The 288,358-nt window shown below is 41.4% G+C and overlaps 4 protein-coding genes and 1 non-coding gene across 13 annotated transcripts; all 5 read right to left on the bottom strand.

The window, feature by feature from the left end:
- Window positions 1–5,647: 5,647 nt before the first annotated feature.
- Window positions 5,648–28,289, bottom strand: MTARC1 (mitochondrial amidoxime reducing component 1). The gene is made up of 7 exons (XM_065936730.1): window positions 27,842–28,289; window positions 24,404–24,577; window positions 19,251–19,413; window positions 18,208–18,348; window positions 16,439–16,500; window positions 16,280–16,351; window positions 5,648–7,206 (listed from the first exon to the last, which is right to left on the bottom strand). Exons 1-7 carry the CDS (start codon window positions 28,111–28,113, stop codon window positions 7,077–7,079), a joined length of 1,014 nt encoding a protein of 337 aa, XP_065792802.1. The 5' UTR covers window positions 28,114–28,289; the 3' UTR covers window positions 5,648–7,076.
- A 1,200-nt stretch (window positions 28,290–29,489) lies between these two features.
- On the bottom strand, window positions 29,490–65,114 carry MTARC2 (mitochondrial amidoxime reducing component 2). Of its 2 annotated transcripts, none has more exons than XM_065938354.1 (8): window positions 64,504–65,114; window positions 55,879–56,052; window positions 50,024–50,186; window positions 48,664–48,804; window positions 39,684–39,745; window positions 39,524–39,595; window positions 38,290–38,407; window positions 29,490–30,352 (listed from the first exon to the last, which is right to left on the bottom strand). In XM_065938354.1, the coding sequence occupies exons 1-8, from the start codon at window positions 64,773–64,775 to the stop codon at window positions 30,320–30,322; spliced, it is 1,035 nt and encodes a 344-aa protein (XP_065794426.1). In that variant the 5' UTR covers window positions 64,776–65,114; the 3' UTR covers window positions 29,490–30,319. The 2 variants fall into 2 exon arrangements, with proteins under 2 accessions (XP_065794426.1, XP_065794427.1); XM_065938355.1 differs by having other exon boundaries at window positions 29,490–30,333; window positions 38,269–38,407; window positions 64,504–65,112.
- Window positions 65,115–94,508: 29,394 nt separating this feature from the next.
- Window positions 94,509–94,581, bottom strand: TRNAW-CCA (transfer RNA tryptophan (anticodon CCA)). The gene has a single exon. It is a non-coding gene; the product is annotated as a tRNA-Trp (tRNA).
- A 4,679-nt stretch (window positions 94,582–99,260) lies between these two features.
- Window positions 99,261–111,517, bottom strand: C5H1orf115 (chromosome 5 C1orf115 homolog). Its single transcript, XM_065938353.1, has 2 exons — window positions 111,088–111,517; window positions 99,261–101,736 (listed from the first exon to the last, which is right to left on the bottom strand). The coding sequence occupies exons 1-2, from the start codon at window positions 111,382–111,384 to the stop codon at window positions 101,617–101,619; spliced, it is 417 nt and encodes a 138-aa protein (XP_065794425.1). The 5' UTR covers window positions 111,385–111,517; the 3' UTR covers window positions 99,261–101,616.
- Window positions 111,518–128,250: 16,733 nt separating this feature from the next.
- Window positions 128,251–270,774, bottom strand: MARK1 (microtubule affinity regulating kinase 1). Of its 8 annotated transcripts, none has more exons than XM_065938360.1 (18): window positions 270,557–270,774; window positions 196,351–196,554; window positions 195,050–195,103; window positions 182,872–182,920; window positions 181,697–181,762; window positions 178,113–178,183; window positions 173,523–173,579; window positions 165,565–165,801; window positions 165,358–165,477; window positions 160,080–160,179; window positions 158,936–159,048; window positions 156,102–156,255; window positions 147,704–147,897; window positions 144,062–144,162; window positions 142,503–142,667; window positions 140,844–141,098; window positions 134,593–134,637; window positions 128,256–130,750 (listed from the first exon to the last, which is right to left on the bottom strand). In XM_065938360.1, the coding sequence occupies exons 1-18, from the start codon at window positions 270,605–270,607 to the stop codon at window positions 130,396–130,398; spliced, it is 2,391 nt and encodes a 796-aa protein (XP_065794432.1). In that variant the 5' UTR covers window positions 270,608–270,774; the 3' UTR covers window positions 128,256–130,395. The 8 variants fall into 8 exon arrangements, 6 of the variants coding, with proteins under 6 accessions (XP_065794436.1, XP_065794437.1, XP_065794434.1 ...); XM_065938361.1 differs by having other exon boundaries at window positions 128,260–130,750; window positions 140,844–141,095; XM_065938364.1 differs by lacking the exon at window positions 181,697–181,762 and having other exon boundaries at window positions 128,251–130,750.
- Between the last annotated feature and the right edge of the window lie 17,584 nt (window positions 270,775–288,358).

Below are 288,358 nucleotides of genomic sequence, written 5' to 3'. Positions count from 1 at the left end.
GGTTCATCCATGTTGTGGCACATGTCAGATGTTTTTTCCTTTTTGAGGCTGAATCACCTTCCATTGTATGGATACCCATTGTTTGGATACAATTTGTTTATCCTTTCGTCTGTCGATGGACATTTCATTTGTTTTCCACTCTTGACTGCTATGAACTTGGGTGTACTTGCCTCAGTTTCTGTTGTTGGATTGACACATATACACTATTGATACTATACTATACTAGTAAACAATTGATGGGCACCTTCTGATTAGCACAGGGAACTCTACTCAATGCTCTGGGGTGTCCTAAATGGGAAGGAAACCCAAAAGGGAGGGCATGTGTATATGTGCATGTATGACTGATTCATTTTACTGTGCAGAAGAGGCTAGCACAGCATTGTAAAGCGACTGTGTGTGTGCATGCTAAGTCGCTTTAGTCATGTCCGACTCTTTGCAACCCCATGGACTGCAGCCTACCACACTCCTCTGCCCATAGGATTCTCCAGGTTGGAATACTGGAGTGGGTTGCCATGACCTCCTCCAGGGGATCTTCCCAACCCAGGAACTGACTCTTAGGTCTCCTGCGTGGCAGGTGGGTTCTTTACCACTAGTGCCACCTGGTAAACAACTATGCTACAATAAAAATTATTTTTTGAAAAGTGCCCCATGTGTGTTTTGCCAAAGGCTATAGCAAACTGAGAAGGAAAGATTCTTCTCAAAGGACTCCTTTAAAGGAAGAAGGGTAAATGGTTTTATTTGAGGTGCTCATCAATCATTGCCAGGTGACTGTAATCCACAAAAAGGTTAATGATGGCACCGTGTTTACCGTATCTGGGGGAGATGAACTCACCCCTATAAACAGTCTGCTCTCTAGGGGGTAGCATGTGGAACGTTACCGCCTTAAACACATTTTCATGGTTCAGTAAAAAAACATGATGAGAAAGGGCTTCTTAGAATAAGTATTTGTTTTCTGCCTGAGAAGCTTGAAATGTGGATATTACCAATAAAGACCCACACTTCTGAGCATAGCGTAACAAAGAGGAAAAGTATTCAACCCTTCTGACAGCTCACATCCAGAACATTATCTGCCAACATACACGTTGCCAACTGAGATGATGCAAAACATCAGACACGCATCTGTGGGAAAGCACCTCCTCCCACAGGAAGGAAGATGTTGGGGCAAATGAGATTAATTACAATTAAAACTTTAAAACAGTCTGATACAGGGAAATAAGGTTGAGCAACGCATGACTGAGACCTGAGATCTATATCTCCTTTCTTTTCAAAAGCCCTGGGAGCATAATGAGAGTACAGCTTTAAGAACTAAGATTCACCCCACCAGGCATTAATGGTGTCCAGAAACTATGTGAACAATCTTATTCGACATCCCCAAGACGTTAATATCTGTCCAACGCCAAACCCGAGGGGGAAACATGTTAATTTTCTCAACCTTCTGATAGCACGTATACAAGATCTCTGAGTCCCACAAAAGGCCCCAAATATATTCTCTAGAACTTCAACTGCCTTAAAATATAGGCTTGCATTTATCTTGGCCACATTAACGAGATCTGTTTGACCAATACATTTATATTTATGATGACTGAGGGCAGATTATGGTTGTTAAAATTTGTCCTTGGGACTTGAAAACACTCCTCTGTCATTAATACATTCTGTAATATAAACTATGATGTCAGGTCAACGTAAAGGGTAAAAACGTTCCGAAAGTATGCACACATCATTTTTTAAAGCAATTGAGCCTAATGGAATAACAAAGGTCATCATAACAAACCATTACAGCCTTGGTCTTGGCAACTCTGGCCACAGAAGAATCTCCAAGAAACGATCATCATTCCTCCAATGTTATGGCATCCAGACGACAGGAATGGCTCGCAAATGAGTCATACGGGCTCAGATCCTCGGTAGCTATGTGAGCGCGGGACGATCAATTATTCATGTGTTTACAAAGAGCTTTCCCGGTTGATGTTAACCAGAGCTGCTTGCAAAGAAGAGCTCTCCAGCTGTCCTCGGTCGTCCTGGGCCTCCGACTAACAAGCCACTTTAATTGCTGGCAAGTCATCTGGAAGATGGTCCTCCCCTAGACCAAGTGCACGCCATCGCTTTGAGACTTTATTACGTGTAAAAATATTAATCAGAAATAACTATGACAACAATATCTTATTTACAATACTCCCAGCAAAGCACATGGGGGTTTGAACTTGACTTAGATCCCACCAAGCTCCATATGGACTAGAACCTTGACCATTGAAGACACAGGCAGGGAGAAGAGGGGCTTCCAAGGATGAAGAAGAATCAGGGGCTGTGGGCCTCATGAGGGAGGCAGAGGGAAGAACCATTTAAAATGCTCTAGGAGGGGGCTTCCCTGGTGATCCACTGGTTAAGACACCACACTTCCATTGCAGGGAGTATGGGTTCAAGCCCTGGTCAGGGAACTAAGATCCCATGTGTTGCAAAGGGTGGCCAAATAAATAATTTTTTAAAATTAAACACAAAAATTTTAAAAGCTAGTATAATATTAAAAGTAAATACAATAAAATAAAATGCTTTCTAAAGGTAAAGGAGCATGACAGAGGACCACCACCAAGGGTGAAGAGATGTGATTTATCAATAATCAAATATGAATGAACTTGACCCATCTAATAAAACCAGCCTTGGAAGAAGTCAAATGAGAAGTCACTTCTCAGGTCCCTTTCTTCCTTAATACAGCCGACTGTCTGTCCAGGAAGACTAATAATGTGATTAAGGCAACTCCTCTTTCTGAGCTAGACCGCAGGGCGTGGGACCACGTGGCCCCCTCGGTTCCCTGTCAGTGTTTTGAGGGAGAGCAGGATCAGAGCAAGGCGGTGGCATGAGCCTTCTCCTCTGAAGACAATGCAGTCCATGCAGACAAACGAATGCCTCAGGTACATTTTTATTATCCCAGTTCTAAGAACATCATGGTACTGAGCCAGATCCTTCCCCTTTCTTGAAACTGGGTAACTTGAGATGCTATCATAATTCACTCGTCCATTTCTAAGAAAGCGGTAGAAGCAAATAATGTCTGTTCTTGCTGGTATGAGATCATAGTATAAAGTGAATGTGTACGTATTGTCAGGGGCACTAGCGCCCCTGGGGTAATTCTGCTTAATGTGGTGGGAGGCAACTTTAGTTGAGCGAAGTTGCCATAGAAAGGTGTAGCTGGCAGACAAGGGATGGGGCCTCCCTGGCCCGTGAAGCATGCTGGAGCCCTTGTATTACATACTACTGTAAGACCAGGACTGGGGAGCCTGGGTTTCCACCTCTCACTCTGATCCACTCCATCTAACCACGAAAACAGGTCTGGATAATGAGTCCAAAGAAAGGAACTGCTTCTCCTAAGGCCTTTGGCAGGAGAGCTGGTCTAAGACACCCTCTCCACGCCTTCCTTTAACCTTTTAGTCCAGTCCCATCCTTCTGGTCCAGTGAGAGGCCTCTTCCATGTGGCAGGGGCCTTTATCGTCTTCCCTCTTTCCATGAACAACCTCTCTGGCTCAGCATGGAGCTCATTTCTGGCTGGTTCTCCCTCTAGACATCAGTGCAGAGCTTCCCAAAAGGTGACCAGAAATAGACCTCTGGGGAGGGCAGTGTTAAACCCAAACAAAATTTTTCACTACAGTTCTCTCTGGCGCCCTGTACTGGCTGCTGGGCCTTTGGAAGAGGAGTGAGGCATGCCAGACTTCCCAAAGTTATTAGTCCAGGGAATTCATTTTTTAGTAGCTTCCCTGCTAGCTCAGACAGTAAAGAATCCGCTTGCAATGCAAGAGGCCTGGGTTCGATCTCTGAGTCGGTAAGATCCCCTGGAGAAGGGAATGGCTACCAACTCCGGTATTCTGGCCTGGAGAATCCCATGGACAGAGGAGCCTAGAGGGCTGCAGTCCATGGGGTCGCAGAGTTGGACACAACTGAGTGACTAACACTGCAAGCAAACTTTCAGAACATCCCGGACCCAGGCAAACTTAGCGATGTGCGGTGTTAAGGTATCAACAGGTCTGAGAGTCACTCTGGCATCTTTGAGTGACTCCACAGTGTCTGTTCTTGGCCACCATGGATTGCTTTGATTTGTCAGAGTTCTGGGGGCACCTGCCTACCGTCACTGCTGGTGACAGCCTCACAGATGGTTTTCCAAAGGCACACTTGACTAAGTCAAGCTCGCCTGACCTTTTCACAGTTCTAGCAAACTCACAGCCCTCTTCCAAGGCCATCTCCTCACCCTGTACCACTACAGGCAGAAGGAGACCAGGAGTTTTTCCCATTGTCCGGCCTAATTTCCATCAGGCCCACCCTGATTTCTTTCTGCCCTTGTGTGTAAGTTGTTTTTTCTCGCTCCTATTTGTGATGATCTGACCTTTGCTGGGGAATAGCTGGCAACGCGGCCCTTTAAGCCGCCTGCCTAGGCTTTTTCCCACATCGTCCTTTGCAGGGTCTCCAACTGTGGGTCTGTAATTCTCTGCTGTGGCTGCAGAAGACATTGTCACCCAGAACGAAACCCACACCGACAGTGGCTGTTTTTGTCTGACCGTGAACGTCCATCGTCCACAGCTTTAAGGAGACCTCACTGAGGCTCTGTGGTGGTCTCTATTCCTGACCCTCTACTTCAAGTGGAATTGTGTGCAAAGGTTCAGTCTCCAAAATAAACCAGACTTCAGTCCTGCCTTTGGCATTAACCAACTCATTAAATATAAAATAAACACAAGTAAATGGTTTTTAAATCTCACTGACAGAAAGCTTGGCAACAACTCTGAGATTCTAGAGGTCACTGGAACCTCTGTCTTAAAACTGGAATCTTCCTCACACTCTGAGGAGCAGGAGATTCTGCACAAATGAGGAGGGGGTTAGGTACCCCTTCGATTGGAAGGCTGCCCTGCAATGCACAGGACAGGGTCTGCATGAGTGTGGCCTTTGACACAGACCGAGTCCCTCGGGAAGTGGCTATTACTGTTGACAAGAGGTTAGAAGTTCTGGTCTAAGGCATTCACCTTGCCCGTGAATACTATCGAGGGCCAGCCACCAAACCAATCTTGAGTTTCTCATCACTGTCTAAGTATTGACTGCTCTCAACAGAACTGATAATCATATGGTTTCCTAAATGCTGGGTGCGTTCTGCCATGGATTTCCAAGGACCAATTAGTAATGCTACTTGCTGAATTCTTATTGGGTTGGCCAGAAAGTTTGCTTGGGTTTTTCCATTGTATTGGCCAATCCAATATTTTTACTTTAATTTATCTGTAGTTTCAACATAAAGTGAATTTATTGGGGAAGGTGATGGGCCAAGGATGACTGATTAATTATTCTAATTTCACTTCACTTCAAGTGTGGGGAAAACAAATTGCAATAATTCACCGCCCAGAAAACATATATACGTGCACCTGTTACCTTATAACTTAACCTCAGAGCTAGGCTAGGTTCCAACCATTACTAACGGCTTTTATAAAACCAAAGTGAAACATACACGGCTTTAGGTTAAAAAGTATGTTTACACGACAGCCCTTCAAAGATGAGAGTATGCCTGAGGATGTTGTGTGTGTGTGTGTGTGAGTGAGGTGACAGAATGATTGGTTTTGCCCATTCACATCTGTCAGCTTCAAAGTCTGACTTCTTGCCAAGAAGTGAGTACAACCTGAAACTAGTCAAAGCAGCTTCCATTTATTTACAGTTTTGAAACACATTTTTCATGACTTAGCTTCCTAATACAAAGAGCAAAATGGCAATGAAAGATAAACATCGTCAGATACTAGAGTTATGTAACTTGATCAGGGGAAAAATTAGATACTGGTTGTTAAGTGAATTGGCATATGTTTTCCTTTTCTCCTTTGAAAGATTTTATTCAAAACCTGAAATAAAGTGGTTTATTTCAAATCACACAATCACATTTCTTCTCATCCATGGATCTCAGAACTTTTTCATCCTGATTTTGAGGAGGAGCAACCAGTCTTGAGTTGATGGGACCAGCAAGATCCAGAAGGACCCCGTGACAGCACAGCCACGCTTTTTGGACCAAATTCCCACAGCAGAGAAGCAGAGAATACCTAGAGGTTACCTCAGTTTCTTTCATAAAATTTTTCTAGGATAGAAAACTAAAACCCATCCGTACATTTCCATCTTTTCAACAGCATGGCTGAGCTGTGACAGTGCCACTAGGTGGCATCATGTCCTCTCCTGACCATTTCTTTGGGCATCGTTTCCCAGGGCAACACCAACAGCATCCCAGACAACAGGGGACAAGGGTGCCTCGCCTACTTAGCATGACTGCTCTCTCTCGTATACTGGGAAAAGTCTGTCTCACCAATGGGATATACTTGATACTCTGTTTCATGGCAAGGAAGACTTGGTCTTCCGTTCCTCCTACTCCATATCAGAGTCTGACAGTAATGCTGCTCTCATGAGTTGATTTTCTTCCCTGACGTCTCTGCTGTCCTGCCACCCAAGGTACAGTATGCCGTGAAGGATCCATCAAATGCCCATGGACACTAGGAGGTAATAGTGCCAGATCCAAAACGATCTAGGGAAAACGAACGTCTAAGTGTTTACTGAAGGTCGGACTCTTTATACCCTTTTAAAAGCCTGTCTAGGACTTGCGGGGGAAAAGTGAAGTGACAGTCCAGCCTTATTTGGAGTGCTATTTAATTTCCATTGCATGCTGAGGCATGGGGTAAGAAAATATTCCAGAACATTCTTCTCAATTCCCCACCCTTTCTCTTCTCTCCTTTTCCCTAAGGCATAGCAGTGACATGATGGAGGTTATGAGTAGGTGAATGGAGAAGAAGGAGAAAGAATTATTCCATAGTCATAGTTAAACAAGCGATTTTTAGAATCCTGCCTTGTCATTTAGATGACTTACTGAAGTCCTATTAAGTTATCAAACCTTTGCTTGGTATCCTGGGATGTTGGAAGCACTGGGACATGAGGAAGAAGTCCAGAGAAAGATGAAAAACTTAGAGACTACACTTCTAAAGAAAATGCTGAGGAGTCAAATGCCCATTCCAAAATACTGTGTTTCAAGTGTTGTCAGTTTTGAAGACATTTTTTAAAGGCATCTGCTGTTCCAGGACATATGATTCCTATTCCTGGCCGAGCAGGTACACAGGGTCTCCTACATGGATGGTCCCTGGGTTTTCCAGAACAAAATACTGTCCAAAGAGGGGTGATTTTCCATATAACTTTCGTTCAGAAGGGTCACATAGGCGATAACTGCAACAGGAAAAAGACCATAGTGAGTCACAGACAATCAGAAGGAAGAGCTCAAACCAGACGTGATTTCTTCTCGGCTGACGGATCCACCCCACGCAGGGCCTCCATGTTGCCCTGCTCCAGGGAGCGCCGTTCCCTTCAAGAGTTCAGAACAGCGCCTCCTGGAGTTGTACCCAGTGCACCAACTTCCAAAGTGCAACCAATGGCCACGTTCCCGCCTCTTTTCTCTTTGGAATGTTCCCTTTTTTGGCACTAAGGAATTAGGGACTCAATATGCTTAGACATTACTTTATCACTTCCCTCGGCATCTCTCCTCCTGCCTCTACCTGTGATCAGAACCACAGCTGAGCAGTCCGTCAGGCTGAGAGGCCAGGAGTCATCCTTTACACCGGTTCCCTCACTTTCCAGTGTGTTCATAGCTGCCAGGTCCTGAGGTTTTTCATGTACCACACCTTTTGAATTTTCTCATTTTTTCTTCCACTATCACGATCTCACTTCATGCATCCTCAGACAACTCTAATAACTCTTTTTTCCCCCATGGTTTGGTGGTTTCTCTGTGGACTCCCCTCCCCCAGTTCCCCAAGCACTAGAATTCTACCTTTTCTTCAAGGCCGAACTCCAAAGCCACATGTCCTGGGAAAGAAACTCAGGGTCCCCCGGCTAGGAGTGGTCTCCCCATCCTGGATTTTCTCTGCTGCCCCTTGAACACACACGTGCTGTGTCCTGCAGTGTTAGAGCACGTCTGTCTGTTCTACAAGACAGACAGTCTGTGGAGAGCAGGAAATGTGACTAACTCCCTTGTATCACTCACACCCAAGGCTGGACCCTGTATGTCACCAGCGACCCACAAACATTTGTTCAACAAATGAACGTGTTAGTAAAACCCTCTGTTAGGAGCAGTATTCCTATCTTTGGAGCTTCTGCAGTGGCTCAACTGCAGAGAATCTGCCTGCAAGGCAGGAGACTCGGGTTGGATCCCTGAGTGGGGAAGATCCCCTGGAGGAGGAAATGGCAACCCACTCCAGTATTCTTGCCTGGGAAATTCCATGGCCAGAGGAGCCTGGCAGGCTACAGTCCATGGGGTCACAAGAGTCGGACACGAATGAGCAACTAAACAACAACAACAAATTCACATCTTTGTCAGGCAAAAAACAAGAATCACCAGGAAAAGTGTACACGGGATGTGCGTGAATAACATGGCAAGATTCTCCCGTCCTCCACCTCCACCAGGAAAAAGTTTTCCTTCTGTCTCTCATTTAATCTAACTCCAACTTTAATCATTTTTATATCATTTTGACGGAAAGCACTTTTTCATTCTACTGTGTTCTGAGAAAAAAGACTATTGCAACAACTCAGACCTAATTTTGTTCTGCAAATCAGAGGTGGCTAATGAGAAAATGGAGAGGGCAAAAGCTCTAGCCTCTCCCTGCATCTGCAGGCACTATGTCTGTTCTGGTCACTGTTGTATGCCAACAGCCTGGTACGGCACCTGGTACATTGAAGCCACTCGAAATGAGGTTGGTTGAGCCAACGAATAAATCAACAAGCGCATGGGAACCATGAGCCACTGATCCAGCTGATCCTGCTTGGCCAACAACATTCCCCTGCTCTGCAGTCAGGTCTCTGCAATGACGCTGGACCCTGGGAACCAGGCACGTCTCCTAGCCTGCCTCTCCACTCTCAGCCTGCAATACCAGGGACATTTGGAGATGTGTCTGTTGGAGGGTGACTTCTTCAGGATGGAGGCAGATCAGGCACTTTATGACTCGGGATTTCTGCTTCTTGCAAGCTGGGTAGCCTGAGGCTCTGATTATCTCAGTGAGGGGATTGAGAGTCCGTTCTGTGCAAACACTGACAGTTTACAAAGAACATCACACAGATTATCTGTTAATCCCTGAAACATGCCTATGTGGGAATATGTATCGTCCCCACTTCACAGGGAGGTCTCAGAGGAGTAACAGACTTGCCCAGGATCTAAGTGGTCAGGCTGGGGCCAGAACTGAGGTCTGGCTCATTTCATAGTCGGGACTTTTCCCACCAGGGATGTGACCCCGGTCATCTTTGTACCTCCTGGATACTACACACACAGACATGAGAAGAGGTGAGGGGGTTAATATTTATTCTGCACAAACGTTCAGCTGTGCACGGGTTTCCCTGCCCCTTGCCATCACTACTCACGCACACAGGTACTCTGCCTCCAGGTAACTTAGGAAGGGAGGACCCTGCTAAGGGTTGGGCCAAGGAGTTGGTTTGTAGGCGCGGCACTGCCCAAAGCCCCCAGCTCGGTCCCACTTAGGCTCCTGCCGACATTGTCACCACTGGGCTGCGGGGAGACTCAACAAATGAGATCAACAGTGACCCCTTGTGGGACTGAGGCGATATTGTCCACTGTAAATTCACATCCACACCAAGCTTCTTGTTCAAGAGACTGAAAACAAGGCATGATCTCGTACGTGGATCTTCTTTGATTTTTTTCCCCCAAATATACAAATTTTGCTTTTGCGGCTGATGATAGGATTGTGGTGCTGGTGACCCCATGGACTGTAGCCCACCAAGCTCCTCTACCCATGGGATTCTACAGGCAAGATACTGGAGAGGGTAGCCATTCCCTTCTCCAGGGGATCTTTCCGACCCAGGGATGGAACCCAGGTCTCCTATATAGCAGGCAGATTCTTTACCATCTGAGCCACCAGGGAAACCCTGATGATGGGATTAATAAATTACAAATACATGTAAAAATCACCTTTCTTGGGCTTCCCTGGTGGCTTAGTGGTAAAGAACCCACCTGCCAATGCAGGAGACGTGGGTTTGATCCCCGGCCCGTGAAGATTCCACATGCCACACAGCAATTAAGCCCACGCATCAACTACTGAGCCATTGCTCTAGAGCCCGAGAGCTGCAACTGCTGAAGCCTGCACGCCCTGGAGCCTGTGCTCTGCAACAAGCGTAGCCACCTCAGTGGCCAGCCCGAGCACCACAGCTAAAGGGTAGCCCCCGCTCACCATAATAGAGAAAAGCCCTCAGAGCAATGAAGATCCAGCACAGCCAAAAAATACATAAAATCACCTTTCTTAGTGAGTTTTCTCTTCCAATGAATATGAAACACACTCCCACTTTAATGGGAGACACACGTTTTGTTTCACTTAAACAGAGGTCTCCATCCTTAAGGGTGTGGTGTGAGTGGAAACTGTTACCTATAAAGTGCTATGAGCTAGTGAGAGCTGCTTGCTTTACTCACTTATTGGCCAATGCCCAGACCATGGTTTGCAAGCTGGGTCTCTGATCACCGCTGGGTCCCCACCGAGGGCACAGGCCACTTCTGGGGACTCCCAACCTGTTATGTGTACGATCAGGTCAGGAGTCAAACAGCACTGTGAAGACAGGAGGGGCTGAAGGCCAAGCAGGTTGGGCTGCCTTGCCTTTAATGCAGCCTCAGAAAATGGAAAGAAGTGTCTCCAGGATTTTCCTTCTCTCAGAATGTGCCAAGCTCATAAGCTGAGCCCATCAATAACCACAGTCTACATGGTCATTATGCATTTTATCATCTATTTTAAAAAGTAGTATTTATTGCTTTATTCTAACCAAGGGGAGCGTAAACCAGGAGAGGTGTTATGAGTCCATGTGTGTGCGCTCACTCTCAGCCGTGTCATACTCTTTGCCACCCCATGGACTGTAGCCCTCCAGGCGCCTCTGTCCATGGGCTACTCCAGGCAAGAATACTGGAGTGGGCAGCCATGCCCTCCTCCAGGGGATCTTCCTGACCCAGGGACTGAACCCTGGTTTCCTGTGTGTCCTGCACTGGCAGGTGGATTCTTTACCACTAAGCCACTTACTCTTATTAGGTCAGTTTTTGCAAATAAACTGAAACATCAAGCATGTATCTTGCCAATGTCACACAGTTTCGGGGGCAGGGGTGGCAGAGCCTGGTCGTGTGGGGGGCAGTTGTCTCCTTCCATAGTATCACCCACTCCCAATCCTTCTGTCTTTACCTCAGCACAGCACAGCCTGACACCGGCGGAGAGCAGCAAATGTCATTGTCCAAGTCCTCCTGCATCTAACAAAACATGTGTATTGACAGAACAAACGAGCTGATTCTTCCTATTGAAAGGAACAATGACAGACCTGCACGGCTACTGTGGGAGTCACTCTCCCTCCAGAAAGAAAAGAGTAATTCCTTCTTCATATTTTCCTGCCAGCAGACCGGCCTCCACTGTGAGTATTTCACAAAGGTTCCTCTGGGCCTGCGATCAGCAGCCATTCAGCACTGGTCTCCCGACTGAGAACCTGCCTTCCTGGATCAGCACAGCCCTGGGGCACAGGGGCCCGGGAAGAAGGAAGGCAGTGTGCTCAGGTACCCTGCCCAGGAGGATAGCCGGGGAGCAGAGGGGAGGCCCCCAAAACCGCTTTGCTTTGCTTCTGTGATTTATGTCAGGCGGCCCAGGCCTTTCTCTTCCCGATTTATGGCCATCTGCCCTGGGAGGGACATAAATCATAGCATCTATGGCAATTTAAATCTCAGTAAGATACAGAAGACACCTAGGCTGGCTGCCCTGTCTCCTGGGGTATTAAGAGCAATTAGGGTGGAATGGTTGGGCTGCTGAGGGGCAGCAGGAGATCCAGAGGGCTGGGCTGCTCCCAGGGGTCAATTTTCCTACTTCTATAAACACAAGATCCCAAGGGAAGGAGGGGCCCCAAAGATTCAGAGGACTGGCCCCAAAGACAGACACTTTCTGAATCCAGAAGGAAAGGTACCAGGCACCAAGCTCTGTTGGGAGGAGAGAACAAGATGATGTATACAAATGGATGGCAGTCAATTCTCCAGATCATCTGGCTGGCTTGTACACAAAACCAACGAGGTCTGTCCTGTTCCACTGACTTCACAGGGAGGAACAGCCAGGGCCTGAGCGAGAGAGGAGCCTGCTGATCACCTGGCAGAACCAGGACTGCTAACACCATGGCGGGGCGCTGTCCCCCACCTGCCCTGCCTCAGCGACCACAGGAAAGTGGGAAGATGGAAGAACTTCCAGTTTGTGCTAATTGTGAGTGAGCCAGCACATTTGGAGGAATCACTAGTCCTTCACTGCAGCTTCTCAGACTCGCTCCCCTCCAGTGTCCAAACACATCTAATAAAGTCTTCTCCAACATTTCATTACGACCATCCTCAAACAAATGGGGCTTCCCTGGTGGCTCGGACGGTAAAGAATCTGTCCACAATGCAGGAAAGGGAGTCTGTTTCGTTCCATCTTTCACCAAGCTTGTTAGTCCAAGCTCTTTAGACCACCAGTCTCCTTTGATCAGCACCCATCCCTCTCCTGGGCTTCCCTGGTGGTTCAGATGGTAAAGAATCCACCTGTAATGCAAGGGACCCGGGTTTGACCCCTGAGTCAGGAAGATCCCCTGGAGGAGGGAATGGCTACCCACTCCAGTATTCTTGCCAGGAGAATTCCATGGACAGAGAAGCCTGGTGAGCTACAGTCCATGGGGTTGCAAAGAGTCGGACACCACTGAGTGACTAACACTTTCATCATCAAACAGGCAGATGAGTTAAAAGAATTTTACAGAGAACATTCAATTGCCAGTCATTTGGACCCTACACATAACATTTTACTGTATTTCCTCTATCAGATATATTTATCAATCCATCATCATTTTTTTCCATTTCCAATTAAGTCACAGATGTCAGCAAATTTCACCTTGAAATAGTTCAGCTGGAATATCATTTCCTAGAGTTAACAGTTCATAACTATTTTTGAGGGGTGATAAAATTTACAAGGAGTGAAATGTATAAATCTTAAGTGTTATACCTATTAACTTTTGGTGGTTGTTCGGTTGCTAAGTCTTGTCTGACTCTTTTTTTTTCCTTCTTTTCTCTTTTTTTTTATTGAAGCATAGTTGATGTACAATGTTATATGTTACAAGTGTAGTGATTCATGATTTTTAAAGATAATACTCCATTTATAGTTATTATAAAATATTGGCTATGCTCCCTATGTTGTACAATATATCCTCGTAGCTTATTTTTTTTAACTTTTTATTTTGTATTGGAATATAGCCAACTAATGGGACTTCTCTGGTGGCTCAGATGCTAAACAGTCCGCCTGCAAAGCAGGAGACACGAGAGACTCGGGTTCGATCCCTGAGTCAGGAAGACTCCCATGGAGAAGGGAATGCAAAACGCTCCAGTATTCTTGACTGAAGAGTTCCATGGACAGAGGAGCCTTGCAGGCTACAGTCCACAGGGTTGCAAAGAGTCAGATACGACTGAGCGACTAAGCCAAACACACACACACACACACACACACACACACAGAGACACACCCACACAGACACACACACAGACACAGGAACACACACACAGACACACACACAGACACAGGAACACACACACAGACACAGGGACACACACACACAGAGACACACACACAGACACACACAGACACACACAGACACACACACAGACACAGACACACAGACACAGGTACACACACACAGACACAGGGACACACACACACACAGACACACACACAGACACACACACACACAGACACACACAGACACACACACAGACACACACAGACACACAGACACACACACGCACAGACACACAGACACACACATGCACAGACACACACACACAGACACACACACACACAGACACACACACATACACAGACACACAGACGCACAGACACACAGACACAGACACACACACACAGACACACACACACAGACACACACACACAGACACACACAGACACACAGACACACACACGCACACACGCACAGACACACACACACAGACACACACACACACAGACACACACACATACACAGACACACAGACGCACAGACACACAGACACAGACACACACACACACAGACACACACACACAGGGACACACACACACAGACACATACACACACACACACACACACACAGACACACACACACAGGGACACACACACACACACAGACACATACACACACAGACACACACACACAGGGACACACACACACAGACACATACACACACACACACACACACACACAGGGACACACACACACACAGGGACACACACACACACACAGGGACACACATACACACACAGGGACACACACACACAGACACACACACGCACACACAGCCGATTAACGATGTTGTGATAGTTTCAGGCGTACAGCAGAGCGACTCAGCCATACATACACATGCAGGATTTCTCCCCCAAACTCCCCTCCCATCCAGGTGTAGCCTCCTCTTTGAATGTTTCTGCAAATTCGCACTCAATGGTGGGGATCCAGAGAAAAAGCAGCCATTTGCCCCTCACCTCAGTAATTCAGGATCTCCCCTCCCAACCTCCCTCCAGTCCACCTTGTTTGACTCTCGCTCCTGACCTCCCTCTCTCTGCCATGTGGCCTGGCCTTGGAATGCCGACTGTCCACCTCACTATAGCCTGGTCTTGATGGAGGACGCTGGTCTCCATGGACCACAGGTGCTGGCTTCACGCCTGGGGGCAATGTGCTGTCTGGGACAGAGCCCCCACCCCCAGGCTTCAGCCTGCCAGGGAGGGGCCAGATAGTAGCTTCTGGGATAGCAGGATCAGCAGAGAGGGAGGTATGTATACATGCTCAGCTGTGTCTGACTCTTTGCAACCCACAGACTGAAGCCAACCAGGCTCCTCTGTCCATAGGATTCTCCAGGCAAGAATACTGGAGTGGGTACCATTCCCTTCTCCAGGCGGTCTTCCTGACCCAGGGGTCGAACCCATGTCTCCTGCATTGCAGGTGGATTCTTTACCATCTGAGCCACTAGGGAAGCCCAAAAGAGGGATAAGTGCTGAGTAAAGGAGACTGGTGTTCCAAAGAGCTTGGACCAATGAACTTGGTGAAAGATGGAAGGAAACAGATTCCCATTCCAGGGGAACAAGTTTGGTCACATAAGTCCCAGTATAACCTCCTCTTAATGTGCTCTTCATGATGCCTTTTATGTCAGATGGTCAAACTTCCACTGCATTCCTTCCTCAAGTCTTCTGGGGCTTTGCCTAAAGCAGAAGTTACCAAACCCCGCCCCCCATCTTCCCTCTCCTCCTCTGCAAGTAATACCCGAGGATGCATGTCAGGGCCCAAGCCAAAGGCCTCAGGGGCTGAAGAAATGAGACCTGACAGCCCACCTGTGGTCCTGCATTCAAAACGGAAGACCAGGGAAGACGAGCGTCACTCTAAGGGTTTCCACCATGTCCTGACTCCAGATTTGCAGAAAACACGAGGGCATGGATCGTGAATTGCTTTAGCAAATGTACTGCAGGTTGCTTAGAGAGTTTAGAGGCTACCTATCAGAATATATATTTTCCCCATAATTCCATTACCAAAAGAGCACCTCCATTAATGTTTCAGTTTATAGACTTCCAGCCTTTTAGCTACTCAGGTGAATTTATATATTTTAAAAAGTAAAATAAAATAACAAAAAAGTCAGTACTATATATGCAATTTGTAATCTGCTTTTTAAAATGAACGTTATCATAAATATTGATCTATACAGTTTAAACTTACCTATCACTTTCCTTAAAAAATTTTTACTGCGAAAATTTTAACATAAACAAAAAAGTAGAAAAAATGGTGCAGTGAATCCCCACCTAATTGTCACACAGATTCTGTTTATCAAGACTGACATATTCTTCCATCTGTGCTTTGGCCAAAATTTCAGCACACTCCAGGTATCACCTCACTTCACTCCTGCATACTTCAACATGTTCCTCCAAAAGAGTTCGGCATTTCTTAAAGCACCAGAAAGTCCTTATCACACCTAATGACTTTGTGAGGTCACCTAATGGGAAGTCCATAGTAAAGCTGGTCAAAATATCTAAACCATGTGTTGTTGCTTTTTAACTGGTGTGCTAGGATCACGAATTCTGAATGAAAAGTAAAATTAGTTGTGCAAGTAGGCATTCCGAGATCAAAGCACCCAGGAATATTTCTTAAATTACCCAGTCACTAGTACCCCCTTCTACTTCAAGAATACTCCTGCATGGTGTTCTCCCTGCTTCTTCGAAGAGATATTAAATCGCATGGTCTTACCTCTTCAGGGTCTCCAGTGGCTCCTTCCTGCTCATGATGCCGGTATCCGGGTCCACTGTGGTTAAAATGCACCTGGACACACACAGAGGCATCATACACCGGACAAAGCAGACAGTCCCCTTCTCCGCCCGTTCTCGAGCAGCAGTGCGGGCGTCTCACCTGGAGCAAGCCATCACCCTTTTCAGTTCCACGTCACCAATAAGAAGCTCATTCCATGAGTCCTGGGGCCAAAGCACAGAAGTCCGGTGAGCACCTCGGAGCCCCAGCCCTGACTCACCCCTGTGAAGGGGATGTCATGGCTGGGGGGATTTGACATCTCACCAGCCATTTCCATCAGTGATGGCTGACTTCACATCATGCCTTCCTGTTTCCACCCTCTGCCTTTGATCTGTCAATTCTTTCCCCTGAAATGAAACGCTCCCCTTCCTCTCACTTGTAAAACCAGAATTGAAACTCATCTCTGAAGAATAAATACTGTATGGTATCACTCATATGTGGAATCTAGAAAAATGGTACAAACTTAATCGCAAAGCAGAGAGATGCTGACATAGAGAACACACATGGATATCAAGGGGGACGAGAGGCTGAAAGGAATTGGGAGATAGAAGCAGACACATATACACTATTGATATCATGTATAAGATAGATAGCTGATGAGAACCTGTACAGGGAACTCTACTCAATGCTCCTATATCGGAAGGAAATCCAAAAGAGGAGGTCATAGAGGTACAAATACAGCTGATTCAATTTGCTATGCAGCAGAAACTTACACAACATTGTAAAGCAACGATACTCCAATAAAAATTTAAAAATAAAAATAAAAAAGAAATTCATCTCCTTCAGGAAGCCTTCCTGACTGACCCTGCCTGACTGGAGGCGGTTGGGAAGGCAAGGGTGGGGGCTGATGCAGGAAGCAGGTGAAATAGAGAAGCGGTTATGGAGAGGGGGGATTACTCTAGGTTGTAGGATATCCTTTCCTGCTCGTCTAAAATGGATTAAGATCCTTAATCATTGCATCTATTTCCCTTGTATCTCCCCTGAATGGATAGGAACAAATCTAGAGCAGGCCAGTAACCTCACTTCCCTTGATCTCCAGAGGAGCATTCATTAATACAAAGCTCTCCAGCCCAGGAAGTTCCTCGGGCATTTGTCTATGGCCTGGGTCTCTGGTGCCTACTCTAAGGACAAATCAAATCAATGGACTGTGCCCCTCAAATCCAGCAGGGGAGACAGCACATACACATAATAAAAATGAATGGTCAGTATTCCTTTTAAAAGGCCCAGAAAACCAGAGAGAAAGCATTGTAAGACAGCACCCTTGTGCTGATCGATCTGAGCAAGCAAGCCTGGTGCCAGTGGTTTAGAGAAGAGATTTTCAGGCTGCCCTGCTCTGGTCAGGGGAGGTTTTAAGGAAAAGGTGGGATCTGAATTAAGTCTTCTACGGTGGAAACTTTGAGAGATACAAAAAAATGGTGAGGGACTCAAGGCAATAATAAGAAGGAAGGACGTCTGATTGTGGTCCTGACCATCTTACCCTCACAAAGGGGCTGAAGACAAGAATCCAGAGTTAAAACAAACCGGCCCAGTCCTTTGTTGATCACAAGCCAGACAGAAAGTTCCAGACCCAGAATTTTAGCTCTAATAGTGTGTATTATTCTTCATATGTGTACTGCAGCGTTTTGTTTTTGCTTTTTAATCATAAAATGAGTCTCATATGTTTCACAACAGTCCAAAATGTTGGGCACCTCAGGTTAGAGTGCCCCAGCCTGTTCTGTGTACATTTCTCCACCAGGAGGCACTGTGGTCCCCCCCCAAAAATATGAATCCTTCAGAATAACCTAATCAAACATCAAAGACCCTCACACCTTAAAAAATTTAAAAAAAAAAAGTTAAATCCAAGGAAAGGAGCAAAGGAGGCATAGCATTACCTCTGCAAAGACACCACAGCCTGAAATTACGATATTGGGCCTGAAGTTAGCTGTTTTAACTTTCTTCTCTAGCCTGGAGTTGAGATCTGCCAACGATGCCTCGGAAAGGATCAAGAAGGGACTGGCATCTGAGTACGGGATCTGAAGAGGAAAGAAGAATTGTTAGAGCGTGACAGACACAAAGGCATTTCTCAGAGGTCACATGGGTCTGGTTCCTGGAAACTTCCACCCCTCCCTCACCCCACCTCCCCACGCAATCTTTCTAAGTATTTCTCTATTTCTTTTTATAGCAAAGTCACAGCGATTCAGAAGCTTTCAATAGCCTTGCAGGTAACAGGAACTGCATGATGGAGTGAAGAAAATGGGGTCTCAGAATCCTAGAGCTGCCCCTTTCTCATCCTCCAAACTCTCACAGGTTGATCTTAATAAGGTGGTTGGGTTTGATGACCTCATTAGGCATGATAAAAAATAGTTACTGATTCCATGGATATGTATTTTTCATGAAACCTGCAAATCAACATTCAAAATGGCTGTAGCAATGGTGCCACAAACCATTGTATGTTTCACTCTTAAGATGAATTTTTAAAGCCTTGTTCCTTTAAGGGCCAGCCTCGTCGTTTTAAATCTGTGGATCTCCATGCCTACACTCATTTGCCCAACTGAGATCTGACACAACATGGCAATCCCAGTGTAAAAAGGCTGGACTTCTCATGCAATTACAGAGGGACTGGGAAAGATACTGACCTAGAAGAGTTTTGAAGCCATGTTGGCACCAGAAGCTTCTATAAGTAGGAATTTTTGCTCTCGGGCAAAAATGCAAGAGTCCTCCAAATCAAGAAACACAGATGATGCTCCCAAGGGAAGGGCTTTATTTTTTACCAATAGCTTGTGACAAAAGTAACAGCTTTTGTCATAAGAGATCACAAAAGATAAAAGATGAGATCTGAGCTCAGCAGACATGTGCCACGCTCTCCCCTTCCAAGGAAGCCTGCCTTCCACAGGACACACAGTGAAGGCCAAAAACCAAGGGGTGATCCTCCGACCTGGTCCGTGGGTCGGAATGTGTCTTCTACTTGGTGAGAATTTCTCGGTTGCATGTGGGGTTCAAAGTGCACCAGGCGGTAGGGCTGCGTCTTCAGAAAGTTTGTTATCCACTGGGCCGCGGCCTTGCCACAGTCTCTGCCCTCGATCTCCAAGCCGTGCACTCTGCGAGGGGTGGGGACAAAGGACAGGCATGACTTTGACAACCTGGACGCCCTGCCACGTCCTGCACAGATCCGAAAGTCTGCACCTCGCTGTGACGTCGCTGTAATTCCTTCATTACCAGGAGACGTCACTTTAGCCTGGCCCTGACTCTGAACCATGTGGAAACCCAAATAAAGACAGAATTTCAGTCCCTCCTTTCTCCGCTTTTTTTATAGTTGATTTACCATATTGGGTTAATTTCAGGTGCACAATATAGTGACTCAGCTTTTTTGCAGATTATACTCCATTACAGGTTATTGTAAGATGTGGGATGTAATTCCCTGTGCTATAGAGTAAATCCTCGTTGCTTATCTATTTTATAAACCAGAGATGCAGATGCAGATGCAGCCTTGCGATGCCTTGCCTGAAAGGAATGCAGGCAGGCAGAACAAAATGAAATCATGTGTTTGAAAAGAGAGGGAGTTCTCCAGAAGAAACCTAATGTATTAGTATAAAATAAAATTGCTGCAAGAATATGGTTCACCCAGTTGGACAGAAATCTTTATTAAAAGGCCGGTATAATGATAATAGGGGCTTCCTAGGAGGTTCAGTGGTAAAGAATCCACCTGCCAATGCAGGAGATGCAGGAGACCTGGGCTGGATCCCTGGGTCGGGAAGATGCCCTGGAGAAAAGAATGACAACCCACTCCAATATTCTTGCCTGGAGAATCTCATGGACAGAGGAGCCTGGAGGGATACAGACCATGGGATCGCGGAGTCGGACACTACTGAGCGACTAACACTTCCTTCCTTCCATATTTCAGGTTTTTTAAAAGTTGAATCAATTTAAAGAAAAACATCAAGTAAGTAAGTGGTTTATAATTCAACAGAAATCATGATCATGTTTTGAAAATGCTGAAGTTTGGGAAAGAGGATAGAGTCGAGGGACCTATGTCTTCTATATGAAATGTCCACTTAGTTCCTCTGCCCATTTTTTAATTGGATTGTTTGAGTTTTTATCCTGTTATTAACCCCTTACCAGATACATGTTTTGCAAATATTTCTTCTCATTTTACTGATAGTTTTCTTTTGTTTTACAGAAGTTTTTTAGTTTGATGGAGTACCATTTATTTATTTTTGCTTTTCTTGTTTGTGCTTCTCATATCTAAAAAATCTCTGCCAACCAGGGAAGCCCTTTCATCACATTGGTTGATAGCAAATCTCTCCCAGATTTGGGAATTTCTTAGCTTCAAATAATCTTTCTGCCACTGCCACCTTCTATTTCTCTTCTCCTTCAGGAACTCCAATAATTCACAAATTGTTTCTTTTAATGATATCCCATAGACCACATGGGTTTTATTCACTCTTTTTTGTTGTTCTTTTCTGACTAGATAGTTTCAAAGATCCTGTGTTTATTCTCACAGATTCTTTCCTTCGCTTGATTCATTCAGCTGTTGATGCACTCCACTGCATTTTTAATTTCATTCATTTTATTCTTCCCCTCCAGAATTTCTGTTTGGTTCTTTTTTTTTTTTTTTTTAATGATTTCTACCTCTTTAACTTCTCATTTTGTCCACTTATTGTTTCCGTGATTTAATCAAATTGTCTTTCTATGTTTTCTTATATACCACTGAGTGTCTTTAAAACAGCTATTTTCAGTTAATTGGGCACATCACAGATCTCCATGTCTTTGAAATCGATTAGTGAAAAAGTATTACGATTCTTTGGTGATATCATGTTTTAATGATTTTTTTGCATTCCTTAGAGTTTTGTGGGGCTGGCTTTGCATCTGAAGTAGCAGTCACCTCCTCCAGTCTTTACCAACTGTTTTCCAGGGAGAAACACCTTGCGTCAGTCCTGGTGGGGATTCTGAGGCTTTCTCAGGCCTTCTCTGGATACACCTACTCCATGCTTCTTGCTCTCTTAAATGGCAGAATTCTTAGGCTCGTTTGCTTTCTCTCAATCCTGAAACTCATCAGGCCAAATGCTGTCAGATTCCCTTTCTCCCTGCAAAAGGGCACTAAAGCTTAAGTCTGTGGTCTTTCCTGGCCCTGCAGATTTAAGCTACCTTCCTATACGTGCTCACCGTATGTGCTGTCTGCCAAAGTTTGTCGGAAATGCAACCGGGAGCCAGCCAGAGCTGGTGGTGATGTGGGTGAGGCATGCTAAGAGTTGGGGGTACCTGTGGGGCCAACTGGGGGTGTCAATTGAAAAAATGCACAACATGAGGGCTGCAAGTTCAGTTTAATTTGGGGACTTACTGAGGACTATGGCCCAGGAGACAGCCTCTCAGATAGCTCTGAGGAAATGCTCCATAGAGGTGGGGGGAGGTCTATTCGTATGTGATTTTGGTGACGGAGCATTTGTGCGATCAAGCACACATCTTAGTAGAAGGTTGCTGCAAGTCACAAGGGGCAGATTTAATTGATTTTTTAGGTATGAGAAGATATGAGAATTTGGGCTCATAAAATCTCCTGAAAACATCTATCTGAAAGCTGTGAAAACAAGTGTAGTGACTATGATCATGAACTTTTGAAAGTTTTGGCCCTCCAAACGCATCAGAAATCTTCAGGAAAGTGAGCTGAAGTTACAGCTCCTTCACAAGAGAATAGCCTGGGTTGCTAAAGGAAATCTAAGTTCAAAGGATTTTTGGCATCTTTTATCTATAGCACGTCTAAGCCTCCTTATTTTGCAATTTCCCAACATGCCCTTGTGTCGTCTTTGGGGGAATAAACCAAAAGCCTGTGTGGGACCAGGAAAAGCTTCCAAGTAGTTCCAAATGAACCAATAGTTAAATGACAAATTGTTAACCACAAGAAATTATGGGTAAATATCTCACCCTGGCAGGCAAGCAGGAACCAGAATATGGAGAAACATGAAATACACACTGCAAGAGGCATATTAAAAAGTCTGCCTCAGGCAATCAAAAATACAAATTAAATCAGTAAATTACCGTTTTTTCTCACAAAAATGGCAAAAGATTTTTGAACATAATGGTCAAAAAGAAATGAGACACATAACCTGCTGGTAAATATATACCTGGTATAACCACTCTGCAAAATGATTTAGCACTATATACATATATATGCATGCATATATATCTATATAGTATATAGATATATCTATCAAATGTCTACAGGAGGGCTTCCCTGGTGATCCAATGGTAAAGAATCCACTGACGATGCAGGAGACACAGGTTGGGGAAGATCCTATATACTGCGGAGCAACTAAGTCCATGAGCTAGCCCTCTAGAGCTTGGGAGCGGCAGATACTGAAGTCCGCATGCCCTAGAGCCCATGCTCAGCAACAGTAGAAGCCACCGCAGTGAAAAGCCCACGCACCACAACTAGAGTAGTCCCTGCTCGCTGCAATTAGATAAAGTCCATGCAACAAAGACCTAGCACAGCCAAATAAATAAATAAAAGTCTACAGGAGTCATACTCTTGTTGGTGAAACCACTGCTACAATTTTTTCCCTAAGGAAATAATAAACAATATGAAAAGAGATTTATGCCAAATTATTCATCACATTCTTCTTCATACCTAGAAAAAAACTGAAAATAATCCAAATGTTTAATCTTGGGGACATGTCAAAAGGCATTCAAAGACATTCATGGGATGAAATATCACACCAACATGAAAATGGTATGTTTGAAAAAATACTCAACATGTCCACTTAAGTATGTGAATCATATTCAAGACAGTCTTCTGTACTATTTCAATGGTTTTTAAAGTATTAGCAATTAGAGGCAGAAAGAAGATATGTCAAAATACGAATTATAGATGTCTCAGAAGGGTTTTGTTTTCTTTTTTTTTTTCTTTTTTGGTCTTTTCCAATCTTAAACAATGAATATGTACAACTTTTATAATCAGAAAAACCAGCAAAATGTTGTTGAGTCACTAAGTCGTGTCTGACTCTTCGCGATCCCATGGATTGTAGCCACCAGCCTCATTCTATCCATGGGGTTTTCCAGGCAAGAATACTGGAGTGGGTTGCATTTCCTACTCCAGGAGATCTTGCTGACCCAGGGATTGAACTCGAGTCTCCTGCATTAGCAGGCAGATTCTTTACTGCTGAGCCACAAGGGAAGCCCCAAATGAAAATTAAAACATTATATTTACAATTCTGATATTATGGAAATTATATTGATTTTGCATTTTATGAGTTTTGGGGTATCTTTAGACTTTTTAGGTAACTTCATTTTTTTTCCAATCAAGTAACTACATTTTTTGATGTGATATTATTCTCTATAATAGGCTGTGGACTAATTTAGCATTCACGTTGCATTTTAATTCAAAAGGCAGTCATTATTATAACAGTATAATTAGATCACATTTTGACTTTCCCGTAATAAGATTTTAAAAAACCCAATTCTAGACATGATTTCTTAAGACAGAGCCACTTTTCCTGGAATAATTGCCCCCTTGTCCTTCTGATGTTAAGGAAAGAGCCTCTGTACAGAGCAGCCTCCTGGCTGAATATCTACTCTCACTATGACAAGGACCCCTGGGCATCTGCAGATCAGGTTACTCTTCTGATTGCAGACATTGTTGTCTATTCTGGAAGTTCCTTTCATTTGGACTAAATATCATGGGTCATATAGTCATTTATGACTCCTTCCATAACTCAGATTTGGAAAGTTCCCAGTCTTTCCTAGCAACACAGAGACGATTCCAAGGTAATACATGGATCTAACCTCACCTCTTCTAGGATCCTCTCTCCACTCCTTCTGCCCCAATTTGCATCCTTTATCCACTGGTGATGTTATGTCAATATGCCTTTGTTCCCATAGTTTACTGCAAAAGACTTTTCTTTCTCTGCTCCACATCAACACATGTTTTTTCTTCTTTTATATCATCACCACATTGAGAACTTGACCCTACATATGGTACATCTGCAATCAATAGTTAATTATTGATAGCATTTCTCTGAATTCCCTCCACAGCCCACAGCTTGCCAAAACTGTACGAAGAAACATTCACGTCAAGATTAAGGTCTAGCCTTCCCTTACCTGCACTTGTGCACCACATTTGTGGTGGGCGTCTTGATGGGCAGCTGCAGGTCCTTGGTGTAGGCCGCACTGAGGGTCAGCGCGTCACCCTCACAGGTCAGGGAGATCAGGACCAGGCGGGGCTCCTGTCGGGCTGTGACCATGTTCCCCTCTTTGTTGATCACAAGCCAAAACCTGCCATTTTCAAAACACAAGATATGCATGGACCACCATGACAGAGAGCCAGTCTCTGGGGGAGCTTCAGGGGTGCACTGTCATCTTTGATCTCCTCATTGTAAGCCTGGTGTTTCTGTGTGTCTGTCTGTCTGTCTGTCTGTCTGTCTGTCTGTCCTAAACATCAGTTCATCAGTCCAGCAAGACTGAATCTGTCAGTTCATTTCACAGTGTTTCATAATCACTCATGCATCGAACAAAATATCTGCAGAACATTCTGAGCTCCTTGATGGCACAAAAACCAACGAAGTTGTATCTTCATCTCAGCTGGCCTAAGTAGATGATATCTCAGAGAAAGACGAGGAAGCATCATGCCTGGCACCAGGAGGCATTCCTGCTGGTGGAAACAAGACACTGCTTATTGTCCACAGACTGTGGAGTCGAGCTGAACAGCAATCAATGCCACTTACACTTCGCCAAATCCACTCCCACTTTTCAAAAAAGTTAATGTTTCAGTAATCAGAGCTGTGACTTCTGCAATTTGTCAAAAGGGCTATTGTTAATGTGGACAATATTCTTTTCTGGCTCAATACTCAGAGTCTAGAGGTACTTCCCAGAACAAAGAGAAATCGAGAAAGAAGAGCAATAGAATGAACTGTTTCCAGGAAAAAAAAAAAAAAAAAAAAAGATGTATTTGCATAGAGGGCGCTTCAGCTACCCAGGAAGCTAGACACACTAACATTTTGGTCATTTCCATTCATACTAAATAGAAAGACCCTGATGCTGGGAAAGATTGAAGGCAGGAGGAGAAGGGGAAAACAGAGGATGAGATAGTTGGATGGCATCACTGACTCAATGGACATGAGTTTGAGTAAATTCCAGGATGGACAGGGAGGCCTGGTGTGCTGCATTCCATGGGGTCACAAAGAGTCAGACACGACTGAGTGACTGAACTGAACTGAAGATTCACACTGAGTGGAATGATTATGACAAGGGTCAGCTTGTGTTTCTTTTTTTCTTTTGCATGTATCTTCTTTTTGGCCATTCATATTTTTTTTATTTTTCATTTTCTTAATTTTTATAATGTGCTGGTTTCTGTCATACAACAAGGCAAATCAGCTGTAATTATACACACATCCCATCCCTGCAGAGCCTCCCTCCCCTCCCGCCATCCCATCCCTCCAGTTCATCACAGAGTGCCAGACTGGGCTGCCCATGCTACATAGCGACTTCTCACCAGCTATCCATCTTACACCTGATAGTGTCTATACATTGATGCTACTTTCTCCATTTGTCCCACTCTCTCCCTCCCCAGAGATCCACAGACATCAGTAAAAAATATGGCAGATAATTAAGATCACCACCTCCAGCAGGTGGCTGAGTTGCTCAGTCCTGCTAAAAAATAAACTTAGTGTAAGTCCTGTCCTAAAGGAACTTCCTCTTATTGGTTCTTCATCCTGGACACAGTTCTATCCTGGGTCAGATCCCTGGTACCAGCACTTGAATATTCTTTCTGCTAATCCTTCCTTGTAATAGTGGTAGTCTGATATTTCTAAAATACAAATCTAATCATGTCACCCTCATGCAAAGTTCCCCCATAGTTAAATTTTTAGAATAAAACCCTAACTCGTCTGCAAGACCCTTTACAATCCAGCTGCCCTCCCAGTCATTCTCATCATCTGTGATCTCACATATGCCAGCCTTTCTTTTCCTTTTCAATTTTTTCACTGTGGTAAAATACACACAGCATAAAATATCCAACATATTCTTAGGCATATACCTAGAACTAAAAGCAGGAACTCAAAATAGGTACTTGCACACCAATGTTCACTGCAGCATTATTCATGATACCAAAAATAAAAAACAAAGCAAATCTCCAACAACAGAGAATGGACATGAAAAAAATTGGATTTGAACCATATTTAAGCACACAATTCAGTGGCATTAAATAATTTCACAATGTTGTGCAACCATCACCACTATCTATTTCCAGAACCTTTTCATCATCCCAGACACTCAGTATCCATGAAGCAATAATTACCTATTTCATTCCCATCTGGCCCCTGCCCTTGGCTATCTCTGATCCACTTTCCCTGTCTATGAACTTGCCTATTCTAGATATTTCATATAACTGGAATGATACAGTGTTTGTCCTTTTGTCTCTGGCTTATTTCACTTAACATAATGTTTTCAAGATCTATGCTGTAGCATGGATCAGAATTCATTCCTGGGTAAATAATAGTCCAGTGTGTATAGACCACATTTTCAGTTCCAGCTAGGAAGTCCTTCCACCCGCTCCTTCCTCTGGCTTCCCGGGCACTTGTCACGTTGAGTCAATTATCATCTAGGACTGCAAGCCTGTGTTTGCTTCTCTTTATCACATTTTCTGATGGGATGATAACAAAAACAGCTCACCTTTCCACTACCGCATGAATTACCCTCTGGGCAGCCAGAAGAGGGAAATTTACAGCCTGCATCAGTCCTGCCTGTAACTCTTCCCTGCAGAAACTGAGGACTGGCCTGGGAGGGAGTCTGAAGTGCAGCCTTACAGTGAGGATGAAGCCAGACCCAGAAGAGGACAAAGCTGCTTGCTCTGGGCCCTGGCAATCTTTGCTGAACCCCAGAAATTCACACAGGTCATGACCACCCAGGTAGAATAAAACCAGGGTTTACAAAGCACCGGCATGCTAAAGGAAATAAGAACCATGATTCCACTCACGACGGTGTGGCTCTGAACCTGAGGGGTTTTTTACCCATAAAAGAGTGCATGAGAGAATTAGAGAAAATAACATAAGCAATAGCACTTTTTAAGCTGCAAGAAGCTTAAGCTTTAATTGCTATTATTACGATTATGTGTTCCACCTTGGCGTGCTCCTTGAAGGCTGGGCTCCAAAGCTCCTTGTGTCCCCAAGTTCTCAAGAGATAATTGCTAAAACTAGAGTGGCCGGGACGAAGCCCGTGAAGCTCACGTTTCCCGCTAGACTAAGCTGAAGTTTGCTCGCGCACCGGCAGACACCTGGGGACAAATGGGAAGATGCCGCACTTACTCTGGAGCGCAAGCTGTGAGAGAGCCGGTGGGAGCTGGAAATACAGCCATAGCCCCAAGGCGGGTCGGGACCCCGGGTCTGCCTTAGGCAGGTGATGGCCCCCTTTTCTGTTTTTCCTTGCCTGCCCCCGTCACCCGCCTCGCCAGATCCCACTTTGTAAGGGAAGGATCCCGCAGGCCTCCGCCGCTCCCGCTGGCGTTCTGAGCCCATCCGGCGCTGTTCCCGCGCCCGGCCCTACCTGTCCCGCAGGTGGCCGCTGCGCAGCCCCAGGGCCGTGCACTCGGCCGCGTCCACCGACACCCCCTTGCAGGACTTGACCGGGTAGATCCACAGCTCGCTCACCGTGCCCACCTGCTGCAGCCGCCGGCGCCTCCTGGACCGCGCGCGGCGCCAGGCGACGGCTCCCAGCGCCACCGCGGCCAGTCCCAGGGCGGCCACCCCCAGCCAGCGGGGCCCGGGCGGCGCGGGGAGGCCCGGGCGGGCCAGAGCCGAGGAGCCGGCGGCGCCCATGACCCAGCGATCGCGGGCGCGGCGGGGCCTCCGGCTGGGCCCACCAAGGACGCGCCAACCTGAGCCGGGCGGGAGCGCGCCCGCCGCCCGGGGCTGCTGGGGGAGGTGCGGCCCTTGGCCCGGAGTCCAAAGGAAGAACGACTTCTGAACCCCTTTCCGGCCGATCGGAAGGTCGCGTCCTTCTCCCGAGGGGTGGCCCGGGGGAGCTGCGGGTGGGAGGGGGGAGCACCTCCCACCGCCTCCTCCACTTCCGCCGCCTACGGCTGCAAAGCGAAGTACCCTCCCCCGTGATCGCTAAGAGTGACCATTTTATTTACGTATTTGTGGGTTGTTTATTTAACCTAAAATTTTTTAAGTTCGCAGGACGCATCAGGCAGCAGGCAGATCCCTCTCTTGGGAATAGGGAGCAATGGGCAGCCGGTGGCCTTCGCAGGGTGCCCGGCTGCCTTCAGCCACTCTCCTCTTCTGCGGGCTGCTGGGCCCGGGGAGCTTTGGGCGGGTGGGAATCTGAGGGCGAGACCCGAGACTAGGGTCTCAGGACCTGCAAGCCCAGGTGTTCAGGGCCGCAGCCTGCAGCTCCGAACAGCAAAGCCGAGCAGAGACTGCCCTCTATAGGACTGCACACTTGGCTGGCTCCTCCAGACACAAAGCCTCAGAGATGCAGCTGCATTTGCCAGGAACCCTGGCTACGAGCGCAAGGTCCCGAGGCTTCTTCAAGGCAGCAGGGAATGTCTGGGCAACCCTTTCGAGTTGTGGTGCTGAAGACTCTTGAGAGTCCCTTGGACAGCAAGAAGAACGAACCAGTCAATCCCAAAGGAAATCAACCCTGAATATTCATTGGAAGGACTGATGCTGAAGCTGAAGCTCCAATACTTTGGCCACCTGATGCGGAAGAGCTGACTCACTGGGAAAGATTTAAGGCAGGAGAAGGGGCCGCAGAGGACGAGATGGTTGGATGGCATCACTCACTCAATGGACATGAATTTGAGCAAACTCAGGGAGATGGTGAAGGATGGGGATGCCTGGCGTGCTGCAGTCCATGGGGTCACAAAGAGTAGGACATGACTTGGCAACTGAACAATAACAACAAATCCTTGTAAGGCACTGAGGTCAGGCTCTTGTCACAAAATCAGGCCATTTTGGGACTTTCCTGGTGGCTCAGTGGTTGAGAATCCACCTGCTGGCGCAGGGGATATGGGTTTGATCCCTGGTAGGGGAAGTAAGATTCCACATGCAGCAGGGGCAACTAAGCCCAGGTGCTGCAGCTACAGAGAACTCCACACACTGCAGTGAAGAGCCTGTATGCTGAAACTAAGACCCAATGCAGCCAAAAATAAATAAATAGATATTTTTAAAAAGAAATACCAAAGAAAAAGTACAATTGAGAATCACATTTATTCAATATATTCAATGATATTCAAGAAACCACAAAATTATAGGTGAGTTCATTCATTCACATGTTACATCAGTGAGAATTCTTGTTTAGTTATACCAGAATAGTTCAAAAATTACTTGCATCTAAAAAAAAAAAACAGGTTCATGATTCCTTCCTCCTATTGTTATTCTCAAAATTCCTTTTGCTTTCAAACCCCATTCTCTTCTTTATCATACTTGGAATTTGCACTGTTTGTCCCTGTCAGTTACAATTACTTTTACATGGCTTAACAGAGGCATAATCAAATCAAGAAACAAAGTCTGCAGAATAATTTCTATTTCAAATACAATACAATTCCATAATGATGGGGGTAAAACCACATGAGCAAAACTCAATGGCAATGTTAAACCCAATAAGAGGGATTTGTGTGTTAACGTGTTAAGGCACACTGGAAATCTTTTGTTTCCCATTTTTCCTAAAATACACAATACATAATAAAATATAAACATTCAGAAGAAAATTGTAGCTTTTCAGTTGATTCTTTCAACTTTCTTTACTCATCAGTATTAACGTCAGGGACTGAAGAAGTGTAATAGCTACCATCACATTCCAAATAATTTATGGACAATTGTATTTATTTTAAAAGTCTTCATTACCTAAAATCTATGTGCGTTCTTATTCCCAATCACCTTTAATACTTTCCTTGTATTAACTCAGAACATTTGTAACTCCAAAAGAGGTTCATTTCCAGGATGAAATTACCGGCTGGGTAATAAGGATTTGCCCAGATAGTCTTGCTGCTGCGGTCATAAAAGTGCTGATCAATGCCTCTCAGATGCTGAAATCTGAATAAATTGTAAGAATCTCTGATTATTTTTTTTCTCTTACTAGTCATAAGTAATTTAAACATGCACAAACCAGTCACTTATTAAGGTTAAAATGCAGGAAATGTAAAGTATGTCCTGCACCAAATGACCCTGGCAAAGGCCAGAGCCAAGGATCTTTCTCATGTAACAAGTTGGGGGCGGGTGGGAAGAATCGTTTTGAAAGCAATTGGTCAAAATGCTGAAAGAATGCCTATACCCCACAAGTCAATAATTCCACTTTAGAAATCTAACTTATAGAAAAACAATCTTACAATGCTCTACATACAACAATGTGTATGTGCTCAGTCACTCAATCCTGACCGAGTCTTTGCTACCCCAGGGACTGTAGCCCACCAGGCTTCTCTGTCCATGGGATTCTCCAGACAAGAATACTGGAGTGGGTTTCCATTTCCTTCTCCAGGGGATCTTCCCAACCCAGGGATTGAAACCGCATCTCTGGATCTCCTGCATTGGCAGGTGGATTCTTCACCACTGAGCTACCTGGGAAGCCACAACTGTGTCTACTAGAATTTTACTGGTAACAAAATTGGATTATAGCCTGAGTGTCAATAGTATAAAGTGGTCTTTACAAAGTGTCATGTAATGTTAGGAAGCCATCAAAAATGACCTTTGAACAGGCTGGAGGACTATGAAAGGGCTTATGATACATGGTTTATAATTCCTAGATATATATTTATAAGCTCACAGTTCATAGATATACATGTATATGTGTGACATATGGTATGTGGACAGGAAATGCTGCCTGCCCTTTCAGTAAACAAAAAATGTTGCCCACCAGCCCAGTTTTACAAGAATCAAGCCATCAGCCCTTGCAGCTGCCCAAAGAAGGTGTGCCCTGAAGGCAATTCAGGACGGAGAAAAAGAGCATTCTGTATTTAGACACTGGCCCTGGATAGTTAATGTGCATATCTAAGGAATCATTTCAATGAACTCAGATTCCTGCATCTTCACAAACATAGAAAAGTACTAAAATCATTAACTTAAGATTTCTATTCTTTGTGATTACCAGTAATCCTTGGATGTTCTACTACAAGTGTCAGACTCCTCCCTTACCTCTTTGGAGCAGTTCCTCAGAGCTACCTGAGAGGCTGTCTCCCAGGTTATAGTCCTCGGTAAGATCCTCCAATAAGATTTCACTCACAACTTTTAGGCTGTGCATTTTTCTTTAGTCAACAGATCCATATTTGTATATGTAAATTATATACAATAAATACTTGCATTATATATGACATATATGATTCTATCATACAGATTATGATATATCATATAGATCATGGCTACCTTAAACAAACAAACAAAAGACAACCAAAATAAAATTTACAAACAGTAACAATGGGCCATTTTTTCTTCTACATTTCTGGTGTCTTCAACATTTGCTGTGATGATCATGAATTGCATTTATAATGGAACATATAAGCTTCTATATAATTGTATTTTAAAAGGACCAAAAAAACCAATTCAAGTAACCCTTGTGCAAGTAGTAACAGCTATTTTTTTTACTGACTTTAATCAACCTGTTGGAAAAAGGAGACCCTCCAGAATCAGAAAGCATAGTAGGATCACCATCAAAGTAAAGGGGCAAGGTTATTGTTTTTAAAGCCCAACAGAAATGCCCACCAGAGAGGAAGCCCCTGGTAGGCAGTAGGGATGACTAGATACCATGTCCCCCAGGTGGGACTCTGAGGGGCTGACACTTGACCCTCATGAAGTGGAAGCATGTTCAGAGCAAAGAAGCAGGAGACAGCCATCAGGAAGCACTCGGGGTCTGTGCAGGGGAGTGGTGATGAAAAAGCTAGAAGGGAACTTAAGACCAAAGGTCAAACAGCACCTGTGGCATGCTGACAGTCTGGGCTCTCCACACTGACTCTCTGCACCTGTGACCTCCACCCCACTTAAGTCACATGCTGTCACACCTGCCTGACCTTTCATCTCTTTCCTGCCTCCAGTCCATCCCACACACAGCTCTCAGAAAGACCTTCCAAAAGCCCCGTTTTTTAACATATTATTTATTTGGTTGTCGGGTCTTAGTTGCAGCAGGCAGAATCTTTCACTGTGGCTCACGGAGTCTATAGTTGCGGCACATGGGCTCAGTTCAGCCCTGCAGCTTGTGGGATCTTAGTTCCCTGACCAGGGTTAGAACTCGAGTCCCCTGCATTGCACAGCAGATGTTTAACCACTGGACCACCAGGGAAGTCCCTTAAGCACCTTTAACAGGCTTCACGAGTCCTCTTAGTTGACACGAGTCTTTGTTTATTGCCCTTTGAAATGCTGATTATCACATCTACCTCATGGAGACCCTACAAGGACTGGAAAAGGCAACATGTTATCTTAGGCTAACACAAGGTCTCCTGGGAGTGGAGACAACTGGAAACAGCTGGGTGTGAGCAAAACACGGGTGTTCCTTGCTTCCAACCACTGCAACACAAAAGGATCTGATTTTGAGGGGATTTGAGGCTGAGCAATACAGTGGAGTATCCATCAGAGGGCAGATAGAATGGAAACCACAATTACAGAAAACTAACCAAACTGACCAGTTGGATCACAGCCTTGTCTAACTCAATGAAACTATAAACCATGCTGTGTGGAGTTCTGACAAAACATGGTCCACTGAAGAAGGGAATGGCAAACCACTACAGTATTCTTGCCTTGAGAACCCCATGAACAGTATGAAAAGGCAAAAAGATAGGATACTGAAAGATGAACTCCCCTGGTCGATAGGTACCCAATATGCTACTGGAGATTAGTGGAGAAATAAATCCATCAAGAATGAAGAAGGTGAGCCAAAAAAGAAACAACGCCCAGTTGTGGATGTGACTGGTGATGGAAGTAAAGTACAATGCTATAAAGAGCAATATTGCATAGGAACCTGGAATGATAGATCCATGAATCAAGGCAAATTGGAAGTGGTCAAACAAGAGATGGCAAGAGTGAACATCGACATTTTAGGAATCAGTGAACTAAAATAGACTGGAATGGGCGAATTTAATTCAGATGACCATTATATCTACTACTGTGGGCAAGAATTCCTTACAAGAAATGGAGTAGCCCTCACAGCCAACAAAAGAGTCTGAAATGCAGTACTTGGATGCAATCTCAAAAACGAAAGAATGATCTCTGTTTGTTTCCAAGGCAAACCATTCAATAGTAATCCAAGTCTATACCCCAACCACTAATGCTGAAAAAGCTGAAGTTGAATGGTTCTGTGAAGATCTTCAGACCTACAATGGTTCTGTTCTAGACCTACAAGTTCTAGAACTAACACCAAAAAAAGATGACCTTTTCATCACAGGGGACTGGAAAAGTAGGAAGTCAAGAAACACCTGGAGTAACAATCCAATTTGGCCTTGGAGTACAGATGAAGCAGGGCAAAGGCTAATAGAGTTTTGCCAAAAGAACACACTAGTCACAGCAAACACCCTCTTCCAACAACACAAGAGAAGACTCTACACATGGACATCACCAGATGGTCAATACCAAAATCAGATTGATGATATTCTTTGCAGACACAGATGGGAAAGCTCTATACAGTCAGCAAAAATAAGACCAGGAGCTGACTGTGGCTCAGATCATGAACTCCTTATTGCCAAATTCAGACTTAAATTGAAGAAAGTAGGGAAAACCACTAGACCATTCAAGTAGGACCTAAATCAAATCCTTTAAGATTATACAGTGGAAGTGACAAATAGATTCAAGGGATTAGAGCTGATAGGTAGAATGTCTGAAGAACTATGGACAGAGGTTCATAATATTATATAGGAAGCAGTGATCAAAACCATCCCCAAGAAGAAATGCAAAAAGGCAAAATGGTTGTCTGAGGAGGGCTTACAAATAGCTGAGAAAAGAAGAGAAGTGAAAAGCAAAGGAGAAAAGGAAAGATATTCCCATTGAATGCAGAGTTCCAAAGAAAAGCAAGGAGAGATAAGAAAGCCTTCCTCAGTGACCAACGCAAAGAAACAGAGGAAAACAATAGAATGGGAAAGACTAGAGATCTCTTCAAGAAAATTAGAGATACCAAGGGAACATTTCATGCAAAGATGGGCACAATAAAGGACAGAAACAGTATGGACCTAACAGAAGCAGAAGATACTATGAAATATGCAGTGCTTACTTTTCAGTAAGTCGCTCAGTCATGTCCAAAACTCTTTGCAATCCCATGCACTGCAGCCTGCCAGGTTCCTCTATCCATGGGATTCTCCAGGCAAGAATACTGGAAAGGGTTGCCATTTCCTCCTCCAGGGGATCTTCCCTATCCAGGGATCAAACCTAGGTCTTCCACATTGTAGGCAGACTCTTTACTGTCTGAGCCACTAGCGAAGTCACATATTAAGAAGAGGTAGCAAGAATACACAGAAGAACTAAATACACAGAAGAACAAAACAGATTTTAATGACCCAGATAACCATGATGATGTGATCACTCACCCAGAGCCAGACATCCTGCAGTGTGAAGTCAACTGGGCCTTAGGAAGCATCACTAAGAACAAAACTAATGGAGGTGATGGAATTATAGCTGAGCTATTACAAACCCTAAAAGATGATGCTGTGAAAGTGCTGCACTCAATATGCCAGCAAATTTGGAAAACTCAGCAGTGGCCACAGGACTGGGAAAGGTCAGTTTTCATTTCAATCCCAAAGTAAAGGTAATGCCAAAGAATGTTCAAACTACAGCACAATTGCACTCACCTCACACGCTAGCAAATACTCAAAATTCTCCAAGCCAGGCTTCAACAGTACATGAACTGAGAACTTCCACATGTTCAAGCTGAATTTAGAAAAGGCAGAGGAACCAGAGATTAAATGGCCAACATCCACTGGATCATGGAACAAACAAGAGAATTCCAAAACATCTACTTCTGCTTCATTGACTATGACAAAGCCTTTGACTGTGTGGATCACAACAAACTATGGAAAATTCTTCAAGAGATGGGAATACCAGACCATCTGATGTGCCTCCTGAGAAATCTGTATGCAGGTCAAGAAGCAACAGTTAGAACCAGACATGGAACAACGGACTGGTTCCAAATTAGGATTGGAGTAGGTTAAGGCTGTGTATCTTCACCCCGCTTATTTAAATTATATGCAGAGTACATCATGCCAAATGCTGGACTGGATGAGGCCCAAGCTGGAATCAAGATTGCCAGGAGAAATATCAATAACCTCAGATATGCAGTTGATACCACCCTTAGGGCAGAAAGCAAAGAGGAGCTAAAAAAAAACCTCTTGATGAAAGTGAAAGAGGAGAGTGAAAAAGTTGGCTTAAAACTCAACATTCAAAAAAGTAAGATCATGGCATCTTGTCCCATCACTTCATGGCAAATAGATACGGAAACAATGAAAATAGTGACAGACTTTATTTTTTTGGGCTCCAAAATCACTGCAGATGGTGACTGCAGTCATGAAATTTAAAGATGCCTGATCCTTGGAAGAAAAGCTATGACCAACCTAGACAGCATATTAAAAAGCAGACAACAAAGGTCCATCTAGTCATAGGTATGGTTTTTCCAGTGTCATGTATGGATGTGAGAGTTGGACTATAAAGAAAGCTGAGTGCCAAAGAATTGGTGCTTTTGAACTATGGTGTTGGAGAAGACTCTTGAGAGTCCCTTGGCCTGCAAGGAGATCCAACCAGTCCATCCTAAAGGAAATCAGTCCTGAATATTCATTGGAAGGACTGATGTTGAAGCTGAAACTCCAATACTTTGGCCACCTGATGCAAAGAACTGACTCATTGGAAAAGACCCTGATGCTGGGAAAGACTGAAGGCAGGAGAAGGGGACAACAGAGGATGAGATGGTTGGATGGCATCACCGACTCGATGGGCATGAGTTTGAGCAAAGTCCAAGTGTTTGTGATGGACAGGGAAACCTGGGGTGCTGCAATCCATGGGGTAGCAAAGAATTGAACATGACAGAGCAACTGAACTGAACACAGTGGACCCCTAATTGCTAAGGTACCTCTGAGACCACTGGTTTCTTCAAAGGCAGACATGTGAAAGATGTTGGCTTAGGCATCAATCTGGGTCCAGTCAATGGTAGCCTGACCAGCAGGAATACAGAATCAGGTCAAGTTAGATGACTCACGCTTGAGTCCACTTTCCCCAGATGCTTTTAAAAATGGTAGGTACTTCGGAATTTCACAAGCTTTTCTGTAGGATTTACTGTAATTGATCAAATCCAAAATACATTAGTCCTAAGATAACAGCATTATTTTGTGCACATCAAGGCTTTTCTAAAAGACATCTTGAGGGACTTCTCTGGCTATCCAGTGGCTAAGACTCCAAGCTCCCAATGCAGGGGGCCCAGGTTCAATCCCTGGTTAGGGAATTAGATCCCATATACCATAACTAAGAGTTTGCATGCTACAACAAAGATCAAAGATCCCTTATGCCACAACTAAGACCCAGCACAATCAAATAAAAATTTTTTATTTAAAAAAAAAAGACTTTAAAATGTTATAAGAAGTTTTATGATCTCAGAGGTTTTAAAATGTGGGGGAAACAGGCATTGTAGAACTGAAGAAATATGTAACATGTATGTATAATGTCATATGAAAGATGCAATATGGTTATGTACATGCCTAACCATCACCAGTAGAAGTTTCTTTTTTGTCCAGCCTCTCGCATCTTTACATTCACTATGGCATCTGACACCTGGCCTTACATGGAGGACTTGTTGCAATGATGACAAGAAAGATCATTTATTTATGGATCACTTTTCAGGCAATGCTGCAATTTCATATGAATTAACTCTCAAAAATAACCTTTATTGGTTGTTTTCGAGAGTACTATTATTATTCCCACTTTACAGATAAGGGCACTGAGGCTAAGAGGCTTTAAACAACTCAACCAAGGTGGGAAAGGGGGCTATTAGGGTTACACATCCAAATCTACCTAAGGCTCAGTCTAGATGGTCTAAACCACTGTGCCATGGGTCCTGAAGTGTGGGCAGGCCAGAAGGTGAGAAAGCCAGGCCAGAATTAGAAAGATACTCAAGAGTTTTGGAGATGAAGTCACTTTAAAATCGGGGCTCTGGATATTATGAGGAGAGTTACTTATAAACTTCAATTTGAGGTCTTTCGACTGACTTCCCCATTCCTATAATTTAGGGGGTAGGCATTTCACTCCAGGAGTCTGAATTTTATTTGACCTGATGAACTCAAGGTGAGAACTGTATTTTATTCCTTGAGATTCAGAATCCAGGCACCCTACTCTGTTGCAATGACTGTTTTCAAACTTTAAATCATATTTTTAAACTACATTTGATGAAAAGCATTTGATTTAACATAAATCCCCCAAGTTGACTTTGAATAGTCTATATATTTCCCCTTCACTTTTCTATCAGAGACAGAAAAAACAAATATAGAACTCTGGAGAATCGTTCACTTTCGTATTCCTTCATGATATTCCCGAACAAACCAGGACCCAAACCTGTCTTCCTGCCGGGGCTTTGCATGCACATTGTATAACTGGCTGGGGAGGTGGGAGGGAGGAGGAACAATGATTGCTGAAGGGAATAAAAATAAAGGTCAGGGGCCTCCCTGGCGACCCAGTGGTTAAGACTCCACACTCCCAGTGCAGGGGGCGGGCGTTCAATCCCTGGTCAGGGAACTAGATCCCACATGCCACAACTAAAGGTCCTGCAAGCTGCAACAAAGATCAAAGATCCTATGTGCTGCAACTAAGATCTGGTACAGCCAAATAAATAAATAAATAATTTTAAAAAGAAAAGTTGTTCAAAACAAATAAATAAAGGACATTTTTCACCTCCAAAGATAAGAACAGAAACTGCTCATTCTCCCAGGAGTTACAGCAGCAGAACAGAAAATCACCTCCGTACAAGAAAATGTGGTTCTGGCTTCAAAGCACTGCACTCCACGAGCCAAGACCGCCCTTTACCTGGTGGTTCTATCACTGCACCATCTGGTACACGGGGTCACCAACTCTCAGGCTTCCGATTTTTTCCACCGAATAATAGATCCCAAACAGCGGGGACGACTTGTAAATTGACTTCTCAGAAGGATCACACAGGCGGTAACTGAAAGAAGCAAAAATTCACCCTGCAGGCATAAGAAGGGAATAATCTAGGTGCTTTCAATGGAATTCAGCTTCCAGGCTCGGCTTCTCTATAAATAACCTGCAAACCTTTTCTAAAATGTGGACAGAGAAGTCTGGGTAAGTAGTCAAACTGCAAATAAACCTGGTTTTTCTAGAATATCCTGAGAGTCTAAACAATTTTTCTGTGGCTTCGGTTTGAAGTCCCAATGAAAAACTTGTACGTGTCACTTAAAATACTTTGTTCCCGTGCGTACCTTCAGTTTCACAAACATGGGAAATAAGTGCTCAAACAGTCTCACAATGGACCTGCCCTGAACGCCAGGCTTTCTGGCCCTCCATGGTTATAAGTCCAAACCTGGGATCTTTGATAAACAAAACTGAACACAGAGATGCTGTTGGCAAGTGAACTGGACTGTTACTGAGGTTAATTTTTTTTAAAGGCTTGTCTAAAGAAAAAATAATCACTGGGTCTTAAAAATAAAAAACAAAATAGAATTGCAAATCTGAAGGCTTTTAGAAATAATCTCCTCTGGAACTTAAATCCATTAGAAACAAACAAAAAACAGATGAAAGGGAAACAGAACAGAATACAACTTCCAGAAAAAGTTAATTTAAGTTTAAAAACACATTCTATATTGAGAACTAAAGTTAGCCAAAATTCTTTAAGTAACAAAACACCCTAACACAAAAGAAGTTCTTGAATAAACAAACTCAGACAACTTGGTTCATTCCCCTTTTTAACTGTTTCATTATACACCTCAATTATTCTCATCCTCCTGATACTGATCCTAAAAAGTAAATGAGAGTTGCAAACAAGGTCTTAATTTGTAGATAGGTGTGTAAAGCTTATTAAAAATTGAAGTCAGAGAGATGAAAATTTCAAACTGTGGGATCATACAATTGAAAATTTGTCCAAAACTCTACAAGAGTCATCTAGAAAGAAAGAAAATAAATAAAAAGAGGCAACAAATACTCACTGACATTAATAACACAAAGAACCAGAATGTACAAAGTTGCCCAGACAGAGCACCTAGAGCCACAAGTGGCTGGAGGCTGGGGATAATATAAAAATACACCAGACACATAGACGTTTTACCTCTTCAGGGTTTCGAGTGGCTCCTTCCTGTCAACCACTCCAGTATCTGGGTCCACTGTGGTCATAATGCACCTGTCACACAATAACGAAGGGTCAGGGGACAGTTAAGAACTGGTGACCCTGCCACGCCACAGAGGTCTAGTCTCGCAAGAATCCTTACCTGGGGCAAGCCAAAATCTTTTTCATTTCTACATTGCCAATGAGAAGTTCATCCCAAGTGTCCTAGGAGAAAAGGAGAAGATATCTTTTAAATTAAGGCTCCATCCATCCTTATTCCAGTTTATTCTTCCGCTGGTCCTTTGAAGCTAGCAGAAGAATAGAGTACAAGCGGATGCCACAAAGTACCCCAGAAAGGACTCAAAGGAAGGAGGGTGTGGGATGCGGAGTTTTGTGTTTTTTTTTGGCTGCATCACGCAGCACATAAAATCTTAGTTGCCCAACCAGGGATCAAGTCCTCGCCCCCTGCACTGGAAGCTTGGGGTGTTAACCACTGGACCAACAAGGAAGTTCCAGGACGCAGTTCTTGACTGGGCCTCAGAAGACTTCCTCTGTCAGCACAACAAAATACATCTTCTCCAGGGGCCAGTTTGCCATGAGAACCATCAAGCAACTCCAGGTCAAGTTAATGATATATAATGAGAAGTGGAAAGCTTGCAAGACTGCCCACTCTTTCCTTTTGCTAAGCTGCAATGGAAGCCAAGTTACAATCTGATGGTTCTTTGATGAGTGGGACATGGCCCAAGAGAAGTAAGTTCTAAGATGCACCCATTCAGCACCACCGCTGGTCCTGACCAGCCATAGCCAACCACCTGCCTTGTTTTCCCGATCTTAAACCATGGTAGGTCCGGCCAATGTCTGCCTTGGGATTTCCTTCAAACCTCGTGACTAGGGGAGGAATTAATATGGTCCCATGTTTACACAAATATACAGAGGCAGAGAAAGTTTACAAAATATTTTCCCAGGAGTTAAATATTTTCCCAGGATCACAGCAGCTAGGTTTGAAAACTTTTCTGATTCTGAAGCAGGGCTTTTAACCACCCAGCTTTTAGCTATCCCCATGTCTATACCAGCTGGTATAGATCTGTCTAGTCAAAGCTATGGTTTTTCCCATAGTCATGCATGGATGGGAGAGTTGGATTATGGGGACTATGGACTATGGACTAAGCTGAGCGCCGAAAAATTGGTGCTTTTGAACTGTGGTGTTGGAGAAGACTCTTGAGAATCCCTTGGACTGCAAGGAGATCCAACCAGTCCATCCTAAAGGAAATCAGTCCTGAATATTCATTGGAAGGACTGATGCTAAAGTTGAAACTCCAATACTTTGGCCACCTGATGCAAAGAACTGACTCATTGGAAAAGACCCTGATGCTGGGAAAGACTGAAGGCCAGAGGAGAAGGGGACAACCACGGATGAGATGGCTGGATGGCATCACTGACTCAGTGGACATGAGTTTGAGTGAACTCTGGGAATTGGTGATGGACAGGGAAGTCTGGGGTGCTGCAGTCCATGGGGTCACAAAGAGTTGAACACAGCTGAGCAACTGAGCTGAACTGAAGATTCACACTGAGTGGAATGATTACGACAGGAGTCAGCTTGTGTTTCTTTTTTTCTTTTGCATGTATCTTTCCTTGGGCCATTCATATTTGGGGGTTGGTGATGGACAGGGAGGCCTGGCATGCTGCAGTCCATGGGGTCACAGAGAGTTGGACACAACTGAGCGACTGAACTGAACTGATACCGCCTGGAGTAGAAAATGGTTAGGTACTCCAGCATTCCTGCATGGAGAATTTTCCATGGACAGAGGAGCCTGGCGGACTACAGATCATAGGATCTCAGAATCAGACACGGCTGGGCACGCACACACATGTATATACCTATCTGTACACACATACACAAGTACACATACATACATGTAAACACATAAGTATGGAGGTTGTATTAATACAGTATATATACATATATGAAAGTGAAAGTCACTCGGTGGTGTCTGACTCTTTGCAACCCCATGGACTATAAACAGTCCGTGGAATTCTCTGGGCCACAATCCTGGAGTGAGTAGCCTTTCCCTTCTCTAGGGGAATCTTCCCAACCCAGGGATCAAACCCAGGTTTCCTGCATTACAGGTGGATTCTTTACCAGTTGAGCCACAAGGCAAGCCCATAAACAAATATATAAATATATATATATATATACACACACATACATATATACATCCACACACACATATGAGGAGGGTATGTTACAGGCCTCTCTTGCTAATAGGAAAGCCATCTGCAAAGCCTGAATTTCACAAGCCAATCCTTTGTCCAGGCCCCAAGGGAGACATGGGAGGCATCAGGGGATAGGTCCTCACTCTAGGCTCCATACACCAACAGTTTATCTATAACTAGATTTGTTAGGGGCTGACTGAAACTGCCCGCCCTGGCCAGGCACCACAGTAATCATTTGCATGAGTTGTTTTACGACAGGAGGTCCTGGTAAGGAACACATAACTAATAAGCCACCACCAACCGGAAGAACTCGGGAAAGGTCAAAAGGAGACACCACGTGTCCGACCACCTCCCAGAATCCTTCTCACTGGCATCCATCTTGACTGAACAAGGCGTGCACCACCAGGAAGGACTCTGAGTCAGAATGACTGGCTAAAGACAACCCAGAAACTAATCCCATCACCATAAAACTCGAGACTGTGAGCCATGTGCAATGTGCCTTGAAAATTTGTTTCCTGATTTCAACCCAAGTGAGCTTTTGGAGACGATGGATCTGGGGGTTTGGTGAGAAATCAGCCTCCCAGTGAGGCAGTGGGAGATCCAGTCCTCTCAGCTGGTGGCTCACTGCCCTGGGGACAGGAGAGACCAGTCCATCCCTGAAGGAGGCAGGGCAGACGGGAACGGGGCCTCGCAAGTAACATCCCCCCTCCACTGTTAATGACCAGGCTGCGATCCTGCTAGGGACCTCTTTCAGGGTACACTAGACCACCCCACCACCCCAGGCCTATCGGGGAGACTTAGCAAACGCACTAAAGGAAGTCCAGTGCCTAACTGGATCTTCCCAACTCAGAAATCTCTGTGGGATATGACTGAGGTAAGGGGGTCTCTGTGGATGCCTTGGGTTCCCAACTGTCATTCATGAAACTCTGTGATGTAAAAAGGGAAGTGTTATCTGCCATATCAATGAACAAGGATGTCACAGCCATCAGCCCTCCAAACATGAATCCCTGAGCCAGAGGGCACCCAGGAGGAACAATACCTGCTATCAGGCAGCCATCAGCCACTCCCCTCGGTCAGCATTAAGGAGATGGGAAGAGTGGGGAGGTGGGGAGAGCGGGAGGGGTTTGGGACAGGAGACTGGGAGGTGAAAAATGCAGGATATGGACTGTAGCCCCAAGTTCCTCTGTCCATGGGATTCTCCAGGCAAGAACACTGGAGTGGGTTGCCATTTCCTCCTGCAGGGGATCTTCCTGACCCAGGGATGAAACCCAGGTCACTTATGTCCCCTGCGCTGGCAGGTGGGTGCTTTACCACTAGGGCCACGTGAGATACCTGGTCTTCCTTAACTAACAATAATTTTTCGATGTTCAGACTGCCCAACATTTATTGAAAACTTCTATACAACCTAAATACACCCCTCCCACCCACACCTCCGCCCCTGCCTTCTAGGAGCAGTTCTGTCAGGGTCACTTGAGATGCTGACTCTAGGGACTGAAGTCCTAAAAATTCCCACCGAATAGAACATAATTCTCTGCTTCTAGGTTGTGACTATTTTTTAAGTCAACAGTGGAAATAAACTCTGAGTTTCAAACAACTAATTGAGGGATGAACCATGTAATAACTCCTGTAAAAGGCAAGGCCACATCATATAAAATCCTTTGTTGTTGTTCAGTGGCTAAGTCAAGTCATGTAAAATGGAATCTCTAGATTCTAGCCAGGAATTTTGACGAGCCAAGTTCAAGTGCAACACTGCAAGACGGTCATAGCGCCTGGCTGGCCTCCTGAAGAACCGTGACCTCCCAGGGGGTTTGACCAATAACAGCTCCCCTATCTGGAATAGACGGGTCCCTGGCGCGCGGGCCTGGAAGGAGCTAACAAGACTAGACGCACTTCGCCACACGAGGGCGCTGCGGGCACAGGCATGCAAGCCCATCGGGCAGCCAGGGCAGAACCCCGCCGGCTCTCCGCTCAGCTTCCCAAGTAACCTCTCCGTTCCATTTCTTTTTACAAGTGCTGATGAATTTCATATATCAAAGCCACATAGCTGTGTAAAGCCGGCCTCGTGACTATTATATAAAGCGAGAAGCCTGAAAAGTTCAGTTAGATTTCCTAGTTTACAAGACATTTAATCTGCTCCTAACCGGCTTCCCAGGTGACTCAGTGGTAAAGAGACACAGGAGACAGGGGTTCAGTCCCTGGATGCGGAAGATCCCCTGGAGGGGGAAATGGCAACCCACTCCAGTATTCTCGCCTGGGGAAATCCCATACAGAGGAGCCGGCGGGCCACAGTCCATGGGGTCGCAAAGAACTGGACACGACTGAGTGACTACACAGCAGCAAACGAGGAGCTGAAGCTCTCTAGGCTCTAGCTTCACATACTTCTGCCCCTCTTTCGCAGCCCCTGAAAGTCTCTGTGGCAAACATGTCAAGTTACCGAGATGCAATCAAAAAAGCAAAGGTATAGGGAGATCTCCTTAAGTAAAGGCAGCGACACCATCGACAGCTTCTTGGGGAACATCAATGTCTGACTGCTCCCTCCAAACAGAACTCCCGTCTCCGGTGTGCTCATCATGTTGGCTTTTCTAAATCAGGACTAATTTCCCTGAGGTCCTTCGAGGTCCCCTAGCAAAGTGGGGATGTCATAAAAGCTCCCTGGAGGAGAACAGGGACCCCTATTTGAAAGGTATGTCATAAAGGGATGAGGGGAGCCCCTGTAGTCGACCATATGCATACAACACCAAGAGTGAACCCTAAGGCCAGCTATGGACTTTGGGTGATTATGATGTCAGTATAGATTCATCCTTGGTTAAAAAATGCCAAGCGGGTGATGCTGATACCAGGGGAGGCTACATATGGGGGCTAGGGGTAGATGGGAAATGGTCACTGAGATAAGAAGCATTGGTCAATTTTATCATTTTGTTTTAATATTTATTTGTTTATTTATTTATTTGGCTGTGTAGGGTCCCAGCTGCAGCACTCAAGATCTTTGTATTGTGGGAGATCTTTCGTTGTGGCTCACAGACGCTCTAATTGTGGCATACGGGCTCAGTTGTTCCAGGGCATGTAAGGATCTTAGTTCCCCAACCAGGGATCCAAGCCTGCATTGCAAGGTGGATTCCTAACCACTGGATCATCAGGGAAGTCCCAATTTTATTATTTTTTAAACTTCATCGCTCCACATTCCCAGAGTTCAAGCATTCCACACCGGCCCAAAGGAAACCGCTTTAAAAAAATCTGCTTAATAGTCTGAATTACATGGAAAAAGTACAAAGTGCTTTGGGTCCCAAAGAGTAAATGTTGCGCAATGCATCCTCCTATTGCTCTACAATTTTGCAATAAATAACGGCCTGAATTTTTGCACTATGCTTAGGTTTGCCATATGTTTATTATTAGTTGGTCTATGAAATATTTAGGTGCACTATCATTTTACACTAATATTTAACAGAGTCCCGCTAACTGGAAGGGTTATAGATGGTGCCAGGTAGACAGGTTAGTGCATCAGGCCCTTAACTCTTGGGCTTCTTAATTTAAAGGAGACTAAATCAGTCACATTAGCATCATTTTATAGTAAAGATTTTTTTAACATGCATTTCCAAAGGACTCTTCTATTCAAATAAGAATACCATAGGTACTCTTTCTGTAAGCCTATCACAATGCAGGAAGAAAACAACGAATGGACTTGGGAGTACAAGGTCACTTAACATTTTTTAAATTGAAAAAACAAGGCTCCATCCACTCAAATTGCCTAAGCAAATATAGTTAGGCTTACATCAGCCATGGGTTCAGTTTGACAAGTTAGAGGTGAGCCAAAAATTCTTAGTTGGCAAGTTACAGAAAAGCAAAAATTCTTTAGCCAGGAATGGGAATATCTTTTCTTCTTCTTCCTCTGGTTCAAGATCTTAAACTAAAATTAATATCTTTAGTGGAGACAAATCAAGAAAAATTGTATTCCCTAAAAAAAAGTGTCTCAGCAAAGTTTTACAGGCCAGTTTTACAGGAGTCCTGTGCAAGAATTTTTGCTTCATGGACTAATTTCTGATCAGTCTTCAGCATTATTAATATTGAGTCTCATTTCATTCTGTGTTTAACAACTATCTAATGACTCTGAACTTCTTCACACTCTATTCATCAATACAGAAAAACAGAACAGGGGAGAAATAGGTGGGTTTACTGGGAATGTCTCTGATGGGGCTTGAGCCTCAAGCTCTGGACCCTTTTGAGGCCTTGCACTTAATCTTGGTTTTGTTATTTTCTTCTCTTAAAGAGCCCCCTCAAACTGTATCCACTTCAGGTCACACCAAATCTGAGTTATTCCTGGGGAGAAAAACAAGTCTCTCCCATCAGGCTGCCGATGCCCAGAGAACGTCAGCACTCCTATGTCTCCACCCGCTCTGTCACCCTTGCCCTTCACCCCTCCACAGTCAGCACTTTCCTGGGCACTGTTGGCACAAGTCACCTAGGATGGTGCTGCCAACATAGTCACAGGCCTGATTGTAATTCTGACGCAGGTTTCAGGTAAGGCGGGCTGATCTCCCTCTGGGGACGAAGCACGGCACAGATGTTTCTGCCTCAGTTTCCCTAACTTTCCAACTTTCTAGAGAGCTGCCAGGGTAAAATCGTGCAGCTTGCAGTATCTTGCAGTTTGGTCCTATCTGTTGGGTGCATGAAAATAATAATTACTTCTTCATTTAAAATCATTACCAACTCTTCCTTATCCACAATAGAAAAATCTAAACTCCTGGGACTTCCCTGGTAGCCCAGCGTTTAAAAGTCCACTTTGTGATGCAGAGGACACGGGTTCAATCTCTGGTTCTGGGAACTAAGATCCACATGCTATGGGGCAACTAAGCCTGTGTGCTACAACTAGAGAAAGCCCTTTACCGCAGTGAAGATCTAGTGCTGCCCCAAAAAAAGAGTTTTTAATTTATAAAAAAGTAAAATCCAACCTCCTCGGCATGGTGGCCTGTAGCCAGCTCCAGGTCCAGCCACCTCATGCCACTTCTCCTTTACCTGCAGCGTCCCTGTGATTCTGAAATGATCCCAGGCACCCTAATGTAACAGCCTGTGCTGCTTTTAGGCCTTCTAACTGGTGGCCTCCTTTACCCACCGTGACCCTCACTCCCCTTCGCCAGCACACACAACACCACACTTCACAGCACAGTTCCTGGGTAGCTTGATCTGACCCCTCTCTGCCCCCACGCCTCCTTCTCCAGTGTGTAGGCACTTCTACTTCTAAGCATCCTTGGCTCCTGATAAGTATGTGCATTAAAGCTCTCCTCATGCTGGCCTGCCATTGCCTCCCGGCCATTCCTCTCCTATCAGGAAATTCTGAAGGGCAGGGTCTGTATCTTTTCATCTCTGTATCCAGGATTCTTATTACGGGCCACAGTGCCAGTCTATAATAGATGGTCAATAGATGTAATAGATGTAATAGTTGATCAATTTTAAAAAATCATTTTTAAATAAAAAATTTAATTAAAATCAATTTAAAAATTTTTTAACAAATGTAGAGAAGGATTCAAGACATTAGATAACAAACAACAGGATAATATCAACAAGTAGATAACGTCTGTATACCCTAGTTATTGCTTTCATTATCAAATAAAATGAAGTACCTTCACGTACGAGGATTTATACTAGCCTCCATGCAAAGGTTTATCCTAAAGAACAACATTTACCAGCAAATGGGCCACAGTTTACTCACACAAAAGGATTGCAGGGGTCACCCAAGGGAGCAAAGAATTGAGAAGGTATGTTAGATCCTCTAATAATTAGCTTCTTGGGATCTCTCAATTGGAATCATGATCTCCATTCCTCAGAAGCTGGAGCTGTAAGTCCTGGGTTCTAATCCAAAGCCACTACTTCCATATCTAACAAGTTATGTAACACCTGCAAGCTTCTGTTCCCTTATAAAAAGGAGAAAATAGTACAGACTTCTCAGCACTGTCCTAAGGGAAAAATAGAGTAATTTGCATGAAGCCATCAATTGATTCTGTGTCTGGCACCCAATAAACAGTGAATGAATGGTTGCTGTTATTTCCAGTGCTTATAAAGTTAAGCTTTATAATAGAATCCCAATGTTTACTAAGATTCCCAGTACTTGTTATTACCGAGCAACATACAACTATATATATTTCACATACAGGTCATAGGTACAAGGTGCGGATGTGGTTGTCCTTTTAGGGCTAAAAGGGGCTGAGTCTTTGGAGGGTGAAAATTTCTAGTTTCAACCACATAGCAGAGCATATGAGTCCTCTGGGAGATAATTCAGACCACAGAGGGACACATCTCCAGGTCTGGGTTTACAGGTACATCTCCTGTATCCTCCTGGCCTCCACTTTGGGGTCTGGAGTTTTCAGAAGTCTCAAATCTTTCAGCGCTCCTGGATGGTACAGGTACAAAAATGGGCTGTTCTCTTCATCTTTTCTTCCCTGTAGCTATCTCTGAGCTATGATTATAAATACACTCTAGCCTAGTCCCATTCTTGTTGTTACTCAATCTGACCCTTTGCAACCCCATGGACTGTAGCCCACAAGTCTTCTCTGTCCAAGTAATTTCCCAGGCAAGAATACTAGAGAGAGTTGCAAATTTTTTCTCCAGGGGATCTTCCCCACCCAGAGATGAAACCTGCCTCTCCTGCGTTGCAAGCAAATTCTTTATCGCTGACCCACCAGGAATGTCCCAGTCTAGACCCAGACTTGCTACAATCTGGGAGTTCCAATTGCTGGCTTTGGGGCCAGAGCAGTAAAGGGTGAGCAGCGCCCCCCTGAGGCCAGCGAGGAGATAGCGGCAGCAATAAGTGAACCACTGCACCCAAGACGCAGGCGAGTCTCAAACCACCAACCTGGCCAGCCTCGGAGGAGGGTCCGACTTGGCGCTGACTCGGGAGCACCTCCAGACATCATGCATAAAAGCAGAGAGCCGCTTACCTCCTCAAAAGCATTGCAGCCTGTCACCACGATATTTGGCCTGAAATTGTTTATTTTCACTTTCTTCTCCACCCTGGTGTTCAGATCGGCCAGGGAGGCTTCCGACAGGATCATGACCGGGCTGCAGTCCGGGTACGCCACCTGCGCCAAGGACACGCCACCGTCAGGCCTCGCCGCCCGGGAAACGGGCTCAGCCCGGCAGCCAGCCCGCCAGAGTGCAGAAGGGGACAGCTGCGTTCAGGCGGGAGAGGTGACTCCGCGGGCTTGGATACGGCCAGGTCAGCGCCCGAGCAGGGTTCCTGCCCCCAGCCCCCACCCCGGGGCGCACGCAGATGGGGCTCCCTGTCCACACACAGAAAGCAGCGGGGCCAAGGCCACCCTGCAGCCTCATCTCTCATTCCTCACGACCGCCCAGCAGTGAGTCCCCTGCCGCATCCCCACCGCCATCACCAGACAGGGGAAGGGTCTGCTGCCAATCAGCCCTGCTCTAGCCCTGATTTCCTTTAGCTGCGCCATTCACTCCCGTGCATTTATTTCGCACCACCTATGCATCAGACACTGTTCTAGGAGGGGAAATAGCATGAATACAGCAGATAAAACCCCCTGCATTCAAGGAGCTTGTAGTTCAGGGATCGTGGGGAGAGACACCCCGAGATGGATTTTGAGCCTCATCTCACTACAGAATCAAAACCTTTGGTTTGGGGGCTGTAGCTGACTCAGGGGAGGTGAGGTGCCTTTTAAACACCAGAAATGATCACACCCCACTGGTTGTGAGGGGTGGACTTGGATAAACTCTGCTTCTGTGATTTTAGAAGACTTGGATTTAGAAAACTTTATGGACAGAGGAGCCTGATGGGCTACAGTCCATGGGGTCACAAAGAGTCGGACATGACTGAATGACTGAGCACATAAGCACATAAATCTCACTTTGGCCTGCCAGCTCATCTTCTCTGTCCTCGACACCTGTCCAGGTAGCACCCGCAGTACCCCCTGGGTCATCCCTCAGTTCTGTTCAGTTCAGTCGCTCAGTCGTGTCCAACTCCTTGCAACCCCATGGACTGCAGCACGGCAGGCTTCCCTGTCCATCACCACCTCCTGGAGCTTGCTCAAACTCATGTCCATCGAGTTGGTGATGCCATCCAACCATCTCATCCTTTGTCATCCCCCTTCACCTTCTGCCTTCAATCTTTCCCAGCATCAGGGTCTTTTCCAGTGAGTCAGTTCTTCAAATCAGGTGGCTAAAGGATTGGAGCTTCAGCTTCAGCTTCAGCATCAGTCCTTCCTAACTGGGGCCTCAAGGGAGGCTCTTTGTGGGCCCAGGAGGAAGCCAGAAGGGAAGGGCAGGTCCCTGCAAGCTCACCTGGTAATTCTGGTCCAAAGAAGGGAAAATTTCATTTGCTGCTCTTCCCTTCATGTTCTTTTCAAACTGAACCAGCCTGAAAGCGTCCGTTTTCAAGAAGTTGGTGAACCACTGAGCAGCCTCGTCACCACAGTCCCTGCCCTGGATGTCGAGACCAAACACCCTGGAGAGGTCACGGAGAGCAGGGGGGTTACGTTCATATATCAACACACAGAGCGGTGGGGTCAGGTGGAAGCACTGGGCTGCTGGGCTCTGACTGTCCTGGGGACCAGGGAGTGGTCCGCGGGCCAAAACTGGGCAGAGGCAGAGCGGGAGGGGGCAGGGAAGAACTCGGCAGATGCTCATAACTCAAGCAGTTACAAGCTGAAATACCGATTTTGTTTCAAGAGGCAGGGCTGGAGCCTGCTGCTCTGCATTCCTAACAAGCTTGGGGATGCCCAGGTTGCTGGTTCACAGACCACACTTTGAAATGCAAGGATTTAGGATGCTTCAGAAAGGGAGAGGGACCATGGTGTGGTAGAGGCACCCTGAACTTGGATTCTGATAGACCTGGTTCAAGCTGGAACTCGGCCATTTCTAATCTTATGACGTTTAGCAAATCATTAAACTCCTCTGACCTTCTGTCTCAGTTACAAATTGGAAATAATAATATATTACCTGCTTCACAAGGTGGACACAGGCTCCACCAGATAATGAAGAGGTCTTTGAGGATTTTTTGCTTGAGCGACCTCAAAAGATAAAAGCTATATACCCCCCCAAAAAAGCTATGTACCCCTCACAGAACTGCAAGTTGACATGTGATTTCTTCTTTTTTTTTTAACTGAAATATAGTTGATTGACAATATTGTGTTAGTTTCAGATATAAGTGATTGAGTTATAGATATACTTTTTCAGGTTATTTTCCACTACAAGTTATACAACATATTGAATATAGTTCCCTGTTTTATGGGCTTCTCAAGTAGCCATAAGGAATCCACCTGCCAATGCAGGGAGAGTTGGGTTCAATCCCTGGGTAAGAAAGATCCCCTGGAGGAGAAAGTGGCAACCCAATTCAGTATTGTCATCTGGATAAGCCCATAGACAGAGAAGCCTGACGGGCTACAGTTCAGCGGGTCACAAAGAGTCAGACATGCCTGAGCAGGCATGCACTGTGTGTGTCCCTATTTTATGCAGCAAATCCTTGCTGTTTATCTATTTTATGGATTGCAGTTCACAGCTGTTCCTCTCATACTCTTAATTTTTCCCTCTCTCCCTCACTTTCCCCTTGGGAAACAAGAAGTTTGTTTTCTACGTCTGTGATTCTGTTTCTGTTTTGTATATAGATTCATCTGTATTATTTTTTAGGTTTCACATATATGTGATAACACATGATATTTGTCTTCCTCTGTCTGCGGTTCATGGGGTCACAAAGAGTCGGGCACGACTGAGCAACTGAACTGAACTGTCTGACTTTATTTAGTATGATTTTCTCTAGGTCCATCTGTATTTTTTATAAGTTTAATTTGTTATGAAAGATTAAATTTCCATTGAATTGTAAATATTAACATTTAAAGTAAAATTATATCATAATTTATGTTATACCTTAATATTATAAATGTATATAAATTATGCTTTTAAAAGCATGCAATGAAATTCAAATGTCAGGGTAGTTTGATAGCTATTTTTAAAAACTATTTTTAATAATACATGGTCAGGGACTTCTTTTATGTCCCACATTTTAAAAATTATTTTCAAATTTTTTCCCAATCTAAGACTCCCCCAGTGGTCCAGTGGTTAAGATGCCATGCTTCTGCTGTAGGAGGCATGGGCTCCAACCCTGGTTAAGGAAGTTTCACATGCCACCTGGGGCAGCCAGAGGGGAAAAAATGTTTTCTTAGTTTTATTGAGACATAATTGACATACAGCACCGCCTAAGTTCAGGGTATAAAGCATAAGGACTTGACTTACATGTATTGTGAAATGATTACAAGTTTAGCTAGCAGTCCTCATCTCATATTTTTTTAAGTTCCTTTTTTCTTATGATGAGAACTCTTAAGATTCACTGTCTTCACAGATGGAATGAAAGAAGTTGATCTATAATAATTCCACTCATCCTTTGAATCCTTCTGTGATCTTTGGCAGTTAGTAATCTTTCATTAAAAGTGTTTTTAATAATTTATCAGCAACAATTTGACTAGAGGTGCTATCATTTTAGTGTAAGACAAAGACTTTGAACACCATCTTGTGGAATGACTTTACCCCTGTCATTAGAAACACTCTCCTTTATCAATACCAGCAGGTTTTTCCCTCCCAGGGCAGTGCTCTCTACTAAGACAAGGGATGGGCAAGCCTTTCATCTGTACCAAGGAGAGGTGGAGAAGAGAATTTGCCCCCTGCAGGTAGGATCACAGCTGGAGAGAGAACCTTTAAGATTCAGGGATCTGGAAACTGAGTCCCTTAAAGGGATCCCAGCCCTCAGGTACCACGGGAGGTGTTTGCATTTCCCTGTGAGTGCCTCCTCCAGTCTGAAGGCCCCTGGGGTGATCTATGTGAGGGAATCCGAGGTGGACCATGAGATGCTCCCTGAGGCCCACAGACCTTGTCTGACGGCTAGACTCAGCCTACCTCCTGTCAGATCTCCATGCAGTTCTGAAGTTTCTTGGCCCTTTGCCTTCTCTCTAAACCCTCTTCTTGGAGCCACTGTTTGGCCTCTGACTAATCCCTGGCCCCAACCCCATGGTCCTCTCATGGTCCTCTTCCTCACCGCCTTCAGCCTTTCCCCTAAAATCTCCTCCACCAGTCTGCTACTCCATACAGATCTGCTCCCTGGGCTGAGCGCTTCCTTCAAGCCCTTCAGGACAGCCCTCCTGTGTAAGTGCACACACTTCCACCCACTGAGGCCAGCTTAGTGCAGGCTCTTTGAGAAGTAGAGAGCACCCAGTGGGGCAGGGGAAAACTACTTATCCAGTGCCCCTGAAAGTTACTCCCCCACTAATCCCCCCTCCCTCCCCTCCCTACTGCAGGCTCTACCCTTCAGTAATTCCACCTCCTGCAGTTCTCTCCAAATTTTATGAAAAGTTCACTTTCTTCCATACTTCTACACAAAATGTTCTATCATCAATACCCCACAGGAAAGAACTGCATCTCCCTGAGTAAGCATAACAGAACTACATTAGTTAGTAATCTAATTTAGTTCAGGGTTGAAGGAAATCAACCCTGAATATTCATTGGAAGGACTGATGCTGAAGCTGAAGCCCCAATACTTTGGTCACTTGATGCAAAGAGCTAACTCATTGGAAAAGGCCCTGATGCTGGGAAAGATTGAAGGCAGGAAGAGAAGGGGACAACAGAGGATGAGATGGTTGGATGGCATCCTCGTCTCAATGGACATGAGTTTGAGCAAGCTCTGGGAGGTAGTGAAAGACAGGGGAGCCTGGCGTGCTGCAGTCCTTGGGGTCACAAAGAGTCAGACACGACCGAGGGACTGAACAACAACAAAGTTAGTGATCTACTAATTCACAAAGCAAAATAACTCACTAAAAATACTTGAGAAGACATAAAAGCTTGAATGGACTTTTACAAAGAAAATCTAGGCAGTTTAACTGGAAAGTTTCACTAATGATCAAAGAATAAAAACTATCAAATATAAATAGAAAAAAATTTAATTGTCATTTAAAATAGGACAAAGAGATAAGGTGTCTCGGACTCAATCTAACAAGAGATGTACAATTCTATTATAGAGAAAATTATGAAATTTTGTTAAAGAAATAAGACACAAATAAGGGAGAAAGATAACACATTCATGGATAGGGAGGCTATCGACAATAAAGATGATAACTATGTGAGACCTATCATTTATAAGGACCTGCTATGAATCAGGAACTCTTTAAATAAATACATAAATTCATTTCAATTTTCTCTAAATGTAGCCTCAAATTCAATGCAATTCCAATCAAAATCCCAAAAGGATTTTACAGAGAATTTGACAAGCTGATTCTAAAATGTGTAGGAAGAAATTCCTTGGCAATCCAGTGGTTGGGACTCTGCACTTTCACTGCAGTGGGAATGGGTTTGATCCCTGGTTGGAGAACCAAGATCCTGCCTGCCACACAGTGAGGCCAAGAAAATAAAATAAAAACAATAACAATGTCCCATTGATTAAAAAATAAAATAAAGTATGAAGTCCAAAGATGGTCAAGATACTTGAAAGACAAAATAATGAGGAGACTCATCTTACTCGATATCAAGATATAAAGTTAAAGAAATTAAGACAGTGATGGATAGGATCAGGAATGGATACAGAATCCAGTGCAAAGGACAGAGAGCTCAGAAAATAACTGATACTTCCTAAAGAAGCAAGTGGCTCAGTGGTAAAGAAGCAGGAGATGCAGGTTCAATCCCTGGGTCAGGAAGATGCCCTGGACACGGAAATGGCAACCCACTCCAGTATTCCTGCCTGGGAAATCCCATGGACAAAGGAGCCTGGCGGGCTGCAGTCCATGGGGTTGCAAGAGTCGGACATTACTTTGAGCCTGGACAACAACAACAAAGATCTTAAGATGCCACAATGCAGGTGGCATTATAGATCACTGGGAAACAAATGGCTTAGTCTCCTCATTTGTAAAGTGTACTGATATCTGCCTCATAAACTTACTGAGATAATTAACTGAAATACTATAGTCAATGAATGACTGCTTCAGGCTTTCAAAACTGTAGAACCTGGAGTGATGGGTTTCAGTTCAGACACTGCTAATAAAAGCACACCATGAGGGTACAGGGGGCATTCTGAGGCTCTCCAATTTCCACATGCTGAGAATTCTCAGGTGGTTACAAAGGGAGCACCTATGACAAGTGTCTAAGCCTCTAGGACGCCCTGCTAGCACAGGACAAGACCTCGAAAAGTCATGCAACTGGATGGCCCTGCAAGGGTCCCACAGACTGAAAGGAAACCCGGGCTTGAGGTGCATGTCTGGCCAGAGGTCAAATCTCAGACCTCCTGATGGAGGTGCCTAAGTCTCAATCTCAGGCCTCAGGGCCACGGAGTCAGCAGGAAAAGCCTCAGCATCCGTATCATTCAACCCAGAGATACAGGCAGGAACGTCTCCACTAGTGAACGCCCTTGTCTGCCTGGCAATTCTGAATAGAAGTCCGTCCTACGTGAACAAAAGGAGACAAACCCTAAAGACTGGCCCTCTGTATCCTCTCTATATTTGTATTACTTTTTTTATTTTTAATGCTTTGATATCTTGGGACTTGGTGATGCTGAAGGAACGCCCCCTTCCAGGGCTAACCAATTCAGAGAGATAGTAAAACACTGGGCTTTCATATGCAAACCAGCCAATCCAAAGTCCTCACTCCAACCACCTCCCCCATTGCATTTTACACTCTGGCCACAGTCCCCTGCTCTAATCACCAGGGTCAGATACCAGACAACCAAGGACAGCCTCTGTGCCACAGGACCAATTTTCCCAGAGCCTGCAGAAAGCAGAATAAAGACTCTTGGAGGTTCCCCTGCCCCCTCTACCTCCTGGCAGACTCCGGTATTTCCCCATGTGGCCCTGCATGTTTTCTATGTGGCCTCTGGTTTCTAAGCATGTGTGAATATAAAAAGCCTTCTTTCTTCATAACAGTCATTTCTGTGTCTGCATGTCTTGCCATATCTGATGAAAACAAATCTAAATATCCTTAATACAGTATTCTATTTCACCCACTCACACTTGACCACTGGCTTGATCCCAAAATGGACTAGACTTCTCTTAAATATTTCTGTACCAGTTTCATCATCTACTGGACAAAGTGTAGCAAGGTGGAGCACAGGGAGAGACTAGATGGAAATGAGTCCTGGCACAGGTCCCCGGAGCCCCAGAGCAGAGCACCTGCAGTCATGGAGCTTGTTTGAAGAATGCAGCTTGGTCGGCAAAACCAGCTGGTCCACGCCTGGAGCCCTGAGGATCAGGCGGTCGTCCTCAGAGGTGATGGAGACCAACACAAGGCGAGGCTCCTGCCGGCCAGTCACCATGTGTCCGTCTTCCTTTATCACCAGCCAAAACCTGCCAAGGAACCAACAAGGGCACACTCAGAAAAGCGTTTGCCACCCACTCCAAAGCTCCCCTCTAGCCTTCTATTTCATCGAAACCCTCCCTCTCTGGGACTTCCCTGGTGGTCCAGAGGCTGAGACTTCACGCTCCTAATGCAAAAGACCTGGGTTCGATCCCTAGTCAGGGAACTAGATTGCACACACCGCAACTAAGAGTTCGCATGAAGCGACTAAAGATCCCAGGTGCTGCAACTAAGACTCAGAGCAACCAAATAAACATTAAAACAAAACAAAACAAAAACTCCCTCTACCCCCACTCAGGACCCAACAATTTCTAGACAATATCCAAGTCTAGCCAAATTCTTCTGGTCCAAGAGATGGTGCTACCCCCGACCCCAAAAGGAGTTTGTTTGGTACAAGGAACCCTGGGAAAGAGCATCTGGCCAATGTATGAAAATCCCCAGTCTCCAAAATCCTGGTGAGGCTGGTGTAGGGACCTCCTCTACTACTAGAGTTCATACATTGCTCACTTTGGGCCTTTGTTTTAATCAGAGACTTCCCCTGGTTAAAGCAAAAGGTCTTCCAGGCCTTTCTGCTGTGGAACAAGAGGGCACTGACCAAATGACGGCTGGTCCAGGGGGACTGAAGCTCTAGACAAAGGTCTTGAATGTGTGTGACTCCAGTGGATGCAAACCAGCCTCTGCTGGGTTTACCTTGCTGGGACACGTGGACCTTGATCAGGAAACCCGTATACAGCCTTTCTTCTTCATGCACACATTAAAACTCATATAACGTTATAAACCAATGCCATGTCTGTATGTGTATACTCAGTCACTCAGTTGTGTCCAATTCTTTGAGACCCCATGGACCATTTTTAAAAAGAAAGAAAATGTGGTATATCTATATGGTGGAATATTATTTAGCCATAAAAAGAAGGAAATTCTGCAATTTTTGACAACATCTATGAAATTTGAGGGTATTAATAGTAAGTGAAGTAAGTCAGACAGAGAAAGATAAATACTGTATCATGTCACTTGTAAGTGAAATCTAATAAGCTGGAAATTGCTGGAAACAGAAAGTAGGGCATTTCCCTGACAGTCCAGTGGCTAAGACTCCACGTTCCCAGTGTGAGGGACCCAGGTTTGCTCACTGGTAGGGGAACCAGATCCCACATGCCGCAGCTAAGACCTGGTGCAGCCAAATAAGTAAATATTTTAAAAGGAAAGTAATGGAGAGGAGATTGGTGGCTGCCATGGGTTGGGGGTGGGGGAAATATGTGACCACCTTCAGGTGGTCAAAGGGTACAAACTTTGAGCTCTAAGAGGAAAAGATGTCTGTAATGTACATTATGACATCTACAGTTAATAATACAGTATTGAAATTTGTTGAAATTTGTTGAAAATTGTTAAGAGAGAAAATCTCAAATGCTCTCATGATAACAAGAGCAACAAAATGGAAATTATGTGTAGTGAAGGATGTGTTCATTAGCCTTATTACGGCAATCATTTCACAATATATGTGTGTACACCTGAAACTTACCCAATGTTATATTTCAGTTATCTCAGTAAAGCTGGAGAAAAAAAATGACTTACGCAAATTGTGTGTTAGATAAGAACTCACCTTCTACACAGTCCCCACCTCCCACCCCCGATTCTGGGCTCAGCTTTCATACTGTGTATCACATCCAGGGAGAGAGTGGGGTGCAGAGTGAGCTGAAGAATGGAATGTTAGGCTGGTCATGCTCTTATCTATAGGAATGCATATACTGATATTTTGGGTTACACCACACATATGATGTGATTACTAAGTGTGCCGCCCCTAGGGAAAATGAGTTTCAACGTCACTGTTTTAGACGGAACAAGAGCAGTGGGTGAGGAACTCTGCAGACTCGGATGAGTGAACCACCACTGAAAGCTGAGGCCTCCCACACGTGAGCAGGATTTCAAAATATGCCTGGAGCCAGATGGAATGGTGAGGTAACCTGGTGAGGCAGGTCTCTGCCCTCTCTGCCTCTGGCAGGGAGTCTCCTCTCTGGAACCTCCCCTTCAGACAGCCTATCCCTGTCCAATGCTGGAGAATCTGCCTCCAAGCCGGCAGACCGGGGCTGGGTCCTGAGCCAGCTCCCTGGCATGCGTGCTGCTGCGAGGGTACCGCAGTGGCACTGGCGATGATGACAGAGCAAAGGCATTTTGGGAATTGCTGTGGCTACTCTCCCGGGAGCTGAGGATGCTGGGCAGTACTAGGTCCCCGACCCTCTGAGGAGCCCTCCTTTTTTTTCCCCCGGGCATCTTTGGCTTTCAGGGTTCTCTAGCCCGTTCGCCTATGGGGTGAGAGTGGGTTCTGTGACCCAGGGCTTTCCTGCCTACCTTGTCACAGCCCTGAGATGCTGGGGAAGATTGAGGGCAGGAGGAGAAGGGGGCGAGAGAGACTGAAGTGATTGGATGGCATCAATGACTCAATGGACATGAGTTTGAGCAAACTCCAGGGGATAGTGAAGGACAGGGAAGCCTGGTGTGCTACAGTCCATGGGGTTGCAAAGAGTCGGGCACCATTTAGCAGCTGAACAACAACAGTTCTCTCAGGGCTGGGCCCTGTTCCTTATTTCCAGCTTCATCCTTGCACACAGTCCTGGGTGGCCCTGCTCTGATGAACCCCACCAAAGCCTGCACCTGAACTTCCAACATGGCCCGTCCTGCTCTGAAACGAGCCTCCCTCTGAGAGCCCCACACGACCAGGCTTATCCAGACAGGAGTCACACACCCCCACAGACCATTATTTCTAAAAGTCAGCCCTTCCCTGGGCCAAGTCTTCTCACCTCCCATCTTTCTCTTCACTTGAAACCCTGCAGTCAAGTGTCACCCTCAGCTTATTATATAATCACCTGGGTGTTAATCCCTGGGAGGAGGCAGAAGTGGTGGCTGGAAGTTCTGTGCTAACTTGCAATGGATGGAGCAAGAGGCAATTGCAAGCAGCTTGACACTGGGGCAGGACGATCACAACAGAGGATGCAAAGTGCTGTTGACAACACACATCAGCCACCCCCCGCTACCCTGTAGCTGGAGTGATGTTATTTTTCACCTCTGGCACACAAATGATGCCCAGGAGTGAATAATGACCTCTGCTCTGCCAGACGGGCAAGAAAGGATCTGTCTGCAGTGTGGGTTTGATCATGACCCACTTCTTCTCACCTGCAACCCTGAAAGCCAGCACCTTCGTTTTACACAGAAAACACGAGTGTGTGGCATGAAGAGCATTGCAGAGCCCAGAACTAAGTCTCCAAAGGAACAGTGATGCCCTGAACGACCCACAGCAGTGTTCAGGGAGCAGAGCACAAGACAGATGGAAAGTGTCATTTCTAAACGGACAGACTGGCCTGGGAAGCGGGAAGGACTGAGCCAGCAAAGGCAGGGAAACAGAAGCCCCATCACAAGAGGGACTAGTCCGTGCAGAAGAAATGAAGGGCTGGCTTCATAAAGGACTGGGGTGGATTTATCAATGGATGAGACATACGGCCAAGGAGGACAGTCCAGAATCTGTGCCAAACAGCCAGTGTCAGCGTTTTGCTGGATAGTCTTGAAACCAGCTCAAAGCTCAGGACGCTCAGGCCCAGAGCTCACAGATACGTTAAAGGCTTTGACTAGAACAGCTCTAGAAATTGAAGGCCCAGAGCACTTACAGAGGAAGCGCTCAGCATCTGAGAACAGTTCCAAAGACACGGGTTCAAAATGGAAATAAATCAAGGCGGCCTTTTCTTGCCTACGTAGACTCTTCGTAGTTTCATGATGGAAATTTCAAGTTGGGAAAATAACAGCGTTATAGCAGAGTTCTTTCCAATTTGTCTTCCAGTTTCAGTTATCGCTTCATGAGATCATCAAATTCAACTTCTTTAGCCAATGAAAAACAGGCTCGGAAGAGGTTAAGTGACTTCTCTGGAGGTCTCCTGAGACTTGGTGTGATCCTTGCCCTTGTAAATCACATACTGGCTTCGCAGCAAGGGCATGAGTGTTGCCCTCAGAGATCTGAGTTCAAATCCCTCCAGCATATAGTGGTCTTGTTGTTGTAGGAGATAGATAGGCTCCAGGTTAAATAGTTACAACTGGCCTCCTGCTTGCATTTCACAGGGACCCAAAGAAGTGGGCTTCAGGCTGGATACTTAAAACTGTTAGCATTTTCTGAGACAAGAGATAGGTGGGCTCCTGCTCACTTAGAGGGCTGCCTACACCCTTTCTCTCCACATTGCTAATAATAAACTTTGTATCACCTTTACAATTTCTACCTCTGTGATAAATGCCTTTTTCACTGTGGGCAAAGATCCAGGGGAAAAATAGCTTCTAGGCTCTAGCCCTTGCTGGCCTGGTGGCTAAGATTCTTGATTCTCACCCAGGCTACCCAGGTTCAATTCCTGGGCAGGGAATTAAGATCTCACTTCACTGCCGCCTCACCGAGATCACTGTGATCTCAGGTCAGATACTCATCCTTTCTGATGCCATTTCTTTATTTGCAAAGTGGACACAATATCTAGCCCACAAGATTGCTATGAGGCTTAAACTATATTATCTGTTGAAAGGTCTTAGTTCAGTGTCTGCTGAGTATGAACCACCGAATAAAAGTATTCCATTGCTTTCCCCTGCCTCACCCCAGTCTCCACACCATGCAATCCCATCTCAAGTATATATTGTTCGAAACAAGGGAACACTGACACAGTTCCATCTATTTTCAGACGTCCACAGAGGCAGAAAAGCAAAGGAAAAATATTCTCTTTCCACGGAAGCCAGAGTCACAGCAAAGTAGTGGCAACATGCAGTGGGAAACAATAGTTCTTCCTGATGAAAAGCAGACACACAGGCAAGCATTGAACCTCTGTGAAATAGCATCAGTGCTTCACGTGAAGAAGAAGGGAGCACAAGTGCCTTTTCTCTGGATGTGCAGCATGAGAGTTCATGTCTTCACTCTGGCTCAAGTCCTCTCAGCAATCAGGAGGCTTTTCTAGTCCTTCACACTTGAGGAGCTGTTTAGCTCAGATTCTTCTTAATGGTCCCAGAGAAAACCCTCTAACGATAGCATCAGAATCACCTAGGGAGACTTTCACACCTGAGAAATGGAGTATTTCCTGCCACATCAGCAAACAAGGATGTCATGTGAGTGCTAAGTCGCTTCAATCGTGTCCGGCTCTTTGTGACCCTATGGACTCTAGCAGACCAGGCTCCTCTGTCCATGGGATTCTCCAGTCAAGAATATTGAAGTGGGTTGTCTGCCCTTTTCTCGGGGATCTTCCCAACTCAGGAATGGAACCCGCATCTCTTACATCTCCTGTACTGGCAGGTGGGTTCTTTATCAGTCAGCAGCAATTTTAGCCCTCCATTGTGAGCTGGTGAGCCCTGATGGAACTCGGGAAGAATACCCGCCACTCCCTTGGTGAGCCCTGAGAAACTCAGGGTGTGAAAATAGAATGCTGGCCCCAGATAGGTATGGTGCATGTCAGAGGAATGATTTCAGTGAGCTCAGATGCTTGCATCTTCCCATAATAGAAAAGCGCTAAATTCCTTAACTTGGGATATCTAGTATTTTTTAATTTACAAAAAACTTTTGACAATCAAACTGACTACCTGCCCTCTGTTGCAAAACTCCTATATAACCGGGCTCCTCTCTTCTGCCTCTTCAGAGCAGTTCTCTCAGGGTCACTTGAGATGCTATCTCCTGGGTTTGAGGTCCTAAAAATTCCCGCCAAACAGAACTCAACTTAGAACTCAACTTGTAGGTTTTGACTATTTTTTAAGTCGACACACCCTACACAAGCTTGTTTCACTCCTACTCCATAGGCCTGGGATGGGAAACTCAGGATAGTACAGTCTTAAAAAACTCTTCAGGGACTTCCATGGTGGTACATGGAAGGAATCCACCTGCCAATCCAGGGGCCAAGGGTTCGTTCCAGCCCTGGTCCAGGAAGATTCCACAGGGTGCGGAGCAACTGAAGTCCATATGCCACAACTACTGAGCCTGCACACCCAGAGCCTGCGCTCCTCAGGAGAAGGCATCACAACGAGAACCCTACATACAGCAAGGAAGGACAGCCCCGCTCACCGTAACTAGAGAAAGCACGTGCAGGAATGAAGACCCAGCACAGCCAAAAATAAATAACTCTCCAGGATTAGAAATCGGGGGTGAAAGGGGTAGAAAATCCCCTGTGAGCTTCACACAACACTTTCCTAAAACAACCGGAAGTTTTTCCATGCCGTGGGAGCCCACATTTCTTTAAGGGAAGAGCAATCTTCAGCAAAGAGAGAATACACGCATCTCGGGAGTGAACTCAGGATAGCAGACATCCTCCGCTAGAAGGCTCCCGCAACGACCAATCTGCAAACCTCCCTCCTCTAGACACAGGACCACAGCTAACCCATCCCAGCCAGACAGCAAAGCATCCTCATCCTAAGGAAGCAAAAAAGGAGGTTCCATTCTTCCTTGATCACTCTTTCTAAGGTTTGGAATCCTCCCCTGTCTCAACTACCAATCGGTACATGGCAAGGGACTGGCCATCTACCTCTACAAGGATTAAACCATGTGCTGCTGACCTTCAATACCTCCTGAAAGGAGTTCAGGGTGGAAAGCGGAAATGAGGCGCTCTGGGAAAAACTGAGAAGACAGGTCCTCAGATGGTTAGACGTTTTCAGGAGCTAATTTTGTGAGCCCAATTTTTGTATCTCCTCATATTTGGAAAAGCACTAAAATCCTTGAAGGTGATGACTGTTCCTCATGACAAGCAAAGCTTCATGAGACTAGTAGAAAGCTTCTGGAAAAATATGGGCTTGATTGCATGTATTCCCTCTTCCCAAAATCACATGCATACTGACCTTTCCCCCTTGCCTCTTTGGAACAGTTTCTCAGAGCTATCTGAGGTTCTGGCTCCTGGGCAGCAGTCCTCATTTTGCCCCAAGTAAAACTTAACACTCACATTGCGCATTTTTTTTTTAAGTTGACACCTGCCAAGATGGCCTTCCCCTTATGCAGCTGCACCATTCTGTGTCCACGAGTATGTCTGCGGGCTCACCTCTGGGGGGAGAAAAACGACAGGGCACCTTTTCTGAGGCAGGAGGATGAAATTCTGATGTGTCAGGTCTTATGTAGGTCAGGACTTTACCTAAAGTTCTTCGCTGAGGACCACTCTGCCTCTGGGGGAGGGGACACACTATTCCTTTAGTGGCAAGTATTACACGCATGGTCCACCCGCCATGTCCTCTCCCAAACAGAAGACTGCCCTCTGCTCATTACATATTACAGTGGGTCAGGGCCCCAACCTCCAGCATGTCTCAGGAACCTTCCCTGGGGAGTGGAAATGGTGAGGGACCAGTCCTGGCAAAGGCCAAAGCCAGTGTGCTTGAACAAGCCTTGGTTTCACCTTTGCTCCCGTCTACCCACGAGTGCCAAGAACATTTTATTTTTTAACTATTGTGTTCACACTAAGAATCAGAAATTTTAGAACAGCAGCCTTGGAGATAAGCAATCAGACCCCAAGTTTTTATGGAGCATCTCCTCCAGGGAGAGGCAGAGACTTTGTAAGCAAGCAGGACCCTGTGGGGCTTTCCCAGGACACTCCCTCCCCCATCTCTGCTTTAGGTCCTCTCTGAAGCACCTTGTTGTTCAGTGGCTAAGTACAGACTCTTTGCAAATCCATGGACTACAGCACACCTAGATAACAGTATTTGATACGTATTTCCTGGGTTGTTTTACAGATATAAAAACCCTCACCAAATGGAAGATGTTAACTACTAGACGACCATGAGTACATAGCTCCAGGCCTCCTGGAGCCTGAGGAATGATAACATTAACTCCTGTGACCCTCCCACTATACTTCACTGTAAGCCAGTCAAGAGAATTGTGCAGGATCTTTTTTCTGACCCTGCGACACCCCCTCACCTGGCGTTAAAAATGCTCTGTCAAGGGACTTCCCTGGTGGTTCAGTGGCTGGGACTCTCTGATCCCAGTGCAGGGGCCGGGGTCTGATCACTGGTCAGGGAGCTGGATCCCACGTGCTGCAACTAGTAGTTCACAGGTCACAGCCAGAGATCCCAGTGCAGACCAACAAATAAATAAAGATAAATTTTTTAAAAAAGCTTTGTCAAAACCTTTCCAGGAGAGGTTTGAGGGAGGCCTGTGACACCAGTCTGCTTGCATGGCCCGTCAATCAAGTTTTCTCTGCTCCAAACTCCAGCCTTTTGGGTTGTCTGGCCTCACCGAGCCCTACAGGTACAGAAACTCGCAGCTAACAGCTGCAACCCACTAGCTTTCCAAATCTGAACCAGACAAGAACTTGACCTTTCCAGCTACAAGATCAGAGGCAGATGACCCAACAAGCTGCCCAGGAAAGCCACGCGGCAAACCTCTGGTCTCCTTCCCCGGGACAAGCCCCAGCTCCCCCAACCCGCCCCCTCCCCGGCAGGTCCCGCGCTGTTCCCGCGCCCGGCCCTACCTGTCCCGCAGGTGGCCTCTGCGCAGCCCCAGGGCCGTGCACTCGGCCGCGTCCACCGACACCCCCTTGCAGGACTTGACCGGGTAGATCCACAGCTCGCTCACCGTGCCCACCTGCTGCAGCCGCCGGCGCCGACCGGGCCGCGCGCGGCGCCAGGTGACGGCTCCCAGCGCCACCGCGGCCAGTCCCAGGGCGGCCACCCCCAGCCAGCGGGGCCCGGGCGGCGCGGGGAGGCCCAGGCGGGCCAGAGCCGAGGAGCCGGCGGCGCCCATGACCCAGCGATCGCGGGCGGCGGCCTGAGCGCACACGGGGCAGCGTTGGAGTGAGGAGGGCGCCGGGCGCTCAGGGCTCCGGGCGAGAGGGCGGAGCCAGGGCTGGTTCAGTCACCCGCCCTGGCACTCTCCGCGGGCCGAGGCGGCGGGACTGGCGGTGCGCAAGGAGGGGACCCCTAACTGCGGCGCCGAGGACCCGGCGGTAACCGAGGAACAGAAGACAGAGAGCGGGCCGGGATGCTCAGACGCCCCTGGGGGAAGCAGGGATCAGGAAACCGAAGCCGGAGGCCTGGCTGCCCACTCTCTCTCTCTGACCGGTCACTGTCGCTTTATTGCTCCGTCTTCCTGGTGGCCTGCGACGCAACCCCTCACCCGCCCACATTCCACCCGCTCTCCACGGCCTCTTGGCTTCCTGCACACGGCCCGCTTAACTGCGTGACTGGAGCCCAGCGAACAGGGAAAGCGGACGTCGAAGGGAGCATTTTAAACGTTTAGCAGCTCCTACTGGCAGATGGCTCTGAGAACTGCAGAACTTTGGATCCATAACCCGCTCCGTGGAAACGTCTGTGCTGTGGGTAAACTCCACCATGGCTTCTTGCTGCATAAGGCTAAGCCCCGAGGATGACCCCAGCTTCTAGTTCAATGCCTACTTGAGAAAACTCACTGCTGCCAGGAGGTTTCAGTGTTCTGTTCCTGCCAAAATCTGAGGGCTGGCCCCTGGATCCCCACCTCCTTTCCTTGTTTACAGACTTTTGCTCTGGGCCTCCTTAATCAATAGAAACCAGTAAGAGGCAGAGGGAAGACGAGAAATTCAGGCAAGGCTATGTTGGAACTTGAACTGCAGCACCAGGAAGCAAAAAGAAGAAACAGATTCCCTCCCTTGCTCCCTGAGGGGGTGGGGAGTGGGGGACTGCCGACTCCTTATGTGGGGTGAGGGCAGGGGTGGATCCAGGGGTAAAGCTGGAGGGGTAGCTTAAGTGGGTTGCCCGCCCTTCGTTGGTCCTAGGTGCAGGGTGCATGAGCAGTGCAAAAAGCAGGGTGCAAAAGTAGACCCCTACTTTTGCTGGATTTGGGGTCTTTTTGTATGTTCTTGTTCCTAATTTTCCCCACTGCACATGCACACAACTATTTTTAGTCCCTTGTAGTTTCTTTGTATTTTGTTGCTGCAGGAGACCTTTGTCCAGGAGCAAGCATTGAAGCAAAGGGTCCCAGGTCACAACCTGTCTCACTTTTAGAGCCCTTACTCGAAAGGCTTCACCACTGCGAATCCTCCCTCTGTCCTTTCCAGATGTGTAGGAATCTCCTACAACTCAGAAGTGTCTTTCTCAAGGGCCTGAGAACCATTCCTTTGAGCTGTAATCAGTACTGCCAGCTGTAATCAGTACCGCCTGGCCCAACACCATCTCATTGCCCCCATCCTTGTCAGTTTCACCTGAGACCCATTTCCTCTCATTCACCCTTTAAAACCCAGTCACCTCTGCATTCATGGGGATGGAGTTCAGTTCTTTCCTCTCTGTTCAGTCAGTTCAGTTGCTCAGTTATGTCCAACTCTTTGCAACACCATGGACTGCAGCATGCCAGGCCTCCCTGTCCATCACCAACTCCTGGAGTTTACTCAAACTCATGTCCATTGAGTCGGTGATGCCATCCAACCATCTCATTCTCTGTTCCCCTTCTCCTCTTGTCTTCAATCTTTCCCAGCATCAGGGTCTTTTCAAATCAGTCAGTTCTTCACATCAGGTGGCCAAAGTATTGGAGTTTCAGCTTCAGCATCAGTCCTTCCAATGAACACCCAGGACTGATTTCCTTTAGGATGGACTGGTTGGATCTCCTTACAGTCCAAGGGACTCTGAGTCTTCTCCAACACCACAGTTCAAAAGCATTGATTCTTCAGCACTCAGCTTTCTTTATAGTCCAAATCTCACATCCATACATGATTACTGGAAAAATCATAGCTTTGACTAGATGGACCTTTGTTGGCAAAGTAATGTCTCTGCTTTTTAATATGCTGTCTAGGTTGATCATAACTTTTCTTCCAAGGAGCAAGTGTCTTTTAATTTCATGGCTGCAATCACTATCTGCAGTGATTTTTAAGCCCAAAAAAGTCTGTCACTGTTTCCATTGTTTCCCCATCTATTTGCCATGAAGTGATGGGACCAGATGCCATGATCTTAGTTTTCTGAATGTTGAGTTTTAAGCCAACTTTTTCACTCTCCTCTTTCACTTTCATCAAGAGGCTCTAGTTCTTCTTTGCTTTCTGCCGTAAGGGTGGTGTCATCTGCATAACTGAGGTTCTTCATTCCAGCTTGTGCTTCATCCAGCGCAGCGTTTCTCATGATGTACTCTGCATATAATTTAAATAAGCAGGGTGACAATATACAGCCTTGACATACTCCTTTCCTGATTTGGAACCAGTCTGTTGTTCCATGTCCAGTCCTAACTGTTGCTTCCTGACCTGCATACAGATTTCTCAAGAGGCAGGTCAGGTGGTCTGGTATTCCCATCTCTTGAAGAATTTTCCACAGTTTGTTGTGATCCACACAGTCAAAGGCTTTGACATAGTCAGTAAAGCAGGAGTAGATGTTTCCCTACTGGTCCCATAAAATTCCTTTTTACTGCTTTAACTGAAGTCCAGGTTTGTTACTCCTTACCAGCTCCATTCACACAAGCTCTTGGGTAAACAGTAGATTTTCTTAGAGAAGTTAAGGTTTGAGGCCATTTGTTTATTTTTCAAAGACTGTCCTTTAATCTGCTGCCAGGTTCTGAAGAGTTACCAGCAGACCACCTCCCACCATCAGGATTGGTCATTCACAGGAGAAAAAGGCTGCCCTCCAGGCTGGGAGGAGAGCGGAGGAGGGCAGGGTGCACAGGAGCCAAGCTCCCTTCCAGGGTTCCTCCTGCAAAGTGAAAGTCAAAATCTCCCTGTAAACAGACCCTGTTGGAAACTCCAGGCCAGTGCACTCTCTCTTTAAAGAGCACATATTCTCATCATGCTCAGAGACCAAGACTTGGATTTCTTTTTATAGTGTGGTGCTGTCAATGCGGTGCGTGTTTCAACTTGCACCTGATCCCCTTCGCCTCTCCAGATACCAGACCCCCTAGTCTACCATCACCACGAGGTCCTTATGAACCCATCCCCCACACTGCCCTGAGCTCCCAGACATGAGAAACTGTCTTGTTGATTGAGCATCTGTTCCTTTCCACACACACTTATTGCTCATTCCCCCTAGATTGGCCCTGGGGATTTGATATTTAGAAGAAGCTACCCCACCATCCAGGAGCTTACAGAGCCCCTGGAAGACAGACTGGGAGGATAATGTCAGAGGGTAGGCAAGGTCAGGGTGCAACGCAAGTGTGCAGGAGAAGCAAGGAAATCTCAGGGCAAGTCGTGTCTTCAGAGGAAGGAGCTTTTGAGCTGTGACTTGAACAAAAAGGAGGGCTTTGGAGAGCGACCTGAGAGGGGATTCTGAGCCAAAGGAGCAAACTGAGAAAGGAGCAACGTGGAGAAACTGAAGGAACAAGAGCCTATGGCGTGTTTGAACAGCCTCTAGAAATCCTACCTGTGTCTGCAGCCAGGGAGTTGAGGTAGGACAGGTGGGCGGGGCCAGGCCACAATACGCATGTCTCATCTTAACGTGGAGACCCCTCAGGATTCAGAACAGCAGTGAGGTGCGATGAGGCTCCAGTGTTTGAAAGTCACTCTGGTTTCTCTGGGAAGGAAAAGTGCCAAAGGTGGTTAAATGAGAGGCGCCCTAGTTCAGGCTGAAATAATCCCAAATCAGGGAAAAACAATGGAGATGGAGATGGGGGGTGGGGGGCTCCTTGGCGGTCCTGTGGCTTAGGGTTTTGTGCTTCTACTGACGGGAGCCTGGATTCCATCCCCTCGTCAGGGAACTAAGATCCCACAAGCCTCACTGTGTGGCAAAACCCAAAAAAGTTGGCGATGGGGCCATGGATAGGAGAGATAGACAGACAGCAGTTAGCAAGAGGTGGAGACAGATGGATTAGTGAGATTGAGGGAGAGGGTCCATGGTGACTCCCAGCTCTCTGGCGTAGCTGTCTGGGTGTGGGTGGGAGGTGCCATTCTTCAAGATAAAGAATTCCAGAAAAGCTCGTATGGGGAGAAAGATGATGAGCTCTGTTGGGAACAGAGTGTGTGAGTTATATGTGGAACATCAAAGGAGAAATAGTTACCTGGAGAGGTAACTGACCTTCCTGTGCCATCTGTAAAATGATGGCTAGAGATCTCTGAGATATCAGCTCGGAATTCTGTATTTCCTAGATCCATACTGGTTGGCATCAGTTCCAACAGCCAAATAAGAGAGGAACTTTGCCATAATGAGCATGAAGTCTCTGCTACCCTCACCCACCATCACCCAGCACCTAGGCTGCCCCAACTACCAGGGTTGGGGTGATTTCAGGGACCAAGGATATTCCTTAGTAGTAATGTGCACACTAGCAGCCCTAGTATCTTCATTGCTAGAATTTATGAGAAGCAATGGGAGGTTGAGGATCTATTCAGCTTATTGGTTATTTGCTTTTCTTTTCCCTTTTGATTTGGAAGATTGCCTTGTCTGTCTTTTTCTTGTTGATTTATAAGAGATTTTTGTAAGTTTAGAAAAATACCTTTTTATCATAGGTGACTCAGAGTTGTTGACCTTTCCCCTAATTTGTCAGTTTGGGGGCAACTTCTGCTTATTGAGACATCACTGTCTGCCTTGAGGCGCTGATACATCTAAATAAAACTCAGATGATTAGAGTACCAAGCCAGGAAGCAGTGAAAAAGTCTAAAAGACAAATATTGCTATTGCTTAGCCAGGCCTTTATCAGGAGTGTGGGTCCCCACCAGCCAACAGAATTATTAAGTAGGGCCACTCAGCAGTGTATCTCTCATGGGCAGATGTACAAATTAGATTATCAGAATGTGATGATAATCAACCTTCAGCTCACATAAGAAATCTTATGAGTCATATAGGCCAAAATATTTTAACTATCTCAAAATCTCAACAATCTGGTAAAGTAAAAGTTCATTTTTAACTCATATCCCAATTCAAGGCATATGGACAATGGAACCAGTAATTTATTGACCCATGCTTCTTCTAGGTGGTTGCTCTCCCTTCTATTCAGTTAATGAGAGGAGAAAGCAAGCAATGCTCTAGTGTGGGAGGTTTTATAGTGGGTTGATCTGGGAAGTGGTGCCAGTGCTTCTAATCTCAGAGAGACAGCAGTGAGCAGTCCTGAAGAGAGATTGTAGTTCCCTGCCCAGGAATTGAAGCCGGGTGGCCTGGATCAAAACCAGGAATCCTAGCCACCAGACCACCAGGGGATAGAGGTCAGAAGCAAAGAGGCCCTAGCTGTTTCCTCCATTTGAGATCAAGAATGTTTCAAGGAGGCCAAAACTCTAAAAAACAGGTACAAAGTTTATTATTAGAGACACAGCATAACTTGTGGAAGAGCACACACAGAAGAAGTTTATTTATTTAAGACAGAAGCAAGGCAGAAATACAATCCCAGAGAGAAAGGGTGTGGGCATCCTCTCTAAGGAGGAAGAGTGCAGGAAGTCAGAAACTAGACAGAAATACACACTCAGAAAGGAGTGAGAGCATCCTGAATGGGAACACAGTTTAGAGGTGATTTAAATCACTTACATAGGACGGTCCTTCTGGGCTTACCTTTGTCCAATTATCTTGTTTGTTTTTTCACACCTGACTCGTCCTAGGACCCTCCCCAATATGCATGGGCAACATTTTTTTTTACTAAGATGAATCCCACTTCAGAGGCCTGTTGGATACATGTCCAAACTTACTATGGGGAGGCACCCATTCTTTTTTGGCTCCCCAAGGAGCCTTCCTGTGCAAGGGCAAAAAGGAAAGTTCTCCTTGACCTCAGGAGTAGTCATCTTACTTCATTTTACTCTAGACTTCAGCAGAGCTCAGCTTCTGCCACTAGCTTTGACCTTGGAGTGTCTGGGTGAGAACAAAGCTTCAGCTTTAATCCACCTGACAGATACCAGCTGTCCAACCCCCCTCTATACCTCACTTCTACTCCATCCAGAAGCCAGAAGCCAGTCCCTCAGTCACGTGGGTAGAGAGGTAGAGAGACTTGAGAGTGTGCAGGCTGTTGGGGACAGAAGGAAATGTAGTCTTTCTGCTCCCAGCAAACAGGGACTTTGGAACTGAAGCTAGTGAGCTCTACCACTGCTGGTGCCACCTCCACAGCTCCTTTCTAAGAAGAGCCCCCTTGGGGTTATTTCCGTACAAATTTGTCCCCTGGGGTGAAGGAATCACCTTTACCACTCTGAGCACGAAACTAAAAGTTAACAATAAGGGAATTGACCACCTATGAAGTGACTTGACCCAAAACCTTATTTAATAAGAAAAATCCATATTGTGTGGTAACAAAGCGACCCAACTAGGTCTTCTGAGAAGTTGGAATTGGGAGACACCCACAGGAACGGAGGCTCGCTGAACCGTTGCCAGCGACGCCATGTTTTCTCCTCGGTGATCTCTCCGGCTCGTTACTTTGCTCGCGTCCTCCTCCCTCTGCCTGCCTGTCTCACTCTGAGTGGGTGGCCTGGCCTCTGAATTCACAGCAGTAGAAGGCATCAGACACGGCCTCCTCAATCCAGCCCCGAGTGTACACACTCTCCCGCCACCCATTTGCCCACCTTCTCCCTCTCCTCCTGTTCGGTGGGTTGCAGGCCTCCCCTGCTGCCGGAGGGCTTCCCGTATAGCTCAGCTGGTAAAGAATCTTCCTGCAACACGGAAGACCTGGGTTCGACCTCTGGGTTGGGAAGATTCCCCGGAGAAGGGAAAGGCATTCTGACCTGGAGAATTCCATGGACTCAAGAGTCGGACACGATTGAGAGACATTCCCTTTCTTCCTCCCCGCTGCCAGAGGCTCATTCAGCCTCTGTGCATGGGGTCCTGTTTCTACCCTGGGATCTACAGACACACATTATCATCTTTCTCCATGGAACTTTCAGCCTCCTCTCACTGACTTAGTTCCTTCCAGCATTTAAACACACTAAAATAACTGAAGTATTTTTCATCTTTTAAAGACCTTTCCTGATCTACCTTTTCTCCTTTCTTTCTACCTTTTCTCCTCATCTTTACAATCACACCTTTAAATGAGCTATCTGTAGTCACCATCTACAAACACTTTCTCATCCCTTCCCCCGCCCCGACACAATATGGTTTCCATCCTCATGTCCTGGATTGCTGCTCACCAAGAAATCATGCACCCCAAGAACACTCCTGTCTTTCCCCTGAGTTGAACTTAACCCTGGTGATCACTTGCCCTTTTTTATTCCAACTAATGTGAGTGCATGCTGAGTCACTTCAGTCATGTCCGACTCTTTGAGACCCCATGGACTGCAGCCCGCCACGTTACTCTGTCCATGAGAGTCTTCAGGCAAGAATACTGGAGTGGGTTGCCCTCCTCCAGTGGATCTTCCTGACCCAGGGATCGAACCCACATCTCTCATGTCTCCTGCATTGGCAGGCAGCTTCCTTACCACTGAGTCACCAGGGAAGCCACCTGATAATATAAATATTTCAAGCCTATATTGGGACTTCCCTGGTAATCCAGTGGCTAATACTCCGAACTCCCATTGCAGGGGGCCCAGGTTCAGTCCTTGGTCAGGAAACTAGATTCCACATGCTGCAACCAAATACGTAAAATAAATAAATAGATATTTTGAATTATTCAGTGAGATAACAGGAGGATTTAGAATTAACTACAGAGATAATATAGAAGTAAACATTCATTACATTCATTACTATATGAATGTTAAATATAGGACTGATCTTTGTATATTTGATATAAGAATTTGCAGCACTTGAGAGCTTAATATGTTAGAGAATAGCTGGAAATTTTGGAGATTTTAATTTAAATTAAACTATGTAATTGCTTACTTGATTCAGATTTTTTTAATGACAAATGTCATAACTAAAAAAAAAAATCCTAGGCTATATATATATATATATATATATATATATATATAGTAGGCGTTTGTGACACTCCAGAGTCACTATCTTACATGTAAATTTTGTCATTAAGAATCTGAGTTAAAATATCGATAATAGTAATGGTAATGATCACCTTGCATTTTACAGTACTCTACAGTTTATGGAGTAAGTTGACATTCGGTGAGGTGGGGGCTGAGGTTTGAGAGAAGGCGGTTAAGTTGCCCTGTGGAGGCAGAAGGAGGGGGTGGATGATCGGAGACAGCTGAGTGTCTGTCTATAAAGTCCCCACTGAGAGGAGGGAGCAAGGATCACCATGGCCCGGAATCGTCCTTTTCGCCCTTTAAAGCAGAACCTCTGACTTTTCAGTGTCCACGAGCTTACTGGACTCAGGGAAGAGACTAATGATGAAAGCACTCTGCTATGTTATCTACTCCCAAAAAGAAATAGTTCTACTGGCCCGCAAGCTTGTGCCTCTGCTTGACTAACACTCCCCGTCCTCCCAACGGGGACTGAACTGGGAGACAGCCCTCACCGGGTTACTTCAGGCCGCGCGGAGGAAACACATCCAGCTTGCGTTCGAGTTGGGGGGCACCGTGGGGTGGGGCATGGTGGTAGAGACGCCCTTGGAAGTTAGGCCTCAGCTGGCAAACGTGAATCCCAGAACTTCCAGAGGTTGAGGGCTCAGAAATCCCCGAGAACGAGTCCAGTGAGAGGAGAGCCGCTTTCATTCCCGCCCTGCTGTGGGCTAGACGCTGGTCGCTAGTCATTAGTAATGAGTAGAGTCTCAGATCTCAAGAGGTCCAGAGCCTGCGAAGGATAAACATCGGTAAACAGGGAATTAGGTTCAAGGGGAGAAGAATTAAATGAGGGGAGGAGAGTCTTGGAACCCACTGGACACCAGCATCACAGACCTGCTGCAGCCAGCCTGATGAGAAACAATTTGCTAAATAAAAACAGGGTGAGGGAAGAAGGTGACAGAGAGCAGGGCATTTTGAGGAGCTAAATTCAGCATAGCCTGGAAAGTAGAGGGCTGAAAGGCTGAAGGTAGAGAGAGGACTGGACTTTATCCAGAAGACATAAACAGTGAGTAGCATCATTTACTCAAAGAGATACTGGGTGGCTGGATACATGAGAGAGAGGAAAAGTTTTCAACTTGAACACACCTTTATACCCTTTGCATTTTGAACAGTGAAAATGATGACCTATTCAAAAAATTAAAAAATAAAACCATTTAAAAATGTATTTTAAATTATCCTACTTACAATAAATCTAGCTTCTACAATAAATCCAGGCCTTGGGTGAGCAAAACCTACCCTATCAGCTTCTAATCTATGAGGTGTTTTCAACATTTTACATTCCATCAGAGACATAGCCCCACCTTTGGGTAGATTCCAATGCCCAAGATGTATAGATAAATAATTATAATATAAGCAAAATGATTGTTATCTTAAAGATATGGGCTTAGAACTTTGAAAGCAGAGATTGGGAGTGGGCAGTTTACTATGCCTGAAGGCTTGAGGAAGTATCCTGTAAATCGGGTTTTGGTAGGAGAGAGCATGAAAACTGGAGTTGTTTTGTTTTTTTTAAGGATTATTATTATTACTTATTTACTTACTTGGCTGTGTCCGTCTTTGTTGTGGCATTGGAGATCTTTAGTTGTGGAATGTGAGAACTAGTTCCCTGACCAGGGATTGAACCCGTGTCTCCTGCATTTGGCAGGTGTGGATTCCTATCCACTGTACCACCAGAGAAGTTTGAAATATGCTTTCCCGAAAAGGCCTGAAATGCTCTTGGAGGAAGATAGGTTGGTATGATGATCAGGACACTGTGGGAAATAGTAGGAGGTAAGGCCAGTAGGCAGGAGGCTAAATTGTGCAGGCTTTGTATGTGGTACTGGGGAGTATGGATTTCCTTCCTAAAATATTCAAATACACCCTCATGGACATTGGTACTCTGGAAGCTGGTGAATAGGTACCGTTAAGATCATTTTTTCCCCCAAATAACAGAAAAAATGAAAATAATTTTTTCTAATTTGTGTTTTCCTCTCAAAAATTTTTAGTGATGTCTCCTAGTTTCCCCTGGTTAATATAAGAAATTTAAAAAATCAGTGTAATAAGTAAATATGAATGGGAAACCTCAGAAGCAAGTGAATAAACCTGTTCTTTTTCTTCCTTGTCAAATATTTTCATAGTTGTGATTTTTACATTTTATATAAGATTTTCTGTTACCAAGACTGTTCCTTGTTTATATGTTGGGATTAACTAATATCAATGCTTTTCATCTTTTCCACGGAAATCAAAGCTTCCTGACGGTTTGCAGGCCCAAACTCGTGCCTACCGCTTGATTTCTTTGGCTTCTACAATTGGTTTTGGTTTTGGTTTTTTCAATAAGAAGTTTCTAACCTGTCTTGGAAATCCAAAATAACTGGTAATGTGCGGTCTATATTCTGCATGACAATAATCAGTAGGACCTGACTGGAGCCTGTTCTTTGTAGGCATCGCCGCCCCCCTCCCACCATGTAGCCCCCCCAGTTCCAGCCTGCCCTGAATTACACCCTAACTCCTCTGAGCCCCTGGGCTTGCCCTGGGTCTATAGGGCAATCGCTCGACATTTCCACCAGAGGGCGCTGTGATCAGCGTTCGGGCGAGGAGGGCGGGGAGGAAGTGCTGGGAGCTGGTTCCACGGGCAGGAAAGGAAGCCCTCCTTTCCTTCCTGGAGAGAAGTCCTGAGGCACAACTTCCCTTGACCCAGCTCAGCGAAAAGGCAGGACCGAGAGCTACTTACACACCACGTGTTTTGAAATAAAGGTGGAGAAGCAAAGCGCGCTTTCTGTTACCCCTGACACTTGAATACTGCTTTGCAGTCAATACAGCTCTGTTAGAGACACCTTGTTCCTCTGTCCTCTCAGCGGTCCTCTGTCAGAAATAGGGCACGCTGTCCACCCCTGTACCGGTGACCCCGGATCCCGTGTCTCGCCTGAGAGCCCCTAGCCGGCAAGAAAGGGGCGAGTGCCCACCACAGCTGCTTTCTCACACTTTCGCTTTGATGGAGAGACAAGGACCCTGGAAGAAGCCAGGAAAACAAGGCTCCGTGGCTGAAGGAAGGACGCGAGGACCCGGACCTGAGACAGAAGCTGAGGTTGTCTGTCGTGGCCGACTTCCTCACTGTGAGACTGGCTGCCAGCGCTGGGCTTGGGTGCCTACCTGTGTATCTTGGGCACAGTAGAATCTCAGTTTATATTTGGTGAATAAGTAGATGATCAAAGGAACTCACTGGGCCTCTTCATACCGGAAGGGCACTGATATCCCTTTGATGTCGAAGGCAAAGCTGGAAGGGATTGTGCCGATGACCCTGAGGGCCAGGGACGGTCTCTCTGTCTCTCCTCTGGACAACCCGGTCCTGGGTGTCCCCCGGCCTCCTGTAATGGCCAAGACCATGCGCCTTGGAGGGTTTGATTCTGAGGATGTTATCAGCCAGGATGCAGAATCCTGCTTCCTCTCTCAGTTTTCAGTTGCTTTTTCTGAGTTTGTTTTCTTTGGCGGCTGCGGGGAGATTTGCTTTTCATCTGAGCAGCATGTGCTGTGCTTGGAGCGAAGGATGAAGCTGAAGCAGGATCTGTGTGTCTGGAAGGGAAGAGAATCTCCTTGCTTGGGGTTGTCCTTGCCCAAACACAGCTGCTTTGCTGTATAGTAAGGGCTTGTCGCCGTGTCTCTCCAAAGTTCCTTTCTCCCGTTAATCCCCCGAGAAAATAAATATGCAAGATGTCTCCTCACTCCCAACTGGTCACACAATAACCTGTTTGCCAGGCTCCCATTCATTCTACTTTTTTATAAAATTTAACTTGCCAAAGTCTTGAACACTTTAGTGTGTATCATATGCTCAGTCATGTCTGATTCTTTGCAACCCCATGGATTCCCTGCAGCCTCTCCAGGCTCCTTTGTCCATGGGATTCTCCAGGTAAGAATACTGGAGAGGGGTTACCATTTCCTCTTCCAGAAGATCTTCCTGACCCAGAGATCAAACCCGAGTCTCCTGTGTCTCCTGCATTACAGGCAGATTCTTTACTGCTGAGACACAGGAGAAGCCCAAACACCTTTAGTGAGTGTGACCAGAAAATAATGACATAGGTATGATCTACTCCACAACACTTGAGCTGCAAGTATTGTCAGTTTCTCTTTCGAAACTGAGGTGCAACTCACACCCCATGAAGTTCACCTTGTTAGAGTGTACAATTCAGTAGGATTTAGTAATGCCATCATCACCTCTAACTCATTCCAGAATATTTCCATCACCACAGCAAGAAACCCCATACCTGTCAGAAGTCAGTTCCAACTTCCTCCCCCACTCCCTCTCCCTTGACAACCACTAATCTGCTGTCTACATGAATTTGCTTATTCTGCATATTGCATGTAAATGAAATCATATAGCATGTGACTTTTTGTGTTTGCTGTCTTTCACTTGGTGTAATGCTCTCATATTGCAGCATATTGTATCCATATTGCAGCCTGTGTCAGCCCTTCATTCCTTTTTTTAAAAATAATTTTATTTATTTAGTTTTGGCTGTGCCAGTTCTTCACTGATGCTCAGTCTCTTCTCTAGTCGTGGTGAGCAGGGGTTGCTCACAAGTTGCAGTGTGCAGACTTCTCACTACAGTGGCTTCTCTCGTTGTGGAGCACAGGCTCTAGAACACGTGGACTTCAGTAGTTGTGGTTTCCGGGCTCAACAGTTGTAGCATATAGACTCCGTTGCTCCATGGCATATGGCATATGGGATCGATCGTCCCAGATCAGGGACTGAACTCCTGTCTCCTGCATTGGCAAGGAGATTTTTACCACTGAGTCACCAGGGAAGCCCCCTTTTTTTATTTTTATTTTTTCTGGCCATACCACTCAACAAGTGGGATCTTATTTCCCTGACCTGGAATCAAACCCATGCCCCCTAGATTGGAAGTGAGGAATCTTAACCACTGGATCACCAGGAATTCTCCGTTCTTTCTTGTATAAATGTAGGTACTACATTTTGTTTATGTATGCGTAACTTTTCACTTTGGGCTGTTATTAATAATGCTTCTTTGAATATTCCTACACAAATTTTCTGAGGCAGTTTTCAATTCACTTGTGTTTATATTGAGATGGAATTGGGAGAGTCATATGGTAATTATAGTTTGACTTTTTGAAGGACTACTAAACCATTTTCCACAGTGGTTGTATCATTTTTACATTTCCCACCAGTGATATATAAATTTCCCTTCCACTTTTCCCCAGTTTTCTTGAGATATAACTGACTATAACATTTTATTAAAGTGTACAACATAATGATTTGATATGTGTATATTATTAAATACATTTAGTTACCATCCATCACCTCACATAGTTACATTTTTTTTTCTTTCTTGTGGTGAGAACTTTTAAGATCTACTTTCTTAGCAACTTCCAAAATACAATACAGTATTGGTTTTTTAAATTTTTTTTATTGGAGAATAATTGCTTTACAATGTTGTGGTGGTCTCTGCCATATATCAACTCGAATCAGTCATAATTATATGTATGTGTGTGTGTGTATATATATATATATATCTCCATTCCCTCTGGAGCCTCCCTCTTCCTACTATTTCACCCCTCTAGATAGTCACAGAATGCCAGGCTGGGTTCCCTGTGTTATATAGCAGCTTCCTGCTAGCTATCTATTTTACACATGGTAGTGTATGCATATCAGTGCTACTTTCTCAGTTTGTCCTACCTTCTCCCTCCCCTGCTGTGTCTGCCAGACCATCCTCTGTGTCTGCATCTCCATTTCTTCTCTGTTAAGAGGTTCATCAATATTATTTTTCTAGATTCCATATATATGCATTAATATACAATATTTTCCTTTTTCTGATGTACAGTATTGTTAACTATAGTCACCATCCAGTACGTTATATCCCCAGACTTATTTATCTTATGACTGAAAGTTTGCATTTTTTTTAAACATTTATTTTTGTTTATTTATTTGGTTGCGCTGAGTCTTAGTTGCAGCTAATGGGATCTAGTTCTCTGTTCAGGGATCGAACCTGGGCCCTTTGCATTGGGAACTCAGAGTCTTATCCATTGGATCACCAGGGAAGTCCCAGAAGTTTATATTTTTTAACCATTTTCATTCTTACCTCCTATTGTCCAATACCCATTTCATTCTTAAAAAAAACCATTAAGGGACTGTCTAGATAATCTTAGGTAAACTTTTGTTGTCAGAGGGGTTAAACAAAGCCAGACACCAGTTAAAATGGTAAGGACAGATTTTAATCCATAATAGATGTTGCAATAAGGCAGAGTCCAACCTGACCTGAATCCAGCTTTGATTTGTACAGAGGTGACTGGGCATCCTAAGAGGAGACTGAGAAAGGAGGGAAGGGTGTGAGCTTGGTCTTGGAAGAGTCACAGAAGTGAAAAACTACAAAAAGTGAGCTTGGTCTGTGTGACAGTCATTTGGGTTGCCCACTGTCTGCCTCCCACAGAGACTGGGACACAGAGGTTGTATCTTTAGCTGTTGGCTGGAACGAACAGTGAATTCTTTCAGTAGCCGTGAGTTTCTCAGGCAGGCACGTGAATGGGGAGCTGGAATCACGCTTGCTATGTAGCCTTGAGCTGTTAGAAACTATGTTTTAGTGTTTGCTTCAGTCTTTACAGGCCAAGGTTAAGGTCTCGTCAAGTCAGAGGCACCTGGCTAGAGTTTGATCAAAAAGAGAATGAAGAAATGAGAGAGGATCTTTCTCTATTCATATTCCCCTTAAAGTGTGCAATGAAACCTAACACTGATATCATCACTGAAAGTGAAAGTGAAGTCGCTCAGTCTTGTCTGACACTTTGTAACCCCATGGACTGTAGCCCACCAGTTTCCTCCATCCATGGGATTTTCCAGGCAAGAATAGTAGAGTGGGTTGCCATTTCCTTCTCCAGGGGATCTTCCACCAAGGGATCGAACACAGGTCTCCAGCATTGCAGGCAGACACTTTACCATCTGAGTCACAAGGAAAGCCGATATCATAACTAATTTTTGTTAAAATGGGCTCAATGCATCCTGCTATGGAAATTCCATCAGCTTCATAGACAGCTCATATACAGCACAGCTCATCCATTGAGAAGTAGCCAGAGTTGCGTGTTTTCATGGATGTGGAATGAGAGGACAGAACTGAAATGTTAACACTGTGGGCAAGTTGTCCATCCGAGATCATCCTGGTGAAACACAACAGGAAGTACATTTGCCTGCACGATGTGCTAAAACATTGACAGAAGGAGTCCTTGCTGATTTTAGATTAAAACTTCTGACAAAGGAGCTTTGGAGAATGAATGTTCTTGGGCAGAGAAAGCTACTTTAAAACTAACTTCACAATTGCTACCTTTGAAAGAATCTTTCATGACAAACAGAAAGACAAATAAACTCTCACTTTGGACAACAGCCTCTGACAGCTTGAAAATGTATATATCACCCTCTCTCTCAGAATGAGAATAGAGAACCAGTAGGTTTAGTAAAGTGTCCCCTCCACCCCAACCCATCTCTGTCTTCCCTGTGTGAATCTCTTTTTTGTCTTGTTTGTGCATCACAATCTTTAATATTGATATGCATGAATTATGATTGAACATTTATTATGTTGGGCTTCCCAGGTGGCTCAGTGGATAAAGAATCTGCCTGCAGTGCAGGAGACGAAGGAGACACCGGTTCGATCCCCAGTTTGGGAAGATCCCCTGGTGGAGGGCGTGGCAACCCATTCTAGTATTCTTACCTGGAGAATCCCATGGACAGAGGAGCCTGGCGGGCTACAGTCCATAGGGTTGCAAAGATTCAGACGCAAATGAAGCTACCGAGCATGCAAGCACGCATTCATTATATGCAAGATTCAGTAGGGTTACAAAGTGAGTTTGGAGGCATTCTTCTCCTAGAAACTTACAATCAAGTGTATAAAATAAATGCATAAATAAAGTAATCAATAAATAAAATACAAGGTGAAAATCAGTAAAGGTATGTGGGAGTTTGGAATCTAGTGATTCAAGTGTTAGTTGCTAAGACATGTCCAACTCTTTGGGAACCTGTGGACTGTAGCCTACCCAGCTCCTCGGTTCATGGAATTCTCCAGGCAAGAATACTGGAGTGGGTAGGCATTCCTTCTCCAGGGGATCTTCCCAACCAAGGGATCAAACCCAGGTCTCCTGCATTGTAGGCAGATTCTTCACCATCTGAGCCACCAGGGAAGCCCCTATTGATTCAAAGGGAGGAGAAATAATTCTGGCTAGAATTGAGAGAGAGTCCTTCCTTGTTGAAAAAAGGCCAAAAAGTACCCGTGTGTGTGTGTGTGTGTGTGTGTGTGTGTGTGTCTGTCGTCTGTCTGTGTGTCTGTGTTTCTTTTGGCTATGCCACATGACTTACAGGATCTTAGTTTCCCAACCAGGGATTGAGACTTGACCCTCAGCAGCGAAAGCAGAGTCCTCACCACTGGACTACCAGGGGATTCCCCTCGAAAGCACCCTTTTGAATGGGGGACTCACCATAGTATCATAGTACTAGCTATTTAGAGAAGTTTAAAAAGGAAATGCACAATCCCATAGTCAAATTTGGGATGACTGAGGCTAGAGGAAGAGAGCGTTTTTACACCCGTCACAGGTAGGGATGTTTTCCCTCTTTTGTGGCTTGACTAATTCTTTTTTAAGGCCTAAAGCCTACCTTTTGTCCAACTGTTCCCCTAGTTAAAAGCTTCATAATGACAAATGCTTGCTCTCATATCCTACATTTTTCCTAATCTAATTACACTGCTTCTAGATAATTTCTTCCAGTTCAAAGTATTTGCAACTTGGTTTTTTTCTCTTTTTCTAATTTTTAATTGGAGGATAATAGCTTTACAATTTTGCATTGGTTTCTGCCATACAACAGTGTGAATCAACCATATGTGATCATGTGTTCCCTCCGTTGTGAACCTCCCTCCAACCCTTTAACTTGTTTTAATATTGAAGAACTATGAAGAAAGGACCAGCTTTCCCCAATTATATGTGTAGGAATGTGTGTGCTTTTGGATGTTTATATTTTATGGGGAAGGTCTTATGGATTTCAAGTGTTACAGGGGTCTTATGACCTCTGTCGAGGTTACAGAAGGTCTTATGGATTTCAAGTGTCACAAGGCTAGAGCCTAGAACTTTTCTAGCTAGTTATTAGGATATCATTTTAAAAAATTTTAGGACTCAAAGGACTCAAAATATAAGTGTCAAAATATCCCCACACTGGCTGTTTTTATCAAGACTGGTTGGACGGTTTGTGGGTTCATGACACAGAGTGGGTTAATTAGGAGAAGATACTACAATAAGGAAACATAAGCTTCATCTTTAAAAACTTCAGGAAAGTTTCATTACTTTGTCTTGACTTGACATGGTATGGAACCCACTTCCATACCGATTATATCTGGTTGATGCTAAGCATCTGATGATAAACAGGAACGATCCTGCCTTCAAGGTGACCATGATGAGATCAATAACATTTCTCAAGTTCCTGTAGACCAAACTGATCACTTCCTTTTTTTCCCAATATCTTGAAGTTCTGAGAGAGCGATGACTCAAAGTAGAGTCTCTGACAGTTGTAACATCAGTCATTATAAAAACAGCAGTTTGGTTTATAGTAGACTAGTAATCTGCTGCTGCTGCTGCTGTCGCTTCAGTCATGTCCGACTCTGTGCGACCCCATAGACGGCAGCCCATCAGGCTCCTCTGTCCCTGGGAGTCTCCAGGGAAGAATACTGGAGCGGGTTGCCATTTCCGTCTCCAATGCACGCATGCATGCTAAGTCGCTTCAGTCATGTCCAACTCTGCATGACCCTATGGGCCACAGCCCACCAGGCTTCTCTAGGTGAAAATACTGGAGTGGGCTGCCAGTTCCTTCTCCAGGACTAGTAGTCTACTATAGTTAATAGCAGACTAGAAAACTCAGACACGTACAAGCATGTTTTTGCAAACATTATTGGTAATAGCGTAAAGCAATCCCGCAAATGTCCATCAGTGGTGAAAAAGATACATAAATTGTGTGGATGTGTGTCAGTATCCAGAGTTGGTACAATATTTTTTTTTCATTTTAAATCATTTTATTGTTTATACCATAGTCACATGTGAATTCACAGAACTGTTCCCATGACAGACAAAACTGAGGCCTGTTAATCAAAGAAAAATAAGTGAAGGTTTTCATGAAGTTTGAGAAGAGACGTCCCACAGTAACTAACACAAGGATGGCTGTAGCAATCTCAGGCGGTGGTGCCAAAGTGTGCGCGTAGGTAGGAAAAAAGAGTGCTCCAGCAGTTGCTGGCCTGTGTGTGTTGGCCTGAGACCACTGCTGTTTTCTGAGGGGAATTTCTTAATATGTTTGGTAAGCAAATCAGTTCTAACAGATTGGTAAGTGAAGTAGGGTGACACTTCTGCAGAATAAATTCTACAAGTTTCTGGGTAAGTTCTACAAATCTCCCTGGTGATAAATGGTTGTTGAATTATGATCCTGCAAAGGTAATTCCATAAATGGACATCCAGGGAAATTGTAAAGCCTTAGGCCAAAAATAAATATTCACGCATACCTAACCTACACACCATGATTAAGATGGTGTCATGTTAGGCCTTCTGAAAGAGTCAGAGCAGGAAAGCTTATTCAAACAGAAGGTCCTTGTCTTTTTCTTTCAGTCAAGAGATAAGCAGGCTCCATCACCTCTCAGCTGCAACTCAATGCTCCAAGTCCTTCTCTGATTTTTCCTTAAGAATATTTTTCTTCTATATTTTTGCACTAGTGGTAAATAACCCACCTGCCTATGCAGGAGATGTAAGAGACAGTGGTTCAATCCCTGGGTTGGGAAGATCCCTTGGAGGAGGGCATGGCAACCCACTCCAGTATTCTTGCCTGGAGAATCCCCATGAACAGGGGAGCCTGGTGGGCGACAGTCCATAGGGTTGCACAGAGTTGGACATGACTGAAGCGACTTACCACGTATGTGCATTTTCTTTAACCTGCAGAACTCTTCTCTTTTTCTCTCATCCAGTTCTGTGATGATATAAGCAATGGTACATTTAATCTGCGGAATGATGACATGTTCAATGGCATTTACACACCTATTGATTATCTTAATAGCTTCATCCCAAGGAACAAAGGAAGTCTGCAGTGAAGCCAGTTCCAGCAATAGTTCTTTGGCATAATTCCTCTTCAGTTTAGCTAACTGTTCCCCACATCTGGCTAAACCAGTCAGTTCATAACTGTCATTTCTTTCAGGGTGATGTTCAAATACTGGCAAAAGTCAGTATTTTTGCTACATTATCTTTCTTTGCTTTAATCTTCACTTGGGTTTTATTTACATTTTGGATAACTGTGATGCTGAAGTTCACATGTTTTGTGTGGACATACGTTTTCACTTTTTTTAAAGGTATATACTTGCGAGTGAAATTACTGGATCACATGGCAACTCCATGTATAACATTTCAAGGAGTCACCAAACTGTTTGTATAGTGTCTGTACCATTTTGCATTCCCACCAAAATGTATGGGAAATGTATGAGGGTTTCCATTTCTCCACATTTTCAACAATATTTGTTATTATCTACCTTTTTGGTTATAGCCACTGATGGGTCTGACATGATATCTCATTGTGGGGACTCTATTCAATGTTCTATAATGACTTACATTGGAAAAGAATATAAAAGTGGAGTGGCTCAGGCGGTAAAGAATCTCCCTATGATGCAGGAGACCCAGCTTCAATCCCTGGGTCAGGAAGATCCCCTGGAGAAGGAAATGGCAACCCACTCCAATATTCCTGCCTGGAGAATTCCGTGGACAAAGCCTAGTGAGCTACAGTCCAAGGGGTCACAAAGAGTAGGACACGACTGAGCATACATGTGTATAAATAGCAAATTGCCCCAGCATCATTTATCAAGCAATGCATCCTTTCTAAAGGGATTGAAAAATGCCTCCATCATCACATAAACAGTAGTTCCAAGGAAATGTGTCCCCTTGCTGCTGCTGCTAAGTCGCTTCAATCGCGGCCGACTCTGTGCGCCCCCATAGACGGCAGCCCACCAGGCTCCCCCGTCCCTGGGATTCTCCAGGCAAGAACATTGGAGTGGGTTATGTGTCCCCTTAGTCTTCGGTTTTTCATGCTTCGTGGCACACCACAGTGTCATGCCATTTGGAAAACACCTTGCAAAGATTTTTCTCAAAGAGATAGTTGGAAACCTCCTAAATAAGTGATAATAATAGATTATGGTGCAAGTCGCACAATCACTTCACACAATGCTGCTGAAGACTTGACCTAGAGTGATTGGGCAAAAGCCCACTCTAGTTTCTTTGACTCGTGGAATTGTCAACATTTTTCATTTTCCTCTTTTCTTCCATTCAAATCTTCAGTGACTAAAATATTCAGAAGACGAGCAATAAATGTTAATAAAACAAAAGCCCTTTCAAGTATTTAAATCCTTGACGGTTTAGAAGAACTCATGCATGGTACGTCTGGGTCCAGCACGCAGAGTTATGCTGGGTTCAGCAGCTGCTGGAGTTGTTGGTGCCAAAGTCCACATGGCAGGCTCCCCAAGCGACATCCTCTCTTAGACCCCTGGAGCCCTCCCATCCTGACCCATCAAACCCTACTTCCCACAGCTGGCTCTCCCCTCCCTCCTCCTCTTGAGACAACACCAGGGGAAGCATCCCTTAATTGCATAACACAGGCAATGGGGTGGGAAGAAAGCAGGACACCCCTTTCTCCAGGGAGCAGGGACTCCACACACTCTCCTCTCCATGAGGGCCAATTGTTTTGGAAGTCACACAAAGGAGCTTCTACCTCAGCTTGGGGAGAGCCAACACGGCAACCCAGATCCCCTCCAATGAGAAGGTGCTGGAGGGGAGGGGGTTGTAGACTATAAAGACCACTTGGATATCTAGCGTAAGGTATGTGGGAGGGTGGGGAAGAAAGGGTACAGGGCAGACAGAGTGGTTCAGTCTCCACCTGGAAGGAAAACATGACCAAGAAGGTGGGGTTTGGATTTATGGGAATTAAGCAGTTTCGTGTAGGACTTTGCACACTCGTGAGGCCTCTCTGCTTCCGTTTCCTTGTTTTGATAATGGAGATAATAACATCTATATCATTAGCACAAGTTCATGTGCCTGAGGTACAGTGAGGTCAAACACACCAAAACATCCAAGTTTGGAGCGGAGAAAGGTTTATTGTGGGGCCATGCAAGGAGAAGGGTAGCTCATGCTCTAAAAAGCCCCAAGCTTCTCAAAGGGTTTCTGCAAAGCATTTTTTAAAAAACCCAGATGAGGGCAGGGGTCACAGGGTATGTGAGTAGATCCTGCACAGTTGGCTGATGATGAGGGAATAGGGCGGAGTCGCAGGGGTTAACATTATCAGTCCTGGGGCTGTGTACTCACGGTCATCCTGTAGTTAGCATCTTCCTTTTGGTGGGGGTTTTCACATCTGAGAAACAACTCAGGAAATGTGCATCAAATACTGTTCTCTTCAGAAAGGAGCTAAAGCAGAAGATAAAGGGGGAAGACGTGTCCTGGGAAGGCCCCATAGGGTGGTGCTCAGTTATAAGATCATTAAGTGACACGTGATATTAAGCACCCAGCAGGGCCCGGACTTTACTGAGTCGCATGTGTTCCTTCCCTCCACACGGCGCTCCTCACGTGCATGCAAACAAGCAACCCTCCCTGCCCTCCCTCCCACCCCCGGGCCTGGAATGTGCCTTTAAGCAAACCCGGTGCCAGCAGAGATCGGCAGGAAGAGTGTACACTGAGTCCTGGTCTCCCTTTGGGAGGCTAAGGGCAGGGACTGGGTCAGTCATGTGGCTGCCCAGGCTCCAAGGTAAAAAAAAGACCACAGCCGTGCAGGAAATACTGTGGCTGCAGCAGAAAAACCTAGGCTGGTTTGTGTATATTGTATTTCTGGCCCAGCACATAGGCATTGTACAAATTAAACAAACAAACGGCGCTTTTGGCCTTGAACTCAAAAGACTTTTGGCATTCTTCTGTTTCCCCCCCTCCCCAACCCCCCAGCTGGTACTTCCCCTGTTGTTGGGGCCAGAAGCCAGAGAATTCTTCAATTCCTCTCTCTCCCTCTCCCCTCCCACCGTGGCAAGTCCCGCCACTTCTGTTTTCTAAAAATGCACATGTATCAAATCTAGAAAAAGGGCACTGATGAACCTATTTGCAGGGCAGGAATAAAGACGAAGACGTAGAGAATGGACATGGGACACAGAGCCGGAAGGGGAGTGTGGGACGAGTTGGGAGAGTGGCATTGACTTATACACGCTACCTTGTGCAGCATTGTAGATGAAGACGGTGGAGAACAGGCTTGCGGATGCAATGGGGAAAGGAGAGGGGGGACGAATGAATTGAAAGAGCAACGCTGAAACATATACATTACCATATGGAAAGTAGGTAGCCAGTGGGAATTTGCAGTGTGAGGAAGGGAGCTCAAACCTGGTGCCCTGGGACGACCTAGAGGGGTGGGATGGGGTGGGAGGTGGCAGGGAGGTTCGAGAGGAGAGGACATAGGTCTACCTACGGCTGACTCAGGCTGAGGCGTGGTAGAAACTAGCACAATATTGTGAAGCAATTATCCTCCAATGAAAAATAAAATAAATAAACGAATGAGAAACAATGCATTGTAAAAAATGATAGATAGCTAGTGGGAAGCTGCGGCAGAGCACAGAGAGCCTAACTTGGTGCTCTGTGATGACCTGGGGGGTGGGGGCAGGGGGAGACCGAGAGAGAGGATACAAGGACACAGGCAGCTGGTTCACTTTGTCCTATAAAAGAAAGTAACACAACATTGTAAGGCAATTAAACACATACACAAAAAAGAAAAAGAAATTAAAAAAAAAAAAAATAGGACTCCGGTGAGCACTGTCCTTCCGGGACCCTGGCCACAGGCTCAGTCTGCAGAACAATCCAGAAGCCCCCCAGGGCAGGGTCCATCCGGGCCCAGTCAGTCCCCATGGCAGCTAAGGGGGGGGGTCTTTCCAAACCATGGATTCCACAGCCACACCCCCACCCCTTCTGAGGACCAGCCCCTCCACTCACCCTCTCTGCTGAGGCCCAGGGGCCCTTGGCTGCCGGCCTCTCACCTCTCCCCGGAACTCCCCTCCCACCCTCTCCCTTTCTGGGTGCTCCAGCCACACTGGCTCCCCTTTCTCTGAGCCCCCTACCTCCTGCAGGCTGCCCTGCTTCTGACAGCTTTGCAAAGCTTTCTCCCTGGTGGGAATCCCTGCCCCAAGGCTGTCCTGTCCTCCTACAGGCCTGGCCGCCCACCCACTCAAGGCCCCTCACTTCCTTCTCTCGCAGCATCACTTGTTTTTCCCTTTGGTCTGTCCCCGCAAGGATGCAAGGGGCAGACACTTGAACCTGGTTACTTGCGGGCTCTCCTGTCTCAGTGTCTGGCCCAGAGTAGGTGTGAAGGTAAGGCTTAGTGGACAGCTGAGTGACTGAATAGTGAAAGATGGAAGAAACTGATCAGTCAATGACAGCAGACAGCCAAGCCCCCTTCTCTGACTCTCTGAGGGGCCATGCCATGGCGGGGTGGGGAGAAGTCCCAGGCAGACACCCACACACCAGACCACAGACTGGCTTAGAGCCCCATGAACTCCCGTGGGAGCCTTGAGTACTGAGCCTCGGCGAGAACTCAGTATCAGGTGCTCCACACCCCATCTCCAGGCTGACTGCACTCTCTCTGTCTTTGTCCCCTCATTAGCAAAGCCTCATTGAACTCCTCCTGCGCACCAGGCATCTTCAAGGCACTGAGGATGCCCCAGGGAAGCAAACTGCCCCAGCTCTCATGGAGCTTGACTCAAGTGCAGGAAGGGAGACCCCCCCCCTAAAGAGGGAGCAGCTGACAGTGAAGCAAATGCCTCTTGGGATGACCCGGAGCAGGGCCCTGGGATGGAGGTGACACCCTCTGATGGCGGTGGGGGAGGGAGAGGGGTCAGGCAAGTCTCCCACCATCTCTGCTGCAGTATTTTCATCCATGAAATGGGTTGATGACAGTCACTCCTCATAGGGACTTTATCACAGAAGTCAGGTCCCACCCTCATCTGTTCAAAGCCAGCAGCCATGCCTTCTGTCACTAAGAATCCCGCAGGATGTCCCATCGCTAGCTCCATGGCCCCCAGCCCTCACCTCCCTGAGCTCATCCGCTCCTATTGCACCCCCAGCTCCCTCTGGTCATCCTGCTGCTCGTCAGTCAGGCCAGGAAGCACGTGGAACAAACTCCACTCCCTTCCAGGTCATACCTAGGGCAGGCCCGCGACCAGACCCCTGAACTGAAACTCAGGGTCTCACCCTCGCCGCCACTCACACTCACAGTCCACACGCTCAGCATGAGGGGCGGCTGAGGGCAGCTGCAGGTTCGTTTCGATGACTCTTCTAGAGCTGTCAGGAGTTACACAAGAACTTCATGATTGCCTACCTCCTTGTTCCTGAGCAGGGCTATCCCATGGAGGTGTCTGGAGACCATGCACTCTGCACAGATTTTTGTTCTGGGTTGGCCAGAAAGCAATAAACAGGGACCAGTTTTGTCCCAGGCTTCCTATAGAGCCTTGTGCTGTATCTGTCCCTGCCTTTCCCACCACTAACATTCATCCAACACGTTTGTATGTGTGTACTAACTCACTTCAGTCGTGTCCAACTCTGTGCTACTCCATGGACTGTAGCCCACCAAGCTCCTCTGTCCATGGGATTCTCCAGGCAAGAATACTGGAGTGGAAAAAAATAAATAAAAATAAATAAATTAAAAAAAAAAAAAAGAATACTGGAGTGGGTTGCCATTCCCTTTTCTAGGGGATCTTCCCGACCCAGGGATCGAACCTGCATCTTTTATGTCTCCTGTGTTAGCAAGCTTCACTTGAGAGCCCCCCCCCCCCTTAAGTTGTTAAGTTGTGTCCAACTCTTGCGACCCCATGGATTGTAGCCTGCCAGGCTCCTCTGTCCATGGGATTCTCCAGGCAAGAATACTGGAGTGGGTTGCCATTTGTATGCAAGCATAAGGCTGTGGGATCACCTGTGTTAACAGCTAACTCTAACAGAGAGCAGAAAAAAACAGGATGAAGACTTGCTGCTGTGTCCAGAAGAACCAATTCATTCACCAGAGCTCAGGGAAGGCTGCATGGAGGAGGAGGCCTTGAGCTGAGCCTTGGGAAAAATAAGATAACTCCCAGTGCAGGGCTGGGAGGCGGCTCCTGGAATGGGGCGAAGGCCAGAAGGTGGCCTCTCCTGGCCAATCCTGACCAATCCTGGCAGTCCTGGCCATGGGGAACCTCAGTCTAGAGGGAGAGGGGGCAGAGGGTGGGGTGGGGTTGGGGAGAACAGCGTAGTTCCAGATAAACATCTTGGACACCTCTCATTGGCAGGGAACCGGGACTGCTAGAGAAGCAATTCCCATTGTTTCTGTTTCCTCCGTGGGGGGCTGTTTGAAAGGAGGCAGCAGGCCTCTGATTGTCAGTGGCCTTGAGAGCTTCTTAAGAGCTCAAGAGGAAGGCAGAATAGGAAACGACCCCCTTGAAGAAATAAAAGCTAAACAAGGATCAAACGACAGTGCCCGTGGTTTTGTAAGAAGCAGGCTCTGAGAAAATTCCTCTGACTCAGATACCAGTGCAAAGAGGGACCATCCATTTCAAACTTATAATTTTACAGAAAAGGATGCCCAGTTTCCAGAAAGTGACGTGAATGGTTCAAGGCCACGCAGGCGATCGCTTTCCTGACCCCCTGTGCAGTGCTCAGGTTACTTCCTGAGGTTGAGAGGAGGTGAAAGGGAAAACCCAGGTCCCTTCTCCCTCCCTCCTGTGTTAGCAGAGGAGGGACAATTCCCAGCCAAGCAGGACAACTCCTGCCCAGGTGCCCATGAAGACTCAGGTCACAAGAAGGGGCTCAGCGCGGCTCTCAGGTGGGGTGGCTCCCTCACCCCCTTCCTGCCCACTGGCCTCCCCGGCTCTAAGGCCTAGGGTGTCTGCGAGACCAGGTTCCAGACCCGCCAATCAGGAGAGTGAAGGGCAGTGGTTGCAGTCATAGCAGAAAGCGCACCCTTGGCAAAGGCCTTCAATTGCCAAAGTCAGTGACTCAGGCGGGGGCCTTTACCCACTCCCCACGCCCTCCCAGTGGCCCCTCTCCAGCCACCTGGGAGCACTCAGCCTTCTCTCACCTCTGGGCCTCTGCACGGGGCTCCCATCGCCTGAAGCCCCTCCTGCCTCCTCTGCGTGGGCAGCTCTGGTCAACCTGCAGGCCCCAGCTCTCTCATCCCTGCCTTTTGGAAAGCCTTCTCAAGATGGGTGGAGGGGTCCTCCTTTTGAGTCCCTGGGTGCCCACGGGCACACGCTTATCACATGGGATCCTCTGAAACCCTTGATCGACTGCAAGTTCCCTCAGGGCCAAGCTTTCCTTTGTTTATTCTAAAAATAGGGACACCACAATGACATGATATTGAGCTCTTTCTGTGGGTTTCACTGTGCTAAGTAACTCACTCTCTCCTCCTGCTGGGCTTCTCGGGTGGCTCAGTGCTAAAGAACCTGCCTGCCAAGCTGAGGGTGGGATGATTTCAGAGAAGAGCAGTGAAACAGGTATATTGCAAGTTCGATGCATGAAATAGAGCACCCAAAACCACTGCTCTGGGACAACCCAGAGGGATGGGGTGGGGAGGGAGATAGGAGAGAGGTGGGGGGTTGAGGATGAGGGGGACACATGTGTACCCATGGCTGATTCATGTCTATGTATGGCAAAAATCATCACACTATTGTAAAGTAATTATCCTTCAATTAAAATTAATTATTAAAAAAAAAAAAGAATCTGCCTGCCGAGCAGGAGACTCACAGTCATTCCCTGGGTTGGGAAGATACCCTGGAGAAGGAAATGGCAACCTACTCCAGGATTCTTCCCTGGAGAATCCCATGGACAGAGGAGCCTGGTGGACTGCAAAGAGTGCCTGAACGACAGCAAGGACAAATGCTTCTAATAACTCTACAGTGTGGGTAGTGGGGAGGTGTTGGGGGCTGTGGACACAGCAATGTACCACCCACATGTGCCTGCTGGGAGCGCTGCGTGCAGACAGCTTTTCAGTGAAGAGCCCTTTCAGGATTGCCTCAGCTCCTGAGAGCAGCTTCGACTAAAGGTGTATGCCCCTTTCTTCTTGGGGGTTGACCCCAAGGCAAACCCAATAGCCACCCTGCCCATGAATCTGCAACAGTCTGTCTGCCACCAGGGTACAGAGCAGAACCCCTCGTCCCGATGCCTCCAGGGAAGCAGTCTTACCACCTAGCACGGTGCCGGCTGCTGACTAGAAACTGGCACTTGCCATCTGCTTCTACAAGGATGAAGTCACCAGCCCCTGCAGTCACTGACCTTCAACACCTCCCCTGAAAGGAGTTCAGGGAGGAGATCAGGAATGAAGCATGCTGTACTCTTGGGAAAATGGGCAGAACAGACCGCAGATAATTAGATATTCTCAGGAGAAGATTTTATGAACCCAAATTCTTGCATCTTGTCCCATCTAGAAAACCACAAAAGACATCTGCTCCAGGTGACTAGCAGCAACCTGCCAAAATGTGAGCTTGCGTGCATCTTCCTTCATCAAAATCACATATATACTGACCTCCTCCATCTCTTTGGAGCAGTTCTCAGAGCTATCTGAGAGGCCATCTCCTGGGTTAGAGTCCTCATTCTGCCCCAAATAAAACTTAACTCACAGGTCTCATGTATTTGCTTTTTTCAGTCAACCTAGAACACAGCAAGCACTGGAAATGTATTTGTAATAAAGAAGACGTGATATCCACATACAATGGACTATTCATTCAGCCATGAGAAAGAAGGAAATCCTGCTACTTGTGACAACACGACGGATCTTGAGAATATCATGCTGAGTGAAATAAGTCAGACAGAGATAAACAGATACTGTATGATCTCAGTTATATGTGGAATCTAAAAAAGAAGCTAACCTTGTAAAAACAGAAAGCAAGATGGTGATTTCCAGAGCCTGGGGGCAAAACAATGGGAGTGATGTTGTTTAAGGCATATGCGCTAAGCGGCACAGTCATGTCCAACTCTTTGTGACCACATGGACTGTAGCTCTGTGGGAGGGAAAGAAAAAAATCCATGAGATTTTTCTAGGCAAGAATACTGGAATGGGTTGCCATTTTCTTCTCCAGGGGATCTTCCCGACCCAGGGATTAAACCTGCATCTCCCGTGTGTCCTGCATTGGCAGGATTCTTTACCACTAGTGCCACCTGTTTAGGGGCACAGACTTGCAACTAGTAGATAACTAAGTCCTGGAGATCTAATGCACAGTCTAGTGAATATAGACAGCAACATTGTACTGTTAAAAAAATATATATTGTACTGTAGTGATCCAACTTAGAGACTAAGTCTTAATTGCTCCCAACACACACACACACTTGCACACACACACACACAAAGATAATTATGTGACAGGTGACAGAGATGCTAACTATGGCTGCAATGGCAATCATACTCCAGTATATAAATGTATCACACCAACACAGGGTACACCATAAATTTACACAATATATCAGGTATATTTCAATCAAAAATATATTTTGAACAAATGAATGAACATAAGCAAAGAGACTCCTTGGATGATTTAACAAAAGTGTGTATTTGCTCCCCCCCCTTCCTCACGGTTTATAAGACCTAGACAGTAGTTCCCCTGCAGCTATATGGTGGGAGGGAAGTGTCTCCAACCCTCCCGCACCCTCCTAAGCTTTCCCACTGATGTTCAGGCTCCCTGTTTGTCTTCTGAACACTCTGTGCCCCGGGGGATTGTCAGAACTTCTGGATCCCCCTGTTACAGATGAGGCCAGTCTGGGTGTTTGGAAACAAGGCCACTGGCAAACCAAATTGAAAAAAAAAAAACCATTCAGGGTGAAAGTCCAGAGTCCTTCCTCATGGCTGGAAGAGACTAGAAACTGTAAACAGACCCTTTCCTGTCCTTGTCCGTCCTCTGCACCCCGTGACCCTGTCCCTCCTGCTGCTCTTGCACTCACAGCCCCACCCCAGCCCAGCTCTCCTGCAGCCTGGGCTTGTTTTCCAGCAAAGGGAAAGTTGGGGCTCTCATGTGATCTGCAGGGAAGCCACTCAAAGCCACTGGAAGCCACTCAAAGTAGATAAAGGATATATTTCGGGGCAATAGAGAAAAACATTAAGGGAGAATGGGGCGGCAGCCTGTCTCCCCTCCCCTACCCATCCACGCTGCCGGGTTTCCTCCACTGTAGTCTTCCCCCAGCCTCCTCCATCTCTCAGGCCTTCTTTTCCTTCCCTCCCACAGCTCAGGACACGTGGAGAGCTGAGCTGAGGAACTTGCCCAGGGCCACAGGGCTGGAGGATGCTAGCACTGTTCCTGTCCTACAGGGGGCTTCCTGCTACCCTTGGGGCTTTGGCCCGCGGCCCAGGGACCCAGGGACAAAGAAGGGAGGACTGGGTCAATGGATGCACAGTTACCAGTCAATGGGAATAGTAGCTGTGGCTGCAGAAATCATGGCAAGCAAATATGGCAAAATAAATTCAACCGCACTGACTTGGGCTCACAGATCCCTCCTTGTCCGCACTCTATGCCTTGACCATGGCAGAGAGGCAACTCAGCAAACACACCATCTTGAGAATCCAGTGTGATGGGAGGGTAAGCACCTCAAGGTGGTTTTCTTTTTAATATCTGTTTATTAATTTGGCTGTGCTGGGTCTTAGTCATGGCATGTAGGATTTTTAGCTGCAGCGTGGGAACTCAATCTAGTTCCCTGACCAGGAATCGAACCTGGGCCTCCTGCATTGGAAGCTCAGAGTCTTAGCCACTGGACCACCAGGGAAAGTCTCCCTCATGGTTTTTTTTTTTTGGGGGGGGGGAGGGTTTTTAACTACTTGGATCCATAATGTTGGAACCAGGAATGCACATTGGATGTAATTCCATTTAAAGCATTGCTCTTCCTCATGGTTTCTGGTGGTAACAGGAGCCTGAGAGGAAAGGAAAAGAGAGGCTGCTGAAACTGGCAAAAAAAAGGGAAGCTGTGGGTCCTGGTTTTAGAGCAGAATTCCCTACCTTCTCTGAGCTTCAGCTTCATTATCCATAAAACTCAGATAATAACAATAATAGCTATCATGTTGGTTTTGCTAATGAGAAGGAGATGAAATGGAGAATTAAAGGGATGTCATGAAGCCATGGGCTTCTTGGGTGGCTCAGTGGTAAAGAATCCACCTGTCAATGCAGGAGGCGCATTTTCAATCCCTGGGTTGGGAAGATCCCCTGGAGGAGGAAATGGCAACCCACTCCAGTTTTCTTGCCTGGAGAATCCCCACGGACAGAGGAGCCTGGTGGGCTACAGTTCTTGGAGTCACAGAGTTGGACGTGAATTGGTGACTAAACAATAATAACATGAAACCACCCAGCACAATACCTTATTGACTGAAAGAAAAATGCAAAAAGCAGAAGTTATGAGTTAAGTTTTATTCATGGATCTTACTGAGGACTATGACCCAGGAGACAGCTTTTCAGGAAGCACTGAGGAACTGCTCTGAAGAAGTGTATGGTCACGCCACTCAAGAGGGCTGTTCTCACGCTCTCTGTACATCGCCCCCCCGCCACCCCACCTTCTGCTGGACCAGGGCCTGCTTCACCTACAGCCTACTCGCATGACTGAGCTTCCTACATACTTGTCTCAGGCCCCAGCTAATGATTGTTCCCAATCGCTTATGAAAGGGGCAGTGAAGGGCATGCCCCCTTGCAGATTTCCCTGGTAACCATGGTGCCATCCTGACCTAACTCCTCCTGTAACTGCTAACCTCCCTCTGCCCATGAGAGCAAAGGGTGTCATGGCAGGACCTTGCTTCAGACATTCCCCCAGCCTTCAAACCATTGACGTCTCTGTCACTGACTCTGGGCTCAGTCTTTGATCTCAGGGCAGCCCACCAAGAGGTCAGGGAGGTGGCAGGAACATTATACTGGGTTTCTTTGCTATCTGGAGTGATCCCATACCACAAGTGAGCTAACCACTTGGAGATAAAGTATAAACCTTGGAACTCCTCATTCTCCTGTCGCTATTGATGTACATAATTAAAATTCCAAGTTAAAAGACACAAATGTATGTTCTTTTCTTTTTGCTGGGGAAAACATGCAATCAAGCATAAAAATATGATTGATAATCACAAAGATCAGATGTTTCAAGTTAATGGTTTTAGTGGTTTTCTATGCATGAGAAGATGGGAGAATCTTAGGTCATTGAAATTTTTCCTTAGATATGCATGTTAACTGTTGAAGCCAGTATATCTAAGCATGGGATGCTTCCTGCTTTTCTCCATCCTGAACTCCCCTTGGGGGCAGTGCACTATAGGTGGGCATCTGCAGTGGCTGATGGCTTGATCCTTGCAGGACTGGAATGACAGGCGACATTTTTTCTTTACAGCCTAGTATCTAGTACGTGCTTGCTGCATCTTGGTTCCCCTCTCTGATCCTACTGACAACAAAGCCATGACCCGGGGAGTAGGTAGCACGGAGTCCAACCACAGGAGCAGGTCACTGACTTACTGAAATGAAAACGAAGAAAGATAGATTCAAGTCTGATTTTGTTTGGAAAAACAATGGTGGTGACGAAAAGTGCATAAATCATCTATGCCCTTTTCTCTTCAATGTCAAAGACCTCAAAATACACAAACCATCGCCCACAATATAAAATGTCTCTGCTTCCTAGCTCCTTGCCTGTGGGTGTGATAATCCCTAACTTGTGCATGCTTGCTCAGTTGCTAGGTCATGTCTGACTCTTTTGTGACTCCAGAGACTGTAGCCTGCCAAGTTCCTCTGTCATGGAATTTTCATGGCAAGAATACTGCAGCAGACTGCCATTTCCTACTCCAGGGGATCTTTTCGACCTGGGGATCAAACCCACATCTCCTGTGTCTCCTGCATTGGCAGGCAGATTCTTTACCACTGAGCCACCTGGAAAGCCAAATACCTAACTCAAGACTCTTTAAATGATTAATGAAGTTGAACAAGTAAAGGGTTTTTCTGATGGATGGGACTCTCTGGGGAAAGGAGGGAAGGAAAAGAAAGGTTATATCACCATGTTCTACTTTTGCAGCAATTCTAAACATCTTCCATAGGAACCCAAACAAAAACGATACAAGTGATCACCCCTTCACTTACAGTGAGGAAAGCTAGTCTGCATGGAAGAGGTTCACTCTGGAATTACAGGGCAAGCAAGAGAAGAAAGCGTGCCCTCTCAGCTCTGTGTCCGTCAGCACGTTTGCCCTGATTGTTCTGTCTGCTTTGAACCAGATACATTTATTTAGAGCCTTGTCAACAGATGCTGCAGGAGGAATCACCTGAGAAACACCTTTAAAAAAAAAGCAAAGCCAGTGCTTGAAGGCGCTGTTTCTGGTCCTAATGCCTGACTCCAGATGGAGCTGCAGGGTGCAGGGCCCCAGGCACCCCTGGGGTGTTTGTCAAGCGAGCTCTGCTTTTACCTCCAGGCCTCTTCCCTCGGCCTGCGCTCCTGTGTGGCTTGTGTGCCCGCTGGGTTCCAGCACGGCACAGTCTAGAAATTCTGAAGAGACCTTCTTTCTCTTTGGCTATGATGGAGTGGGTTGGCTTGAAAACAACTTTGCTTCTTAAAAACAATATCCCATATATTATTTTTTTGTAGTTTGCTTTTATTTTTTAAATTTATTTTTAATTGGAGGATAATTGATGTACAATATTGTCTTGCTTACCGCAGTGTGAATCAACCATGATATACAGATGTCCCTTACCTCTTGAACCTCCCCCCACCACCTCCCACCCCATCCCTCCCCTTTAGGTTGTCACAGAGCACTGGACTGATCTCCCTATGTTATACAGTGACTTCCCATTAGCTATCTATTTTACACGTGATAATGTATATGTTTCAATGCTACTGTCTCAATTCGATCCACCCTCTCCTTCCCCTGCTGTGTCCAAAGTCCATTCTCTATATCCAAGTCTCTATTCTTGCCCAGTAAATAGGTTTATCAGCACCATTTTTCCAGATTCCATACATAAGCGTTAATACACAAAATTTGTTTTTCTCTTTCTGACTTCACTCTGTATAACAGGCTCTAGGTTCATCGACCTCATTAGAACTGACTCAGATGTGTTCCTTTTTATGTCTGAATAATACTCCATTGTATATATGTACCGCAACTTTGTCTGTTCATCTGTTGATGGACATCTAGGTTGCTTTCATGCCCTAGCTATTGTAAACAGTGCTGCTCGAACCTTAGGAGACATATGTGTTTTTCAATTATGATTTTCTCAAGCTATATGCCCAGTAGTGGGATTTTTGGGCCATGCATTATTACTTTTTCCCCATTTCCACTGTGAGTGGTCAGGGAGTTTGAGCTTTTCTTATTCAGGAACCACCTAGGCTTTTGGAAAAATCACGGAGCCTCTCAAATGCAGCCTGTACAAGGACGCTGAGAGCATTTTCTTTTAACTGTGTATAATTTGTATTCGGCTTCCCCAGTGTCTCAGTGGTAAGGAATCTACCTGCAATGCAGGAGCTGCAGGAGACACTGGTTTGACTCCCTGGGTTGGGAAGACCCCCTGGAGGAGGGCATGGCTTTATAAAATAAGTTTACAGGAACATCTATAACAATTTCACAACATTTTGGGGGATGCTGGCATCACAAAGTTAAATTCGGTTCATCTCTGCTCTTGCAGGGGGGTAGGGGAGGCATGACAGGTGCAAAACCTGTCACAGTGACTGCCTGCATCTAAAATTGCATTGATGGCTTCCCAGCCCCACAACCACCTTCTGCTGAGGGCACTGCATGCCCAGGAGGAATACTGGTGGATGCACAGGGAGGTGTGAGTTCAAGTCCTGCTTCGGGGCGCTTCTTGCTCATAGACACCAGTGGGAGCTTCTCTGACAAAGCCCAGGTGCTGGGCAGGGGGCCGGTACGGGTGAGTCCAAGGCAACGGAAGACCTCGGGGATCTGGCTTCTGCTTTGTCCTAAGCCTCAAGGTGGGTTGACACGAATGGCCCCTACCCTGCCTGGATGGGTAATGACAGCTCGTCCAGATTCTCCAGTAGGGCTGAGTGTTCATGCTTCCTGGGCTCATCAAGCACTGGCACCTGACTGACCCCAGGTCCCATCTTGGAGCCCACTGGCCCATGCCACCCGCAGCTGTCCCTGGCGCCAGCATCTTCCAGTTCAGCCAGAGCAGTGGCTGCCTCAGAGTCTTCTAGACTGTGGTAGAAAATGCAGATTCCTGGCCCCACTCTAGACTCCCTAAATCCAAACCGGAGGTTCTGGAAATCTTCATTTTTAACAAATGCATGAGCTGAGGCTCCTACACAGACACCTCTTCTACTGAGCTTCTGGGGAACTCAGCCCCCCTCTCACCTCGTGTCCAGGGAGTCAGGGTCCCTACCCCTCCCCTTGGTCTTGGGGAGAAGTCAAGGGCTCCTGCCACGGGCCCCAGGGAGGTGTCCCTCCCTCTCTGGGGTGGAGGAGAAAAACCTCGCACACAGAAACATTAGACAAATCAGGTCTTTTATTTACAGACTATGACGAGAAAAGCATACAAAAGAAGCCTCTTGGTCAATTAGGTAAAGAGAAAGCTCTAAAACTCAATTTTCAGTAGAATGTGGAGGCTGATATTAAAAAACAAAAAGCTGAAGCGAAAGAAAAGGCAGAAAGGTAGGCTGCAGCATGGGTATCCTGTCTCGGAGGAAATGACAACTCAGCTGAGTGACTGTTGAGAGTGGTTCATCTTCTGCGCACAGACCTTCACAGGGATGCCCTGGGGAGTTTTGACTTTTGAAATGTCTGGGTTAATTCTTAACCAGAATTCCAAAACGTCAGGGCCAAATGTGTTTGGCCCTACTGTGTCTCTAAGTTGGGGCTGGGGTGGGAGGCTCGCCCTTGGATGGGCCTTGGCCGCTCTCGTCCCTCCCAGGTCACACTCGAGGTCCCCCGAGAAACTCAACAGGGTTCTCTGGGACAAGTCAGCAGCGCTGGGCCACCAGGAAGGCGTGCTCCCAACCCACACAGGCTCCTTCCCCCCACCCGCCTTTCCTGTGATCAGCAGTCCTGACTCTCTTTCCCACTAAACGAAGCTGTGCTTTTCTTTCCACTGATGTCTCCTTCTCCTTGACTCCCAGTGTGGCCAGGCACGCTATAATTATCTTACATGTGTGAAAATGTGCCATTGGCGCTTACACAGGGCCATTTCTAGTCTCTTCTCTGCACAAATACGAATGATGCAGGAATTAGGTCCCAGCTCACCTTCAATGATGAGCCTCCAGGACGTGAAGCAGAATCTAGCTTCACAGCTACAACGCTCTCCCCTCCACTCATTCCTCTTTCTGTCCATCTGTCTGTCTGTCTTCCGACCTTCTCCACTTCCTGGTGCCACCTGGCTGGGTTTGACGGGTGAAGCGTGGGCACTGAGCCTTCATTCCCCGGGAAAACTTCACGGGGCAACAAGTAGGTGTCGTCACCAAGCCTACAGACTGGTTCGTAATAACTATTTCAAACTGGAAATTATTATTCTGGAAACCAGGTCTGAACAGGGGCCTGTGGTGGGGGTTGGCAGGGGGCACCTCCCTATCCGATGACTCAGTAGCAGTCCACAGATCATCCTCCAGGTCGAGGACTCACCCACCTCAACTTTTTGAATCCAGCTGAGATGATGTCAAATTGGGCAACACAGGAGAGGAAAAGGCTACTCCAAGGGCAGCCAATGTGAGCTCACGGGCCTCAGAGGGTCTGGAAGCATCAGCATGGCACCTCTGACCACCTAGCCTCCCCTCGCCCACATCCAGAGCCTAAGACTTTCCAACGCTGATAACCCAGACCTGGTTCCAGTACTTCCACTTCTCTCGTCCAGCATCCTTCTTCTGCTTCCTTCATACCTCCTCCTACTTTCTGGTTCCTTTTCCAAATCATACACTTTCCTTTCTAGCTGTTTCTCTCCCAAGACAGAGCACCCGCTGTCGGTTTGATGCCAAGGATGACGGGGCTGATGGTACCTTGTAGCTGGGTCAGGAAACCCACGACCTCAGCTGGCTATCTGCCTGCAGGCGGGTCTGGCCAGCCCCACATGTGGCCAGGCCAGAATGGGCTGGACTGGGCCCGGCAGTGCTTAGGAGCCCTTCCTCCCTCAAACAACCTGCACTTGAACTTGCTGATCCTCCTTCCCTCATCACCACCTGCACATTCATGTCAGAGAAGGTGAAAGTGACAAGCCTTCATCTACTTGAAACAGTCATGACACAGTGTCAACATGGTTTTCAAAGCATTGGAGCCTTCAAAGAGATTTTTCTTTCTTCCTTCTTCTCAAGCCTGTAATTAAACTTCTGGTGGCAAAGGAGTGCAGAAAAGAGATGGGGGGAATGACTTTAGGAATAAACAGTTCCTTGGGTGCCCTCAGAACCGAGGCAGCCGGGGGCTGGGAGCTCTGTATGCCTGAGAACTTTCCAGAATCGAGCAAATTGGCTCACTCCAAATCAAAATCTCCCACCCCCCACCCCACCCCTAATCACCACTCTGCTGCCCACCCAGAGCACTTGCCAAGTATTTGCCTCTCAGCCACCCCCTGCCATCTTTCATGGGCAGCTCTGGTTTTAGCAAACTCTTGCTAATCCCAAACCTGACCTCAGCCTAATTCTCAGCAGGATTGTCCACCAGGGCCACCTGTGTCCGAGAGATGTGGAAGCTCAGCAGATGGATGGGGATGACTCATCCATAACATTCATCCGATTCAACCAAGACAGTTTTTTCTCTTCTGAGTATTTTGTGGGTTCAAGTCTGAAATGCTCCTGGGTTCGCACTGTTCCCAGAACAGAGGCTTCCGATTATTTTTGCGGGGTCCGCCCAGGCAGCTCCCACTAGCGGACGAACGACACCACGCTGGTGGCCACGCCGAACGGGGCGGAGTAGGCAGCGGCAAATCCCTGCAGGCCAATCACGATGTAGCGGCATCCTTTGGTGATAAACTTCCCAACGTTCTATTTTTAGGAACAGAGGAGAAAAGCAAAGGGTGAGATGAGGCAACTTTGTAATCTTTCATGCACAATGGTGCCATACATTCAGTCATCTTGCCTCACTTTCCCAGGGCAAAGGAGCAAGTCAGCAATTTCCCACCTCTCTGCCACCCCACATGGAACCCCATCAGAACACACATTAGCACCTTGTCAAGGGCTTTCCAGCCCCACAAGTTTCCAGATAATTCAAAGATCTTCTTGGAGACAGCCGTGAAGCTGCTAGTTCTAGAACCAAACCAGGGGACTTCCCTGGTGGTCCAGTGGCTGAGACTCCACCCTCCCAATGCTGGAGGCCTGGGTTCAATCCCTGGGCAGGGAACTAGATCCCACACGTCACAACAAAGACCTGGCACAGCCAAATAAATATTTTTAAAAATTTAAACCAAACCAATAGTGTTGTATTATTCAAAACAAAGCCCACTCTCCTCTGTCCAAGTGAAGTCACTGGATCGGAGGAGGGCTGGGTCAAGTTTTCCTTCATTCATCTGACCTGAAAGCCCACCCAGTCCTCCCTCTAACACCAGGACACGCCCCATCTGACCCACATTTTAGGTCTCTAAAGTCTCCCACAGCTCTGTCATTGTTGCGCCCGTGGTTTGGAGTTCCTGATACAATTCTACACTCTTTAAAGGTAAGGACTGGGCCTTACTTTCTTGGCATCCATTCTTCATCCTCCTTGTCTTCAAGGCTTGGTGCTGGTCAGAGGGCATCCCAGGGATTCAAGTGGAGTTGCAAGAGAGAAATGAAGACCACCACCACCAACTAACACTGATTGTGCTGTTGCCCCTCCCCGCTTCTCCCGCCACCCCCAACTTTTGTCTCCATGACAACAGCATGGAGACCTGGTAGGTGACCTGGACATCATCACACATCTTGTCTCTCCGTCCTCAGTGTTTCCAGCTCCAATGACCACTTAAAATCCCTGATCACAACTGCAAGCCTCACTTTGACACCAACACTGCCTGACCAGCCTGGTCTGTCGGTCCAGTAGGCTGACTGTCCCTCTCTCCCAGGTAGGATTTCTTACCGCTTCCTTTCTCCACAAGCCCCCAGTGCACACGAACACACACTGTATCCATACCCTCATTAGATGACCCCACTTTCTCTCTCACTGAAAGGCTCAGAAGTCATTGGGGAACCCAGTCATCCTCTACCACTGTCTACACCTGCCCTGACTTCTCCTCCCGCCTTGCTGTGTCCCAGTGGGAAAAAGTACCCCTGAGGCCATTCCCTTGACACTTGCTGCTGGCACGCTCTTCCCCGTGCCCTCAGCTTTCCCTTCTCCAACATCATCACCCTCTTCCTCCCCACTGGATCATCCCCCTTAGCTTACACACATTCTCAGCTGTCCCCTTGACTCCACGGCCTTCTCTAAGTCCTGCCCGGGTCACGCCAAACCAATGGAAAGAGTCATCTGCACATACTGCCTCCATGTGCCCCCCTCTTTTTCCTTCCTCCTCTACTCTGACCCATCCAGGACGGCTTGGTCATCGCCATCCGCCACTGCCATGTGGCCTGAGCCAATGAGTACCTTTCTGTCTTCCCCCTGACTTTTGCCCGCTTTGGATCCTTCATGAAACAGTCATTGTGATTTTTCCCTTACCTCACATGAAGCCCTTCTTCAGCTCTCTTTTCTATTTAAAAAAAGTTTTTAAATTGAAGTATAGTTGATTTACAATGTTTCAGATATCCAGCAGAGTGATTCAGTTCTATATATAAATAGATATATGTGTGTGCCCTGCTTAGTAACTCAGTTGTGTCCAACTCTTTGCGACCCTCTGGACTGTAGCTGGTCAGGCTCCTCTGTCCATGGGGATTGTCCAGGCCATATATATATATATATATATATATACACACATATGTATACATATATACATATATATGTATACATAAAACAGAATCATTTGCTGTATGTCTGAAACACTGTAAAAAGGATATATATATATATATCCATCTATATAGATAGATATAGTCTTTGTCAGATTTTTTTCCATTATAGGTCATTATAAGATATTGAATATGGTTCCCTGTGTTATAGGGTAGGTTATTGTTGTTTATCTATTTTATGTACAGTACTGTATATGCTAATTCAAAATTTCTAACTTATCCCTCCTCCCCCCTTGGTAACCATAAGCTTGTTTTCTATGCCTGTGAATTTATTTCTGTTTTGTAAATAAGTTCATTTGTTATCTTTTTTTTTTTTAGTTTCCACATACGAACGTGAAAGTGAAAGTCACCATGTCTTGTCCGACTCTTTGCAACCCCATGGACTATAGTCCATGGAATTCTCCAGGCCAGAATACTGGAGTGGGCAGCCTTTCCCTTCTCCAGGGGATCTTCCCAACCCAGGGATCGAACCCAGGTCTCCTGAATTGCAAGCAGATTCTTTACCAGCTGAGCCACAAGGGAAGCCCCACATATAAGTGGCATCATATGATATTTGTCTCTGACTTATTTCACTTAGTATGATAATCTCTAGGTCCACATGTGTTGCTGCAAATGGCATTAGTTTGTTCTTTTTTTTATGGCCCTCCTCAGGTTTCTTCACGGGATTATTCTTTCAGCCAAACTTTAAAAATGTTTTTCTTCAGTACTGTTCCTTATCTTTTATTTTAAAACATGTTTTGGCCTAGAATTTCTCCACAGGTGGTGTCATCCATTTCCAATGACTTTGAGTATTTCCTGTATGCTGATAAATTCCAAATTTATATCTTTGGCTCCTACTCAAATATTTACCTCTCTATTTGAGGTCTCTACTTTTTGAGGCCTCCTGATTCCTCTGGCAAACACTCTTCCTTGCTGCAACAAATAGGCAAATCTAACTTGGACTAGCGACACATATGTTCCTAGAGGCCTTGGGTTATTAGGCTTCAACAAGAAGGAAGCACCAAGGAGTTAAGTTTATTTGTGATTGTACAGCTGGTAAAAGGCAGAGCTGAACTTCAATCCCAAAGAAATCTCATCTCAGGGTCTGTGTCCTTCACCCCCACATACACTTCCCTTCTTTCAGGAAGACAGATGTAACCTTGCAGTTGCTTGTAACCTGGGCTTAAAGTCCACCCCACCATTTACTTAACCTTCCTTGGCCTCAGTGTCTTCACCTATAAAATGGGAATACTTGGTAACCACCTCACTGGGTAAAGAAGATTAAATGGGTTTATGCAAGGAAAGTATTTAGAACAGTTGTTGCTTAGTTGCTAAGCTGTGTCTGACTCTCTTGAGACCCTCATGGACTGCAGCCCACCAGGCTCCTCTGTTCATGCGATTTCCCAGACAAGAATACTGAAGTGGGTAGCCATTTCCTCCTCCAGCAGATTTTCCCAACCCAGGGATTGAATCCTTGTCTTTTGCATTGGCAGGTGGGTTCTTTACGTGCGAAGCCCACTAGAACAGTGCCTGGCACCAAATCAGGCAGGACAAACGCCCCCAAAGTTCAGCTAGTTTTATTGGAAAATAACGTCTGCCTCTTTTTACTTTATAGTAGTTTAGGTTTGTGGTAGTAATTTTAAAATCTAAGATATTTCATTCTCTGTTCAGAGAAGTTTCTTAAGACTGTACTTTCCTATGATTTCTGGCTTATTTTGGCTTTCATTGGCCTCGGGATAACAGAAAGAGGTCCTGCTCAATGCTGTATGCCCAGCACCCAGAAAGGGCCTGGGTATTTCCTTTGGTTGCTCTCAGGCCAAAGGAGGAGTTCTGGGAGATGAAGGTAATTTTCATGGCTTCTTTAGACACTGATTCCTGGGACACTGTGTCATCAACTTCTCAATGGGACATTAGGGTATATGTCAGGGGTAGCGAGGTGATGCTGCTAAAAGATACATCTCTACAAATGTGTGATAAGATTCAGTGGGAGAATTTTACTTACCTGTTTGAAATAACAACAAAAATTGTCCTCTGAGTCTAACAGTCCAGAGCACCCTTTAGAAGCAAAGCCTCTAGAATCATGGATGGCCTGCATTAAACTTGACATTGTGGGTATTTGTACATCCACTTCCTTCTGCCTACTATTTTTAAAAAACTGCTTGTCACTTCATCTTTGCCAATGAGAAAAAGATGTTACTAAAATAGCTCATTAGCTAAAACATAGTCAAAACACAGAACTTGAGAAATGTGATGCATAGAAATGCAAAATATTACCATGGACCAATTCAGTGTCACTGGAGGGAGCAGATTTTGCAATCTTTGGTCCAAGTAGAGTTTTTTTAAACCAAATGATCTTTCAGAAGGGCAGAGGTGCCTGGGGGAATCACAGAACAGTGTGGAGGGTTGGATAATGCCTTCTTCCCAAGATGCCCGAGTCTTCATCCCCAGAATCTGTGTATAGGCCACCTCATTTGGCAAAAGAGACTTTGCAGACGTCAATTAATGAAGGATCTTGAATTGGAGGGACTACCATGGATTATGGATTATCTGGGGGAGCCAGATCATTATAAGGATTCTTATATCTTTATTAATATAAGGATCCAAATAAGAACATCCAGTCTTATAAAAGTGATTCTGGAGGACTCAGAGAGATGGTACTGTAGTAACAGAAGCAGAAGGACAGAGAGAAAGAGATCTGCAGATGCCGTGCCAGTGGCCTTGAATGTGGAGCGGGGTGGCGGGGAGGGGGCACACCTCTAGACACGGAAAAGAACAAAGAAACGGTTTTCCCCTGGAGCCTCCTGAAGGAATCAGCCTGCCGACGGTAGCTCAGAAAGGCCGATTTTGGACTTCTGGTCTCCAGGACTGTAGGAGAGCAAGTTTGTGTCGTTTTTTGTGTGTGTGTGTGTGTTGTCTTAAATCACTGTATTTGTGGTAATCTGTTACGGGGAATCTAACACAGGGAATGTGGCTTTTCTAGGGGTTCCTGGGCATTCAACTAATCCCCAAAGATGTCAGGGATTCCCTGCCACCTCCAGTTTCCAAAAGGAAACCAGTTCTCAACAAAGGTCCTTTTCCCTGGAATATAAAATCCAGCCTTCACATCCCAGGCACAAAGCTGAGGTGGCTTGTCAGCTAAGTGTCAATCGCTCAGTCGTGTCCAACTCTTTGCGATCCCATGGACTGACTGTATGTAGCCGTCAGGCTCCACTGTCCATGGGATTCTCCAGGAAAGAATACTGGAGTGGGTTGCCATCTCCTTCTCCAGGGAGCTGAGTTTTCCCCCCTGAGATACAGCTCATTAAACAAAATCAGAAAAGAACCAGTCGTATGGGGCCTCTCCTCCATCTCTTAGAAAACAGCCAACAACAGTCACAGAACCGTCATCACGTTCCAGGTGCATTCTAAGACCTCTGCGTGGATGAACGCATTCACTCCTTACCACAGCCCAGGTGACAGAAGAGGAAACCAAGGCAGAAGGAGAGCAGGGCCCAAGGTCACACAACCAGCAGGAGTCGGGGCACAGCTTGTAGCTGGCAGTCCAGCTCAAAGGCCCAGGTCCTAAGCCCCTACTTAGACGTGGGGACAAGACCCTCGAGCTCAAGGTCATTCCACACCCTGTGTTTTCCCTCTCCAACTCCCTTCAAGCGGCCCGATTAACAAAATTTGGTAACTTTCTTTACCCAGGCCTCTCCCTGTGGCTCTCAGAGGTGCCTGGGCAAGGTGACCTCCTATTTGAACCTAAGTTTGGGGTTTGGTGCCCTTACCCCCCTCCTGCCTCCATCCTAACTGCTTCCGCACAGGCAGAGGCCAGGGAGGGTCCTGATGCCCAGCTTGGCTTCTCTCAAGCTGTGCGGCCTTGAACAAAGAGCTGAACTTCCTGAAACTCCAGTTTCCTTCACTGCATAATGGGAGTCTGTGGGCTTTCCAAGGTCGTTAAGAAGAGTCAGAGCTATTGCACGTTATGTGTGCCACGGAGCACCGGGCAGACAGTAAGAGCAGAGAAGTACTTTTGACTCCCACACTCAGAAAACGGGCACTTTCCCAGCAACCCAGGCTCCATCTGAATATTCTGTTACTTCGAAATCAACTGGGGCCCCTGACCACCAACAGTCCCAGGCACCCAGCCTTTGGAGCCCAGAGCTTCCTGCCAGAGGCTGGACCCAGAACAGCCCTGGGGTGACCCTACTCGGGGCCACGGGTTAGCAGAGGGTGGGGGTGCCTATCCTAGGACAGTTCACAAAAGTCAAACAGCTTTCTGTACTTAGAAGCAGGGGGGATTCCTTGGTGGTCCAGTGGTTAAGAATCTGCCTTGCAATGCAGGGGACACCGGTTCGATCCCCGGTCCAGGAAGATAACACATACCGCAGAGCAATAAGCCAGTATACCACAACTGCTGAAGCCCAACTGCCTTAGAGCCCATTCTCTGCAACAAGAGAAGTCATTGCAATGAGAAGGCTTCAGACCATGACTAGAGAGCAGCTCCTTCTCGCCAAATCTAGACAGAAGCCTGAGCACAGCAACAAAGAGCCAACACAGCCAAAAATAAAGAAATACTTTTTCTTTTCTTCAAAAAAGAGAAGCAGGAAAGCACCTGGATGAGTGCCTAAAAGATAGAAAGGATCTTTCTTCGCCCTTCCATGGAGCTATCTGCAGGTCACTTCTTACTCCCCTGACCCAAGGGAGATAAAATTTTGCCTGGTGTACCTCCCTACATTTCTAGCTGAGCCTTGGCTAGTCGCATGGATTTTCAACAAAGAGTGGTGGCTCATTTGCACCCTGGGAGTTGAGGGGCAGAAAGGACACATCCACTTCTAACATGACAGCATCCTCACCTGGCTTCCTGGCCTATTGAACCAGTGTGTGACCCTGCAGAGCTGTCACTGCCTCGCTTCTGCTAGCACTCTGCCCTGTACCCCATGCTTTTTCTATCTGGTGGAATTCTTTCTTGGTTTTTTTTTTTTTTTTTTTAGGTGAGGTGAAATTCACATAATGTAAAAGTTGACCATTGTCAAGTGAACAACTCAATGGTATTGAGCACATTCACAACAGTATGCAACCACCACTTCTGTATACTTCTAAATATTTTCATCATCCCCAAAGGCAAACCCATACACATTGAGCAAGCAGTCGCTCTGCATTTCTCTTTCCCTCCAGTCCCTGGCAAGCAACCATCTGCCTTCTGTCTCTCTGGATTTACCTATTCTGGATATTTTATATAAATGGAATCATATACATGATATGTGACCTTGTGTGTCTGGCTGCTTTCAACTAGCACTGTGTTTTATCCATGTTGAAGCATGTACTTGATTCCTTTTTATGGCTGAATAATATTTCACTGTGTATGTGTACTACATGTTGTTTATCCACTTATCAGTTGATCGACATTTTAGTACTTGCCACTCTTCAGCTATTGTGATGTGAACATGTGTACATATATATTGCTTTGAGTACCTATTTTCAGTTCTTTTGGTTATATACCTAGGAGTGGAATTACTCTAAGTATCATTGCATATGGTGCGTGTGTGTGTGCATGAGTGTGTGAGTGCTCAGTTGTGTTCAACTCTTTCTAACTCCATGGACTTATAGCCTGCCAGCCGCCTCTGTCCATGGAATTTTCCAGGCAAGAATACTGGAGCAGGTTGCCATTTCCTCCTCCAGGCGATCTTCCCGACCCAGGGATAGAACCCAAGTCTCCTTCATCTCTTGCATTGGCAGGCAGATTCTTTAGCACAGTGCTACCAATATATATATACTCTTTTTCAGATTCTTTTCCATTATAGGTCATTACAAGATATTGAATATAGTTCCCTGTGCTATATAGTAGGTCCTTGTTGTATATTTATACAATAGCCATATGTTAGTTCTGTGTTTAATTTTTTGAGGAAATGCTAAATTGTTTTCCACAGCAGCTGCCCCATTTTACATTTCCACCAGCAACTCACAAGAAATCAAATTTTCCACATCCTCACCAACACTTGCTAGTTTCTGTTGTTTTTTTTCTAATAATAATCACACTAGTGAATGTGAACTAGAACCTCATCATTAACCTGTGAAGCCCTGACTCATCCTTCTGTGACCAGTTTCCATGTCACCACTAATCTGAGAAACTTGACTTTACAACCTCGTTCCTGAAGATAAAATGCCGAGGCTCTTGCCATGTAGCTCCAGGGCAGTGACCCATAGGCCAGCGTCTCCCGGGAAGACTCGGCTAGGGCGTGACTACCTCATACCCATTTTAGATCTCTAATGCTCAGCACTACGTCTGGCACATCGTTAGAACTCCCAGAGCATCTTCAGCTCAGCCAGCCTCTGAGCTGGGATTCACACATGTATCAGTTCACCAACTGAGGCAAACAATGACTTTTTTGGTGCTCAACTGGGAAAAAAGGAAAAAGGATGATTTATCCTTGAATGACTCTAAGCCTGAAAGTTTCAATTTTATACTTCTTACTAACATATATTTATTAATATATTTTACCACTGCCTGCTTGTTTACTGGTCCTAAAGCTGCTGACACACCTTAAAAGAAGATGACAGAGCTCAGTTGCTAGGTGTGGAGACAGTTTCAGGGATGATAAGAGATTGCCGGAGGACACAGATAACTGGAGGGACAATAATGAGGTGGAGCCCCTGCCCTTTGGCCGAGACAGAGTGAGTTCTCTGATTTTTTTTCTGGGTTGCCCTGTCCAACTCCAGGGGCCAGAGGCAGCAGTATCCTTAAGGGTGTCCAGGCAGAAGAACTTGGGAGCAGCTTTGATCTCTGAGAAAGAAACTGCCGTTGTATCCCATATTCATATTCTCTGTCACCCCCCACCCCCCCACCCATGCAAGTGACAGTATGTTTGCAGAGAAACACACAGGGAGAAAAGAAGGTTCAACGAGTAGAATACTTAGGGACTGTTGCGCTCCGAGGCCCTGGAAATCACCTTGAGAATATTTAGGGGGAATAACGCCAACAATTCTCAGCTAGTGGGATGTCCTTGAGAGGATGTTGCTGGAAAACAGATAAAGTGGGCTGTAACTCCCTGCTTTCCAACTGGGCCATCTTCTACAAGTCACCGAACACGCTAATTCTTCAGTGTTCCCATCTGTAAAACAGGGACACTGATTCCTGTCCTCCCGACTACCCCGGGGAGTGGGAAGACAGCCCTAGGACAAGAACCACCTGGTAATCGACCCTTGAGAACATTATTCACCCGCCAGCATGGGGGAAGCCGGGGAGCCGGGCGTAAGGAAACCTCTCGTTTAGTTCCGATCCCTCTCCGCAGTCACCTTCGCCCCACTGCCCAGTTCACGGAGCCGTTTCGGGGCTCCAGGAGAGAATGGCGATGGTGGGCACGGGAGCGGGGCAGAGAAGCTGAGAGCGTCCGGCTGTAGGGATCGGACTCCGGCTCTCCGTCGGGATGCCCGACCCAGGCAGGGTACTGGGGGCGGCGGAATGCCTACCTTGCCACACTTCTTCAGCTTCTTCCGGTACCTCTTCTTGGGCTTCTCGCTCGGCACCTGCTCCTCCAGCGGCTCGTAGCGCTCTGGGAGGACGGCGAGGTGCACCCTCCGCGCGCCCCGGGACCCCGGGCGCTGGGCGCTCGCCTCGCTCTCCGCCGCCTCCGCCCCGCTCTCCAGGTGCTCCAGGATAGCGGCCGCCTCCTCGTCCCCCTCCGTCCGCCCTCGCCCCCGGGCCAGCGGCCCGCAGCGCGGGAGGCTGCCCGCCGCCTTGCTTCGGAGCCTGGCTCCCACCGTCATAATGCCGCGGGCCCTCCGGCTGAGGTCAGGGCGTAAAGACACCAATCTTTGCTCTCAGCCCGTACCTCCAGCCGAGCCGCCCGCCCCTGCCCAGCGCGACTCGGCCCAGCCCAGCCCAGGCCAGGCCAACCCGGACGGGGCGGGAGGACTTGGAGTCGCAGCGCCCCCTGGCCGTGGGGTCCGGGATGGCCGTGGCTCTACCGGGCCTGGCCTGCGGCTGGTCGCCCCAGCAGCCAGGATCCCAGCCACTGGGTGAGGGATATCTCGAAAGGTCAACGCACAATTAACACGCAAAGCACGTTCAACCGCACTTACAACCAAAGAAGTGAACTCCAACTAGTGAGATCTCCTTTGCCCACGTGCAGACAGGCAGAGATGATGATGATGGTGATGATGATGATGAAAAAAATGATAGTAATGAAGATCGTGGGCTTCCCGGGTAGCTCAGACTGTAGAGTCCGCCTGCAATGCAGGAGACATGGGCTCGATCCCTGGGTCGGGAAGATCCCCTGGAGAAGGAAATGGCAACCCACTCAGTATCCCTGCCTGGGAAATCCCATGGACAGAGGAGCCTGGCGAGCTACAGTTCCATGGGATTGCAAAGAGTCCGACTCAACTGAACGATATTCAGTGCTGGTGAGGATATGGTGAAATGATGGTTATAATACAGTATTCAATGGGATGCAAACTAGAGATAGGCTATTGGAAAGGCAATCAGAAAATATTTATTGAGTTCTGAAAAACAGTTGTAACTTTCCAGGTGTCTATGCTAAGGAAAGATTCAGAAACACAAAGCAGTGAGTGGATGGTGTTCATCACAGTCTGACTCCAGTGAAAAAGGGAGGCAAACCAACAGGAATGGATAAGTTAATTCTGGTGTGGGTATATGACATCATATGAAGTAATCTTTAAAATCACAATTTTCAAGAATATCACTCTGGTATACATGCATTCTCAGATTACTGTGTATCTCAATCTGTTTGGGATATTTACTTTCTTATGTTGGTGAATACCTGTTAATTATTGGAAATTTAGCATTAAGTATAAAAACAATGTATTATTTCATTAATATTTTAATACTATCAAAATGTGTGATATGTTTAAGAGCTGTTTGGATCTACTGCTATAAGTATATAAAATAGTCATAATTTAACATAGTAGAATATAAAAAATTAGTTTTCTGATGTCAACTTAAATTGTAAAATCAAATAAATTATTTAGACTTATAAAAGTTTAACTTGAAAGGAATATAAAAATAAGTTAATTTACTATATTTATGAGTTACATAGTCCTGTACATAGTTGAAGGACTTGAAAAGAAAATCACGTATATTGTTTATAAAAGTCACTTAAAATGTTTAAGATAATTAAATGAGATGAATGATAAAAACCCATTACAGTGACTGTTAAATTTTATTAGGTTTGTAAATGAAATAAAACAGTACTGAAGGTTAAAAGATTATGGGAAGCTTGATCTATGGATTTGTAACTTTACTAAGATAACTATCAATTTACAAACAAAAACAGACTCTAATCGTCCCTTTTCTACTTGAAAAATGGACTTCAGGGACCCTCCCACTCCCAACTACATAACAAATGAAGACATAGGTGAAATGTCCGTGGGATGTGTTTTGTTTGTTTCCTGTGGGTTTTTTTTTTTTTTTTTTTGGCTGTACTGGGTCTCTGCTGCAGTACACGCGCGAGCTTCTTTTGTTGCCTCACAGCATGTGGGATCTTCGTTCACAGACCAGGGATCAAACCCACAACCCCTGCATAGGAAAGTGGATTCTTAGCCACTGGACCACTAGGGAAGTCCCCATATGGTGTGTTTTTGTCCAAACAAAATAATTTTCAAATATCACAACAACATTTAGCTTGCCTGTTAAAAGTAAAACACTAGAGCAATTGAAAATTGATCCCCAGATTAAGTCTCTATAATAAGTGAGCAAACAGGACTCAAGGAAGGAGATGTAATCAGAACCCATGTTACACTGCTCACTATCATCTCTTTAGAAGTTATTCATAGTGGGGTGTAGTTCCCTTGTTTCTACATGACTACTTCAGTTCAGTTCAGTCACTCAGTCGTGTCCGACTCTTTGCGACCCCATGAATCGCAGCACGCCAGGCCTCCCTGTCCATCACAAACTCCCGGAGTTTACTCAAACTCAGGCCCATCAAGTCGGTGATGCCATTCAGCCATCTAATCCTTTGTTGTCCCCTTCTTCTCCTGCCCCCAATCCCTCCAAGCATCAGGGTCTTTTCCAATGAGTCAACTCTTTGCGTGAGGTGGCCAAAGTACTGGAGTTTCAGCTTCAGCATCAGTCCTTCCAATGAACACCCAGGACTTATCTCCTTCAGGATGGACTGGTTGGATCTCCTTGCAGTCCAAGGGACTCTCAAGAGTCTTCTCCAACACCATAGTTCAAAAGCATCAATTTTTCAGCGCTCAGCTTTCTTCACAGTCCAACTCTCACATCCACAAATGACCACTGGAAAAACCATAGCCTTGAGCAGACGGACCTTTGTTGGCAAAGTAATGTTTCTGCTTTTTAATATGCTATTTTGGTTGGTCATAACTTTCCTTCCAAGGAGTAAGCGTCTTTTAATTTCATGGCTGCAGTCACCATCTGCAGTGATTTTGGAGCCCAAAAAAATAAAGTCTGACACTGTTTCCACTGTCTCCCCATCTATTTCCCATGAGGTGATGGGACCAGATTCCATGATCTTAGTTTTCTGAATGTTGAGCTTTAAGCCAACTTTTCACTCTCCTCTTTCACTTTCATCAATAGGCTTTTTAGTTCCTTTTCACTTTCTGCCATAAGGGTGGTGTCATCTGCATATCTGAGGTTATTGATATTTCTCCCGGCAGTCTTAATTCCAGCTTGTGCTTCTTCTAGCCCAGCGTTTCTCATGATGTACTCTGCATATAAGTTAAATAAGCAGGGTGACAATATACAGCCTTGACATACTCCTTTTCCTGTTTGGAACCAGTCTGTTGTTCCATGTCCAGTTCTAACTGTTGCTTCCTGACCTGCATACAGGTTTCTCAAGAGGCAGGTCAGGTGGTCTGGTATTCCCATCTCCTTCAGAATTTTCCACAGTTTATTGTGATCCACACAGTCGAAGGCTTTGACATAGTCAATAAAGCAGAAATAGATGTTTTTCTGGAACTCTCTTGCCTTTTTAATGATCCAGCGGATATTGGCAATCTGATCTCTGGTTCCTCTGCCTTTTCTAAAACCAGCTTGAACATCAGTTCTCGGTTCACGTATTGCTGAAGCCTGGCTTGGAGAATTTTGAGCATTACTTTACTAGTGTGTGGGATGAGTACAATTGTGCGGTAGTTTGAGCATTCTTTGGCATTGCCTTTCTTAGGGATTGGAATGAAAACTGACCTTTTCCAGTCCTGTGGCCACTGCTGAGTTTTCCAAATTTGCTGGCATATTGAGTGCAGCACTTTCACAGCATCTTTCAGGATTTGAAATAGCTCAACTGGAATATCATCACATCCACTAGCTTTGTTCATAGTGATGCTTTCTAAGGCCCACTTGACTTCACATTCCAGGATGTCTGGTTCTAGGTGAGTGATCACACTATTGTGATTATCATGACTACTTAGGCAGTCCTATATATATATATAGGACTAATTATTAGCAGGTTCCAAATTATTACCAGGAAGGAAAGATTCCTAAGGCACAGGCCATTCCACTCCCTTTCCTGGGAGCAGAGGCTAGGAGATGAGATATATATATATATTCTGATCTCATAATCAAAACCCAAAGTTGCAAATATGTTCTCAATTTACATAATTTTAAATCTTACAATATCCAATTCCATGTAATACCCAGATACTTGAACTTGATTTAAAATTAGTCCTCTCTCCTCCCTCAGAGAAATTCAACACCTGCAGGGCTGTGCTTACTAGCAGAAGCAGCTAAAACAGCAGAAACAGGGCTTTCATTCTAATCTGCCTTTCAAAACTCTCAGGAGTGCCCCTGATTATAAGTTAACTTGTTAAATTCCCTTCAGTACTCAAAGGACTCTGGAGGATGCTCATCTCCTAGCCTCTGCTCCCAGGAAAGGGAGTGGAATGGCCTGAGAGCCCATCCTTAGGAATTTTTCCTTTCTGATAATTATTTGGAACCTGCTAATAATTAGTCCAAGGGATAGCATGTTCCCAGGCAAGAATACTGGAGTGGGTAGCCATTCCCTTCTCTAGGGGAGCTTCCTGACCCAGGGATTGAACCTGGGTCTCCTGAGTAGCAGGCAGCTTCATGAAAATATATCATCAGTTATTGAGTTAAAAAAAAATGCTTAAGATATCTCAGAGTCTTAAAAACAATTATTTGAATTAACTTGCATAAGATAGTTACAGATATCTAATTGAAAATAAAATTTCCATCTGTAGACCTATAAAGATTTTATATCTTTTGTTTTGCAATAAATAGATGAATTTGGAAAGAAAGAGGGGCTTCCCTGGTGACTCAGACAGTAAAGAATCTACCTGCAACAAGGGAGATCTGGGTTTGATCCCTGGGTGGGGAAGATGCCCTGGAGAAGGGAATAGCTGCCCACTGCAGTGTTCTGACCTGGGAAATCCCACAGAGAGAGGAGCCTGGTGGGCTACAGCATGGGGTTGCCAAGAGTCAGACCCGACTGAGTGACTGAACAGCAACAATAACACTTCTGATTAGCCCAAACCTCAAACTTCGGGGTCACCAGTGTCAAGAGGCCAAGGTGCTTGATCTTACAGGCCCTGGGGCTGGAAGGGAACCGGAGCACAGCGTCAGCATTTGTTCACCCCTGGCTTCAACTCCAGCAGGGCTCTGGCATCCACCACGGTTAGAAAGTTCGAGAAAGCCCACGTGCTTCCCAGCACAGCCCCTTTGCCGCTTTCTCAGCACAATTTTGGGGATAAGGGAACCATCGCAGGGCCAAGTGATTTGTTTATTTTCTATTTGGGGCGTTTCCAGACTCCAGTCTAGCTTGACAGCCTCACATAGCTAAAAGCTTGGCTCTTTCCTCCTCACCCGCAGGCATCGCCTCTCAGTGCCAAGCAGGCCCCCTCCTCTGGTCCCCACACACAGCTCAGCAACTTGCCCAGGAAATGCAGGCTGCATGCCTGCCTGCCTGTCCATGAGAGCTTGTCACTCTCTGGAGTTCCATTCACCTAGACTCCCCTGTATCCACCACCAGTGCATCATTCTACATCAGAATTCACCTGTGGACAAAGTCTTAAAGTAGAACACGTAAAAGTCAAAATCATCCTTCAACACTATAATAAAATTGTATCTTATTTGGTTGGATTTATTCAAAAGCCACTGATGACTTGGAAAACTCCCAAGCTATTTGCACTGAATATTGATAACAGAAAAATGTATGTGTAGAGAAAAAGTCAGAATTATGAACTTATGAGTAAAAAGAATATTTCTGATCAAACCTGAAAAACCTGCACTGATATGCACTCTCCTTTGCCAACAGTGCATCATTCAAATATTTTTATGTAAAAATATAATATACATAATAAAAACATATGTATATACATTCTAATATCATAAATAACACCATTTTTCCTAAATGTGTGTTAAGACATCTTAATAACTGGTACTGTATTTAGAAAACGGCAACACAGAAAACTATTTTGGCTTGTATATAGTAAAACCAAATAATTATTTAGTTTGATATAATAATACTTGGCACGAATGATGCATTGATCAGAAAGGAGGAAGAGGAAGAAATATGAATTTGGTAGGGGTAGGGAGCAGAGATTATCAAAAAACTCTCATATTAGGATAGAATTTAGTACAATGAAAATTTAATTAGAGACATGAAACTGTAGATTCTAAACATATTAAGAGAAATTGAATAGGGTGAATTTGTCATCATGGGCTTGTCTGGGTTTGTGCAGAATGCACGTATATAAACCTTACACCTATAGCTATGCCTAGAGTCATTGTCGGTGAGCGATAAAACGACTAAATGAAATTCTTGGTCAATACTCAGAAGACTGAAATATTATGGTATTTCTATTTATCTTAATGATATGAAGTTATAAAACTGACTTACTCTTTGCCAGTGACTGAATATAGCCCAAAGTAAAAAGCAGGAACTAAAATATTAAGAACTCAGAAATGTCAAATGCTGACCCTTTCAAACTGAAAATGAATGGAAACATTTGGACAGAACTTCGCTAAACCACAGAATGAGGAATTATTTCAGAGTTCTCTAAACCAAAGTAATTTTACTCTATAACCTCTGGTGCACTCTAGGTACAAAAGCAAGTACAAATACAAATTTTACTTTCATTTAGCAGTTTAATAATTACTATTCAGACTGTATCGCTATTTTGGATCTTTTTCCTTTTATTGGCAAGTAAAATAAATTAGTAATTCTGTTAGCTTCATTATAAATCAAGAGCTTCACAGTGACAATTATATGTGTCATTTATGATAAAAGAAAAGAAGGCATAATTATAGTTTAAATATAGAATTAAAAATTTAAATATTATGGTTGTGAAGTAATATAAGGACTAAACTGAAAATGCCTATGAATGTATTACACACTTGTGTTTATGGAGAGATAGATTGGGAGGTGGACATTTTTTTCTGTCTACTGAAATGGCCTATAGGTCATATCATCCTAGTAGCGTAAAATCAGATAAGCACCTCTCGTGCTAATAGTTTGGTCTCATATCAGTTTCCAAGGGAACGTAATGGGGTTTTGGAAAAACTGGCTGATTGCATGCCTGGGATTAGGAAGGTGTAAGATGACCTTGGGATATCTGTTTACTAGAAAGCAAAGACACATTTAAAAACTGTGCATTGTGGCTGGTGGCTCTGTGGACGAGCATCTGCCTGCCAGTGCAGGAGACACGGGTTCATTCCCTGATGCAGGAAGATCCCACATGCCGCAGGCCTGTGCTCCACAGAAAGAGAAGCCGCAGTGATGAGAGGCCTGCACAGCACAACTAGAGAGTAGGCCTCACTTGCTGCAAGCAGAGAAAAGGCCATGAAACAACAAAGTCCCAGCACAGTCAATATTAAATAAATATTATTTTTTAAATTGTGCATTTTAGGTTACATGGGCTAGTAGGCTACAAAGCCAGATTGCTTTTTAACCTCAACATGCACACACACACAAAACTAATGACCACAAATAATTGAAACCAATTGAATCAATGAAAAACCATTGGCTCATCACAATATTCTAAGAGGAAAAATATGTGTAGTATAAAAGAATGTAGTTATAAAAGGTATGGGTATTTAAAAAATGTTATTTTAATATTCCTAGGGGTTTGACTCTGCTAGACTCACAAAATGTGAAAAGAATGCAGAATTCTATCAAGTTCCAGAAAATTTATGAAAGCATTACATTTTGAAATGAGGGATCCAATGGAATGAAACTGAGGTGTCTTTGTAGCCAGATTAAACAACCTGAGTAAATCAAAGGGTAAAATTCAACTGAAGCAGCAAAGGACTTTAGCCTCAAATCCATGAGAAGGCAGAAGAAATAAATATGTTCTTCATTAAATCTAGAGAATGTGAGCCATGAGAACAAGCACTTTTCAAGGGCAATGGGGTATCTTGTGCGGGCAAGTCCCTAGGATTCCAACCATTGTGAGTGGTAGGGTACAAATAATGCATCCCAGACAGGGGGTTTCTCTGCCCTCTAGTGGTTCTCTCTAGTAATAACTGGAAAGTGAAAGTCCTACCCGACGCATTGTGAACCCATGGACTTCTCCAGGCCATGGAATTCTCCAGGCCGTGGAATTCTCCAGGCCAGAATAGTGGAGTGGGTAGTCTTTCCCTTCTCCAGAGGATTCCCAACCCAGGAATCAAACCCAGGTCTCCCGCATTGCAGGCAGATTCTTTTTACCAGCTGAGCCACAAGGGAAGCCCAAGAATATTGGAGTGGGTAGCCTATCCCTTCTCTAGTGGATCTTCCTGACCCAGGAATCAAACTAGGGTCTCCTGCATTGCAGGTGGATTATTTACCAGCTGAGCTGTGAGAAAAGCCCAAATAACTGGAACTAACAATTTCAATATGTCAAATTTTTTGAAGAAATGGTCTGGCATTTCTGTGCTTTGGGCTGGGAATATCCATTCAATACGGGGGCAGGGGTTAATATCACCCTGACCTAAATCTTTGACTGACAAATGCATTATTAGTCCAATGCAGCTCAATAGAACAAACTTCTAAAGTTGGTTCCACCCTCTTACACTGTTGGTGGGAATGCAAACTAGTACAACCACTATGGAGAACAGTGTGGAGATTCCTTAAAAAACTGGAAATAGAACTGCCATATGACCCAGCAATCCCACTCCTGGGCATACACACCAAGGAAACCAGATCTGAAAGAGACACGTGTACCCCAATGTTCATTGCAGCACTGTTTATAATAGCCAGGACATGGAAGCAACCTAGATGCCCATCAGCAGATGAATGGATAAGGAAGCCGTGGTACATATACACCATGGAATATTACTCAGCCATTAAAAAGAATACATTTGAATCAGTTCTAATGAGATGGATAAAACTTGAGCCCATTATACAGAGTGAAGTAAGCCAGAAAGATAAAGACCAATACAGTATAGTAACGCATATATATGGAATTTAGAAAGATGGTAACGATAACCCTGTATGTAAGACAGAAAAAGAGACACAGATGTATAGAACAGACTTTTGGACTCTATGGGAGAAGGCGAGGGTGGGATAATCTGAGAGAACAGCATCGACACATGTATATTATCAAGGGTGAAACAGATCACCAGTCCAGGCTGGATGCATGAGACAAGTGCTTGGGGCTGGTGCACTGGGATGACCCAGAGGGATGGGATGGGGAGGGAGGTGGGAGGGGGGTTCAGGATGGGGAACACATGTAAATCCATGGCTGATTCATGTCAATGTATGGCAAAAACCACTACAATATTGTAAACTAATTAGCCTCCAACTAATAAAAATAATTGGGGGAAAAAATAAAGTTGGTTCCACAAAGAGGAATATAAAGGGGGACTATAGTCTGTGGGGTCACAAAGAATTGGACACCACGGAGTGACTAACTTTATTCGGGTTTCCTTGCTCAGATGGTAAAGAATCGGTCTGCAATGCAGGAGGCCTGGGTTTGATCCCTGGGTGAGGAATATCCCCTGGAGAAGGGAATGGCTACCCACTCCAGTATTCTTGCCTGGAGAATTCCGTGGACAGGGGAGCCGGGTGGGCTACAGTCCAAAAGAGTAGGACATGACTGAAGCGACTAACACTTTCACTTTTTTCAACTTGTTGGTGAAGAATTTAGAAAGTACTGGCAAAACAGCAAGCTGGGATTCCAGAGCCCAGCATGCAAAATCTTCCTGGACCAGACTGGATGAAACCACTTACAAAAACATCTTTGATCTCTGTTTCCTCATCAGAGAAATGAGGGTGTGAATGAAATTATTTCTCAGGCCACATCTGTCCATGATATTCTGGGAATACAATGTTTACAAGAGTTTAAAAATCGGAACCAATTTCTCAGTCTGGATTTCTTTTTTAATAATTGCAAGAAAATAAATGTTTATTAAATCTCTGGATTGGAGATTTTTTTATGGTTGAGTGATGAAAGAAATTGTAAAGGATAGGCTAGTAATTCAGAAGACAGCAGAAGGAAAGTAAAAGGCAAACAGCTGAGAAATGCTGGCAACAAATAAGAAAAATAATGACAGCAAACTTTCATTTATTAGGGTCTTACAAAGAGCCAGGCATAGTCTAAGAGCTCTATATGGAAGGTGAATTCTCAATCACCAGGGAAGTATTGAGGGAATGCCTTTTTAAAAAAATTTTTAATTGAAGGGTAATTGCTTTACAGAATTTTGTGGTTTTCTGTCATACATCAACAAGAATTGGTGCTGTCTTTTTAAAGAGAGAACAGAAACCTTTTAGATGCTAGTAAATTTGAAACGCCATAAGAGAAGAATCTCCAGCATCATGTTTTCTAGTACTTGCCAGGTATTCTTGTCACAAATCAGTACACTTAAAGAGGGGACAAAAGGTGATTTTAAGATGCAAAGTTACCTGAAAGTATACAAAATTGGAATTACCTGTCTTGAAAAGGAAACAATGGAAGAGGCCTGCTATATGAAGCCAATGGCATTAAGTTATATATGCCATAATATAACAATAGGAAACAATAGTAATTAAGAACATGTAAGCCTACAGTGAAGACATGACTCCTGTGAGCTAAGTTTATTTCTGCCCTTTTTGTTGTTGCTGCTCTTCTTTTTGGTTAATTGTGGTAAGACATGCATATACAATTGACCATCTCAATCATTTGTAAGTCTAGAGTTCAATGTTGTTGAGTACATTCACATTGTTGTGCAACCCAATCTCCAGAATTACTTTCATCTTACAAAGTGAAACCTTATACCCATTGAGCAACTCTCCACTTCCCCTTCCCCCAGCCCCTGGCAATCACATTTTCATTTTCTGTCCCTATGAAATTGACAGTGAGCTACATCACATAAGTGGAATCAAGCAGTGTTTGTCTTTTTGTGACTGGTTTATTTCACTCTAGAGCATGCTGCCAGAAGAACTGGGACCTTTATGGTTTCAGGTCTTAACATTTAAGTCTTTAATCAATTTTATTTTTGTATATAGTATTAAGAAAAGTAGTCCAGTTTGATTCTTTTGCATGTAGCTGTATAATGTTCTCAACACCATCTATGGAAGAGGCTGTTTTTTACCCATTGGCATGCCTCCTTAGTCATAAATCGACCACAAATATGTGGCTTTATTTCTGGGCTTTCTATTCTGTTCCACTGAGCTGTGTGTTTGTTTTTGTGCCAATACCATACTGTTTTGATTACTGTAGATCTATAATATAGCTTGAAATCAGGGAGCATGATACATCTACTTTTGTTCTTCTTTCTCAAGATTGTTTTGGCTATTTGGGGTCTTTTGTGTCCCCATACAGATTTTGGAATTATTTATTCTAGTTCTGTGAAAAATGTCATTGGTATTTTGATAGCGATTGCACTGAATCTGTAGATTGCCTTGGATAGCATGGTCATTTTAGCAACATTAATTCTGCCAATCCATGAGCACAGTACACCTTTCTGTTAGTTTGTGTCATCTTCTGTTTCTTTCCGCAAGGTCTTATAGTCCTTGATGTGTAGGTCTTTACCTTCTTGCTTAGATTTATTCCTATTTTATTTTTTCAGATGTAATTGTGAATGGGATAGTTTTCTTCTCTGATAGTTTGCTGTTAAGTGTATAGAAATGCAAAAAAAATTATGCATGTTAATTTTGTACCATGCAACTTCACTGAATTCATTTATTAGTTAAAATCGTTTTTGGTGGCATTTTAAGGATTTTCTACGTATAGTATAATGCCATTTGCAAACAGTGAGAGGGGGCTTCCTTTCTTATTCCTTAGAGAAAAAAAGTCAGGTTTTCATTGTAAAGTATGGTGTTAACTGTGAGCTTGTCATATATGACCTTGTGTTGAGGTATGTTTCCCTCTGTACACTTTCAGGAGAATTTTCACCATAAATTGAAGTTGAATTTTGTCAAAAGCATTTTCTTCATATATTGAGCACATATGAGTTTTGTTCTTCAGTTTGGTAATATGGTGTATCACATTGATTGATTTGTGGATATCAAGCCATTCTTGCATCTTTGGGACAAAACTCACTTCATCATGGTATATGCTGAATTCAGTTTGCTAATATTTACTGAGGATTTTGCATCTATGTTAATCATTGATTCATGCCTGTACTTTTCTTCTTCCGTGGTGTTTTGTCTGGGTTTGGTATCAGGGTGATGCTGGCTTTATAGAATGAGTTCTGAAAATGTTCCTTCCTCTTCAGTACATTGGAATGGTTTGAGGATAGGTGTTAACTGTACTTGAGATGTTTGCTAGAATTCACCCATGAGGCCCTCTTGCCCTGGACCTTTGTTTTTTGGGAGGTATCTTTTAAAATTATTGATTCAGTTTCAACACTGGTAATTGATCTGTTCATATTTCTATTTCTTCCCGATTCAGTCTTGGGAGATGGTGTGTTTCTAAAAATTTCTTTTTATTCTAGGTTGCACATTTTTATTGGCATATATTTGTAGCAATTTTAGGATATTCTGTGTTTCTGTAGTGTTGGTTGTAACTTGTTTTTCATTCCTGATTTTATTCAGGTCTCAATTTTTCTTGATGAGTCTGGTGAAAGGCTTATCAATCTTGTTTGTCTTTTCAAAGAACAAGCTCTTAGTTTCATTCTTTTCTATTTTTTTTTTAGCCTCTTATTTTTTGCTCTTATGATTTTTTCCTTCTACTGTCTTTGGGGTTGTTGTTGTTCAATTTTTCCTAGTTCTTTTAGGTGTAAGATTCAGTTCAGTTCAGTTGCTCAGTCATGTCCAACTCTTTGTAACCCCATGGACTGCAGCACACAAGGCCACCCTGTGCATCATCAACTCCCGGAGTTTACTCAAACTCGTGTTCATTGAGTCAGTGATGCCACCCAACCATCTCATCCTCTGTCGTCCCCTTCTCCTTCTGCCTTCAACCTTTCCCAGCATCAGGGTTTTTTCAAATGAGTCAGTTCTTCGCATCAGGTGGCCAAAGTATTGGAGTTTCATCTTCAGCGTTAGTCCTTCCAATGGTTGGTTGAAATTTTTCTTGTTCCATGAGGTAAGCCATTAACCTCCCTCTTAGAACTGGTTTTGCTGTGCTCCATAGATTTTGGATTGTTACGTTTCCATTTCTGTCTCCAGGTATTTTTAAATTTCCTTTTTCTTCAGTGACCCATTGATTACTTAGTAGCATTTCTTTTTAGCCTCCACATATTTGTGTTTTTTGCGGTTTTTTTCTTGTAGTTTATTTCCAGTCTGACAGTTGTGGTTAGAAAAGACCACCTATGTTTTTTTCTAGGAGTTTTATCATTTCAGGCCTGAGGTTCAATCTCTTTGCTCCTCAGGAGTAGCTAGGAATTCAGTTAATGCTTGATTGTGACTCACAGAGTCACGGAGTGTGACTTATTGGGGGTTGGGTTACATATTTAGTTGTAGATTCAGTTTATCCATGGAAGTAGCCAAGTTCAGGATCCTCCCACATCACCATCTTAAACAAGAACCAGCTTATCCATGCTTTCTAAAATTTTGAACACATGCTGCTTTTGTAAGAATAAAAGGCTTTACCAACAGGATAGTGTATATGACTATTTTCATTGCTATTAAAATTATTTTATAACTCCTGGATGGAGAAGTAACATTCAAGGGAACAGAAACAGTTCAACAGGTGAGATTTCCAAATTGTTATAAATGTCCTTTGCAAAACTGAGCCAAGAAATAACTGAGGCACCAAGGCACTACCAAAACAGGTAAATGTTGGTCTCTAGAAAAATCTTTTGAGTAATGTATGAAGTAATTACATTAAGATGGAAAATGAAAGATAATTATTAGCAATTAGCATGGGTTCACTAAGGAAACCTTGTATCAGATAACCTTTCCCTTCTTCCTTTTGTTGTTTTGTTGTTATTATTACTAAAGCGTGTCATGGGAAGTATGTCTAAATTTAAGCTAAACATTTTGGAAAATCAAAACATGAGTAAGCTGAATGAGAGACTACTCATGATTGTTATATGAAATACATGCATATTCATTTCTCCATGTGCTTGTGCTTCAAGCCCATACCAGTGAAGGATGCAGCTGGGGGAGATGAGGATGGGAAAGAAGAGGGCTGTGCTTTGGGACATGGTCTTTTTTGCTCTTTGCATCTGGCCCTGCAAATATTTAGAGCAGGCTAGCCTTGTCTTTGGAGCAGCAGCAGTAGCATGAGCAGTTTTGGGGGACAGTTTAGAGTAGATTCAGCATTGTAAGAGCCTTTCAATTCAGGATATTTTGATTCTTTGACCAAGTCTATCATCAGTTAATCTAGACATGGTAACAATTTTCTATACAAATTTCCATTAGAGTTGAAAATTTCATATAAAGTGTATGGTGATATCAAATTTTAAAATATCTCATACAGAATTAGCTACAGATGGCATAAAGAGAAAACAATAAACCCAATATAACTCAGGTTCCACCTTAAGAAAATAAAATTTTGAGAATCCATAGTTAACTTTAGTTGGTTTTGTTTATAGGTAAGTAGACATGAGTTGGACATTTTATGTTTTAAAATTTTTGATTTCTCACAATAAACAGGTATTAATTGATGCTTTTCTATCATTTTACTTGCTTTACTATTTCTATGACATCATCTAAGATAAAACATGACTTACCTAGAGATGATCTTAGTCTTCCTCAGCTTTTTTCAATTTCATATTTCAAAGTGAATGTCACTAAAATTTAACATTTTTTTCCTTAGAAAATTAAGATCAAGATTGAAATATCATTTTCCATACATTTGGTCTATATTATCAAATGTAGTACCATCAAACCACTAAGGGTAAGCTAAACAAGCAGCAATTATTTAGGAAATTTTACAGAACATGTCTATTTGCAATGATAATACAGTACAGCAATAGTTATCTAGGTTTCTTTTTCTTAAAAGATGATGTCTCTTGCAGATGATATTCCATATCTACAAATGGTTTTGGGGGATTTATTTCCAAAACATACAGTATGTGCCAAGAGCATTGAAAAAATCAAAATATGCACTGGCTGTACTATAAATTTTTTTTTCAGATAATTCCTCTTCATATACCCTTCTCCTTTACACATCTCTTGCTTTATACTCATGAACATGTACTGTTCTCTTACATGTACAGAAAAATGCAATGATGTTACAGCCCAATGAGATGAACAAAAAGAATTTAATTTTTAACCATGCTGGCTTTAAAAAATTAAAAATGCAATACAGACAAGTTTCTACATAAATGTGTGATCTAATTTTTTTTTAAACAATAGTTCAGTTAGAACATTATTTGCATGCAGGAAAACTTTTGAATGGAGGCTAAATATTATGAATATTACCATGTCAGGTAATGCATCCTTTGTATTCCTATTAATATTCTTGAGCTCTGTTCTGGAACATAGTTACTTAGAAACAGTTCTTCTGGATATTGCTTCCTAAACTTTGTTAAGCAGAACACCACAGTATTTAATCTAGGGTTAACTGGTTCCCATTACTGAGGCAAAACTTCTCAGTACTCTCCCCATGACCCATGAATTATGAGGTTTTTCACTGTGGCTGGCTGGAGCAGGCACTACTTCTGTATGAGGTTTGAGGATCATTCCAATATTTCAGGCGGTCCTTTCACTGGTTTCATGTAGTTTTCTCCACGTGTATGCTGACCTCTGCCTATCTCTGGAGTTTTGGTATAGCTGTCTCCCTCTAGACTTCAGCTGCCTTGGTCTCCCAGCTCCAACTCCTTCATGAAGGTGTACTTCATTAAGTGGACTTCCACGTGGACTTCCCCTCCATGTGTTACAGCCTAGAAACTCTCTCCAGGCAGACAGCTGGGGTCAGTCACAAGGTTCATTTCACTTGTTTCCTCTTAGGGATCACTGTTCTTCATTGGCTGATATACAATGTTTTGAAAACACTCCATCAAAATGACAATGCCGTTAGAATCTGTTGTTTCATGTTTCTTCTTTGTCTTCTTGTTTTAGATAGAAGGATAACTCTAGTACTTATCCATGTTGGATGAAAGCAAAAGTCTTCATGTGCAAGCTGACAACTCGAATCGTTATGCCAGGAAGCTCTCCCTGCATTCCACTCAGTAGAATATGGGCCACATCCTACTCATGCTATCCTGTTGATACAGCTTTAGAAATGTCTCTCAAATATACCCTCCTTTCAATCCTATGTTAATCATCTCTATCTAGACTATTTCATCCACGCTTTGCAGCTAATAGCCTCTGAAAAGATCTTCCTGGCTCTATCTAGCCTTCAGTCATCCCACAGATTTCTATTAAATACAGGTGTTTTTTGTTTTTTTTTAAACTGCTGTTTCCTCAGAACCTAGAATCTGATGTATATTGGCACTTGAAAAAGTTGCTGAATTAATGAATTGTTCATTTACAATCAATTTATTAGGTATCTCCTGGGCTTGAAAAGGCCAAATTTCCTCCCTCTAATCATAGGTCAAGTTCAAGCTGAGGCTGCCAATCAATGCTTTACATAATCTTCTATCTATCAACCTAGGTAAGCCCTGTCACATCACAGAATAAGTGGTTCATTTCTAAAATATGTCTTACAGCCTTACTAACTTCCAGCCTTTTCTCACATGTTCCTTCCATTCACCTTCTTGAATTTTATCCATCCTCAAATCCCTCAAATGCCCTTCTTTTCTCATGCTGATACAGAACCCACCTTCTCTGAATTCTTACAGCATCTATTCTTTTGTGCTTATTTGAGCACTTTCACTGTTTTCTATTTGGGTATGTATTTTTGGTCTGGGTGTGTATATATTTTGTCTTCCCAAATGGACCAAAATCTTGCAGAAGTAGGAAAACCTCTTTTACAATTCCTTTATATATTTTAAGACACAGGAGGTCCCTCAATAGATATTTTTAAAGTGAAAGCAGAGATCTTGATGGACAGACACATGCATTAAATCACTTATTTACAGTAAGTTGGCATTTCACTCCATCACATGTCCTTTTTTTACCCACATTGTGAAATGGTACTGTTGGTGAAAATCACCTCACAATAAAGTATTTTGGGTTTTAAATAAAATCCATTCTTAGATTATATTATTGGGTCAGGATTTTGGAGCATATTTCATCTTATTATTTATCAAATTAATACTGTCTCTACAAAATAATTTAATATTAGCAATGTTATATAAAATAATACTTAAACAGAAATGAAGGAAATCCTGATATTGCATAGTCAGTGAACATAATCTGGTATTTATTTATGCAAACATACTACAAAACTTCTCTAAATCTTCAAAAAAAGTTATGTTGCCATATAAAATGGAAAAACCTAAAGTGAATACTAATATTCATTTTTAGCTCATTAAAAAGTACTGAAGTAAAATTCCTTGCTACAAATGCAGAAGAGATAACCAGAGTGAGAAAATGTAAAAAAAAAAAAAAAAAAATCATTCAGCTTCTACTTTGGAAAAAGCATGTCTATTTTTCAAAAAATGTTTTAATTGATAGAAATTCCAATAAAAAGATTAATTTTTTTCTTGTCATGCCATAATGACATCTCAAAAACCTACATAGAGTTTACCCTGTCAACTAAATTTAGCACACATAAAAGCAACTCCCCATACAGAAGACTTCTGCACTGGAAAACAGGTAATTCACATTCTGACAAAGAGCAAAAGACAAGTGCTTTATTACGAGAATTGTTCAAGTAAAATTTCAGTGTGCACCAGTGAAAGTGAATAAAGATTTGCATCATTTTTTTTTTGAATGAACACTAGGTTAAAAGGGGGCTACACAGTTGTTTTTTGTTTTTTGTTTCCAAACACCATCCTCTGCTAAGGCAAAAACACACTTCATTTTAGAACACAGCTGTTACAGAAGAAAGCTACATCACAGTACAGTACAGATCAGCCTAGTCTGGAAGCCATCATGGAATGGCACATCACCTACGCTTAGAGCTTTCTAGTGCAGGCTAGAAGTACAGTATTTTGTCACAGCTTTATTTCTCTTTAAACTGATGAAATTGGAATACACTTTCTATTTCTCAGGAGTGTGCAGATGGGGCCCATATGCTGATATTACAGTAATTACAACATTAAATAACATTGCACAGTCAACCTCCAAGGCTAATTCAGTAGAAAATAACAAGTATTAAAATGTACCTTTACTAGTGGTTTTACATCGCATATATCACTAATTATGAAAGAAAGTAGGCAAATGCCCAATTACAAAGCTGCACACTATAGGCATAATGATGTGGAATAAATACAAGAAATCTGGCAAAATATTAAAAACAAACAGGTCACATGGGAACCAACTGAACAACCACATAAGCGCAAATCAATAATATACTATTATAAATAGCATGTTTTGCTCCAAAGTCTCTTATGTAATGACAGATAGTATACTATGTCAGGGGTGGATGGAGAGGCTTGGGGGGAGCATGAGGCAAACATTCCCAATGCCCATAAATTCCTGAGGTGGCATTATTTCTTAACTGATGCATTGTTCAACACTGTAAAGATGAGTTTGTGCTATGAAACGGTCCCAACATTATTATATTATACTTTCACAATTAATGTCATGGGATTTGGAAGGCAGCAAACCTAAGTGACACTTACATTATAATAGCCAGATAAAATATTGACTCTCTTTAATTTTGCCACTCCAATTAGTAGTGGGCCAGGAAACACTTTCAAGTTCAAAAGAAATTTGATGTAGATTTAACTTCTTCCCCAGGACTTCTTGGTTAGTTCAAGGCAAAGCTATTATTATTTTCATGTACTTTATTTTAAAACCTTCTAAGTGCCAACACTGTAAACATTTTGTATCTTCTCAACTAAACCTTGTCTGATAACAAGGATAAGAGCAAAGATAAGCAGGAGTAATTCTGTGTATAACAAAGCTGATCTATTTATCAGCTTCTGGTTCAAATTTAAATATGATTTAAAAATAACTTTTAAAAGTCCATGCTACAATTGTAAAGACTAGTTTTCTGTGCACTTTTTTTTAACTCTGGACACAATTTTCAAAATTGCATGATGGAGGTAAGAATTTAAAAAACCCACCAGAATGTAAATAACAGAAAGAACATTTTCAACTCAAAGCATCAAACGTACATTTACGTGCAGAAATCTAGACAACTATACAAGTTTTTAAGCAATCATCTGTTTTATTATACAACTCTATAAACAGAAGATGAACAGAAATACACAATATACTTACCTGTACATGTGAACCTACTTTTTTAGCTACAGATATTTATTATAGTTCATACTGACTTTAATTTTATAGTTCATAACTATGTATAACCTTATTGCAATAAGGGCAAATTCTACATGGGGAGATTCACAGGCCAATCACATTAGGCATCACCAGTACATTCAAAAACTGTACCTCATATACGGATGTATCTTCCCTGATCCTGTAAATTCGAGTGTCTTTACAGCTTCAGCTCATTTGCTACTTTAGATGCAATGTTTTTAAAGGCGATGGACGTCCCGGATATTCGCTTGAAGCGGACCCCATTGAGAGACAGTCGTGGCAACTTGCAGACTTCCATTTCCCACTGCACAAGGCTATCCTGCCTGGCATCACCATGGACGCAGAAAAGCAAAAACCTCTCTTTCTGTTCATAATCACAGTTATTTGCATCTAACACTTTGCGGATTTCTCTCATCATGTCATTGGGGTCCATTGAACTGGTGGTCTTCATGCTCCATGTGAACCGCAGAGAACGTGGCTTGGAATCTTTACCCTCCTCCTTTTCTCTTTCTTTTGGTTCCCCTGTTGTACTTCTGGAATAAGAGGACAGAGGGGGGAGGGGGAAAAATGAAGACAAAAACTCCTGTCAGCAAAGACATCAAAACACACACAAAATATAAGCAGTCACAATCCAGGGGCTAATAAAATGACTCTTTGTAGACTATCTTCAAGTAGATACAAAGATTTGTATCATCTTGCTGTTACAAAAATGAGATTCCAGGATGCCATCTGTTTTGACTCTTATTAATACCTTCCATTTAAAACAGCTTATTTTCTTAAATATATTTGTTTGTGGGAAATATTTGCATCCGAAAGCAAACAACTTGATATTTTTCCTCCGTATTTATTTGAAAATGCAGATTCTCCACTTTCTATACATTTATACAAAATGGAGACCACAAGCAAGTTGCTTATAAACACACATTTTTGAAATATAAAGAAAAATTTTCTTTTTTTCTATTTTTTTTTTGCACAGGAGGTCTGGGGACCATAAGAGCAGTAATGGCTACTGTGGGATTATTTGTACCTGATGATGTGGAGAAAGAATGTGGTTCTGCAGTGGGGTAACATGCAGGAGTGCAGACATCAGATTTCAATGTTCTGCTAAACATATCCTTCAAATAGTCTACAGGGCTCCAAGTGACCTATTATACTCCAACTCCCACCCCTAACCCTCCCATCTATTATTTTCCTCCTTGCTCACACCCATCAAGACACTGGTTTCCATACTGCTCTCTGAACATACGGGGTACGTTTTTGCCTTAAGGCTTTTACATAGGCTGTTCCCTCTGCCATAAATGCTTTTTCCTCAGATGGCTGCCCACTTTCTCCCTGTGGTCTCTAATAACTATGCCTACTCTGGCACGGCCAATTCCTTACCTTGCTCTATTTTTCCTCTACAGTACTTATCACATTCTTATATACTATTTAGTTCACTTATTATATTTATTGTCTGTCTTACATCTAGAACTGTGCTAAGCAAATAGCAGGAGATTAACGCACAATCTGTTAAATGAGTCAGCGTTACTGGATTTTCCTTATAGGAGGTCTCCCCATAAATAATATAGTATCAGAAAACCTACTTCAAATAATCAAAGAATGGTAAAATTAATAATTATTTATGATTCAGAAGATGCTGTAATTAAATTTGTTGAGTAGTTATCCAAACATAGATGTTACAATTTTAACTTGTTAATCTAACTAACTTGTGTGTGATTTAAAGAAAAAAAAAGGATACAATTTGAAAGGAATTTATACTCTACTATATAAATATTTTATGCCTGTATGTACATTTTACATCAATATTATCATATAATGTATATTCATGTATATATTTACATTTATATATTTTTATGTATTCATTTATATATCTGTTTTCCTCCTCATTCTTAGATATTTCAACAGACAAACCTCTGCCTACTACACAAACTTGAGAAAACTGGGAAAAGAGTAAGTGTAGCAGATAAATTTCCAAAGACTATCAAGCAACTATGGAGAGCACTTATCTCAGTGTCTTCTCTATTAATCTCTCTTATTTGTTCACTAAATCTAAGCTATGACATCACAGGTCTCTGGGTGTGTGTACAGATCTGACTAGAGTCATTCACCAGGACCATATGCAGAACATGGGCCATGGCATCAGTGTGCTAGGGTGGGAAGGTACCCAGGAGACCATGTGATTGAACACAAATTTTAAAAACAGAACTGACAACTGGAAAACTTAAATCACTTTTCCACAGTGAAAAGCAAAGACTAGAAATCAGATGTTTTACTCCAAGTCTAGTTTTCTTTCCATTCCATCAAGGAAACCTGGTGACCTTAAGACAACAGGCACGTACAGGGTATTTTTCCACCTGTATCTCAAAGGCATCACCGCTGTTGTAACATTAACTGTACAAAGTGCCTGGACATACTGACAACAAGAGTAACAGCTAACACTCACTTAGGAGTACTTACTGTGAAGTGAAGTGAAAGTCACTCAGTCGTGTCCAACTCTTTGCGACCCCATGGACTATACAGTCCATGGAATTCTCCAGGTCAGAATACTGGAGTGGGTAGCCTTTCCCTTCTCCAGGGGATCTTCCCAACCCAGGAACTGAACCAAAGTCTTCTGCATTGCAAGTGGATTCTTTACCAGCTGAGCCACAAGGGAAGCCTAGGTACCAGGAATTGTTCCAGGTGCCTAACATGTATTAATTACTCATCTACCCCTTACAACAACCCTAGGAGGCAGTCAGAGTGAGGAAGCATGGGTGCGAAGAGTTAAAGTAACTTTCTTGAAGGTATACAGTGAGGTAAGTGGCACAGCAGAGCTCACACCCATGACGTCTGGCTCGAAGCCAGCGCTATTCACCACCATGAATAGGACAAAACCTCACTGTAACAGGTTTGGTCCCACCGATGCTCCTTACTGCTTCTTCATCTGTAAAATGTCTACTTTTCACTTGGCTGTCATGAGGATTAAATGACCAGCTGGTACCTTACAGATAATAGGTATCTGATAAGTTTGTTCAAAAGCAAAAAAAAAAAAAGAGAGATAGAGAGACATGTAGTCACATTAAAAAGATAAATGCAGGCAGATTAACTGCAATATCAGCAGCCACTTGTGACCTTACATGCTGTTAAATGTCTCAGAGGAAAACTGAGTAGAAAGACAGGATGAGTTGCAAGAAGGGGGCTCAAGACTAAGTGACTCAGCGAGGGAGGGGCTAACAGCAAGAGTTGTGCGTGTTTATTTAACAGGCAGAAGGAGGCTGAAAATTGTTCTGCCTCCCTCTGGCTCCCTACTATGGTGACTTGGGTACCTAACCCCAAAAAATAAACATTTCAACTATTATGACTAAACACATACACAGCAGAGTTTATAAAAAAGACTACATAGGGATGCTCAATAAAGCTTTTCCAAAGCTGACGGTGGTTTTTTATTTTGGCCACATGGCATGTGGGATCTTAGTTCCCCAACCAGGGACTGAATCTGCGACATGTGCACTGAAAGTGCAGTCTTCACTACTGAACCACCAGAGTTTCCAAAGCTCATGGTGTCTTATTTTACAAGTAATTTTAAAAGGAGAAATTAAATTGAGACTTATGCTTAGCTGGTCAAATATAATCCCTGAATGAAGCCAGGCCTCTGTTCTACTGAGGAACTGCTTGTCAAGATTCTAAGGTTTATGCTATACCCCTTAATGCTGGTGTACATTCAAAATAATTAAATGTCTTCATTTCTTAAATTTCCCATTTATAAATACAACACAAGCACTAACATGTCACTAATGTGGTCCACACCAGTGGCATCAATGCCCCTCCCTGCCAATCACAAACCCTAGGGGTAGGGCCCAGCCACCTGGTTCATCCAGCCCTCCACCCTATTCTGACTGTGCTCAAGTTTGCGATCCATCACCAAAATGAATACACAAGCAGTATTAAGTGTCAAATAAAATATGGCAGGGTGAGAGTTTTGAAATGTGGTCCACCAATGAATAGTCCCCTAAAATATATTTCTAATATCACAGCTTCCTATGTATTTAGTTACCTTCATGTTCTGGGTTATTTGACTAATTTTATTTACATCATTTTCATGAGAAAAGGATCAGTACATTTTAATCTGTTAATTCTTCTGCATGTTTAAGACATGTTTTTTAATAGGACAGAAAGGCTCTAAGGCATACAATTCAAAATAATGTTTAAAAAACACAAACAAAGCTAATAATAAATACTGGGCAACATTAGGAAACCCATACCAATATAAAACTATAAATGCACATTCTATCTAGTTATTAGTTCTCTCCATGTTTATTAAGTGCTGTTAAGTATTTCAAAAGAACGTCTTCACACACAGGGACCTAGCAGCGAAGTATTAATAGTGGCTCCTCACCTTGAGGTGTCGGCTCTGCCACTGGCTTCGCCTTCACTTGGATCCCTCAAAACAAAGTGAAGGTTGAGATTTAATGATAAAAGTGAAAAAAAATTACCAAGAAAACCTGTATCTAAAATGATTTTAAAATTAACTTGTTGAGCAAATTTCTAGCATGACAGATCTCTATTACTAGTCAGTCTAATATCATTTATGTTTTTCATCATAACCACACTTGACTATCATTTATTGAGCGTCTACTGGGTATTGTCAGAGAGGACATGCTAAGTGATGGTTTAGGATTTTTACGTGATCTTCCAATTTCCAGCCATGACTTTAAATTCATAATTTATCTTTTCATTTTTAGTTCAATCTAAAGTTAAAACTATTTAATAATTATCAGCAGCAAGATTTAACTTCATAATGGTTATTAACCATAACTGGAGTAGTCGCTCAATTTAGAAAAATATAAATTAATCCCACAGTGAGAGATAAAGCTCAACATATAAGTATTTCTGAAAATAAATACTAGTTTTTAAATACCCAAGTAACTTATTTCAGAAATTATGCTAATGATTCATGCACATCATAAAATATTACAGCACACCAAACAGCCTATCCAAGCAGGTGAGTCTAAAAACATGAATTCAATCTTAAAAAGAAACACTGATCTTACCTGGATATCCACCTGTGAAATAAAACCAGGAAAACTCCACTAACTGTTCTTTTGTTGAATGTAATTAATAATTTTAAAGTCTACCAAAATTTTTAACTATCTGTCATATTCAAAGGTAATTAAGTATCTACATAGGAGTATCAAGTTATAAATCAGCTGAAATATACTGAGATGACTTGTGATAGCAAAACAGTACTAAATAGCTGGGAAAAATCAACAACTTGAACCCTTAAGTTAACATTTTCTTAATGTTTTAATCATTCCAGAAACATTATTTATGTAAAATAAATGCAACAGGAGTAAAATCAGTACCACTTTCCTCATCCCTCAAATTAATAACAATGTTGTATATCAGTACAACAAGCTTTAAAACTTTAACCAGTTAAAATGTGAATGCCTTATATACTTCTCAGGGTCTTTAACCATAGGAATTTCGTGACAGACGTATTAGGTAAAAAACATTTTCCTATCTGAATTAAAAAGGAAAATAAGATAGATTCTCACATTCAAATAGGTTTTCTTAAATTTATATTTTTAGTAAGTGGCATCTTCCTTGGGAAGTATAGTAAAAGTTCAAAGCCATTTACACAAACCTTTTTTTACTACAGCACACTGAAATACACATTTTTCAGGAGGCTCAAATGAAGTGTGCATTTTGAGTTACATGTAGATATACTGATACTGAGGGGCAGTCTTTTGACTGGACAAGAAAGATAATAATGCTGCTGATTCCTGCTGCTAAGATAAAATTCCTTTAACAGGAAGGGACCTACGTTGCACTGGACTTCTCTACTGCTGGCAGACTGCTGCCCACCTGTAAGCATTAGGAATGAAACACACCTTAGGCCCTACTTCCCTTGCGGTAACTATTTGCAATTGATTTGTCACATCGTTTCCCATATCCTGTTCGTGCCTGCCTGGATGCCACAAAGACATTGGCTGAAAGAATTTCTGCTGTTTGGCAATGGTTTCAAATAGTGCATAAGTCAGCTCCAAGCAGCCACGGAGGGAGGCACCTGGGGATAGGGAAGTGCAGCTGGCTGTAACAGCACATGTGGTGCGTGCGGCATGGTTCTCCAATATTTAAAAGTTTAAAAAAGCCACATATCTTATATATAATCAGCTGAACTAATCAGGTTATTCCCTATATAAGAACTATGAGGTTTGATATAACCTCCAGTCTATACAGGAGGTATACAGAACTCCTCCAAAACAAATCATTCTAAACACTATTTAAGACTTTGGAAATAGAACGTCTACATCCTCCCCTGATGGATTATTCTAGTGTAAATCACTTTATTAATTAGAAAGTTCTTTCTTAAACTCAGAAAACAACTCTTTCATGTGGTCATTCTGGCGTTCAGCTTCTTACTGGCCAAGGAGAACTACTAGCTGGCTTCTTTGTGATAATGGCTTTCAAATACATGAATGATTAACTCTGAACTATTCTGTATCCTTCTTTTCTTAAAGCTTAATAATCCAAATTCCTTTACTTTTTCCCTATAAAATCCTATTTTTCCCTCCCATCTTTTAAAGCCTTCAGTAGCACATCGACTGAGTTGGTTCCTGAACCTGTGAGGCCTGCAAGTTGGGTTTGAGCCAGCCCTGCCCCCAGCGCACGGATGTGGTGTGGATCCCTCGGAGGCATCAGAGTGTCGCTCCATTTCTTCCAGCTTTAGGTAGAGTGAGGTGAGGAAGCCAAAGGGAACACAGAGAAAGGCTGGGCTTGAGCCCAGGACAAGCTTAAGAAGACAAGTGGGAAGGATGATAACTTGACAGTTGAGTTGAGAATATTAATAAGGCACTGAAAAAGTTCTCTAGTTCTCTAGCTCAACAGGCTGCAAATGCATAAAGATCAGCTGCATGTCCAGTCTGCCTGTTGCTAAAGAGCTCAGTGGGTTCATCCCTGGGATGGAAACTCAGGCTTGCCTGTCTTCCTGCATGCCTTTCTTCCTGACAGAATCAGACAGCCCCGCCTCGAGCCACAAAATGCTACCCTTATGGCACTGCTGTGAACACAAACACATTTGTAAAGCCAAAGCTGTTCACAGCGTGACAAGTGACCTCGGAACAGAACTGAATTTCTTCTCTTCTCTAACCAAATCCAGAATTAATTAAAATATGTTAAAAATCAAGACATTAAAAAACCCTATTGAACTTCCCTGGAGGTAAGTGGATAAGAATCCACTTGCCAATGCAAGGGACATGGGCTCAGTCCCCGGTCTGGGAAAATCCCACATGCCTTGGAGCAACTAAGCTGGTGTACCACAAGTAACAAGCTGCAACTCTACAGCCCATGAGCCACAACTGCTGAGCCCACTTGCTGTAACTACTGAAGCCGATGTGCCCTAGAGCTTGTGCTCTGCAACAAGAGAAGCCACTGCAATGAGAAGCCCGCATGCAGCAAAGAAGAGTCGTTCCCGCTAGCCCCAACTAGAGAAAGCCTGCAAAGTAACAAGGACCCGGCACAGCAGAAAAAACAAAAACAAAAACCCTCTAGTTTCTGACAAACAACAGCAAACAACCTCCTCCCTCGCTTCTCTCTTTCTGCCCCCTCAAACCCTCTACTAAATGACATTGTTCAAAGGGGAATAAGGGCATGGTGGAACTCGAGAAACTTTCATACTAGCACCCCCCACAGGCTGGCTCTGAAACTTTTATTCCCTCAACCTTGTCCTCTCTTTCAGGACCTGTTTCCTTCAGCGCACTTATCAGAATGCTTAATAACTGTCTTTGTTTTTTAAACTGTCCTCCACATTATTCATCTACTTATGGGATAAACATTTACTGAATGCCACACTGCACGTCAGAGGAAGCGTTCACTGTTCGGCAGGAGATTCAGCATAGAACAGAGCAAGGCAACCACAAGCCCCTGTTCTCACAGAGAGCATCTTCTCCTTGGGAGAGACACAAGTCAGTCAAGGAAATCCACTATTTCAGGCAGTGTCAAGTGCTGTGGAGAAAAATAAAGCAGGAAGAGGGGGTGTGGAAGAAGAGGTGGTGAGGTTCAACAGGGGGTTGAGGAAGACCTCCCTGAGGAAGTGCCAGTCCAGCAAAGACCCGAATGAGGTGTAGAGCCAGCCACGCAGGTATCAGGGGAGTACGAAATCCTAAACGGGTACGCCTGGGGTGTTTGAGGATGGCCAGGTACCCTGAAAGGCTGGTGGGGAAAGGGGAGGAGTGGAGAAAATGGAGTCAGAGCAGGAAAGGGTGTCCAGACTATGGAGGCCACTGGGAGGGCTCTGAACTGTATTCTGAATGAGACAAAAAGCAAGCTGAGGATTTTAAATCAAGGACTCACATTGTTGGGGACAGAACAGGACAAGGGCAGAAGCTAGGGCATCTGTGAGGAGGTGGAAGATGTAGAGTGATTGAGACCATGAAGGCAGTGGTAGGAGGGCTGGAAGCCGCTAAATCCTGGAAATGCTGTGAAGGCAGCACCAACATAACTGCTCACGGAATGACGTGTGGTACGAAGAAAGAAGGAGGTGGCAAGGATAATCCAGGCTCAGGGTCCGCAGCAACCAGAAGGACGGTGTCACCATGACCTGAAATGGCACAGGCTGAGGGAGGGACAGGTTTGGGGAAGAGAAGCAAGGGCTGAGATCCGGACAGGTTCTGTTGGAAAGTCTATTTCACAACCAGGTGGAGAGGCCGAGTAGACAATTAGATACAAGTCTGTCTTTCAGAAGATCAGTCTGGGTTAAAAATATAAACTGAGACTGTTAACATATGATGATATTTAATGGCATGGGCCTGAGTGAGATCACCAAGGAGAACCAGATAAGACAATGTGTCCAAACATCATGCCCTGAGGCAGGCTGGTATTTAGAGGTCAGGGAAGGGCAGGGGGACCCACAAGAACCAGCAAAGGAGCCTGAGAAGGGGCAGGGAGCCCAAGAGGGCAGCAGGCCAAGTGAGGAAAAGGTTTCAGCAGTGTTAGGGGGGTCACAAGACAATCAGGAACTGGCAGGAAGGGAGGGGCTATATCAAGAGCACCTGGAAGAGAGCCTGGCACATGGGAGGTGTTCACCTTTGTTGAACGCCTACATGGCAATCTTCCATCCTAACCTCCCAATGATGATCTCTAAGGCATGTTCTTGCTCTGACATCTGGTCCTGACTTCTTGTCCGGTGCTCCTTTGTATGTTCTTTCTATGATCTAAATTTTATTGCAAATAGAAATATTTTGCACGATGCTTAATGTACAATTAGTAATCAAGCATTAAACTCAAAATCTATTTTCCTTCACCTTAAAATCAATTCTGGCTTAACCATAAGAAAGTACTGGCTTTTAAAAACAGATTTAAATTACCAGTCAAATGCCAACTACTGAAAATCTACCTGGTGCCCAGCAGAGGGTCACCTAGCACTGCTTTCCACTGTCATGGTGATGGTGGGGGAGCTTTCAGGTCTTTATCACTGTGACGTGGTAACTGCTCAAATGGTACAAAATCACTGTCTGATATGGTTAGAAATTGACTTTGCATGAGGGTATTTAAAGTTATAAATTCAGCTGCATGACCTCGGGCAAACCAATCCATGAACAGAGTCTATATACAGCTCCACAGAAAGGGAAAAGGCTACAGACACTGCTTCTCTTTTTTACACCCACTCTCTGAAACCTTAGGAACACTAATAACATTGCAAATTAAGTATTTAAGCAATATTTTTTTAATAATAAGTATAATACTTTCTTACCCATAATTTCTTATTTGCTCAAATAACTACCCGGTATGGAGACTTAACTTCTTCCCTAGTGGGAGCCCTCAGGGCCTTGCCCAACGCCTCTTGCCATTCTCAGTTCATTCTGTACTGTGGCCAGTGGTAGACAGTCTGCCCCTTTTGGGGCTGAATCTTGAGGCCACAGATGCCGTCTCTTCAGCTTTGAAACTTGCTCAGCACTGAGCACAAAGCTCTGTACATACAGGACTTTCGTGGGCCCGATAGTGGACCAAACTTCCATCAACCTGCACTACGTTCGGGTATATAACACCCATATAACCAACGGGTATTATATACTTATGTTACCTTTTAGAAAGGAGTACAATTTCACAATAATACTGAAATAGATTACTACACTTGTACTCCTTTTGTGTTTACTGTGCTTTGATGTTAAGATTTTATGATGCTAAATTACATAAGCAACATCTGTGACTCCAGCACATAATGGGCTTTCTATAAGTCAGAATAAAAGGTGGACTACATGTGTGTATGTGTGTCATTAGTGAGCGATTTAAAAGTATTCTTAAGTACCAGTTGATGGACAAATGTCACACTTAATTCTTTTTTCTAAACAGAGGCTTTTAAGTAGGGAATATTTTTTGTTAGAACATACAGTTTTTTATGTCAAGTTATGTTCCTCCCGCTCTATTTTACAGAATTTAAAAATTCTCATTTTGTTTTTTTTTTTTTAAGGAAAAATACTTTATGTCCTCCTCGATCTTTTTCTTCAAGCTTCTGAAAAAAGAGCATGTCTTAATAAAATGTCATAAACCCATTTTGGAAAAAAAAAATCACTGTAGAGAAGGAAAAAAAAAAGCAAATATCTGTTAATCCCTAGAGGAAACGAAACACGGCAGTGCGTTGGTACTGACCTGCGGACGAATTTGGACGTTATTTTGCTTATTATACCAGTGGACGTGCCCCTCCTGGCGTGCGTGAAGGCCCCCGGCTCGTGGGACGGGGAGGCGGGCGGCCCGTTGTAGGCGGCGCTGCGGCGCTCGCGGAGCTGCTCCCCGTGGAAGGTGCTGCGGCTGGAGCTGCCGCGGGGGAAGCGGGTGCGGTCGGGGGTCGAGGCGCTAATACTGTGAGCAGACGGCGACGCAGCGGGCACGCGCTGGGTGGTACTGCTGAGACACAGGAAGATGCGTTACACAGGTAACCACGGAGAACGGTTTTGCTCATGCTAAAAACTGTTAGAAAGTTGCCATGGCTACTTTCATGCGGCCCAGTTCTATTCGTTCTGGTGACAGGTGTGATGTTCTGTGTGTGATGTGTTCATTGTAATTACCAAGACACTATCATTTCAGACTAAATGCCTTCTATAAAAATTTAGTTACTAAAGATTAAGAAAGTACTGAAACAATTTCTCCATCTCTCTTTTTTTGATGCTCTTTCTTAAGCCATCAAGCATAGTAGAAAAGCTTTTGCATACCTATATAAAAATAATATGTACAATACATATATTTTAAAAAACCTATCGAATTTTTGCCTAACTAAAAAATTTATGATATTTTGATTCAATTTGATTTAGTATGAATAGAATGTTAGATTTCGAATTTTAAAAATAGATATGCAACAAGCAACAAAGGTTTATTGAATAGTGGAAGAAACTATAGTCAGTATCTTGTAATAACCTAAAATGGAAAATAATTTTAAAAATATGTGTATATGTATAACTGAATCATCTTGCTATGCACCTGAAACATTTTAACTCAACTATACTTCAATAAAATATTTGTATTAAGGAAAAAAAAAGAAATTACTGAAACAGGGATATAAAGATATATATCACATATACATATATTCCTGATACTGGAATTCAGTATAAGGAATGCCAAACATGGGGCACTGCATGCAATTTTTTGTCCCCCCATTGTTCTCTTAAACCAGTCAGCAATGTGGAACACAAATTTTATTGTTTATCAAAAGGCTTTGAATTGAAGGCTTATTTCCTATTTACAATTCACTCCTGAGTGACAGTAAATGCTACCAGATACCAAGAATATGATTAACAAACCTATCAAACATGTTTCTGAATTTGAGAATTCTTAACATGCAGAAATACCAGAAAATAATTTAACTTTATAACTGAAAGGGATCTTTGAGATTATCTGTTTTACTGATAAGAAAATTAAAAGTTCTTCTTAAGAACAAGTGACTGGTCAGAGTCAAGAAGATTAATCAGGTCTCAACCCCCAGTCTTGTGGGTTGGAATGTTTCTGTTTGCTTTTAAACCATAAAAACTCAATTTATTTAAGTGATAAATTAGGAACAACCCTTTATTTCATGGATGGGTTTAAAACAAAATCCTTGAAGAAAATTCCTCTAGAAAATGACTTAAATTATAAGCAACATTTCTGGTAACAGCTGGAGGATATAGTAAGTTTATGTTACAATTTAACTTTACCTCTGCCATAAACACTGAGTCTTTCAAAGAAGCTCTTAAAATGTGATGGCTATCAGGTATTTTTATATAGTGCTATATTTTTTAAAAACTCTTAATGACAAACGAAATGCAACCAGCATGTTACCCGGGCCTGTAAGCTTCAGAGCTGTCTTTAATGGTTGGCAGTGTGACTTTAATAGGATGGCCGGAAGCAGACATGGACTTCTGGTGCCGGGGTCGTGCTGAGGGCACAGCAGAGGCCACGGCGGAGCCTGCAGAGGACATGCTGCTCGCGGACATCTCTGTAAGGCTTTCAACATAAGCCAGTTGAGAAGATCATGGAGATATAAAAAAGAAGAAAAGCTGTAGTTTACTAAAATTTAAAAATTAGATTTTAAAAAGTCTAATATCTTTCATGACAAACACTTAAAAGAAATCAACAACAGTGGTTTTATTACTAACAACAATATTGTTAAAAGTGTACAGGGTGATTTCACACACTCTTGTTCTATACATGTGAATCTGAAATCTATAACATTATTTTTATGGGTAAAATGATTATGACCAGAGACACTTCACACTTTCCAAAAAAGAAAAAAAAATCAGTTTGGTGTGATATATTGATGTGGCTCATCGCCCACTAATCAATAGGAATTCATAACTGTAGCAAAAATCCTCTCTCTTGAAACATCATCAAAATGCTTTTAGCTCAGTTTTAGGTTAAAGTGCTACAGATTAAAGGAGCTGCAGATTAGGATTTAGTAAAGGGAAAAGAGTAAAACAGAAATCAACTCCCGACAATCTCTTTAGCCTAAAGGCTCTTATGTCCAAGGAAGATTCATTTACCTTTCTATGACTCATCGTAACATTTACTTTAAGTGCCTATTAACTGAGAGGAAATAAGTATAAGAATGGCCTGCCAAGTCTACTAAAATGACTAGGGATGGAGCTAAATAGAATTTATTACAATAAACTCCGTCATTTGGTGATCTACTGATGAGCAGTCCTTACAACTCACGATGAAAAGAAGTCAAATTTTTTAAATAATAAAACATGATTTATCATTATTTGAAATAAAACACTCTGAGAACTGTGTGGTCTCAATGATCAGTTGAGATGGCCACATTTCTTTAGAAGAAGGAAAACACAGTCATATGTATTTGTATATAATGATGATTAGACAGGGTGGGTGGGAAGGGAGAAGGTAAGAAAGAAGCAGCAGAGGTATAACAGAATAAGATTCAGGACTTCCCTGGTGATCCAGTGGCTAAGATTCCAAGCTCCCAATGCTGGGATCTCAGGTTCGATCCTTGGTCAGGGAACTAAGATCCTACATGCCACAACTAGGACCCGGTATGGTCAAATAAATAAATAAAAATAAATACTTTTTTAAAAAGAAGAAGATTCAAATAATGAAGATAAGATTAGGACACTGTGATAGGTTTTGCTATAGGGAATTATTTACTATCAGATTTTATTTAGACAATCATAGATTAAGAGATTTACCTCCTATTTTCCCTAAATATTCTTCCATTGCTCCATTCTGCTACACATGAGGAGGTGCCTTAGGAAGCATGGCTGGTTGCCACCTAACTAGTGATTCTGTTTCCTTTCCTCTTCACCTGTTCAGCTACAGGAGTTGTACCAAGAGCACAAACACAAAGCAATGACAACGGCAGTCCTACCGGGCATGGTGACAGTTACCTACTGTCTTTTCCGTTCTGCAACGCTGTGTATCGATCTGTGGTTCTTTCACAGACATACGTATTCCTTCTTGCCATGCTACCTCCAGGATACACATTGTTCTTTAAGGAGGGAAAAAAAAATGACACACATTAAAAGATTCTAGCTGTAGTTGTGGAAAGCCAAAGAAATGAATTCAAGCAGCAAGTAACTCTGGAAAAATCCATGGTGGACTTTTAACTTATCAGAATCTTATACTAACAAGCTCTCTCTCCCACCTCTCTCTCTTGAAGGAGTAAAAGGCAGAGCATAGCAAGTGCCTCACCATGTTTTTAGCTGACTGCCCTGCAGCAGCAGTTATTTGGAAGTAGCAAAAAAGCTGGGCTTTATTCACGCCTCTGTATGCTGGCGATGGGGTGGTACCCAGGTAGCTTGAGGGGGCCATGCACCAGAGACAGCCCCACGCTAAGTATCACTTAGCTCCACACTAAGGATCATCACAGACAGGAACCTTGGGGCCCTGACAGTGGAAGGCCACTCTGAAGCCTGTGGGTGTCCATTCTGCACCTGCCTGGGAAACTCTCACAGCCCTGGCAATGTAAAGAGACCAAAACGTGTACTGTGCCACCCAGGGGAATATTTCCTCTTTTCAACTACATAGATATACAGTGATTTCTTTTAACTAATAAATCCCTAATTTTTGAACATGTAATTATTCCTTACTTTGCTTTTAGAGACTACTGAGGAGGTTTAACTGGAGATTAAAATTTAAGAGGAAATTAACTGGAAATTTTAAAAGTTAGAGGAAAAATCCTGGAAATAAATAATAGAAAGGGGGAAAAAATCCTGGAAAACTATAAAACTACAAAGAGATTACTAGAAGTCTGTAAAGTTATCCCATGGGAACCAAATGTAGCAACATAAGAATCCATCTTTGATCATTTCGCTGTCTTGACTCAATTGTCACACAAGTAACCTAATTTTAAACAAAAAATCTAATTTTGAACAAACTCATTGTCAGATATGCTACCATACCTCCCCTTTAGAGACCTCTTAAACGTTTCTGGCTGCCTTCAGTTAAGACCGCCTCCTTCTCCAAGTGTGACGCGTGAAGCGCTTCTTCAAAACGGGGCCTTCTGAGTCTGTGCTGCTCACGCCGCCTCCCTGGCCTTGCCCCTTTCACGCCATTGACGCTAATACTAAGTGGCCCAGAGAAAAATTTCTCAACCAGAATCTTTTGGCTTATGTTAAAAAAAATAAGTGTGGCATAATAAATCTGAATTTAAGCCAATGCCTTCTTTAAATGAAAAAAAATGTGCTTTGGTCACCCACTATGCACGTGACCACTAGTGATTCTGAGGAAGCAAGTGTGCTGGTATATAACAGGAGGACATAAATGTGGGGAAACAACAGTGAACAATGCAAGGCAGCATATAGCTAAGAGCTACATAATGTGGTCTGGCGATCAGAAAGGCCGATAAGGTAATTTTAGAGGATTCAGTTACGGGAGGCTCCAGTAAGAAGCAGGACTCGAAATGATCTACAGAAGTGGGATTTTCATAATGTGAGGGGGAACTTTAAGCAAGAGCACCACACAGAGACAGTGGAAACCGCTGAGTATATTTATGGGAAAATAAGACCATGCTGAGTTGAAATGACTGGTAAACAGCAGAATGGCATGCAATAAAAGGTGAAATTATTTCTTTCTGTTATATGCGGTGATGACACTCTGGCAACCGTCCTCTAGTCGATATGTAAGTAAGAGGAAGTGATCTGTCTAAAAAACTGCTTATAAAAATGTATTAAACTCTATTGTAGTCAAATCATTTCCAAATAGATCAGATGGAATGTAAGTGGCTATATCCATTAATTCTTAAAGTGGTTATATACAGCTATTTCATAGACCAAGAGGTAATGATCACATCACATATTTTTAAAACATTTGGTTTCCATTATGTGTACAAAACAATAGGTATTGGGGAGTTTAACCCATTTACAATTAAGATTATGTTAGGCTTTCTGGTACCTTATTTCATGTTTCTATTTAAACTGTTTTTTTCTTTTTTCTCTCTTTCCCTACTTTCCATAAGCTAGATCACTTTTTTATTCTTCTATTGGCTTAAAAGTTATACATTTTATTTTTGTTCTTATATTTTTTGTCCTTAAGTTTCTGAACTCATTTTTGCTTACTGCTACAGGTGTCCCTTGTTATAAAAATGGGATTAGCTCCAGGACCCTTGCAGATTCCATGATCTGTGGAGGCTCAACTCCTTCATATAAAATGACTGAGTACAGTCAGCCCTCCGTGTATCCATAGGTCCCCTGTCCACAGCTTCAACCAGTCATGGATGGAAATCAAGGGCTAACTGTACTGATTTCCTAAACCTCCCTCCCATCTTCCCTTTTAAGGCATATGCTTTATCCTTTAATTTCTATCCCTATCCTCACTTCCTGGATATCGTCCAGAATTTTGGTTCTGAATTTTCACTGTTTTTTTCTTTTTTTTGTGTATGTTATCACCATACATACTGTAATAAGCTAGCTGATTGCTTTCAAATTCCATATATTTCACAGAGTATTGTAGATACCTTTCTCTTCCTAGAAGTATAGTTCCTCAGACAGCAGTGTTTTCAAGTGGATCATTGTATCACAAGAGTTGATATACTTTACTCGTAAGAATATTCTTCTTTACATATGTGGTCACAAAGAGTCAGACACGACTGAGCAACTGAACTGAACTGACTGATACTTTTTTTTTCCCCCTCCCTGCCCCCTGGCTGACATTTATGACAGTCTGGTTGGGTATAAAATTCTGAATTCAACGTGCTTTTGATACTTTAGAAAAAATAATATTTTTTATCCATTTATCTTCTGCATCCATGTTGAGAAATCTGATGTCAGTTTGCATCTTGTTCCTTTTTAGGTCACCTCCTGTCTCATTCTGAAACCTTCAAAGTTTTTCCTCTTTGTTTTTGGTATCCATATATCCCACTTTAGTGAGCCCAGGAATAAGTTTTCCTTCTATCTTCTGTATGCCCTTTTGAGTCCTTTTAATATGAAGTTTTCCATCTTTTTTTTTTTTTGTTATTACTTCTTCAAATATTTCTTCCCCTTCATTTTGCCCCTTTTTCTTTCTAAACTCACACTTCCTAAATGCTACTAATTCTACTTCTATCCGTTGTATGTCTTGGCTTTCCTTTATATTTTCTCTTCATTCTTTGCTGCTGCCTTAAGGTAGATGTCTCAATCTATCTTATAGCTCTTATTATCTAATTTCTATAGTTTTCTGTTTTAAGTAAATAATGTGAGTTAACTCTGTAAATTAATTATTGCTATAGTCTGCCTTCACTGAACAGTTTATTTATAAACATAAAATTAAATGCACCAATGAAATATACTATCAAGTAAATATCACAAACATGAAAACTGAGGCAGGAAAGTTTAATGTACTTTCCTTGTGATAAGGTAAATGTTATTTAAGAATTCCTATTTTTTTGTTCTTAAACTACATTTATTAGAAGCTTGGCCCCCTTTGCATGTTCTTTAAATGTATGATTTACTTTAAATTTTGAAACTTAAAAAAACAATTTTAAACCTTTAAATAAAAAAATTTCAACAACAAATAACTACAGCATATTGCAATATGCCAGAATAATTACTCACACTTGGAATAGTTGAAGACTTTTTCCTTTCTGGCCCTACAAGAGGGCTTGCAGTCATCTCACTTTTTGATCCAACTGTTGTGCTGCCAAGTTTACGAGCCACATCTTTGTCCCACTCCTCTTTCTGTTCACTTTCCACGCTGTTAGCCTGAGGCCTTTTGGTATATGATACAGCAGGAGGAATGGATGGACCAGCTGTAATTTTTAAAAAAGCGCAATTAACTGAAAAGCAACTGACATGTTTTCTTCTCACAAACAGAAACTTTTGTATTAAAAATAGTCTTCATTTGCATACTTTACACTTTGAGCTAAGATTAAACTGTTTGATTATAAAAATTAGGTCAGCCCCTGAAAACAGTATTATATTAATCATTCAATAATATAAATCTGTGAGAGGAGGAGCCAAGATGGCAGAGGAATAGGACTGGGAGACCACTTTCTCCCCTACAAATTCATTGAAAGAACATTTGAACGCTGAGCAAACTTCACAGAACAACTTCTGACCACTAGCAGAAGACATCAGGCGCCCAGAAAAGCAGCCCATCGTCTTCGAAAGGAGGTAGGACAAAATATAAAAGATAAAAAGAGAAACAAAAGAGCTAGGGACGGAGACTCATGCCGGGAAGGGAGTCATAATAGAGGAAGTTTCCAAACACCAGGAAACCCTCTCACAGGTGGGTCTGGGGGAAGTTTTCGAATCTCAGAGGGCAACCTAACTGGGAGGAAAAATAAATAAAACCCACAGATTACATGCCTAAAAGCAACTCTCAGCAGAAAAGTACCCCAGACGCCCGCATCCGCCACCAGCAAGTGGGGGCGGATCGGAGAGGAGCGGGCGGCATTGCTTAGGGTAAGGACGGGGACCAAATGCCCTGAGGGCAATCGGAAGGAGCTAACGTGAGATAGCAACTTAAACGGGGCGATAGCAAGAGAGAGAGAGAAAATTAACCTGCCGGAACACACTGCCAGCCATTCGCAGAACAAAGGGACTGAGCAATTCCAGAGAAGAGCTAGCTGGCTGCGGACCGGCCCATCTCCGCTGGAGGCAAGAGGCAGGGGGGAGGGGAAAGGGGCAAACTCAGCCCCGGAGACGCGCCCCCTACCAAACTGCAAAACAGGCCTCCAGTTTCTAACCAAAGACTTCCTCAGATTCTGGATGGCTGACATCCGCGGGGAGGGTCACAGCTAGAGGCCAGCTCCCAAGAATAGACACAAGGCGCACAAGGCGCAGGCACGCGCGCGGAAACTGAGGCTGGGACCGCGGAGGGGAGAAGGTGCACCGCACCTGGGAAGAGTGTGCCCGTCTGGGACCGCGGAGGGGAGAAGGTGCACCCGCACCTGGGGAGAGTGCGCCCGTCAAGCTCCTGGCTGCCTGAGCTGTTCAGGCCGGGGAAGGCACAAAATGCAGGTCCAATCGACTCCGCGCTTTTGTGGAATACCCGAGAACTGGAACCACACGCAACACAGGGCCCGCTCCATGTAGAGCAGCCGGGAGCCTGAGCAGTGTAGACAGGGAAAGCACACACCCGTGAGCGGGGCAAACCCAGTGTGGCCGGAACACTGCGAGTTTTCCCCACATACGCCAGCATATTCTGCAGCGCTCCTCCCTCCCCGCAGCACGACTGAACAAGCGAACCTAAACAAGAGACCACCTCCTCCTGCCTGCGTCAGGGTGGAAATTAGACATTGAAGAGACTGCAAACAGAAGCCAAATAAACAAAGGGAACCGCTTCAGAAGGGACCGGTGCAACAGATTAAACTCCCTGTAGATAATACCGACTACAACGGAAGGGGCCTATAGATATCAAGAAGTGTAAGCTGGATCGAGGAGCTATCTGAAACTGAACCAAACCCACACTGACCGCAACAGCTCCAGAGAAATTCCTAGATATATTTTTGCTTTTTTTTTTTAATTAAAAAAATTTTTTTTTCTTTCCTTTTTAAATTTTTTCTCTTTTATTTTCTTTTAAAATTCCCTATTACTCCCCCATTACTCCTTAAATTTCATTTTCATATAGTTTTACAATTTTTTTTAATTAGGAAAAAAATTTTTTTCTCTTATTTTCTTTTAAAGTCCTCTATTACTTCTCTATTGCTCCTTAATTTTCATTTTCATTTCACTATAACCTTGCAAAAAAGAAAAAAAGGAGAAGCCATATTTTTAAACTGAACTTTATATATATTTCTAAAAATTTTTGTGTTTTTGTTTTTGTTTTTAATATTGTATTTTTAAGAGTCTAACCTCTACTCTAGATTTTTAATCTTTGCTTTTCAGTATTTGATATCAATTTTGGACATTTAAGAATCCAATATTCAGTACCCATTTTTACTCAGGAGTGTGTTGATTACTCTCTCCCACTTTTGACTCTCCATTTCCTACCTCAGAACACCTCTATTTCCTCCCTTCCCCTTCTCTTCCCAATCCAATTCTGTGAATCTCTGTGGGTGTCTGGGCTACGGAGAACACTTAGGGAACAGAGAACTGCGTAGATCTGTCTCTCTCCTCTTGAGTCCCCCTTTTTCTCCTGCTCATCTCTATCTCCCTCCTCCCTCTCCTTTTCTTCATGTAACTCTGTGAACCTCTCTGGGTGTCCCTCACGGTGGAGAACCTTTTCACCATTAACCTAAAAGTTTTATTATCAGTGCTGTATAGTTGGAGAAGTCTTGAGACTACTGGAAGAATAAAACTGAAATCCAGAGGCAGGAGACTTAAGCCCAAAACCTGAGAACACCAGAAAACTCCTGACTACAGGGAACATTAAGTAATAAGAGAACATCCAAAAGCCTCCATACCTACACTGAAACCAACCACCACCCAAGAGCCAATAAGTTCCAGAGCAAGACATACCACACAAATTCTCCAGCAATGCAGGAACATAGCCCTGAGCGTCAACATACAGGCTGCCCAACGTCACACCTAACACATAGACCCATCTAAAACTCATTACTGGACACTCCATTGCACTCCAGAGAGAAGAAATCCAGTTCCATGCACCAGAAAACTGACACAAGCATCCCTAACCAGGAAACGTTGACAAGCCAATCGTCCAACCCCACCCACTGGGAGAAACCTCCACATTAAAAAGGAACCACAGGCCACCAGAATACAGAAAGCCCACTCCAGACACAGCCATCTAAACAAGATGAAAAGGCAGAGAAATACCCAACAGGCAAAGGAACATGAAAAATGCCTACTAAGTCAAACAAAAGAGGAGGAGATAGGGAATCTACCTGAAAAAGAATTTAGAATAATGATAATAAAAATGACCCAAAATCTTGAAAACAAAATGGAGTTACAGATAAATAACCTGGAGACAAAGATTGAGAAGATGCAAGAAATGTTTAATAAGGACCTAGAAGAAATAAAAAAGAGTCAATTAAAAATGAATAATAAATGAGATCAAAAACACTCTGGAGGGAACCAAGAGTAGAATAACAGAGACATAAGATAGGATAAGTGAGGTAGAAGATAAAATGGTGGAAATAAATGAAGCAGAGAGGAAAAAAGAATTAAAAGAAATGAGGACAACCTCAGGGACCTCTGGGACAATGTGAAATGCCCCAACATTCAAATCATAGGAGTCCCAGAAGAAGACAAAAAGAAAGGCCATGAGAAAATACTCGAGGAGATAATAGCTGAAAACTTCCCTAAAATGGGGAAGGAAATAGCCACCCAAGTCCAAGGAACCCAGAGAGTCCCAAACAGGATAAACCCAAGGTGAAACACCCCAAGACACATATTAATCAAATTAACAAAGATCAAACACAAAGAACAAATATTAAAAGCAGCAAGGGAGAAACAACAAATAACACACAAAGGGATTCCCATAAGAATAACAGCTGCTCTATCTATAGAAACCCTCCAGGCCAGAAAGGAATGGCAGGACATACTGAAAGTAATGAAAGAGAATAACCTACAACCTAGATTACTATACCCAGCAAGGATCTCATTCAGATATGAAGGAGAATTCAAAAGCCTTACAGACAAGCAAAAGCTGAGAGAATTCAGCACCACCAAACCAGCTCTTCAACAAACGCTAAAGGATCTTTTCTAGACAGGAAACACAGAAAGGTTGTATAAACGTGAACCCAAAACAACAAACTAAATGGCAATGGGACCATACCTATCAATAATTACCTTAAATGTAAATGGGTTGAATGCCCCAACCAAAAGACAAAGACTGGCTGAATGGATACAAAAACAAGACCCCTATATATGCTGTCTACAAGAGACCCACCTCAAAACAAGGGACACATACAGACTGAAAGTGAAGGGCTGGAAAAAAATATTTCACGCAAATGGAGACTAAAAGAAAGCAAGAGTCACAATACTCATATCAGATAAAATAGACTTACAAATAAAGGCTGTGAAAACAGACAAAGAAGGACACTACATAATGATCAAAGGATCAATCCAAGAAGAAGATATAACAATTATAAATATATATGCACCCAACATAGAAGCACCACAATATGTAAGGCAAACGCTAATGAGTATGAAAGAGGAAATTAATAGTAACACAATAACAGTGGGAGACTTTAATACCCCACTCACAACTATGGATAGATCAACTAAACAGAAAATTAACAAGGAAACACAAACTTTAAATGACACAATGGACCAGCTAGACCTAATTGATATCTATAGGACATTTCACCCCAAAACAATCAACTTCACCTTTTTTTCAAGTGCACATGGAACCTTCTCCAGAATAGATCACATCCTTGGCCATAAATCTAGCCTTGGTAAATTCAAAAAAATTGAAATCATTCCAGTCATCTTTTCTGACCACAGTGCAGTAAGATTAGATCTCAATTACAGGAAAAAAATTATTAAAAATTCAAACATATAGAGGCTAAATAACACACTTCTGAATTACTAACAAATCATAGAAGAAATCAAAAAAGAAATCAAAATATGCATAGAAATGAATGAAAACGAAAACACAACAACCCAAAACCTATGGGACACTGTAAAAGCAGTGCTTAGAGGAAGGTTCATAGCATTACAGGCTTACCTCAAGAAACAAGAAAAAAGTCAAATAAATAACCTAACTCTACACCTAAAGCAACTAGAGAAGGAAGAAATGAAGAACCCCAGGGTTAGTAGAAGGAAAGAAATCTTAAAAATTAGGGCAGAAATAAATGCAAAAGAAACTAAAGAGACCATAGCAATAATCAACAAAGCTAAAAGCTGGTTTTTTGACAAAATAAACAAAATTGACAAACCGTTAGCAAGATTCATTAAGAAACAAAGGGAGAAGAACCAAATTAACAAAATTAGAAATCAAAATGGAGATATCACGACAGACAACACTGAAATACAAAGGATCATAAGAGGCTACTACCAGCAGCTTTATGCCAATAAAATGGACAACTTGGAAGAAATGGACAAATTCTTAGAAAAGTATAACTTTCCAAAACTGAGCCACAAAGAAATAGAAGATCTTAACAGAACCATCACAAGCAAGGAAGTCTAAACTGTAATCAGAAATCTTCCAGGAAACAAAAGCCCAGGACCAGATGGCTTCATAGGTGAATTCTACAAAAAATTTAGAGATGAGCTAACACCTATCTTACTCAAACTCTTCCAGAAAATTGCAGAAGAAGATAAACTTCTAAACTCATTCTATGAGGCCACCATCACCCTAATTCCAAAACCAGACAAAGATGCCACAAAAAAAGAAAACTACAAGCCAATATCACTGATGAACGTGGATGCAAAAATCCTTAACAAAATTCTAGCAAACAGAATCCAACAACATATTAAAAAAATCATACATCATGACAAAGTGGGCTTTATCCCAGGAATGCAAGGATTCTTTAATATCTGCAAATCAATCAATGTAATACACCACATTAACAAATTGAAAGATAAAAACCATATGATTATCTCAATAGATGCAGAAAAAGCCTTTGACAAAATTCAACATCCTTTTATGATTAAAACTCTCCAGAAAGTAGAAATAGAAGGAACATACCTCAACATAATAAAAGCTATATATGACAAACCCACAGGAAGCATTACCCTCAATGGTAAAAATTGAAAGCATTTCCCCTAAAATCAGGAACAAGACAAGGGTGCCCACTCTCACCACTACTATTCAACATAGTGTTGGAAGTTTTGGCCACAGCAATCAGAGCAGAAAAAGCAGCAAAAGGAATCCAGATAGGAGAAGAAGAAGTGAAACTCTCGCTGTTTGCAGATGACATGATCCTCTACATAGAAAACCCTAAAGACTCTTCCAGAAAAGTACTAGAGCTAATCAATGAATATAGTAAAGTTGCAGGATATAAAATTAACACACAGAAATCCCTTGCATTCCTATACACTAACAATGAAAAAAACAGAAAGAGAAATTAAGGAAACAATACCATTCACCATTGCAACAAAAAGAATAAAATACTTAGGAGTATATCTACCTAAAGAAACAAAATACCTATACATAGAAAACTATAAAACACTGATGAAGGAAATCAAGGAGGACACAAACTGATGGAGAAATATACTGTGCTCATGGATTGGAAGAATCAATATTGTCAAAATGACTATACTACCCAAAGCAATCTATAGATTCAGTGCAATCCCTCTCAAGCTACCAATGGTACTTTTCACAGAACTAGAACAAATAATTTCACAATTTGTATGGAAAAACAAAAAACCTCGAATAGCCAAAGTGATCTTGCGAAAGAAGAATGGAACTGGAGGAATCAATTGCCTGACTTCAGACTCTACTACAAAGCCACAGTCATCAAGACAGTATGGTACTGGCACAAAGACAGAAATATAGATCAATGGAACAGAATAGAAAGCTCAGAGATAAATCCATGAACCTATGGACACCTTATCTTCGACAAAGGAGGCAAGGATATACAATGGAAAAAAGGCAACCTCTTTAACAAGTGGTGCTGGGAAAACTGGTCAACCACTTGGAAAAGAATGAAACTAGAACACTTTCTAACACCATACACAAAAATAAACTCAAAATGGATTAAAGATCTAAATGTAAGACCAGAGACTATAAAACTCCCAGAGGAGAACATAGGCAAAACACTCTCTGATATAAATCACAGCAGGATCCTCTATGACCCACCTCCCAGAATATTGGTAATAAAAGCAAAAATAAACAAATGGGGCCTAATGAAACTTAAAAGCTTTTGCACAACAAAGGAAACTATAAGCAAGGTGAAAAGACAGCCCTCAGATTGGGAGAAAATAATAGCAAATGAAGCAACAGACAAAGGATTAATCTCAAAAATATACAAGCAACTCCTGAAGCTCAACTCCAGAAAAATAAATGACCCAATCAAAAAATGGGCCAAAGAACTAAACAGACATTTCTCCAAAGAAGACATACAGATGGCTAACAAACACATGAAAAGATGCTCAACATCACTCATTATCAGAAATGCAAATCAAAACCACAATGAGGTACCATTACACGCCAGTCAGGATGGCTGCTATCCAAAAGTCTACAAGCAATAAATGCTGGAGAGGGTGTGGAGAAAAGGGAACTGTCTTACACTGTTGGTGGGAATGCAAACTAGTACAGCCACTATCGAGAACAGTGTGGAGATTTCTTAAAAAACGGGAATTAGAACTGCCATATGACCCAGCAATCCCACTTCTGGGCATACACACCGAGGAAACCAGATCTGAAAGAGACACGTGCACCCCAATGTTCATCGCAGCACTGTTTATAACAGCCAGGGCATTATAAGCAACCTAGATGCCCATCAGCAGACAAATGGATAAGGAAGCTGTGGTAAATATACACCATGGAATATTACTCAGCCATTAAAAAGAATACATTTGAATCAGTTCTAATGAGATCAATGAAACTGGAGCCCATCATACAGAGTGAAGTAAGCCAGAAAGATAAAGACCAATACAGTATACTAACGCGTATATATGGAATTTAGAAAGATGGTAACGATAACCCTATATGCAAAACAGAAAAAGAGACACAGATGTACAGAACAAACTTTTGGACTCTGTGGAAGAAGGCAAGGGTGGGATGTTTTGAGAGAACAGCATCGAAATATGTGTATTATCTAGGGTGAAACAGATCACCAGCCCAGGGTGGATGCATGAGACACGTGCTCGGGCCTGGTGCACTGGGAAGACCCAGAGGGGTCAGGTAGAGAGGGAGGTGGGAGGGAGGATCAGGATGGGGAATACATGTAACTCCATGGCTGATTCATGTCAATGTATGACAAAAACCACTACAATATTGTAAAGTAATTAGCCTCCAACTAATAAAAATAAATGGAAAAAAAAATCTGTAATAACTGGGGATGACACAAGGACATAAATATGTGAACTGTATAATGCTTAACAAAAAATGCAAGTTTGGGCAGACTTGGTCCGTCTTTGAACTTATTTGACTCTCCCCCACCATGATCACTAAAGCGTCGCTGCTTCTGGTTTGCTGAGATGCTCCGCTGGACTTTCAGGTGAGCAGGGGACTGCAGAGTGCTGTTGTTTAAGTCACTGCTGGGCCGGGACCTCTGACATAAGTTTCCACTGGATAACGATTCACCACCTTCAAACTACAAGAAGAAGAAAGACAGCCAGCATTTTAAAACAAAAAAAGTTCATAGAAACAAAATACACTCTCAGTCTTCCAATTTATCCCAAGTCATACAAGGAGCAATCAGAAATAAGAAAATGAAGTTTGGATACAGGTCTGAAACTTGGCAAACAGGAAGGGAGAGGATCAGCTAGGACATCCTTCCTCAAGAACGTGTCATCTTCTGTTATCTTGAGCACATGGCTTTGGGTCTTCTGGGTCCAAATAACAGCTACCAATTCTTGAATGGTTATTATATACTAGCTGCCATGCTGGAGGATTTCCCTGGTGGCTCAGATGGTAAGACTGGGTTCGATCACTAGGTCAGCAAGATTCCCTGGAGAAGGAAGTGGCAACCCACTCCAGTACTCTTGCCTGGAAAATCCCATGGACTGAGGAGCCTGGTAGGCTACAGTCCATGGGGTTGCAAAGAGTCAGACACAACTGAGCGACTTCACTCACTCAGCTGCCATGCTAAACTTTCTATATGTGTTATTTTCTTTAATCATTACAGCAAACCTATAATCTATTAACCTGTACTTTTTAGATGTAAAAATTGAGGTTAAGAGATTCAAGAGACACCTTTGGGATTTGAATTCAGGTATAGCTGGGATTCAAACTTGGGATGAGACCTAAAATTTTTACTTCATACACACACACATTTTTTTGTTTTGTTTGGCTTTCTCCACCACATTCACAAAACAAAAATGAGGTTTACTGGCTATGACTCAGAAATTATCTCGACTTAGAACTAAGCATGGTAAACTGGGGATTGATATACTATCCTCTCTGTAACACAAAAGTATTTTGTTGCCAGTAACTTCTTACTGAATCACTGGCTTTCCAATGGGAAATCTAATATGCAAAGCTGCTAATGATAAAAAGCAGAGTAGTACTGATAATGAACACTTTAAAAGACAACAGCTAACACAAAGGACATAGTAATGTGCCAGAAAGTGTTCTGAGGACTTGAGAAGTATTAATTCATTTAAACTCTTTCAGTGACGCTAAGAGGTAGGTACAATTACATCCTCGTTTTATAGACCAGGAAATTGAAGCACAGAGAAATTAAGTAAATTGCCTAAGTCACACAGCTTGTTAGTGGCTGTGCTAGGGGAGGGGATGGGTCGGAGTTCAAATCCAATGACTCTGGCTCCAAAGCTCAAGCTCTTACTACTTATAGTAGTTTTACTAATTTATATCAATGCAATTCAAACTTCATTTTAATTCATGCATGGGATAGGTTGTATGCTTATAAAATTTAAATTAATAGGAAAGTTAAAGATCTCAGGAGTAAAATCTAAAATACAAGTAAAAACAGGTCGAAGTCTTTATAAATAATCATTTATACTATTTCCCACTTCTTAAAATTCTCTTGGCTTGGCTTCTCTGACACCACTGCCCCGGCTCTTAGCATTTCTACTGAAGACCCCTTTCCTCTGCTATAACAGTACCTACCTGGTAGGGCTGTTGAGAGGATTAGATGAATTAAAAAAGTAAAATCCTTAAAACAGTTCCTGGCACATTACTGGGAATTAATGCTATTCAACTCATTCCCTTCAGATCCAGATCTTTATATCCAAATGACTACTGAAAAGCTCCAACCAACAGGAAGTTCAAATTCAACCATCCCAAACTGAACAAGCCTCCCATCTTCCCCGAGATTCACTCTTTTCCTGTCTTGACAAATATGTCTTACATAACCAGTCACCTACGCTACAAGTAATTTCCAACAGGTTATCAAATACTGTTAATTCTACCTCTTACATGCCTTGGCTTGTTGTGGGCGTCCGTCCTCTCACATCCCAGAGTTTCCTGTGCACCCTCTCCTCAGAGCATTTCCCACACCGTACCACACTACGGACTGATTCCCTCCCCTCCACACTGAGAGCAACCTGAGAGCAGAGACCGTCTAATCTTTCTATTCCAGTATGTAGCATGATTTCTGGTACAAAGCAGGTTCAATAAATGTCAGCTTAATGTACTGATTCACTAATAGTTACTATCTACTTATAAATAATTTAATCCTATTTTACAAAATGCCTCCCACCAACTGTCAAAGCTCTGGGCTATTCTTGACTCTCAATTTATACCTTTGTATTTGCTGGCCCAAAGGATCATTTGCTTTTATGGTTCAATAACCACTGGCATAGTGACTTCTTTACTCTCTCTCTACCTACTATAGACCTCGACTGGCCTTGAGAATTCCCAGTTGATGTATAAAAACACTTGACACTCTACAAGGCAAAACATATCACAAAATGACCCTTCCCTGGGCTCCCACCTGTATTTTGTTTTAAATGCTGTTATGTCCCTTTGTTTCAGTTACTGGTGTTCTGTGCACCAGGAATAACCATGTTGCCTTTGGAAGGGCTCTTCCTTTTGGGGGATGCTGTTCTCAAGGACCCGACTGAACGGAGCCTCTCAGAGCTAAGCAAGACACTGCCTACTCTTTCCAAACAATCGCTTCATGTTCAGAGAAATAAGATTAGTTCGTAACTTAGCACTGTGAATTTTGAATTCTAATAAATAAGAATGTTAGTGTTTTTATATTTTTTTTCATACCACCTACAATATATTTGCTAATATTATATCTATACTTAAGCTGTAACTTAGCTTAAAAAATAATTCACATTAATCTGAAAAGGTGAAAAACTTACTTCAGGTGGTTTTCTACCTAGCAGAATATAAGTAGCCATGACTTCATCATATTTCTGATTTATTAAGGCATCATTTATCTCATCTCGTACAAAACCCATGGTGATCATGATATCTAGAAATAAAAAAATGCGAAATTTCTGAAAATGAGTGTATTTTAGTAAACAAACCAACAAAAATGGGCAAGTTTGTCCACATTAGATATGAAAACTAAGTTCTAACATTTTAAAGTGTAACTTTAATATAAAAACTTCTGATCTACTAATATACAGATTCTAAGTAGTTAGATACTGTACATTCCCAGTTTTTCAGGCAGAAACTCTCTCATGAGTCAATATATTCTCAAGCCTACTCCATTTCTGCCTAGCACATTCTTGAGCTGAATTCCTTTGTCCAGATAGATACAGTATCTGTCTGTGACACACACAGATTATCTTCTCTCTCTTGCAACACATACTCAGGCACTCATGGAGTGGTTTCTCTCATCACTTGACAAATTTGTTTTCTGAACTGTAGGCAGGTTGATTCTTTGGAAGGCTTGAATTCCACAGTTCTGATCAGATTTCTAACTCCCTCAAATGCTCTTCCTTTGCTGTTCTGCCCTCAAGCAAGACAGGAGCATAGCCGAGATGACTCAGCTCTGAGTTTCTGATGACTTTGAGAAGGAAGAGGGAGTAGGCTGGAAGCGGACACTCACTGACTGGGTGTGGAGGATGGACCCTGCTGAATTAGTGGGAAACCAAGAGGGGACCAAAGTGCTCCTCCCGCTAACTCACTGACTCTATATTTTTGGTTAAAATACGTGCTATATTTTGCTGATATTTATCAGTCTGAACAGTGCTGATCTTAAATCAGTCATTCCTCTTGTTAGGAACTGTTGAAAGAAAAGGATGAGGCTTATTTACATTGTTTCCATTTTTATATCACTGTTGCCAACAATTGTTTTAGATTATAATACATGAGAACAAAATAAGGAACTTGAATTTTGCAATGTTTAGTGTATATCTGCAGAAAGAAAAGATGATACTGTAAGCATTTTACAAATAAAAACTCCTTCCAATTACATTTTAAACACAATTTTGGTAGACTAAAGGACTCTGACTTATAGCCTAGGGACAGTACCTCTCACAATACTTAAATGCTTACCTATTCTTTTTGTGTCATTGAAATCTGGTTCAGGCTCAGCATATGGCTTTAGTTCTTCTTCTTCATGACCAACATTCATCCATCGATCTTTCATTATTTGCTAGGAAATAAACTCTACATTATGTTTGGCTAATCAGGACATTCAACCACTTATATTAGCTCTTTTTTGAGTAAATGTGAAATTTGCTAGTTTAATTAACAAGAATCATGTGACATTTTCAAACTAAAGTTACTGTTTCTAGTTTAATTAGCAGGCCAACAGAAGGTATAGGCCTGAGACATACTTGTATTAATACATCTTATGACAATTATACCCATCATCCTGCACACTCACCAAATGAACTGACTCAAAATACACTGCCTACTGCCTATGTTCCTCTAAAAGGAGTACTTTCACATTTGAAAATTTTAACACAAAAACCTACTGATTTTAACTTCTGTGTCGTAGTTAAGAATGATGAAGAGATTTTTCTCTTGGCCTTCTACCAAATATGTACCGTGCTGATTTTAAAATCATCTGCTATATTTTAGAATCCTCACTAAAACATTAGGAAAGAAGAGATCATAGGAAATGGAAATCAGAGTTAGTCAATGATGATAGCTTAGAGAATATGGGAAGAGAGGACAGTAAAGATTTAAGTCTAGAACCAGGAATTATTAAGAATCAGTGTGAAAACAGGCACTGGTGTGCATTACCAGAGTCAAATTTAAGCTGACACTGAAACAACAGTCAACCCTGGGCTATTAAAAGGCAACCTGGGAGAGGCAGTCTATGGAACAAGGAAACTATTGGCAAACCATACATCACATAAGGGGTTAATATCCAGAACATATAAACAACTTCTATAACTCCATAACAACAAAAATTGCTCAAAATAAAAAGTGGGCAAAGGGCCTGTATAGGTATATGTCTAAAGCATATATACAAGTAGCCAATAAGCATGTGATAAGAGGCTCAACATTACTGATCATCAGGGAAATCAAAATCACAGTGAGATAATCACCTCATATTTGTTAGGATGACAACTGTCAAAAAAAAAAAAGAAAGAAAATAACAAGTGTTGGTGAGAATATGAAGACATTGAAACCCTTGTGCACTGTTGGTATGACTGTAAAATGGTATTGTTACTATAGTAAACAGTATGGAGGCTCCGTAATATACTAAAAACAGAACAACTATCTGATCCAGCAATCCCATTTCTAGGTATATATCCAAAATAACTGAAAACAGGATCTTGAAGAGAAATTTCATACCCATATTCACTGCAACATTATTCACAACAGCCAAGATGTAGAAATAATCTAAATGTCTGATGGATGGATAAAGAAAATGTGATATGCACATACAGTGAAGTGTTAGCCTTAGAAAAGAAGGGAATTCTGCCATATGCTATAATGTGGATGAACTCTGAGGAGACTGTTAAGAAAAAATAGCCAATCACAGGAAAGCAAACACTGCATGATTCTACTTATATAAAGGATCTACTTATATAAAGGATTGTTTTAAATAAAACTCATAGTAACAGGAAGTAGAACGTTGTTTGCCTGCGTTAGGAGGAAGGAGCAACAGGGAGCTATTGTTCAATGGCCAATACACTGCACTAGACCAGGTGAACAAACTAATCCATTTCAGATTTCATTTGAGATACCTCAACACAAGAAACAAGAGGACAAACAAGACTCCAAAACTGAACAAAGTTTACTTTAGCCATCACTGCCAGTGAACAGAGATGACTACTTGATGAGAAACTCTAGCACAATAATGGACATAGATGAATTATAAAGAATTAAACAAATTAACAATAGAAATAAAAACCCTACACATAGGTCCACACATTAAAAGACTATGGACTTTAGATTGGCCAGATGAAAATACTTTTTCTTAAATCGTTTTAGCCTTTGTAAAGTATACCCCATATGTATCTGAATTTGTACTCAGAAATTTTCATTTCAAAAATGGTTATTATTGTTGCTTTTTGTTTTACTACCACTTGCACTAGGCAAACACAAGCAAAATTTTTAAGATTATCTTAGCAGCAGCTGAAAAAGATGTTAAAAGTAGAAAAATACTTCTTGAGGACTAAAAATGACAGAGAAAAAGCAATAAGGAAGAGCTTTGCTTTAGGCTCAAACTGTTATTATTTTAAACATTTTGGTTAAGGACTGGAAATATTAAAGAAAATATACAAAGATGAGACAGCAGAAGAGTTTTTCGGCTTCTTTCTAAAAAAAAAAAAAAATTCAGACATACCAATATTCTAATGGGGAAAAAAAACAGTGCACAGCATGAAACACAAATCATTTTAAAATCACATGTGATCCTGTCTCTCCCATTATGATCCCAATTAGGAAGAGCTGAAAGCATTCATATACACAGCCTAAGAAAGGTATATAACTATTTAGATCTAGAAACAACCAAAGGTCAAGCAAGGATAATATGAAATCAATTTCATTAATTTTTTTCTCATGGAGGATTAAGGCACATAACTTATAAGGCCCTGAGAAATACACAGTCATATCTAAGAAGCAACAGGAAGGTGTGTAAGTTATATAAGAAGTTTAATAAGACAATAAGCATATTACTTGAATCAAGATTCTTTAAATCAAATTTTAATATTAGCAAATTATATAGTCAGGAAAGACTAGAGTTTACTCAGTAATTCATGATACTCAAATCACTGAAAAAAAATCAAGTTCCATTAAAAAAAAAATGGGACTTGGGAAATATTTCATATCAAAATGTACAAAGTTGATATAAGTCTACAAAGCTGATTAACCAGACTCCTTCAGTCAAGCAGCTAAAGGGACACAGAGAGCTTAGACATGAATAAGCACCCTTAACCTATTCATTAAAAACACTGAGCATTATCGCTAATAAAAGAAACACAAATTAAGGCGATTATGACTGTATTACTAGCACAAAGACATCAATTACTAGAAATTATTCTATCCAATACAGAAACAAGCTGTGGAGAACAGATACTCTCAAGTGCTTTAGGTCACATACAATCTTTTGACAATGATACACAGGACCTGGCAGACTGCTTATGCCTTCTGACTCAGTAACTATGGGCTTGCGGAGTGTTCATCTAAGCATATATCCCAAAGGAAAAAAGTTTATCACATTAATTCTAGCAAAAACAATGAAAACACTTAAAATATGCAACAAGCAAGAAAAGAGTTAAACTTTGATACATAAAGGGAAGGAGGTCATTCTCATGATAAAGCAAAGAGTACAAACTATAAACGTTTAAGTTAAAAGTAAAAAAGAATGCAATATGACATGAAAACATTACTGTATAAAAATTTGTTTACCTACTGTAGACTGGTGTTTTGAAAATGGCTGTTTTTAAAAGTTCATAGATTTTAAATTGCAAAGTTGACAATAAAGTTCATAAGAAAATAAAAGTGAAGACTAATACAATTTTTAACATCATTGTTATTTCTAAGGGAGTTTCTTAAGATTTTGTATAAGAAATCTTTTATTTAAATTGGTATCAGGTTTCTCTGGAAAGTCAGCTCTGGGAATTGTGAAGCAGAACAGCCTTTGTATAGTGATATCTGCAATATTATGGTAACATTTCCAGTGTAGACTCCTGGTTCCATGGCTGGAAAACAGTTTTGATAAGCTGAAACAGGAGGTTCCAGACTATACTCAAATACATCAAGTTGAACTTCTGATGAGCAAATGTTTTCATAATTTGGATTTTTAATTCTACACAGAGAATTCTAATACTTTAATCCTTCACATTTTAATGTTAAGGATAAAAGAGTTAAATATTTGACTATTATTGCAAATGAATCATCGTTAAGACATCAAGTACATCTCATCAACTGTACAGAGATTTTAACATCCATTCCCTTTAAATAAATTTTGCTGGTCTTTTTGCTCTGCTGATTAGCTGAACTGATGCCTCAACTCTGGAGATTTTTTTATTAAGTGGCATGCATATAAACTTGACTCCAGTGATAAAAACGGGTCACAGAGCAGGATGAAGAGAAGTTTTTGTCCCTATAAAATTTTAGAACTGATGAGTGTCCACAATTTTAACTATTTCACTTAATTTTGTATTATAATGTTTGAAAGTAAGTTTAGAAGAGCAGTAATATGAAAAGTGGGCTTTTTTACAGCATTGATTTATCTATTAAAACATTATTAACATGTCATTTGATTCCCAAAGGAAAAAAAAAGAAACAGAAAATTATAGGAACTGATCACATTTAAACAAATAATTCAGTAAAAAACATCTGATGATTGATTCACTGATATAAAGCATTTAACTTCCCAGTGGAAGTCACCATCCCTGAACTTCCACCCAGACATACTGCATCTTTCAGTGAACAGTACTGTGGTAATAAAGTCACAAAGCCCAAACTAACCTGAGAGCTCTGTACACAGGGAAGGCTCACTATAAGGCTGCCTCCTAACCAGCATGGAGTCCGTGCCAGAAAGCCCCATTGCTACACTAAAAAAGTACAGTTTACATGAGGTTAATTCTCTGAATTTCCTACCCTATCTACTAAGGCAAATAAATGAAGACAAAAAAGTAAGAGAACAACACACGCTGAATCTCTGAAATTACTTTAGTACAGGTGAAAATATTCTTAAAAACAGATGGGCAAAATACTTAATAAGTTGTTCAGATTACAGCACCAGAAGGAAAAGATGTTAGACCTTTTTGGTTACATGAGCCTCTGACATCAGTGGGTGCAATATACTTAATACTTTTATACTAGCATCTATTATTATAAATATCTCACATATGTGGAATGTATATAGGCAACAAAACAGTGTGGTAAGAAATGAAATACTTGTTTCCAACATGTTCTAGCTATTAAACATATCTAATTTCTTGTACTGACATTGAGAGGGTTCTACGGAATTTTTTACTACCAGATACAGTCGTGGAGCATTCACTGAATTCAAATTTCACTATCTTCTTTCATCCTTGAAATATTTGTACTTTGTAAATACAAGTTTTCTATATTGGACCAAGCAATTTCTGACAGAGGCTAGGTTTTCCTTCTTCTTCAACTAAGTCAATCTTATCCCTATTTTGATGTTGTTTGAATACTTCATCGCAGGATGAAGAAGAAATAGGAGTCTCTAGAGAAACCCACTGCACAACTTTTGAGTAGTGAAAGCATCATGTGACCTTCTCTAGTTTGAACAAAAGACAAATGAGATGATCTGGCAATTTTCCTAAAAAAACACAGGTCAGTTTCTCAAATATTTTAATTGTCAAATTTTAAACATAGGGTGGAAGAAATTACTTACTTCTAAGCTGCCTCTCTTAATTGGATTCAGCACTAATAATTTCTTCAAAAGGTTTTCACAGTCTGTGGACATATAGAAGGGAATACGATACTTCCCTCGTAAGACCCGCTCCCGCAGTTCCTTAGAAAGCAAAAGAAAGCATTTACTGCTGGCTGATGAAATCATCGTGATTGGGGACAGAACATTAATAGCGAATTTAGCCAATACCTTTAAATTTTGGCCATCAAAAGGCAAGGAGCCACTGACTAACGTGTAGAGAATGACGCCGAGGCTCCACACGTCTACTTCAGGCCCGTCATACTTCTTCCCTTGGAAAAGCTCAGGAGCGGCATAAGGTGGGCTTCCACAAAATGTGTCCAACTTGTTCCCGACTGTAAATTCGTTACTAAAACCAAAGTCAGCAATTTTAATATTCATATCAGCATCAAGGAGAAGGTTTTCAGCCTAAGAAGAAAATAATAAAAAGGACAATGTAAAGAGCCTACACAAAATAAAATGTTCATTATAATTGTTCAGATCTTAAACATGTATTCTTGTCTCTCTTTTTAAGATTATGTGAATTTTTTATTACTTAAAAATTTTTTCCAAGCTTCACTGAGGTATGACTGACAAATAAAAATTGAATATATTTAGGCTTTACAGCATTACTTTTTAAAAGGGTATACAAAGTGATAATTCAATAAACCTATCCATTGTGAAATGATGACCATAATCTAGTTAATTAACACATCTATTACCGCAGTTACTTTTCCTTTTTTAAAGTTTGTTATTAATTCTTACTGGAGTTTAGCTGCTTCACAGTTCTGTGTCAGCGTCAGCTGTAGAGCAGAGTGACTCGTTTACACGCATACACCTGTCTGCCCTTTTCTGGATTTCCACCCCAGTGAGGCCCCACAGAGCACTCAGGAGGCGTCTCTGCGCGGCGCGGGAGGCTCTCTTTAGTCACCTATTCTACACGCAGTAGCGTATATACGTCGGTCTCAGTCTCCCATTTCTTGTCTTTCGTTTTTTTTTTTTTTTTTTTGTCTTTCGTTTTTAAATATAACGTCCAACTGAGAAGCTGACCAGAGTACTCCAACGTCTGATTGTTCAGAATTACATCTATATAGGACTGAATTTTAACACTATCACTTCATGGCAAACAGATGGTATATAAAAATGGAAACCACGACAGACTTTATTTTCTTGGACTGCAAAATCACTGCAGACGGTGACTGCACCCATGAAAGTAAAAGATGCCTGGAAGAAAAGCTATGACAAACCCAGAGAGTGTATTAAAAAGCAAAGACATCACTTTGCCAACAAAGGTCCACATAGTTAAAGCTATGGTTTTTCCAGTAATCATGGACAGATGTGAGAGCTGGACAGAGAGAAGGCTGAGTGCTGAAGAACTGATGCTTTCAAACTGTGGTGCTGGAGACTCTTCAGAGTCCCTTGGACTGTAAGGAGGTCAAACCAGTCAATTATAAAGGAAATCAACCCTGAATATTCACTGGAAGGACTGATGCTAAAGCTGAAACTCCAATACTTGGGCCACCTGACGCAAAGAACTGATTCATTGGAAAAGACCCTGATGGTGAGAAAGACTGAAAACAGGAGGAGAAGGGGACGACAGAGGATGAGATGGTTGAACAGCATTGCTGACTCGATGGTCATGAGTTTGAGTAAACTCCAGGAGTTGCTAATGGATAGGAAGCCTGGCGTGCTGCAGTCCATGGGGTCGCAAAGAGTCAGACACGACTGAACAACGACGACAAAGATTGAATTTTAACACTATACAGGAAGGTTTCATTTATATGCATATATGTAACTCTTTGGGCTTCCCAGGTGGTGCTAGTTGTAAAGAACCCACTTGCCAATGCAGGAGATGTAAGAGATGCAGGTTCAATCCCTGGGTTGGGAAGATCCCCTGGATGAAGGCATGGCAACCCACTCCAGTATCCTGGCCTGGAGAATCCCATGGACAGAGAAGCCTGGCAGGCTACAGTCCATAGGGGTGCAAAGAGTTGGACACGACTGAAGCATCTCAGGATGCACACGTGTGTGACTGTTTAAGAAAGGTTATTTAAAAACTGTTTTCTCCCAGAGATCATTTTAAGCCTAACTTTCTTCCTTATGGTAAGAAACATCCTGAAATTGTACCTTAATATGACCTATTCTAAAGAATATAAGTCAACAAAACACTAATATGCTATGGGGTTAAACCAACCAATTTACCCAAATATGCTCTGTTTGAATAGAGTATCACTGGTTAGAGCAAGTCAGGGGTTCCATGACTAATGAATTCATTCCTTGTCCTCTCTTGCAAAATGCATCCTCAACAAAGTTCGATCCTTCCAGTAAAAGAAAGCAATACAACACTAGCCTCCATTAGGTCTTACCTGTTTTAAGCCTCTTTTTAATGTTCTAAAACTAGATTCTTTTACTGGAGGTTTATTATGATAGAAAGAAGAGATTTCTCCCTATGTTTTGAAAAACAGGTTTTCTAAAATATTCTTGAATCAAAACCATTTAATGAAAAACATTTAAATGTACCTTTTATACATGCAAGTAATTTAATAAAGGACTTGCTTTTGTACACATTGTGTTTCATTCTATGCTAAACTGACAGACTAACAAAATTATCACTTAGTTTGTAGATGTGTTTTATCAGGTTACAAAATGGAGTAAAATTTGACTAAAACAAATCCAGAGTTCTCTACACCACTTAAGGGTCCAACAGTCAGCAGAGCTCAGCAGTCAGCCCATCATATATCTTCCTTCCCTTACCTCCTTCTTTTCTTAAGAAATACTAGTTTGGGATATTTGTTTTCATCCTGTTTCAGAAAATAAAGATACAGATAATTCCAAAAATATGCAAAAAATGTGGTGTATTTTAACAGCACACAGATTTGGAAGATTTATATTAGATCAAAACGTTATGGACTATGTGACAAAACCAGGTTGCTTTGATGTTTTGATGTAAGGGTCTGGTGATTGTAAATTTCTGTGGCATTCTGGGAGCAAGCTAGACTTAGCTCAGTCTCTCTAAAGATGTCTGGATAGATAGCAAAGTACCCAAGGCTGCCCCAGAAAAGGAGAGCTGGAGAAGGTTTTGAGGTTTCCTCCCAAGTGCACACAGGAAACTCCCTCCACAGGACTGGAGGAGAATCACAAGGTGATGAATTTTTTTTTTTTTTTTTTGGCAGATATATTCCATTTAAGAAATGAGACAACAAACTAGGAGTCAAACACACAGGCAGGGAAATAAATAGCTCTCTTCTTTCTCTTTCTTTGCAGCAGTGATTTCCCTTTAAAAGGCTGAGGGAGGAAACTGAGAAATAGAAATACTTGAAGCAGGAGAAACTCTATAACCTCAGAAAAATGGAGCAAAATACAGTGCTAGACTTCAAACAACTATTTAGGACAGTATATTCAAATATAACACGAATTACTGTGAGTAACTAACATAGGCAATGGGAAAAGAAGTTAAAAAAAAAAAAGACTCCGAGATAAGGAACACGCAAATTAAATTTGGAAAAAAAGAGAAAAGGGGGGAAAAAAACTTTTTTAGACGAGGAACTTTTTACCTTTATTTTTAAAAAAATCAATTTGGCCTCAACCATTTCTTTCTTTTTTTAAAATTATTTTTAATAAAAAAACATAATTTAAGAGAAGTATCAATAACCTCAGATATGCAGATGACACCACCCTTATGGCAGAAAGTGAAGAAGAGCTAAAGAGCCTCTTGATGAAAGTGAAAGAGGAGAGTGAAAAAGTTGGCTTAAACCTCAACATTCAGAAAACTAAGATCATGGAATCTGGTCCCATCACTTCATGGCAAATAGATAGGGAAAAAGTGGAAATAGTGGCTGACTTTATTTTTCTGGGTTTCAAAATCACTGCAGATATTGACTGCAGCCATGAAATTAAAAGATGCTTACTCCTTGGAAGGAAAGTTATGACCAACCCAGACAGCATATTAAAAAGCAGAGACATTACTTTGCCAACAATGGTCCATCTAGTCAAGGCTATGGTTTTTCCAGTGGTCACATATGGATGTAAGTTGGACTATAAAGAAAGTTGAGTGTCGAACAATTGATGCTTTTGAACTGTGGTGCTGGAGAAGACTCTAGAGAGTCCCTTGGACTGCAAGGAGACCCAACCAGTCCATCCTAAAGATCAGTCCTGGGTGTTCACTGGAGGGACTGATGCTGAAGTTGAAACTCCAATACTTTGGCCACCTGATTCGAAAAGCTGACTCATTTGAAAAGACCCTGATGCTGGGAAAGATTGAGGGCAGGAGAAGGGGATGACAGAGGATGAGATGGTTGGATGGCATCACCGACTCAATGGACATGGGTTTGTGTGGACTCCGGGAGTTGGTGATGGACAGGGAAGCCTGGGGTGCTGCGGTTCATGAGGTCGCAGAGAGTCGGACACGACTGAGCGACTGAACCGAACATGATAATTTGATATACATACACATAGTGAAATGATTACTAAAGTTAATTCACATATTTCCTCACATTTACCTTTTTTTGGGGTATTAATGATGGGAACACCTGAAATCTACTCTCTAAGCAAACTTCCAGTACTTAATACAGTATTACTAACTTTTGGGGGGTGGGGCAATACTGCACAGCATGTGAGATCTTAGTTCCCTGACTAGGGATCCAACCTGTGCCCCTTGCATTGGAACCTTGGAGTTTTAACCACTGGACCACCAGGGAAGTTACCAATTATTAACTTTTTGGATTATATATCAAAACTCAGGCAACCAAAGCAAACATAAACAAGTGAGACTATATCAAACTAAAAAGCTTCTTCACAGCAAACAAAACCATCAACAAAATGAAAAGAAAACATACAGAATAAGAGAAAATATTTGCAAACCACATATTTGAAAGGGGTTAATATTTAAAATATGTAAGAAACTCATGTGACTCAATAACCAAAAAACCAACCAACCAGGTTAAAAAATTGGCAAAACATCTACATAGACATTTTACCAAAGAAGACATACAGTCAACAGGTGTACATGAGTCAGGTGCTCGGGCCTGGTGCACTGGGAGGACCCTGAGGAGTCGGGTGGGGAGGGAGGTGGGAGGGGGGATCGGGATGGGGAATACGTGTAACTATATGGCTGATTCATGTCAATGTATGACAAAACCCACTGAAATGTTGTAAAGTTATTGGCCTCCAACTAATAAAATAATATTTAAAAAAAGAAAATAAATAAATAAAAAAAAAATAAAGGAAAAAAAAAAAAAAAGAAAAGTTGCTCAACATCACTAATCATCAGAGAAATGCAAATCAAAACCACAATGAGGTATTATCTCACAACTGGATAGCTATATGAAAAAAATAAAAGATAGGTGTCACCAATAATGTCAGGAGTTAGAACACTGTGTTCTGTTGGGAAGGCTGTAAATCGGCATAGCAATTCTACGAAACAGTATAGAGGTTCTTCGAAAGCTGAAACTAGAACTACCACATGATCCAGCCATCTGTCTTCTTGGTCTACCTAAAGAAAATGAAATCAGTTCCTCCAAGAGGTATCTGCCCTCCCATGTTCATTGCCACCATCATTTCTTGACTATCACACATACCTTAGTCTAAAGTATGCCAGTTTATACTAATCACATGCATTTGATATTCATAGTAGTAATAGTGTTACTCGCTCAGTCGTGTCTGACTCTTTTGAGACCGCATGCATTGTAGTCTGCCAAGGTCCTCTGTCCATGGGATTCTGGACAAGAATACTGGAGCAGGTAGTCATTGCCTTCTCCAGTGAATCTTCCCAAATCAGGGATCAAACCCAGGCCCTCCTGCATTGCAGGCGTATTATTTACCAACTAAGCCACCAGAGATTCATAAAAACATTTAAAATTTTCCTAATATTTCTCTGAATTTCAATGTAAGGATGAGCACTGGCTCTTACATCAGACAAAGCTGGATTTGTACCCTGACCTTACTTCTGATGGAATGGGGCCTCAGGCATTTTTAATTAGGGACAAAGTTTCACATTTATGTATTAAGAGAAGCTAATTAACAGAATCAAATCCTCTCAACCTTTAATGCTAGAAAACCTCTCATCCACATTTTCTTCATTTGCTCAGTGAAAATACTGCCTTTTAAGAAAATATTCCTATGATTTATGTCAGAGAATTTTGCCTCAGTTCTCTCCTAGGAGTTTTATGGTGTCATGCCTTGTATTTAGATCTTCAAACCATTTGGAGTTTGTTTTTGTATATGGTGTGAGAGAGTGGTCTAATTTCATTGACTTAAATGTAGCTGTCAAGCTTTCCCAACACCACTTGATGAAGAGACTATCTTTTCTCCACTGTATACTCTTGCCTCCTTTGTCTTTGACATAGATTAATTGATTATAGGGGTATGGGTTTATTTATGGGCTCTTGATTCTGTTCCACTGATCTATGTGTCTGCTTTTATGCCAATACTAAGCTGTTTTGATTACTGTAACTTTGTGGTTATCATCTGAAGTCTGGGAGGGCTGTGCCTCCAGCTTTGTTCTTTAGTGTCAAGATCGCTTTGGCAATTCTAGGTCTTCTGTGGTACCATATAAATTTGAGGATTATTTGTTCTAGTTCTGTGAAAACTGTCATGGAAGTATTCCTAGGAATTATGTTACATTTGTAGATTGCTTTGAGGAGTGTGGCATTTTACCAATATTAATTCTTCCAATCCAAGAGTATGGGGTATCTTTCCATTTCTTTGGATCATCTTAAATTTCCTTTATCAATATTTTACAGTTTTCAGTGTTGTAGGTGCCTATAGGTCTTTTACCTCCTTAGTTAAGTTTATTCCCTCAGGCGAAAGATATAAAAGCAAAAATAAATAAAAGAGACCTTATCAAACTTCAAAGCTTTTGCACAGCAAAGGAAACCATGAAGAAAACGAAAAGAGAATCAAGGAATGGGAGAAACTATTTGCAAATTTTTTAACATTTTATTAACAAGGGGTTAATACTCAAAATATGTCAACAACTCATACAACTCAATAATACAAAAAAACCAACAGGTCAATCAAAAAATGGGCAGACAACCTAAACAGTCACTTCTCCAAAGACATACACGATGGCCAACAGGCACATGAAAAGATGCTCAACACTGCTAATTATTAGAAAAATGTATATAAATATTTAGCAAAAGCACAATGAGGTTATTATTTCACCATGGGCAGAATGGCTATTACCAAAAAGTCTACAATTAATAAATGCTTAAAAGGGTGTGAAGAAAAGAGAACCCTCCTACACTGTTGGTGGGAATGTAAACTGGTGCACCGGCTATGGAGAAGAGTAAGGAGGTTTCTTAAAAAACTAAAAAATAGAGCTACCACATTACCCAGCAATCCCACTCTTGGGCATATATCCCACTCTTGGGCATATATCCAGAAAACACAAGAACTCAATTTGAAAAGATACACGCACACCAATGTTCATAACAGCACTATTTACAACAGCCAAGATACAGAAACAATTCATGTGCCCATCAACAGATAACTGGCTTAAGAAGATGCGGGATGTCTGTGTGTGTACATGCAGAATGGAATATTACTTCACCATAAAAAAGATCGAAATAATGCCATTTGCAGCAATATGGATGGACTAGAGAATATCATACTAACTGAAGGAAGTCAGACAAAGAAACCCAAATATTACATAATATCATTTATATGTGGAATCTAAAAATAATACAAATGAATCTATATACAAAACAGAAACAGACTCATAGACACAGAAAACAAACAAATGGTTACCAAAGGGAAGAGGAAGAGGGGAGGGATAAATTAGGAGTATGGGATTAACAGGTACAAAATACCACAGATAAAACAGATAAGCAAAAAGGATTTCCTGTATAGAACAGGTAACTACATTCAATGTCTTGTAATAACCTATAATGGGAAAGAACCTGAAAAAAATATATGTATAATATATAACTGAATCACTGTACACCTCAAACATGATACTGTAAACCAACTACACTTCAATTTTAAAAAAAGAAAGAAAATACTGCCTTTTATAAAAAGCTGCTGTAAAAATTAAATAAAAACTAATTTTCTTCTATAATGTCTGGCACAATCATGCAATCAAAAAAATGGCTCTGACAGTATCAAATATCTGTTAATAATAAGAAGTTTTTGTTATAAAACCAGTTGCTTACCTTAAGATCACGGTGAACAATGCACTTTTGATGACAATACTGTACAGCAGATACAATCTGAAATAAATATTTGGATAAAAGATTCAAAATTATTATAGTAAAAGCATCCATTTTTCCCAATTATTATTCCAATTAGAGAACTTACTAGCTTGGATTTCAGTTACATTTAGTAATTTCACTGCACCTTTAGTTTAGAAAACCATATGTACTAAAGTGATAAAATTTTCACTTTTAAATTCAGACAATGTGGAAAAGTAGTGTTCTCTTGCTAAAATATACTAAATATTTATCAGAGTGCCTGAAGAATTTTCCTATAGGTTGTTATATTTCTCTGTTTACACAATCAAATGTATACTTCATAGTTTTGGGTCAAATGATTTACTCCACTGTTGGAATAAGAATTTTGGCACACATGAATCAGCATTTCAAGATAGTTGGTTCAAGTTCAAAATGCAAAACTCTATTTTAAGAATTACATTAAATGTGCTCAAGGCATGTTTCTCAGGGAGGTCAACTGACTTAAGAATTTATCAACAGGGCATTTAGCAATACTGTATTTTTGTCTGTTCATATATTACAAAGCAAAGGGAAAATTTTTGAGCCTTAAAAGGAAACCTAAGTTTCAAAACAAAAGGGATAAAAATGAAATTTAACTTTTAACCTGTCACTAATTCAGCTGGGCAAAGTTACCCTTGTAACCAGATTCTGTATGCAGTCTTAATTTCTATTACCTAGGGCTCTTTGGGGATAACTGCTAACCAGGAAAGAACCCAATGGCTTAATGGTCAAAGATACAAGTGAGAAATAGGTTATAAGCAATTCTATGATAGTTATATACTTTTATTACATAAAATACAGAAATGGAAACTATCTGATAGCAATCAGGTAAGAGCTACTTTATACATATATGTATGGCCATTTTAGCGCAGCAGAACATTCAGGTCTGTGGAGTCAGTTAAATGCAAACACGGTCTGAATGTTGAGTATTGGTTAGGCATTTACAAATGGGAACAGAAATGAGATTTTTAAAGTCTAAGGGTGATGTGAAGTATGGCCACGCCAATAGGATATTGGTTAGGGGGAAAAAAAACAACTTTGAAGTAGTACAAGTGAAGCTATATTTCAGTATTATAAAATTATTCTAATGTATATTAAAATGGTTCAAAGACAGAGAAGACATGAATTCAAAACAAAATCAACATACAATGAGTAAGATGTAATTCTATTAAACTCAGTTTGATCCAACAGTTTATTGAGTACCTGCTATGTGCAAGAAAATGTGCTAGTTGCAAGGGGAACACAAAATGAACACTACATGCGCACCCTGCCCTTAAGGAGTTTACAGTCTGATTAGGAGGAAAAAATATGTATACGAGTAACTATATATATAACAAGGCAGAATCATAGAAGCAGAGGTACAAAGAAGCGAGGGAATAATAAAAATAAAGAATAATTTCCAGTTGATTGGTGATACTAACATTTGATCTAAGCCAACATGAAGGACAAATATTTTTAAATGTGGAGGCTTGGGGATGGGGATGTAGGGGGTAAGGGGGTAAAATGCCTACTGTGGAGGCAACACAATGTATCTGAAAAGTAGGTTGGAAGATGGTAATACTGGGAGTTAAACCTGGATAGACAAGTTGGTAAAAGTCTCTGAATTCCAAACTAAGCAGGTGCTACAGAACCATGAAATATTTTTGAGCAGAACAACTGTGAATGATTATAATCAGTTTGAAGTGTGAGTCCCCCAAATACAGCAGAACCCTACAAGTAATATGTAGCATTCATTTTCTTGGCTTCAAATTGTAATATCCAATTTTCACCAAAATATGTTCATTAGTTAAGATATGCATTTATATGTAAATATTAATTCAACTTACTGAATATATTATATAGGCCATAGGACGTTCATACTATAAGGCTATTTTTATATCACAGATGACAGAACTGTGCTGATAGCATTATGTTTTTCAAGTCACCTTCTCTTGATACAGCAAACATGAACTTCACCTTAGGATAGTTTCTATGAAAGCAGTTCTATAGGCACTTCTGGAATAACAATCTCCTGCGTCTTAAAGACTTAAGAAGGGAAAGATAATTTATAATACCACCACACTGATCTAGTAGGATACAATTTCTACAATGAAAGAAGCTCTGGCTTCTAACTCACTCACATTAAGAATCCCTATCCACAAATCCAAGTTTTACTGCATTAATCTATGGTCAGACCCTCCCATCTCAAAACCTTCTGTACCTCCAGAAATGCAATGTATGAACTTCTTTATGATCCTTTTGTTACAGATCTCAAAAACATGACTGACAATCAGTGTCGCACTGACCCTAAAACAAGACATGTCAACGTTTTGCCACGAGGTGCAATTGTGGGGTTTGCTTTGCAATTATTTATAAGTGGGTCAGGAATTCCCAAGCTTCAAGTCGTAGCTTTGATATTGGGAAGGCTAAACCAACATTGTGATTTTCTTGTAGGCCTTCAACTCTTAAGGGAATGCAGAGGTACTGTAGGAGCAATAGCTGCTAAATTGGTCCTAAACTGTCGTAGTATTTTTGCTATACTTCATGGTAGAGTCAAGGACATACATGTATAGGTGTGTATATACCCTTACTAATATAGTATGTTCCCCTTCACTGTTAAACTCTTAAAAGTAATTGCACGAAATACAGAGCAAATAAAAAATAAAATAAATATACATTAACTAGAGTTTTAATTAAACCTATAAAGAAAAATAAACTTGGCAAAAATAAATATAAAAACAAAAACAACTTTTTGACAAATAACTACAAAATTGTGTGTGTGTTTTCATTGTTTTTAAAATTGTGAGTTGGTTACCTATTTAATTTGGGGGGAACACATATAGATACTAAAATACATTTAATATTTATAATAGAGAATTATTTTTTAAACTTCCATTGTTTTACATTTTAAATAGAATTCATTTCATATTCAACCTCTGATCTCATTTCAAAGTAATCCAGATTTCATTAAAAAAAAAAAAGAGCCACTTAATAATTACTTGGATCTTTATGAAAATATCTGTGTCCCAGGCTCCCATCCTGCTTACACCTGTCAGTAAAGAGGAGTAAGCTCTTTAAAACAAAAGGCATTTTCACATTCTCTAACTCCATATAGTACCTAGTACAATTTTCGACCACAGTGTGTTTTTAACAATAAATAAATAAAACCAACCAACTAAAAGAAGAGTAAGCAGTGACAGTCCTTCAAATACCGACTTAGATTTCAATGGAAATATCTAATGTCAACTGGAATTTTCTTCCTAGTTGGCTACTAAAGATAGAGTGACTGAGATGGAGAGAACAATGACATCTGAAGTGATGATTGTGGTTCTTTACTTAAGTAAACCTGGACTTGCAACCCAGCATAGAAAAGAATTTAACAGTATGTGGCTGATCGCTGTTCAGCTTCTCAATGTTGCTTCCTCATTACCAGCTGTCTTTAGATTCAGCTATTTTAAGTCAAATGCTTCTAAGATCCATTTCAAATATAATGAATGGCTGTATATATCTTTGGTCTAAAGCATTTTATATATTGTGTTCCAAAAAGTAATGATTCTGTCAGATATTAATAATAGATGTTTCCCAAAATAAACTCACTCCATGATCAATTCAGAGAGTGTTATGTCAAAGAAATAGTCAAAAAGGTATTTTCCTCCCGTCTTCTTCAGGACTTCTATGATTGTTTACATGTTAACATATATGCAAAAATCTCACAGTGGAACATTTCATATTAGTATGACCCAATCTTACTGATTACAGGATCACTTTAATTGCAGAATCATGCTTACAGAAGAGATACTGAACTATTTTTAAATGAGTATTTTAAATTCACTAAGGCAAAGTTTGGCATATAGTAAGTTATCTGTTGAAACTTTACTTCAGTAAATTTTATGAACAATTTACAATTTATTAATCTGACATTGCTACAGTAATTTTTAAAGTGTGCTAATTTTAATTACTTCATTCCTAAATATTAGAAACAAAAGCTTAGATGAACTTAAATTGCTTTTTCTTATTTTATCATTTATGTAACAAATCATAATCAAGTCGACCTGGAAATACCAATATCTTACCATATTCTTCACACTGGCAAGGTTCCTTCCCTACTCGACTAAATAAAATTGATCATAGTCTTTAAACCTACAAAAATAGGAGTTCCAAAAGCAAGATATCTTTAATTACTTAAAAAAATACAAAAACCTTTTTAAACAGTACACAGTTAAGTTGTACACATAAAGCTAGTAATACTTAATAATAATTCCTGGATAAATGTTTAAGTATTTGTTTTCTATCTCACTCTAGGTCTCTACTTCCAAGACTATCAAAGAGTTATTAATAAGAGTCTCAACTATAAACATTTTACTATTTATGATGATCTAAAAATAACCAATTATAACTACTTTACAAATTTCTTTTTCAGTTTTCCATCTTAAAAAAGAAAGTATGAATTTTTCTTTTTAAAGTACCATGTACTCTGAATTCTGGTTTGTGATACTGTCCATTGTACATCACTAAAAATATCAGCAAAACAAAGTTGAAAACTACTTTCCATACCTGCCTAAATTTTGCACGGGCCTCTTTTTCTTTCATTCTTCCATGGGCAACTAAGTAATCAAATACTTCACCTGAATCAGAAAGGTAAAGCAGGCAGTAAAATATACATAGATTTTCAGTTAACAATATATGCAATGTCAAGTTTTTGCCTTGTTTTTAAAGAAGCTTTTGGCCCACACTTTTCTGATAGTTCTATATAAATTAAAACCTATTACATGATAGAAAAAAAGGGAAAAAGACATATAAAACCGAATATTGGTAGCAGCTTATGAATCAGCAGAACTCCTTTAATAAAAAATCATAAAAACATTAAGAAAACTTTCTTTCTTCTTTCCAGCACTATGTGAAAATACAGTCAACTCTTTATTATCCATTCAAATAAAGTGAAGCCACAGCACGGGCAACCAAAAATTACATTTGGCTCTGTATTTGGGGCTTACATTTCAAATAAAATACCAAAAGGCATATTATGTTGGTTCACTCTCTTAAAGTCTAGTGATCATATAATCTTGGTCAAATCCCATCTATCTCCACCCACACTGATTTCATTCTTATCCTTCATGTTTTGATCATGCTCATTCTCATGATACTCATTTCACCTGCACTGGTACTTAACTCCTTACTGAACAGAATGAAACCACCCTGTGTGCATCTCCTGTTACCCTAGAGGAGCTGCAACCTTCCTGAATGCTGTCATCACACCCATACTTTACCTGCATGACCATCCCCATGACAGGACACTGAGTGGATAGACAATACAAATTTGTTGAAATAATTTAAAGATACTAGAAACTAAAAATTTTCTAATAGATCCTTTACATGTAAGTTTTTTTCATTTTTCTCTAATTAATAATAATAAACCTAATGTTCAGTTACATTATGAAAGATAAAATACTTCAGTGTAAGGGATTAAAATTTTATATCCTTATAATTGGTACCATATAGACAAACATGTATAGTAAAACTCACCAAGTGGCTTAAAGAGTTCTTATAAAGTACAGCAAAGTGGTTAAAAACTCAGGTTTTAGAATCAGACTAATTTTGGTATGAATCCTGATTTAGCCCTTAGTTGCTACGGGGAGATATTAGGAAGATTTCTTAATTATGTTAAGACCCCTTTTCTCCCTATTGCCTATCTCACATGGTTGTTGTGAGGATTAATGAAATAATGCACGTGCTTAGCACAGTGACTGGCATATAGTAAGCACTCAATAAATTATATATTTGTATCTAGGTATACAGATATATTACATATACATATATGCAATATCAATCCTAGGACATAAGTAAAATGTTAAAAATCAAAATGCAATGATGTACGTATGTCAGATGAAACTAATACATCTACAATGTTAGCAGATTATATAAAGCATACTTAAATGATTAAATGGGATGATAAAAACAGAGAAATGAATAAATGCTCTAGCTGACCCATCATAGCAGTTAACTCTAGATATGCGAATTTAGGCTGGGAAAGATATAATATATACGGCAGGGGTTCAAAAACCTGGACTGCCCTTAAGTTCTGCCTGAAATGTTCATACCCCAGATGTTTACATGACCCAGTCCTTTACTGATTATATAGTACTTGTTTATGATACGCTTCCCCAACTAGAATGTCATCTTTTTGATGGCAATGACCTTGTATCTGTTCATCCATGTGTTGCTCGCACCTCGAATACCACCTAGTACGTAGTAAACATTTAATAAACAATGTTTGCATGAACAACAGGAGAAATACACACACCACTGTGGATTAGCCCTGATGCCTACTTTTAATAGGTTCCCTTGAACAAAACATGGTTCATATAAGAGTTGCCTGCCCTTCTAATCACTGAAGATCTTTTGCCCCAGGAATGAACCAGAGTCAAGAGATGTACTCCTCAAAGAGGCCGTTTTTCATGCTAAGTTTCCAGTGTGCATGTCTGATTCAATCCTAAAATATCGATAAATTTTAGAGGAAACATATTGTTTTATTTACCAGAGTCATCTTGTCATTTATGGGTTTAAAAGGTAAGAGAAGAGGTCGATTCTAGATTTACTGCTACGGAACTGCGATGGTTTTGTTACAGGATCACTGACTGGCAAGGCTCAAAGGAAACCTATCACCAGGAATCAGAATTAAGTGAGAGACCACCTGGTTTGGGATGAGCTAAAGTACACACCCCTCTAGCCTACCCTACACCCCACTGCCCGCCAGCGCTACTGAAGGAGAGCGGTGAGGCCCCCGGGTGCTGTCTATCACTCCAGCCCTTGCTCCCCTTCATCAGCACCAATAGAGCTGACTGTACTTACCATTAGCTGCTAAAGCAGTACCACATTAGCACTAACCCAGCCTTGTGGTGGGCCTTCATAAAAACAGAACAATGCCCAGAGATCTGTAGCTGTCTATAAGTTCTCATATCAAAGCCATGTCTAGCCCTTCTCTTGAGACTTTAGATCACTAAAAAAAGTTTAACTGAACTATAAACACACAGGATTCCCATACTGATGAACTGTTCATTTTCCTTTAAACTAAAGAAGAGTTATGTGAAGAAAGAATTCATTATGTGGTATTTGAAGGTTCATTAATTTTATTATAGACTAACATTTTATGCAAGTTTGCATGACTATTAATATTTTTAAAAATCTTATGATAATAAAAAACATTAATGATTTAGGTTTGGGGTTACGTAAAAAACTTACATGAAGTATTTTTAGGGTTTTAAAAAAGTGATGCAAAAACCCAAATCTATTAAAATACTAAAAAAACAATTAAAATATTTAATATTTGTAGTAAATTTTTTTAAAAATCTAAGAGACAGTATAAAAATACATAGTCTAGATGTTGTAGATTAAAATAAATCGTCTTTATTCAAGTTACAGAAAATCAAAACATCATAAAAATCTACATCCTTTTTTAGCTAAAAGGACTCAAAACTAGACTCAACACTGTTTTCCTATTGATTAGCAAAAAAAGGTTAATTAGACAAGTTGGTTTAAATAATTTCCAATGCCCTCCTTCTTTAATTGCTTTAATTCTATATAAGTCCTTAAAACCTTCAAGATCCTCTTTTTACTTATTTCCCTGTCAACTCAGTATTCTAATTTATGAAATATATACATCAATACTTGTTTAAATTGAAACGTTTTATAGATTATCTTGAAGATGTATGTATAGTGAGAATCTGTAATACGTGATCCGTGAAACAAAAATGTGACCTAGAACAGGCTATAAACATTACTAAAAACATTCTGGGTTTGAGATTTCCTATTTATAGCCAAGAGAAAATAGTATTAGAAGATAATAATAATAATATAATATTAAGATGAGTGGTGAAACATTCATAGATAACAATGCAAATTTAATTTTGAAAAACGTCCTTAAATAATTTTTAAATAAGCCAAAGTCCAATTTTTAAATGTAGGATCAACAGGTCTTGAAACCAAACACTGAATTTTCCTAAAGACACCATTGAAAGGCATTTTAATAAAACTAGAGATTCATTAACAACAATAAAGACATAGATATTATAATGAGCTTTCAGGTATTAATAATTCTACATGTCTCATCAAAGATAACTTTTCATTCCCCTCATCCTTACCCCCACTCGCGTATTCCATGACTAAATAGAGAGTCTTCTCTGTTTCAATAACTTCAAACAATTTTACTGAAAAAAGAAATTAGAGATATAACTCTGTAATTGTGAGCATACTACATATGCTTTAAGAAAATTTAAGGTAACACTAAACCAAAGGAAAAGTTGAGCATTTACTAATAAAAATTACTACTTATAATTTAAAGTTTAAAACTTTTCCCAAGGATTATTACTACCATGGAAGTTAACTATCACAAAATGATTTGGAACCAACTGTTAGCTCAAAAGAGAGTTAAGTTTGTAGGAATAAAAACCTTATCCCCTTACAAATTAGAATAAGGTAATAAAAAGGAAAATCTTAGAATAACAAAATTTTAGTGAAAGCTTAAAAAGATACTATTATCATAATGATTCAATCAAAAATGTTAAATAATCTTTGGTACAGAAATAAAAAATCTTATAATTATGTGATATTTTAAGTTTCTGATTAAAATCTACTAAATTATCAGACTTATGTAGTTGAAATTATATACCACAGGGAATTACATTTGTATCTCTAATATACAAGATTTTTTTAGTGCATAAGAAACACATTTCAAGAATAAACAGATTAAAAGAAGAATTGCTTCTTTACTTCTTATAATCCAATGACTTTGAGTAATATGTAAATTAATTTACAAATAAATTTATCTGTAAATATGGGGAAAAATAGAACTTATGAAAATAAGTTCACTAAAATTGAATATTTTTATTTATTTTCTTTAAAATTTCCTTTAAAATTCAAACTAGTTATTTTGCCTATAGACTATGAACAAACCCAAGTCCATATTGCCAAAATATCTGGAATTATTTCTTATCAATACCTAAATGGCATGCAATCTCTATTTAGAGAGATTTAATAAGGAGATACAAGAAACATCTGTATACAGCAACTCCAAGTCAAATGTATTATTTTAGTGAAGAGTAGAAGATAGCAAGGTAGTAGAAAAATACAATTTGTAGCCTTCAGTTAACTTCTTTATAATATTTTTACCCAAAGTAACACTTTCTGAGATTATCATTTAGGTTATCACTTTTCTTCTTTTTATATAGAACATCCTTAAAACTGTATCATTTCAAATAGCCTCAGTAGTATTTAAGGAAAATATTTTATCATTAATTGTGAAATATAAATTTCATACCTATGTTAGGGTGATTCAATATCTTCATTATTCGTACTTCTCGAAACAACTGTGAAAGAAAACAGGAAACATTTCTGCTAAAAAAGAACACTCAAGCAGAGAACCAATCAAAACATTTATTTAAAGAAATTTATCTTCTTATAAGACACTACAGGATTCTGGTCAAATAAGAGATTTATTTCACAATGCCAATTCTACAAAGACTTGGTTTCCAGGACAATGTTAATTAATTGACCTCAAATGGTTCTGTGTGTGTGTGTGAATATACCATATACAATAAAAAAACAATCAAATACTCATTACTAGGAATAAAAGAAAAATACTATGGAAATGAAACTAAACATACATTCTTATGATTTTTATCCAAAAACAACATTCTCAGGAGGTGGGGGGCCTGACTCTTTAGTTATCTCTACTGGTTGATCACACTATAAGCAATTATGAATAAAGGTATATAAACCATTTAGCTTTTGTGTGGACATAAATTTTCAACTCACTTGGGTAAATATCAAAGAAGATGATTGCTGAGTGGTACAGTGGAGTATGTTTAGTTTTGTAAGAATCCAGCAAACTACCCTCCAAAGTGGCTGCACCATTCTGCATCCCCATCAGCAGCTGAGAGTTCCTGTTGTTTCACATCCTTGCCCCCATTCAGTGTTGTCACTGTTCTGAACTTTCACCATTTTAAAGGAGTGCAGGAAAAAAATAAATAAATAAATAAAGGAGTGCAGGAAGCCCCAGTGGCTCAAGAGGTAAAGAATCCACCTGCAATGCAGGAGATGCAGGAGACTTGGGTTTGACCTCTGGGTCAGGAAGATCCCCTGGAGAAGGAAATGGCAACTTATTCCAGTATTCTTGCCTGGGAAATCCCATAGACAGAGGAGCCTGGCAGGTTGTAGCTCATAGGGTCACAGAGTTGGACACGCCTGAGCACACACATGCAATGCAATGGGTGTGAAGTGGTATCTGTTGTTTTAATTTATTCTAGTTAGAGCAATAATATACAGCCATTGGGTTCCTATATCTCAAAGATGTCTAGAATATATCGTTCTATGTATAGTTTCCTCTTTTTCAGGTGGATTTCTTTTTTTTTTTCTTTTTTTTTTCAGGTGTACAGCAAAGTGATTCAGTTACACATACATATATCCTATATCCATATATGTCCTTTTTTAGAGTCTTTTCCATTATAGGTTATTACAAGATATCGAGTATAGTTCTCTGTGCTATACAGTCAGTCCTTGTTGGTTATCTATTTTATCCTTTAGTAGTTTTTGCCAAGAAGTGAGGAAAAAAACAAAAACAAGCAACAGCATAAATGTGTGTATAAGCTGGGTATGTGCTGGCTTAAAGTGACAGGCAGTGATGGACAGAAGAGCAGCTGCTGCTGGAAGAAGTGATGACGGGGGTTTTAAGTGCTTAACTGACTTGGAACAATGAAGTTCCAGAATCATGCCCGGCCAATCACCCTTATTCCTAAAGAAACACTTAAATTGTCAGCTAGACTTGTCATCAACCTTCCAAATCTAGAGAATTTGGGTCAACTGAACAGTAGTAGCACATGGATTCAGTAAAGGCTTATGATGTCTCTTCTACATGACTCCCCATAATCCCTTCTTAAACTCTAATATTACAGTTGGCCGCACAGAGGAGAGACTGGACAATGTCAAAGTCTTCTGCACCAGTCACTTGAGTCAAAGGGAGCAGAAGAGGGAGAGACAGTGAGTTGCTTACGCATATGTGATTTTTCCACCCAGAACACATCCTTACTAGCAAAGATGCCTACCTTATCCATGCTTGCTCTTCCTTAGTAAAGGGGGAGAGAGACAGGTGAGGGAGAAAGGAGAGTTGAACATTTAGACCAACTTAAGAAGGTTACCCTGACATGGAGAAATGTTGTAAAAATCACTGCATGCCTGTGTAGTACAAGAGACATGGGAGATGTGGGTTTGATCACTGAGTTGGGAAGACCCCCTGGAGAAGAAAATGGTAACCCACTAGTCAAAACTATGGTTTTCCCAGCAGTCATGTACAGATGTGAGCGTTGGACCATAAAGGAGGCTGAGCACTGAAAAACTGATACTTCTGATCTGTGGTGTTGGGGAAGACTCTTGAGAGTCCCTTGGACTGCAAGGAGATCCAACCAGTCAATCCTAAAGGAAATCAGTCCTGAAGATTCATTGAAAGGACATATGCTGAAGCAGAAGCACCAATACTTTGGCCACCCAACGTGAAACTCTGATTCACTGGAAGAGACTTTGATACTAGGAAAGATTGAAGGTGGGAGGAGAAGGAAGCGACAGAGGAAGAGATGGCTGGATGTCATCGCCAACTCAATGGACATGAGTTTGAACAAACTCCAGGAGAAAGTGGAGGACAGGAAGGCCTAGCATGCTGCAGTACATGGGGTCTCAAAGAGTCAGACACGAAAGAGTGAACAACAACAACCAGTATTCTTGCCTGCAAAACACCATGGACAGAGGAGCCTGGTGGGCTATACAGTCCGTGAAGTTGCAAAGAATCGGACATGACTGAGCGAACTAACCATCATATGTCCAGGCCAAGTCAGGGCAACAAGTTTTCCACTGTTTTAGACCAACATTTATATGAGCTTCCCCCAATTTTAAAATTTCAGTGTGATTAAAACGCACATAAGAATTAACCAGGAAAAAAACAGAAGTTCATGAACATATTAAGTAGTCTCATATTACTATTTGAGTTTCTGATTCTAATTTCTAGTCCAAGTTTTCCTCTTGAAACTGTGACATCATATGTTCCTGGCATAGACAAATTTAGCAGGAGAGCTCTGGATTCACTAATACCTTTCAAACTATTGTTTCAACTTTTCTGTTGGCTGGGAATTAAGGCCAGGGTTTTAAGACTGGGTATTGAATTAGAGAATAAATGCTGAGAGAAGGCTTGAGATGGATGGGTCTATGACTGAAGGGCAGGGACTTCACTGTCTGGACTTTGTGACAGCTGTTCTGGTTGTTCAGAGGTTTTTACGGTTTCCTCCTTGATTCTTGACTCTTTTAGATAACTGAGGTTAGTGAACAAGCCTCAGTTCTGTGGACAGGTGTTCACTTTTCAGTTCAGTCCTTCCTGGTTAGAGGTAAGGATCAGGATTAGGCAAACTCCAGTGAAGAACTAAAGAGTCTCTTGATGAAAGTGAAAGAGGAGAGTGAAAAAGTTGGCTTAAAGCTCAACATTCAGAAAACTAAGATCATGGCATCTGGTCCCATCACTTCATGGCAAATAGATGGGGGAAACAGTGGAAACAGTGGCTGACTTTATTTTTCTGGGCTCCAAAATCACTGCAGATGGTGACTGCAGTCATGAAATTAAAAGACGCTTACTCCTTGGAAGAAAAGTTATGACCAACCCAGACAGCATATTAAAAAGCATAGACATTACTTTGCCAACAAAGGTTCATCTAGTCAAGGCTATGGTTTTTACAGTGGTCATGTATGGATGTGAGAGTTGGACTATATAGAAAGCTGAGAGCCGAAGAATTGATGCTTTTGAACTGTGGTGTTGGAGAGGACTCTTGAGAGTCCCTTGGACTGCGAGGAGATCCAACCAGTCCATCCTAAAGGAGATCAGTCCTGGGTGCTCATTGGAAGGACTGATGTTGAAGCTAAAACTCCAATACTTTGGGCACCTGATGCAAAGAGTTGACTCATTTGAAAAGAGCCTGATGCTGGGAAAGATTGAGGGCAGGAGGAGAAGGGGACGACAGAGGATGAGATGGTTGGAGGGCATCACCGACTCGATGAACATGGGTTTGGGTGAACTCCAGGAGTTGGTGATGGACTGGGGGGCCTGGTGTGCTGTAGTTCATGGGGTCGCAAAGAGTCGGACACGACTGAGCAAATGAACTGAACTGAACTGATTAGTGTTAATCAATACATATTTGCCTTATTTATTTCTTCTTTGAACTACTCTGTTCCTTCCAACCTCTTCCATTCCTTCTGCTTATTACTTTTTTGATGGTGGAAAAGTCTATTCTATTTATTAGTAGTCAAGTGGACATGGCCAAGACTATGCCCATCATATTTACTCTCAAAGCATCATAGTCAGTCAAACGCCCATCATCACCTCTACCAGACCTGCTCAGTGTGCTGTCCTGGGACCTGTCAGTGTTAAAGGACTTTTTCATCATCTCCGTGTTCTTGGGCATATAGAGAACTCTGGCCATGGAGAAATCGACAAAGGCAGTGGTCAACCTTGCTCCCCACAAGGAGAGCTCTTCTGGGCTGTCATCAGAGTCACAGTATGCTCGGCTCATAAGAGGAGGCTGACATTCATATCTTCTTGGGCCTTTTAACACAGCCTTCTTGGCCTTTCAAGTATTTTGCTCTTATTTGGTTTGAGGAGAGGCAGAAGCTCTTCTTTGTCTCCACCGCAAACCTTGTAAAAATTCAACTGCTTCTTTCACAGCAGTTTACTGGCCCATTAATGTGAAGGGCAGGTGCTGCCGTACCCTGCAGGTGATGTTCAGTTCTAAGAGAAAGGGCTTTGTACACACTTTCTCAGAGACACCAGTCACTGAGGAATTTTATGTACAATTTGCCTATATTAACATAACCCTACAGATTAAACTCTCAGCTTTTTAATTTCTAGCATTACCATTTCATTCCTCTTTTACTTCAGACATTATTATTAGGACATCAAATATTTTATGAAGTTATTGCTAGTACCAGTATAAAAACTTAGGCTAACTTCTTAAGTTCTCCCCATTAAATAGTTCAGAAAAAGAAATCTGAATATACTTAAATTAGTATATATTAGATGATTTCTAACTAAAAAACATAAAATGCTTAGTATTACTTCTAAACTTGACAACTTGTAGTCAATTATTAAATGCAAAATAATAGGTTCTGCCACTTTGCCTAAATTTTACCTTCATATATGAATGATAATTTTTTTTTTTATGAACTGGTACTAATTTTATAGTGCTACAGTCTTTCCAAGGGCTTGTATGGATATCACTGTGGGCTCAAGTTGTTAAGTAAATACAACTGTTTGAGATATCAAGTCAAATAACTTCAGAAAGAAGATACTAAACATTAAATAGATGAAATTTCAAAAAATGTCCAATCTCACTAGGCAGAAATCATGAAAACCAACACAAGATACCTTCTACAAGATTGGCAAAAATTAAGAAATCTGATAATACAAAGTGCTGACAACAATGTGGAGCAAAAGTAAACTTCATACAAAGTTAGCAGAAGTAGATATTGGTGCAGTCACTTAAGAGCAATTTGACATTATTTAATAAATCTGAGGATATGCATGCCCTTCAACCTTGCAATTCTACTTGGAGAGATATATACCCTTCTATATTTCTGTAGAAAAATAAGTACACAACAATAAACATTGCTGCATTGTCTGTAACAGCAAAAACAAAAAGCTAGCTAGAAAAAAAAAGGAAACACTAAAACAACAGGAGCAATCTAAATATAAACAGAAAGATGGACTAACTAGTAGCTATCTACTAAGAGAAAGGGTAAACTGGCTTATTTGTACAATGACATATAATAATAGTGAAAATAAATGAACTAGACTATACACACTAACATGAATAAAACTAAATGGAAAAAAGTAAGTTGCAGAAGAATAAAAAGCTTAAAAATAAATAATATATAGTATTTTATGTAAAGATACACATGTGAAAAATTTTTAAACAAATGAATGGGAATAAGAAGGACCAAATTCAGAATAGAAGTTATTTCTAGGTAGAAAGACAAGAATAGAATCAAGAAATGACACACAGGGCTTCAACTGTATCTGTAGTTTTATCTTATAAAAAAAGATTAGAAATGAAACATTTTAGTCAAATAAACAAACATCACGAGAAAGAAACTTTTTTAAAATGGGAAAGATATTATGAAGTCTCCATCCAAAAATTAAAAATAGACTAGTGTACTATATCAACAAACTTCCCAACTTAGAAAAGCCAGGAGTATGACTCTTAAAATAACTAAATGTGAAAATATTGCATAGTTCTTGAGAATACAGAAATAGATGTACGCTTTTCAGTCAAACAAGACTGAGAAATCAGAACAGAGGTCTTCAGAGTCAGAGGCAGAAACACAAGTATCAAAAGCAAAATCCAAACAGTCCTACTTGAGCAAAAGAGATAAAGACTAAAGTGATGGTTTGTGAATAACTCTTGGTTCTGGACGCTTGATTTTAAGAAGGGCAGGGGGATTTAACACCTGTTGTGGAGATGGGAAAGGTTTCCCTAAAGAAATTACTCTAAGGTTGAAATGTGAGAAGTGAGCAAGAATTAAGTGACGTGAAAATCGCTCAGTTGTGTCCGACTCTTTGCAACCCCATGGACTGCAGTCCATGAAATTCTCCAGAACAGAATACTGGAGTGGGTTGCCTTTCCCTTCTCCAGGGGATCTTCCCAACCCAGGGATGGAACCCAGGTCTCCCACATTGCAGGCGGATTCTTTACTGGCTGAGTCACAGGGGAAGCCCAAGAATACTGGAGTGAGTATCCTATCCGTTCTCCAGAGGATTTTCCCAACCCAGGAATCAAACTGGGGTATCCTGCATTGCAGGCAGATTCTTTACTAATTGAGCTATCAGGGAAGTCCAGAAGGAGTGGTAAAAGCTTAAGAATAGGGTGGGGTGAAAACCTGCAAAGGCCTGATGGCTGAAACAGTATGAATAGGAGCAGATTAAAGAAAGGCAGTGGAATTGGAGGAGGAGGGGATGAAGAGAGCGGGGAGAAGCTGGGGAGAGTTGGGGGACCATGAGATGAAAAAAGGTAGGATCCATACACCATGTTAATGAACTTGATTTCCAGACTACAAAAAATGTAATGCCATCTAAAAGTTTCAATAGAAAGATGATATAATCAGGTTCTGCATCCCTGATGACTTTTTAAAGGGTATATATATGTGTGAGTGAGTGAGTGAGTGTATGCGTGTGTGGGGGTGGTGTTGGGGGGGATGCGAAGTGCAGAAAAACTGGGTGGAAGGCTATTGGGGTAGTCCAAGGAAGAGATAACAGCAGCGGTGTCCAGAGGATCGGGATGAGAAAGACAGGTAAGAAATAAAATCAGAACAATTCCAGGACTGAGATGGTGAGGAGGAGGGAAAGGGAGGAGCCAAGGACAGTTCTGAGGCTTCTGGCCCACATAGCTGGGGACAGTGTTGTTCACTGAGACAGGACACTGGAAGAGCAGCAGGCAGGCAACACCCCGAGAAGGTGGGGGAGGTCACGAGCTCGGCTTTGGACATAAGTTTGGGTTACCTTTGAGGGGTTACAAGCAAATGTAGGAGGCGTTCTGAGTTGAAGAAATAAATCTGTGTTTGCTTATAGGTGATCATTTAAACCAGAGTTAACCTTGAGACAGCCTAGGAAGAAAACATTGAGAGTCCTAGGACCATGCCTTGTGAAACTCCAACACTGAGTGGCCAACAAAAAGGAATATGACTCCATTTAAAGGAAACAGAAAAGGGGGAGCAAAAAACACAGAGGAAAGCGTAAGGGGAAATATAATCTTCATTCAATAAATATTTGCTAGATTAAGAATTAATTAATTAACACATGTATTGGACTCAATGACATGCAGCTTTAATCATAAGGCAGCTTCCATTTCTAGTTTTACTTTTTTTTTTCCCTTCTTATTTCTACTCAATTTAAAAAAATCCTAAATTATAATCCAGATTGACCAGTGAAAGGAACGAAGGAAGCAGTGGGAGGTATGCTAAAGACATTCAGATTAATTAGTGCATCTAACCTTACAAAAGCAGTTCTTTAAAAAGATTATGCACAGCTCTCAGACAGATTCTAGGCTACTGATCTAATCACACTAAAAGTCAGAAGACTAGAAATTTCAATCTGAAGGATAAGAGCAAATGGGTTCTTAATATACTCTTTGGATATGCTTACTCTGGAAAGTAGTCTTCATATTTGCATGTAACATTTGTATGTTAAACCTGCCTATAACATGTTATTGAACTCTTTGCCCAGTAACTGAGGGCTAAAACAGGGTTTAGAAAAGTCAGAGTTTTGGTCAGTGAACTGCCTGAAATACAGTTTGGTCTTTCCAAAAAGGGGTTGCCCCAGCAGTTCGGCAGTAAAGAATCTGCCTGCAAGGCAGGAGATGCGGGTCTGGTCCCTGGATCGGGAAAACCCCCTGGAGAAGGAAACGGCAACCCACTCCAGTATTCTTGCCTAGGAAATTCCATGGACAGAGAAGCCGTCCACGGGGTTGCAAAAGAGTTAGATACTACCTCGTGATTAAACAAGAGCAACTCCAGAAAATCTGGTTATCTTTAACATTTAAACCACTAATATTTTAGTTAGATATTAACATTATTGGTATCACCTTTTAAAAGAAACCTGTTTAGAAACTAACACAATATTTTGAAGTAACTATCCTTCAATTAAAAATAAATTTTAAAAGAAATTTGTTTGAACACCTTCTCCCTCAAATTCATCATATTTTAGTGTGAAAGATACACTTCCCAATTCTCCACACTGTGTTACAGAGACATCTCCCAATAGCCAAGATTTTATGATAGTCCCTGCTTCCATCATTCCTTTAAAATCAAATCAAGGTCAGAGATGTGTTACCAACCAAAAATTTCATGGAGAATGAAGCGATGAGTGACTTGGCACTGGGTGTGAGCCTATGTATTCACACAGCACTATCATTCCTGTGGGTGTGTGAACTTATAGATGTAAATTCAGTAATGACTCAAAGACAACTTCTGCAGTCTACAACCAGCTTGCTAAATGCTAATTCTTCTCTTATGACTTAGGTTTTCGTTTATACACGAAAGAACTGGTCAAGACTTTTCCTTCAAATGATCTACACACATGAAAAGAGCTGTACACAGAAGTACTCAGCACATAAGTGGCTCTTTGCAGCTACAACGTGAAATATGTGAGAGAGCAGGCACATGTGAGAGTAATGGTTTCCAACCTATGTTCAACAGGGAGATTTGTTAAGGAGTATTGCCAAGGAGCTTCTGCTTTCTTCTTGATCAAAAATATTTGTCAATAATTATAGGATTGCCTTTACAAGTTTGGTTTTTTGATGTGTTAAAACAAATGTTAATTCTGAATTGCTTCCATGATTCTGTCTTCCTCTCTACTTTTACTGAACAAATTCACCAACCTGATACAGATTATTTTGAAGATATTCTGGAAAATTTAACTACCTTACCAGAGAGGTCTTTGGGTTTCATTTGAGAACTCGCTGAAGTATAAATGGCTTAGGTGACCATTTGACAACGTTTTTACACACCAGATAACACACTAGCAGTAAATGAATTGTGCACTCAGTAAGTCTAACTCCTAGATGTCAATTATCGAAGTTTTTTATACTTGCCCCGCTTATGCAAAATCACTGTCATAGGGATTCCTGTTCTATGTAACTGGGATGCTGCACTTCTCATTATTAATGAGTTTTAGTAGTCTTGTTTCTGTTTTCATTTCAGGCTTTACTACTCAGCAGATGACTTCTGAACCACTGTGTTACTTTTGTGATTTTGAAATATAACTCAACACAGTAAAATACTAAAAGATGCAAATTAATAAGTAATATACAGAAGATAAACTGCACCCTGATGATTGTGAGCGGAGACAAACTAACACAAACTGTGTCAATCTGTGTATAAACTAATATGTCCAAGTTTCAAAACTTGGTGGAATTTCAGAGAAAACACCACCTAATCTTACATTTCAAGTTAGTGAACTATAAATAAAATTGCTTCCTCATTCTGCTTTTTCTCCATCAGTAATAAGCTGCTTAAAAGATCCCCAGGTAATCACTAGTATAGTTCATAGATCCTACTCTAAAAAATCACTAATATGTGAGGTGGGAGTCATGCTCCAAAGAGGAACAAGTAAATAAAACATCTATGCTAAACAGTCTTAAACTATGAAAACATATTAAATTGGATTCCATTAATTTAAAATATGCAATACAAAAAATACAAGCATATTACATGAGCAATGCTGAAACTAAAGATGCTAACAATTCCAAAGACCAAACTGTTTTTAAGACCTCTATATTTCAGAAGTTTGGAACAGTTGGGGTATCAAATTTAGATTACTTTCATCTATCACTAATGTTGGCAAAGGAAAGTAATATTCCCTATTAATAGGCTATGCAAAAAAGAATAAACAAGAAGGACCAGCTTAAATCCAGATCAAGTCCAGAGCAAGACTTAACCAAACACTTTTGGGCTGAGATGAGATTAAAATGAATCCTTACTGCAAATATGTGCTGTCATAATCTGCCTCTTAACAAACACACCTAAGGCACGGAAAGCCATTTTGCTATTTTTTACTATTAGTTGACTGTCAGTGCTAAGGGAGAAAAAAGATTACTTTTAATTCCATGTTTTATATTTTTATTTCTTAGATATGACTGACTGGCATATGAGATGCTCCTAGCATTCAATGAGTAATGCCAAATGTTGAATAATCTACAATGCATGAAAACTAAGCAAGCCTTGATCTGTTCTTTTCTAAATCTTTTAACAAAAAGCGAAGCTATGAACATAAATCAAAATTATTCTGAAAACAATAAAATACACATGGTGTACTGGCTACATTTAGTAAATTTCAATCTTTGCTTTTACTTTCACAGATTTAAGAAAACAAAATTGCCATCATGTTTTATATGCCTGTTTGGAAAAGCAACCCTTTATCAGCAAGATTAGCAGAATTTAGCAGAATCTGTAACAGAAATTACATCAGCAAGCAGATCTTTTATCTGAATAACAGTCCAGTTTCACATCTGCATGTTTGCCTGTTTCAACAAGCATGACTTTAGTTCCACAACTTTCTCTGGGCCTCTCTGGGCCCCTCTGGGAAAGACAGAGTGGGGGTCACATTACCCTGCATCCAACAAGCACAACAGGCCTAGACTAGTTCTACATGTCACTCAAAATCACTTAATTTACCAGAGTATCACACAGATTAACCTCAGAAAAGAGGAGAGGCTAGCTAGGTCATGAATGGGGGCTCTGGGCTGTTATGCAGTCTCTGTGTTTTAAAGGTATTCCCAGGAGAGGGGTGGGCAAAAATTTGCCCCACTGTGGCTCTAACACAGGAAGAAACAGCATCTTTGGATAATTTGTCTGCCCAAGGAAGATGTCTTTTTATAACTCATACCACTAACTCATGATTTCCTGAGAGAAAGGTACTGGAAGTTTCTCCCAAAATACATCCAACAAGGTATATATCATCTCACACTCACAGAGAAAAAAAAAAAACCCAGCAAATCTTTCATGTTCATACAGATGAGAAATACCAATACTATGAAAAGTGGGAAGTCTTGATTATCACTGACCCAAATTTTTCATTTAATGTCAGAATCACAGCAGGTATAGTTACATACACCACACTAAAACTTTCTTATAGAACTCTGTTTTAGAAATCCAGTTATTTATACCATACTTACATATGTAACCACGATCCATTATATTCTCATAAAAATAATAATATACTTATATATAATTACACATATATATCTTATATATTACATAGGGAGCTATATATAAACAACATATATGGCACAAATGCTAAAATATTTGCTTCGTTTTTAAAGTACTAAAATGTGTACCTATGAAAGTTTTCCCAAATAAATAATTAATGAAGCAACATGAACCAGCTTTACTAAATTTACCAGGTCAATTCCCATCCTACTTGCTTTTTTTGGTCCCTATGCTGTTTTATATGTTCACCCTTTGAAGAAATGTTTATATCTTCTACTGTAAGTTAGTCTACAGTAACTTCTACAGTAATCTTCTACTGTAGTTTTTGTGGAGGAAGGAAGAAAAGCAACTGAAGCAATAGGAAACCCAGCTACTAACAACAGTATGTCATAAGTTGATTAGAATGAAGATGAATCCTAAGTACTTCAAAATATCTGATACAAAAAGTTTTATTCTACTATATTAAAAGATGTAAGTTCCTTTGACACAGTACATGCATTTGAGGAGTAGATATTTTTCAAACATTTGATAAATACTTAAATATTAACAAATGTAAATATTATGTTTATATCAAGTCTTTTCTTCATATATACTGATGAAATGTAGAATTGTACCTAACGGGAAATTAAGAATAACTGATCCTACAGAGTATCATATATTGATTATAAATCACATTATAATTACTTACTATTAAAATAATTAAATACCTTTTGTAGACTGGTAGGATTTAGCTGAGTTTTGTCTATTATTTTCACAGCAACCTGAAAAAGAGAATCATTAAATTCTGAGAATACATATCTTAAGGAATAAAATTTATAAAGAAAACATCTTTTGTTTCATCCTAACGAGATATAGCTATACTGGGGGTTGACATAATTGGATGGTAAAGTTTTGATAATTAGACAGCCTTAGAATATATTCTATTGACCCAAGTCTGTAATCGATTTGATTCTGGGTCAGTGAAATTACACCTTTGTCAAAGTTCTTCCAAGTTTCCTGTTTTAAAGTAAAATCATTTGTACCTTAATATTTGACTCATGATCTTGGTAAGTCATAATTATCAGAAGGGAGAGGCTTATAAACTTTTAGTAAGTTAAGTAATATGTGGTGAGAGAGAATGGACACCCAAACTTACAGCAAACTAACAGAACAGGTTTAAATGTCCTCTAAGTCTCTGTCTAATATAGCCTGTGTCCTAATAGCTCCTGGGGTCAAAATGGACAGAGAAGACTAAATTTAACCATAATGACAATAATATTATGTATAAAACAAAATGGTAACTTAGCAAAAATGATTTATGACAGACTTTTCATAATGTCCTAATTGGATCCAATAATGTAGAGTGTTAGATGTTTAACTATTTTGAGTCTTTAATATATAAATTATTAAATATATTATTATTATTAAAACATATATTTTACTATGTAAATATAACTACTTTGAAACACACAGGATTTAGAAACCTGATTCTCTAATTATCTGAGAAAAACATCTGTATAACTTGCTCAACATAATCTCTAAATAGATTAAAAATTAGTGGCTAATTTCCTACACATTTATACCTAATTTACTTCAAGTAGTAGTTTTTAAAATTTATTTTTTATTCAGGTAACAGTGACTTTTAATACTATGTAAGTTTCACATGTACAACCTCAGATTTCTTTCCTATATACAGTACAGCTTAAGCAGTAATTAATCAGAAGTTATCCTAGTTCCTGGGGTTGGGCAGCAAGGGTAATCTGAAATGTTTACAGAAACCATATAATGAAAGACAGAAGTCTAAGAAAACCTCACGTGCAACACATCTGATTTATAAGAGATGCTAATATGTACGGACAATTTTTCTGTGCCAAGTATAACTCTACCTATGGACATTTCATTCACACATACCCCAGTGTTTACCGTATTACAACTGTTAATTTATTCCCAGAATCAGCTATAGGTAAGCTTTTTTAATAAGACTCTGGAGAGGTCTAAGTAAATATTAAAAGGCATCGTGAAAACTTACCTCTCTACCAGTTAGAACATGCCTTGCCAATTTCACTTTGGCAAAATTTCCTTTCCCTATTGTCTTTTGTAAACGGTAATTTCCAATGTGAGGCTGTTCATCTGTTGCTGACGTAATGGAGTTTCTACACCGAGGGATGTTCTGTCTGCTACTTGATTTGGTCGGCTGGATATGGGGTTCAGTATATCCATCCACAGATGTATGCTAAGAAAAAGGTTAGAAGATTTCACCATTATTTAAACTATATAATTAAAGGACAGTTCAAAAAACACTACAAATAATTTTCATTAATAATTCATCTCTAACCTAGAGGAGTAGGATGGGGTAGGAGGTGGGAGGGAGGCTCCAAACAGAGGGGACATACATAAACCTATGGCTGATACATGTTGATGTATGGCAGAAACCAGCACAGTAATCTAATTATCTTCAATTAAAAATAAAGAAGAAAAAATAATTCATCTCTAATGAAAATAGATTGCACTATACCATTTCTGAGCATTCTGTCTGCAATTTCTACTTGACTTTAGTTCCCTTTGCCAGGGGGAATATAATCATTTAAAATGAAATGTTCTGCATAGCTTTAGGCATATGCTTTTGCTTTTAAAAAGATATAAATGGTTAGATAGCCAGGAGCCCCACAGATCATTATTATTCTAAGGGTGTTAGCCCTGTAGGCTGAGATGACGATCCAGATCCAGACTGCTTCAGTACAATGGCAGAATGTCTTCGGTGCCAAGACAACTTCGAGTACAGCTGTTTCTGTGAACCAGTCCAGCTACTTGTCCTGGTCACTCTTTCATTTGCTGGGCACATAACTTTGGCCAACTAACCAAGTGGTTTCCCACTACAGGTATACCTTTCATCAACTCCTGCTCTCCCCCTCACCCAGTTTCTCATGCCCGAGAAGGAGCCATCAATAACCCTGTCTGGATCCATGACTTTATGTCCACTGCCTTCCTCCTCTGTGCCCTTTTCAAGGCAGAGACGTCACTCTGTCTCAGCGTCTCACACTGGCTCACGATCACAGTAACTGACTGTGCTCCCCTGGGGCTCAGCACCTCAAGCCCCAGGTAAGGATGCCTAAGGGAGCCTGTTTGCCCAGCTCTGAGTGTCCATGCTCTTGGCTAGTTTTGTCTGTTTTCCGAAGTAAATAAAATTTCTAGCATTTTGTGTAAAAATGCAGAATTATGCATGACATACATAACATCATTAGCTGACATCTTAAAAACAGCTGATGATGAGTACAACAAATTAACAAAAGAAGGGGGCAGCTTTTACTTGCAAAGTAATTCAGACATATGTTGTCCAATCTACTACCAAAAGAATGTCTAAAAACTTTTGATCAGAAATTTCTTAAAGGCAACTTTGAAGATAACTCCATTTACTAATTTCATGCAAAGCAGCACTCAAGATCATTTTTCTATTTGTTTTTACTTTATGGCGAAGGAATAGGATGGGGAGACCACTTTCTCCCCTACAAATTTATCGAAACAACACTTGAACGCAGAGCAAACTTCAAAATACAACTTCTGATCTAGCAGAGGACATCAGGCGCCCAGAAAAGCAGCCCATTGTCTTCCAAAGGAGGTAGGACAAAATATAAAAGATAAAAAGAGAGACAAAAGAGCCAGGGACAGAGATCCTCCTGGGAAGGGAGTCTTAATAGAGGAAGTTTCCAAACATCAGGAAACCCTCGCACTGGCGGGCCTGGGGGAAGTTTTTGAATCTCGGAGGGCAACCTAACTGGGAGGGGAAAAATAAATAAAATCCACAGATTACTGTGCCTAAAAGCAACTCCCAGCAGAAAAGTACCCCAGATGCCCGATGTGCCACCAGCAAGTGGGGGCGAATGGAGAGGAGCGGGCGGCATTGCTTAGGGTAAGGACTGGGCCTGAGTGCCCTGAGGGCAATCGGTGGGAGCTTTTGTGAGTTACCAACTTGAACTGTGGGAGAGCAAGAGAGAGAGAGAAAATTAACCGGCCCGAACACACTGCCGGCCATTCACAGAACAAAGGGACCGAGCAAGTCCAGAGGAACTAGCCGGCTGCAGACCGGCCCAGCCCCGCTGGAGGCAGGAGGCAGGGGAGAGGGGAAAGAGGCAGTGGAGAGGGGAAAGGGGCAGGCTCAGCCCCAAGGACTGCATCCCCTACCGCACTGCAAGCAGGCCTCCAGTTTCTAATCAAAGACCTCCTGAGATTCTGGATGATCGACATCCGCCGGGAGGGTCGCGGCGAGACACAGGGCGCAGGCACCCGACCGGCGTGGGCAGGTACTGGGGCTGGGGACGCGCAGGGCAGAGGGCTCACGCACCTGACCGGCGGGGGCGGAAACTGAGGCTGGGACGCGGAGGGGAGAAGGCGCGCCGCACCCGGGGAGAGAGCGCCCCTCAAGCTCCTGGCTGCCTGAGCTGCTTGGGCCGGGGAGGGCACAAAATGCAGGCGCAGCCGAGTCCGCGCTTTTGTGGAACACCCGAGGGCTGGAACGCGCGCAGCGCAGGGCACGCTCCATATAGAGCAGTCGGAAGCCTGAGCAGCGTAGACAGGGAAAGCAGCGCCTATCCCTCCCCGCAGCACAACGGAACTAGCGAACCTGTTTTTACTTTCGATATTTTTTAAAACTTGGCTCAGGATTAAAGGATTTTCTGTGTCTTACACACACTTGCAGCCATTTTGAGTTGAGTCACACTGGGGTATTTTCACAGCAAATTGTATTTCCATGTGATTCGACCCACTGCACTGTCATACACTTACTTCTTTGTGTCTGCCCCCCTTATCATGAGCAACTTGAGGACAGACATGTTTTTTCCACTTTTATATACTCACCACACGGCAGAGTGCCAGATATACAGGAAAAGTTCAATAAATCAATAGTTCTCAAAGTGCTGTCGTCCTTGGACCAGCACCATCAGCATCATTGGGAACATGCTAGAAACGCAAATTCTCTGACCCTGTTCCAGACCTACTGAACAGAAAACTCTGGGGGTGGAACCCAGTAAGGAGTATTATAGCCAGGCCTCCAGGTGATTCTGATGCAGGCAAATTTGAAAGCTACTGCAATAAATAATATAAGTAGGCAATAATCACAAAGTTACTCACTGGTTCTTAGTGACTTTTCTATTATCTGAGCATAAACAAGAGATTTTCATTATAATCATTTTCTCAGACTCAACAGATCACTATAATAATTCCTACAAATAGTACTTCTCTACCTAAACTTGTCCAGCAGGGACTATGGACTTCTCTATCATTCAAAATTTAGTTTTATCTCCTCCTCAACAAAGTGCTCTATGTGTTTCACAAAGCAGAACTGATTACCCCTCTTTTCTGTTGCTATCTTTATATCCAGGAAAAATTTCTACTATTGGACTATCACACCATCTTCTCAAGTGTTGGTCTGTGGCCAATTTTCATTGTTAGACCTAAATCTCCCTAACTCCAGAAATTAATATGGATAGTTAGTGTGTGCTCAGTTGTGTCCGACTCTCTGCAACCCCATGGACTGCAGCAAGCCAGGCTTCCCTGTCCATTACCAACGCCTGGAGCTCACTCAAACTCATGTCCATCTAGTCGGTGATGCCATCCAACCATCTCATCCTCTGTCATCCCCTCCTCCTCCCGCCTTCAATCTTTTCCAGCATCAGGGTCTTTTCAAATCAAATCGGTCCTTCACATCAGGTGGCCAAAGGATTAGAGTTTCAGCTTTAGCATCAGTCCTTCCAATGAATATTCAGGACTGATTTCCTTTAGGATGAACTAGTTGGATCTCCTTGCAGTCCAAGGGACTCTCAAGAGTCTTCTCCAACACCACAGTTCAAAAGTATCAATTCTTCAACACTCAGCTTTCTTCACAGTCCAAATCTCACATCCATACATGACTACTGGAAAAACCAAAGCTTTGACTAGATGACCCTTGGCTGGCAAAGTAATGTCTCTGCTTTTTAATATGCTGTCTAGGTTGGTCATAACTTTTCTTCTAAGGAGCAAGCATCTTTGAATTTCATGGCTACAGTCACCACCTGCAGTGATTTTGGAGCCCAAACATAAAGTCTGTCACTGTTTCCATTGTTTCCCCATCTATTTACCTGAAGTGATGGAACCGGATGCCATGATCTTAAGTTTTCTGAATGTTGAGTTTTAAGCCAACTTTTCACTCTCCTCTTTCACTTTCATCAAGAGGCTCTTTGGTTCTTCTTTGCTTTCTGCCATAAGTGTGGTGTCATCTGCATATCTGAGGTTATTAATATTTCTCCCAGAAACCTTGATTCAAGCTTGTGCTTCATCCAGTCCAGCATTTCTTATGATGTACTCTGCAAATAAGTTAAATAAGCAGGGTGACAATATACAGCCTTGACGTACTCTGTTCCCGATTTGGAACCAGTCTGTTGTTCCATGTTCAGTTCTAATTGCTGCTTCTTGACTTGCATACAGATTTCTCAGGAGGTAGGTCAGGTGGTCTGGTATGCCCATCTCTTTCAGAATTCTCCACAGTTTGTTGTGATCCACGCAGTCAAAGACTTTGGCATAGTCAATAAAGCAGAAACATATGTTTTTCTGGAACTCTCTTGCTTTTTTGATGATCCAATAGATGTTGGCATTTGATCTCTGGTTCTTCTGCCTTTCTAAAACCAGCTTGAACATCTGGAGGTTCACAGTTCACGTACTACTGAAGCCTGGCTTGGAGAATTTTGGGCATTACTTTGCTGGCACGTGAGATGAGCGCAATTGTGTGGCAGTTTGGGCATTCTTTGGCATTGCCTTTCTTTGGGAATGGAATGAAAACTGATATTTTCCAGTCTTGTGGCCACTGCTGAGTTTTCCAAATTTGCTGACATATTGAGTGCAGCACTTTCATAGCATCATCGTTGAGGACTGGAAACAGTTCAACTGGAATTCTATCCCCTCCAGTAGCTTTGTTTGTAGTGATACTTCCTAAGGCCCACTTAACTTCTCATTCCAGGATGTCTGGCTTCTAGGTGAGTGATCACACCACTGTGGTTATCTGAGTCATAAAGATTTTTTTTGTATAGTTCTTCTATGTATTCTTGTCACCTCTTCTTAATATCTTCTGCTTCTGTCAAGTCCATACCATTTCTGTCCTTTATTGAGCCCATCTTTGCATGAAATGTTCCCTTGGTATCTCTCATTTTCTGGAAGAGATCTCTAGTCTTTCCCATTCTATTTTTTCCTCTATTTCTTTGCATTGATCACTGAGGAAGGCTTTCTTATCACCCTCTGCTATTCTTTGGAACTCTGCATTTAAATAGGTAAATCCTTCCTTTTCTCCTTTGCCTTTTGCTTCTCTTCTATTCACAGCTAATTTGTAAGGCCTCCTCAGACAACCATTTTGCCTTTGTGCATTTCTTTTTCTTGGGGATGTTCTTGATCACTGCCTCCTGTACAATGTCATGAACCTCCATCCGTAATTCTTCAGGCACTCTATCAGATCTAATCCCTTGAATCTATTTGTCACTTCTATTGTATAATCATAAGGGGTTAGATTTAGGTCATACTTGAATGGTCAAGTGGTCTTCCCTACTTTCTTCAATTTAAGTCTGAATTTGGCAATGCAATCTCAAAAATGACAAGAATGATCTCCATTCGTTTCCAAGGCAAACCATTCAATATCCAGTGATCCAACTCTATGCCCTGACCTGTAATGCTGAAGAAGTTGAATGGTTCTATGAAGACCTACAAGATCTTCTAGAACTAACATCCAAAAAAATGTCCTTTTCGTTATAGGGGACTGGAATGCAAAAGTAGGAAGTCAAGAAACACCTAGAATAACAGGCAAATTTGGCCTTGGAGTACAGAATGAAGCAGAGCAAAGGCTAATATAGTTTTGCCAAGAGAACACACTGGTCATAGCAAACACCCTCTTCCAACAACACAAGAGAAGACTCTACACATGGACATCACCAGATGGTCAACACCGAATATGGTGTTAGGCACAAAAAAGACAATACAAATACAAATCAGCCAAGTAAAGAAACTTATGGTCCCTGTGCTCCTGACACCTATACTCGAGATGACTTATGAGGAATGATGTCTTGCTGTCCAGATCTCTTAAGAGCAGAATGAATTAAGATATTTGAGTTATATTTCAATGCTGGTTGCACAGCATATTCTGATTATAAACCAAACTGACAGACTGAATTATTAGCTCCAAATTTCCACATCCTTTGCCATGTAACTTTCCAATGTCCTCCCACTAAAGGCAGAATATAATTTTACACTCTTTGGGTATCCAGTCATATGATTTGCTTTGGCCAATAGAATGAGTTCAAAATGATGGTATAAGCCAGTCCCATACTAGTCATCAAGAGGCTGTGCTGTGTTTCAACTTACTTTCTCACATTTCTGCCATCCCCATGAAAAGGACATGTCCAGGTTGATACCAGAAGGAAGATGAAGAAACACATTGAGCAGAGCCACTCCCAGCTGAGGTCAGATTAAATCAACTGATCCCCAGATAACCCCGTGACTCATAAGAAACAACATATGCTTGTGAGTTTGAACCACTCGGTGTTGGAATGACTTGTTACAGAGCAATACAATAAGAGTTAACACTATTCTCTAAATAAGAGATCATAAAGGAAAAATGAATAATTAGGAGATTCTTATCAGACATGCTCAACTTTTAGCTAAGCTGCAAACAACAAAAGAGAGGGCAGTATAATCAGTTCCCTGAGGAGAAACTCTCGATCAGGTAACCTATCAATGTTTAGGGGCAGCATTCTTGACTGTTCTGTGTCCCCAACAAGTATGGTGAGGCACAGAGGTCAGCCAAGTTTTCTATAAAAAGACAGACAATAAATACTTCAGGTTGTGCAGACTCCACTGTCCCTGTTGGGTATTCATTTTTAAAGGAACTTTCTTAGCTCAGGGACATATAAAAACACACCCAAAGGCTGCATTTGGCCTATAGGATGCAGCTGGCCAACCCCTACTGTAAAATGTCATGGTTTGAAAGGCAGGACTAAATTGCTTCTGGCCAATCCTACCAACAGAGAAGGAGATTCTAGGAAAATATAGGTATGGCAGTGTCTGTACTTAGGAGAGGAGGGACAGAGGACTCTTGCAAAAATACTATCCTTTCTTATCCCACTCCTAGAATTGCAAAAGGTAACATATTCTCCAAAATCCTTTTTAAAAATGAGATCTCCTAACTTTCAACATTAAGTATGACCCTTTTCAGGAGCCATCCAACTTTCTCAGAATGAATTTAAAGGAGTCTTAAATTAGAAATTATACTGGAATATAAAGCACGCTTTATATTATGATTCTAACTATAAAACACCCACCCAAACAAATATTCTCCCCCTCAAGCCCCCATTTTTCTTTAGGACTGCCATAGCACCACTCAGCAGCAGAATCTTTCCCCAAAGGAACTTTTTGAAGAGTAATTTGGGATAACTGATCTCACTCCATGCTGATCAATATATTAACTCTCAAACAGGAAGCCTAGGAAAAAGTGTTTATGCAGCATGGGCTGAAGTCATGTTGTGCTGTGCTTAGCCGCTCAGCCCTGTCCAACTCTTTGTGACCCCATGGACTAAATGTAGCCTGCCAGGCTCCTCTGTCCATGGGGATTCTCCAGGCAAGAATACTGGAGTGGGCTGCCATGCTCTCTTCAGGCTGAAACCAGAGTTAAGTTTAATTAAGGCTTAATTAAACCGTAAGGCTTAATTAACCCTAAGGCTGATAGGTACAAGATATTATGCAAGCTCAATTACATAATGGCTGTAAACTCTGTCCCTCATCTTTAGCTGAAAATATAAATTCAGATTTTATTTTCTTTCTTCAAGTTGCCCACTCAATCCAGTAGACACTGAATTCCTTCATTTTTCTGCAGCAGTGGCAACATGAACCTAAATCTGGGCTTGAGATGTAGTGTATTCAAAGTAATTACAGGTAGTGATTTCATTAGTTCTTCAAGGAACTAATCCCATGGATTATCAGACTTAGAATTCCTGAATCATAATAGATTATTCAGGTATTCCCTGAATAGAATATTCTATTCCCTGAATATTATAAGGAATATTATAGGGAATAATATATTCTATATTCTATAGGGAATAATATATTCTATTCAGGGAATAGAATATTCAGGTATTCCCTGCTTTCAACACCAACTGAAATGAAATTTTACTACTCACTAGCTACGCATCCCTGGGCAAGTTGTTTAATCTTTATGTGCATGTTTCCTTATCTGTTAAAGGAACTAATAATAAACTAATAATAAAGGGCAAAATATGGTGTAGCTTGGCTAACCTATTAGGTAATGAATGAATAAATGAATGCATGAATGAATCAAATGACAAATACATGATAAAGAAGGAATATTCCTGATAAGTCATGTATCATGTGATAAGTCATATATCATCCTCATAGCTATTCTGAGGATTAGATAAAATAATTTCTGTAGGGACTTCCCTGGTGGCCCAGTGGTTAAGAATCCACCTACCAGTGTGAGGGATGTGGATTCAATCCCTGGTCAGGGAACTAAGATCCCACATGCCATGGGCCAACTAAACCTGTGCACCACAAAGAAAGACCCACATGCTGAAACTAAGATCCGTTGTGGCCAAAAATAAATAAATTAAAAAAAAAAAATTTCTGTAAAGGTGCTCAGAATAGCACATAGTAAGAACCATACAAGTGCTTGTTGTTTAAAACTATACTAACAAATAAAGAAACAAAAATAACCCATCTCCTAGGCCAGAAAACCAACCCCAAATTTCTGCCATTTCCCTGAGCGTTGCTTGCAGTGACTTCTGGTTGTAGGCAGTCAGGATGCGTGTAACCTGACTGTGTAGAACCTGTACTAGTTTCCATACAGTCAGGTTTCTTGTCTCTAAGCAACAGAAACCAACTGAGGCTAATTTAAAAAAAAAAAAAATTAAAAAAAGGGAATTTTTTTGAAGTCTACTGGTAGACTGAAAAAATCCTGAAGGATAAAACTTGTCTTCGAGTGAAAGAAGACAAGACTATGCAAATAGCCAAAATAAAATAACTATACTTGGTAATATGGGGTAAAAGGGAAATAAAATGAGGTGATATGACAAGAGTGTCTAGGGAGGGAGTTGGGGTGAATGCTACTAATGGACTAGATGTAATAAATAATGTTTGAGCTGGACCCAACAGACAGCAATGAGCTAGATAAATAGGAGAAGAGCATTTCAGGCAGTGAAATGAATAAATAGAAAAACCCCAAGGTGAGAGGACACTTCCTAAAGTCAAAGAAGAAAGGTACCTAAGAAAATGGTACATTAAATTGGAGGATCTTTTTCAAAGGCCTACAAGTTGAAAATTCAGTTGTCCAACTGAATACTACTGGAATTCAAACTGTTTAAGTTATGGATATATAACCCTGTACACTGGACCATACAGAATCAGATTTAGAGGGCAAAATATGGTGTAGCTTGGTTAACCTATTAGGTAATGAATGAATAAATGAATGCATGAATGAATCAAATGACAAATACATGATAAAGAAGGAATATTCCTGATAAGTCATATATCATGTATTAGAACTGAAGCTGGGGATGTCATGGCTCACTTCCCAGGACTCTAGAATATGCCACTTTGTACACCGTAACTACTCTTCAGTCAGTTGATATTACCACTAATACAGGTCATAACAATTTAGAAACAATAACCACATTTCTATTTCTCAAAGTCATTAAAAAAAAAAAAAGTAGGGAAGTTACGGTTCTAATAATGGATAAATAGTTGTATCTAAATAATCTACCAGTAAATAAGAATACAATCTCCAGACAAAACATTAAAACCAATTGCTTGGTGGTCCTGAAGAGCCACAGCAAGAAGCCAAAAACTGGAAGGAGACTGACCTTTGTAAAAAGGGAACCACATAGGGTGAAATTTTTAGTTTCCACCCAGGGTCAAACTCTTTATCCAACAAGCTCCCTGTGACTGAAATTCAAGCAGAGCAACAGTCTTACTGGTTTAAGGAGTCAGAGGATGGAGTTGACGGCTAAAAAGAGAACTGATCTAAGAGTGAAAAGGAAACTGATGAAAATAAAAATACAAAGGATAAAGCTCTTAAGACCTCACACAAACTACAGGTTCATTGCTGAGCCCTAAACCAAACGTGAACAAGAAAACTCCAAAGAACATGTCAGAAGGAGACAGATAGAAGGATAGGGAAACAATATAGATTTGGCTGCTGCTCACTACTGGAAAGGCTGAATTTGAAGTCTGAGTTAAGCCAAATTAACTTCCTGTCAAATCAACCCTTTTCAGAGGAAGATAAATAATCCAGAGACTCTGTTTAGTACTATCAACAATGTCCTGTATACAATCAAAATTTACTAGATACATGATGGAACAGAGGACTGAGACTGTCAAGAGAAACAGCAATCAATAGAAACAGACACCAAGATGTTCTAGAAGTTGGACTCAACAAGCAAGAACTTTAAGCAGTTATGATAACTGTTTCTAAAAGTAAAGGATAATATGATTAGAAAAAACAAACATGGGAAATATCAGCAGAGAAATGGAAACTATAAAGTTAAAAAAAGTAAACAGAAATTCTAGAATTGAATAGTATAATACAACCCAATTCACTGGACAGGTCTATAGTAGACTGCAAAAGAGAAAAAGGGTCAACAAACTTGAAGACAGATGAATAAAAATTAGCCAATCTGAAGAATTGAGAATATCAGTTAGTCAATCTAAAGAACTAGGAACATTAAATAAAAATGCAGAGAACCCCATGATCTGTGGGTCAGTAACACACACTAATACACGTGTAAATGGGGTACTAGAGAAAGAATAAGAAGGAAATAAGGGAGAAAAAATTACTTGAAGCAATAATGGTCCTATAATTCCCCCAAACTATGAACTCCAAGCCAGATAAGCTTGAAGAAAAACAAAAGGAGGTACACCACAGTCTAACTACTAAAAACCACGTATAGATGGGCAAAGGTGGGTGGAGAACCTGAAGAGGAGTTAGGAGAAAACACAATACATACAAAGGAATGACAATACAAATGGTAGCTCACTTCTTATCAAAAACAATGGCAGTCAGGTGACAATGAAAGATTTTTGATGTACTGCAGAAAAAAAATAAATGCAACCCCAAATCCTTTACCCAATGAAAAAATATTCTTTAAAAAAGAGACAATTATTGTAAATCGATAATACTTCAATAAAAATTGTAATAAAAAATGAAGACAAAATAAAGATATTTTTAGATGAATGAGAACTGAAAGAATTTGCTGCCAGAAGACATATGCTATATGAAATGCTAAGGATAATTTTTCCAGCTGAAAGAAAGTGACCAGAGATAGTAATCTGAACCTACAGAAAGGAAAAAAGAGTTCTGGAAATGATAAATATGTGAGAAATATAAATGATACATATTTTTTCATCTCTTTCTTTAAAAGAAATATGACTATATAAAGCAAAAAAGGTAACATAATATTGTGGAGTTTATAACATAAGAAGTAATGTATGTAAAAAAAAAGATCAGGAGAATTAAAAGAGTCTTTTAAGATTCTTTATTTTATCTGAACTGTTAAAATATCACCCTATGTAGACTGCAATAATAAATACATGGGTGCATTCTGTAATCTCTAGAACAACCAATGAGGAGAAAAGGCACTGAAAAAGATACAAAAGCATAGGTAAATCAACAGAGGAATTAGAATGAAATACTAGGGCTTCTCTGGTGGCTCAGTGGTAAAGAATCTGCCTGCCGATACAGAAGACAGAGGTTCAATCCCTGGTCCAGAAAGATCCCACATGCCACGAAGCCCATGCATCAAAACTTTCCAGCAGTTACCAAGCTAATCACTGCATGAACCCAGAGGGCAAAAGTTACACAGGGTAGTGATCCTGCCTGCCTGTAACAAGTAACTGCATAATTTTACAAATTTTCTTATGATAAGAGATCTCTGATCTGATCTTTTTTTGGGGAACCAGAAGTGGGTTTGATTTTTGAATACCTCAAATTTATGATGCTAATGAAGAAATGTGGCCAATACAGTTTACAGGCAGCCCTCGTTTCACTGTGCTCTGCTTCACTGTGCTTCATGGATTCTGCATTTTTTAAAAAATTGAAGCTTTGTGGTAACTTTGCATTGAGTACATCTACTGCCACCATTTTTTTTCTCACAGTATTTGCTCATAATGTGTCTCTGTGTCACACTTCGGTAATTCTAGCAATATGTCAAACTTCATCATTATTATTATATTGACTGTAATGATCTGTGACAGTGATCTTTGATGTTATTACCACAAGAAAATTACCAACTCACTGAAGGCTCAGATGAGGGTTAGCATATTTTAGTAATGAAATATTTTTTAAATAAGGTTTGCACAATTTTTTTAAGATTTAAGCTAATGCCACTGCACACTTACAAGTCTACAGTGTAGTATAAACATAACTTTATATGCACTGGGAAACCAAAATCTTCACATGCTTGCTTAACTGCAGTGGCCTGGAACCAAACCTTCAATATCTCTTAAGTCTGCCTATACTATATAGAGGTCAAAGAAACCTAAAGAAAAGCTTCACCACTATTCAACGACATATTAAAGAATTATCATTACAGTCATTTAGGTATATGACCTAAAAAGACAAAGTTAATTCTATATAAGAAAAACATTACAACTTACCACTTCCATTTGAAAAAGAGTAGCTCTGAGTGATAATCCATAAAAACACAAACAAGACAAGATCTCATGAAAAACTCAATTTATAGTAGTGCTAGATAGACCAGTAAGGCTTTTGAAGAAGAAAAAAACAGTGGAAAGATTTACTTGTATCATCTTTCCACTGTTGACCTGAATATAAACCTAAAAAATGCAAGTAAATAATAAAATATCTTCTGGAAGTACTACTTGAGTTCAACAAAGTTACAAGAGAGAAAGCATCCTTAACAATCAATTAGATTCTGAGTCATTTGGTGAACTCTGAACTCATCCTTTCATATTCAGCTTATGCATTACCTCCCAGGAAAAGCCATACATCATATCAGTCAGAGCTTCTATTCCAAACCCATCTACTTAGCTGAGTTCCGTGCCCATTTTTGGTCTTTCTACAGTTATTTCTAGCAATGCACTGCCCTAAATTTTAAAGTCAACTTTCACTAAAATGATACATGATGCTTCCCAAGTAGCTCAGCTGGTAAAGAATCCAACTGCCAACGCAAGAGGTGTAAGAGATACGGGTTCAATATTGGGGTGGGGAAGATTCCCCTGGAGAAGAAAATAGCAACCTGGTCCAATATTCCTGCCTAGAAAATTTAACAGAAAAGCCTGGAGGGCAACAGTCCATGAGTTGCAGAGCGGGGCACAAGTCAGCATGTAAGCAAAATGATATATGCATATGGTCAAAAATGTCAACTAACTAACAGGCTATGAACAAAACACATCAGTCCCCTGTACGACCCTTTAAGATGTCAAGCCTGCTCCCCAGAACCTTCTCTTTTTGCTTTTTCTTCTAAAATTGGCTTAAATGTTTCAAAACAAAATGCTTTCATTGCTAATTCTTAGTTCATCACTAGAAACCAAGTAGTATACTATGATGTTTCTGCTAAACTTTCTTTCTATTGGCTTCGTTGTGGAATAAGTAACACACAATGAAATTCACCAAATGTAAGCACAGGAATTGTGACAAATATGTAAAGTCATGAAACACAATAACTAATATGCAAAACATCTCATCAAAATAAAAAGTTCCCTGTGCCCCTTTGCTGTCAATGCCCTCCTCTCACTGATCTGCTTTCTAACGCTATACTCTTAACTTTTCTAGAATGCTAGATAAATAGATGATACCATACAGAGGCTTTTTTTGTCTCTTTGTTTTACTTTTTAAAAATTTATGGGTAGAAGTCAAGGTGCAGTGAGCTGGCAGAAGGTGGGAAGTGAGGAATGGAGGCTGCTGGGCAGTTAATGATCCTGATAAGTCTGTCTGTGAATCAGAGGCAGGAGTCTGACAACTGGAGAAGAAAAAAAGGTGTGGAAATAAAGGAGGCTATTGTTCATTTGCTTGTTCTAAGATGGAGGAGACCTGAGCATGTTTAAATCCCAAAGGAAGGGTCCAGTGGAGAGGGAGGCACTGATGAGACAGGAGAGGGAAAAGATAAGGAAAGTTCCCAGGGAGGTGGACAGTGAGAAGATTCAGGGCACAGATGGAGAGATTGCCCTTATGCAGGAAGAAGGACATCACTTCTCCTGCAAAAAGTAGAAAGGAAGAGAAGTTAGATCTAGATATAGAAAGGTGCATACACTTGATGGTAGGAAGCTGAGGGAGTTCAAATCTGATAGTTCTTCCTTTCTCTGGATGGTTGGAGCTAAGGTCACCTTCTAAGAGAGAAGGGAAGTTTGCAGAGAATAAAAAAAGACTGGAAATAATCTGTTTAGAGAAACGAAAAATGAGTTAGCCAAAGCAACCTGGTGGGGCTGCTGAGCAATACTGACAGACTCATTGATATCGCTGACCATGAATTTATTATGGCTCTATTCTGTCCAGTTTTGTCATTTTTTTTTTCCCCAGCAATACTCAACGGCCCACAGACAGATTACTGAGGAAGCAGATAAATGAGTTAATTCTGGCCTGGAGTTTGTCAAACAAGTACCACCAAAGAGAAAGTGGCAAGATAAGACAAGTTAGGTTACTGGCAAGTTACTGAGATGATGTGTCAAGAATCTAAGCTGGATAAAGAAGAAAAAGAAGACAAAAACAAACAAACACTGTTGCATAGGGAGTAGCAGCCAAAATAGCAGAGGGCCCAATGAGACCAGAGAATAAATGCACCAAGACTAGCTAAGAAAACCATGAGATGGCCAAATACTTGTAGTCAGAAACCCAGGTGATTAGACTGGTGATAACCAGAAGGATAGTAACCAGATGCTTTAAGTATAGAATGCCTTGTAAAAATCACCAGGAACTATTTTGCATATTTTTCATTTTTTAACATAAAGAATTGTATTAGACATCATAGCTTCATTATTAGAAATTATTTTTAATTACCTATAATCATTACTGGTGACATTATTCATGGTACTTTCTTACATCCTACAATTTCCTTTCTTTGGTTAACTTTTTCTAGTTGGTAAATTGTTTTCAGATAGGTTTATAGGTGATACACTTTCAAAATTATTGTGGCTAATTTTTCTAATGTGGCTAATTTGATTTCTATAAATCATAACTCACTTGGATACAGAATAAGATAGAAAGAAACACTTTCCCAATTATTTCTGGATTTGTTCCAGAAAGTTATATTTTATAGAATCATGACTTACTAACAACAAGAAGATCATTATAATTAAATGGTGACCCATGAATGACAAAATAAAAGTGACAAAATTTTTACAGGATTTTATTTAAGGACAGATTAAAATCCAAAGGAGAAGTTGTGAGATGCCAACATCAATGTTCAGTTCAGTTCAGTTCAGTCACTCAATCGTGTCCAACTCCCTGCAACCCCATGGACTACAGCACGCCAGGCTTCCCTGTCCATCAACAACTCTTGGAGCTTACTCAAACTCATGTCCATTGAGTCAGTGATGCTATTCAACCACCTCATCCTCTGTCGTCCCCTTCTCCTCCTGTCTTGAATCTTTCCCAGCATCAGGGTCTTTTCAAATAAGTCAGTTCTTTGCATCAGGTGAATTAACTCCAGAATATTTGCATCAAGCCAGAATTAACTCCAAAGTATTGGAGTTTCAGCTTCAGCATCAGTTCTTCCAATGAATATTCAGGACTGATTTCCTTTAGGATGGACTGGTTGGATCTCCTTGCTGTCCAAGGGACTCTCAAGAGTCTTCTCCAACACCACAGTTCAAAAACATCAATTCTTCAGTGCTCAGTTTTCTTTATGGTCCAACTCTCATATCCATATATGACTACTGGAAAAACCATAGTTTTGATTAGAAAGACCTTTGTCAGCAAAGTGATGCCTCTGCTTTTTAATATGCTGTCTAGTTTTGTCACAGCTTTTCTTCCCAGGAGCAAGCATCTTTGAATTTCATGGATGCAGTTGCCACCTGCAGTGATTTTGGAGTCCCAAAACATAAAGTCTGTCACTGTTTCCATTGCTTCCCCATCTATTTGCCATGAAGTGATGGGACCAGATGCCATGATCTTTGTTTTTTGAACGTTGAGTTTTAAACCAGCTTTTTCGCTCTTCTCTTGCACTTTCATCAAGAGGCTCTATAGTTCCTCTTCATTTTCTGCCAAATGGGTGGTGGTGCCTGCATGTCTGAGGTTACTGTTATTTCTCCTGGCAATCTTAATTCCAGCTTGTGCTTCATCTAGTCCAGCATTTCACATGACGTATTCTGCATATAAGTTAAATAAGCAAGGTGACAATGTACAGCCTTGACCTACACCTTACCCAATTTGGAACCAGTGTGTTGTTCCATGTCCAGTTCTAACTGTTGCTTCTTGACCTGCATACAGATTTCTCAGGAGGCAGATAGGGTGTTCTGGTATTCCCAGCTCTTTAAGAGTCCTCAACAGCTTGTTGTGATCTACATAGTCAAAGGCTTTAGCATAGCCAGTGAAGCAGATGTTTTTCTGGAATTCCTTCCTCCCCCCATCTCTGGTTTCTCTGCCTTTTCTAAATCCAGCTTGTACATCTGGAAGTTCTCGGTTCATTACTGTTGAAGCTAGCATGTAAAATGACTGCAATTGTGTGGTAGTCTGAATATTCTTTGGCATTGCCCTTCTTCGAGATTGGAATGAAAGCTGAACTTTTCCAGTCCTGGGGCCACTGCTGAGTTTTCCAAATTTGCTGATATATTGAGTGCAGCGCTTTCACAGCATCATCTTTTTAGGGTTCCAGCTCAGCTGGAATTTCATCACCTCTACTAGCTTTGTTCGTAATGATACTTCCTAAAGCCCACTTGACTTCACGCTCCAGGACGTCTGGCTCTCGGGCAGTGATCACACCACCATGGTTATCTAGGTCATTAAGACTTTTTTTTGTATGGCTCTTCTGTGTTTTCTTGTCACCTCTTCTCAATATCTTCTGCTTCTGTTAGGTCCATAAGGTTTCTGTCCTTTATTTTACCCATCTTTGCATGAAATGTTCCTTGGTATCTCTAATTTTCTTGAAGAGTTCTCTAGTCTTTCCCATTCTATTGTTTTATTTCTTTGCATTGTTCACTTAAGAAGGCTTTCTTATCTCTCCTTGCTATTCTTGGAATTCTGCATTTAGATGGGTATATCTTTCCTTTTCTCCTTTGCCTTTTGCTTCTCTTCTTTTCCCAGCTATTTGTAAGACCCCCTCAGACAACCATTTTGCCTTTTTGCATTTCTTTTTTCTTAGGGATGGTTTTGACTACCACCTCCTATACAATGTTATGAACCTCTGTCCCTAGTTCTTCAGGCACTCTATCAGATCTAATCCCTTGAATCTGTTTGTCACCTCTACTGTGTAATCAATTGTAAAGGATCTGATTTAGGTTATACCAGAATGGCCCAAGGGTTTTCCCTACTTTCTTCAATTTAATTCTGAACTGTGCAATAAGGAGTTCGTGATCTGAGCCACAGTGAGCTCCTGGTCTTGTTTTTGCTACTCTATAGAGCTTCTCCACCTTCGGCTGCAAAGAATATTATCAATCTGATTTCGGTATCGACCATCTTTTGATGTTCACGTGTAGAGCTGTTTCTTGTGTTGCTGGAAGAGGGTATTTGGTATGACCAGTGCATTCGCTTGGAAAAACTCTGGTTTTGTGTGTGTGTTATAGTTGCTCAGTCGTGTCCAGCTCTTTGCAACCCCATGGACTGTAGCCTGTCAGGCTCCTCTGTCCATGGGATTCTCCAGGCAAGAATACTGGAGGGGATTGCCATTTCCTCCTCCAGGGGATCTTCCCAACCCAGGGACTGAACCTGGGGATCCTGCATTACAGGCAGATTCTTTACTGTCTGAGCCACCAGGGAAGCCAAGTGGTCTTGGAGGGCAAAAACAAAATCTTGCACTAACCAAGACACAGTGGAAACAAGCAGTGACCCACAGAGACTGAATTAAAACTACCTGCTAGTGCTGGGGAGCCTGCTGTGGATGCATGGGTCAGCAGGGTCTCACCACAGAGACTGGGACACTGGCAGCAGCAGGCAGGGAAGGCCCCCCTGGTGTAAACCCTCTTGGAGCTCACCATAGATCCTGCCATAGAACCCGGAGAGCCCGGGCCTGGGTCACTTCAGGCCAAACCACTCCCAGGGAGGGAGCGCAACCCCACCCATCAGCAGGTAACTGGATTAAAGCTTCACTGAGCAGGCCCTGCTCACCAGAGCAAGATCCAGTTTTCCCACCACCAGTCCCTTCCATAAGGAAGCTAACACAAGCCTCTTAGCCTCATCTATCAGGGGACAAACAGAAGAAGCAAAAAGAAGCACATTCCCACAGGTTAAAACAAAAATCACATTACAGAAAGTTAATCAGGATGAAAAAGCAGAAAGTTATGTCCCAGATGAAGGGTCAAGATAAAACCCCAGAAACACAACTAAATGAAGTGGAGATAGGCAACCTTCCAGGAAAAGAATTCACAATAATGATAGTGAAGATGATCCAGGATCTTGGGAAAACAATGGAAAAGATGCAAGAAATGTTTACCAATGACCTACAAGAACTAAAGAACAAACAAACAGAGATGAATAATACACTAGAAGGAATCAACAGCAGAATAACTGAGACAGAAGAACAGATAAATGACCTGGAAGACAGATGGTAGAAATCACTGTCACAGAACAGAATATAAAAAAAGAATGAAAAGAAATAAAGACAGTCTAAGAGACCTCTGGGACAACATTAAACACACCAACATTTGAATTACAGGGGGTCCCAGAAGGAGATGAGAGAGAGAAAGGGCCAGAAAAAATGTTTGAAGAGGTAATAGCTGAAAATTTCCCAAACATGGGAAAGGAAATAGTCAACCAAGTCCAAGAAGTACAGAGTCCCAAGCAGGATAAACCCAAGGAGGAACACACCAAGACACAGTCATCAAACTGACCAAAATTAAAGACAAAGATAAAATATTGAAAGCGACAAGAGAAAAATGACAATATACAAGGGAACTCCCATCAGGCAATCAGCTGATTTCTCAACAGAAACTCTACAAGCCAGAAGGGAATGGCATGATACATTTTAAGTGATGAAAGGGAAGAAATTTCAACCAAGAATACTCTATCCAGCAATAATAGTTTCATTCAGATTTGATGGAGAAATCAAAACCTTTCCAGACAGATGAAAGTTAAGAAAATTCAGCACCATCAAACCAGCTTTACGACAAATGCTAAAGGAACTTCTCTAGGCAGGAAACACATAAGAAGGAAAAGACCTATAGAAAATAAACCCCAAACAAGTAAGAAAATGGTAATAGGATCGTACATATCAATAAATACCTTAAGTGTAAACAGATTACCACCAACCACTGGCTGGGCAAATGAAAACATGTGCATGCATGCACTTCCACTTAAATCACATCACTCTGCTTGACCACTCCACCAAATTGTAGATAATTATTTTATATTGTTAGGTTAATCATGTTCCCATTATGACTTGCAATTATAATTATCTTTTATTTTGTGTCTGGCTATTGATTGTGAAAACTGATAAACATCTATTAATAGCGTGATTATGCAAATATTACTCACTTAATACCACTGTATCATGACTGGTCAGCAGAAAAATAATAGAACTCTGTATCACCAAAGCTACAATTTAATAGAAAAACTTGTAATCACTTTTTAAAATCCAGATGCATAACAGAAGTATCTTGAAATTTTTTGAAAAATACAAATGCTTACGTATTGCTTTTTTCCTCTGGAGCTTCAAATATGTTTCTAATGAGCATTCATGTTTAAAAACAACTGGACTATATGATGATCTTTTACTTCTATCTAGTTTGTTTCACTTTTTCCATTTCATATCAGTGCTCCCATTTCATTTAGTTTATATTTTCCAATTTCTCCATCTCTTCTTTTTTTTTTTTTTTAATGTTTTCTCAAGCCCTTACCAAGTGTAGTAGAAATGCTTTTGTATACATATATATAAATAATATGTATAATATATATATTTTAGAAAACATGGATTTTTGCCTACCTAAAAAATTTATGACATTTTGATTCCACTTGTTTGACCTAGTATGACTAGAATGCTACATTCCTAATTAAAAAATAGATATCCTCAAGCAACAAAGGTTTACTGTATAGCACAGGAAACTATAGTCAGTATCTTGTGATAACCTATGATGAAAAATCATTTCAAAAATAATATACATGTACGTGTATAACTGACTTACTATGCTCTGCTGAAACACTGTAAGTCAACTATACTTCAATAAAATATATATATTAAGAAAAAATAAATAAATAAAGGTACTGCTAAAAAAAAAAAAAGATATTCTGCATTCACAGGTTGGACGAATTAACATTGTTAAAATGCCCATGTTACTGAAAGCAATCTACAGATTCAATGCAATCCCTATCAAAATTCCAAGGACATTTTTCACATAACTAGTACAATATGTTCTAAAATCTATATGGAACCTCAAAAGACCCCAAATAGCCAAAGCAAACTTAAGAAAAAGAATAAAGCTGGAGGTATGGCACTCCCTGATCTCACACTATATTACAAAGTCACAGTAATCAAAACAGCTTGCTGTTGGCAGAAAAAGAGATACGCAGATCAAAGTAACAGAAGCAAAACCAGAAATAAACCCACACATAGATGGACAATTAATTTATGACAAAGGAGCACAGAACATAGAGAAAGGACTGTCTCTGCAATAAGTGGTGCTGGGAAAATCGGAGAGCCACATGCAAAGAAAATGGAACTAGGCCATTATTGTACACCATACACAAAAATCAACTCAAAATGGATTAAAGACTTGAACTTAAGACCTGAAACCATAATACCCCTAGAAGAAAACACAGGCAGTATGTTCTTTGACACTGGTCTTAGTAATATGTTTCTAGATATACCTCCTCAGGCAAGGAAAACAAAAGCAAAAATAAACAAATGAGGATTATATCAAACTAAAAGCTTCTGAACAGTAAAGGAAACCACCCACAAAACAAAAGACAGCCTAATGAATGGGAGAAAATATCTGCAAACAATATATTCAATAATGGGTTATATCCAAAATATACAAAGAAATCATACAACACAAAAACAACCCCATTAAAAAGTGGGCAGAGGAGTTCAACAGTTTTCCAAAGAAGACATATATATTGCCAATAGGCACTTGGAAAGATGATCAAAGTCACTAATTATTAGGAAAATGCAAATCAACACGATGAGCTATCACCTCATGTCTGTCAGGACGGCTATTACCAAAAAGGCAAGAAATAGCAAGCATTGATAGGGATGTGGAGAAAAGGAAACCTTTGAGCACTATTGGTGGGAATGTAAACTGGTGCAGCTACTGTGGAAAACATGGAGATTCATTTAAAAAAATTAAAAACTACTACATGATCCAGCAATTCCACTCCTGGGAATATATCCAAAGAAACAAAACATTAACTCAAAAAGATATGTGCACTCCCATGTTTGTAACAGGATTAGTTATAAGAGCCAAGACATGGAAACACCCTAACAGTCCATCAGCAGAGGAATGGATAAAGAAACTGTGGTATACATATATACACTGGGATAAGTATTCAGTCATAGAAAAGAATGAAAGCTTGCCATTTGTGGCAACATGGATGGATCTTGAGAGTATCATGAAATTGAAAGATAAATACAGTATGATTTTCACTTAAATGCAAAATATAAAAAATAAAACAAATGAACAAACAGAACCAAACAAAAACAAATACACAGACACAGAGAACATAGTAGCTGTTACCGGAGGGGAAGGATGGGAAGGAGAGGGGAAAGAGGGTCAAGGGGACCAACTGTATGCTCAGATGGAAACTGAACTTTGAATGGTGAGCACAGGATGCTATACAGGAGAACACTGTACCCATGAACCTTTCATGCTATAAACCAAAATTACCTCAATAAAAAATTAGTCTTAACAAAACAAAACCCTCTCCTCAAACCCAAGTAGAAAGAGAAATAATAAACCAAGAAGAAGATACTTGTAACATGTGACAGGCAAATGGTTCATTTTTTAAATACTAAAACCTTTGGGAAATCATTAAAAAAAAATTCAAAGAGAAAATGAAAATAAACAAAGGATAGGTACAAACAGTTCATGGAAAGGACAAATACATCATTTTTGAATGCATTAATGTTTTTCATATAACAATCATAACAAGTCAAATACAAATTTGTTAAGCTACAATGAAACACTATTCCTCACTTCTCAGATTAGAATTTGACAGCATTAGCTGCTAAAGCTACAGTAGAAATAAGCACACTCACATGGCACAGATCAGAATGAAAACTAATACAGACTCGATGTAAAGGAACATGGTCATACCTATCAAAGAAATTCCTACAATCAGACTAGAAATCTTACTTCTAGTAATTTATTCTATACACATGATCACTAATGAGTCAGAAAGATGAGGGCATACAAAGTAATGTATTGCAGCACTTTCTGTAATAGCAAAAGCTAAAACAAGCATCAGTGTTCATCAATAGGGAACTGGTTATGCATGTATGTATGGTAGATATGTTTTTTGTATGTGTGTGTGTACTCATGTACAACCATTCCCAAACTTTGATAAGAAAAGATCTCCAGGAGATTACACATGTGACCTAAATGTAAGTAGTTCCTTCAGGTAGGAACTAGGGTATCAGGAAAAAGAAATAGAGGGACCACTTTCTTTTTCTAATGTATCTTTTAAAATACTTGAAATGTTATTTTATAATATTATGTAAATACATTAACTCTTCAATATAATGAAACAAATGATTTTTTAAAGTTTATCTAACAGAATGGGCCAGGGATGGGGGAACCAGCATCTACTGAATGTCCACTAGGTACCATATGTTAACTGGTTGAATAACTGACCTAAATTCAATCCAATAACAACTTCCACTATTGGTATTCAAAACTCAAGTGCAATAAACTATAAATGTAGTTAGAGACATTTTTAAAAATTATAATTTGACAAAGAAAAAAAGAAAGACTTTCCCATACTCAAAAAAAAAATTATAATTTGAAGTAAAGCTTTTGGGGGCAAATGGTAAGTGACAGTACATCTGTATAACTTCTTCTGTATAACCCTTTGGTAGAAAATATGAAAGAACCAAGTTAGAGTGTAATAATGTAACCACAACTCCATTCCTCAAAGTTTAGATTAAAAAACGGTAAGTGAATAGTTTCAGAAGGGCCTTATTAATAATCTCTAACCAGGAGGGCTGATGATCAGATGCATAGGCAGACTACAAAAGAAATGGCAGGTGCAGTAGTTGATACTGAAAAGAACCATGTGGTAAGATCATTTTAACTTTCTCCAACTCAGCTTCTTCGCTAGCAAAAAGGGTTGTAAATATGCTCATTCAGGACAGAATGACCAAAATCAGAGGAGTATTCCTTATGGGTTAGATATTACTCTAAAACCCTTAAAATTCAATAAAACTGTCCTAACAAAATACACCATAACTGAAGTTACTTGACCCCGCTTGCCCCAACTTCCACCACAATCTCAATCCCCTTACTACGTGCCACTTCTCTCAAGCTACTAAGAACTGAAAAGAGAATATGAACTGATGCATACTTAAACCCAGCTGTCAGCTCAAGTCCTACTTCCACTAAAGGGGAATTAAGTCAAGGAGAATCCACATACATTATTCTTGGGCAAATAGCAAGCCTAAATAAAATTCCCCATTTGGAGGATGAACTATTAAGTAAAAGAATCCCGCACTGTCCTTATGTTTAGACACTGGAGGAAGGTGGCGGGTGGGGGGAAACTATGAAGAAATCATGAAGAATTACTCCAGGACACAGGAAAGGGAAAAAAAGCCAAACACTTTAATTAAACTTTCTCTACAACATATATACACATTTGCTTATATTTGCAAAAGAACACTAAGATAAACTGAAAATTAAAGAAAATGGTTACCTATAGGGGAGGGAGGGAACAACAACGAGAGGAAGTTAAGACGGTGCTGAATATACCTTGTTACACAGCTTCAATTTAGAAACCACGTGAATATTTTAAACACTGGAGAATATTTTAAACACTGGACAAACAAAATCAAAACTAGAAGTAAAAAGTAATCTTGAAATATTTAAAACAAAACAAATGAACTTACCTATACGTCAAATTGGTAAAACAAACAAAATGAAAAACATTATTTTAAGGACTTTAGAGCTCTATTTTGACTATGTTCTTAGTGGAATAACATTTTTACGCAAAGAACAGTTAAATATCATTTAGTAGTCTGATTAATAGTGATATTTTTTGGAGACTATATTCTATATATGAACATATGCATATATAAAGCAAGTAAGTAATTATGTATTCATGTTATTTTAAAATGTCATCATAAAATCAACGTAAAATCATGTAATATTAAATCTGAAGTGCTAATATCAGTATGAACTCATGCTTTTTTACTTTAACAAAATGCCTACTTCCTGATAACACAGATAACCGAGTTACAATGGCACTCTCATTAAAAAAAATTGGCTGATTCCAGGTCTGGGTGGGGTGGGCAGGAGATTTACAAGATAAACCCGGGACATCTTGTGCCAGAAGCAAAAAAGCTGGCAATTATTAAAATGAAGTTGTGTCAAAAGGACACAGGAGCCAGTCTGATCAGGTTCCCAGTGTTGCTCAGCTGTCTATTACATAGCAGAGCTGAGAGTGAAACCCAGGGAGTACACCTCCAGGAGTCACATTCTTAACCACTATTCCAGACCACCTCTCACACAAGAAAAATCTAATGAAGAGAGGAGGGGGAATGAGATGAAAATCAGAGACCAGAACAGAGAAAATATCTTGACTCACACATCTCTTGAACGAGCTGATCCCTCCTTCCTTCCCCCTTAAGCTCCTTCTTTACTTGGCTTTCACATATTCCTCCCGCCTGACTGCACCTTTTCAGAGTTTGCTGTTTGCTTTCCTTCTCCTCCACATCCTAATACTGAAAGCTCCAGGAATTTAGATCTTAGTATTCCTGTCTTCTCTGTCCACACTATACTAATTCCCTTGGTGATCACCCTATTCAGCCTCATAGCTTGAAATAACTTGTATATGCAGACAGCTCCTAAATTTCTATCTCCATTTATCTCTCCCAACTCTAGACTGCCACCTCAACATGTCCATATAGATGTTTATTGGTATCCCAGCCTCAGCTTGTCCCCAAATGATCTCCATCCTGTATACAAAACCTGCGCCAACACAGCCTTCTCCATCTCAGTGAAGACAAATCCACCCTTCCTGGCGCTCAGACCCAAAACTCTAGGGTCATCTTAGCTTGGACCCTTCCAACCCTCCCCAACTCTCTCATCCTACATTCCCTCTGTCAGGAAATCCTATTGGTTCTACCTTAAAATATACCCAGAATCCAGCTGCTCCCACCATCCCTACTGCAACCACTGAAGTCTGAAGCTACCTAGATTACTGCATTAGCTTCCTAACAGGTCAGTGTTTCTAATTTTACCCCATTCTACTCAGAGTAAAACTCCAAGTCCTTATAACGGCCCAACAAATTCTGGCCCCCTATTACCTCTCTGAATTCACTTGCTACCACACTGCCTTTTCCACTCTCCTTGCGCAGCCAATGTGGGCTCACAGCTGCTCCTCAACCATGGGGACACACCTGTACAGGATGGCCTTTGGTCTAGCTATTCCCTCTGCCCGGAACATTCTTCTCTCAGACACCTGTCTGGTCAACTTCCTTAGCAATCTTTCCCCAAATCTCACCCTCTCAGTGAGGCTCATTCTGATCTATCTGATACCACATTTCCCCTGCTGTACTTACTTACTAATGTATTAGCTTTCCCTCCACCCCCCTCCACCTACTGTAAGAAGAGAGGTATTTGTCTAGTTTGTTCACTGTTGTATCTAAAGTGCCTGATGATGTACAACATCAAGCTGCACTAAAAAGGTTCAAATAAAATAATGTAACAAAGCTAAATCTATCATATCATTGGCACATAAGTGGGTTATTTAAAATTAACTATTCAAAAGAAAGACTTTTACACTGGGGGAGTGTTAGGCACTCAATCATGTCCAACTCTGTGAATCCATGGACTGTAGCCTACCAGACTCCTTTGTCCATGGGATTCTCCAGGGGTATGCCTAAATTCACCTCTATGCTGCCTATAAGAGACACTTTTAACACAAATGGAGTAAAAAAAGTTAAAAGTAACAGAATGTACCAAAACACCAAGTAAATACAAATTGAGAGAAAGTAGGAGTCATGTGGACATTACGAAGACAGCCCTTCAAAACTAGACAGGCCTAGGATCTAAGTGTCTACACCACTAAACAGTTCTGTGACCTTTGGGAAGTTACTTCACTAAGCCTCAGCTCACTCATCTATAAAATGGCAGTATTACCTATACCTCAAAGGGTTTTTAATGATAATTACATGTAACAAAGCATTTAATATGTTGTCTGGTATATAATCAACACTGGAAAATGCTATAACGACCTTGTACTGTACCAGAATGGAACAAATATCTTTCAGTGTTTCTGATATCAAAAAATACAGTCTTTGTAAGAGTTGTTTTAAAATAGGAGGAAACACCAGAACAACAATTCTAGCTTTTAGGCAGCTATTCAGGTTTCTGAAGAGGCCTAAAGAAGCATTCAATGTTAAAAGGCTTACTTTACAAGAGCCTGCCCTAACTATCCTTCCTTCCCTCTCAGGTAAAGCACAAATATTTATTATGCCCTGTTAGAGGCTTCTTACAAACTTTCTCCATGAGGTAGCAACCCTACACTACTCAAAAAAACTTAGCGTACAAATAAACTCCCAAATGTGAGAAACGCAAGGTGACATTATTAGACAGACTTACCCACTGCAACATAACGTTTATAATAACAAAAGGCCAGAAGCAACTTAAATAGCCCTCAGTAGGAAACATGGCTAAACACACCCATACGGTAGAGCATTAAGCAATTTTTTAAAGCAGACCTTTATGAAGTGATATGGGATAACCTCCAGGATATAGTTTGAGCTCAAAACAAATCAAGGGCTGCCCTGTATGTAAAGTCTGGGGGGAGGAGATCTATATTTGCTCATACTAATAAAATATCTCTGGAAAAAACTTATGATGATGAGGGACTAGACTAGGAAAAGGCATACTTTTTTGGACTTTTAAAAATTTTCACCTATTTGAACGCATCACCTGTCATAAAAAATATTTAAGTAAAAAGACTATTGAGTAAGTTAGTTTCTTTCAGTGACAAGCAAGGTAAATTCTGCCTGAATATTCACCAAACATTAATTGAATACCTCCTACATGATGTTTTTATCTTCAATTTTAGGATCTGATATCAAAAGCAAAGGCAACAGAGCAAAAACAAATGAGCTGGACTACATCAAACTAAAAACCATATTTACCGAGCAAGGCAAGCACAGTGTGTTTATCAACGTAACACTCGTATCACTTCCTCTTTCAAAATAAAATAAAATAAACCTCTAGCGATGGTTTGCAAGGAGTAATGTGCTTGATCAGTAACAGTTTTAAGCACAACTAGTTTGATGTACAGATGAAGATCCAGACTAGAAAATGTCAGTGGTTAGAGTTACCATGAAATGGTGTGCTCAAGATTATCCATTAACAGACCAATGAAGAATGAACAGCTTATATTTATGTTTTCAATGGTGGTTCTCTCCTCTGGCTGCTCTTTGCTCTTTTTGTCCTAACTCTACTATGACCAGAATACATTGGCACCTACTCATAATCCCTGAAAACAGGAATAACATCACTACCAGTCCAATAATAGAAACAGTAGCCATCATTTATTCAACACTGACCATGTCCTCTGTGATGAGTGCTTAATTAGACATGATTTTATTTAATCCTTAGGGTAAACTTAAGAAGTGGATTACATTACTCACTTTATAGATAAGAAACTAGAAACTTAGCAAGCAAAACAAACAGCCAGGGGGCCACACACCTAGCAAATGGCAGCTGTAGGATTCAAGGCCAGGTCCAGCTTACACTAAAACCTGTGCTCTTCACTAGAAGGCTAAGTTACCTCCCTAAATGTTCCTCCAATCCCAACATTAATTGTATCTGAAAATAGCAAAAGCAGTCTTTCTGAACCCTTTCAGAGGTGAGCACTTACAGAGAACACACGTCCTTATCAGCTCTCGTTCATCTGTAGGGCAGGCTCTGCCAGAGGCCTATGATTGTCCAGTCTTGCCAATAGTTAAAAACAAGACAGAGAGAGGAAGAGAGCAAAGAATGAGAATTCTGAAGGGTGTGGACAAGGAGAAATCCCGTTTGTAGTGCTCACTGGCCACCAAGACCTGGGCAGTTTCCTCGAGCAGAGCTTCTGGGCTGGGGAGGCCTTTCTTCCACCCACTCCCAGTATAATTTGTTGCTCCAAATGCCCTTCTCTGCAGTAGACACAAGACCAAGGTCTCCCCATGTACCCAGCCCTCACAGAATAATGCAAGTAAAAGCACACTTTCATCTTTCAGCACTTCCTTCTATACCTCCAAAACCCTGAGGAAAACGTCAACAACCTGAGATCAGGGACCAGTTTACCAAAGAGTGTCAAAGTAGCACTCTCAACTTCATCATCAGAATTTTGGTGGCTCCCAGAATAACTTCTCTACTGTGGCAACACCGGAAATCAGTCATTACTTAATCAAAGATATTTTCACAGGCTCCAAGTGATGGTCATGGCTAAGAAAACTGATCATCTATTTTACAGTTTAAATGCTCAGTTAGAAAAGAATGGGAAAATACCTGACAGATGTAATTAAAATGTAGTAATTAAATTTCCCCCTTAAATTCCAGTCATTTTTCACATCTACTATTCTACTGAAGAACTGCTGTAAACAATGTCTTACTGAGATATAAAAGTAGAATGGTACATACTTGGAATTTTATATTCTTTTACATAAAATAGGTTATCTTTGTGCTGGCCTAAATTATAATAAGGAATGCTCCTCCCTCAAAAAATACAGAAAGAGAAAAAAAGAGAAGAGGTAATCTTGTAAAGAAGAGAATGAAAATAAAAAAAATAAAGAAGAAATTATTTTGCAGGATTCCCCCTTTAGAATTTGAATAAACTTTCTTAAAAATGAAAAAAATAGTATGACTTCGAGATGAAAAAATAGTATGACAGGATGAAATCTGTAAACCACAACATTACATTGTTTAGTTTAACGAACTTTAACTGAAAACCTACAATTGCTGAAGGAACATGATGAGAAGTGAAGTGAAGTGGAAGTAGCTCAGTCGTATCCAGCTCTTTGTGACCCCATACAGCCCATGGAATCCTCTAGGCCAGAATACTGGAGTGGGTTGCCAGTCCCTTCTCCAGGGGATCTTCCCAGTCCAGGGATCAAACCCAGGTCTCCTGCTTGGCAGGCAGATTCTTTACCACTGAGCCACCTGGGAAGCCCCCATGATTATAAGAAATGACTCTAGATATAAGAAGTTAGTGGGAAAAACTAATACAAACAGTTTTGATATGAGACAGTAATTAATTAGTAACAGGTATACACAGGGTACCATTTTTCTACCCGCTCGAGCTGTTTCCCAGCATCAGACAGTTATTCTCGGGCCACCTGAGCTGTAATTCAGTAAATCTTCTTTCATCCCTCTTGTATCACATGAGACCTATTCAGAAAATATATATAGGAAATAATTTGCATATACATCTGGTCTTTCACCTTTCTAGCAATTACCACTATAATTAAATAATTAATTGTACATATCCAAGGAGATGCTGATAGGCTTCTCTCTCATCCAGCAAAATAGCTTGTACAAGATACCTGGCCTACTCTCATGTGTGAAATGAACAAGCAAACACCCAAAAATATAAGATCTGAGACTGGGCTTCCTCCATGCAATCTCTGATCCTCGTTAGATTACACATAGCCTTCAGTTAAACAGAGTTTCAACTCTACGCCACAAAAAGAAGTTACAGACCAAAGAATCATAAACCAAAAAACTCTAAAGCACTTGTATTAAATGAAAATTACAGAGAACAGAGAGAAATTAAATCCATAGGCTACTTAAAAGCCATTGAATGCAATAGTTTCTACTCTGTCCCTCAGCAAACTAATGTTTTTAATGAATAAGCATGTAATCCATTTTCACTTGGCAACCCTTCACTTTTCTACTGCTGTCCTCAAACAGAAGTGCTGATTTACAATGAAATGGCCCAAAGGAAGACCCAAGGCAAATGGCCCAAGGCAGGTGAAGGAAGAGAGCAGTAAGTCTGGAGAAAGAGGACTATCAGTTTTTAAAGCAAAAAATGACTGAGTTCAAAGAAAATATTTCCATGGAAAACATGATTGATAATTCAGGTCCACAAACTCTAGCACAGTGATTAAGGGAAATGGGTCTGGAGTGGGGCTGCCTGGCTTGAATCGTGGCCTGTGCAACCTTGGGCAAGTAACTTGCCCTGGGAAACAGGGTGATGACAGGACCTGTTTCAAAGCGCTATGTTCAGTCATCTCCCACTGAGGGCCTTCTCCAACCACCATGTCTGAGATTCTCCCACCAGTTTCTCTCCATTCTTTAACTCCCCATTATTACCTTCATATCATGTACTACTGTCTAAAATTACTTTAAAAGTTACTTGTTTTCATATGACCTCCCCATTAAAAGTAAAAAAAATCTTGTCTGTCTTACTTCCACAGCCCTGGTGCCTAGAAGCAGTGCACAATACACACAAGTAGGAACTTGATAAATATTTGTTGAGTCAATGGACGAATAACACACAACATAGGGAGATGTACGTTGTAAGCATTCAATAAATGGCAGCCAGTATTATCTAGGTAATAAATTCAGGTAAATAATTCAGGCTTCAGTGTTATAGCCTGAAATAATTATCCTCATAGTCTTTGCAGATCTTATTTACCATTCACCAAAACCAAGAATTATACTAATTTAGGCTTGAAAGGATTTTTTCCTTCCACTATTAGGTGTTGCCCTTGGGGTAGATTACTTCACTGAAATTCACCTCAGGCATTTATTGAGCAATATGCTATGATCTGCATTCTGTAGATACAGCAAAGAAAGACAGTCCTTCCCAGTCAAGAGGTTTGTGTCTAAGTTTTGCACCTGTCTCTGGCCTGCTTAAATGCAGTATGAGGAGGAGATGAGGATTTGTGCAGAAAATAATTGGATTGGGCAAAGTGGGAGTCTGTAAAGGTCCCAACCGTTTAATGGAAATCATCAGATAATTCTAATGTGGAACTTCAAATTCCTTAACTCATTATGCTAAAATTCTCCCTTAGCTACCGTTTTTGTTGATAACAATATCACCAAGAGACAAACTAGGTTACTGCCGAGATCCTCAAATGAGCAAGGCAGGTGTTTCTGAAATAGTCCCCAACAGACGGAAGTTTACATAGGTCCTCAGCAAACTAAGGACTGCATACTTGTGTATGCATGTGAATGAATATACATTGTCGGTGTAAGACTGCCAAATGCTCTCTCTTAAAAGGACTATTCTCTATTTTGAGGCTCTGTCCTTCTACTCATTTATGGTTAGCTGTCCTTTCAAGTAATTATGTTGGTAACTCATGGTGAGTTTTTTCCCATTTACTTGACAAATAAAAAAGTTCTTATTTTTGCTTATTAAAAAAAAATTATCGTGAAATTCTGAAATCTAGAACATCTAGAAGTAAACAGAACGCAATTAACAGCTGCCTGGCCAAACTCCAAATGCAGAATACAGGATCTTTCATTTCTTAACACACTGTCTCTTCACTCACCCAAGCCCAGTTTTCTTTAACCATTGTCTACAGCCATTGTCTATAGTTTGTCGAAGGACTTTCCAGGTGACACTACTGGTAAAGAACCAGCCCACTGCCAATGCAAGAGACATAAGAGACACAAGTTCCATCCCTGGGTCAGGGTGATCCCATGGAAAAGGGAACGGCAACTCACTATAGTATTCTTGCGTGGGGAAGCCCATGGACAGAAGAGCCTGGTGGGCTACAGACCATAGGGTCACAGGGTCACAAAGAGTCGGACATGAATGAAGCAACTTGGCACACACAGCACATACCTTCTATATTTTCAGGGTAAATAGAAGGGGGAGAAATGGAAAATCACTGCAGATGGTAACTGCAGCCATGAAATTGAAAGACGCTTGCTCCTTGAAAGGAAAGCTAAGATAAACCTAGACAGAGGATTAAAAAGCAAAGACATCACTTTGCAGACAAAGGTCTGTATAGTCAAAGCTATGGTTTTTCCAGTAGTCATGTATGAATGTAAGAGTTGAACCAAAAAGAAGGCTGAGCACCAAAGAATTGATGCTTTCAAATTGTGGTGCTGGAGAAGACTCTTCTGCGAGTCCCTTGGACTGCAAGGAGATCAAATCAGTCAATCCTAAAGGAAATCAAACCTGAATATTCTTTGGAAGGACTGATGCTAAAGTTGAAGCTCCAATACTTTGGCAACTTGATGTGAAGAGCAGACTCACTGGAAAAGACCCTGATGCTGGGAAAGACTGAAGCCAAAAGGTGGCAGAGGATGAGATGGTTAGAAAACATCACCAACTCAATGGACATGAGATTCAGTAGACTCCGGGAGATAGTGAAGGACAAGGAAACCTGGCATGCTGCAATTCAGTGGGTCGCAAAGAGTTGGACACGATTTAGCAAATGAACAACACTGTCTATACTATTTGAGCAGATCTAAATTATAACTCAACTTATAAACAATTTATAGACAATACAAACACAATTTTCCTCATCATTTATGTGTCTAAGAGTGGAATGGCATGGACCTTCCTAGAAAATTCTTAAATCTTATGATGCACTGATATAAACACTATAATCACACTATATTCTTGACTTTGTGACTTTTTAATTTTTAATGTATCCTAAGTAAGTCTTGTAATAGATGGGTTGAGAGCATTTAGAGCATTGATTTGAAATAATTAGCTCTTGTCCCCAGAATGTTCAAATAGTCTTGCACTGGAACATTCAGTTTTCTTCAACCTCAAAACCTCTAATCCACTGACCCTTCCTCATTCACCACTATACATCCTGGTTGTGTCTTCACGTTATCTCCTCACCCAGGCAATACGCTATGATTCTCTACTGTAACTGCTCCTTTACAAAATTCCTTGACTCCTCTGCTTTTCAGTAACTCTTTCACATTTGCGTGGCAAACCCTCATTGCTGTGAAATCCAATCATGCTCCAACTCAATACCAGCTCAACGTCGTTCAACATCGTTAAGAGACACATTTACAAGGGTGGTCCCTAATTCACTTACATTTTGGGCCACAAATCCCAAATGAGGACTCAACATCATCTGACAATCCTTTGTACTTTGAGAACACTAATTTTACCCTTTAAAACCCTCATTTCACACTTTCTCCTCCCTCCTCTTAAATCCCCACTTGCCAAAGGATGCTTTGTTTTATAGTTCATTAATAATATGGAAACAGAGAGCTACTCAGTGTTTTACCCACATCAAAACTATGACCTATCCACAACCTTTATGAAATGTCCTTGCTGATACCAGAAAACCAACTCACCTTCCATACTATGGATCCCATTTAACCTTACCTTTTCAGGGTCTTATTCCTAAACTTACTCTTGTTCACTTGAGTCATCAGTTTTCAAACGGACTGCCCAACATCACATAAAACATACTCCTGTATCTCATTTTAAAAGAGCAAATTGTCCTGTAACTATATGCCCCTTCTAACTCTACTTCCTATACATAAAAATGTTAAGTCATTCAGTTGTTTCTGACTCTTTGCAATCCCATGGACTGCAGCCATCAGGCTCCTCTGTCCATGGAATTCTCCACCAAGAATACTAGAGTGGGTAGTCATTCCCTTCTCCCGGGGATCTTCGTGACCCAGGGATCAAACCCAGATCTCCTGCATTACAGGCAGGCTCTTTACTATCTGAGCCACCAGGGAAGCCTCTCTACACATAAAAATAGTTATCAAAAGAAGCTTTTGTGACTGCTGGTAAATTACTGTTCTCACTTCCCCATCTTTGCTTCAACCCACTCCAGGCAGAACTGTCTCCACCATTTCACTGGGACTAGTTTTGTCAAGGGTACCAGTCACTTCTATGTCGAAAAACCCAACAGTTGCATTTGACACAGCTGCCTGCTCCTTCTTTAGTCTCTTGGCTTCTGCAACACAACTCTCTCCAGAATTTCTGCCTAACCTCCTAACAGTTACTTCAGTGCCCTTTGTTCCTCTTCTCATGCACCACAGCCCCGTTCTAAACATATTTTATTCATTTTTTCAAAGAACCAGCTTTTGGTGTCACTGATGTTTCTTGTTTTTGTTTTTCCATTTTCTTATCACCTGCTCTAATTTTCGTCATTTTCTTCCTCCTACGTTCCTTATGTTTACCTGTTAAATTTTAAGTTGTAAAATTCAACTTACATTGGCCTTTTTTTTTTAATTAATTCTTAGTCCCTTGTTTTCTATTATGTGTATTCAGAGCAGCAAATTTACATCTTAACTGTACTTTAGCTGAACTACTCTACATACGTTCAAAAACAACATATTCTGTTTTGAGTATACATTCTATACATGTCCACTGAATAAAACTTATTTTACTTGTTCCAATATTCCTTATCTTTATTTTTTAATTTTACTTATTTTATTATTTACTTATTATTCTTAACAGAGAAGCCAACATTGCTTCCAGTTGAGAGCAGCCTATGTTCATGTGGGCACACTCAGTTACTACGTCATGTTGGACTCTTGAGACCCCATGAGCTGTATCCTGTCAGGCTTCTCTGCCCACGGAATTCTCCAGGCAAGAATACTGGAGTGGGTAGCCATTCCCTTCTCTAGGGGATCTTCCTGACCCAGGGATCAAATCTGGGTCTCCTGCATTGTAGGTAGATTATTTACCACTTGAGTCATGAGGTTTATCTGGTATTAATCTTAATATGCCAGTTTAATTACCTTTTTCAACATTTCATTCACATTAAACTTTAAAATTTTTCACTTTTTAATTGCTGGAGTTAGATTTTACTACTTTTTATACAAGAAGAGAAAAATCTTTTTTTTTTTTTTAAATAGGGAGCCTAACCCCCTTGTATCTATCCTGTGATTATTCTATCCATTTTTTTCTTTTTCTTCCTTCTACTGAATTTAGTTTAATTTTCCTTCCCACTACAAGCTAGTATACATTCCATTTCTTTTATTTAAAATGCACAATATGCCTTAAATTTTTAAATAATCCATTTTAAATCCTCTTCCCCATTAAACCAAAGTCTCAGAAGTTTTCACTCCAATGATTCCCCATCACTGTTTATGTTATTCTTATCTAGCATTTTTGTTCATTTTTTCCTAGCATCCTAAAATAAACATTTACCCTTTGTTAGTGTTATAGTCCATGTTTATATTGATCAACCTGAAATTCTTCGCTTATTGTAATTTCTTACATTTGTTGAGAAATACAACATATTTCTCTTAAATCTGTTGAGATATGCTTTGTGGACTAGTGTGTGATCTACCCTAGAGAATTCACCCATATGCACTTAAAAAGAATTTGTTTTCTGCTGATTTGAGACGTTATATCTATCAAGTCCAACTGATCCATTGTGTCACTGAAGATCACTGTTTACCTACCAGTTTTCTGCCTGGATGATCTCTCCCCCTTAATGTAAGTGTGATGTTATAGTCTCACTATTATTGTATTATTGTCAGTTTTCCACTTTACGTCTGTTAGTATTTGCTTTATATATTTAGGTGCTTGTGTACTGGGTGCATATATGTTAGTAAGTGTAATATCCTCTTGTATTGAGTGCTGTGCTGTGCCTATGTTCTTTTCTAGGAGTTTTATAATTTCAGGTCATACAGTTAGGTCTTTACCCCATTTTTAGTTTATTTTTATATAAAGTAGGAGGTGATGTTCAGATCTTTCTCATGTAGCTGTCCAGTATTCCCAGCACCACTAATTGAAGAGACTCCATTTTCACCATTGTATATTCTTGTCTCCTTTGTCACAGATTAACTGTCATAAATTAACATACAAGCATGGGTTTATTTCTGGGGGCTCTAGTCTGTTCCACTGATCTCTATGTTGGGTTTTGTGCCAGTCAAAATATATAGGTAGAAAAATCTGTCTTTATTTGTCTGAAAATACCTTTATTTTGTCCTTGCTCTTAAAGGACTAAGAAGATCATTTGTGGTTTATAGTTATTCTGTCATATTTAAGAGACTATATCAATTTTATATATTTACTATTGCTAATGAAAAACATACTGTTCATCTAAGTAACAACTTCAGAAATCATGTTTTCTCTTGACTGCTATTCAGATTTTCTATTTTGAGTTAGCAATTCCACTGGGTATGGATTTCTCTATTCTGCTAGGTATTCAGTGCGTACCAATCTAAAGACACGTTATGTCCTCAACTGTGGATAACTCTCAACCATCTTCTTTTCAACAACAGCTTCTCAAGGATTTCTTTATCTCCTTCTCAAATGTCTATTAAAGGTACAGTGTACTTTTTCATTCTATGCTCCATATTTGTTAATCACTCTTCAGTACTCTCAATGTCCATTTCTTCACATTTCACTCAAAATCATTTCCTCAGATGTGTATTTGAGTCTTCAAGGCTATTTTCAGTTAGGTATATTCTGCTGCTATTTTAAAGTGAAGAGTAGCTGACTGACAATATTATATAGTTTCAGGTATACAGCAAAGTGATTCAGTATTTTGACACATTACACTCCATTAAAAGTTATTACAACATAATAGCTGTAAGTCCCTGCACTATGCAATATATCCTTGCTGCTTATCTATTTTATATGTAGTAGCTTGTACCTCATAACCCCCTACTCCCAATTTGCCCCTCCCCCTCCCCTCTCCCCTCCAGTAACCACTAGTTTGTTTTCTGAGTCTATTTGTTTTCCTAAATCCATGTGTTTGTATCATATTTTAGATTTCATATAGAAGTGACATCACATAGTACTTGTCTTTGTCTGTCTGACTTATTTCACTAACTGTAATATTCTCGAGGTCTAACCATGCTGTGGCAAATAGAATTTCCTTCTTTTTTAAGGCTGAGTAACATTACATACATATATGCCACATTTTCTTTATTCAGTCATTTCTTGATGGACACTAAGGTTAGTTCTGTATCTTGGCTATTGTAAACAGTACAGCTATGAACATTGCTGTACATGTCTCTTTTTGAATTAATGTTTTCTTTTTTTCTGGATATACACACAGGAATGGAATTACTGGGTCATATTGTAGCTCTATTTTTAGTTTTTTTGACGAATCTCTGTACTGTTCCAAAGTGGCTACATCAATTTACATTCCCACCATTCAGTGTACAAGGGTTTTCTTTTCTCTACATCCTCTCCAACATTTATTATTTGCTGGCTTTTTGATGACAATCACTCTGAAAGAAGTGAAGTGAGGTGATAATTCATTGTTCTGATTTGCATGACTCTAACAATTAGCAATGTCAAACATCTTTTCATGTGCCTCTTAGCTTTGTGTATTATTCTTTGGAAAAATGTCTATTCAGGTATTTTGCCCATTTTATAATTGGTTTCCTTTTGAGATATCGAGTTGTATGAGCAATTTATATATTTTGACCTATCAGTCATATCAAGAGCAAACATTTTTTCCCATCCAATAGATTGTCCTTTTTATTGGTGGTTTCCTTTGCCATGCCAAAGCTCTTAAGCTTAATTAGGCCTCATTTGTTTACTTTTTGTTTTCTTTTCCTTTGGGAGCCAAATCCAAATAAAATTGCTATAATTTATGTCAAAGAGTGCTGTTACTATGTTTTTTTCTAGGAGCTTTATAGTTTCAGGTTGCACAGTTAGGTCTTTAATCCATTTTGAGTTTACTTTTATATAGAGTGGGAGGTGATGTTCTGATCTTTCACATGTAGCTGTCCTATATTCCCAGCACCACTTACTGAAGAGATTCTATATTTGCCATTGTATATTCTTGTCTCCTTTGTCATAGATTAACTGTGATAGATTAACATACATGTATGGGTTTAGTTCCATTGATCTCTATGTCTGGTTTTGTGCCAGTACCAAGCTGTTTTGATTACTGTAGCTTTATAGTTTGAAATCTGAGAGGGTGGTACCTCCAACTTTGCTCTCTTTTCTCAAGAATGCTTTAGCAATTCATTTTCTTTATGGTTCCATATGAATTCTATGATTATCTGTTTAGTTCTGTGAAAAATGTCATGGGTACTTTTACAGAGACTGCATTAAATCTGCAGATTGCTTTGAGTAGTGTGGTCATTTTAACAATATTAATTCTTATAATTCAAAAGCATGGGATATCTTTCCACTTCTTTGTATCATCTTCAATTACCTTTATGAGTGTTTCATACTTCCCAAAAGATAGGTCTTTCATCTCCTTGGTTAAGCTTATTCCTAGGTATTTCATTCTTTTTGATGTGATTTTTAAATAGAATTTTTCTTTACTTTCTCTTTTTGATAGCTTCCTATTATTGTATAGAAAAGCAGTATATTTCTGTATATCAATATTGCCTCCTCCAACTTTGCTGAATTCACTTATTAGTTCTAAAAGTTTTGGGGTAGAGACTTTATAGAGTTTCCTATATATAGTTATCATGTCATCTGCAAATAGTGAATTTTACTTCTACCCTACCTTTTATTTTTTTTCTCATGTGACTGCTGTAGCAAGTACTTCCAATACCATTTAAATAGAACTGCCAAGAGTGAGCATCCGCATCTTGTTCCTGAATTTAGAGGAAAGGCCTTCAGCTTTTCTCTGTTGAGTATGACATTGGCTGTGGCCTTTATTATGTTGAGATATGTTCCCTCTATACCCACTTTGATGCGAGTTTATTTTTATCATAAATGGATGTTGAATTTTGTCAAATGGTTTTTCTGCATCTATTGAGAGGATCATGTGGCTTTTTACCATTCCTTTTGTTAATGGTGCATCACACTTAGGACTTGAAAATATTGAACTATCCTTGCATCTCTGGAGTAAAGCCACCTCGATCATGGCATATGATACTTTTTTGTACATTGGTGAACTAATATTATGTATTTTTATATTGATATGGCCTATAATTTTCTTTTTTTGTAGTGTTTTTGTCTGGTTTTGGTATCAGGTAATGGTGTTCTCATAAAATCAATTTGGGAGTATTTCCTCCTTTTCAGTGATTTTGGAATATTTTGAGAAGGATTGGTATTAACTCTTCTTTATACATTTGGGAGAATTTTCCAGTGAAGTCAGCCAGTCATGGACCTTAGTTAGCTGGTAGTTTTTTTCTTTTAATTACAAATTCTATTTTACTAGTAGTGATCATTCTCTTCAAATTGTCTGTTTCTTCTTGATTCAGTCTTGGCAGGCTGTACGCTTCTAGAAACGTGTACGTTTCTTCTAGACTGTCCAACTTATTGGCATATAACTGTTCACTGTTCTTAGGATATTTTGTATCTTGTGGTATCAGTTGTTAGCTTTCCTCTCTTATTTCTTATTATGTTTACTTGGGTCCCCTATCTTTCATTCTTGATTAGCCTGGCTAAAGATTTATCAGTTTTGTTTATCTTTTCAAAAAATCAACTCTTGGTTTCACTGAGGTTTTTCTGTTTTGTTTGTTTTTAAATCTCTACCTAATTTTTTTCCTCTTTGATTTATTATTGCCTCCCTTCTGCTAACTTTGGGTTTTGTTTAATTCTTCTTTTTCTAGTTCCTTTAGGTAGTAGTTCAGGCCATTTGGGATTTTTTTCTTGTTTCTTTAGAAAGACCTGTATCACTATAAATTTCCCTCTTAGAACTGCTTTTGCTATATCCCATAGATTTGGAGTGCTGTGTCTTCAAGTCAAGTCATTTATCTTGAGATATTTCTGACTTCCTTGATTTCTTTTTTACCTTTTTAGTAACGTGCTGTTCAGTCTCCATGTGTTTGTGCTTCTCTCATTTTCCTTTAACTGTAATTGATTTGTGGTTTCATCCTGCTGTGGTTGGAAAAAAATGCTTCATCAATTTCTATCATCTTAAATTTGTTGAGATTTGTTTTGTGGCCTAGCATGTGATCTACCCTAGAGAACTCATCCATGTGCACTTGAAAAGAATTTATATTCTGCTGATTTGGGATGTTATATCCTATAGATATCTATCAGGTCCAACTGGTCCATTTTGTCATTTAAGATCACTGTTTCCTACCAGTTTTCTGCCTGGACGATCTCTCCCTTGGTGTAAGTGGGATGTCAAAGTCTCACTATTATTGCATTATTGTCAGCTTTTCCTTTAATGTCTGTTAGTATTTGCTTTATATATTTAGGTGCTTATGTACTGAGTGTATATATGTTAGTAAGTATAATATCTTCTTCTTGCATTGACTCCTTTATCATTATATAAAGTCCTTCTTTGTCTTTTGTTATAGCCTTTGCTTTAAAGTCTATTTTGTCTGATATGAGCATTGCTTTCCCTGCTGTCTTGTCATTTCTGTTTGCATGAAGTAACATTTTTCATCCCATCATTTTCAGCCTGTATATGGATTTGACCTAAAGTAGATCACTTGTAGGCAGCATATTGAAGTTTATTGTTTTTTCACCCCATCAGTCACCCTATGTCTTCTGTTTGGAGCATTTAATCCAGTAACATTTTAAGTAATGAGTAATAAATATGTGCCATCTTTTTACTTGTTTTCCAATTGTTTTTGTAGATTTTATCTGTTCAGTTCGTTTATTTATTAGTTTGTTTACTAAACAAAAACTATTTTGTTTCTTCCCTTGTGGTTTAGTGGCTTTCTTTGTTTGTGTTCTGCCTCCTATCCATATAAAGGTGCTGGAATCACATTTCACAATGTGTACACTTTAAGGGCTGTCATGCTGTCAATCTGTGCTTTCCTTTTGGCTTTTGATTTCTTTTCATTCCTTCCTCCTTTAAAGCTCAGTTATGTAGTAAATACACTTAAAAAATTATATTTAAGCCAATTCATGTTTTTGTAGCAAGAAGGAAGGAACCATGTCAATTCCTTCCACCAGAGAATTGGTACTCCCCGTATTCATTTTTATGGGCTTCCTTGGTAGCTCAGATTACCGGTAAAGAATCTGCTTGCAATGAAGGAGACCTGGCTTCAAAAGAGCCCCTGGAAGAAGAAATGACAACCTACCCCAGTATACTTGCCTGGAGAATTCCATGGACAGAGGAGCCTGGTGGGCTACAAGTCCATGGGGTCACAAAGAGTCAGACAAAACTGAGAGACTAGCACTTTCTTTCTTCACTTTCTACACAATTTCCCTAGGTAAATTTACTGTCCTATGATTTTCAATATTAGCTATACCACATGACTCCCAAATCTTTATCTCCAACAATCCCCCTTTGAATTTTAGACATATTTTCTGACAAAGAACTTCTACAGAATATATTATTTTTAAAAAACTCCTATAAATCAAGAACAAAAACACAACTGACCCAAATTTTAAAATAATCAAAAGACGTGTACATACACATCATAAAAGAATATATACAAATGGACAATAAGAACACTAAAAAAGTATACATCATCGTTCGTAATGAATTGTAAATTGAAAATCATAAGGAAATTTCACTAAACATCCACCAGAATGCCTAAAATAAAAACAACTGACAACATCAAGTGTTGGTGAAAAATCATCAGAATTCACACAATTGCTGGTAAGAGTGTAAAATGCTACAATCACTTTGGAAAATATCTCGTCAATTTCTTAAAAAGTTAAAAATATACCTTTGCTACAATTCAACAATTACAATCCTATGTTTTTTCCCAGAAGAAATAAAAATAAAAGTTAAAAAAGATGTGTACAAGATGTTCATAACAGCTTTGTTTTTAATAACCCCAAGTGGAAACAATCCAAATGTTTGTCAATAGTGGAATGGATGAACAAATAGTGGTAGTTTCATACAAAAGAATACTATTTTGCAATGAAAATGACTTACTGGCTGATATACACACAACATGGATAAATCTCACAGATAAGTAAATGACATAAGGAAAAAGGCTGAAGTGAAATTTCTGGAATAATGGAAATGTTCTTTTATCTTGACTGAACTGGCTTATACTTTAATCAAAATTCACTAAACTGTACCCCCCAAAATCTGTGCATTTGTGTTTGCAAATATTACCTTAACTTAACCACCCATCATCCTTTTACTTAACTATAACTTAAATGCCTGGGTTTCACTTGACCATTAGATGCTTATTCACTAATGAGAGCTAAAACACACCACAAAGTTGAATACTGAATATACATACCAAATTGTTCTAAGTAAACATATACTAAAATATTTAGATTTTCAGCCATGTTTTAGAAGGGGGGAAACTTTTTCAGAAGCATCTCACTTGCCAAATCCACCATTCTGAATACTGTCCAAAATTTAGAGTAAAACATTTCTTATGTGTTTTCTAAATAAACTGTATACTCTTACTTCCTTGCAAGTGTAGTCATCAAAAGCCACAATCTATCAAAAGCTATCACCAGTTAACATTCTGATCAAAAAAAGCTCAGACCGTCAGAAGCCTTGTCGGTCACACACAAACCCTGGGCAGGGGGCTGTGCTGCACAAAGTCAGGGCACAACTTTCACATTCCAGTCCAGGCCAATGGTACCCATGGACTTGTACACAGCCACCCTCAATAGCCCTGACGTCAGCTGTTCCAAATAGGTAAATAAACTGAGACAGCAATAGATATCACTATATATAAGCAACAAACATCAGCTCAAGGTCAGTATCAGTAATAACTTTTCTGTACTCAACTTGTGGTGGTTTTGCACCATCATTTTAACTAAGCTGTGATGTTTCCCACAAATTCCCTTCCCTCTATGTTTCTGAGTTTTTATTTGCCATGAGAAACTTGTACAAGATTTGTAAAGCAGAAGTGTTACATTCTGGTTTAAGTCAGGTGTTCTGTAGCTCACATTGTGACTTGAATTAGAATACAGTTACAGCCTTCAAACAATTCCCAGACTTGAGTACTTTCAAGACCTAAAGCCCCTCGAACAAAGGGAAAGATAGGTCTGGAAGAAAGACAGTATTACTTATCCCCAAATGCATACTGCAAATCCTCCTCCTAACTTTTCCCCAAATGGAGCTGTGTCAGTTTATTAGTATGATTATGCACTGGTGATATGGAGTAAAAAAAAAAATACAAACTGTCTCCAAATTAACAATAACTCCTCAAAACCTAAAACTCCACCGTGTTCTACCAGTCAGAGCTGGGGCTTAAGGAAATCAGATGTTCAAAGACCTTCAGAATTGGGCTCACTTTTCATATGGAACCACTGGGTCCCCAGATGGGTCCTGTGGTTATTTTCTCAGTTCTGGGATACACAGTTGGAATACACAAACTCAGCACCTGCCAGAACCTAAACACTGGCTCCCAGGCCTGTGAATTAATATGAGGGACATCAGTCTGAGGAAGGGCAGGTGGAAATTATTAGAATTATGCGGTCTTACCAAAACAGTAAACCAAAGCAATCCCGGCTCCTTGAGGGACTGCAGAGATCAGTGACAGCACAGAGATGTAGGGATAGTAATCCCCCAACACATCCATTCCCACCCCATCTTCATTCAACTCAGGTATTTGGTCTCAGCAAAAAGCAGATACATTTTAAAAAATGGCTAAGTTATCAAAACTTCATCATTTGGTAATTCCAATTAAAAATGCTATTCTAGATGTGATTTCCCTGCTGAATCAAATCAACATACCCTCTGGTACTGAGTGTGCAGCTATGGAGCTGATGAATGCTTTTTCCGCTACACATCTTAGAAAGAATACTTGAAGCAGTCTGTTGCTCCATTCACTATGCTCCTTTGGAGATATTTCAAACCTCCAGCCTTATCTCGTAATCTAGTCCACACTTTCTCAATCTTGGCACTACAGACATTTGGGGCCAGATCATTCTTTGCTGTAGGGACTGTCCTGTGCATCACAGGATATGTGACAGCATCCCTGGGTCTCTGCTCACGAGATGCCACTAGCACCCCCCCCCCCCCCACACACACACACACTCGTGATAACCAAAACTGTGTGCGGGCACGGCCCAATGTCCTCTGCCAGCTCTCCACAACTGAGAACCACTGACCTAGTCCACAGGAACCTCGTCTTTCCATAGGACATCTCACTAGTCTGTTAAGCCGATGATACCATGCTGACTGGATCTGGCAAGCAGGAATTAACTACTCTGATACTTCAATTAAGGTATGTGTATGCCAGAGAAAATAAATTCCACAAAAATCCAAGGGCCTGTCTCCTCAGTGAAACTCCTAAGAGTTTAATCATCTGGGATGTGTTGAGATATCTTCTTCAGGGTAAATAACAAATTGCTGCACCTGCCTCCCCAGATTCTAAGATAGGAAGGCCACGGACATGGAGTGAAGGCAGCACATACACCACATTCTCATTCCAGGCAATCCCAAAGCGCGCCAGTCATGTCCTGGGGCCAGAAGAGCAGGACTGTGTAAGAGATACAAGGCTGTTATCAAGCTGCCCTGCCGCTTGAACTCAGAAGACTCAATGGTGCAAGAAGCATCTGTGGCCAAGACAGATCAAGTACTGAGCGTTTGGAAGGCCCCTATATGTGATCACAGTGCAGACTTTCAAGACTCTGAAACTAAACTATGCCACCCTCGGCAAATAACTACTCTCTTTTGGGGAAACTGCTTCTGACTTGAAACTGGGCCCCAGGAGAGACTGAATAGTTGATCATTCAACATGAGCTTCCCGTTATGACTTGGGTATTGTCCAACTCATCAAGCCAAAAATTTGGGCATGTACAGCAACATTCCACTATCCGATGGAAGTGGTGTATATTAGATAAGGTTTGAGAGGATGCTGAAGGCACAAGTTGCATCCACATGGCTGAAATGTCCCTAGCCCATACTCCAGATTCCCTGCTTATTCTCTGTATTTATTCTAAACCCACACCTATGGCCTCATGGGACACTTCCTACGGCCACATGATAGAGGAAGAAAAGAATCCAAATCTAGATCATACTCGCTTCTGCACAATATTCTGGTACCACCCAAAAGGGGACAGCTGCAGCACTGCAGCCCCACTTTGTGCTGGCACTGAAGGAAGAGTAGCAAAGAAAATTCCCCACGGGTGGAACTTTAAGCAGTGCGCCTAGTTGCTTACTCTGCCTAGAAAGAGAGTGTGTGGATTATCGACCTACACAGATTCGCAGTGCTCGTGGTTTGGCTGAATGATCAAGGACTTGGAAGGAACATGATTTGAAAATTAATGACAAGGAAGAAGTATGCTAACAGATCTCCCTAAATGAGCACAGCATGTGGAGAGAGTTGTACCATGTGGAAAAGCTCACCAAGGATGACTCATGTGATTGATATCAGTCAGCCTCTTTCTCTAGTCACCCATCTTCCTAGCAACATGGACTAACATCCACCACGGCTGATCTGCCGAGTGCAAAGAAAAACACTGAGGTCCTCAAATGACACCACCACTACCAGAAGGAACAAGTAAGTGCAGCCTGGTGGCAGGCTGATTACATACATGGCTGATCATCACACACTCTGTGATTGTACTCTCATCACAGAAGGGGCAGTGCTTCGCTCTCACTGGAATAAACATTCGCTGTAGATACAACTTTGCCTTCCTTGCCCATAACACTTACGCCAAAACCTCCATTAGGAGGTTTACAGAATCTATTTTTTGCCATCATGGTATTCCACAAAGCATGGCTTCTAAGCAAAGAACTTGTCTAATAGCAAATGAAGCAAGACAATGGGCTCAAGTTTGAAGAGTTTACTGGTCTTATTATGTTCCCAATATCGAGAAGCAGCTGGCCTGATAAACCAGTGGGATGGCCTTTTTTAAAGATTCTGTTATGACACCAGATGGGTAACACTTTGCAGAGCTAGTGTAACATCTTCCAGGATGCAATATGTACTCTGAATCAGTGACTATTATATGGTGCTATTTACTCCATAGGTCCAGGAATCAAGAGACAGAAATGAGAGGAGCTCTTCTTTTCATTACCCTTAGTGATTCACCTGTGAATTTTTTCTTTCCCGTCTCTACAACTTTGGGTTCTGCTACCAGGGAAGTCTTAGCACCTAAGGGAGGAATGCTTCCACCAGATGTCGTAGTAATGATCATTAAACTGCAAGTTGAGACTGCTTCATGGCAGTGAATCAGTGGGCAAAGAAGGAGGTTATTATACTAGCTAGGGCGACTGATCCTGACTATCAAGGGGAAACTGGGTTGCTATTACGCAAAGGCTTAAAGAGGAGTATATCCAAATGCAGAAGCTCCTCTGGGGCACCTCTTATTACTCTCATGTCCTGAGATAAATCAATGGAAAGTTACAATAACCCAATACAAATAAGGCTTCTGATGGCCCAGACTCTTCAGGAATGAAGTCCTGGGTTACCTCACCAGGCAAGAAATTGTAATCAACTGAAGTGTTTACTGAGGGCAAAGGGAATATGGAATTAGTAGTAGAAGAAAGTAATTATAAACAACATCTATCCCCATGTGACTAGCTATAAAACAAGGACTGTAATACTTATGAATATTTCTTCCTTATTTTACTATAAATATATCTGCCTATATATCAACCAATTATTTCTTCCTTTATATTCCCCTCCCCCATTCCCCTAGCTTTTTATATGAATATTGAAATTACAAGGTATAAAAGGAGAATGTGACTCAGAAGAGGAGTGAACATTACCCGAAAAGGGATAAAGGTACTTCATGTCTTTTGTCTTTTAAGGAGAGGGTTAACATGGTTTTGGTCTACTTATGAGAGCTGTGTCATATTAGGCAAAAGCATAATTTGCTATTATCTTTATTTGGAAGTTAGGTATGGCTAAGATTGGTGTGGCCACATCCCATACTTAAAGGGGACGTGCAAGGTGACACGGGACAGGCTGTGGTGGCTTCTGGTATGTGAACTTAGCTGGGCTAGAGCTACAGTTCCCAGAGCTATATTTCCCTTCCCTCTATGGTCCTGGGTTAGTGTTCCTAGCATTTAGTTGCTAAGTCATGTCCAACTCTTTATAACAGCTTGCACTGTAGCCCACCTGCCTCCTCTGTCCATGGGATTTCCCAGGCAAGAATACTGAAGTGGGTTGCCATTTCCTTCTCCAGGGGATCTTTCCAACCTAGGGATCAAACTCGCATCTCCTGAATTTCCTGCATTGCTGGCAGATTCTTTACCCACTGAGCCACGATCTGGGTTAGTACTGGCACACTTATTCGCTCTGAAAGTCCACGCAGGGCCAGACACAGCTGCAGCTCATGCCTGACACGGAGCATCTGTTGGCATGTCTTGTGGACATGAAGCAGCAGCCAGGCTTCTGCAGCTCCTTCAGCCCCACAGGACCACTTGCCTCAGCTGCGCTGCATCCCGAGCCAGGTGAGTGTGCACCGCTACAGTGAAGGGCATCAGCCTAGCCTGCAGGTCACCCTCCTTAGAGGCTGGAAAGCGATGACAGAGAGAGACACACAAGTTCCAATCTGTCCTCAGAGACTCCAATGTGTCTTATTCCCCCCTACTTTCACATTCGTCTTTCCTTCCTGACTGGAAAGCCTTGTAATTTCAGCCTCTTAATACCAGACTCCAAAGCAGCAACCATATATAAAACACTTAGCCAGTTCTCACAACTCTGGAACTTTAATGCCATAGCAAACCCTTAATCTATATCATTTATAGGATTCTGCTTCCCAGATTGAATTCAGATGTAATAAAATAGATAAGATTGCCATGGTCTTACTTGTGGAAGGCAGTCAAACCTGAAAATGTATTCCTAATTTAAGTCACTATTATGTAAACTTCACAAAGGTGAAATTAATTCCTCTGAAGAGAAAAACAGCTATCAAGCATTATTTCTAGAAAAATAAATGTTATTTCCTTATAAGAGAAGGAAGACAAATACAGAATTAGAAGAACTCAGAACTTCACCAAAATTTTGCTCATCAAACCATTATCTATCATTTCTAAGGGGCAAAAATATAAGTATCACGATTCAAAAAAGACAACAAAAGAACATTATATTTCAGCATACACGATGTTACTATCAAAATTATCTTCAACTTGTAAATACCTGACTTAAAACCTGCCTTTAAATTTGGGTTCAGTAAAATCAATGCGGTCTCAAGAGAGAGATTCCATTAGCATGTTTAAAGCAGTAATCGATGTGAGTATATTTGCACTCTGTCGGCAGAATGAGTGGACTGACATGAAGAAAATGGTAAGCACGGGAAAAAGGGAAGCACAAACACCGTTAAGTTTAATTGTGTATCTTTAACACTGTGGGGTAGAAGAAATGCATCCTAATGAGCAATGTGAATCTTCTTGTCACCTTGGTTTCATTTCTTTGGTACCATTACTGAACACCTAACTATTGCCAAGTATGTTCAGTTCAGTTCAATCACTCAGTCGTGTCTGACTCTTTGCAACCCCATGAACTGCAGCACGCCAGGCCTCCCTGTCCATCACCAACTCCCGGAGTCCTCCCAAACCCATGTCCATAGAGTTGGTGATGCCATCCAACCATCTCATCCTCTGTCATCCCCTTCTCCTCCTGCCCTCAATCTTTCCCAGCATCAGGGTCTTTTCAAATGAGTCAGCTCTTCGCATGAGGTGGCCAAAGTACTGGAGTTTCAGCTTCAGCATCAGTCCTTCCAATGAACACCCAGGTCTGATCTGATTTAGGATGGACTGGTTGGATCTCCTTGCAGTCCAAGGGACTCTCAAGAGTCTTCTCCAACACCACAGTTTAAAAGCATCAATTCTTCAGCACTCAGCTTTCTTTATAGTCCAACTCTCACATCCATATATGACCACTGGAAAAACCATAGCCATGACTAGACGGACCTTTGTTGGCAAAGTAATGTCTTTGCTTTTTAATATGCTGCCAAGTATGTAATGTGTATCTATTAACTTAAACATGACAATCTAACCAACCAGGTAAGTATTTTATTCATTTTACAGATAAGAAAATATGCCTAATATTATACACCTTTGTTGTTGTTCAGTCACTAAGTCATGTCCGACTCTGCGACTCTATGGACTGCAGCACGCCATGCTTCCCTGTGCTTCACTATCTCCCAGATTTTGCTCAAACTCAAGTCCACCGAGTTGGTGATGCCATGCAACACCTTATAAATGAGTAAGCTGGGGATAAGCACCCCAAGGATGTCTTGTCCACAAAATTTACGCTCTTAAGCATCACACATATCACAGGTATGTCCCCTGCCACTGAGAACACTGATGTGACCACACACCCATCCTCCTCTGTGCCCTGCTCTAATCCTTGTTTACCAAGCCACCTCACACAATTCAGACTTCCATTTGGCTTTCTTGTACTTAATAGCAGCATTTCAATGAGCCAGAATATTATACTTCACACTGTAAATTTAATGTATTAAAATTTACCACAATTATTACTTTTTTGGTATAAAAAGGAATAACTCCATGACCTAAAATACAGAAATTCTAGTTAAAATCATGTGTAATCCAATAGTTCTAAGGTAAGCACTCAAAACTTTGGCATGCTCACTTCCTTTATCTGAATGTAACAGGAGTAGTAGTGGTAGTAGCAGTAGTAGCTACGTTACGCAGCTTCTATTAGGCTTGGCACTGTTCTAAGGTCATGATATATATCCAGTCATTTAAACCTCACGACAACCCTAAAAGATGGTCACTACTGTTATTCCATTTACCAGATAAAGAACCTGAAACATAAAGAAATGAAGTGCCTTCCCAAGATCACAGAGCTAGTAAATGGCAAAGCTTGGCTTTGAATATGCCCTAAACTCTGGAGTGACACTGCTTTTGCATCTGAGCTGGGGTATACAAAGGGTGACTCCCCCTCTTCAGGAGGTGGACAGGGGGTGGTTGGCCTGTGTCTTATTTCTAGAGACACTCCTCTCTGAGACACTCCCCTAAACCCCAGGCACTCCCCTGGGAGGGCTTTCACTACAGCTTGCCAGAAGACCTTACAAGCTGACACAGCTGAGTCACCAGGGGATACAAGAAAACATAGGCCTAAATTATATCTAAAAATATGGTACGCTGTTCTAGAAACTTCCTAGTTCTTTCAAGTCCCCCAAATACAAAAATCACACGGCAAACTCGTCAGAAATTACAATGGATGTTTGTTCTTTAAAACATTAAAATACTCCAGTAATCAATGCTTTAGTCTAAGACTTTCAGTTTAGATATATTTACTAAGCTAACAAAATTCTGCAATTTTCCTGAATATAATAAGCTAATAATCATATCAACTTAAATGTCAATACACTTTCTGAATAAACCTTTTAAATTACAGTAAAATTTTAACTGATGACTTATGAACATGAGGGGTAGAGGGAAATAATCTTCAAAACACCACAGAAGTTCATTTTAAAAATGACCAGAATTTAAAAGGCAAATACCTTATCTCCATAGCCAACGCCTCAGATTCTTAAAGCACTTCAACATTTTCCAGAGAGTGCCATCAAGTAGCTACTAGGTGTATAGGACTGTGTGCCAAAGGACTTCTGGAGAGGCTGTATTTTACTGACATATCCTTGCTATTTAATATGACACAGCAACAATTCTGAATGGTTCTGAAAGCCAAAACTATACCAGCACCACTGCCTTACTGACACAGCAATCAGGAACAGGGATCTCGGTCTCCAGGAGTCTGCAGCACGGTATACAGAACAGACTTAAGGAAATCTCAGTACAGTGTGAAAGGGTTGTCCTTCAAGGGCACACAAGCGAGAATCCACGGCATGATACTCAACTCCACCAGAAGAGAGAGCACAGTCTCCTGCTTGACACACTCTTCCCTCCTTGGTTCTACCCCTCCTGGAAAGGAAGGGAAGGTAGGAAAAAAAAGGGGGAAGTACTCAACCAAGGTGGCAGCAACCTTATCAAGGCTTTCCTCCTTAGCATGTTTTTTGGCCACTGGTCTTTAAGAACTTACTAAAGAATCAATCCCCATGTTTAAACACGTGGCCACTGTCACAGAACTTATTTCCCTCTAGCTTTGGTATTTAAGCAGTAAACAGAAAGAATCTAGAGTGGCCAGAAGGACCAATGGCATGACTCAGTAGTGCTATTCAGTCAACAAATAATTTCTGTAGTGAAAAAGGAAGTACCAAAATTCATGTACGTGCTCAGTCGCTAAGTCATGTCTGGCTCTTGGAAACCCCACCAGGTCTCTCTGTCCGTGGGATTTTCCAGGTAAGAATACTGGAGTGGGTTGCCATGCCCTCCTCCAGGGGACCTTCCTGGTATACCAATGAGTGTCAGAAGAAAGGGTAAATAACTTATCCAAGACAACTAGCTAGTGACTCATTAGAAGCTAAATAATGTTCCCCTTTAGTTCAACTCTATTCACTACTAATAAAAATCACAAAGACAGGGTGCCATGAACGGATAATGAGTTACCTACCTCAAGCATTTGCTAAATCCTTGTCCTAAGCCCTTTACATCACCCTATTCTTCTGCCCTAAGTCTAGAGAGGCTTTACTTTCTGACCTCATTTTTTTAAGGCTGCTCTGAACTTCTTTAACCTTATTCTCAGTACCTACTACCACAGTGAAATGTGCATGGGATTTCACTATGAAATGTGAATCTTTTCTTAAATGGTGTCAAAGAAATAACTACCTTGATACTTGTTAAACAGTAGGAAGAGTTTATTGAAGATTACTGCACAGGGATATTACAACAGGGGTGAGAGATCACCTCTGAATGCAGCAAAGACATCTGGAGCTTTACAGCCAAGGGGCACAGGGAGGGTGTCAGTGGCAGAAAAATTACCAGGAGGAAACATCAAGGGTAGGGGGTTCTTGCTAAACTGGCCTAACAGGATTCTTACGGGTCAAGAACTTGGACATCAAAGACAGGGGATGAGAAATTTAATTAGATATCCAGGGTGGTCAGATAGCCAAGAGTTGGGAGTTCTCACTTAACTGACGTCGCTGAACTCTGCTGAGACTGGACTGTGCAGACTCTGCAAAGACAGGACAGACAGGGAGGCCGAGGTCACAGCCGAGTTGAAAAGAAGGCTCAGAGGAGCCTAACTGAAGTTTGATCAAGGATCGAGATAGACTGGCATTCTCCTTTACCAAACCCTTCTCCCAGTAGGCCAAATTAAGTCTCCTATTATAAAATTTTTATAAGTCCCCTATTAAAAGCTCTTTCATGAGCCATGAGAAAGCAGGGCACGGAATTTAAAAACTGGAATGTTTCTAAAACATGCCAGCATACCCAGAATACAAATCTAATCATGCTGACCCTTTACTTGCATCGCCCAAGGGCCACCAGTGTCCCCAGGACCACTTCCTGCTGACGCAGGCTGCAGGGCCCTCAAGAAACTCGGCCATTCCCAGGCTACTGTTTGCCTCCTCTGACTCCACATGCATAATGCTCCTTTAGCCCAATATTCTCTTCCTCCCACCAACTCAGTTTTCCAGAGAGCTGGCTGTTGGCAAAGGACGACTTATCCTTCAAGCCTTAGTTCAAAGGCTATTAACTTTTCTTAAGCCCTACCTCCTGCGTCCCCCCACCCTCTTCAGTCTGTGTTCTGACCACTCAGACGACAAGGAGCTGTAACTTCCTACTGCACTCTCTATGACTATCTTCCTCTCCAGGCTCTGATCCCTCCAGAGCAGGGAACAGGTTTCATCTGCCTTTGTATCTTGACTGTCTACAGCTAAGGTGAAATAAATAGGAAAGGAAACAAAGGAAAGCCTTCTTCTGAAACTGTGAGAGCAGCACTGCTGGCTCCCAGAGGACAGGTACTGATACCGCGGGCTCACTCACTCAGTCGTGTCCAGCTCTTTTCAACCCCATGGACTGTAGCCCGCCAGGCTCCCCTGTCCACGGATTTCCAGGCAAGAATACTGGAGTGGGTTGCCACTTCCTCCTCTGGGAGGTGGTCCCGACCCAGTGATCAAACCTGTCTCTTGCGTCTCCTGCACTGGCAGGCAGATTCTTTAGCACCTGGGAAGCCCAAAGGAAAGGCAGTCATGCTTCAAAGATTCAAAATAAACCTGACACTATATCCCTTACAGGTAGTTCATTAAGACTTTGGTCCATTTCTCAGTTTCTAACTTGTTTACAGCCTGAACTAAACTCACAAAAGCCAAAACAATATTAACTAGTACTTCCTCAGAAGAAAGAGGCAGCCTACATCAGAGGCACTATACGGGGAACTCCTTGATGTTGGCACCTTCCCTCACAAACAGTTAACCACATAAAGCTGGGAGACAGGAGGAAATAAAATTCCTCATTATCCCCTTCTTCCATCTTCCACCTATAAGCGCCACACATATGTACCTTATTATTGTCAAGCAAGACAATTTCAGTATTTTCTACTGCTGTCATCACCTACCAAAAGAACTGATTCATCATGTCTCTTATCCCACTTGCTTAGTAACCAAAGATAATTTTCTTTTCACTTTAATCAAAAGATGAGACTTATTACACTGTAACCATCATCATCATCACCATCATAGCTCAATGTTTTACGAAGCCTAGGTGGTGGATATCTGTATCAGAATTACTTGGGCTCTACCCTAGAGAAACTGTGTAGGAATACAGACTGGGAGAAAGCAGGGATTGGGGAATGAGAATTTGAAATGGTCTCCCCAGCTGGTCTGAAAACTCACTATATTTGATTAAAAAATAACACTGATTTATCAAAATGCTGAGGGCCAAAAACTGTGCCAAATACTATGGTAGGTAACATACAATATACACAAATAATTTGGAAGTAATCACTGACAAAATTTTCAGTTGAGTTAGGAAGATAAAATTTATACACAGAGGAACTATAGAACAATCTTAACTTTTATGATATAGAATGGCCTTCAAAATTTAGATCAAGTGCCCAATCTTTAAAATCTTTAGGCACAGACCACTTTTAAGAATACTGACATAAATTGTATATGTATTACTTTACTCACAGATCTTGTACATAAAAAATAACATAAAACAGGTGAAAGGTTCTTGAAAATACACCAAAACTAGAGTAGAGCAAACTTTATAGTAATTAATAAACTATTACTAATACTATACAATATAAATATGCTTCCTGACTTTTAAAATTTTGATTTAACAATTGGTGATACAGAGATTGAAGGACTGATTATAAGTTAAGCATATGTCAATATTCAATTTCAACGACTATCATGGATTTTAAAAAAGTACCCCATATGAATAAAAGTAGTTCATTTCTGGTTACATTTATTTATTTATAATGTCCACATTTCAATCTATCCACCAATTATGTGAAAAATTTTTATAAAAGTAATTTAGGAGACACCTACCTGATTACAATCAGCTGTTCTTGAAAAGTAACTTAACAATTGTAACAAATGGCTTCCACAGTCTAAGATTTTTTTTTTATCTACAAGACTTATAAACAGCTTGGAAAACTGTCCACATTTTAAAGTATACAGATATGAGTATTTCAGATATGACATACAGTTTAGGGTAATAAATTATATGAGTATAAAAACTTCTGAATTCCCATTTTCAAAAAACTTATTCCAGCCTTTCTGCAGTATAGTAGGCAAGATACTGTAGTGGGTCCTCCAAGATAAAGCAAACTTTTAAAAATGCATTGTTGAGCTTGAACGGAATAAGAGAAACATCGAAGAAAAAACAAAACAAATATATAAAAAACAAACTCCAGCTAAAAGCTACCACAGAAGCCATCACTGCCCTAGGGTCAAATACTAAGCCTTGGACCCACTACAAGGAGGGAGAGCTGAACCTACAACACCCTCATTAATCGAGGATCCCTATTAGGAGACTGAAGTGTCCCAGGTCAGAAGGGGCTCCCATTAGGGGCAATGACAAACACAAACCCTCTGCAGAGGAAATCATCCTCAATTTAGTCTCCCAACTTTCACACAGATAAAAATCAGGCAAATATGAGTTCATCAGCAAAGATCAGCAAATACAGAAGAAAAAAGTCACAGTGAGTAAGTAGGCCCAAACAAGAGCACTAAATCCCCAGGGCCTTGAGACAACGGAATATCCAGCTTCAGAATGTAACTATGTATTAATGTTTAAGAAAACGTAGATTTTATCACAAAAGGAAGCAAAGATGAAAAAAATATTTAAAAAGCCAGACTGACCTAAGAGAAAACCTTAGAACTGGTAGAGATGAAAAGCTGAATTAGAAAACTAAAAATTCAACATATGGGGAAAGAGAAGAGTGGAGAATGCATCCAACACTCTGGCTTTTCAGGGAATCGCCCAAGGGACTGGTTTCCATCCAGCTCTGCTCAGGTGCTGATGGGAACTGGCATATGCTAGATGCCGAGTGGCCGCTGAGAACAAAAAGACTTGTTCAGGGTGTTGTGCTGCTTCAGGGAAACCACGCTACAGCAGACAGACACCAGAGGGAGCAAAAGATTGCAAGCTGCCACCCTTAAGGGAAAAAATCCTAAAATTTCTCTAATCAGGAGTCTACCCAGACAAGTGAAACAGACAACTACAGAAAAGATTGGAGAGCTCTGAGAATCTCCAGTTGAGTTAAACAGTGAAAATCCTTCCTTGTACCAAGGCAGTACAGAAAGACTAGGACAGGCAGCCATTTTTAAATTGTTTGGGTAACAACACAAAACTACAAGGAACATGAAAAGAAAATTAAGAAAACAAAAGACACCATGATCCAATCAAGGAAAGAAAGTAAGTTTCTGGAAATCAAGCCTAAAGAAACAGTCATATGCACTACCTGACAAAGGGTTCAAAATAACTAGCAGAAAGATGCTCAATGAGCTTATGAAAATGATGAAGAAAATAAGAATTCCAACAAAGATACAGAATCAAACAGAAGTTCTGCAGCTGAAGAATGCAACAGCTAAACTGAAAACCTCATTAAAGAGGTTCACCAATCTTTGATCAAGCAGAATAAAGAATTAGCAAACTTCAAGACAGGTTGCTTGCAGTTATCTAGTCAAAATAATTTCCCTGGTAGCTCAGTGGGAAACAATCCACCTGCAATGCAGGAGGCATGGGTTTGATCCCTGGGTCAGGAAGATTCCCTGGAGAAGGAAATGGCAACTGACTCCAGCATTCTTGCCTGGGAAATCCCACGGACAAAGGAGCCTGAAGGACAGTAGTCCATGGACTTGCAAAAGAGTTGGACATGACTTAGCAACTAAACAACAAAACAAAATAACAACAAATAATGAAAACAGAGTGAAGAAAGTCTAACATAAAAATGGAATGCCTATGGTATTTATAAGGACCAATATCTAGATTATGTGGCTTAGAGGTAAAAATTCCATCCACCAATGCAGGAGATACAGGTTTGACCCCTGAGTTGGGAAGATCCCCTGGAGGAGGAAATGGCAACCCACTCCAGTATTCTTGCCTGAAAAATCCCATGGACAGAGGAGCCTGGTGGGCTCCACGGGTCAGAAAGAGTCAGACAGGACTGAGGGACTGAGCATACACACACATTTACATTATGGGAGACCCAGAATATGAGAAAGAACAAAGTTTAATTTAAAGGAAGAAATGGCTGAAAAATCCCCAAATGTGGAGAAGGAAACAGATATCCAGATTCAAGAAACACAAGAGAATTTAAATAGCATGGACCCCAAACATGGTAAACCCACAGACGTCCATGCCAAGACACATTATAATCAAATTCTCAAAATTCACAGACAGAAGTTTTAAAGCAGCATGAAAAAAGGGACTTGCCACATACAAATGAATCCCCAAAAACCTAGCAGTAGATTTCCCAGAAGAAATCTGGCAGACTAGGGGGGAAAAAGCAGTAATACATTCAAACAGGTAAAAGAGGAAAAAGAATAACCACCGGCCAACCAAGAATGCTGTATTCAGAAGAATTGTCCTTCAAAATGAAGGAAAGAAAAAAAAAAATTTCAAAGATAAAAGCTAAGGGAGTTTATCACCACTAGACCTGTCTTACAATAAATGTTAAGGTAAATCATTCAAATTAAAGCAAAAAACCACTAAATAGTAATAGGACAAGTATTATATATAAATGCATATACATGGAATCTAGAAAAATGGTACTGATGGACCTAGTAGAGAATGTACTTGTGGACACAATGGGGAAAGGTGAAGGTGGGATGAACTGAGAAAGCAGCATTGAAAAATGCACAATCTCACGTGTAAAACAGATGGTGGAAAGTTACCATGTAACACAGGAGTCTGGCCTGCTGTTCTCTGCTGACCAGGAGGAGTGGGACTGGAGAAGGCAATGGCACCCACTCCAGTGCTCTTGCCTGGAAAATCCCATGGACGGAGGAGCCTGGTGGGCTGCAGTCCATGGGGTCGCTAAGAGTCAGACACGACTGAGTGACTTCACTTTCACTTCTCATTTTCATGCACTGAAGAAGGAAATGGCAACCCACTCCAGTGTTCTTGCCTGGAGAATCCCAGGGACGGGGAAGCCTGGTGGGCTTATGTTTATGGGGTCGCACAGAGTTGGACACGACCGAAGTGACTTAGCAACAGTAGCAGAGGAGTGGGACAAGGGGAAGGGAGGCAGTCTCAAGAAGGAGGGGATTTGCATTTCTCTGATGATGAGTGATGTTGAGCATCTTTTCATGTGTTTGTTAGCCATCTGTATGTCTTCTTTGGAGAAATGTCTGTTTAGTTCTTTGGCCCATTTTTTGATTGGGTCGTTTATTTTTCTGGAATTGAGCTTCAGGAGTTGCTTGTATATTTTTGAGATTAATCCTTTGTCTGTTTCCTCATTTGTTATTATTTTCTCCCAATCTGAGGGCTGTCTTTTCACCTTACTTATAGTTTCCTTTGTTGTGCAAAAGCTTTTAATTTTCATTAAGTCCCATTTGTTTATTTTTGCTTTTATTTCCAATATTCTGGGAGGTGGGTCATAGAAGATCTTGCTGTGATTTATGTCGGAGAGTGTTTTGCCTATGTTCTCCTCTAGGAGTTTTATAGTTTCTGGTCTTACATTTAGATCTTTAATCCATTTTGAGTTTATTTTTGTGTATGGTGTTAGGAAGTGTTCTAGTTTCATTCTTTTACAAGTGGTTAACCAGTTTTCCCAGCACCACTTGTTAAAGAGATTGTCTTTTTTCCATTGTATATCCTTGCCTCCTTTGTCAAAGATAAGCTGTCCATAGGTTCGTGGATTTATCTCTGGGCTTTCTATTCTGTTCCATTGATCTATATTTCTGTCTTTGTGCCAGTACCATACTGTCTTGATGACTGTGGCTTTGTAGTAGAGTCTGAAGTCAGGCAGGTTGATTCCTCCAGTTCCATTCTTCTTTCTCAAGAAACCACAATGAGGTACCATTACACGCCAGTCAGGATGGCTGCTATCCAAAAGTCTACAAGCAATAAATGCTGGAGAGGGTGTGGAGAAAAGGGAACCCTCTTACACTGTTGGTGGGAATGCAAACTAGTACAGCCACTATGGAAAACAGTGTGGAGATTTCTTAAAAAACTGGAAATAGAACTGCCATATGACCCAGCAATACCACTTCTGGGCATACACACTGAGGAATCCAGATCTGAAAGAGACACGTGCACCCCAATGTTCATCGCAGCACTGTTTATAATAGCCAGGACATGGAAGCAACCTAGATGCCCATCAGCAGATGAATGGATAAGGAAGCTGTGGTACATATACACCATGGAATATTACTCAGCCGTTAAAAAGAATTCATTTGAATCAGTTCTAATGAGATGGATGAAACTGGAGCCCATTATACAGAGTGAAGTAAGTCAGAAAGATAAAGAACATTACAGTATACTAACACATATATACGGAATTTAGATAGATGGTGGCGATAACCCTATATGCAAAACAGAAAAAGAGACACAGAAATACAGAACAGACTTTTGAACTCTGGGGGAGAACGTGAGGGTGGGATGTTTTGAAAGAACAGCATGTATATTATCTATGGTGAAACGGACCACCAGCCCAGGTGGGATACATGAGTCAGGTGCTCGGGCCTGGTGCACTGGGAGGACCCTGAGGAGTCGGGTGGGGAGGGAGGTGGGAGGGGGGATCGGGATGGGGAATACATGTAACTATATGGCTGATTCATGTCAATGTATGACAAAACCCACTGAAATGTTGTAAAGTGATTGGCCTCCAACTAATAAAATAATATTAAAAAAAAAAAAAAAAAAAAAAAAAGAAGGAGGGGATATGTATATATAATAAAGACAGATTCACGTTGCTCTATAGCAGAAACCAACACACTGTATTGCTATTTTCCACCAATTAAAATAAATAGTAACAGGAAAGTATATAAAAATATGTCAGTAAAGGGAAATACATAGATAAATACAAAATTCTGTAATACTGTAATGATGGTGCATAAGCCACTTTAATTCTGGTACATTAAAAAAGAAGTATGTTTAAAAACTAACTATAAATATATGTTAATGGACACACAATATAAAAAGACCTAATCTGCACAATCAATGGTATACAGTATTGAGGAGGGAGAAATAAAAGTGCAGAATTTTTGTATTAAATTGCAATTATCAATTTAAAACAGACTGCTACAACTGAAGTATTTTAAGGAAGTCCCATGATAACCACAAAGAAAATACAAAAGACACACACACACAGAGAAAAAGAAACAAATGAATAAAGCATGTCACTACAAAAAATAAATCAGAACACATATAAAGACAGCAAGAGATGCTGAGACCAAAAAAAGAAAAACAAGACAAAACACAACAAAATAGCAACAGCAAAGTCTTCCCTATCAATAACTACTTTAGATATAAATAGATTAAACTCCCTGATCAAGTCAGAGTGGCTGGAAGGATTTAAAAAAAAAAATCCCAACTAGATGCTGTCTAAAAGAGCCTCAACTTAGATTTAAGGACACACATGTGCTTAAAGTAAAAGCACAACAGAAGATATCCATGCTGGTAACTGGCAGGGGTGGCCATACTTACATCAGACAAAATAAGTCAAAAACTGTCGCAAGAGACACAGAAGGACATTACATAATGATAAAACGGTCAATTCACCAGGAAGATGTAACAATTATTTATAGATTCAAAGACCGAGCACTTAAATACAAAGCAAACACTAACAGAAATGAGGGGAGAAATACACAGCAATACAGTAACAATAGATTTTATCACCTCACTTTCAATAATGGATACAATCCCAACAGAAGACCAAGAAGGAAACAAGACTTAAACAACACTATACATTAGATGAAGCTAACCGAAATACACAGAACATTTTACTCAACAGCAGAATACACATTCTTCTCAAAAGCACATGTATGTCTCCAGGTGACAAAATGAGTCTTAACAAGCAGAAGAATATTAAAATCATACCAAATATCTTATCCAAATTGGTATAAAATTAGAAATTAATAACAGGAAGAAAAAAATGGAACACTCACATGTATCTGGAAATTAGCAGTCTTGAACAACCAATGGATCAAGAAGGAAATCGAAGAGGAAATTAGAAATATATCTTGAGACAAATGAAAATATATAAAAATGTATGGGACACAGAAACAACAGTACTAAGAGGCACACTTATAGCAAAAAATGCCTGCATTTAAATATATATGAATATAATAATCTAACTGTATTTCAAGGAACTAAAGAGAAAAAACCTAAGCCCAAAGTTAGCAGAAAGAAAGAAATTAAAACTAAAAGAATAGCAGAAATAAATGAAATAGAGAATTTAAAAAAAAATAGAAAAAGTCAACAAATGAGTTTTTTGCAAAAATCAAGCAATGACTTTTTTTTAACCTTGGCTAACTAAAAAAAAGAAGATGCAAATAAAATTAGAAATGAAAAAAGAGACCATTCGACTGATACCACAGAAATATAAAGGAATGTAAAAGACTGTTATGAACAATTACACACCGACAATAACCTAGAGGAAATGAAGAAATCCCTACAAACAATATCTACCAAGACTGAATCATAATGAAACAAAATCTAGGGATATAGGTAACTAGAAATGAGACTGAATCAGTAATCAAAAATTTGCCAACAAAGAAAAGCCTGGTACCAGATGGCTTTTCTGGTGAATTCCATAAAACATGTAAAGAACTTACACCCATTCTTCTCAAACTCTTCCAAAAATTGCAAAGAGGGAAACACCTTGTAACTCATTGTATGAGACCAGCATTACACTAACACCAAAACCAGAAAAAGACACTACAATAAAGGGAAATTAAAGGCCAAGAACCCTGATGAATATAAATACAAAAACCCTAAGCAACATACTAGCAAATCAAATTTAAAAACCTATTAAAAGATCATACACTAAGTTGGATTTATCCCCAAGATACAAAGATGAGTCAACATATGATAATCAGTATAATACACCACACAGGACAAAAGATAAAAACACATGATCATCTCTACTGATACGGAAAAGGCATTTGACAAAATTCAAAGTCCTTTCATGATAAAACTCTCAACTCTCTAGGAACAGGAAAATTACCTCAGCATTACGTGATGGCTCAGTGGTAAAGAATCCACTTGTGATGCAGGAGACATGGGGTCAATCCCTGGGTTGGGAAGATGCAATGAAGAGGATATGGCAACCCACCCCAGTTATCTTGCTCAGAAAATCCCATGGACAGAGGAGACTGGAGGGCTACCATCCACAGGGTCGCAAGAGTCAGACATGACCGACTGAACAAGAACAAATAAAAGCCACATGTGAAAAGTCCACAGTTAACATCATGTGCAGTGTAAGTCCTCTAAAATCAAGAACAAGGCAAGGATACCCACTCTTGCCTCTTATACTCAACACCGTACACTTGTATCTCAGTATGCTTAGGACACAGCTTCCGGGACCCCCCCTCTACGGCTACTTGGCTGCTCAAGTCCCTTACAGAAAAGACAGAATATTTGTATATAACCTACATACATTCTTCCATATATTTTTACCATTTCTAAATTAAGTACTGTAATAGCATGATGTAAATAAAAACTACATAAATAGCTCAATGCACAGCAAATTCAACTTTTGCTTTATGAAAATCTGTAATTTTATTTTTAAAATATTCTTAAATCTACAATTGATTAAACTCATAGATGCAGAACCTGCAGATATAGAGGGCTACTGTACTGAAAGTCCTAGTCAAAGCAATTAGGTAAGAAAAATAAATACAGATAAGTGGGACTACTAAATACAAAAATAAGTAAATGGGACTACATTAAATTAAGAAACTTCTGTACAGCAAAGGAAACAATCAACAGAGTGAAAAGGCAGCCTATAGAATGAAAGGAAATATCTGCAAACCCTATATATGTGAAAAGGGGTTAACAGCCAAAATATTTCAGAAACTGCTACAACAGCCAAAAAAAAAAAAAAAAAAGTGATTTTTTTTTTTTTTTAATTTGAGTAGCTATTTCTCCAAAGATGTATAAATAGCCAACAGGTATATAAAAAGATGCTTGACATCCCTAATCATTAGGATTAGGAAAATGCCATCAGGAAAATGCATGTCAAAACCACTGTGAAGAATCACTTCATGTGTTAGAATATGCTTATCAAAAAACAAAACCAGGACTTCCCTGGTCGTCCAATGTGAATGCCACTGTCTGCCAATGCGGGGAACACAAGTTCTATCCCTGGCCTGGGAAGATTCCACATGTCACAGGTCAGGTGAGCCCATGTGCCGTAACTACTGAAGCTCCCATACTCTAGAGCCCATGCTCTACAGGAAGAGAAGCCACCACAACCAGAAGCCTGTGCACTGCAACTAGTGAGAAGCCCCCGCTACACACAGCTACAGAGAGCCGGCACACAGCAACAAAGACTCAGAGCGGCAAAAAAATAAATAAGAAGTAAATAATGTTTTAAAGTTTATTATTAAAAAAAAGAAAATAACAAGTAAGGACAAGGATGTGAAGAAACTGGAACCCTTGTGCACTGTTAGAGGGACTGTAAAATGGTGCAGAAAACAGTGTAGACATGCCTCAAAAAGTTAAAAATAGAACTACCACATGACCCAGCAGTCCCACTTTAAGGTATTTATTCAAAAGAATTGGAATTAGTATCTGAAAGAAATATTTGCAGCATTACTCACAATAACCAAGATATGAAAACAATCCAAACGTCCATCAGTATCTAAGTGTATAAAGAAAATGTGCGATACACATTCAGTGGAGTGTTTTTGACCATAAAAAGGAAGGGAATTCTCTTATATGCTACAACATGGATGCACTTGGAGGACACTATTCTAAATTAGTCACAGAATGAATAATACTTTATGAGTTCAGTTGGGCCAAGATGGCAGAGCAGAAAGACCCTAAGCTCTACTCGTCTTAAGAACACACCAAGATCACAATGAACTGCACAACCACCAGAAGTGAGAAAGATCAGAAACCCACCAGGACACCTACAACTGAAGGCATGAAGGAGGAAACGCAACAAGACAGGCAGGGTCTGTGGACGCGAAACCTAGTTAAGTTAAACCTAGTTAAGTCCCATACTCCCAGATGGGTGACCCACAAACGAGAATCACCGCAGAAGTTCTCCCACAGGAGTTAGAGGCCTGTGTCACATACCATGCTCCCCAGCCCCAGGTCTCATACCAAGACAAGCCCCCGGAGAATTTGGCTTTGAAGGCCAGCAGGGCAGAATTTCGGGAGCCCCACAGGACTGGGGGAAGTGGAGAATTCACCATTAAACGGCACAGACAAAAGCTCACACGCTTCAGGACCCAGGACAAAAGCAGTTATTTGACAGAAGCCTGGGCTAGACCTACTTGCTGACCTAGGAGTCTCCCAGAGAGGCAGGGGGTAGCTGCAGCTCACACGAGCGATGGTTTTCACCTCATGAATGCTTGTGTTGGCAGGTGCCATTCTAAGATCCTCCCTCTAACTCATTAGTACCAAGGCTTGCCCCCACTCCCAACAGCCTGTAGGCACCAGTGCCAGAAGGCCTCTAAGTAACTAACTGGCGAGGAACACAGCCCCACCCGAGAGCAGACAGACTACTAAAGAGACCTCCTGAGCCCACAACAGCTATAAGCACACCTCAAGACATGGCCCTGTCCACCCGAGGACCCAGGACCCAGATCTACCCACCAGCTCCAGAATCTCACATCCTAACTCCCCTGACTTCCAGGAAGCCTGCTTTAGCCTCTGGAGCAGCCTCACCAACCAGGAGGCAGACACTAGATGTAAGAAAACCATAATCCAATAGCCTATAGGTCCAGCCTGCCCACAGCAATCCAGACCCTGACCAGTTGGACCACTGCCCTGCCCACTAATTGGCCAAGTTCAGGACATCCCAACCTCATATCCAACTCAGTCAGGAATCAGACCCTCAACCAGACACCACCTCTGGGATCCCCAGGCCACTGCAACCAGACTCCAGGGTCCAATTCTGTCTGCCAGCAGTCCAGCATCAGTCCCAGGACCTGGCTTCACCCACCAGTGGGCAAGCAATAGCCCCAGAATCTTCTGGATTATGACTCTGTCCAGCAATGAGCCAGTAAAAGCTCTGGGGAACCTAGGGATTCCACAAACAGCCACTTCACGACAGTGCCACTAACCTGCAGCCAGCAGCCTTTCTACAAGGCAGGGCCTAGCAAACTACTGGGCTGGGAGCCAACCAACCCTATGAGACTGCCCACACAGCCCAAAACAACAGAAGATCCATGCAGCCCTCAGAGGAGGAACTCCTAGAGCACACAGCTTAGGTGATGAGGACTTCATTCCTGGGACACACAGGATGTCTTCAACAAAAGGCCACTTCTCCAAGACTGAAAAATGTAGCCAACCTACTAGATACAAAAAATATAAAACATAACTTAGGCAAAATGTGGTGACAGAGGAATGAGATAAAACTCTTAACAAAAGAACAAGACAAAACCAGAAGAACTACTAAGTGAATTAGAGGTAAGTAATCTACCCAAGAAGGTGTTCAGGATAGTGATCATAAAAATGATCAGAGAACTCAGGAAAGAATGGATGCACAGAGAGAAGTTAGAAGTTTTTAACAAAGAGTTAGAAAGAACAACCAAACAGCAATGAAAAACACAATAACAGAAATGAAAAATACAGTAAACAGAATCAACAGTAAACTAAATGATACAGAGGAGCAGATTAGCGAGCTATAAGACAAAGTAGGAAAAATCACTGATGCTGAAGAGAAAAAAAGTAAAAAGAATGAAAAGAAATGAGGATAGTTCAAGGGACTTCTGGGACAACATCAAGCACACTAATATTCACATTATAGGGGTCCCAGAAGAGAAGAGAGAAAGGAGCAGAGAATTTATCTGAAAACAGCATAGCTGAAAACTTTGCTAATCTTGGAAAAGAAACATATACCCAAATCCACAAAGCACAGAGTTTCACAGGGGATTAACCCAAAGAAGAACACACAAAGAAGCACAGTAGTTAAAATGACAAAAATTAAAGAAAAAAAGTATTAAAGCAACAAGGGAAAAGCAGCAAACAATATACAAGGGAACTCCCATAAAGCTATCAGCTGACTTCTCAGCAGAAACCCTGCAGCCAGAAGGGAGTGACACAATATATTTAAAGTAATGAAAAGGAAAAGCCCACAACCAAAAATACTCTACCCAACAAGGCTCTTGTTCAGATTTGATGGCAAGATTAAAAGCTTTACAGATAAGCAAAAGCTAAGAGTTTAGCATGACCAAACCACCTTTACAACAAATGTTAAAGGAATTTCTCCAGGCAAGAAAAGGCCACAACTAGAAACATGAAAATCACAAAAATGAAAAAGCTCATCAGTAGAGGCAAATAGAAAGGTCGAAAATCATCCACACACAAAGCTAGTAGGAAGTTTAAAGTACAAAAGCAGTAAAACCATCTATATCCACAATAAGAAGTTAAGGGATACAGAAGATAACTAGATATACATTATGATATCAAAAACAGTAACTTTGAAGGAAGGAGTACAAAGACAGAGTTTTAAAACTGCATTTACAATTAAGAGACAAGCAAATGAAAACAATCGTGTGTGTGTGTGTGTGTGTGTATTTTCATCTTAGACACATGAAAACCTCATGGTAACCACAAACCAAAAATTTTTAATAGATATACACACAAAAAAGAAAAAAGATACTAAACATAACACTAAAGATAGTCATCAAATCACAAAAAGAACAGAAAGTGGGGGAAAGAGCTATAAGAACAACCCAAAACAAGTTACAAAATGGCAGTAAAAACATACACATCAATAACTGTCTTAAATTTAAATGGACTAAATGTTCCAATCAAAACAGAATAGCTAAATGGAAACCAAAACAAGACCTGTTTATATGCTGTCTGTAAGAGACTCACTTCAGATATAAAGACACTCACAGAATGAAAATGAAAGGATGAAAAAAGGTATTCCATGTAAATGGAAATTTAAAGAAAGCTAGGGTAGCAATGCTTACATCAGACGAACTAGACTTTAAAATAGAGACTATTATAAGAGACAAAGGACACTACATAATGATCAGGGGTCAATCCAATATGAAGATATAGTCATTGTAAATATACATGCACTCAACATAGGAGAACCTAAATATTTTGAGCAAATATTAAATGACACAAAGGGAGAAATCAACTGTAACATAATAAAAGTAGGGGACTTTAAAACTCCACTGACATTAATGGATAGATCATGTAGATAGAAAATCAATAAGGAAACATTGGCCTTAAATGACACAACAGACCAGATGTACTTACTTGGTATAGAGAGAGCATTCCATCCAAAAGCAGATCACATGTTAGGCTACAAAACAAGCCTTGGTAAATTTAAGAAAACTGAAATTCTATCACACATCTTTTCCAACCACATTATGAGACCAGAAATCAACTATGGGGGAAAAAAATTGCAAAAAAACACAAACATGTGGAGGCTAACAATATGCTACTAAACAACCAACAGATCACTGAAGAAATCAAAAGGAAATAAAGCATCTCAGAAAACAATAAAAATCTCAAATAAGCAACCTAACCTTACACCCAAAGCAACTAGAGAAAGAACAAAGCCCAGAGTTAGTAGAAAGAAAGAAATCATAAAGAAAAGAGTAGAAATAAATGAGACACGAAGGAAATAAGAGAAAAGATCCATGACACTAAAATCTGGTTCTTTGAGAAGATAAAAAAGTTGATAAACCTTTAGCTAGACTCATCGAGAAAAAAAGGGAGAGGACACAAATCCATCAAATTAGAAGTGAAAATGGAAACATTACATCTGACACCGCAGAAATACAAAGGAACGTGAGAGACTACTAAAGGCAACTACACGCCCACAAAACGGAGGACCTAGGAGAAATGAACACACTTTTAGGAAGGTACAGCTTCCCAAGATGGAACCAGGAAGATACAGAAACATGAACAAATCAATCACAAGCAATGAAACTGAAACTGTGATTTAAAAGGAATATAAATGGGTACAACCAGTATGGAGAACAGTATGAAGATTCTTAAAAAAAAAAACTAAAAAGAATATCATATGCTCCAAATCACTGCAGAAGGTGACTGTAGCCACGAAATTAAAAGACGCTTACTCCTTGGAAGGAAGGTTATGACCAAACCTAGACAGTATATTAAAAAGCAGAGACATCACTTTGTCAACAAAGGTCCGTCTAGTCAAGGCTATGGTTTTTCCAGTGGTCATGTATGGATGTGAGAGTTGGATTATAAAGAAAGCGGGGCGCCGAAGAATTGATACTTCTGAACTGTGGTGTTGGAGAAGACTCTTGAGAGTCCCTTGGACTGCAAGGAGGTCCAACCAGTCCATTCTGAGGGAAATCAGTCCTGAGTGTTCACTGGAAGGGCTGATGTGAAGTTGAAACTTCAATACTTTGGCCACCTGATGCGAAGGGCTGACTCATTTGAAAAGACCCAGATGCTGGCAAAGATTGAGGGTGGGAGAAGAAGGGGATGACAAAAGATGAAATGGTTGGATGGCATCACCAACTCAATGGACATGAGTTTGGGTGAACTCCAGGAGTTGGTGATGGACAGGGAAGCCTAGCGTGCTGCGGTCCATGGGGTCGCAGAGTCAGACATGACTGAGCGACTGAACTGACTGACTGATGATCCAGCAATCCCACTCCTGGGCACATATCCACAGGAAACCATAATCTAAAAAGATACATGCACCTCACTTTTCACTGCAGCACTATTTACAACAGCTAGGATATGGAAGCAACCTAAATATCCATCAATACAGAAATGGATAAAGAAGATGTGGTACATGTATACAATGAAATATTACTCAGTCATAAAATGGAATGAAATTGTGCCATTTGCAGAGACATGGATGGACGTAGAGACTATGATACAGAATGAAGTCAGAAAAACAAAACCATATACTATCATTTGCATATATATGGAATCTAGAAAAATGATACAGAGGAACTTATTTGCAAAGCAGAAATAGAGACACTGATGTAAAGAACAAACATATGGCTACCAAGGCAGGGATGGGAAGTGGTATGAACTTCTAGGTTGGGTTTGACATGTATATATGTGTATATGTATGTGTGTGTATATATATACACACACATTATGTATAAAACTGATAACTAGTGAGAATCTACTCTACAGTTCAGGGAACTCTACTCAGTGCTCTGTGATGACCTAAATGGGAATGAAATCCAAAAAAGAGGGGATATATTCGTATAGCTGATTTACCTAGCTGTATAGCAAAAACTATTAATAACACAACATTGTAAAGTAATTATACTTCAATAAAGATTAATTATAGGAAAAAAACTAAAACTAGAGTTACCACATGATCCAGCAATCCCACTCTTGGGCATACATCCAAAGAAGATGCAAACTTTAATTTGAAAAGATACATGCAGCCCAGTTTTCACAGCAGCACTGTTTACAACAGCCAAGATATGGAAGAAAACCTAAACAGCAATCAACAAATGAATGGCTAGAGAAGATGGAGTATATATGCACAATGCAACATTACTCAGGCATGAAAGAAGAATAAAATAATGCCATTTGCAGCAGCAACATGGATGAACCTAGAGATTATCACACCAAGTGAAGAAGTCAGAGAAAGACAAGTATCATACGGTATCATTTATATGTGGAATCTAAAAAAATGATATAAGCAAACTTATTACAAAACAAAAATAGACTCACAGACACAGAAAACAAACTTATAGTCACCAAAGGAGAAAGTGGGGAAGGGAGAGATAAATTAGGAGTCTGGGACTAACAGATACATACTGCTATATACAAAACAGACAAACAAGGACTTACTGTATAGCACAGGAAACTGTATTCAATATCTTGTAGTAACCTATCATGTAAAAGAATCTGGAAAATATACATGTGTATGTGTCATATATGCACATACATATATAACTGAACCACTTTGGTATACAACTGAATCTAACACAATATTATAAATCAACTGTATTTCAATTTAAAAAATAAAAAGAAGTTAAGACATGGAAGAGTTAAGGTCCAACATAATCTAATCAGAGTACCAAAACAAAATTCTAAAGAGACCAGAAGCAAGGCCATGTTCAAAAAAATAATAGTTGATAAGTATCCTAGCTTTTAATTTAAAAAAATAAGAATTCAAAGACAGGAGATGCAAACAGGAAGAAAATAAATCTATACTTAAATACACTGCAGTGAAAGTATGACACTTAAGAAAAAGAGAGAATCTTAAAAAAAGAGGGAGAGAGAAAAGACACCAACATACTGGCAGATGACTTCTGAACAGAAGCAATGGTAATAAGAAGACAATGGAAAAGCAACTCAGAATTGGAGACTGGGCAAGGCTACCTTTCAAGAAACGGGCAAAATATATTTTTATATTAAAAAAAAGTTCATGACAATTATCACCAAAAGATATTCATAAACAAAAGGGAAAATGACCTCCAAACGAAAGCCTGAGATGGAAAAGAAGTGGCAAAAGAATAGTAATTTTAAAATATGTGGCTGATTCTAAACCACCTAAGATTGAGAGGAGGAGGGGAGGGAGAGGAGGAGGAGAGTTAATAATAGCATTGAGATCAGAAGGAAGATGATAGAAGGCAAAGCCATTTTTTTTCTCACAACGGATGGTCCTGCATACCCACTCTGGAAACCAATGGTATGGACTATACATACACAGATGTTCAGTAACAGCAGACAGCAACGTTGGCTACAATCGTTTCAAAAGTCTTCTTAAAGAAACTTTAAGAAGGGACAAGGGGAAAACAACAAAGGTTTCTTTGAGCAAAGGTTCAGGAATCAGATGAGCATGGCAGACCCTGTTCTTCCTCTAATTATCTCATATCATCATGAATGTTCTTTTAAAATCTCTGAGACAGAAACAAAACAAAAACCTGAAGAAGCAATAACATGAGCGCAGCAATGGTAGAAGACATCAGAAACTGGTCATGACCTTGGGCAGGTCACTTCACTCTCTGAGGGCTTTGTAATATGTTCCCTTCCCAGTGTTACTAATATATTTTGATGACAAAGGAAAAAATTCAAACGGGGAATATTATACGATGGCTCTCTTATATATTACTGCCAGTCACTGTGCTGGCACTGGCGGTACAGAACAAAGGAGACAAAGTAAATTAGCACTTAGAAGGCAATATGATAGGTCCCGTGACACGTGATGTACGCACATGGTACTGATAAAACCCAACAGTAGTGGCAAAAGCATACTTTTCTCCTGCCTTTTCACATAATTAACAATTGGTCCCGTGAGGCAAATTATTGACGTCCACCTTAGTAGTACCATTACAGTCACCATAGTGAATTTCGGATTTTTGAAAAGAATCATCATCAAGAGTTTTGTTATTAAAAGTTTCAAAACAAATTTATCCAAAGTCCATACAAGATCCCAAGAAGGGAATCAAGTCAATTTCCTTTGTACTGATCAAAATTTCACCACGGAAAGCTAGCTGGGATACTTTGGATCCATAGTAATTAGCAAAATTAGTTTTCCTAAAACATGAGAAAAAATTGTTTCCTAAAACATATTTCAGGAAAATTGTTTAGAAAATTTGTGTAGAAAAATTATTTCCTAAAACATGAAAAAAAAAAACCTGTTTTATTTACAAGCACAAAAGGGTAATGGCAATATATTCTCTATATCCATGCTGGAATTATCCAAGTATAATCTAACAGAGGTAAAATAAGGAAATATCCATTCAAATACCCATTCTCTTTCTGGACTTATTTACAACCTAAAATCAAACACATTTTGCATAAATTAATTCTACGATACTCAACATATGTTTTCTAACTCACTAGGAAGTATTCACTGCCTTTAAAGTTAATCATCGGTTGTTCTATTGTATTTAGCCATTTGAGGCCTATTAACAATGCACACACAAACCCTTCATCTAAGAAAATACTTCTGAAAAAACACACAGAATGTCCTCAAAGAAAAGCAATTCTTTCTCATTCTACTATACACTACTAGTAAAGAGGAGAATATTTACTACTAATGTTACAGTGCTGTAACATCAGTCTTCTGAATTGTTTTATATATAATATTAATGTTTACTTATATACCCTCAATATATATTAATGAAGGGTAGATACTACATATTCCCAAAGATACCCAATCCATTCATGTATCACTAAAATGTTTATAACAAGGGCAAATGACAGTAAAATTCAAAGGTTCTTTAATTATTTTGTTTAAATCATTTTTAGCAATCATAAAAGGTGTTTAGTTATATCCTTAATATTCCAAAAGGCTTACCAGCATTTGATAGTCACGCGAATGTAAATTTTTCACAATCATTTTTTTTTTAAAACGTCAATTTCACTGAAAACAGCTACAAACAAATGTTCATTTTGATTACCATACTGGTCTTTGTAATATTAGCTAACAAGTAGATTTGCTGCTTTATCTCACCGATGAGAAGTAAGCAAGAATGAGTAATGACATTTACTACCAACCAGAGAATAGAGACACGAATGGTGATTCAATAGCCATCACTGGTGATCCCTCTGATTAAAAACCTATAGCACCTATAAAACAATTCGGCCATATTTATACATAGCTTTCTACCGTACACTATTTCTTTGAGACTCTATTTACCTTCCTTCTTAAGTTCCTTGAGGGGAGAGGCCTTGTCTTAAATGTTAATACTACCTCGGTATCCCTTGTAGCTCAAAAACAGAACTGAGTGCATACTTGCTGATAAATTAACAGCTATAGTACAACAGATAACTTTTCATGGCAATCAGGAGAGTATCAGGATGTGGCTAAAGACAGCCTAAGAGAGTATAGTTATGCACGACAGAACCAACAACAAGGGACAAGATCATAAAAGCAACTTAGAAAAACCATGTCCAGAAACAGAGCAGGTGAGTTTACATAGCATATTCATTTCCAGAAGCAAAATGTAGTACACTGCTATTGCTTAACTGAACTCCCCCCTTCTTCCTGGTTTACATGTGATGCTGCATTTTGTACTATTCCCTGATAGATATTTGTATAATGCTATCTCATGTCTGTAGAAAGCAGACATCAGACTGTGGAAAAAGCTGCACTACTCACAATCCAAAAGAAAATAAGAACAATGTATTTTTCCACCTTTCTTAGGTTAAAAACACAGTGTTTTGCTCATAAAAGCAAAGGTCATCATTTGCCTACTTTTCACTCATACTGAATGACACCGTTTTTTGAAGATTTTTTATTAGGAAAATCCTGTACCACCTTGGCTTTAAAATCAGCTTTAACCCAATTTTGCGTCTTTTCCCGTCATCATCTTCAATCTCTCAACCAAAATTATGTATCAATTATATTTTTAAAAACAGGCTTTTAAAAAACAGTTATGTTGTAAACTAAGTTATAATTTATGGTGTCAGCAGCCTTGCACTGTATCTTTACCATGTGAAATGCAGTCAACTAAACAGCACATAAGCATACTCTGAAATTTCTTGGACCTTCGACAGTCTCTTACCAGAATTTCATCTCCCTTCTATCAAGTTTCTATATGTTCCTCTATGTCCAAGATTAAATAAACTGTTTATATACCTCCCTCCAACACTTTGGCGGTGAGTTTCTATCTCTTCTTTCTTGTATCTTTTGTCTAAGAATGCCAAAGCCCTTCATTATTTTATTTTACCAACCCTAGGAAGACTCTCCAAGCAAGAGCTGGAGAGTCTAGGAGCTGACCTGACAGAGATTGGACAGCAGACCAAAACTCAGTACCCCTCTAAGGGGTACTCAAAACCGGTCAGAAAAATCAGCCAAGGCCCTCTTTACAGGTCCGGAGGACTTAAAAAAAAAAAAAAAAAATTTTTTTTTTTTTAAAACTCTTTGCCACAAAGGAACTCATGCATTCACACACAATTGTACTTTTCAGAACATGGAAATAACAACTGATTTGGCTCTTTCGGTTTTCAGAAGTTTAAACACCGGGGACACCGGCAGCGAGATGAAAACTCCTGAGGGCAATTTGATCAAAGGCACAGAAAATCCTTCCTTCAAAGAAATGCACCTTGTGACACTCCGAGGAGGAGGAGAGGTATTTAAAGTAAAACCTGCCCTGAATTATTACCACTGACTTGAGGAAGAGAAGCAAAAGCCGCTGGCTTCACTGGGCTTTTAAACATTTTGCTGTCACCCTGGAACCACAGAAGCGGGTGATGAAATTCTTCCACTCATTTCTATGGAAGAGTATCACACAGCAGTATCAACTCACACCCCAACACACACACATACACACACACACCCGTCTCTACTCCTCTTCTCGTCCCTTCCATTCCCGACCGTCCCCCTTTGGTGCCCAAGACCCAACTGTGGACCTAATGTGATAAAAAGCAAAGTCATGGGGCAATGCAGGGGGGTGGGGTGCAAAGGACCGAAAGAGCCAGAAAAGCAAGGGGAAGAAGAGGCAGTCGGCCGGCTCGTCTGGGATCATAGAGCAAACATTCGGGTGGGGAATACGGAATGCCAAGTGGAAATAAAAACCTCCGGGATGCCCACTCTGCCATCTCCTTGTGCCTCTCTGCCCTCCATCACCCCCATCCTTCTCCCGGAGGACACCTCCGCGGGGAGGGCGCCACCGACGGCGCCCCCCAACCCTCACCCTTCAGAGGAAAGCAGCGAAATGGGGCTGGAAAGGAGGACAGGGGCTGAGCCGGGGGGGCGAGGATCACGCCGGGCTCCGGGTGGAGACCCTGCGGCGGGGGGTCGCCCTGGGGACCCCGGGAGGCCCACGCGGAAGGTGAAGCGGCGGTCGGGGGGCAGCGTCCGGCCCCACCGCTGCCGGGGAGGCTCCGGCTACTCACGTTCTCCGTGTCCCGCTCGTTCACCGTCGGCAATGGCGTCCGGGCCGACATTTTGTGCGGGCGGCGGGGTCGGGCCGGGGTCTCGCGGGCCCGGCAGGGCCCGGGCTTGCTGCGGGCCCCGGAGGCGAGAGGCAGGGGTTGCGGCCGCTTCGCGCGAAGCCGGGGCCGGGTCGCGGAGAGCGGCTCCCGCAGGCCGCGGGCGGTGCAACAAGCGGCCGCGGCGGGGGAACGGGGGGGACAGAGGACGCGGAGGAAGAGGAGGGGGAGCCGCTTCCCGCGGCGGCGCCGCCGGGGGGACGCGGGCCGGGCCGAGGGAGGGCTCCGGGCGAGGGCGGTTGCCCGGCGCGGGCCGGGCGGCGAGGCCGGCGGGACGCGACGCCGAGGCTGGGAGGCGGGGCGGGAGCCGGAGAGGGGCGGTGTGGGGGGCGGTGTCCGGGCCCCGCTAGGCTCTCCGGGCCATGGCCGAAGGCGAAGCGGCGCCGCAAATCACTGCCTGGCTCGTCCCGCCGAGCGCAGCCGGGAGCCGGGAGCCGCGGCCCTGACAGCACCGCCCGCGCCGCGCCCCCACGCCCCGCCTCAGGTGAGCGGCGCCGCCCGGCCGAGCCGCAGCCACGCGCCCGGGGCCCAGCGCGGCGGCGCCCCCGCGCCCCCGGCGCGCCAGCCCAGACTCAGAGTCCCGCGCGGTCTCCCCTGCCGCCGCCGCCGCCGCCGCGCCTGAACCGGGAGGAGCGGCCCAAGCCGGCTGCGCGAGGAGCGGCGGGCGCGGCACGCTGCGCCCAGAGGCACTTGGCGGCCGCCGCCGGGTGGGCGGGCGCCAGCCGAGGGGGGCCTCTCCATTCATTCCCTCATTAGGGATGCGGGGCCGCCTCCTCCTCCTCCTTCCGCGCTCCATCGCCCGTCTGTCCCCGTGTTTATTTTTGTTTCTCGCCCCCACCCGCGGAGTACGGTAGTCTCTCAGAGCTTCTGGTGGATTTAATTTTTGATTAGTGTTTGGGTTTTGCCGGGGCGGGGAGGCGGTGGGGAGGTGAGAGGGCGCTGATGCAATTGAGTGGTCCTTTTTTGTCCGTTTCATGGGGATGGGGGGGAAGAATCAGTACGATCCTACGCTGGGTCCTATCTGCTGTCTCGGGACTTTTCCTGTTCTTAAATTCATCGCCTCCTTCGCAGCTTTCTCAGTTTCTGTCCTCCCCCGAGCTCTCTCGGTCCCCCTCTCACGGGAAGCCGTTGGGTTCAGGGTCACCCTCATAGTTGGGGAGAGGGCATAAAAGCCCCCCTAAAAGCGCCAGCAGCCTCGGAGGCGGTGCTCCGGGAAGCTGTGCGATGGGCTCCGGCCAGACGGCTCGCCGATGTGCCGGGACAGGATGGCCTCGCAGGGAGCCCGGCCGGCGGAAGAGGTCGCCAGGCGCCCACCGCGGCACCCCCGGAGTGGCTGAGACCCGGGAGTGAGGACGTCTAACTCTGGCTGATCGTCACTTCCTGGGACGCAAGGAAGTGTCACTTAGGCGAGCTTGTTTAGGGAGGGCGGAGAGCTGGCTCTGATTTGTCCTGTCCTACCTCCTCCAGGTGGTTTTATCACCCGGCCACCCACCTGCCACTTCTTACATCCTGCAGACCCACCTCTGTAATGCGTTACCCAGGGCCCGTTAGCCCCCTAAAAAGCAAGGCTGCTTCTTTTATCTAATTTGAAAGCTTACATTTTGCACAGTCAGCCTCTAGGACAAAAACCATACCATTTCCCTATTCCTCGTCTTTCCAGTATGTCTTTTTCACATTCTTTCATGACTGGAAGATAAAAGGAGCAGTAGGTAGAAGGGGATAAATCCCATTTTTGAGCTACTTTCTCAAACCCATTGGGAACCTTAAGATGATGGGAAATTCCTCCTTTCTCCTGAAGTTCATCCATTTGCACCAGATGGCTTTTACCCTGACTCATTAAAGGTTGTTTCTGAAAACGTAACACTTGACCCTTAAAACATGGTACAAAAAACTTAAAAATAGCAGACATGGGGGAGGGAAAAAATCTCACCCAGCATATAAATTGACTTCTAGACCATCATCTATGTATTTATTTCTTTAACATTTTGTTTGTAGACACATCTCAATTTCACAAAGCCAGTAAAAAAAGTCACAAGATCCGTTAGGCGTTCATCACCATTCCACAAACAGAATACAGGCTTCAGAACTGCAAGGCTGCATGCTAAAAAATGGTGTGCAATTGAGAATGCCAAGCTTTCTCAGTCCTTCTGCAGAGGTCCTGAATCATCAAGATGTACTGAAGTTGCCAAGGTAGAAGCTTGTACTTTTCTGATCAACTACAGCTGCTGCTACAATCCAGGGTGCAGCCACTCAAGAGTACCTTATGTGGCAATAGTACCCTGTTAACATGAGCGGAAACAAGCGTCTGTGAGAGGGTGTTCAACCCCATTGGAATATGAATCAGTCTTTGAACTGGTAGCTTGGATGTTGTTTTTTCTGTGTCCACTCACATGTTATCTATCCGTATGGTGACCCAGACAGGCATATTTCTTCCCATTTTACAAAATTCCACTCAACTGGCTTATTCAAAATCATGGATGCACCAGGTTAATGGTGTAAAGAAAAGAAAATAACTGGAATATATGGTACAGTTCAATCTTGCAGTGGTCAAAAGATCAACAGTCCTCCCCTGACCCTGTAAGGTCATTTTACCTCTGAGATACGATGGCTAATTAGAGACAGAGCTCAAAGGAGAGCCCAGGATTCTGGCATAATAGCTTCTAAAATGTTGACGTACACATTCAAAGTCTTGGGTAATATTCCATTGTATGTATATGCTACATCTTCCTTCCAATGGGCTGTTACTCAGCCATAAAAAGGAGTGAGATTGAGTCATTCATAGAGACCTGGATGGACCTAGAGTCTGTCATACAGAGTGAAGTAAGTCAGAAGGAGAAAAACAAATATCGTATATTAATGCATGCATGTGGAATCTGGGAAAATGGTACAGATGAACCTGGGTCAGGAATGGAGACACAGATGTGGAGGGTGGATGTGTGAATATGAGTGGGGCGGGGGTGAACTGGGAGATTGGGATGGACACATTCCCATGTGTCCTACTTAGTGGGAACGTCCTGCATAGTGCAGGGAACTCAGCTTGGTGCTCTGTAATGACCGAGGTGGGTGGGATGGAGAGGGGAGGGAGGGTCAACAGGAAAGGGATATATGTATACATATGACTGATTCACTTCATTGTACAGCAGAAATTAACACAACAGTGTAAATCAACTGTACTTCAATAAAAATTTTTTTAATTAAAAACTGTTTTAAAAGTCTTCAGTAAATCCTTTAGCTATATTTGCTACACTGTGCTTACATGTTGAAACTTACTGAATATTCCATACTAACAATGAGGGATACTTATTTTTAAAATCAACCCATAAAGATGGCTTTATAGCAATGGAACTATATTCAAAGACAATTGTTACTAGATGGATAACTCAAATCTGTAATTATGGTTAACAAAATAGACTAGAAACAACTCTGTCCAAAAATGGCGTTAAAACAATCCTATTCATACCCACAATTTTAGGCTTGGTACATAAATTTCACTTTACTTGAGTTAGAAAAAAGTCATTTTGTCTTTTAAAAGACATCACTTTCCTGACAAAAGTCTGTATAGTCAAAGTTATGGTTTTTCCAGTAGTCATGTACAGATGTGAGAGTTGGACCATAAAGAAGGCTGAGCACCATAGAACTGATGTTTTTGAAGTGTGGTGTTGGATAAGACTCTTGAGAGTCCCTTGGACAGCAAGGAAATCAAACCAGTCAATCGTAAAGGAAATCAGTCCTGAATATTCACTGGAAGAACTGATGCTAAAGCTGAAGCTCCAATACTTTGGTCACCTGATGCAAAGAACTGACTCACTGGAAAAGCCCCTGATGCTGGGAAAGATTGAGGGCAGGAGAAGAAGGGAATGACAGAGGATGAGATGGTTGGATGGCATCACCAACTCAATGGACGTGAATTGGAGGAAACTCCCAGAGATAGTGCTGGACAGAGGAGCCTGGTGTGCTGCCGTCCATGGGGTCACAAAGAGTCAGTGACAAAAACAGCTACAAAATTGAGTGTGTACTCTTATGTGAGCTCACCCCCCTAAACTGGCATGAGGCAGTACTGTGATTGAATGAAAACTGTTTAGCCATAGTCCTTAATAGTGAGAATGCTCATAAGCATATTTTTTGTGTCACTATATATAGCTTCTTGTGCCAGTGACTATGAAGAAATGACCAAAGCAATATCTTAAGGATTTTAGTAATTTTCCTTTGGATTGTTAACTAAATGGGGCATGTTTAATATAGAGATTTCTAACCTCTAAGGTGTTGGGGTAATACAGGTTTCAGAAAAAAAATTGAAATAATGCAAAAACAAAGAAAAATTTAAAATATATATGCGGTGCTAAACCCACACTGAAATGTGCTGAGTAAGCACTGTTTTCCAGCAGCTCTATGGAGCAGAACTCTCTAGAACTACACTGTTGTATACAGCAGGTACTAACTACAGGCAGCTACTGAGCTCTTGACTGGTTGCCCCTGTGACTGAGGAACTGACTTTTTCATTTGATATCACTTCAAATAATTTGAAAACTGACATTTGATTCAGTTATTGGAAAATTTTAAATTATGTTGGGTAAAACTTGGGTACATGAATCTATCTTTTCAACTATAAATATTCTGAAATCTAAATACAGATTTAGATAAATTTAGAAAATTTATCATCTGGATTGAGATGTGCTCTGAATATAAAATGCATGCTGATTTTTAAATACCTAGGGAAAAAAGTATAAGGTATCACTTTAATAGATTTTATATTGATTATATATCAAAATCATAATATATTGACATGGGTTAAATAAAATATATTATTATATTAATTTCAGCTGTTTCTTTTTACTTTTTCAAATGTGGATACTGAAAAACATTAAGTTATGTATGTGACTTAAATCATATTGGTCAGCATTTCTCCGTAAAGTAAAAAATGACAATAAAGAGATTTAATTACTGAAGAATCAAAGGCCTTGATTAGAAGCCATTAATAATTTGTTCTTTGACTCAACAAACATTTATTAAGTGCTGCTCTACCACATGCCAAACACTGAACTGCTCAAAGGATGTATTCTTCACCTAATAGTTACTGGCAGTTAGCATTATCATATTTTTTTTACAGAGCTAAATAAAAAACATGGTGAATTCATACAAATGTTCACAGATAATAGTCATTTATAAACAATTTATCCAATGTGACAGATTCAGCAGAACTTATAACAAATTCAGAAAACTGCATATTTTTTATCATGTGCTTTAAATGTATCCAGTGTCTGATAGACTTGACTGTTTGTTGAGGGCATACTTTGTTTCAGTAGGCTACAAAGCTGTCTCCAACTTCTCATTTATCCTGCAACAAAGAAACTTACAAGATGAGAGGTTTTGTAAAGCACCCAAGAGTTATCCCAGCTAAAGAGAAACATGGTTAGTTCCTTTCAAAAAATAAACTGGATCCTGATTGCTCTCCTATGATTAACAAGGTAAGTTTTTATTTCGTGTTAACAATCACTACTCAAAATGGTGAATCACTGAAATGGAAAATGGTCTCAAAAGATATAATTTATCTTATAAACTGTCTTTGTTATTTAGGTTGGGCCAGTCTGCATGTTGCAAACACAATCACTGTCGAGGTGACATTTAATCTCCTTCCATTCCCCACAAGGACTCTAGGCTCAGCAATATCTCACTGTTTGGAATTCCCCACATGTGGCATATTGCTTTATTCCTCTGCACCTTTGTCATCTGTTCTCGCTTTTTGGAATATTCTCCCCTTTTCTGCCTGATAGAATTAAAGTTGATCTTTAAAAACCATCTTTTTGACATACTTACTCCTTCCCATACCACAGAGTTAACTAATCTTCCCCAGTCCCCACTATCTCTGGGATTCCCTGGTGGCTCAGATGGTAACGAATCTGCCTGCAATGCAGGAGACTTAGGTTTGATCCCTGGGTCAGGAAGATCCCCTGGAGAAGGGAATGGCAACCCACTCCAGTATTCTTGCCTAGAGAATTCCATGAACAGAGGAGCCTGGCAGTCAACAGTCCATGGGATTGCAAAGAGTCAGACATGACTGAATGTCAGCCACTGTCTATACCTTGCCCAGTCTTCTACTGTTGGTCCGTTTGAGCTGTGTGTACCTGGCTGGTCCCCCACCCTACTGTGAGCTAAGTCAAGGAGGGAAATATGTCCTGTTTAACTCTTTTCACCCAACGCCTAGCAGGAGTACCTAGAAATTAGTAGATACTCAATTTCCCAAATGACTTTTACTGAGTTTCCTCCTGTTGTAAATTTTCCGGCACTTACACATTCTGAGTTTCTAAGAAGCATTACATGAGAATTGAAAAGATGTTACAGCAGAATCATTCAAGCTTACAACCAGGGACTTCAGGAGTACATAAGAGTTCACACAGTACACAAAATATTTTCCTAAGTAAATGTTACTGATTGCATAGCAAAGAGACTGTTCTGTCTCCTGTAGAGCAGTTGCTTAATGCAGTGCTGCTAATTTTACTATTTTGTGATTTTACTGTAATCATTCATTTTTATCCATATAGAAGAGTTGCTGCTCACTGATATTTCAATAAAACAACCTTTTAAATGTGTATCTGCATAAACCAAGGTGTACTAACAGTAAGTCCTAGTCAGGAGGAAGGACTTAAAGGTAGGCTGAAAAATTAAAAGTGGAATAACACGATGACAGAGCGCGGAAAGCAATAAGGCTGGTAAATCAACTCCAGGGAGGAATCCTCAGCAATCAGGTGGCTCTTTCTAAGCAAAAACAGCAGACTGAGCACCACAGCATCACTCAACAGTGCAAACTGGAAGAGCAAAATGACTACTGGAGATGAGTGATGCATGAGTCTTTAGCAACAGCAAAAAAAAAAAAAAAACACACACAGATGAAAATCGGCCTTAATAGCATCATCTTCAAATAAAGGGACATTGGTTATGTATAGACTCATAGAGGTGTGGATACACCCACACTATTGTACCTTTCAAACTGTAGTTTTATAATGTCACATAGGAAGCAAAGCTAACCTTTCAAAGTCTTATGGTAGCCACCCAAAAACAAGAGTTTGGTCATCTTTCACTTGGCCTTTACAACTACAAACTGATGCATAATGTAATTCAACATCCATTTAAGCAACCTGTAATTTGATTAGCTGACTTCATAGATAGTATAATGGATGAATGGTTCCTTTAAATTCTTATACTTATTTTCTGAGTATAAAAATATAAGTTTTGTAGCTTCTGTCCATAAACTCTACTTAATTTACTCAATCCCTTCAAACTGTTTTTGCCATATTAAATGTTATGTTATTTACACTTTGATGATTTTCTTTCCTTCCTACTTAAATATGGACGTCACTTGTTACTTCGCTTTTCTTTCATTCATTTATTCTTTTTTTTTTTTCTCATTCATTTATTCTTTAAAAAATATTGAGCCCTGCTAATGCCATGCACTATATTAAGCTCTTCAGAAAGAGCAGTGGATAAAATAGACAAAAGACCCCATCCACAGGAAGTTAAAATTTGGCTAGGCACTTTCAGTGTCTAGACAGTTCAAAAGCAGAGGCTTCCGTAAAACAAATAGTATTTTCTGAAACTATGCGTTGGTTATCTTGCGCTTTTAGCAAACATAAGCTCCCAGGTCTAATTTATTTTTTTAAGTAATGAATTGCAGTAGTTAGATCTTTTCTTCAATCCAAAGGTAATTGCTTTCTCTCTTGATACTTTGGCCTTTCTCCAGTAAGCTTTTGTATAAACGGCTTCAACTGGTTCCACAAGTAGCGTGGGTACTTTAAAATCATAATAAAGATGCCTTCATAACCAGGTGGCTTGTATTTGATCTACATTTTGTAATATTATCCTTTATTATCTTGACACCAGCATATTTACCACATTTCATCATTAGGGGCTGCTTTATCTTCAATCACTGGTAGTTTTTTTTTTTTCCTTTTTCTATTAACCACAGATAAACAGTCAGTATTTTAGTAGTTCAGCAAGAATCATATAATAGATAGGAATCTGCATTTATAACCATTTTAGCAGAATTTTTTTCAGATAAAGAAATGGTTTTGGAAATTTCCTGTCAGTCCTAAGAAAAAAAGCCCCACTACTCATTTTAATGGAACATTTTATTTTCCTATGCAGCTCTTACACTAATGATGATAAGGAGATTCTGTGGATGTGTTTTCCAGTGCCTAGAATATGGGGATAACTCAACAATGATTGGAGAAATGAATCATCAGTTTTATAACTTCTCTGAATTTAAACATATGTTTTCAGATCCTAGATTTCTTGCAGACAGCCTTGGTGTATTGCCACTCATACATGAAGGAATCACTTCAGGTTTCCCTCGATATTTTCAAACTATCTCTTCATAGTCACCCCTTAGGCCCTTCCATTGCTTAATAGGTCAGTTGCCAAGGATCCAGATGAAACTTTCCCACTCTTTGCCAGTATCTTTCTTTTCTAGTTCTAAAACAAGTATCCAAATTCCTAAAGTTAGAAATGCCTCTTTTTAAAGGCATCACAACCATGAAATATGCATCTTAGAAGACTACCACAGCTAGAATCCAAGTTTACTTTTATGGGAAAAAAAAATGTATTTCCTTTGTAATATTTTTAGTCGTTCTTGCTGCCTCCTTGTCTCATATTAAATCTCAATTCCACCTTAACACCATGCTACAAATCCATTGCACTTTACCAAGTGTTAATGTCTACTATGTGCTCTGTGCTATATATGCTAAGAGGAGATATACCAAAGTCTGACACTGACATGTTACAAATAATTTTTGCATGCATAGAGCAAGACTTACATGGCATGAGTTGAGTTGAGCATTCCAAGTGGTCACTCTGGAGAAGTCTGTAGTGCTGTGATGTCACACACCAGGAACCCCTCTTTTGTAATTGCCTTTGGAGCCTGTGACACAAGCTATTGTGTATTCTCAGCAGTGGTAACTCATCGTCTTTCAAGGGTTTATTTTAATGAAGAGTCGTTCAGAACAAACTCCATCACATAGTATGGGTGATTCAATTGGATAATCTCACATTTGATCAAACATTAGAAATGTAATATTTGCAAAATATTTTCTTGTATTCATCAAGCTGGATCATGTTTTAAAGAAGTATTTAAAGCATTGAAAGATGATAGCCTCTTTGGAATAAGTATAGAAACTTAAAAAGTGACTATTTTAAGACATGTTCTCATTGTTTTATCATTGTTTTCAGAATCACTTCTGCTTGTGGTTATGTGGGTCATAAAGTTAAGGAACATGAACACTTGATAGAATGACGTGAGAAGTTGAATAACAAAATACAGTGTTAATTGCTAAGTGCTCGATGGGTACGAGAAGCAGTTTACATCTGTTTACAGATGGCCAAGAAACATACGAAAAGGTACTCAGCACCACTAACCATCAGGGAAATGCACATCAAAATCACAACAAGGTATCACCTCACACCTGTTAGGATGTTTATTATCAAAAGACAAGAAATCACAAGTGCTGGTGAGGATTTGGAGAAAAGGAAACCCTGTGCGTTATTGGTGGGAATGGAAATTTGGTGACTATTATGGAAAACAGTATGGAGATAAGCCATAAAATCAAAAACAGAACTACCACATGATCCAGCAGTTTCACTTCTGTATATATATCAGAAGAAAATGAAAACACTAATGACATATATATGTGTGTGTGTATATATATATACATATATATATATGTATATAAAATACACTACCATGTGTAAAATAGATGGGTAGTGGAAGCTGCTATAAACCACAGGAAGCTCTGCTTAGCGCTCTGTGATGACCTAGAAGGCTGGGGTGGGGTGGGGTAGGAGGGAGGTCCAAAAGAGAGCAGATATATGTATACATATAGCTGATTTACTCAATTATATAACAGAAACTAATACAACATTGTAAAGCAATTATATTTGAATAAAAAATATATGTACCCCCCCATATTTATTACAGCAGTATTTACGATAGACAAAACATGAAAACAATCTAAGTGTCCACCAATGGATGAATGGATAAAGAAACTGTGGGAAATATATATACATATATATAATGCAATATTATCCATCCATTAAAAAGAATGGAAACTTGTCATTTGCAATAACATGAATGGACCTTGAGGGCATTATGTTAAGTGAAAAAAGTCAGACAGAGGAAGACAAATACCATATGATCTCACTTACATGTGAAATCTTAAAAAAGAAAAAACTTCACATACACAGGGAACAGATTGGTTGTTGCCAGAGGCGAGAGGTGACAGAAGGCAAAGTAGATAAAAGTGGTCAAAAGTTACAAACTCCCAGCTAAAAATAAATAAGTTATGGGAAAGTAAGTACAGCATGGTGACTGTAGTCAATAATACTACATTAACAATATGATAATCACATATATCATAGTTACTAAAAGAGTAGATTTTAAAAAATTTTTGTAACTCTGTATAGTGATAGATGTTAACTAGTTTTATTGTGGTTATCATTTCTCAAGGTATGCAAATATCATATCATTATGGCATATACCTGAAACTAATATTATATGTCAGCTATATCTCAATAAAAATAGAATAAACCAATATTTTTGTGTACTTTCTAAACTTGTTTCTTTGTGTTATCTCATGTAATCCACACTCAAATTCTGATAAGCAGACAAAAATTCTTAGTTCATTCCCCAAAGGAGAAACCAAGTCTCCAAAGGTGAAATGACTGCCTGGTAGCATACATTTCACAACAAACATCTGAAAACCTGGATCCTCCAGCCCTAAACCCAGGCCTCTTTTCATTCATTTCTGGGTCTCTTGCTTGTACACCTGGGCATCTACCTGAGGATTGCTGACTCCCACACCCATCTCCCTCATTTCCCTTCTGTTATACTCACCATAAAAACCACTGTTAGCCTTCTGAAAATGAGAACATCAGTGCAGCTGAGACATGGAGGTGAGTGTTAGGGACAGGAATATATGTCAATAGCTGAGTTTACCTTCTTACACGTAAAGTAAAATCAAGTCTGGCCCTAGAGGTAGGATCCAGGCCAAAACTGTATTATGTAGTTTCTTTGATGTTCTTATATGGATGATATCAGATTAGAATGAAAACCAAGAGCAAACGAGAATTAGGAAAGAAAGAATGAAAAGATATAACTTACAGCCTGGAGAGTATGTGTTTGTGTATGAGGGGGTGTGATTATGGAGAGAACAGTTCAGTTCAGTTCAGTCACTCAGTTGTTTCCAACTCTTTACAACCCCAGAGACTGCAGCACTCCAGGCTTCCCTGTCCATCACCAACTCCCAGAGCTTACTCAAACTCATGTCCATAGAGTCAGAGATGCCATCCAACTATCTCATCGTCTGTTGTCCCCTTCTCCTTCTGCCTTCAATCTTTCTCAGCATCAGGATCTTTTCTAATGAGTCAGCTCTTCACATCAGGTGGCCAAAGTATTGGAGTGTCAGTTTCAGAATCGGTCCTCCCAATGAATATTCAGGAGTAATTTCCTGTGGTCTTCTCTTGTGGCTCAGTTGGTAAAGAATCCACCTGCAATGCAGGATACCTGGGTTTGATCCCTGGGTTGGGAAGATTCCCTGGAGAAGGGAAAGGCTACCCACTCCAGTATTCTGGACTGGAGAATTCCATGGACTGTATAGTCCAAGGGGTCGCAAAGAGTCAAACACAACTGAGTGACTCTCACTCACTCCTTCAGGATTGGCTATTTTGATCTCCTTGCAGTCCAAGGGACTCTCAAGAGTCTCCTCCAACACCACAGTTCAAAAGCATCGATTCTTCAGCGCTCAGCTTTCTCTGTGGTCCAACTGTCACATTCATACATGACTACTGGAAAAACCATAGCCTTGACTAGACGAACTTTTGTTGGCAAAATAATATCTTTGATTTGTAATATGTTGTCTAGGTTGGTCATAGCTTTTCTTCCAAGGAGCAAACATCTTTTAATTTCATTCCTGCAGTCACCATCTGCAGTGATTTTAGAGTCCAAGAAAATAAAGTCTGTCATTCTTTCCCTATCTCTTTGCCATGAAGTGATGGGACGGGAGGCCATGATCTTAGTTTTTTAATGTTGAATTTTAAGCCTGTGTGTAGAGGTGGAGAGAGGAGTTGCCTGGGCCATGGTTGTGAGAGAGCTTGTGGACTAATTAACTAGCTAAAGGCATTAGATTTTTTAAAATTTTATTTTATCTCAGAGTATACTTGATTTACAATGCTGTGTTAGTTTCAGGTGTTCAGCAAAGTGACTCAGTTATACGAACCCAAGGGTCCTGCATCGCAGGCAGATTCTTTACTGTCTGAACCACCAGTGAAGCTGTATACATATACATACAACCATTCTTTCTCAGATTCTTTTCCCATATAGGTTATTACAGAATATCAAGTAGAGCCCCCTAAGCTATACAGTAGGTCTTTGTTGATTATCTTGTAGGTTTGTCTATTTTATATATAGTGGTCTATATAGAGTAGTATGTGTTGTGCTGTGCTTAGCCACTCACTCGTGTCTGACTCTATGTGACCCCATGGGCTGTAGCCTGCCAGGCTCCTCTGTCCATGGGGATTCTCCAGGAAAGAATACTGGAGTGGGTTGCCATGTCCTCCTCCAGGGGATCGTCCCAACCTAGGAATGAAACCAGGTCTCCTGCATTGCAGGCGGATTCTTTACCAGCTGAGCCACCAGGAAAACCCAGCGGTGTGTATATGTTAATCCCAAACTCCTAATTTATCCTCCCCCACCAGCTTTCTGCTTTGGTAACTGTAAGTTTGTTTTCAAAGCCTATGAGATCTTTACTGTTAGTGGGAGTAGGCAACTATCAAGTGTAAATAACTCCAAGTGCATTCAGTTGGTACACAGTTATGAATAGACAGGCTCCCACAGGGCAAAGGTTGTGGATGTGAAATCCCGTCTAGCAGTTACAGTAGCTGGGTGTTTGAGAAAATGTCTGGAACTGGTACAATGAAGAAAGGGTAGGCAGGACGGGCCGACTCTCAGAAGAGTGAGGAGACTTTCAGTCCTCTTTATCAATTGGACAAAAAGATATAAACTGCCAGAAATAAGAATAACAATAACTTGCTTGTAGGCAGAGCTGGCTTTGGCGGGCACACAACTCAAGTAGTCACACAGGGCCCTACTCATGAGGACCTGAGCTTGAACCTGGGCTTAAGTTAAGACTTTGCTCCCACCATCCTGAAATTCTGAATAATTTTAAATGAGGGACTTGCCCTGAGCCCACAGTTTATGCACCCAGTCCTTCTTGCCAAGTTGTTCTGAGGATTAAGCGAATTAATACACGTAAGATACATTACATAGTTCTAAACACCATAACTGCCTCTCAGTAATGTTATTTATTGTTTCTTCTTCCTCTTCTTTTAGTTTAATGAATGACTCTTTAAGTCTATAGTGCTTTACATTATTATCATTATTATTATTATTAATTACTATTACTAGCTATGCTCCAGAACACGGGGAAACCAGGCAATGACCTCAGTCCAGCAAGTGTCACTAAATTCATAACCACCCGCCTCAAAGGATAAGCCATAAATGGAAGACTGCTGCTGCTGCTGCCAAGTCGCTTCAGTCGTGTCCGACTCTGTGCAACCTCATAGACGGCAGCCCACCAGGCTCCCCGTCCCTGGGATTCTCCAGACAGGAACACTGGAGTGGGCTGCCATTTCTTTCTCCAAGGCATGAAAGTGAAAAGTGAAAGTGAAGTTGCTCAGCCGTGTCCAACTCCTCGTGACCCTGTGGACTGCAGCCCACCAGGCTCCTCCGTCCATGGGATTTTCCAGGCGAGAGTACTGGAGTGGGGTGCCATTGCCTTCTCCAAAATGGAAGACTAGGTGTGTCCCAAATGCCAGTGTCAGACTAAATGACTAGCCATCCAGCCCAGGAGAGGAAATGTGGGCCATTTCTAGTAAGCAAACCACAACAGCAAGGAAACAGCCAGCCATCAGGAAGTGAGGGCTCCTATGATCATGTGCCTTGTACACTAGAATCTACACAAATAGAAGGCTCCTGTTATTTAACAACCTACTGACCACCCGGCAGTTTCCATTTATTATTTTGTCTGATCTCCACTGGAGCCCTATGGGACTTGTCCAGGGTCATGCACGCCGTCACAGAATATGTCAGACTTCACTGTGCCCAGATGCCAGCAGAAGGAAGTGTCCCAACTCTCAAGGAGTTCACGCTTGAGTCAGTTAGACCAAGACCCCTATTCTCATCTCCACTCACCCTGATCTACCACCAGGAACTGAACATACACCACACACACACACCACAAAATCAAAAGCAGCTATAAAGGACAATAACTGCATAGGAAGATGGTACACAAGGCACCTGTTAGGGCCATGAAGAAACAACGAAATGGGTCAGAGTTACATGGGGTTCATTAAAAATGTCTTTCTGGGGAGCAGAGCTTTGAGCTGCATTTTCAAAGACAAAAAGACCAATACACAAGAAGAGGTATGAATCAGGCATTCTCTGAAGAGCAAGTGATGGGCAACAGCTCGGAGACAAGAATGAGCATGCTGGGGACAGGAGATGACAAGTAGATGTGTTGGACAGCCATAGAGTTTTCAGCAGTCCGGAAAAATCATTCATGTGCAAAAATATTTAAGGACTCAACTCTGTGTGCTTAAATGTGAATGTCAGTCTTTCCCTGAATAGAACCATGAGCTTCTACTGCGCCGGCTTTAAAATAATGCTGGGAACCATCGCTTGCTCTTTTTAATTCCTTAACAGTTTTGTCCCAGGGGGACCGTTCGTTCAATCCTCCTTGTCTTTGGGCTGCTCTGAATTCTAACAGAACTCACTCCCTTGGGTCTATTAGACCCAAAAAAAGAAAAATCACAAAACTCTCTCTTTCCCTGAGTAAATACAATTTCAATTTAAAATTGAAATGTATTATTGTGTGTTTTCTGACATTCTTTCCCCAAATAAGACCACAACTATTTGTACTGCAAGGCTATTTTGCAGTTCGACATGTGGAAACTCATTTCGCTAAGATAGCTTCATGCATTACTGAAGAAATGTTTGCTTTCTCTGCTGCTTGTTATTTTTATAGACCATTTCTTTGTGATAGCAAGAGCTTTAAATGATAAATAATACATGATCACTGTCCTGACTCCCCAGAATCTCCTCTGGGGAGGAAGTGGGGTCGGGATGTGAAGCCATACCAGATGGATGGAATGATCAGAACTCTCAGTCTGATTTCTGGTTTGAGTGTGCCTCACTGATTTTTCTTCCCTGGGTCTCAGTTTTGCTACCTATTAAATGGAGAGAACCATTTCCACTTCACAATAAATGCTTTTAAAATATGTTCAAAGCCCTAGTGAGGTACAAATAGAAAAAAATACACACACGCACCCAAACATGCACACATAGGCTTTAAAGTACTCACTCCCTTCTATTTATGGTAAAAATTCAAAATCTCCATGACGTCATGTTCCCAGAATAGAGCACTTCCCATCCACCTCAACCCTCTCAGATGATGACCAAAGTGCCACTGGAAATCATATTCACGGAGACGAGGCCCGGTTCTGAGGGAGGCGTTCATAGCTCTGATCTGTGCATCATTCTCCTAGGCTTCTGAACTTGTGTCTTACTGCTGTAGAACAGTGCTTTTCAAATGAATTACAGTCAAGGGCCAGATTTCCCTCTCCCCTGTTGTAGCCACGTGTTCTGGGAAACAAACTCACTCAGAAGGACGATGCAGATAGTGGAGAGCAGTTTATTACACCAGTCTCCTCTTAGCCAAGGACCCCGACCAGCCTTTGTGAAAACCTTATATACCCTAAGTGTACGTGCACAAACCCGCCTCCCCCAAATTCCCTGAAACTTGTCTGAACAAAGGAAAAAAAAAGATACAATCAAAGTTAACCCGTGATTCATATGCCTTAAGCCGAGGAAGTTAACAGTGGACAATTATCAATAGGCCTGTGGTCATACCCCAATAAGCTTAATAGAAGGTATGATTCTATTTGGTTACACAGATAATTAGGGTATTCTTTTAGGAGAAGGAGAGCCCTGTTGCTCTTCCTTCCGGGGGCCTGGTTTTCCAGTTGGTATGGCATTTCCATAGATACGGGGCATATACCTCAGAGTCCACAGTCCGGCCCAAGATGGAGTCCTACTTTCAAGATGGAGCCTGTTCTATTTCCTCCTTCACCCCAATTTCAAATCTGTCCCAGCTGACGCTTTTGTCAAAATGCATGTTATTCATAGCATACTAATATTTTAAAATTAGACACATACAATAAAAGGTTAAATTTATTATTAGACCCCACAGACATAAAATCACTGTAAAATTCTAGATGTTTCTAAGCAGTGTCAACATGTACTTAGCGTGTTGCTCAGAGACAATGAACACTTCTGGATGTGGCACTGGTGAGAGGAACGACCGTGTTTTGAGTAGCACTGTTCTAAAGCACCCTCCTGAGAACTAAAATATCGCCTGCCGTATCAGTAAATAGAGTGTCGCGGCCATCAAGCCATCACATTAGAGCTGGCCCTCTGCCCTGAGGGAACTCAGGATGGAGGCAGGATTTGCCCCCCCACCTAGCAGTCAGCCATGGCAGCCACCTCCCAACGGTGCACCCAGAGGAGACTCAGGATGAGAAAACACAGGATCCCAGCTGCTCCGTAGTTGAAGTGCATATCAAACGAATGAGTTCAGTGAGTCTAGACTTTGTATCTTCCAACCTGTAGGAAAGGGCTAAATCCTTTTAACTTGAATTATCAGGTTTTATTAACAGTAATCCTTTGATGCACTGACTACCTGGTCTTTCGCTGCAAAAACTTCTATATATCCTGACATCCCTCCTCGCCTCTTCAGAATAGCTTTCTCAGCATTATCTGAGATGCTGTGTCCTGGGCTTGAAGTCCTCAGAAAGTGCACCATATAGAACATAACTCTCAACTTTTAGGGTGTGATTTTTTTTCAGTTGGCACTCCCCAAACTCTCTTTCCTTTACTCTCTCCTCTGCCCTCCCAGAAACTCTTCTTAACACTGAAGCTCGACTTTGCACAGAGGAGTTTTCAGTTAGTGCTGGGAGGGAGAGCATTTTCTCAGCTTTTGTCTCCATTTCAAACGCAGAGATACATCTGAGTCATTCCTTAATTAAATAGCTGTTACCCAGTCCAAGCTCACTCTGCTTGCTGCACGAGAGGCCAATGAATCCGAGGGACAAGGTGTTGAGGCAAGGAATATAACATTATTCATAAAGTCAGCTGACTGAGATTAATGTCTCAAATTATCTTCCCAGGATCTGGATGCCAGGTTCTTTTATGGATCAGAGATGTGGGGAGGTGAGGAAACCAAGTAAAAACTCACTTAATCTTGCAAGTATCTCCTAGAATGGCAAGCATCATACAAGGAATGTGTTAATTTCCTCCTTCTTGCCATCTAGAGCAGAACAGGGTTCTGAACAAAGGCACTTTAGCTTAACAGTCAGGCAGAGGGGCTGGATTCTCTGAGGCAGGCCTTTATGTGTGATTATAATAACAAAAGTGGACAAAGAAAAAAATCAAGCATGGAAGAGTAAAAATTGACTCTTCCTTATTACATAGCCTTCTTGGAAAGAAAGCTAAATATTCCAGGCTTGCCCAAACAACTCCAAAGTCACACACCACTGCTAGGCTACCTTGGGGATTCCTGAGACGTGCCACGAAGGTGCTTAGTCACAGTCTAATGCTAGATCTTCCAC

The sequence above is a fragment of the Muntiacus reevesi genome, chromosome 5 (assembly GCF_963930625.1).
Source record: "Muntiacus reevesi chromosome 5, mMunRee1.1, whole genome shotgun sequence".
NCBI classification, from domain to species: domain Eukaryota; kingdom Metazoa; phylum Chordata; class Mammalia; order Artiodactyla; family Cervidae; genus Muntiacus; species Muntiacus reevesi.
The sequence above is the reverse complement of the archived record's forward strand: the minus strand, read 5'-3'. Positions and strand labels throughout refer to the sequence as shown.

Coding starts and splice junctions, on each gene's coding strand:
- MTARC1 (XM_065936730.1), bottom strand. CDS start 28,113: ATGGGCGCCGCCGGCTCCTCGGCTCTGGCCCGCCCGGGCCTCCCCGCG. Junction 19,414..24,403: donor AATGTGGTGCACAAGTGCAG/GTAAGGGAAGGC, acceptor CACCCCTCGCAG/AGTGCACGGCTTGGAGATCG. Junction 16,352..16,438: donor AGGGTGATGGCTTGCTCCAG/GTGAGACGCCCG, acceptor GTGTGTGTCCAG/GTGCATTTTAACCACAGTGG.
- MTARC2 (XM_065938354.1), bottom strand. CDS start 64,775: ATGGGCGCCGCCGGCTCCTCGGCTCTGGCCCGCCTGGGCCTCCCCGCG. Junction 39,746..48,663: donor GCTGCAATGCTTTTGAGGAG/GTAAGCGGCTCT, acceptor CTTTTCTCCTAG/GACACTTGGGATGAACTTCT. Junction 38,408..39,523: donor CCACTCGAAACCCTGAAGAG/GTAAAACGTCTA, acceptor TGCTTCTTTCAG/TTACCGCCTGTGTGATCCTT.
- C5H1orf115 (XM_065938353.1), bottom strand. CDS start 111,384: ATGACGGTGGGAGCCAGGCTCCGAAGCAAGGCGGCGGGCAGCCTCCCG. Junction 101,737..111,087: donor AGCTGAAGAAGTGTGGCAAG/GTAGGCATTCCG, acceptor TCCTAAAAATAG/AACGTTGGGAAGTTTATCAC.
- MARK1 (XM_065938360.1), bottom strand. CDS start 270,607: ATGTCGGCCCGGACGCCATTGCCGACGGTGAACGAGCGGGACACGGAG. Junction 173,580..178,112: donor CCCGTGCAAAATTTAGGCAG/GTATGGAAAGTA, acceptor TATTTATTTCAG/ATTGTATCTGCTGTACAGTA. Junction 147,898..156,101: donor GCGACGCTTTAGTGATCATG/GTGGGGGAGAGT, acceptor TAAAAATTACAG/CTGGTCCATCCATTCCTCCT.